The 288358-nt window shown below is 41.5% G+C and overlaps 3 protein-coding genes and 1 pseudogene across 13 annotated transcripts; 1 reads left to right on the forward strand and 3 right to left on the reverse strand.

Moving 5' to 3' along the window:
* Positions 1–24931: 24931 nt before the first annotated feature.
* On the reverse strand, positions 24932–40954 carry RGN (regucalcin). 4 transcript variants are annotated; one of them, XM_047715040.1, is made up of 7 exons: positions 40791–40954; positions 38962–39141; positions 37074–37256; positions 28983–29198; positions 26946–27077; positions 26437–26591; positions 24932–25342 (listed from the first exon to the last, which is right to left on the reverse strand). In XM_047715040.1, exons 2-7 carry the CDS (start codon positions 39122–39124, stop codon positions 25292–25294), a joined length of 900 nt encoding a protein of 299 aa, XP_047570996.1. In that variant the 5' UTR covers positions 39125–39141; positions 40791–40954; the 3' UTR covers positions 24932–25291. The 4 variants fall into 4 exon arrangements, with proteins under 4 accessions (XP_047570996.1, XP_047570997.1, XP_047570998.1 ...); XM_047715041.1 differs by lacking the exon at positions 40791–40954 and adding an exon at positions 40524–40784; XM_047715042.1 differs by lacking the exon at positions 40791–40954 and adding an exon at positions 39993–40084.
* Positions 40955–61041: 20087 nt separating this feature from the next.
* On the reverse strand, positions 61042–195434 carry JADE3 (jade family PHD finger 3). 8 transcript variants are annotated; one of them, XM_047714986.1, is made up of 11 exons: positions 195394–195434; positions 122059–122115; positions 121217–121296; positions 103371–103528; positions 89863–90053; positions 86645–86856; positions 81404–81571; positions 78494–78610; positions 67571–68041; positions 66029–66146; positions 61042–64129 (listed from the first exon to the last, which is right to left on the reverse strand). In XM_047714986.1, exons 2-11 carry the CDS (start codon positions 122102–122104, stop codon positions 63219–63221), a joined length of 2472 nt encoding a protein of 823 aa, XP_047570942.1. In that variant the 5' UTR covers positions 122105–122115; positions 195394–195434; the 3' UTR covers positions 61042–63218. The 8 variants fall into 8 exon arrangements, with proteins under 8 accessions (XP_047570942.1, XP_047570940.1, XP_047570944.1 ...); XM_047714984.1 differs by lacking the exon at positions 195394–195434 and adding an exon at positions 194968–195096; XM_047714988.1 differs by lacking the exon at positions 195394–195434 and adding an exon at positions 194756–194812.
* LOC125091412 (60S ribosomal protein L12-like) lies at positions 185986–186559 on the forward strand (annotated as a pseudogene).
* A 25756-nt stretch (positions 195435–221190) lies between the features above and the next one.
* Positions 221191–269961, reverse strand: RP2 (RP2 activator of ARL3 GTPase). Its single transcript, XM_047715038.1, has 5 exons — positions 269683–269961; positions 249775–250440; positions 244777–244891; positions 223248–223333; positions 221191–221512 (listed from the first exon to the last, which is right to left on the reverse strand). Exons 1-5 carry the CDS (start codon positions 269782–269784, stop codon positions 221429–221431), a joined length of 1053 nt encoding a protein of 350 aa, XP_047570994.1. The 5' UTR covers positions 269785–269961; the 3' UTR covers positions 221191–221428.
* Positions 269962–288358: the final 18397 nt, after the last annotated feature.

Genomic DNA, 288358 nt, shown 5'->3' on the forward strand with positions numbered 1-288358 from the left:
TCTTCTCTCCCCGCCCCCTCACTTGCAGGAATTTCCCCCCCCTGCATGTTCTTTCTCTGGGAATAGGCTGTCTCCCCACATAGGGCTCATTCTGTCAGCCTTCCTCTTTGTCTCTGTCTCTCTCTGTTCTGGAAGATGGAGCTCAGGAGACTTGCTCCGGCTCTCTTTATCTTTCCGGGGAATCTCCCCTAAATTCCTGTTAATTCTGGACATGTGGGCGCCCCTTCATGTCCCTGGCATCTCTGCCCTCTGCCCAGTGGCCCTGTTCCAAAGCTCATACTTCACAACTTGAGATCACATGCTCATTGCTGCCATCTCTGTGTGTCCCCGCTTGGGACTTCGGAGCATGCAGGAGCCCCCAGTCCCTGGCTACCAGAAGAAAATCTGTCCCGATGGACCCACCGCTAGAGGTGATGTCTCTACCTCCAGCTGATCAGTCTCAGAAGGAGTCCCAGCCCACTGCTGCGTGGCTAAGGTGGGAGCAACGTCCATGTGAGCCTTTATGGAAGTGAGTGATTTCACTTCCCGAGTGCTTCCCTGTGGGGCCTGCTCCCAACCTGAGGCTAGGCCCCAAAGCAGAGAATCCCAGTGTGTAAAGAGAGCACTCTCCACCTTCCAGCCCATAGGTACTGGGACGGGAAGTGAAAGGGATGTGCTAGCCCGGCCACCAAGTACCTGAGTATATTGGGGGAAGAAACCTCAGCTTCTTGCCGCCATACCCTACCATCCACCCAAGAATCTGTCCCCCCACTGACCGCATTCGGGAGGTAAGCTGCACGAGCGCAGGTGTTCGGGCACGCCCGTGTGCGCAGAACAGGGACTGGTTCAGTATGTGCTTGAGAAACGTGATAATTTTGCTGCCTGTGGTGTAGGCACCATGGCCTACCGTCAGTGGCCTTCAGGCTTATGGCCTCTGAGGCTGCATGCTTCCAATCCCCCCCACCCAGTTCTGCCTCCTTCTCAAGCTCCCAGAATCTCAAGAAACCTCCATTCTGGCCAAACAAGAGCTGGCACTTAGACTAAACCCTAAAAAATCCCCACTTTTGCTCCCTTCCTGATGGCAACAATACCACCTTCCTTCCCCTCCCAGCCACACCAGCCACCTCAAAACTTCTTTGTTCTGAACATTGAATTAAAATGTACAGACAGGGGCCCCTGGGTGGCTCAGTTGGTTAAGTGTCTGCCTTCGACTCAGGTCACGATCCTGGGGTCCTAGGATCGAGCCCCAAGTCAGGCTCCCTGCTCAGTGGGGAGTCTGCCTCTCCCTCTCCCCCTCCCCCTGGCCCCACCGCTCATGCTCTCTCTCTCTCTCAAATAAATAAAATCTTAAAAAAAATAAATAAAATGTACATACAGCCTTCAAAGCTCATTTACTCATTTACTTTTTACAAACCGGACACTCCCACGTAACCAGGACCCAGGTCAAGAAAGAGAACATGAACGAACACTAAAAGCTCCCTTCAGGTCCAACCCCCCACCCCCTGCCTTGGGATGTCCATATAAATGCAATCATACGTTTTCCCGTCCAGCTTCCTTCATTCAGTGTGAGGTTTGTGAGATGGAACCACGTTATATAACCGGTAGTTTGTCTGTTCTCGTTGCTGTAATCTCTTCCACTGTGTGACTAGATCATACTCATCCGTTCCAGTGTTGATGGGCCTTTGGGGAGTTTTCTGTTGGGGCTATTAAGAATGATTCTGTCAGGATGCCTGGGTGGCTCAGAAGGTTAAGCTGCTGCCTTCGCCTCAGGTCATGATCCCGAGATCCTGGGATGGAGTCCCTCATCAGGCTCCTTGCTCTGCAGGGAGCCTGCTTCTCTCTCTGCCTCTGCCTGCCACTCTGCCTGCTTGTGCACGCTCTCTCTCTCTCTTCTGACAAGTAAATAAATAAATAAAATCTTTTTTTAAAAAAAGAATGATTCTAAAAAAAATAAAAAATAAGGTAAAAAAGAATGATTCTGTGAACATTTTAAAAAAAGATTTTATTTATTTATTTGACAGACAGAGATCACAAGTAGGCAGAGAGACAGGCAGAGGGGGCGGGGAAGCAGGCAACCTGCTGAGCAGAGAGCCCGATTCGGGGCTTAATCCCAGGACCCTGAGACCATGACCTGAGCCGAAGGCAGAGGCTTATCCCACGGAGCCACCCAGGAGCCCTGTGAAATTTTTTTTTAAGATTTTATTTATTTATTCAACAGAGAGAGAGAGATCACAAGTACGCCGAGAGGCAGGCAGTGGGGGGGCGCGCGGAAACAGGCTCCCTGCTGTGCAGAGAGCCTGATGTGGGCTCGATCCCAGGACCCTGAGATCAAGACCTGAGTCGAAGGCAGATGCTTAACCCTCTGAGCCACCCAGGCACCCCAAACTGTGAAATTTTTTAAAACTTTTATTTATTTATTTGACAGCACACACAAGCAGGGGGAGTGGTGGGCACAGGGAGAGGGAGAAGCAGACTCCCCACTGAGCAGGGAGCCTGATGTAGGGCTCGATCCCAGGACCCCGGAATCATGACCTGAGCTGAAGGCAGATGCTTAAATGACTGAGCCACCCAGGTGCCCCACTTCTCTGAACATTCTTATGCACATCTTTTTGTTGTTATATACATTTTTAAAAGATTTTATTTATTTATTCATCAGAGGGAGAGCACATAAGCAGGGGGAGGGGAAGAGGGAGAAGCAGGGTCCCCACTGAGCAGAGGTTCCTTATGCGGGACTTGATCCAGGACCCTGGGACCATGACCTGAGCTGAAGGCAAATGCTTAACCGAATGAGCCACCCAGGCATCCCTTGTTGTATACAACTTTTGATGGATAGATGCACTCATTTCTCTTGGGCATAAGCCTAGGGCCTAAGTCACAGGCAAAATGGGATGAGTTTTAGTAAATGATGCCAGGTTTCCAATCTCCACATCCCATGGTGGTGAGCACCACATCCCCACCATTGCTCGGCACCCTCCATCATTCTCACTGTAGCCATTCCGGCAAGCCACTGCGCTTTTAAGGACCACACTGAGATGAAGAGGTGGAAGTTAGTTGCCTACCCTGGATCAAGTCCTGACAGTGTCCCAGACACATACCAGGATGCCTGCCCTGGGAATTTCCCAGGGTGGGGATGTTGGCGGAGGCTGGCATGAGTGACCAGAGGGCCTAAACACAGAGGGCTTTCACCCTACCATTTGACTCCAGGGATGTTTGCACCTTGATCTGTTGGACCCAGCTCTGCTCTAGCAACATAACAGATACCATCCTCCTTCAGCCTTCAGTCTCACAGGGCATTCATTATGAGCAAGGCCCTGCGAACAAGACAGTCACAGGCCATGTAACAGACACCGTGAGTTCCCAGCCTGTATCCACGTGTCCCTGCAGCTCCAGTATGTGCCGGCCAACTGCCAACCGCCAGCGTCTGTATGTCTTCACTGAAGGGCTTCCTCTTGAGCTGCAGAAGGCCGTTCTGTTCCATTTGTGGACCTAGCAGGCTGGAAGGGCCTGGAAATGAACACGCCTTGACAGCAGCCCTTAACCAATGACAGATCAGAGCCGGTAGGTAAGTACCCTTGCCCCCTCGGCCCTCAGATGGGACATCTCTAAGGTGTATGTTCTCTGCTGGTCCCCAGAACCCCTCAGTGGGAACACGCTCAGGTTAACCCCCAATGCTAAGTTGCTTACTAACAGTCTCCATCGGCTGTCTTATCTCTTCTTTGTCTTGCTGGCCCACTCCCCCACCCCCAAATAAATGACTTGACTTTGATTCCTGGGTCAGGGTTGGCTTCTGGAGGCACCCCCACCAGAACAGTCTGGGTCCTCAAGGAGTTTCCCTCAAGGTGGTGGGTAAGACCGGAGTTAACAGACACAGAAATCCACAGATAAGTTCCACCAGAAGGCCAGTGTGCCTGGAATATCGTGCTCGCTGGAAACCCTGGGCTCTTCCAGGAAAAGAGTGGCTAGAGATGAGATCCACAGGGTCCCAGGGGTGATGGTTGGAAGTTTTGACTTTATACCCTACACAAAGTTAACCAGAAGCTTTAGCAAAACTCGTCTCAGACGATTCTGGACTGCATAAGGGGCACTGCTTACAGTTTTTGTCATGGATTACCTAGGAAATAAAACCCAAAATATCTTACCTGATTCACGACTGTTACTGATAGACATAAGCACCATGGAGTAAACTGACGGCAGGCAAAGCTCTGAGCTTTAAAACTGGTGGAAGGATCCAACGTTCTCCACAAAATGAGAACCTGTACATTTTGATCCTGAAATATTAGACTCAGTGAAAACTGGCCACAAACAAAGAAAAGCTCACATGACAGGAGCTATTCATCCAATGAATATTTATTGAGTGCCTACTGGATACCAGGCACTGTTATAAGCAGTGGGGAGATAGTGGGGAACAAAAGATTCAAAACTTCCTGCCTCCCTAGGGCTTATGTTCCAGCAGAGGGAGACAGACAATAAACAAGGCAACCAATGACATTATCTGTATGTTGGGAGATGGTAAGTATGCAATAAATTTCAGGGGGACCAGGGGGTACCAGGCCGGTTTGGTCCATGGAGCATCTGACTCCTGATCTCCAGGTTGTGAGTTCGAGCTGCACATCGAGTGTGGAGATTACTTAAAAATAAACAAACAAACAAACAAACAAATAAATGCAAGGGGGATCAGGAGTGTAAAGAGACAGAAGCCTGTATTTAAATAGGATACTCACCTGATTTGGGCTCAGGTCATGATCTCAGGGTCAGGGGATCGAGCCCCACATTGGGCTCTGGGCTCAGCGTGGAGTCTGCTTGAGATTCTCTCCCTCTCTCTCCCTCTGCCTCTTTCCCCGCTCAAATGCTCTCTCTCTCTCTCTCAAAAAAATAAATAAATCTCGAAAAATAAAAAAATAGGGTAGTCAGCTTAGCCCTTGTTGAAAATGATTTTTTAAAAAAGAAAGATGATATTTTTTTCAGGAAAGAAATGGGAGGAAAACAAGAGATGAGCTACAGAGATACAAGGGCATTTCTGGCGGAGGGAACAACCAGTAGGATTCCTGAAACAAGACTGTACCCAAGCTGTTCAAGGAGCAGCCTGACTCCAAGAAGATATCTGGGGCAAAGTCATTACTGCTGAAATAAGACAAGAAAATTGATGCACGAATCAAATCGTCACTGTAAAAATTAACCTGAGAGTGATTCATCTCGCTGTAAACAGCTTCAGAAAAGTGAAAATGGCCAGAACAGGCTTTGGGTTAAGGGCACTACTGTAGGGCATTGAACAAGGAATTAAACTGGCTCATAACTCATGTCAGGGCAAACTCTCTCTTTTTTTTAAAATAAGATTTTAAAAATTTATTTATTAGAGAGAGTGAGAGCAGGAGCAGGAGCAAAGGGAGAGGGAGAAGCAGACTCCCTGTAGCTGAACAGGGAGCCAGACTTGGGGCTCAGTCCCAAGACCCCGAAATCATGACCTGAGCCAAAGGCAGACACTCAACTGAGTGAGCCCCTCAGGAGCCCCCAGGACAAACTCTCTTAATAGAAATTCATCGCAGTGGCATGATTCTGATTTTAAATGTTCATATTTGTAAGCAGAGCTAATAATAGATCAGACCAGAGGACTCTGCATGAGTCAGAGGAGCGAATCCAGGGCCAACCAGACAAGGCATCTTGCAATCAACCCTCATTGGCAGGGTTAATTTCCTCTTTCCCTCCTTTATTCATTCATTCATCCCACTAATGTTTACCAAGTGCCTACTGTGCGACAGGGGATATAGCAGTGAATAAAACAGTCAGGGGCACCTGGGTGGCTCGGTAGGTTAAAGCCTCTGCCTTCGGCTCAGGTCATGATCCCAGGGTCCTGGGATGGAGCCCCGCATCAGGCTCTCTGCTCAGCGGGGAGCCTGCTTCCTCCCCTCTCTCTGCCTGCCTCTTTGCCTACTTGTGATCTCTGTCTGTCCAATAAATAGTCTTAAAAAAAAAAAACAGGCAAAAATCTCTGCCCTCTCAGAGCATGTAAAAGACAAATAACAATTTTGAGTAATGCTAATTGCTAGATCAATAAGTAAAATGTATAATACTGTGATAAATGTTGAAAGAGAAAAATGATGCAGGAAAGGGGAAAGTGAGTGAGTGTGTGCGCGTGCGTGTGGCGTGTGGTATGTGTGTGTGTGTGTGTGTGTGTGTTTGAATGTGTGAATTTCAGCTAGAGTGGCCAGGAAAAAGGCCTCACTGAGATGACATTTGAGAAAGACCTAAAGGAAGTATCCAACTGAAGAGAGAACTTTGAAACAAGAGCCATGATCGCGAGGCAGTCACAGTGGTTAAGAGGATGGGTTCTTGAGCCAGACTGCCTGGGTCCAAATCACAACCCCCTCCCCCAAATGTATGACCTCATGTTTCCATTTTACTCTCCTTTAAAAAAAAAGATTTTATTATTTATTTGAGAGAGAGCAAGGAAGAGAGAGCATGATCTGGGGGTGGGGCAGAGGGAAAGGGAGAAGCAGACTCCCTTCTGAGCAGGGAGCCCCACGTGGGACCCGATCCCAGGACCCTGGATCACGACCTGAGCCGAAGGCAGACGCTTAATCGACTGAGCCACCCAGGTGCCCCCCAGCCCCATTTTACTCTTCTATCAGCAGGGGCTAATGACATTAACTCTCTCCTAAGGATATCAAGAGGGTTAATTTGAGAGTGCTGGTAACATTGCCTGACACAGATTAAGTGTTTGTCAATATTGGTTGAAAGAATGAATCCTTACTCATGTTAATGTAGTGACCATTGAAGTTTTTGAATAAGTTCCCTAAAAAAAATGAAATTGTGGTTATTATGGTTTGGGGGAATGTTTAGATCGTGGACTTGAAATAGAAGGCAGTTTCAGAGTCCCTAGCAATCACTTCTGAGAGGCTTGGGGTCTGGTCTGGCACGTGGTGGTTTCTGAAGACATGGTTTGAAAAACGACTTAGGCCAGTCGGGGCCTTTAGCAGCAGTTGTCAGAAAAGTGACAGGATTCTTGGAGTCAGTCATCTCAAAGGTAGAAAGGGTCTGGGGAAGTCTGCCAGGGTCAGAATGAGGATCCAGGGTGTCAGCTGAAGTTTGGGAAAAGAGTAGCCATGGATGGAGGCCACGAGGTATCAAGGACAGATACACTTCTGGGGCCTGGAAATGCTGTAGTCTTGTCTTTTTATTCTTTTCCCAACTCCCTGCCCTCCTTTGCATCTTTGCTAAATGTCAGCTTCTCAGAGATGATTCCCCTTGTTTAAAATCTTAATCCCCCTTGCTGTTTATTCTGTTTTTAAAAAAGATTTTATTTATTTGACACAGAGAGAGAGATCACAAGTAGGCAGAGAGAAAGGCAGAGAGAGAGGGGGAAGCAGGCTCCCCACCGAACAGGGAGCCCAATGTAGGGCTCGATCCCACGACCCTGAGATCATGACCCAACCTGAGCTGAAGGCAGAGGCTTAACCCACTGAGCCACCCAGGCACCCCATGTTTATTCTCTCTGTTTTTTTTTTTTTTGCGCCCCCCCCCCCTCGCCCCCACCACCACACAGCGCACACAAACTGCATTGGGTGTGCTGTCCTTTTACCTGTGGTCATGCTACCAAAAAATAAACCAAAATAAACTAGGCTGTTAATGGGAGAGAAGAAGGAGGAGGAGGAGGAGGTAGAAAGAGGAGAGAGGGAGGAAGGGCGGAAGGGGAGGAGAAAGGAAATCTTCAGAAGCCCTAAACTCATCAGGATGAGACAGAACTGGTGGTTTGGGTCTGGGTCACACAGTGTTCTGAATGTCACACCAAGGTTTGGCACGCACACACGTGGGGACTCGAATGGATTCCATCGAAATGAAAAAAACCTCTCGGCACATTTTTTAGCCTCTGCTTCTGCCAGGATTCTAAGTCATACCCACCTCTGGGCCATCGTTCTTCTCACCTGGAATCTGCTTTCTCCAGAAAAATTCCACTTGCCCTGCAGATGTGGCCTCTTCTCTGGGGGAAATTCTCTTTCGGGGAAAAAAACAAACAACAACAAGCTCAGAGGAATCAGTTTGGGATCTGAAAAAGACTTGTGATTAATAAAACTTAACCATTTTTAGTTTAAAGTCTATTTTGTCTGGTTTAAATATAGCTACACCCACTTTTTATGGCTTAACATTTGCTTGAAATACCTTTTACCACGCCTTCACCCTCTGTCTGCAAGTGTCCTTAAGGCTAAAATGAGCTTGTAGATGGTGTGGTATTAAGTCTTGTTTGTTTGTTTATCAATTCAGCCATTTAATGTCTTTTGACTGGAGAATTGAATTTATTTACATTTAAGGTAATTATTGATAGGTCAGGATTTACTGTTGCCATTTTCTTCATCGTGTTCTAGCTCTTTTGTGGATGTTTTTCCTTGTTTCTTACCCTACAATCTTTTTCGGTGCTTTGATGTCTTGGTATCAGTATGCTTTGAGTTCTTTGTCATGTTATTTCCTGTAATTACTATAGGTTTTTCCTTAGCAGTTACCATGAGACTTACAGTATCTTCAAATTGTAACAACACCCTATTAGAAGCCGATAGAAACCGATGGGCACCCGGGTGGCTCAGTGGGTTAGAGCCTCTGTCTTCTGCCTCAGGTCATGATCCCAGGGTCCTGGGATTGGGCCCTACATCTGGCTCTCTGCTCAGCAGGGAGTCTGCTTCCCCCTCTCTCTCTGCCTGCTTGTGATCTCTGTCTGCCAAATAAATAAATAAAATCTTTAAAAAAAAAAGAAGCTGGTAGAAACCTAAATTCAGTAGCAGTTTACTTTACATTTCTACTTCTCCCCCTCACAATTTAGGTTATCAATGTTACATTTTACAAATTTTGTATATTGTGTAACCAATAACAGATGACAGTTTTGACATTTTTATGCTTGCTTTTTAAAATTTTTTATTTTTTTAAAAGATTTTATTTATTTATTTGACAGAGAGAGAGAGAGAGATCACAAGTAGGCAGAGAGGGAGACAGATAGAGAGGAAGGGAAGCAGGCTCCCTGCCTAGCAGAGAGCCGGATGTGGGGCTCCATCCCAGGACCCCGGGATCATGACCTGAGCCGAAGGCAGAGGCTTTAAACCACTGAGCCACCCAGGTGCCCCTTTTAATTTTGCTTTTAAACGTATTTTTAAAAGATTTTATTTATCTTTGTCAGCAATCCAGTCGCTCCTGTTTTTAAACTTAAAAAGATTTTATTTATTTGTTTGACAGAGATCACAAGTAGGCAGAGAGGCAGACAGAGAGAGAGGGGGAAACAAGCTCCCTGCTGAGCAGAGAGCCCGACTTGGGGCTTGATCCCAGGACCCTGGGACCAGGACCCATGTGGAAGGCAGAGGCTTAACCCAGGCGCCCCTGTTTCTTAACTTTTTAACTAGAGTTGTAAGCTACAGTACCATTACCATATTACAAAATCATACAGAAAACAATTATAGAAAGTGCGTGTATGTATATGTACGTGTGTGTGTGTGTGTGTGTGTGTGTTTAAAATCACACACACACGTTGGTAAAATCTCCTATACTGGGGTGGAACTCCAGCGGTCTGAATCCAAGTCAATCCCTCTGCGCTAGGTGAGAAATAAAGTAGCCTTCTTGAGTTCCGCTTCCAAAGGGTCTTGGACCTGCCCCCAGCTCTTTGTGCTCCTTAGCGTGGCTGCTGCACACACCCCTCCCTCCACTGAGCACTTGGAACAACCGTCTCGCTGTCTCCCTTCCCGGGCCCCGAACCCGACACCTTAGGGGACCAGGCGAGAGAAGCTGTGCTAGGCTCGGAGCCTCTTTGCCCGCCCGCCTGTCTCTGTGCCATGAGGTACTCAAGAAGACGCAGAACCAATTGTGACCGATCCGTGGGCCGGTGCCGACCCTCGGGTTACTCAGCTGTTCAGCAGAGCCCCCAGGACACCTTTGGAGGGTGGGCTCTCCGGCTGAAAGGGCAGCGGGCAGCCAATCAAAAGTTCTGGCTCCCGAGTCGCCAAGCGCGCTGAGCGACTGGTTGACCAGCCCGCCTATCCAGGAGCGCGGGCTCTCGATCCGCGGTTCTTCCGCCGCTAGGGGGCGGGATCATGAACTTGATTGATAGCCTTTTCAACCAGTGAGAACGTCTGACGGCTCCTCTTAAGTAGCACGTGTCTTTTGGCCGTCAAGCGACTGACACTCTTATCAGCCAATAAGAATGTCCGCTTGAGCTGTGGGCGGGGCGAATGGCTGCAGAAAGGGCGGGGTCTTGGTCTTGACCGACCTCGTTTTGCTCAACGAGGAAACCCCAATTCCACGAGGAACCTCCTCCCCTTATCTGTTTTTCAGAAGACTTCTGATATTTTTAAAAAGTTTGAAAATCACAGCTTTAGAGCAATTTAGCTTTCTCATGCGGCACAGAAACGGCAGTCTCACTGCCCCTGCGAAAAAGAGCCACTCTTAGGGAAGGTGGACTTAGAGAGGTGGGGACAGGAAATAGAACTGGTTCTCAGAAACAGCTTTATGGCAACTGGCATAAAATTGGAACTTGATTTGAGGTTTTAGTGCCTGAGAGACCGTGGGGGGGCGGGTCTTGTCTGATAGAGGGTCTGTGGTATGATTGATGGGGGTTTGGGGGGCAATGATGGGGGCCTGTGGGGATCAGTAATAGATGGTTAGTGGTTGAGGTCAGTCTGGGTCACCCGTGTAGACACCTGTTCGCTGATGAGACTGACTGGAATCAAGTGGCTGATGGGGTCGGGGCTGCCCCCAAACACTGCTGTTACCTGCCCCCCACCCCATGCCATCATCAGAGACTGGACACAAAGTTAAAGACTATGTTTCTGATGCAGACCATTTGCAGTCTTGACAGCGGTGTACCTTTTCTTACAAAGGCTACCCCACAACGGGTCAGGAATCAAAGTATTCCATAGCCATCCCAAGCTCCCTATCATTGGCCAATAGCTGATGAACATTGAACAAGCTCCTCAAAAATGGACTCAGAGGAATCTCAGACACTACCCCTCTCACCTCCTCCTGGTCCACACACCTTAGTAAGGCAGATTGATCACTGAAGGTGGCTATCAGCAAAAAGAGATAATCTCCTATTGAATACCTCCTAGATGATGATCAGAACAAAAAGGGGGGGGGGGTAGTTCTTAGAGACATAGCTTGAAAATCAGGCCCTCGGCTCTGCCATTCCTGGACACCATCTGTCTTTCTTCCTCCTCATGGCAAGTCCTGGCTAACCTGGTTGGTAACCATCTGGGTGGCAGCTCAGCCCAAAAGAGGCCTAGGAGATTCAAACTTCTTTCTGGTTTGGTCACCTGGATTGTCTTGTTGGCAGGCCGCGGTGCCAGACCATACTGATGAGGATAGCACGATTCAGTACACGCTCCCTGAGTTCCCCTACAGTGCCCCCCAGTGGCCAAGATGGAAGACATAAAACAAAACAAAAGAAAACAACAAAAACAACCCTGTAAATTTTATAAAAATGCCTTTGGTCTTTTTGCACCTGACCCTTCTGGATGAAAGATCTGGGTACAAGTAGGAGATGATGGGATGAAAGTGAAGTTACAGGCACTGGGATGGGACACACTGATCTCCTGGTTGTGGAAGGCTAGGGCTTGGGGAGCGCTTGGGTTAGCCACTGAGAGGTGTGAGAGGAAGAGACAATTAACCCTCTTTTTGTCCCCGTAGATCAAGCACTGAAGCCTGGAAAAACAATCACACCGGTCTCCCCGGAGTCAAGCAGCAAATGCAGCTGGTAACCTGACCTGCTGGGTCTGTTATCACTTCCTTGCGATGACAAAAACAGAGACTCATGTGGACATGGGCTGTCCTAAACTATTCTGCTGTGCCTGATGGGTCAATGCCAGCTCCTGAACCACACACATACACACACACACACACACACACACACACACACACGCGCGGGCCAGCATGGCCTTGTTTAGACCGACTGATACAAATTCATCCTCTTCTGATGCCTGAGTGGCCTCGGATGGTGGCATAGCTCAGTAGATTGGCTACAGGCTGCTGATGCCATGGCCTGCGGGACTTACCCAAACCTATGCAATGGTGTTTCCAGTCAAAGTTAACAACAAATCCTAGACTGAAATAAACTATGCCCTCTGGGTTATAAATTTGTATTTGGGGGGAAAGGACAGGGAACAGACTGTCTTTCCATTGGGGATGGAGTTTGCTTTTGGACCCATGTAGTGTTCCCTATCATCATTGACAGTGACACCAGACACCAACAAATCAGTCTCAACTCCTCTGTGTGGGTGGCAGGATAATGGCCTGGCCCGTAGACTACTTCCTGGATGTCTAAGAATACAAGGCCCTGAATACTCATTACCGTGGCCATTTCTCAGGATTGTGTTGACAGTGAGCAACCTTGCGGGATGAGGTAATGTCTCCCTCCTGGACAAAAACCAGGCCGGATTCTCCAAGCTCAGCGTTTCTTGGCTGTACTGGAAACCCACCGCCTGGGTAGCATCCACCAGAGGTCACCCCTTCGAGACATGGAGGACATGGAGCGCCAGCATCCTGTGCATGCGGCGTGCTGTGCCCTGAGGAGAAAATCCTCTGTAAAATTCCCACGAGTCTCGTGTCTTCTGTCAGCAGCTCTAAAACTTGTTAGCTTCCCAGAGGGTGATGTCTCAGACCCTGACAGTCAAGACTTGAGGGATTTTTTCTTTCCTGTGTGTTCTGACGGGCCCTATGGTTTGGCCAGTGGCACTTTTGGAAGGTCAGGGATCAGCTGCCGGTGGTATCAGGGATGTGGCTCTAAGGATTTGAGTCCTGAGGTCATTAGTGACTGGAGGCCTGTGAGGCAGCTGCTGAGAATCTGTGGCTGTCAGTCCCTGGGGGAGGGGCCTTGGTGTGGGGGCTTATGTGGGCCTGAGTGGGGGGTTTGTTTCCTCAATTCGGTTTCTTCTTCCTTTACTTTTACACAGAACACTTCACTTCTGACGCGGCTGGTCACCAGAGGTGTGGAGGTTCCTCTCCACATCCAGCAATTCTCCATGACACGAGGTGGGCATCCTAGAGTCGAACTCAATTCTGACACCACCTGCCTGGAGATGGCGTCCGATCCCCCAGGTTGAGGGCTCAGTCCCACAAGACCGCTCCCTTCCCCACCTCAGATGCCGACTGCAAATCGTAGATCCCCAGGTGACCCCCAGAAGTTGTGGCTACAAATCAGAGGTTTCCACGACCCCTTCCTCACGTTCGATTAATTTACCAGAGCGACTCACAGAACTCAGGGAGGCACTTACTTACATTTGTCAGTTTATGAAAGGACATGATAAAGGATACAGATGAACAGCCAGAAGAAGAGATATAGAGGGCAAGGTCTGGGAGGGTCTCGAGCCCAGGAGCTTCTGTCCCTGTGGCGTTGGGGTGTGTCACCCTTCCAGGATGTGGATGTGTTCACCCGCTTGTAAGCTCCCTGAACCCCATACTACTGGGGTTTTGATGGAGCCTGCCTCTTGTAGGCACGATTGCTCATTAACTCTGTTTCCAACCCTCTCCCTTCTCTGGAGAAGTGGGCAAGGGCGGGGCTGAAAATCCCAGGCTTCTCATCATGGCTTGGTCTTTCTGGTGACGAGTCCCAGTCTGGGAGCTCACCTAGAGTCATCTTTAGAACAAAAGATGGTTCTACTGTTCTTTTTTTTTTTTTTAATTTTATTTATTTAAGTCATCTCTATAGCCAAAGTTGAGCTCAAACTCATGACCCTGAGATCAAGAGTCACATGCTTGGGGTGCCTGGGTGGCTCAGTGGGTTAAGGCCTCTGTCTCCAGCTCAGGTCATGATCTCAGGGTCCTGGAATCGAGGCCCGCATGGGGCTCTCTGCTCAGCAGGGAGCCTACTTCCTCCTCTCTCTCTGCCTGCCTCTCTGCCTACTTGTGATCTCTCTCTGTGTCAAATAAGTAAATAAAATCTTTAGGGAAAAAAAAAAGAGTCACATGCTTTTCCGACTGAGCCCGCCAGGTGCCCCGCTCCTAATGTTCTTATCACTTGGGAATTTACAAGGTTTCCGGAGCCCCGTCGGGAACCAGGGTCAAAGGCAAATATTAGAACAAGAGATGCTCCTAGTGCTTTTATCTTAGGAGATTCAAGGGTTTTAAGGAGCTCTGTGCAGGAATCAGGGGGCAGAGACCAACATATATATATTTTCTATTATCTCATACCAGAGTGGTTTGACTTTGGCAAATTTCTTATTCCTTCTGAGCTTCAGTTTCCTTATGTTTAAAATGGAGGTAATATATTATATACTATATATAGTATATAATATGTATAATATCTGAATATGATTGTGGAAAATCCTCAGCATGGCCAGAGTATAAGACCATGCACAATCTGGGGGGAAAGGATGGTGAGACACTGGGGTACAGCACTCTGAATGCAGGACTTGGAGGGTGGGGGAGCACAGTGTGGATAGGGCGTGGCTTTGGGGGAAGTGGGTCTGTAGCAAATTGTACCTCACTCTTGTGGTAAATCTGATGTCCATGTGTCTTATCAGCTTCTGTGGTTTGGCTCAGAGAAAAGCCAGCATGGTCATAGTCCAAATACAGATCTCCTGGTTGTTAGCCCAGGTAGGTATCTGGGAAGTTTTAAATTTTGTTAGCTTAGAAAGGAGGCTGTGCAGGTTCCCAAAGGTGTGCATTGAACTATCCCGGAGCTCTGTTTTAAGTATCCACAACATCGTCATCCTGCAGCCTGAGCTCTTGACCTGAGCCTCACGACCCTTCTTCTCTACGATCACCGACCCTGCAGACTGCTGATCCTTATACCCTTTTTTCCTGCTCTTGCTGAATTGGCTAGAATTTTCAGTACAGTGGTGGAGAGAAACATTCATAGGAGAACCCTTGCAGGGTTTTTAAAAATTTTTCGTTTAAATGGAAATCTTTCAACATTTCCTGAGAATAATGATTTTCTTTCTTCTCCTTCCTTCCTTCCTTCCTTCCTTTCTCTCTCTCTCTCTTTCTTTCTTTTGTAGAGATCCTTACCAGGTTATAGAAGTTCCCATTTCTTCCTACTTTGCTAAGTTTTTATTTTTATTTTTATTTATTTGAGAAAGAGAGAGAGAGTGAGAGTGAGAGAGAGCTAGACAGAGACAGAGCATGAGTAGTAGGGAGAGGCAGAGGGAGAGAGAGAAGGAGGCTCCCCAATGAACAGGGAGCTGATGTGGGGCTCGATCCCATGACTCTGGGATCATGACCTGAGCCGAAGACAGATGTCTAACTGACTGAGCCACCCAGGTGCCCCTACTGTGCTAAGTTTTAAAGAAAATTGTAAATGGCTGCTAAAATGTGTTGGATACTTTTTCTATGTCTTTCTTGGCAATCATGAGTTTTCTCTTTTGATCTATAAATATGGTAAGTTACATTATTCAATTTTCCAATAATAAACCAACATTGTATTCCAGGGATAAACCCAACTTGTCATGATACCTTATCCTTTTTATATATTGCTAATATTTCATTTAGGACTTTTTTTTCATTTAGGATTTTTGCATCTATATTCCCGAATGAGATAAACCTGACGTTTTTGTTGTTGTTCATTATGTTGTTATGGGTTAAATTGTGCTCCTGCAAAAAATATGTTGAAGGGGTGCCTGGGTGGTTCAGTGGGTTAAAGCCTCTGCCTTTGGCTCAGGTCATGATCCCTAGGGTCCTGGGATCGAGCCCTGAATCTGCTCTCTGCTCAGCAGGAAGCCTGCTTCCCTTCCTCTCTCTCTCTCTCTTTGCCTACTTGTGATCTCTGTCTGTCAAATAAATAAATAAATAAATAAATAAATAAATAAATAAATATCTTTAAAAAAAGATGTTGAAGTCTTAACCCTCAGTACCTCAGAATGTGACTTAATGTAGAAATAGTGTCATTGCACATAGGATTAGCTAGGATGAAGTCATATTGCTGTAAGGCAGGCCCTTAATTCAATATGACTGGCATCTTTATAAGATGGCCAGGGGCACCTGGCTGGCTCAGTCGAGAAAGCGTGGGACTCTTGATCTTGGGGGCGTGAGTTCAAGCCCCACATTGGGTAAAGAGTTTACAAAATAAAAAAAATTAAGGGGTGCCTGGGTGACTCAGTTGGTTAAGAGACCGACTCTATTTCCGCTCAGGTCATGATCTCAGGGTCCTGGGATCAAGGCCCACATTGGGCCCCGTGCTCAGTGGGGACTCTGCTTGTGAATTCTCTCTCTCCTCTCTCTCTCGCTGCCCGTCTCCTCTTCACAGCCATGTGAAGTTAGGGAGACACAGGGAGAATGCCATGTGGTAACAGGGCAGAGGGTGAAATTATGCAGCTGGAATCAGGGAGCCCCAAAGATTTCTGGCAAACTGCCAGAAACTAGGAAGCGGCAAGGGAGGGGTCACCCTTAGGCTTTGAAGGGAGCGTGGCCCCACCAACACATTGATTGCAGACTTCCAGGCTCCAGAACTGTGAGATGATAAATTTCTGTTGCTTTACGCCCCAAGTTTGTGGCATTCAGTTACAGCAGCCCAAGGAAACAAATAGGCTATCTTCATAGAATGGACTGGGGAGCTTACCCTTTTGTTTCTAGTCTCTGTAAGCATTTGTGTAGCCTCAAATGAACTGCTTCTTGAATGCATCGCACAAGTTGAACTTCAAGCCACATGGGCTTACTGTTTTCCTTGTGGGAAGACACGTCTTGAATATGAAATAAACTTCTAGGCACCTGGCATGTATCAGCACTGAAGACAGGCAGAACCCTCGCCCTTCCAGCGTTCCTAGAGACAGAAAAAAGTATTCTGGAGAAACATACAAGCATTTTTCATATTCCATTGGCAAGAGCCACTAAGCAATTAGATATACGTAGTGAAATGATTACTACAGTCAAGCCAATCAACAGATCTGTTTTCCCACATTCTGTTACCTTTGTGTCGTGTGTGTATGTGTGTGTGTATTAAGAACGCCTGAGATCTACTCTCTCAGCAAATTTCCAGTATACAGCACAGTATCATTAACTACAATCACCATGCTGCACATTAGATCCCTTGAACTTGTTCATCTTACATAACTGCAACTTTGTAAACTTTGACCGACATCTTCCCATTTCCCCTACCTCCCCCAGGGTCACCCCTAGTAACCACTGTTCTCTCTGTTTCTATGCATTCAACTTATTGAGACTCCGCACATAAGCAAGATCACGAATCACTTTTCTTTCTGTCTTTGGTTTATTCACCTAGCATAATGTCCTCTAGGTTTATTCCTTTGTATGTATACCACATCTTTATCCATTCGTCTATCAGTGGACACTTGGGTTGCCTCCATATCTTGGCTATTGTAAATAATGCTGCAGCTAACATAGGGGTGCAGATATCCGTTTGAACGTGTGCTGTTGTTTTCTTTGGGTAAATAGTAGTGGAATTACTGGATCACATGGTAGTTTTATTTTTAATTTTCTGAGGAAACTCCATACTGTTTTCCAGAGTGGCTGCACCAGTTTGCATTCGCACCGACAGTGCATGGGGGCTCCTTTTCCTCCACATCCTCTCCAACACTCGCTGTTTCTTGTGCTTTTCATTTTAGCCATTCTGACAGGTGTAAAGGGACATCTCATTGTGCTTTTAATTTGCATTTGCCTGATGATGAGTGATGTTGAGCATTTTTTATGTAACTACACATGCGATCTTCTCACCCAAAAACAGAGATAATTTTACTTCTTCCTCTCTGATTTGGGTGCCTTTTGTTTCCTTTGTATTTTTCTTAAGATTTCATTTATTTATTTATTTATTTATTTATCAGGGAGAGAGAGAGAGAGAGCACAAGCAGGCAGAGTGGCAGGCAAAGGCGGAGAGAGAAGCAGGCTCCCTGCCGAGCAAGGAGCCCGATGTGGGACTCGATCCCAGGACCCTGGGATCATGACCTGAGCTGAAGGCATTGGCTTAACCGACTGAGCCACCCAGGTGTCCCTTATTTCCCTTTTTTTTTCCCCCTTATTTCCTTTTCTTGCCTGGACGTCCAGGGCTATGTTGACTAGAAGTGGTGGCAGTGGGCATCCTTGCTTTGTACTGGATCTTAGAGGAAAAGCTCTCACATTTCCCCCATTAATTATAATGTTAGCTGTGGGATTTTCATAAATGCGCTTTATTGTGTTGAGGTAAGTTTCTGCGATACCTATTTTGTTGAGAGGTGTTTTTGTTTTAAATCACGAATGGATGTTGATCTTTGTCAAATGCTTTTTCTGCATCTGTTGAGATGATCATGTGGTTTTTAGTCTTTCATTCTGTGAATGTGGTGCATCAAACTGATTGATTGGCATAGATTAGTCATAAGCTAGCATCCCAGGGATAAATCCCACATGCTTGTGCTGAATTTTTTTTTAAGAACTAATTATTTTTGAGAGAGAGAGAGAGAGAAGGAGAGGTGTGCGTGCACACGAGGAAGGGGGTAGGAGCAGAGGGAGAGGCAGGCTCTCCACTGAGCAGGGAGCCCGATGCTGGGTCTGATCCCAGCACTCCGGGATCATGACCTGAGCTGAAGGCAGACACTCAACTGACTGAGCCACCCAGGTGCCCGGTTGTGTTGCTTTATCTTCTTGAATGGTGTTTGGGGGGAAAAAACCCCATAATTCATGAGGCATTGATTATAGTTCTCCTGAAGGTCTTTTCCCAGTCATGGAGAATAATTATTCCTCGGCTGAGACTGCTCCAGGACCCCATCTAACAAATCATAAAAGCTTCTTGGAAATCTTTTTATTCTTTCAGGTCTTGCTTTTATGGTTTTTTTAATGGTTTTTTTGCCAGTATGAGGGCTGGCCATGGCTCCTTCTAATCCTTCCAGACAGTTCTTTCCTTGGCCTCAGTCATTTTCTTCACAGGCGTGCACTAATCTGTACTCTTCTGAATAATACACCCTGTGTGGAGGCCCCTGAGGGCTAAACAAGTCTGGCTTCCAGAGTCAAGCTGAGCGAGTCAATCAACCTTCCAGATCCTGGCAATAGAGAATGGCCGGGACAACGTCTGGTGGCCAAGTGGCTGGAAAGTGTGGAGCTTAGATGAGATTTCTAATCGTTCCTTGGAAGTTACCTCTAAGAGATTTCTTTCTTTCTTTTTTTTTTTTTTTTCCCTCTAAGAGATTTCTTAACCCTTCACATTGACCTCTGGGGCCATCCCGTGGGATTTCACTGTTCTTCAACCTCTCCCACATGATAAACTGGGCCATAAATCCCTGGTAGTTATTAGAAGAGCAGCTGGATGTGGAGCGGGTCCACTGGGGCAAAGAGGTAAACCAAAATACCAGTGCATGCTCCCCCTGCCAGAGCTGGCTGGATATGCACTGGAACCTGGGTATTTAATGGCCCCATCTCTTCTTGTGCAGGGGAGGACATCGTCGATGAGAGTGGCACAGTCAACACTGGGGTTCTCCATGGTGTGTGCAGTGGCTTTCCAGGAGGGACACTACGGAAACTGGAGGGATCCGGAACCCCAGGCAGCATCCTGCCCCCTTCACTCCACATCCAACTGCTTTTCCCAAAAGGCCTCTGCACCCTTGGTCTCGACCCCTGAGGCTGTTCCTGGCCAATCTTGCTGCTTTCCAACCTTCTCCACTCAAGAAATGGGACCGCCGGTTGCCTGGGCCATCAATCATCTAAAGACCAACCAACCACAGACGATAGGAACACCCTGCCCAGGGTCTCTTATTGTTCCTGGATCTCCTAGGATCAGTTCTAAAATGCACCAGATGCACCCTCTGTGGGAGACTCCAGCATCTACCTCTGCCTTTTCCTTCTTCCTCCTCTGCATGAGTAATGGTGGCATAAAGCAATCTGTTTGATGTCAGGCCATTGGACAGCATTGGTGACCACTTGTAAAAGTTGAGACTTCACCTCTGCAGTGAAAATTGGAGATTTCATCTCAGGACTAAGAAGTAGAGACTTAGATTCTGAAGCTGAAATCAAGACTTAGCGTTTGGAGGAGGAGTATAGATTTGGTCTCTGGAGGGAGAGCTCAGGAACCCGGCTCCTGCTGGCAGAGGCTGGGACTTATCCTCTGGAGGCAGAGTCTTCCCTAGATTTCTGGCAGGAGAGGTCAGGACTCACTCTCTGGAGAGAGAGGCTGGAACTCAGTATCTGAAGCAAAAAGTAGGAGTTAGGCTCTGCAGGGGGAGTCAGGGAAGGAAGAGTTGGCAGCTTAGGTTGGGAGTTGGTATCTGCTGGAGGAAGACAGGATTTAGTGCCTGGTGTGAGGAGTCTGGTGCCTGGTCTGAGGACCTTGGACTCAGAGGGTCTGATGGGTGCAGGTCAATGTCCAGAACTGTAAAGGGTCTGAGATTTTATTCTACTTGCAAGCTAACAAGCTATCCTGTTTCATGGATGCAAGTAGAAGGCATGAGACTCCTGGGTCAGAGATAAAGAACTTTACTATTCATAGCAACAGCAGTAGCCAGAATGTCAGATGTTTGAGCTGATTCTCCAAGGGGCTAATACAGGTGGGCCTAGATGCATGCCTGCATACATAGTGAGTTGTGGTATAGGAGGGGAACTCTGAGTGTGTAAGGTTGATTGTTCCTATACTGAGTATTAACAAGCCTGTTTTTTGTCTGCTAGGAAATTATTTATATCAAGGGAGCTCGCTACAAACACAGTTCTGAGAAATGGCCTGTGTAAGGCATGGTCATGGCCTTGCATTCTTGGCATGCCCACCAAGAAATGTGCAGGAATCCTCAGGGAAGATGGCGGATTGGTGTTGGTAAATCAGATTGGCCAGATATCTCGATTCACTGTCAAGCAGATGTGCTTTTTACAATGTTGGTTAACTAGATGGCCATTTGAGCAATTGGCCAGAAAAGACTCAGATAGGGCAGGGGTTTAATGTTTGCGTGGGTGAGGTTTCCATCACCAGGGACAGGGGCTAGTCTGGGTCCCACAAGGCTGAGTTTCCAGGTTCAGAGGTCCTGCACAGAGGAGAGCCATTCTGGAGGCTGAGGATCACCTGCAATTCTAGGAGATTCCTTCCTCAAAGTCCTCAGAACACTCCTCCTTGGCCCCTGGAGCACCTCAGCAATTCTACCACTCTCTGACTTCCTTTGAATGAGAAATGGGCTGGAAGTGACTGAGGAGGCTAGCCCGGTGGGGAAGAAGGTCCCCAGTTTTGTGCTTCAGATCATCTTTGGTCTCCTGATGGCCTACAAAAAGCCCTGCTACACACTCCTTGGAGCCCTGGGAATAGCCCCACAGCAGCCTTATCACTCTCTGAACTCCCTTGGTTGAGAAATGAGGATGGGAGAGGACCAAGCAGAGATCAGACAACTAGTGGACTGCAGTGAGGGTTGCAGAGGAAGCTGTCCGGGACTTCAGATCCACCATGCTCCATGGAGATCCTCAACGAAAAGGCCTTTGCTGGTTGGGTTTAAGCCCAGGTGTTCATAAACAACTTTATGGAGTTGCTTTTCCCAGCTCCTGACCTGCATGTACATGAATTGGATCCTGATTAACATATCAAAGACTCAGAGACCTGAGCCAATGCTTGACCTCTTCCCAGGTCCCAGACTGACCACTAGTGATACACACATGGGAAAGACCCAAACGACACTGCAAAGCCTGTAAAAACAACCGACATTGGAACCAAACCCACAGAAGATAGGACGGAACTTTCGGACCAAACCTAACTATGTAGATTGTCTGCTAAAACAAATATATCAACATTCTTTATAGGATTTAAGCAAGACCTAGAGTTTCATAATGTAATATTCAAAATATCCAGGATACAATCTAAAATTACTCATCATACCAAGAACAATGAAAGGCTCAATTCAAATGGAAAAAGATGATCAACGGTGCCAAGAGTGAGATGATGCAGATATTAGAAGTACCTGACAAGCACTTTAAACAGCTATTATATAAAAATGATTGAGCAATCATGAAAATTCTCCAAACAAATATTAAAGTGGAAAAATATTGGCATAGACATGGAAATTTTAGAACTGAAAAATAAAATAACAACAACAAAAATAGCCAGATGGACTCAACAGCCAAGAAAACAGAGAAAGGAGCCAGTGAACTTGAAGACCGATCACAGAATAACAGCGAGACAAAAAAATATTGAAAAAGAAAACCCAGAAACTCAGGAACTTGTGGCACAGCAATAAAAAGTCTGATGTTCAAGTCTTTGGAGTCCCAGAGAGAAAAATGTGAGGCAGAAGAAATAATTGCCCAAACTTCCCAAGTTAGGTAAAAAAACAAAAAACAAACAAACAAAAAAAACCCCAAGACAGATTCAAGAAGCAGAGCAAACCCCAAACAGGATAAACTCAAAGAAATACATATCTAGACACCTCATAATCAAATTGCTGAAAGTTAAAGACTAACACAAAATCTTGAAATCAGCAAGAGAAAAATTACTCATTACCTGTAAGGAAGTGATAACTTCAAAGGCTGCAGATTTCTCATCAGAAACCATGAAGGCCAGAAGAAAATGGCACATTTTTCAAGTGCCAAGGGGCTGAAAGAAAAGAACTACCAACCGTGCATTTCATATCTAGTGAAAACAGCCGTCGGGGATGAAGGTGAAATAAAGACATTCTCATACAAAGTAAAACTGAGAGAATGCATAGCCAACAGACCTACTCTAAAAGAACTGATACAGAAAGTTCTTCAGACAATAAGAAGGAGACAGAAACTTGGAACATCAGGAATGAAGGAAGAACAACAGAAATGGTACGTATCTTGGTAAAGATAAAAGACTATTATTTTCCTCTTGAGTTCAGCAAAACATGCTTGACGGTTGAAAGCAAAAAAATTAACCTTGATGGGGCACCTGGCCAGCTCAGTCAGTAGAGTATGCGACTCTTGACCTCAGGATTATAAGTTTGAGTCCCATGTTGGGTATAGATATTACTTAAAAAGAAAATATTTTAAAAATGTAGCCTTGATGAATTTTCAGTGGATTTCAGTAGATTTTCAAGGGATAAAGAGAGACATGATACTGAAAAAAGTCAATTCACCAAAAGACATACAATTTTAAAGGTGTATGCACCTAACAACAGAGTTCCAAAATACACAGATCCAAAACTGTCAGAACTGAAGAGAGCAACAGACAAATCCAAAATTATAGTTAGAAACTTTAACAACCCTTCTTCATTAATGGATAAAACTAGAAGACAGCAGCTCAGGAAAGATCTAGAAGAACTGAATACGACTGACATTTATAAAACACGCCATTCATAAAAGCAGAATGCATATTTTTCTCAAATATAAATCTAACAAAATATGTGCAAGACCTATATACTGAGACCTACAAAATGCTGATGAAAAAAGTCTCTGAAGACCTAAATAGTTGGAAAGATGCACTGGATTGGAAGATTCAAAATAGTAAAGATACCAGTTCTCTTCAAATTGTTCTACAGATTTAAAGCAGCTTCGGTTAAAATTGCCGCATGATTCGGGTGCCTGTGGGGCTCAGTCAGTTAAGTGTCTGACTCTTGATTTCTGCTCAGGTCATGATCTCAGGGTCGTGAGCTGAAATCCCATACTGGGCTCTGTGCTGGGTCATGGAGCCTGCTTCAGATTCTCTCTCTCTCTCTGCCCCCCACCCCTCGGGTTGGCTCATGTGTGCATGCACTGCACACTCTAAAAAAATAGTATAATGATTTTTTAATGTAGATAGAGTTATGCTGACTCTAAAACTTATACAGAAGGCCAGAGGAACTAGAATAGCTAATAAATTTTTTTTAAAATATTTTTTTTATTTATTTGACAGAGAGAGATCACAAGTAGACGGAGAGGCAGGCAGAGAGAGAGAGAGAGAGAGAGGGAAGCAGGCTCCCTGCTGAGCAGAGAGCCTGACGCGGGACTCGATCCCAGGACCCTGAGATCATGACCCGAGTCGAAGGCAGCGGCTCAACCCACTGAGCCACCCAGGCGCCCCTAGAATAGCTAATAAAATTTTTAAAAAGATTTTATTTGACTGGCGGAACACAAGTAAGCAGAGTGGCAGGCAGAGGGAGAAGCAGACTTCTGAGCAAGGAGCCTGATGTGGGGCTCAAACCCAGGACCCTGGGATTATGACCTGAGCTGGAGGCAGATGCTTAACCAACTGAGCCACCCAGCCACCCCTAGCCAAGACAGTTTTGGAAAAGGACAAAATTGGAGAAATCACACTACCCAGTTTTTTTAAAAAAGATTTTATTTATTCATTTGACAGAGAGATCACAAGGAGGCAGAGAGGCAGGCAGAGAGAGAGGAGGAAGCAGGCTCCCTGCTGAGCAGAGAGCCTGATGTGGGGCTCGATCCCAGGACCCTGAGACCATGACCCAAGCGGAAGGCAGAGGCCTTAACCCACTGAGCCACCCAGGCGCCCCTCACACTACCCCGTTTTAAAGCTAATTAATAGTGACAGAAATAAGATCAGTGTTTTCCTGGGGATGAAGGCAGACATACAGAGGAACCAAAGGAAAGGATTACCAAGAGACACAGGGCAAGTCTTGGGGTGGTGGACAGATTATCTTGCTTGTGGTGTTGGTTTCCTTAATGTATATATGTCAAATTTATCAATTGTACACTTGAAATACGTGTAGGTCAATTATGATTCAATACAGCTATTTTTAAAAAAGATTTTATTTATTTGAAAGAGATTGAATGAGCATGAATCGGGGGGCGGGGAGTGGCAGAGGGAGAGGGACAAGCAGGCTCCCCACTGAGCAGGGAGCCCAATGTAGGGCTTGATCCCAGGACCCTGGGATCATGACCTGAGCTGAAACCAGAGACTTCACTGACTGAGCCACCCAGATGCCCCTCAGTAAAGCTATTTTTTAAAAAGTATTCTAATAAGTGATATATGGCTTCTACATTTATTAGGTGGCAGTTGGACTCATAGATTTTGCCAGTGTTTAATTCTTATCCTCCAGTAATATTTTAGCTTGCAAAAAATAGCATGTAGGAAGAATAATGTGAAGGTAGGTTAGCACTGCAGTATATTTTTTAAGTTTATGATGAAAATAAAACGGAACATTATCATAGTAAGTCATTACTAAGACATTATTTATTAGTTTTTTGAACCTTCAGGTATAATAAGTATGGAATGCGCAACAGACATGGTTCCCCCGTCCCCTTCTAGCAATTTGCAAAGAATCAAGAGGCTGGTTAACATCTGAACAGTTCTCTATATTTCTATAATATCTTTGAGGAAGGCATTTTAGTATGTTATCAAAACGACCTGTAACCCCTTATTAAAATGTTTTACCTTTTAAAAATTGTAAAAAAAAAATTAACCCTATTAATAGTATCATTTCTTTTTAATTTTTTGTAACTAGATTGAAATTTCAGCTCTAGAATTTTCTATGTGTCTTCAAAAGTTCTTCCAGTAGGAAAGAAGGCCTGCCACTCATCCCGCATAGGGATAGGGAGGAATTCCTTTGACCCCCAGGCCAGTTATCTGTTAAAAAAAGAAAAGAGAAAAACTTTGCTAAAAGGTAGTTCACAAGTATTTTTCAACAGCATTTTTATGATTTATAATAATATACTTAGCCACCAATTATCCTTATTTTATTTCCTATCTTAAAAAGGAATTACTTGATTAGGGCAGGTTCAACTCTAAATTATCACACTGGTAATAATCCAACTAGCAACCATCTGCCATTAATTTGGATTTTTTAAGCTTTTATTTATTTATTTATCTGACAGAGAGAGAGAGAGAGACAGCAAGAGAGAGGGAACACATGCAGGGGGAGTGGGAGAGGGAGAAGCAGGCTTCCCACTGAGCAGGCAGCCCAGTGGGGGGTCTGGATCCCAGGACCAGAGAGCGAGCGAGTGAGCACAAGCAGGGGGAGTGGCAGGGAGAGGGAGAAGCAGGTTTCCTACTCAGCAGGATCTATGTGGGGCTCGATCCTAGGACCCTGGGATCATGACCTGAGCCAAAGGCAGATGCTTAACTGACAGAGCCACTCAGGCGTACTGCAAAGCAGGCTTAAACACATTATCTTGGATTTACAGTCTGGGAAATCTAAATAAAATGTTTTTAAAAATCTAGCATGATGAGCTTAAAATATGGGTGGCTTGGTTAAGCATCTGCCTTTGGCTCAGGTCACGATCTCAGGGTCTTGAGATCAAGCCCCGGGTCAGGATTTTCTCTCTCCCCCTCTGCCCTTCCTGCCCAACTTGTATGTGCACATACACACACAAATACGTGCTCTCTCCCTCTCTCTAAAAAATGCTAAATAGAATTATGTTTTGAAAGTATGAAAAAGCACTAATCGGGTCGCCTGGGTGGCTCAGTCAATTGGGTGTCTGCTTTTGGCTCAGGTTATGATCCCTGGGGGGGATCCAGCCCTGCATCAGGCTCCCCGCTCAGTGGGGAGTTTGCTTCTCCTTCTCCCTTTACCCCTCTCCCTGCTCATGCTCTCTCTCTCTCTCTCGCTCTCTCATCGTCTCAAATAAATAAAATAAAAAAAAGAAAAAGCAGTAATCACTCAGTTACATAGCCAAGGATCTCCCACCTCACCCTCAAAATAAAAGAAAGAGCCAGATCACCTTGAAGATCCCACCAGCTTCAGGCTGCTGCAGAAGACCCTCGGGATCCATTCCGTCCCGGGCACAGGTCACATACATTTCAGAGTAGTCCTTCCCTCCGAAGCAGCACGAGGTTGTTTTAACAACAGGCAACTTCACAGTTTGGAGTCTTTTCCCTAGATCACCAAATATTGTATTGCAAGCCCAGCTCTAGCAAATTTCCAACCTGCACAACCATTTGGGACCCCTTGCAGAAGATCAGCGATATTCAAAAAGCACTGTGGAGGTCATTTAACCAACCCTCCCGGACAATCTGTTTTGGCCAAAAAGACTTACCTCCACAGGAAAAGAAGTTCTGACTCTAAGTTTGGGGCGCTATCTTGGGCCTTTATTTCCAAAGTTATCCTACTGAGACCTCTGAATGTATCTCTAGATAACGTTATTAGTAATGAAGTTCCTCTAGTTGATAGTGTCTCATTTTTTCTAGACATGGCAGGGATTTTTTTTTTTTAATTTTGCTGCAGGCCTACCTGTCTCAGGGTCTAAACGAATCACTCTCCCTCCATTGTAACAGGCCACCCAGAGCTTCCCCTCTGCATCGATACACATCCCATCTGGAATTTGCTCTTCTTTCTCCAGCTTGTAAATACTTCTGCGGTTGGCTAGGGTTAGAAAAACAAACACACACACACAACAAAACAACAGGCCACTCAACACCGAGCATCAGACCAGGAGCTCTCCAGCTGGCTGTAAATCCTCATCACTTTTGCTGATCCGGGGTCTGGCATGCGGGATGGTTCAGAAGAATTCCTAACTCTAAAACCAAAAATGTCCAGGGCGCGTGGGTGGCTCAGTCGCTTCAGCATCTGCCTTTGGATCAGGTCACGATCCCACGGTTCTGGGATCAAGCCCCGCCTTAGGCTCTCTGCTCCTGCTTCTCCCTCTCCCTCTGTCTGCCACTCCCCGTGCTTGTGCTCTCTTTCTCAGATAAAGAAATAAAATCTTTAAAAAATTAAAAAAAAAAATGAAGATGTCCAGAAACATGAGTGGCACTCCTCAACTAAGAATTTTTTACCACATGATTTGGGGGTGATTACACTCTCTTTAGTTTGGGTACAGACGTATTTGTCTAAGCGGGAAAGAAGGAAGTAGAATTCTTTTTTTAAGATTTTATTTACTTATTTGAGAGAGAGAGAGCGAGAGAGCGAGCACAAGCAGGGGGAGCAGCAGGCGGAGGGAGAGGGCGAAGCAGACTCCCCACTGAGCAGGCAGCCCGACGCAGGGTTGGATCCCAGGACCCTGGGATATGACCTGAGCTGAAGGCAGACGCTTAACTACTGAGCCACCCAGGCGCCCCTAGAATTCTTAATAAAATAACAGTAGTTCTTTTTTGAGGTTGAGCTGAACTGAAACCCTGCACACCCCGCTCAGAGACATTTCGGTCTGTGGTTAGACCTTTGCTGTTTTCCTTATAAAAATGCCGACTTTGATTAACTCCAAGATTTAGAAGGCCACTTAATAGTACCATGTGAACGGTTCCTACGCAAAAACTAGTAAGACATGCGCGTTCTGTTTCTGTCTGACCGAATGTTCCAAAATCATCCTATCAAAACATAGTATTAAAGAGCTTATTTCTGAAAGGAGGGGTGTTCTGGAGCCCACTGGCTGGCCCGAAAGGGGGGAATCACAGTATACAAATAAACAAACCCCCAAAACTCCATCAAACCCCAGAGGAACTTTACACTACAAAATCCAGGTCATTGTAGTAACTGCATCGAGGTATAGTGAAAAAAAACTGTTAAAACCATGTGTCAGTAAAAATGGGTAAAAACAGTCATAAAAAAGGCACTCTATATTTCAAAGCAAAACATCTGTACTGAAATAACCTGTCTCTCATTAAATCTACATGCGAGGCTTGTGATTCCCCTCCCCCCAAGTCATTTTTATTACTGTGTTTGCTCTGGCGGTTTGGCACCTTTCACGGAACAGTTTCAAGTGCTCCCTCCTAAATTCTTCTCAAGAATTTCTTCCCTCCCAGTTTCCAACTACAGCTCATGTCGAACCCACTGACAGAATTGAACACTCGGCAGTTACTGTTTAAAATCTTCTATTTGGGAAGATTATTAATTCGTCTCTGAGTAGTTCCCTCTGGTTAACTCAAGGATACAGGAGCAATTGCAACCCCCCAACCTTAGCTTTCCGTTCCTTTTTCCGTTCCTTTTTCTCATTCTGCTGTGCATTATCTGCCGATAGGCGCCTTTAGTAGGACAGGATCCATTGCATGGCGAGTCCCTTTCGAGGGACGGTGGCAAGAAGCATGGGAAGGATCTATCCCTATTTTGCCAGTGGTGGCCAGAGTCAGGTGTGCCGAGGGCGCTGGTTTGATTGGCAGCCTAGTCGAGTCTGGACAATTAGGACTCTATTGGAATTATCACATCCGCCACCTCCTTCATTTGACAAGTAAGGGCCTTTCCATATGAGTGGAGGAGGAAGAGGCAGCTTCCCAGCTAACCACATATGAAAAAAAATCCCAGCAGTAATAAGAAGAATAATGAAAAAGTACGTACAGATCTTTCCTGTCTGTAGGTCATAGTCAAAGGCATCCACCGAGTAGGACAGGCTGTCGATGTAATAGAAGATTTTGTGGTCCAGGGACCAATCCAAACCATTGGAGATGTCCACCTGGTCAAAATACTTTTCCACGTGGTGGTCAGGAAAGAGGGAGTACAGGGACCCCTGGTGCCGCTCCAGAACCGCGGGGGCTGTCTCCTCGGCCATGGTGCCTACAATACCCCAAAAGCACTAAGTTTAGCTGCACAGCACCTTGTCCCATGCCCTACAGCACCTTTTATGACCAGGGTTCCTTTCCCATCATGAAGTCAAGGAAACTAGGGACAATTGGGTGGCTCAGTCGGTTAAGCATCTGCCTTTGGCTCAGGTCATGATCCCAGTATCCTGGTCACATCGCCTCCCTGCTCAGCGGGGAGCCCGTTTCTCCCTCTGCCCCTCCCCCCTGCTTGTTCTCTCTCCCTCTCATTCTCTCTCTCTGTCAAAATAAATACATAAAATATTTTAAAAAAATAAAAACTATTCTATTCAAGGAAACTATTCTGCAATCCCAATCTGGGTCCTATATATATATATATATATATATATATATATATATATATATATAAAGACAACTGCCTTGCTTATGATGCCAATGAAAATTACACTAACAGGTCTGGTTCCGGATAAGGAGTCCATTTCCACCAACCCCACTTTCTCCCACTGAGCGCAACTGTACAATCTGGACAAAACACCCAGTGGGCTATTTGAGAAACTCCGACAAGTAAAAATATCGGGCAGCTCAGGGAAGACCAGCGGAATTTGCAGTGCCGCCTAACTGGTGACGAGTTCTCCATTTTATCCTCCAGGATGTCCCAGCTTGACCTCAATGCAGCCTCCAACTTGGAAGCGAGCACCGTGGTGAAGACAGAGAGCCAAGAGAAACCCTCTCGATCTGGCTCAAGGAGCAAATGAGGAAACTTCTGAGGCTCGGAGAGTGGAAGAAATGCCCTGGTTCTTTTCCACTCCTTTCTCCAGTCCGCACGCTCTGCAGCAAGGGTAGTGACGGCAGAGTGGCGGGTACAAGGAAAGTGCAGGAATCAAGACTCAGGGGAAGGGGATATTGCTCTCCTACTGGAGCTCCAAAAGGGCAGAACCAAACACTGCTGCTTTTATGCTCTCTCTCTCTCTCTCTGTCCTGCTGCTACTTGGTTCTGGAGAGAGCACTGTCCTAGAGATGGGTGGGTTCCGGCTGGAGGAATGACAAGGACAGCTCCAGGAAAATAGAAAGTACCTAGAGACAGTCAAGAGGGACGTTGTTCAGGAATGCAATTCCATAAGGTTGTTTATGATCTCCTGGGCTCATCTTTTACTCGTACTCGCAGGACTCTGGTTTTAGTTAGCATACCAAAGACTGAGAATGCAGCTGTGGTTGGAACTCCTAAGTCTCAGGGCGGCCACTGAGTGGCCCACATGGGGGCCAGATCTTAATGGCAGCTCAGAGAGAGCAGGCTAGAGCTTTTCTGGTAAACCTTCTGAACCTAAGCATATACAGATGGCTCACGAGGACAAATGTATCAACATTCTCCGCAGGATTTAAAGACCCAGGGTCTCAAAATAATAGTCACAAAGTCACAAATACTATCCAATAGGACTTGGCAATGCAAAGAAGTCAAAACACAACAAAGGGCCAAATAAAAATTTTAGAACTGAAAAAGAAAATAACCGAAATAGAGAAACCACCTGGATGGATTTTGCTAGCAGGCTAGAGATGACAAAGGAGAAGAGTTAGTGTAGTGAATGACAGGTCAATAGGGATTATCCAGGGGCGCTTGGCTGGCTCAGTGAGTAGAGCACGTGATTCTTGATCTTGCGGTTGTGAGTTTGAGCCCCATGTTGGGCCTAGAGATTACTTTAAAAAAACCTAAAATCTTAAAATATATAAAAAAGGAAATGATCCAATGTGGACAACATTGCAGAAAACTATGGATTCAAGCCGAGCAAGCCCCAAACAGGAGATAATCCCAAAGAAATCTCTACCCAGACACATCAAAATCAAAATTCTGAAACCAAAGTCAAATAGAAATCCCTAAGAAAGAAAGAAAAATGACATATGACATATAGAAGAATAATGGTTTCAATAACTGTTGATATTTTACGAGGAGCCACGGAGGTCAGAAGGAAGTGATGCGCTTTTTTTTCTTTTTCTTAAGTAGGTTCCTTGCCCAGCGCAGGGCCCAGCAGGGGTCCTCGAACTCATGACCCTGAGATCAAGACCTGAGCTGAGATCAAGAGTCAAGACACGTAATGGACTGAGCCACCCAGACGCCCTGGAAGGCACACATTTTTCATTTGCCGAAAGAGGAAAAAAACAACTGTCAGACTAGTATTCTATATTCAGTGAAAATATCTTTCAAGAATGAAGGTGAAATAAAGATATTCTCGTATGAAGTAAAACTTGGAGAATTCACAGCCAGCAGACCTGCTCTAACAGAATTGCTAAAGGGAAGGGAAATGATACCAAAAGGAAGCTTGGAACATCAGAATGAAGGAAGAACAACAGAAACAGTAAATATAATAGGGTGTTCTTCTCCTTTAAGTTCTTGAAAATATTTCTTTTCTTTTGTTGAAGATTCCATTTTTTTTAAGATTTTTTTATTTATTTATTTGACAGACAGAGATCACAAGTAGGCAGAGAGGCAGGCACAGAAAGAGAGAGAGGGAAGCAGGCTCCCTGCTGAGCAGAGAGCCCGATGTGGGGCTCGATCCCAGGACCCTGAGATCATGACCTGAGCCAAAGGCAGAGGCTTTAACCCACTGAGCCACCCAGGCGCCCGAAGATTCCATTTTTTTAAGATTTTTTTATTTTTAAGTAATCTCTATACCCAACGTGGGGCTTGAACTCACAACCCCAAGATCAAGAGTCGCACACTCCACCAACTGAGCCAGCCAGGCGCCCCAGTTCTTTAAAATATTTCTGATGGTTAAAAGCAAAAATTACATTTTCTCAGGGGATTTATATGTGTGTCTATAAAGGGAACTATAGCATAAAGAAGTGTTCATCAAAGTGGTAAAACTTGGTTCTAGACAGACTGCAAAAAGTTAACTGTGTATTTTGCAATCCCTTCAGAAACCCTTAAAAAACTACATAGAGAGATACAGCGAAAGATCACCATGAGTAAATTAAAATCGAATTCTAAAAGAAGGTTCACTCAACCCAAAAGGAGGCAGGAAAGGGGAAACGGGAGGAACAAAAAATAGAAAACAAATAACAAAATGGTAGATCTAAGTCAAAGCATATTAATAATTACACTAAATACACTAAATGTAAAGAACCTAAATACATTAATTAAGTTATTGTTAAGACGAATTTTTTAAAAGCCCAGGTATTTGCTGGTTATAAGAAACTCATTTCAGATATAGGGATACAGATCGTATAAAAGTGAAAGGATGGGAAAAGCTATGCCACGCAAATATTGATTAAAATATTAGCTGGAGGGGCTATGTTAACATCAGACAAAATATACTTAGAGCGAAGACAATTATCAGGGATACATAGAGGTCCTACATATCGCTAAAATGGTCAATTCACCAAGGAGACATAGCAATCCTAAATTCGTACGTGCTTACCAACAGAGCTTCGAAATACACAAAGCCAAAATCAGAACTGAAAAGAGAAATAGACAAGTCCATAATTACAGCTGGAGATGTCAGTATCCTTCTCTCAGTAACAGATACAAGTATATAGAAAAATCAGCAAAGAAACAAAACTGAACAGCCTCAACCAATCTAAGTGACATTTACCAAACACTCCACTCAACAGCGGCAGAGCACACGTTCTTCTCAAGTGCACCATAGGATAGTCCCTTAGACTTGAGTGTGATCTTGGGGGACAGAGCAGAGTTTGACTGTAATGAAGAAATTGGGAAGCTCATCTAGTATACCAAGTTCCATTTGAAATAAGAATGAGTTAAAAGAAAATGGACAGAAGTTGGGAAGCTTGAATAGCAAGCAGGACAGGGTAAATCCTCCCTCCCAGGGGAGAAGGATTTCACGCAGCAGTTTCCAGCTATAGGGCAATTGGGTTTGTTTTACTAATATTCCGTGCCCCCCCACCCCGTCTGCCTCACAGAAAGAGATGCCTAGAACATGCATGTGAGGGGCGCCTGGGTGGCTCAGTGGGTTAAAGCCTCTGCCTTCGGCTCAGGTCATGATCCCAGGGTCCTGGGATCGAGCCCCGCATCGGGCTCTCTGCTCAGCAGGGAGCTTGCTTCCCTTCCTCTCTCTCTGCCTGTCTGTCTACTTGTAAACTCTGTCTGTCAAATAAATAAATAAGATCTTAAAAAAAAAAAACATGCATGTGAATTCTGCACTCTTGGAAAGGGTTCTACCTCAGTGGGAAAGAACATGCCGGAGCCCTGGCTTGTATGTCACTATCTAGTAGTGGACACAGTAGTGGATGTGGTGACACCTTCAGGATTCTTCTTCTTCTTATAAAAGGATTTTATTTATTTATTTGACAGAGAAGAGAGACAGCAAGAGAGGATACACAAGCAGGGGGAGTGGGAGAGGGAGAAGCAGGCTCCCTGCTGAGCAGAGAGCCTGGCATGGGACTCAATCTCAGGATCCCGGGATCATGACCTGAGCCAAAGGCAGATGCTTAACCACTGAGCCACCCAGGCACCTCACCTTCAGGATTTGACTCACCACCTCAAGACTCCATCGCTCCGGGGCACCTGGGTGGCTCAGTGGGTTAAAGCCTCTGCCTTCGGTCAGGTCATGATCCCAGGGTCCTGGGATCGAGCCCCGCATCTGGCTCTCTGCTCCGCGGGGAGCCTGCTTCCTCCTCTCTCTCTCTCTGCCTATCTGCAATCTCTCTCTCTGTCAAATAAATAAATAAAAATCTTAAAAAAAAAAAAAAGACTCCATCGCTCCATCAAATGACCCTACCCTTTTCTGGTCCAGGGACACCTCCTAGCACTTGCTGAAAGCTAGGAACTCTCTAGAAAAAGGTTCTCAGGTGCTTCTGGCAGATGCTCGTGACCAGTCTGCACACCCACAATTTTCCCTACAATTTTAAGGGGTCCCCTCAGGGCACAAGTTAAGAACTGGGGACTCCAGGCTAAGGACTCAGGCGTCTGAGGACACCTTTATCTTGTCTCACAAAGTGCCACAGAACTGTCAACTACAGCCATGAGGGAGAGAGAAAATCAATTTCAACAGCAGGTGGGATATCCGATCATATTTCCTTATCTTGCAGAAATTAGTTGCAGAAGGGCTTCCAACAGATTCTCATCTTGAATCTTTCAACCTGTCCTGAACTAGATCTGTGGTTGTGTCAAGCCCGGGAAGACGGGAAGCAAGTCATAGCCGGTTGCTCAGACCTTGTGTACCTTCCATGCAGAAAGCGGACGGAGCCACTGCAGCAAGGTTTGAGGGGATGGGGTGGGGAGGTGGACATAGCAGGGATTGGAATCAATTCTGGCTAACTTGTTATGAGGGGAAGTAAATGAAAACATACGTGAAATGCATTATTTAATTGGAAACTAGAGTTAACCTTTACAGAAAGCTGGACGTAAGCCATTCTCCAACCATCACAGTCAGCATTGGTTCAAGCAAGAATCATCAACAAATGTAAAACCCAAAGGAGACGTTTTGATAGGGACCCGGACATTTGGTCAGTCTTAAAGTATCTCCCCCCGTGTTGTGGGGAGCCTCCAAGATGGCCGCAAATGATCCCTGCCTCCCAGTGTTCACACCCTTTGGATACAGTCCCTTCTATCACCGTGTGACCAACAGAACATGACAGAAGCGACATTCTGTCACTTCTGAGATTGGTTATAGTAAGACTGTAGCCTTTGTCTTGGGTGTCCTCATTCTCTCTCTCATCACTCGCCCTGGGGGAAGCCATGTTCTGAGCAGCCCTACAGAGAGGCCCAGGTGGTAAGACTTCCGGAAGCCTCCTGCCGGCCCCATGTGAGTGAGCTTGGATGTGAATCCTCCAGGCCGCTTCAGAGACACCAGCCCCTTTCTGAGGCTACAACCTCCACCAACATCTTGACTGCAACTTCATGATACAGCCTTGAACTAGAACCATCTGGCTAAGCCCCACCCAGATTCTTTTTTTTTTTTAATTTATTTGACAGACAGAGATCACAAGTAGGCAGAGAGGCAGGCAGAGAGAGAGAGAGGAGGAAGCAGGCTCCCCGCTGAGCAGGGAGCCCGATGCGGGGCTCGATCCCAGGACCCTGAGATCATGACCTGAGCCGAAGGCAGAGGCTTTAACCCACTGAGCCACCCAGGTGCCCCCCCCCACCCAGATTCTTAACCTTCAGTAACGATGTTTGTAATTTTAACAAACACTTTAAAAATGTTTGTTATTTTAAGCCACTGAATTTCAGGGTAATTTGTTACACAGCAATAGGTAACTAATAAACCCCACACATGTTCATAAATTGCAATTAAAAATAGTAACTATGGGGGTGCCTGGGTGGCTCAGTCCATTAAGTCTTTGACTCTTGCTTTCACCTCAGGTCGTGATCTCAGGGTCATAAGATCAAGCCCTGCCTGGGGCTTGCGCTCAGGGCGGAGCTCCTCTGCCCCTCTGCTCCCCACCCTCTCTATCTAAAATAAATAAATAAAATCTTTGGAAAAAAATAGTAACGATGCAGTAGAGAAAGCGGAGAAGACCTTAACTAGGTGATCCAAACTAACAGCACCCATGAGGGAAATGGTGTCCAGGCGCGACACCTGGAGAAAGACAGCGTGTCACCTCCACAGTATTCTAGCGACAAATGTACGGCATCGATCTAATCACAAGGAAACATCAGACAAACACAAAAAGAAGAGGAACATGAGGGATGTTCTATTAAAAAAAGGGGGGAGTTGTGTGGGACTGTATTCTTCAAACACAGCGGTGTCATAAAAAAACAAGAAAGGCTATGCTCTGTCCCAGACAAAAGAGACATGTCAACTAAATGGCAATATGTAATCCTAGAATGGGTCCTGCACTGGAGTGGGGAGAATGCTGTAAAGGACAGTATTTGGTTCATGGACAAAACTGGAGTACAGATAGGACATCAGTTAAAACCGTAATAATGCTGAACTTCTTTAAGTTGGTAACTGTACTGTGGTCATTTTTCTTGGGAAGAACAGGTCTTTTTTCTTGGAAAATTCCCATAGAAGTATCTTTCAGGGTTAAGACATGTGATATATGCAACTTACTTCCAAATGATTCTAGAGAAAAGCATGTTTATATAAAGAGAGAGCACACAAATAGGACAAAACATTGACGATAGGTGGATCTAGGTAAAGGGCAGATGGGTGTTGTTCATACTATTTTTACTTTTCTTTCCCTGTAAATTTGAAATTATTTCCAATTTAAAAATCACCAGCAATCACGAAACCTCTATTTGAAAGCTCATTTAGGGGTTCCTGGGAAGCTTAGTGGGTTAAGCATCTGCCTTCAGCTCAGGTCATGATCCCAGGGTCCTGGGATCGAGCTCCGCATGGGGGCTCTCTGCTCAATGGGGAGCCTGCTTCTCCCTCTCCCTCTGCCTGCTGCTCCCCCTACCTGTGCTCTTTGTGTCAAATAAATAAATAGAATCTTTTAAAAAAAGAAAATTTAAAAAGTCTTTAAAGTAACAAAAATTTTAAAATTTAAGAAAATAAAGCTCATTTAAACTACAAAAGTACCATACACATTTTGGTCTCTGCCAGAGATGGAAACTTTTGAAAGGGATATTCTGAAATTATTCTCATGGGATTAAAACATTTTTACATTATTTTAAACGTGATTCATTACTTTTAGCAATGAAATTTTAATAGACTTTATTTCTTTAGTTTTTACATTTCCATTAAGGAAACGCTACCCCCAGTGTGGGATTTGAACTCACCACCCCCAAGATCGTGAGTCACATGCTCTGCTGACCGAGCCAGCCAGTTGCCCCTTGGGATTTTTGTTTTGTTTTGTGAAAAGCTACTCAAGTAATAATAAAGGAAGAACCCAAGACGCATTATGAGTAACATTTTCCCAGGACAACTTCGAGACTTAGCCCAAGTCTGGCTTTTTCCCCCAAGCTCGGTCCATAGGGGCTGGAGATCAACCGCACCTGCGAAGTATCTCCCAGCGGGATCCACCTTCCCATCGTTGAACCTATTGTTCCTCTTGTCTTCATCTACTGAGGCCAGGGCAACTGCTGAGTGATCTTCCCAGTTCAAAGCACAGAACTTTGTCCCAACAGTGGCCACATAGCCTCCTCCCTGGCGAAGGGCCACGGAGCTGACGGGGGCATCTGCAGAAGCAAAAGCAGCAGTCAGAGGGCGGGAAGGGGGCCAGTGGCCGCGCAGCACCCCGCGGGCACCCCGCCACCTGGCATCTTGCTTGGAGCAGATTCCAGCTCTTTTGACAATGCGAGTGCCCTCTCCCTTCTGTGGAAAGCCGAAGGCTCCAGAACCAGGTATATTTGTTGATTAGTATCCTTGGGCAGCAGAGACAGAAACGTGAATGAAACCCAACTCTTCTGGAAGCTTCCAGCCACCATACACTGGGGCAGGCACCACATCAAATTCAAAGGTTGGGGTGGGGGTGGGGGTCCTTGACTGGGGTTGCGGGGACAGGAGCTCCCAGGGTAGCTATCATGGACCAAGGGATGCTTGATTCACCTGTTCTCCAGGAAATTCAGAGACACAAACCAGGCTTAGTTCCGCCAACTAGGTTTCCTGACATCTCTCCCTCCCTCTCATTCAGGACTTGTCTTTTTTAAGGGGCCCCATCTTATGTATTAAACTGAAAGTTGTGGGATGCTTGGGTGGCTCAGTTGGTTAAGTGTCTGCCTTCGGCTCAGGTCATGATCCCAGGATTCTGGCACCGAGTCCTACATCAGGCTCTCTGCTCGGCAGAGAGCCTGCTTAGAGAGCCTGCTTCTCCCCCAACCCTGACAAATAAATAAATAAATAAAATCTTTCAAAATTAATTTATTTTGAAAACATTTTTTTAAAAGATTTTATTTATTTATTTAAGAGCGAGCGAGTGGAGGAGGATGAGCAGAGGGAGACTCCCAGGTGAGCGCCAAGCCCAGCCTGGGGCTCAATCCCGGGGCTCTAAGATCCTGACCTGAGCAGGTAGCTTAACGGACTGAGCCACCCAGGCACCCCTCGGAAACATTTTCCCCCTCCCCCCTCCTGCCCCGCCCCCCCGCCCCTGGGGCTCTGAACCCCTCTGATCCTAGTCACTTTGCCTCTAGTCACACTCACATCCCTGGGTGAATTAAAAAGTTGTTCCCTCTTATTTAAAAAAAAAAAAGTTTGAGGTCACCAGCTCTGGAATGAGACTGTCCCAAAGTCACAGGATTTCCTGGTATCTCTTCCCATTAACACAAAACAAGAAGCTTCCTTATCTCTAATCAAGCTCCTATGCTTGGGCCCGTAGAAGGAGAAACCCTTCCTCTGGGAATCACGTGGCCCTGAACAGAATCATGGTCAAATGCCCTTGGAATTTGTCCTGAATCTTATTTTGTACAGTGAACAGGTAGTCCTGCTAGATGCTTTCCAAGTCTGAAAGCTCTTCTTTTTACATTCAAAGAAGGGCTCTGCCTGCTCTTTTCTTTTTTTTTTCTTTGCCCATTAAGGTCTTGGCCCAACCCAAGGCGGACAGCCTTTGCTGGGGTCCCCAACATTTAAAGCCTGGATCTGAAGATGTTAAGGAAAGAGCCTACCGTGCCTGTGCCTCGTCAGCAGCACCAAATGGGGACTCTTGACCCCCACCCACAGCCGAAGAGGAAAGTACTGACCACCCAAAATTTATTCCTGGGTCCAAGTGGGAGGACACAGAGTGTGGCTAGAGACAGCATGGCATTCCAGAAGTTTTAAAGCACATCCAGTGGCTTCAATAAGAAGTTCCCTGGGGAATGACACATCAGGTGACCGCGTGTCCCCAGGGAAATGATGGCTGTCTGGGCAGAGCAGGGTGGGGTTTTGGGGGGGGCCCTTTTTCCTTACGCAGGGTCACTTGCTGCACGCGCTTGCTGAGCGAATCCCACCGGCAAACCTTCTTTGCAGGAATATCTACAAAGAGCAGCGAACTGGACGCCTCCTCCCACACCGGAGACTCCCCACACCGGCAATTCTCCCGCAAAACACACTCGATCTTAATGGAAGACATTGTCAACGGGGAGCTGTCTGGAAATAGCAAGAGAGGACAGAAAATGTAATCTCGTGGAGCAAATTCAGCAAAACACATCTGGCTTAAGGCCCTGGGAAGATCCCAATACAGACCGAGTTTTTCTCAGAACTGGAAAAACATGTTCTCTCAATCAGGACAAAAATAGGCACGGTGGCAGAAAGAGACTTGTAGGACAGTGAAGAGCGAGCTGATAGTCCATAACGTGAAATATCTTCTGATCCACTTACCCAGGCGTATTTTCAAGCTATCTTTTAAAAAGAGAGGAAAAATCCCACAACACCCCAGCATCCATACCTTGATTGCCGGTGACCCTCAGAGAGCTCGCTGCTCGCGGGAGGGAAGGCCGCCCTTTATGCCTGTGCCCTAGCCCCCGAAGGTGCAGGTGCCTGTGGGGGTGGGCGGGCAGTTCCCTCATTGGTGGCCCCTCCCCGCCTGCAGGTCACCAGCTCCCGCTGCCCTCCCCCATCCCCTGAGGGTGCCGATTCCCTCCCCCTCAGCCCGCTCAAAGGCCAGAACTTTCCCACTCTGCATTTTTCTAAAGTGCCTTTCTAGAAATATGGTCATCAGGGATATACACTAAATTAGACCTAACACCCCTTTGTCAGCTTGGCACAATGGAAGGGCTGGAGAAGAGGACCCGGTCTGGGTGCCACTGGAGGTACTGACGGCCCCTTGGCTAGTTCTTGCCGCCCAGGGCAGGCACCTTGCCAGTTTGGCAAGGAGACTTGAACTCCACAGGCAGGAACATTCTATGCTGGGAGTTTAGGCCAGAGTGTGACCAGCGAGCAGGGAGAAGAGAAAGAAAAATGATCAGAGAAGGAAAAAACAAAACAAAACAAAACATTACCTAAGAAACCCCGTGGGAGAGGAAAACGAGGCAACTTTTCAGAGTCTTCTCTCTTTCCCAAACTCTGCCCAGATGCTGCCCCAAATCGTCTGCCTCATCACCCTTCTCCCTTTCTCCTTGGGACTGGGTGGGCTCACCCACGGATGGGCGAATTCATGACGGCGGGGGGGCGGGGAGGGGGAGGAAAATAATCTCTGGTTTTATATTCCTTTCGAGAAATTAATTTTTTTTTTTTTTTTTTTTTTTTTTTAAGAAACACAACTCAAATCTTAAATCGCGATGCCAGGATTTGGAAGCCTCGCTGGCTGTTAACAATTTGGCACAGGCTCCAAAGGCCTTCATGTTATCGATCATGCACATCGATAAGGCACAGGATCAGATGAGAAGCGGGACTTATCCCAATAGCGACTTTTAACCTGAGCCAGGGGCCCGCCCTGCAGTCGTCCCTCCCTGCTGCGGCTTCAGAGCCCGGCGGCAGGGCAGCGGGGCGCCGGCACGCAGCGGCAGGTGCCCGCGCAGCACCCGCGGTACCTGTGCGGCGGGGTGGCCTCGGCACAGTTGGGTGGCCCCGCTGCTGCCTCGGGCGACTGCGAGGCCCCGGGAAGCTGAAGGTTGAGCCCGCCTCATTCCTGGCTGGGCCGAGTTGAGCGCGGGCGGGGCCCGGGTCCTCGGGTGGGCAAGGGGGGTAGGGGGCGAGCGGTGTCCTTCCAGCCCGCCCCAGCGACTTTCGATCGTCTGTAGCCAGACCTTTACTCTCTGGAGAGCGGGCGGAGAGGCCGGTCGGTCCCCGGCACTCACCGGGCGGGTGACTTCCAGGAGGCGCAGAGGTCAGGCAGCGGAGCGGAAGGGCTGGGCAGGGGACGAGGCCGCTGGGCAGGTGGGTGGCAGCGGCCTGGAGCGGCGGGCTGGGGACTGCAACCCCCAACGCTGTCCCCCTCCTCCGTGGCTCCCGGAAGAATCCTACAAAGCCTCCCGGGACAGGGGGGCGGGGGAGAGGCTTGGAGCCCGGTGAATCTAAGCCTCGGAGTTTGGACGGAGCGCTAAAGTTTATCTCTTACTTAAACAAGAAAAAAATTGTTAAAATGCCTAACAGAGATTGGGGTCAAGGGTCCGGTTAAACACAAGCAGGTCAAAAAGTAAAGAACAAAGCGGTTAAATAAATCCACCCTTTTCCTAGCGGGAGAAAGAAAGACTGCTGGCTGGAGGCCAGCTTTTGTAAAGCGTTTTTTGTTTGTTTCTTTTTTTGTTGTGTGTGTGTGTGTGTGTGTGTGTGTGTGTGTGTGTGTGTGTGTGTGTGTGTTTTGTTTGTTTGCTTGTTTTTGGTGGGGGAAGAGGAAAGGTTTTATTTGATTGGGTTTAAAAAATCAAATGGAATAAATGATCCTAAGCTTTCTTTGAAAGTGGACCTCACCATCCAAATTTAAAACATTTCAAAAAATGAAGGGAGGGAGGTAAACAGGAGGGCGTTTGCTGCTGGGGGTTGGGAGCCCGGGGGGTAACCATGAAGGGGTTCAGGCAATTTTCTGGGGGTGATGGAGGCTATCTGGATGGACACCTGAGTTGCACAGAAGTATGTACTGTCCAAAGTCATCTGGTGGGACACTTGAGATTTGTGCATTTTTTTGTATGCATTGAATCCAAGGTCAGTGCTACCTCATCATCATTACCATTTTAATTTTTTACATAGGCTCCATGCCCAGCGTGGATCTCAGACTCATGACCCTGAGATCAAGAGTTGCCCGCGTTATCAACTGAGTCAGCCAGGGCCCTCGTGCTATCTCATTATTGATCTCTCTCTATGGAGCACTCATTCCTGGCCTTCTGCACAATCCTGAAACCTACACTCAAATCACAATCACTGGCATTCCAGCTCCCTGAAATTCACTAAGGAGGAGGGGCCGCAGATTAAATGCTTCAAAGGCAGGAGGCTCTAAAGCAGACGGGAGATGTTTGGAGCAATCTCAGCTCAAAGTTTCAGCTTAGTTAATTTAGGGTAATGGGCACTCATGGCCTCAGTCATTTTGCTTTCACCCTGGGAGATGTTTAAGACAACTGCTCTCCCATGGCCCCATTTACAGATGGGAAAAACATGAGCCTGCAAAGTGAGGAGACTCCCAAAGTCGCTGGTCAAGCTGGGAGAAATCCGGCAAATAGACCAAACTTTCAGTAGAGAAGTAAGAGCTTGGGGGGCTCCTGGGTGGTGCACTTGGCTGAGTTTTGACTCTTGGTTTCAGCTCAGGTCATGATATCTGCGTCCTGGGATTGAGCCTCTTGGCAGGTTCCCCACTCAGTGTGGAGTCTGCTTCTCCCTCTTCTCTGCCCCTCCCGGACCCCACTTGCGCTTTCTTTCTCTCTCTCTTTAAAATAAAATAAAATAAAATAAAGAAATCAGAACTTGAAGGACACTTTCTTGGGTGGGGCAAAGAGCGGGACTGTGATCTCTGGAGGCTTCTCTGGGGTTCTGTTGGGTCCTCTTCCCATCGCGTGGCTTCTTTTGCCTCCTTAATGCTGACAACCCCCCCAAACTGCATCTTGTCCCAGGCCTCTCCCCCAAACTATAGCCCTGTAGTTCAGATGCTCTAGTCAACCACACCACCGAGCTGTCCCAGAGAGATCACTTTATTCTCCACGAACCCGGAGAGCGAGACCATGGTCCCACCAAAAGACTGCATAAGAAGTCCCCATTTCTTGCCCAGATTGTTGTCAGCTCCCTGGAGGGCTTGTCTCCCCCCTTTGGATCTGCTGCCAAAATGCCCCCCGACATGGTGAGTTCCACAGGGCAGGGATGCCTCTCATTCCCTCACTCATGGTGCTGACACATAGAGGCTATTCAACGACATGCTCTTTTTCTTTTCTTTTTTTTTTGGGTGGCTCAGTCGTTGGGCGTCTGCCTTTGTCTCAGGTCATGATCCCAGGGTCCTGGGATTGAGCCCCTCATCAGGCGCCCTCTTCAGCGGAAAGCCTGCTTCTCCCTCTCACACTCCCTTTGCTTGTGTTCCCTTCCTCGATATCTCTCTCTGTGTGTGAAATGGGTAAATAAAATCTTTTTAAAAAAATCCTATAAAGGATTCCTGATTACCCTTTACCTAGATTCCTCCAATGTTAACAGTCTAGTGTTGCTCTGTCTCTCTCACTTACATAGATATGGAAATATATTTTTTCCTTGATTTTTATTTGCTTCTTTTTTTCTTTCTTTATTTTTAAAGTAATTGCTACACCCGGCATGGGGCTCAAACTCACAGCCCTGACATCAAGACATCAAGCCTCACGCGCCCTACCAGCTGAGCCAGCCAGGCACTCCAATATATTTATTTTTCTTGAATGGTTTGAGAGTAAGGTGCAGATGTGATGCTCTGTTACATCTGAAGACTTTGGTATGCGTGTCCTGGAAAAAAAAAAAAAAAAAGGACATTCTCTTCTATAACCACAGCACAATTATCAAGATCGGCGGGTTAACACGGATACAATATTACCTAGCTGAATTTCATTGATTGTCCCACGGATGTCCCTTCTAACAAAAGGAAAAAAAAGGATTCCGTTCCTGAATCCAGTCCAGGGTAAAGCTTTGTGGTTAGCTGTGCTTATTCTCCTTTTAATCTGGAACAGCTCCTCAGCCTTTGTGCCGTGACATTGACATTTTGGGAGTTCAAAATCTAGAATGCTCCTTCATTTGGGATTACTTGTTTTTTCCTCATGGTTAATTCCGGTTATGCCTTTTTGACAATACTGCAAAAGTGAAGCTGTATCCTCTGTAGCATCTGGAGGCAAATGACGTCAATTTCTTCAATGTGGTCACAGTATGTGCTTATTGAATCTTGATAAAATATAACTTAATCATACCCAAGAGCCTATAAATCCCCTCAGACTTGCTAGTAGTACCTTCTTGACTTCAGTGATGGTCTAGCCATGTCCTCTTTCTGCTTCTTGTGTCTGAACTTGCTACTCCTTCTGCCTGGAACACTTTACTCCTCCCACTAACCCAATCCCTACGTCTGCACTAGGCTCACTCCTACTGAAGCCCAGTATCCCGTCCACCAGAAAGCCTTCACTGATCCCTCTGGCTCTCACCTGTCACCCTAACAGCGTCCTGTCTTTATGTTTTATTACGATATTCACCACATTGGCTGAGAACTGTTGGTCTGTCTGTCTCTCCTGCTACATCGTGAACTCTCAGGTTAAGTCTTGGATCTTTTCTTATGATATAAACCCCTTCGTCCAAAGATCAGTCCAACAAATCTGGGTTTGTGGATTCCTTGCAAGAAGGGAGAACTCCCACCATGGGGGAATCGTGGGATGTCTTGGTTAGAAGGTATTAGAAAGAAACTCTTACAGGACTGGGCTTTGTAGTAGGTGACTCTGGGGTGAGTGCAAGCATTGGAGGCTGTCAGGAAGTGGGGGCAGTTCTATGACTGGAGATCTTCCTTCTTACGAAGGTGAGGAGAATGGAGTGACTGCTAAAGAAGCAGCACCCATTCGTATGAGCTACAAGAGAGTGATGTTGAGTCCTCTGGGGGACTTGGATGACATTTCTGTCTTGCTCTGTCACGGATACGGAGTGCTTTTGTCTGCTGTTGGCGATCTGTGAAATTGTTCATGTTCAACAGGAGAACGCCAAGGTCTTGCTGTGAGTTCCAGACCAGCTCGTGGATGTCGGGGGCTGCATTTCTTTCTCACTCCCGTCTTTCATCCAAGATCAGTTGAAGTCAGGCCCCAGGCTCGGAGAAAGCCGGCTGTCCTGTTCCTTTGGCCGCAGGGTGAGTTCTTGAATCCCCTGACGTGACAGGGGCTTCACAGTGACATCTAAGACACTGGGCAGTATGCATCGGCCAAAGGCTCCACAGGCAGTTACGGGAAACAAGATGATGATTAGTCCTTGTAATAGACCCTGGAGACAGACCAAACTCAGGCCATGGACACATGTCTCAAAGCCCAGCTGGTCTCGAACCAGATGGCTTTTTCTTTTAGGCTGATCAGAAAAATTGTTCTACGTGGGGGCGCCTGGCCAGCTCAGTCGGAGGAGCATGCGACTCTTGATCTTGGGGTGGTGAGTTCAAGCCCCACAGTGGATGTAGAGATGACTTAAATAAAGGAAAGCTTAAAAAAATTGGTCTTCTTGACCGCCTTATTTATATAAGTGTAGCAAGAAGTGTTGGCTGAAACGTAAACTCTCCCGGCGCGCCTGGCTGGCTCAGTGGGTTAAAGCCTCTGCCTTCCGCTCAGGTCTTGATCCCAGGATCCTGGGATCGAGCCCCATATCGGGACTTTCTGCTCAGCGGGGAGCCTGCTTCCTCCTCTCTCTCTCTGCCTGCCTCTCTGCCTACTTGTAATCTCTGTCTGTCAAATAAATAAATAAAATCTTTAAAAAAAAACAAAACGTAAACTCTCCCTTGGGTAGCCAGAGGGAAATCGAAGGTCATGAGTTTGTTCATGGCAACTCTGGTGTAATGAACGTAAACTGGCTTTGGGTGGGGGCGGGTCTTCTGGAGTAGAAACCGTGTCATTTCTGGCATCCAATAAGGTCAGAGTCAGGTTCTGGACCCCCTTTTTGCGACTGTGGGAACTGGCTCATAGGGCGTGCACGAAGACTCAGCTCGACCTCCAGGGAGTTATCCACATTCACCCAGGCCTGCCTCTTCTGTTTGGGAAAACAGGGTCCACAGGAGGGGTGGTAGTTTCAAAAGTCTGAAAGTTTCTAAGATTTATCCCAGATATACCAGATAGGTTCACGTGTGGCAGGTGCATATAAGTCTGGTGCCCACATGGGTAATGGAATCGTAATGGGGCACAGACCCTAGGGGGAGTCTAAGTATCATTTGGCTTGAGCTGTTTATATGTCCCTCGAAATGTCCCCTCAGATAATCTCAGTTCCTGAGAACAGTGTCTCTGATGAGAACAAACTACCGTAGGCAAGGCACAAGCCCTCATTTGAGTCCCCATTCCTGCGGGGGCTAGCTTTTGCTGATCATGACCTCAGCAGACGCAGTCTGTTGATGTCAGGTCACTTGGTTGGTGACCAGAGTTTGGGATGGAAGCCGTGAGGGAAGCTTCAGAACCAGAAGTGACGTCTGAAAGGAAATGAACCTTCTTTAGAGTCCATTCAAAGAAAGAATGATTAAATTTTTGTCAGCAGTTAAAAGCGGTCTGAGAAAAACCTCTCACAGAGGGTCAAAAGTCACAGGATGAAGAGAAGGGAGTACCTACTGAGAAGCCTGTTAGTTACTGGGAAGTGTCGTCAGAGACACTTCGGGGCTGAAGCTGTCCCCTTCTGTAGCCAGTGGCATCTGGAAGGTTCCTAGGAATCCCGTTTAGCGTCCCATTGGAATGGCCATCCAGTAGTCAGGATAAAGAAATGTGTATCTTCCAGGTTGGGAAACAACGAACTTGAGTGTCAGGGCCTCAGAGTTTTATTGCTGTGTCAGGTGCTAACAGGGCCTGATAAGGTCATTTCCACTGCGGCTCAAGGGCAGTTTTGAGACAAAACCTTCTGCTTGGAGTCACGCAGAGGCTGCTCAGGTGGGTGTTTTAGAAATGCAGCTGGGACCTGTTGGCCACAAAGCTGGAGATGTGTGAGTCCCTTGCGGTAATTAGTCATATCAGCTTGTAATAGGCCAGAGCCTGGGATTGGAAATACTTTCTTTTTTTAAAGATTTTATTTGTTTATTTGACAGAGAGAGATCACAAGTAGGCAGAGAGGCAGGTGGGGGAGGTGGGAAACAGGCTCCCTACTGAGCAGGGAGCCCAATGCAGGGCTCGATCCCAGGACAATGAGACCATGACCTGAGCCCAAGGCAGAGGCTTAAGTCACTGAGCCCCCCAGGCACCCCTGGAAATACTTTCTGAATGCAGGGAGCAATCTGTTATTTACTTGCTAGGAAACAAACTGTGGCTCTCAGAGGGGACGGATCTCGTTGCCATCAGGGGAAATGGCAATACCGCCATACCTCGGAAGCAGTGCAGGTTCGGGTCCGGACCATTGCAACAAAGTGAATTTTGCAACACAGTGAGTCAAATGAATTTTTTCGTGTCCCAATGTACATAAAAGTGATGCTTATTCTATACCGTAGTCTATGAAGTATGTGATAGCCTTGTCTCTGAACAAATGTACATGCCTTCATTTAAAAATGCTTTATGGCTAACACATGCTAATTATCATCTCAGCTTTCAGTGAGTTGTAGTCACTGAGCACAGATCCCTACAGGAAATATAATAGCAATGAAAGAATTTGGAATATTATGAGAATGACCAAAACGTGGCTCAGAGATGTGAAGCAAGCGTAATGCTGTTGGAAAAACATACAATGTGGGGTTGCCACAAACCTTCAGTTTGTTAAAAAAAAAAAGGCAAGTAAAACAAGATATGCTTGGGCGCCTGTGTGGCTCAGTCGGTTAAACGTCTGCCTTTGGATCAGGTCATGATCTCAGGATTCCGGGATCGAGGCCATGCTTTGGGCTACCCGCTTTGCAGGAAATCTGCTTTTCCCTCTCCCTCTACCCCTCCTGTCCCCCAATTGTGGTCTCTCTCTCAAATAAATAAAGTCTTTAAAAAAACAAAAACCCGAAACCAAGGTATGCTTGTATGTTGGGCCATGGATGTTTAAGGGGTTTCTGAGAGCTGATAATTTGGATTTTAGAATTCCATTAGTTATCTACACTTTTCCTGAATTTATGCATAAGGACAGTGCCGTTCTAGAAAATAAGAGTAAAAAATTATGTTCTGTGGCTAGAGTTTTGCATCTGTTTGTTACTTAGAAACTGTCCAGGCATCCAAACATAACTTATCAATTAACTTAATCATTTATCAAACCTATGGTTACCAGAAGGGAGGAGGGTGGGTGGGGGGTGGGTGAAACAGGGGATGGGGATTAAGGAGGGCGTGTGTTCTGATGAGCACCAGGTGTTGTAGGAAGTGCTGAATCACTAAATTCTAAACCTGAGACTAATATTATACTGTATGCTAACTAACTGGTATTTACTTATTTTATTTTTTTAAAGATTTATTTATTTATTTGAGAGAGAAAGAGAGACAGAGAGCACAAGTGGGAGGGGCAGAGGGAGAGGGAGAGACAATCTTAAGCAGACCCCACGCTGAGCAGGGAGCCTGACTCCAGGCTTGATCTTACCACTCTGAGATCATGACCTGAGCCAAGATCAAGAAGCTGACACTTAGGGTCGCCTGGGTGGCTCAGATGGTCAAGTTCTTTCAGTACTTTAAAGACATTACTCCAGGGACACACATGTGAACCACATGTTAAGTGGCTGCCTTCGGCTTGTGTCATGGTCTCTGGGGTCCGGGGATCAAGCCCCCCCCCCCATCGGACTCCTGGCTCAGCGGGGAGCCTGCTTCTCCCTCGCCCTCTGCTGCTCGCTCTCTCACTCTCTCTGTCAAATAAATAAATAAAATCTTTTAAAAAAATATCCAAAGCTTAACCACCTGCACCACCCAGGTGCTCCAACAAACCGGAATTTAAATAAAAACTTGGGAAAGAAACCCTTAATCATTTACCCAAGGTCTTAAAAGTTAGGATCCAGAAATTTCAATTTCAGCTAACATGTTAAATCTTTGTGCTTCATAGCAATTTAAAAAGTTAATAAAATTAAACTCTAAAAAATCACTTCATTTTGTTGTTAATATATACATTTCACCCTTGAACAACACGGATTTGAACCGTGCGGGTTCACTTATACGTGACTTTCTTTTTTTGATAAATACAGTACTGTAAATGTATTTTCTCTTATGATTTTTCTTAATAACATTGTCTTTTCTCCAGCTTTAAGAATTCAGTATGTAATACATAGAACACTTAAAATACATGTTAAGGGCGCCTGGGTGGCTCAGTGGGTTGGGCCACTGCCTTCAGCTCAGGTCATGATCTCGGGGTCCTGGGATCGAGTCCCACGTCGGGTTCTCTGCTCGGCAGGGATCCTGCTTCCCTCTCTCTCTCTCTGCCTGCCTCTCCATCTGCTTGTGATCTCTCTCTGTCAAATAAATAAATAAAATCTTTAAAAAAAAATAAAATACGTGTTAATCAGTAAGGCTTCTGTTCTGGTCAATAGTAAGTTCTTAGTAGTTACGGTGTTGGGGAGTCAAAAGTTATATGTGGGTTTTTGTGGGGGGTGGGGTGGGTGGCCTAACCCCTGCATTGTTCAAGGGTCAACTGTACACACACACACACACACACACACACACACACACTAACAGAGACAATGGTAACTCACTTAACTCATAAAACCAGTGTAGGAATTTTAGAAGGTTAAAATTTTTTGCCCTGGCTTTGTCCAAACCAAAGTATTGTGCTGACATTATTTTTAAATGGTAAACTAATTCTTAAAAACTCTCAGTCCCATCAAAAGCCCTACTTTATCTTGGGATTACGTTCTTTTCTTCTTTCCTCACAACTAGGATAACAGAGGCTGTTATGTTAAGATACTTTTTGGGGTCCACAAAAAGACACACCATTCAACAACATTTTTTCATTATTTTATTTTTAAAGATTTTATTTATTTACTTGAGAGAGAGAGCACGAGAACATGTGCACACACATAAGCAGGGGGTGGGGCAGAGGGAGAGGGAGAGAAGCAGACTCCCCAGTGAGCACGGAGCCCATTTCATAACCCTGAGATCATGACCTAAGCCAAAATTAAGAGTCAGCTGCTTAACTGACTAAGCCACCGAAGTGCCCTACATTTTCTTTTCTTTTCTTTTTATTTTTTCAAAGATTTTATTTGTTTATTTGTTAGAGATAGAGAGAGAGAGAGAGAGCACAAGCAGGGGGAGCAGCAGAGAAGCAGGCTCCCCGCTGAGCAGAGAGCCCAATGTGGGACTCAATCCCAGGACCCTGAGATCACCACCTGAGCTGAAGGCAGACGTTTAACCAACTGAGCCACCCAAGCGTCCCATTTTCTTTTTTTAGACTTTTTTGACTGTTTGTCTGGGCTAGATATTCCTAGAGCATGCACATAACAACTGAATGTTTTTTTGATCAGTTAATCTTTCACGTTACCCTTGTGTAAAAGAGAGGGAGAGAAACCAAAAAATTAACAGGGAGCCAGCTTCAGACAAATATGAAATTATTGTTGTAAGAGACTAATTATGTTTCTTCTTGAAGGACAGGGAAGACTGTATAGATAGAAAACCCATTTTGACAAACATGAGAGAGAGATAGAGATAGATATTGGGATTACAGCTGGTTTAGACAATAACCAGCCATTGACAATTTTACCAATCTAAATAATTTTTTAAAGATTTTCTTTATTTATTTGAGAGAGAGAGAGTGAGAGAGAGCACAAGAGGGGAGAAGGTCAGAGGGAGAAGCACACTCCCCATGGAGCTGGGAGCCCAATGTGGGACTTGACCCCAGGACTCCGGGATCATGACCTGAGCCCAAGGCAGTCGCTTAACCAACGGAACCACCCAGGTGCCCCCCAATCTTTTATAAAGATTATTTTATTTTATTTTTAGGTGATCGCTACACCCAATGTGGGGCTCGAACTCATGACCTAGCGATTAAGTTGCGTGATCCACTGACTGAGTCAGCCAGGCAGCCCACCAATCTAAATCATTTTAAAGCTATCATCCATTAGTCTTGAAATATGGAAATGAAGCCAACACAATCTCCTGTGTTAAACATAAAAAGAATTTCTGTTTTAGGGGCACTTGGGTGGCTCAGTCAGTTAAGTGTCCAACTCTTGATTTTAGCTCAGGTCATGAACTCAGAGTCATGCGATTGAGCCCGGTGTCAGGCTCCACACTGGACATGGAGCCTGCTTCAGATTCTCTCTCTCCCTCTCCCATTGCTCTTCTCCCTGCCCTCTCTCTTAAAAAAAAAAAAGAATTACTCTTTTATACAGGAAAAAACTCCTTATGAGGGTTTCTTCCCTTCTTATTCTAAGGTACCCCTTAAATCAACAGTCTTGTTCATGTCAAAAATTCCCCAATGTGGCCATGGTAATTTGAAATTGACCCTAGAGAAATTATGCCAGGTAAAGAACACGATACTAGGAAAATAATGAAGGAAGCAGAGGGTCTGAGTTGCAGTTTTGGATCCAGAAGACCCCATGAGAACTTCTGAGGGCCATAAAGATGGTGCTTGTGCAATTTTGTGTCCCTAGAGCTGGGCTGAAGGCCAACCATTCACCACTGGAAGCTGCGTAAAATAAAACCTCCTGATTCCAGGCCAATGTAAGTAACAAAGTTCTTAGGGACACAAAGACATCACTGAAGGAGTCGTTTTAACATCCCCCCCCCCCCGCCCAAAGATTTACTTATTTATTTGAGAGAGAGAGAGAGTGGGAGGAGGGCCAGAGGGAGAGGGAGAATCTCAAGCAGACTCCACGCTGAGCCCAGAGCCCAGTGTGGGACTCGATCCCATGACCCTGAGATCATGGGAGCAAAATGGCTGGTTCTTATGTAGGTGTATACTTCACTTCGTAGAAAGCTTCAGAGCTGTTTTCCCAAGTGGTTGTGTCATTTTACATCCCCACCACCTTTGTATCAGAGTTCCAGTTTCTAGACGTCCTCATGTCACTTAGTATGGTGAGTCTTTTAAATTTTAGCCATTCTAATAGGTATATAGTGGTTTCTCATTGTGGTTTTAATTTGTATTTCCCTAATGACTAATGGTGTTGAGCCTCTTTCTCATGTGAGTATTTGCCTTTCATGCATCTTTCCCAAAGAGGTTGTTGTGATTGCTCATTTAAAAAAAAATATGGGGGCGCCTGGGTGGCTCAGTCGTTAAGTGTCTGCCTTTGGCTCGGGTCATGATCCCAGGGTGCTGGGATCGAGCCCCGCATTGGGCTCCATGCTCAGCGGGAAGCCTGCTTCTCCCTCTCCTATACCCCCTGCTTGTGTTCCCTCTCTCACTGTCCCTCTCTGTCAAATAAATAAATAAAATCTTAAAAAATATATATGTTAGGGGCACCTGGGTGGCTCAGTTGTTAAGTGTCTGCCTTCAGCTCAGGTCATGGTCCCAAAGTCCTGGGTTTGAGCCCCACATCAGGGAGCCTGCTTCTCCTTCTCCCCACTCCCCCTGCTTGTGTTCCCTCTCTCACTGTGTCTTTCCCTGTCAAATAAATAAATAAAAATCTTTTTAAAAAATTAGCTTATTTTCTTGTTATTATGTTGTGAAGATTCTTGATGTATTTTGGATACTAATCCTTTAATAGATAAATGATTTGCAAGTCTTTTCTCCCAGTCTGTGACTTGGGTTTTCATCCTATTAACAGTGTCATTCAAAAAGTAGCAGTTTTGGGCGCCTGGGTGGCTCAGTAGGTTGACTCAGGTCTGCCTTTGGCTCAGGTTATGATCCCAGAGTCCTGGAATCGAGCCCCGTATCAGGCTCTCTGTTCAGCGGGGATCTGCTTCTCCCTCTGCCCTTTACCTTTCTTGTGCTCTCTCTTTCTCAAATAAATGAATAAAATCTTTGAAAAAAATTAGTTTTAATTTTAATGAAGTCCAGTTTACCAATGTTCTCTTATGGAAAGTGCTCTTGGTGGCATATAGAAGAAATCTTTGCCTAACCAAGGTCCTAAAGGTTTTCTGTGTTTTGTCCAGAAGTTTTATGGTTTTAAATTTTAAATTTAGGTCTTTGGCCCATTTTTTTTAAGAGAAGGAGGGGGAAGGGGCATAGGGAAAGGAAGAGAGAGAATCTAAACAGGCTCCATGCCCAGCTCCACACCAGGGCTTGATCTCACAACCCTGAGATCATGACCTGAGCTGAAATCAGGAGTCAGATGCCTAACTGACTGAGCCAGCCAGGTGCCCTGGTCTTTGTCCCATTTTAAAATTAATTTTATATATGCGGGAGGTATGGATTGAAAATCTTCCCTTTTTTACTATCTGGATATCCAGTTGTTCCAGTACACTTTTTGGGAAGAGGATTGTTGAAGACAATCTTCTTTTCATCGAATTGCTGTGTACTTTTGTTAAAAATCATTTGCACATGTATGGATGGGTCTACTTCTGAATTCATTCTATTCCATTGATCTATATATCTATCTCTACACAAATACCCCACTTTTTAAATTACCATTTTAAGAATGAAATCAGGTAGTGTCAGTCCTTTAGCTTCATTCCTTTTGTTCTAAGTGTTTTTGTGAACCCTAGGTTTCTTTGCACTTTTATATGAATTTTAAATTCAGTTTGTCAATTCCCACCCCAATAGGTTGGTGTGATTTTGATTGGAATTGCCTTGACCAACTTGGGGATAACTGACATCTTAATACTGAGCCCTCTTACCCATGCACATGGTATATCTCTACATTTATTTAGGTCTTCTATTTCTCTCAGAAATGTTCTATTGATGCCATTGTACTGGTCTTTCATATCTTCTGTCAGATGTATACGTACAAATTTCACATTTTTTGGTACTATCATAAATGGTATTACTTTTAAAATTTCAATTTCAGATTGTTCCTTGCTAGTATATAAAATACAGTAGATTTTTGTAAATCGACCTTTTATCCTGTAGCCTTGCTAGACTCACTTATTAGTTCTGATGGCTTTTTTGGTAGATTCCATATCATTTTCTACATAGATATTCATGTCATCTGAAAACAAAGAGAGTTATAGTTCTTCCTTTCTAATCAGGATGCCTTTCATGTCTTTTTCTTGCTTTGTTGTACTGGCTAGAAATTCTAGTATAATGTTGAAGTAGTAACATTCTTGTCTTATTCCTGATTTTAGGGGGAAAGCATTAAGTCTTTCAAAGTCTTTCACCATTAAATACTATGTTAGATTTAGGTTTTTCATGGGTATCATTTATCAGGTTCAGGAAGTTCCCTTCTAGTTTCAGCTGGCTAAGCATTATTATCAGGAATAGATACTGGATTTTGTCAAATGCTTTTTGTGTATCTTTGAGATATGACAATTATATTGATTGTTTTTTGAATATTAATTCAACCTTTTCACTTCTGGGATAAATCTCACTTGGTCATTGCTATGTACTGAATGTTTATGTTCCCCCCCAATTTCATATGTTGAAGTCCTAGCCCCCAGTGTTGTGGTATTTGGAGGTGGGGCCTTTTGGAGATAATTAGCTTTAGATTAGGCCATGAGGGTACAACCCTCATGATAGGGTTCATGCCCTTAAAAGAGGAAAATACGGGGCACCTGGGTGGCTCAGTGGGTTAAAGCCTCTGCCTTCGGCTCAGGTCATGATCCCAGGGTCCTGGGATCGAGCCCCGCATCGGGCTCTCTCCTCAGCGGGAAGCCTGCTTCTCCCTCTCTCTCTCTGCCTGCCTCTCTGCCTACTTGTGATTTCTGTCTGTCAAATAAATAAATAAAATCTTAAAAAAAAAAAAGAGGAAAATACCCCCCTCTCTCTCTTTCTCTCTCTCTGAGTATGCACCAAGGAAAAGCCATATGAGAACATAGTGAGAAGGCAGCTGTCTACAAACCAGGAAGAGGGCCTTCACCAGACAGGAGTCTAATGGCACCTTGATCTTGGACTTTCTGGCTTCCAGATTGTAAGAAATAAATTTCCGTTGTTCTAGCCAGCCAGCTGCTTTTGTTAAAGCAGCCCAAGATAAGATGGTCTTGATGTGTTATCATTTTGATATGTTATTGGATTCAATTTGTTGAAGTTCTAAAAAGTTTTGCATCTACTTTTTTTTAAAAAAGGTTTTATTTATTAGAGAGAGAGATCACAAGTAGGCAGAGAGGCAGGCAGAGAGAGAGGGGGAAGCAGGCTCCCTGCTGAGCAGAGAGCCCGATGCGGGACTCCATCCCAGGACCCTGGGACCATGACCTGAGCCAAAGGCAGAGGCTTAACCCACTGAGCCACCCAGATGCCCCCATAAGAAAGCTTTTAACTCTAATGTATTTAAGAATAAAAAGGTTATCAGGTTATCTATCTTTTTCTAGAATGTGCACTATTAGTTTGTGTCTTTGAGAGACTGTGTCCATTTCATCTTGTTGTTGAATTTATTGGCCTAAGTTTGTTAATAATATTCCTTTATTATCCTTTAATATCTATAGAATCTGTAGCAGTGTTATTTTCCTCATTCCTAAAATTGGTCATTGGCTTTTTCTTTTTTCCTGATCAGTTTCACTAGAGGTTTATCAATTTTATTTTACTTATGTTCTCAAAGATCCAGCTTTTGGTTTCAATGATTTTCTCTTTCCTGTTTCACTGATTGTAACTCTAACCTTTATTATTTCCTTTCTTTTACTTTGGATTTCATTACCTCTTCTTGTTAGTTTTCTTAAGATGAAAGGTGCAGGGCGCCTGGGTGGCTCAGTGGGTTAAGCCGCTGCCTTTGGCTCAGGTCATGATCTCAGAGTCCTGGGATCGAACCCCGCATCGGGCTCTCTGCTCAGCAGGGAGCCTGCTTCCTCCTCTCTCTCTGCTTGCCTCTCTGCCTGCTTGTGATCTCTCTGTCAAATAAATAAATAAAATCTTTAAAGAAAAAAAAAAAAGATGAAAGGTGCAGTCACTGACCTGCGACCCTTCCTTTTTAAGTAGGCATTTTTGTGTTATACAATGTCCTCAAGGTATGCTTTAGTGCCATCCCACAAATTACACTTTGTGTTTTCTTTTTAGTTCAGAAAATACTTCTTTAAATTTCCTATTTCAGCCTTCACTTCGTGTGTCATTTAGAAGTTTGTTTAGTGTCCAATGATTGCATTTCCCAGAGATGTTTCTGTTACTGATTGCTAATTTCACTCCACTGTGGTCAGAGAACAATACTTTGACTTGAATCTTCTTAAATTTACTAAGACTTGTTTAATGGCCTATCTTGGTAAATGTCTCAATTGCATTTGAAAAGGATGTGTTTTCTGCTCTTGTGGGATGGAGTGGTAAATGTCAAATCCGGATGGTTGATAGTTTTGTTCAAATCTTCTAAGTTCTTTTTTTAAAAAAATTATTTATTTGAAAGAGAGACGAGCGAGAGAGTGGAGAACAAGGAGGGAGGGGCAGTGGGAGAGGGACAAGTAGGCATCCCGCTGAGCAGGGAGCCCAACCTGGGACTCTATCCCAGGACCCTGAGATCATGACCTGAGCCAAAGGCAGATGCTTAACCTACTGAGCCACCCAGGTGCCTCTCAAGTCTTTAATGTTCTTACTGATTTTCTGTGTACTTGTTCTATTAGTTAGAGACTGTAATTGTTGGCTTATATAGTTTTTTCCTTAACGTATTTTGAAGCTGGTTATTAGGTGTGTAAACACCTAGGATTTTTACGTTCTCTTGATGAATTTGCCCTTGTATGGTATTGATAGAGCCCCTCCAGCTTTCTATGGGTTAGTGTTATAGCATGGTATCTTTTACCATCCTCTTAGTTTTAACCTATTTGTGTCTTTATATTTAAAAGTGGGTTTCTTGGGGCACCTGGGTGGCTCAGTGGGTTAAAGCCTCTGCCTTCGGATCGGGTCATGGTCCCAGGGTCCTGGGATCGAGCCCCGCATCGGGCTCTCTGCTCAGCGGGGAGCCTTCTTCCCCCTCTCTCTGCCTGCCTCTCTGCCTATTTGTGATCTCTGTCAAATAAATAAATAAAATCTTTAAAAAATAAAAAAAGTGGGTTTCTTATAGGCAGCACAGAGTTGCATTCTTTAATCCCCAAGTTCGAGGACTCTCTAACTCTCTAAGCTACCCATTTCCTTGTAGGAGGTTCTAATAATTACAGCATCATTCCTCACGATGAACCCCACCTGCCTTCTTACACTGCTCCACCGGGGTAACACTCAGAGTTATTTCCACTTCCTCCCAACAATTTTTCAGCAAACAGGGACATCTAAACCTATGGCAACTACTCAGGCAGTGCCGGATCCAGCCATGGTGGGTCCACAAGGCCCACGGAAGATTATCTCAAGGCGACCTGAGAAGTACCAAAGTCTCCCTTGGAAAAAGTATGGGGGGGGCAGGAAATAGAAAACTAATTTCTACAGGGGAGGATCTTACTGATAGAAAAACAACAACAACAACAACAACAACAACAACATTTCTTTTCCTTTTCCAGAAAGCGTGTTAACCAGGAGAGAAAGCCTGGGCACAACCCAGAGTGGTCCGCCACAGCCCAGGCGGGCCCTTTGGGCAGGAGGAATTCTCCTCTGAGAGAGTGAGGAGCCCTGCTCTATGCCTAGGGTATTTGCTTTCTATCTCTGCTGCTGCAAATTCCCACACATTTGGTGGCTTAAAGCAACACAGATTTCTTCTCTTACAGTTCTGTTTGTCGGAAGTCTAAAATCATGGTGTAGGCAGGGGTAGGTTCCTTCTGGAGACCTTAGGAGAGAGTTCCTTTCCTTTCCTCTTCCAGTTGCTAGAGGCCATCTGCATCCTTTGGCTCATGGCCTTTCTCAGCATCGCTCCAACCACTTGCTTCTACTGCCACGCCCCCTACTCCTCCTGATCCCACTGCCCGTTCCGCTGCCTCCTCTCATAATTGGCCTCGTGTTTATGCTGGTTGGTCCTGCCTGGATCATCAAGGATAATCTCCCCACCTCGGGTCCTTCACCTTAATTTTGTCTGCAAAGTCCCTTTCAGCATGCAAGGTAAGAGTGGCAGGTGCTGGGGCTGAGGCAGTGGGTGCCTTCGGGGGGGCATTGTTGAGGCCCCCACGCTGAGTTACAGGGTAGACCAGCTCTGCAGAAGGCAAGTCCACCAGGTCCTCCCTCCACCGTGAGACCTGTCCTGTCCAGATTGGTGTGAATTATCTTGCTCTTTGGACGTGAGCCTCTGCACTGTGTGCCCTGTGTCAGATGACGAATTTTCTGGTCCAGTCATCTCTGTCCAGGATGGCAAGGATCAGTGGTACAGAGCTCATGGGATTCAACCCTAACTCGGGTTGGTTTCTTCAGGCCGAAGCAGAGCAGGGACAGTTACAGAAGGGGCTTGGAACATGGAGTCAAGTCAAGTGGCCAAGAATAAGTGTTGTATGTTGTAGAGGTGACCTCAAGGGTTCCTGTCCCCGTCCCGCTGCGTTCTAGGAACCCTGAGCAACTGTCTTAACCATCTGGCCTGTTTTTACAGGCGTCAGAGCTCGTAGCATCACCTTCATATTGTTGTCACGAGAACTAAATAGAAGGCATGAATCTTAATTAGCAAACGGCCTGACGCAGAGCAAGGGCTCAATGAATATTGCCGTTCTTACTATTTGAAGTCTTGACCGGTCCCACACAAGTTTTGGGGACTGTCCTACCAAGGCTTTTGGTCTCAGTTGGCTTCCCTAAGGGACCTAAGTAGCTGTCTTGAAACTGTCCTTTAGCCCGGTCTTTGCCAGTGTACCTCCCAGCCCATCTTTTGGGGGGGGGGGGCAAGGACGCTGGCATGAATTCTGCCCCTGAGAGGCAGGCAGCCCCGTTTGATCTTGTCCATTGTCATCCCTGTGGAAAGACAGGACTGAGAAAAGTGGCAAGTGGCCACGCTACTGCACAGAGCCCACGATGCTGTGACGGCCACTGTTGGTTTGGGCCCACTGGCTGCCTGTCAGGGCTGGGGGACGGAGGAGGCAGAGTTACCCCGAGATCTTGTCTTAGAAAGCCAAGAAGGGAGAGTTAGGAGGGACAGAAGCCTGTCACCGGAAGCCTGGTATGTGTGCCGGGCTGATCTGAGGCAGGAGGAAGCAGGGAACGTTCTCTGAGAAGCAGCTGAAAGACCCGAAACGCTAACTGCCTGATCGGGAGGGTCTTTCTCTCTTGAAGCAGAGGTGATTTAAGTCAACCAGGTTCTAAATTTGCAAAGTGCCAGCAACTCTTAGCTCCAAGTTTCTTTGTCCTGTGAGAAATGACTATGAAATAAGAAGACCCATGTCCACGTGTGATTTACAGAAGCTGTATTTTGCAAGGTCGAGAGGACTGGAAGGGGCTCCTGCAAATGATGTCCACATGGGGGGACCTGCTGTGAAGGGCACAACTTCACCCGCCCAGCTCCCCATGGTGGGGGAAGGGGAAGGAAACAGAGCTTGGGGTGCCCAGGCCTGGAGGCTGAAAGCTCACGTGCAAATCCATCTTAACCAGATGAGAAATGCTCGCTGCTCTGACCGTTTCTCTCGACTAGGAAGATTTAGGGACCGAACTGGACCGGGCCACCAGCCTGGGTCTTCAGCCTCCCCCCACCGCCTCCCCACCGCCTCCACTCACTTTAAGGACAACTAGCCTCATAGCTTCAGGCCCTATAGTTTTTTCCACAGAAGCCTCCTTGAAACAGTGCTGGGAGTCACAGAGCTCCCCGTGTGGGGAACACAGCTTCAGGGCAGGCCTTTATCAACTGAGAGTTGCTTTGTAACAACAACAACAAATTAACACACAGTTGCTGCTTTCCATAAAACTTGAAAAGAGCCGAATTAGTGCTGTGAAAAATCTAATGCCTGTTTATTATAAATAAGATACATTTCTTTTTTAAAGATTTTATTTATTTGACAGAGAGAGAGACCACAAGTAAGCAGAGAGGCAGGCAGAGAGAGAGGAGGAAGCAGGCTCCCCGCCGAGCAGAGAGCCCGATGCGGGGCTCGATCCCAGGACCCTGAGATCACGACCTGAGCCGAAGGCAGAGGCTTTAACCCACTGAGCCACCCATTTTTGGAAACTAGTGCATGAAACTTACCCAGTTGCAAGGTTTTCCTTCTATCAAGTGTTTTTTCTCAATTCTCAAGGGGTCAGCAGACATGCTGAGTATTGTAAAGCCAAGGCGGGGTGGGGGTGGGGGGACAAGCACCACCACCCAGGCCTATGCATCATCTGGTTTAGTCTCTGAATTTAAAAGCTTCTTCAACACAAAGACAAAGGTTTCATCTCCCACTAGCAATATAGACATTGGTATAAACCCAAAGCTTGGGGTGCCTGGGTGGCTCAGTCAGTTAAGCGTCCCTGGGCTCCCTGATCATCCAGGAGTCTGCTTCTCCCTCTGCAACACCCCCCACCCCCACTGCTCCTGCTTTCTCTCTCGCAGATAAATAAATAAAATCTTTTAAAAAAAACCTCCAGGGGCGCCTGGGTGGCTCAGTGGGTTAAGCCGCTGCCTTCGGCTCAGGTCATGATCCCAGGTCCTGGGTTCGAGCCCCACATCGGGCTTTCTGCTCAGCGGGGAGCCTGCTTCCTCCTCTCTCTCTGCCTGCCTCTCTGCCTACTTGTGATTTCTCTCTGTCAAATAAATAAATAAAATCTTTAAAAAAAAAAAAGCATTCATATTTAAAAAAAACAAAAACAAAAACAAAACAAAAAAACCCTCCAGGGGCGCCTGGGTGGCTCAGTGGGTTAAGCCGCTGCCTTCGGCTCAGGTCATGATCTCGGAGTCCTGGGATCGAGCCCCACATCGGGCTCTCTGCTCAGCAGGGAGCCTGCTTCCTCCTCTCTCTCTGCCTGCTTGTGACCTATCTCTCTGTCAAATAAGTAAATAAAATCTTAAAAAAATAAAATAAAATAAAATAAAAAAACCTCCAAAACTTTTGTTGGGTACAGTAGGGTATATTTATAATTTCAGTTCTCCAACATCTTAGCTAACAATGTAGTTAGCCATTAATGAGAGAGGGAGGAGGAGAGGGAGAGAGGGGAAAAGGGGGAGAGGGAGGGTGGGGAAGGGGGAGGGAGGAAAGGGGAGAGAAACCACCTAAGCTATTATCTTCGCTACTGATTTACCCAACGACCTTTGGTAAGTGCACTTCTCAAACATAATGAAAATGTTTATAATGCCCTCAGAGTCCCCCCCATGACACTACAAAATCCGTACTGCATTAATATACTCACATGACTCCAAACAGAATGAATGATGTAAAAGAGTGTATGTTTAAGTGATGCCTGATCTAAGCCCTTTGGACTTTGCGACTTGAGATAGGATCCATTTCCTTGGTGATTTTAAATGATCCTAAGGTTTTGTCTTATTAGCCTGATGAAATCACGATTTTGGGGTAGAGTCCAAGGCCCCAGAGTTCTCTTTGGTCCCTGGTATTGACATGAATCATGAATCTGTGCTTCTAAACATTCAGTTCCTCCCCCCTCGCTCTGTCCTTTCCCCCCATCACCTTGTTGCTTAAAATTTTTTAAATATGAAAGGAACATATGTAAGATTTTCTAAAACCCATATGTCAAATTAAGAAATTATCACACTGACAGCAGTTAGCAGTTTGCATAATTTAATGAAAAAGTATTGGTAAAAAGGTGACATTTGAAAAAAGACTGAGTTTATCTTGGAAAACTGGACTATATAAGACAAAATGAAATAAAGATTAACAAAAGAAGGTTAAGAGGTAATACTTCAAACAACAGCAATATGTAGCAAATACATTTTGGGGCAGTTGAAATGTACACAGCTGAAGGCTCCTTCATTTACTTAGGAACATCCTGTAAAAATATCACAACTATATTTCCCTGACTGCAATGATTTTAGTCAATCTTCTCCCCATGGCATTACATACGGAATTTGGCTGAAGCACTTTTTCAAATGTTTGCTTTTCCTCACACTCACTCAGAACCAAAAGGCATGAAAGGACACAGGCTGTGGTACTGGCCTTGAACAGAAGGAGTTTAGAACACAGCTCCATTATAATGTCATTCCCAGGAAGGCATCAAATTCATAGCCACCCCAGCAGAACTCAGAGAAAAAGCACAGGAACCCAGTGCATACATACAGGAGACCGTCTTCCTCATTTGGATAACTCACTGCTGCTTCCATCTGAACAGAACACAGGATGCCTATGACACATGCTACGGCGCGTTCACACGCGTACACAGGCATAAAGGAAACGTTTGCAAGGTGTGGCCAAATGGGAGGCAAAAATGCAGAAGTTTTCCAAAAAGGAGGATCAGAGCAAAAGCCATGGAACCCACGAACAAGGCTGCAGGAACGAAAGCGGGGAGAGGAAAAGGGCTGCATTTCCCATGTCGGTGGAGAACAGAGGAGCCCCGGGCTGCCTGGCACCTACTGCAGCGGGGCTGTCTGTCCACCAGCAAGCAACGTGAAAATCTAAAAATGGCCTCTTGTCTGAAAACTCCCACTACACTTTCCCAAACTAGAAGAAAGAGAATATTAATTTAAGGCTAAGAAGAAAAGAGAGCAGAGAACTATAGTTGGCTTCACATTTTAAAAACTGTAACATTTCCCCCTTCTTTAAATGGGAAGTGGACATGTTTTATCCCCCCCACACGTAATTATTCTCTTCCTCCCAGAAATAAATCAAGGCTGATCGTTTGGGAACAGGGTATAAGCAACTTCTGAAAAATGGCTCCAGCCTTTTTGTTTGGGAAACTGCCTCGGATTCAAAGTTGGTAGAAAGCTAAATTATATCCATGTGTTAAACACATGCTTTCAAATTCTGTTTGACAATAAAAATCTGTTTCAAAATTAAAGCAGGTAAGAATACTTAACCTCTGTGCATTTTACTATATTTTAATTATACCTCAATAAAAATTTTATAAACATTAAAGCAGGTATACAAAAACTGTCAGCCAAACTTATTTAAGTCAAACTGATTTGAAAACAGTAACACAAAAGCCCTGACCTGGTACAAATCCCCCAGAATTGGTCTCACTTTGGGAAAGGCTCTGGGATCCTTCACAAATGCCTAAGCTGAGTGAATCAGAGCATTTTCCTTGGAAGTAGTACTTTTTTGTACCTTTGTAAACACTATCCACAAGTTAGCCTTTTATGCTTGTTAGACGGGTGAAGGAGTTACAAGTGCGTCCCCAACAAGCAGGTCTAGGAACAGGCACTGGACACTTAGAAGCATTAGGAGTATTGACTTGGTAAGGTAAGATACTGTGAAAGGAGCTCAACCTTGTGCAGAGCAAAGGAAGAGGGTAGTGAGTCTGACAGTATCTGAGATGTTGGTCCCCGGTCTCTGCCCAAAGCGGGTTTCCAGATACCAGTGGAGTTAGAAACTGCCTACAGACAGGAGCTCTGAGAGTCACGTGCTGTAGGTTCGAAAAAGAAGTAGTTTTAGTGTCTGATAATCACGGTCTCTTGCAAATCCGTAAAGGACACAAGGACTCTTAATACGTATGTGCGTCAATGTGTTAATGTGACTGGAGAGCTGTCCCCAAGTATTTACTGAGCAAGTACTCTAGGCCCAGCTGTTCTCAACAGCCTCTGGCAGGAAAATTTCTGGATAATCTGTAATTCTTATAATGTGCTTGTGAAAATTAGACTTGAAACTGTTTCAAAAACTGCAACCCACTTCACTGTGGAGCATTTTATTCTCACTACAATCCCTCCTAACATATGCGAGAGTCCTTTTGGTGTGGGGGTTCTCCCCAGTGTACGGGGTAAAGGCAAAGATTAAGCTATTCTTGGAGGGTGCTGATCACCTCTGCATTGAACTGTGGGAAAGGGGATGCATCTTGCTTTTGCCGTGGCAATCCCGTCGAGAGTCGTGGGAAGGATTTTCCCTGTCTGAGCTAACTCTCCTGACCCTGACTTTCTCTTTATTCCCATCACTTTCTGCCTCTGAATCGCTCAGCTCCAAATCTGGGCAATACCCATCGTTTTCCTGATAGGGAGCTCTCCCTGCAGACCGCCTGACAAGCTGCTTGCCCCAGAGCTGCTCCTTGGGGTTAATATTCTTAGTTGGCTTTGCACAGCATTGGAGGTCCTCTGTGGTCCTCACCCACCTGTTGGTGGCCTCCTTAAAGGACCTGCTAAAGTGTTCCACGGTGGATTTTCTAAAGGTGCCCTGACTGGCCAAGTGGGAGCTGAGCATGGACTCCTGGTTACAGAACATCTCACTTGAGCTGTCTTTTTGGGTGACATCTCCAGACCAGCTGCCCTCCAGGCCGTTGGATTTGGCAAGCTTGGAGGTAGGCTGACTTTTCCCGTTCCCAATGGAAGACTGCCCATGCAGGGCAGCCTGAAGGACCAGAGGCTTTCCCAGCGACTGCCCGTGATAGAACTCTGGAGATGGAGCTCTCCAAGCAGGACTGGGATCCTTCGCTTCGCTCCTCGGATGGCTGAGACTGGCCAGCAGACGGTTACTCTTGCTCTCTAGCGGATGTCTCGGGTATGATTTCGTTCTCATGTCTAGTGACTCCTGAGGTGCCTGCATGCTCCTTACGCTGTGAACAGGGGAGCTGCTGGCAGGAGACAGGGCTCCAGGATCAGGCTCTTTGGAGCTGTTTCGGCAGTCTTCTGGAGCTGATTTGGGCATTTTTAACTTTAAGGTAATTCTCGGTGGTGGGTAAAACAACGAGTTTTCTGAAGCATTTGTCAAAGGAAGTCCTGAGAGCGAAAAGAAAGATTCATTTTAACAACTGATTGAAAGAATGGCGCATGTGCTCACTGTGGCCCAGAGGCCCCCGTAGCCGCCGTTCCAGACCTCGGATGAGCCCCGGCTGCTCACGGATTCGCGCCACTGCACAGAAGCTGGAAAACTCAATGATGCCATTGTTCACAGCGTGACTCTTAGCCTCTTCCCCTCTGCTCTCCCAGTCTGTAAAGGGATCCCAAAGGTGAGTGTGCCGCCTCCTGTACCCCCAGCTCTGTCCCTTCCGTTTCTGAAAAGAATGTCACTAGCCATGGTTTAGAACAGGGTCTGCCTGTGTGTGTGTGTGTGTGTGTGTGTGTGTGTGTGTGTGTATGCACGTGTGAGTACCGCACTTAGGATGTGTCTTAGAAAGACACTTCAGACCCTGCCCCCAATCTCTCCTGCCCTTCTCAAAGCAAGTCAAATATAAACCCTCAAGAACATAGCAAATGCTTTGGCGGATGAAGAGTAGGTGAATATGTGTTTTAACCCAGCAATAGTAGAAATGGTAGTGGGTGTCTTGAACCTAAAGTAATTTCTTGACTGTGAATGGCCATCACGGAGGTGTGGGGCAGGTTCTGCAGCGGCAAGGCCAGCAGAAAAGAATCACAGCATTCCCGCCCACGGCCTGCTCTGGGCTTGGCCTGGGGAGTACTGGGTGTCAGTTACCTGGTTATGTCATCCTATGGTCATATTTAGAACAGATCTTCCTTTCTCTATTACTTTGAATGCTCTGAAATCAAGAAAAGCACTACGGAACAACTCCTCCTTGCACAGGGACTTGACCTTTGCCCACGAGAGGACAACCAGTAGGTGCCCAGGTAAGACGTGTTCCCTCAGGGTGCATGGTGAATACTGACAGCTCCCATCTCCACCTGGGCGGCCGGGGGCAGGTGGGGGCAGGTGGGGGGCTGCCACCTGCTGGTAGCACAAGCAGTGATGCGACTGGTTCCCACTGATCAGAAGCCATGTGGTCTAGCAGCCCATCTCCTTGGCACGCAGGGCCCCCACCTCTGCTGTCCTTTCGTTTTTCTTGTCTTATCTGTCCCGGTGACTTTGTGGTTGAGCAGTCCTGCTCCCTCCTGCTATACCATTCTGCTGTGTCCTTACAAATAGCCCAGAGCCTTTGAGGCCTACCTGACATCTCATTTCTGGGTGTCACTCTTACTCTATGGCTGGCCCTTAGCTGGAGCTAGATTCTGTGCACCCTGCATAGTGACTCCTGGTTGGCCAGGCTCTGCCACCAACCTCTGTATTAAATGACGGTAGTACCGGGAAGTTACAAATGTCACCGAACATGACTGTCATTGCAGCCAAGCTCCCCATGCTTAGGGCACTGTTTCTCTCACCAAGTGGGCAGCATATCCTACAGGCAGGGACTCGGTCTTGCTGACCGCTCTACTCTCTAGCTCAGTTCTTACTTTACAGGGGGTAATCCACAAATAATCGCAAATTAGAGACAGAACCCAGATCTCCTAACTACTGGCTAAGGGTTTAACAGACTATCGTTAAGACGAGTAACCTTGGAATTAAATGTTTTCTGGAAACTAGGATTAGATCCTCTCCTAGTGATTTCTAAATGAATCTGATGGTTATAGAATACTTTCATGGCTTTGACCAGTGGCCCTTGATATCTCCCTCACACCTAGATTATCTGCCCTAGACCTGCAAGTCCCCCAACCCCGCCTGGGACCTCTTGCCTCGTAAGCTGACAGTGAAATGGGCCATGTTGTACCAGGGTTGGACTAGAGCAAATGAGATATTCAACAAGAATTTTAAAACATTTTTAAGTAAAACAGTTGACATAAAATTTTAAATTGTTAAAATAGGATGTAACCAGAGTCTATATTAGGACATCTTTACTATAAGGTTACCTGCAGCAATTTCCTGGTTAATAAGCTGGACTTGCAAACCGAAGATCTGTTCCTGTATTTTGTTCTGTGATAGTTTCAGCTTCTCTCGCCTGCTTATCATGTAGCACAGATTTCGGACCTGAAAGCCCAACCCGGAGCAGACAGAGATTTTTGTCATGTTACGTAAAACTGACAATTATAAATTGTTTAGCTAAAATGAAGACAACTAAAATCAAGCGGGGTACAGATGGGGGTGGGTGAGGAGAGAAGACAGAACACAGAAGTCTACAGGAATTCACAGAGCACATCAGTCAGGGGATCATGGGCCCCATATCAATCAGCGGCACAAGGGAGACGCTCCAGAGCGGCCTTCTGAAACCTACTCTCCCTGCGGTGTGACGGGCTCAGTGTTTACCAGCACAGCCAAGCTGGGAAGACCGGGTGAGGATTTAACATTTCAGTCTTCCCTTTGGATCCTCGAATAAAACAATGGCAATGCTGGATCCAGAATTTTCTAACGAGTGCTGAACCAGCACAGCAGGATAAAGGTCTGCTGGGAAGACTGAAGGTGGCTTTTTTTGCTCACACCTCCAGCTTAGCCAAATCTCCACAGTCACAACGGTGCAATCCTCACACCCCCATACTCCCCACCCCACTTAGACAAATCACCCTAACTTCCTCCCTGTGCCCCAGTTTATTCTTCTGTAAATAGGGCTAACAATAGTACTTTCTTCACAGGCATCATGTTAGGGTTAAATAAGTTAATATTTATGAAATGCTTAGAACAGTGTTGCCACACAGTAAGTGCTATAGATGTGTGAGTTAAATTTTCCAAGTGAGCCAGATCTAGTCCCTTCCAAATTCTGGTAGCAGTGAGAAAAACAAGACATCTCTATAATTATACTTGATTATAAAATTCTCTAGGGTAAACACAGGGCCAAACTTATCTTTGAATAAGTGAGTTAAGCCGAATTATCTGGTGTGGAGTATCAACCAGAGGCAATTTTGACCCCCCAAGAGGCATTTGGCAATCTGGAACCTTTTTTGGTTGTTACAGCTGGGGAGGTTGGGGGTGGGTATCTGCTACTGGGAGGAGGCCAGGGATGCTGCTGAGGACCTTACAGCATCCCCCACGACAAAAGACGGTCTCCCACAACGAGGACCATCCAGCCAGAATGTCAGCAATGCCAAGCCTGAGAAACTGATCTAGTTCTTTCCTCCACAAAATTCATTCTTTCGGCAGCCCATAGTCTCATGTGTCAGTAAAATATAGCTGAGCCAATTTAGGCTCAACAGTGAATAAAAACTAAGCCAAATGAGAATCTATTTCAGATATAAGGTTCATATGTAAGTGAGGGCTTTCCAATTCTCCTGAAATCGCCTGTCAAAAATTGAAACAGAGTCTCATGTTTGGGGCCACAGTGCAATCAGAAGATAAGCAAGGACACAGAAGCCCACACTGTAAATGAGCTGACCTTTAGAAAACAAGAGAAAAACTGGAAGCAGGGCCTCCATTTCTACGCAGACCGAAACCTAAACAGTAACCACAGCTGATCACCTTACCCTCTCTAGGTCTTGCCGGAGATGCATAAACATTCTCATGCGAGTGTGAATACTCTCCTCTTTTGGCTGCACCAGGCCATTTTCTTCATCCTGCTTCGGAGGAAATAATGGCTTATTGAAGTTACTTTTCCGCTTCAGTTTCCAGTAGTTGTAGATGAAGTCCACGGCTAGTGTGGGCAGCCCCAGCTCTGAGGCCACATCTTCCACGCGGACCAGGGAATAGAACTCCTCCTCTAGCTCCCGAAGCTTCTGTGCTCGCAGGCTGGTTTTCTCGCTTTTGGTCTGGCTCTGCTCTGCAGACCTGTGTAGGGGATACTCGGTCTCCCCGAGTTTCTGCCTATTTTGGCTGTGCTTGAGGCAATAGGACTTGAACTTCACTTCATCCCCCTCATCTAGGATGGTCTTCATCTCTAGGCTGTGCTCAAAGGCACAGGTGACATGGAAGGCAGTGATGCAGCTTTTCACAGAGCACTGTGGGAGGAAAAGATGTGTTAAGGCAGCAGGGCTGGGTGCAGGGGGAGGGCAACACAATATCCCTGGGCTTCAATTGAGATCTCACAGGAAGCAAAGCAAAGGCAGGGAGAAAACTGGTCCTAAATTGACCATGCAGTTGCTTTACAAGTAACTCAGGAAATCTGATTGTACAGAAAACAGAAAGAACAGAGGCAAAAAAAAAAAAAAATTCTAACTGTCCTTTAAGATTTCAGTCAAGCACTAAATTTTTCTGAAAGGTCTTCCTTGACCCCTCTCTGAAGAGTCGTGCTGTACCTTCTCTGTGCCCCCCACATCCCCTTATTATGTGTTTCTCTAATGGTACTTTTTGCACTGTACCTACAGTAGAGTAAAGGTCAAAAATCCCTGACTAGAGCTCTTAAAGACAGAAGCTGTGACATTCATCTTTGCATTGCCATCAACTTTTGAACAGGCAGGTGCTCAAGAAATGTTTCTAAAGAAAAGAAAAGAAAAGAAAAGAAAAGAAAAGAAAAGAAAAGAAAAGAAAAGAAAAGAAAAGAAAAGAAAAGCTTCTAAATAAACAAAAGAAAAAAACAAAAGTCAGTACTATTGCCAGAGCATCGACTGGTTCTAAAAAGGCCAGAGGATCTCCAATACCTACGTAGCCTAACATCTTGAAATTGTTCTTATGGAGGGGTGCTGTCCAACATGGTGGCCAATGAGCCACAAGTAGCTATTCAAACTTATATTAAAATTATATACAATTAAAAATTCAATTCTTCAGTCACATGAGCCACATTTCAACCATACTGGACAGCACAGATTTCCATCACTGCAGAAAGTTCTATGGGAAATTAGACCTACAGACAATCTGAGATTAAGTTTATAACATTCTGCTGTTCATCGACATAATACCTCTGTTAAGCAGCATGCACTGAGGATTCATTTGCAGGGCGGCAGAGGAGGAAGAAGCTGGCTTGGGACATACCCCTGAGTTCCAGTTTGTCTTAATTACCATGTGTTTTGATTACAATGCTACAGCTTTCCTTCCAAAGACTTTTAAATGCATGGGTGCATGTATATGCTTACACAGAGGAAGAAGGGAAAGCAGTGGAGGATTTGTTTCTAAAAACAGTGGGAATTCCCATGGTGAAAGCCAAATCTCAACTCTTTTGGAAGCCTGCATCTGGGCAGCAGACTGCTCAATTGCCTATTTGTTGGGTTTTTGATGACTAAAAATAGGAAATAACCTTGGATATGAGTAAAGACTAAAAAAATGCAAACCCTGACAGGTCTCCTTATAATAGATGGAGAAATTCAACACCTAAGATAACACTGGCAACCACCAAAGCTTTAATGGGGACAGATTCCATTTTGGCTAATTTTACAGGACAGAGAATTCCAGAGATGAAATATAATTCTAAGATTATCTTATCCAGCCTCACATTTATTATTGCTTGTCCTTCCTTCTAGAGTACCTGAAGTTCTACCTCTGGTGCCCCGCCCCCCCCCCCCCCAGCTCCTTCCACTTTTCAAGCAACTGATAATCTAGCCACTTAAACTGCATTCCTGAGACAGCCCACCCCAGCTTTGGACAGCTCTACTGGAGAAGTCTGTTACCTTACACTGAAATCTGTATCCTTAAAATGTCCATGTATTTGAAAAACTCTCATGAAAATGAGGATAATGAAAGCCAAAAATGCACTTTTATTTGGGCTCCTTTTGTTATCACTTGGCTAAGAAACTAGCCAGTCATTTAGAGAACACATAGCAAAAGGCATTCTTTAGCAAAAGATTAAAAGTGTTGGGCATAATGCTCTTTTGCTGTTTAGTAACTGATAAAAATATGGGAGGAGAAAGCAAAAGGGCTGTTTCCTATTCAAGGGGATGAATGTGTGACATAAAACTACTACTGATAGGGAAGCTAGGGGCGCCTGGGTGGCTCAGGTGTTAAGCATCTGCCTTCGGCTCAGATCATGAACTCAGGGTCCTGGGATTGAGCCCCGCATCGGGCTCCCTCACTCAGTGTTGAGTTTGCTTTTCCCTCTCCCTCTGCCTCCTCCCTCCGCCATGCTCTGTCTCTCTCTCAAATAAATAAAATCTTTAAAAAATGGAAGCCAAAACCAAACCATCTCAGGTCAAATTTATAGACATATGTAGAGACTTAACTATAAGTTACTAAAAATAAAAGTTGTGTACTTAGACGAAAAATGGAATGGCCTTAGGAAACTCTGCCATAAAATCCATTCAATTGCAAAAAAAGGTCATTCTATGATATTTATAGCTGAAGGTCTATATATTTTGATGGTAAAGGAGAAATGCCATGCAAGTTTTGGTGCCAATCAAATACCTCTCTACTTTTCTCCAAAAACATATACTTGGAACATTCTAGTAAACAAAATGCCTTTATATACATCTCATTTATTTCTACTGTAACCACTTAAGGTGACAGAGGAGGTATGATGATGCCCATTAAAATAAGAGGTTTATCGGGGGCCTGGGTGGCTCAGTGGGTTAAGCCTCTTGCCTTCAGCTCAGGTCATGATCTCGGGGTCCTGGGATCGAGCCCTGCATCGGGCTCTCTGCTCAGCAGGGAGCCTGCTTCCCCCACCTTCTCTGCCTGCCTCTCTGCCTACTTGTGATCTCTGTCTGTCAAATGAATAAAATCTTTAAAAACAATAAGAGGTTTATTGAGATATAGTTTATGTGCCATAAAAGTCACCAATTTTAAGTATACATTTCAACAGTTTTAGTATGTTTACAGAGTTTTGCAACCATCACCAGTACATAATTCCAGTACATTTCATCACCCCAAAAGAGAAATCTCCTGCCTACCTGTAGTCACTTGCTGTTTCCAATCCCAGTGTCAAGCAACCACTAATTTAACTTCTGTGTTTCTGTAGATGTGTCTATTCTGGACATTTCATATAGGAGAAATCATACAACATGTGGCATGTTTGTCTGTTTTTTTTCACTCAGGATGTTCTCAAGGTCCAACCATGTTGCAGCACATGTCAGAATTTCCTTCTTCTAAAAATGTGCTAAACAACGTTCCACTGTATGGATATACCACATTTGTTTATCCATTCATCACTTGATGGACATTTGAGTTGTTTCCACTTTTTGGCTATTATGAAATAATGCTGCCATGAGCATTGTGTACAAGTTTTTGTGTGGACATATGTTTTCATTTCTCTTGGGTAAGGGGCATTAAGGGATTAACCTTGCCCAAAGAAAGGTTGGCCCTGTGCCCCCAAGCTCCTAAGAGGTAACCTTTAAGCCTCTGGAATGTCCTGACTGATAAGAGGGTCTTTGTTTATCTGGGGTCCTTGGCCATGTCAGATAGTCTATGCTAAACAATGTGATTTATGGTGGAGGCTTTGGGTCACATGGGATCAGCCTGACCTCTGGAGGAACTGGAAACTATAGTTAGCCATGAGGGTGGTCAACTGTGTCTAAGCCACCAACTCCTGATAAAATTTCTGAATGCTAAGACCCTAGCTGAGCTTCCTTGTTTGGCAATACTCTGTGTATTATCACACATCGTTGGTGGGAGAAATAAACAGTGTCCACAAGACTCCGCTTGGGGAGGACAACTGGAAGCTCCATGCCTGGTCCCTCCTGGACCCTGCCCTATGTGCCTCTCCCCTTTGCTATTTTTAATCTGCATCCTTTGACTGTAATAAACCATACCACGAGTACAATGGCTTTTCTGAGTTCTGTGAGTCCTTCTAGTGAATTATTGAACCCAAGCATAGTCCTGGACACCTCGCAAACTGCAGGTGTATACTTTGAAGTGCAGTTGCTGGGCCATATGGTGATTCTACATCTAACCGGTTGAGGAATTGTCTACCTGGTTTCTACAGTGCCTGCATGTTTTACATTTCCACCAGCAAAGCACAAGGGTTCTGATTCCTCCACATTCTCGCCAATAATTGTTATTGCCAGCCTTTTTGATTATTATCACCCTAGTGAGTATGAAGCGGTATTTCACTGTGGTTTATTTATTTATTTACTTTTAAAGGAGGGGGGAGAAAGAATAATATTCTATATATTCTTCAGAAATTAGAGAAAAGAAAGGAATTAAGAGATATTTTGTCATTCCCCCCCCCAAATAGTGTGTCCTCCTCAAAAGGGAATGGCACATGCCTGGAACAGCAAGGACCTGGTGCACATGTCCTCAGCAGTTCCTGTCCCACTGCAGGACAGTGTCCATTTGGTTGTCTTTAATCCCAAATAATCTGTAAACAGACAACTGGGTGGTATCATAGCAATTTTCTCAAAACTCTGTCACTGACACAATGTCACAAATGGTTCAAGCAGCCTACAAAACCTACTCCAGCCATTGTATACTTAAACTCCAGCACCCACAGTGGCCACCAGCCTTTCTGACCTCTCATTCCTAAGGGTCTGCAAGGTTGGAGGGCAGATGTCACTTCAGTGTTATTTAACTTTTCCCAGGTTTATATCCAGCCTCCCTTAATAGACTACAAACTCCTGAATGCAGGGACCAGAAATGCCTTAGAACCAGAACAATCTGTACTGACAAAATTTGGAATATATGAAAAATATTAAGCACAGTCACTGGTAGGCATACTTGCATTTTGCCACTTGTTGAAGATTTTCATTTGTTTTTAAAGAAGTTCAATTTCCTCATCATCAAACTTCTATTAGCCTAACAGTAAACTCATAGCAGCCCACTGATTTACCCTGACTTCAATCTACTTGCATGTAACTTCAAATATGCCCACATCCCTCTACTTTCAAAAGGGACACTTATCTACTTCCAAATATTTGATGATTCTACTCAGTTTGGCTGGATGAGTGCTACAGCTTTCCATCAGCAAAGTCCAACAGACTCCAAGGAATAATAATATGAATAATTTAAAACAAGTACAACTACTATTACTGCTAACATTTACTGAGTATTTACTCAGTGTTAGGCACTGTGCCAAGCCCTTTACCACATTAAATTTTTTTTAAAGATTTTATTTATTTATCTGACAGACAGAGATCATAAGCAGGCAGAGAGGCAGGCAGAGAGAGGAGGAAGCAGGCTCCCCGCTGAGCAGAGAGCCCGACGTGGGGCTCGATCCCAGGACACTGGGATCATGACCTGAACCAAAGGCAGAGGCCCAATCCACTGAGCCACCCAGGCGCCCTCAAAGCTCACATTCTTAACCAGTGTTCTTTCTTTCTTCTCAAGGAAAACCTAAAGCCTCTAGACCTAGGTTGAGTGCAGCCTGAACATAAGACATATAAGGACCCTACAGGAATTCTGGAAGGCTAACAGTTAGAGGGACTGCGGCCAAAGTCTAGGCAAAATCCAGAGCTGTCTGGGGCATCTCATTTGAACCCAGTCTTTATGATCTAGTTCAGGATTATCGGAAGACTTCACGCTCAGGAAAAAGGTTCTAGCTCCCAGATATGGAAGATGTAGACACTGGCTGTGTTTAGACCCCAAACCCACCAGCTCTGGATTCTATCTTTCCCCAGCAAATGTCCCCAAATCAAAAGAAGACAGATACAAGTATTCCCACTTCTGGGAAACAGGAATAATAAACACAATTCACAAATAGTTAAGAGATCCATAAAGACTCAATAAAACAAAATACCCCAAATATGTTACTAACCACAAAGACTTAAAATAAACCCCCAAGAACAATGATGCTAATAAAACTTGACCCCTACTGAATTACTTTATTTGTTTACTATGTTTTTGATTCACATAGAGGGAAAAAGATGTCAAATTACTAATGAGTTTGGAATTAACTTTCCTTTGTGGTAGTTTAAAAGGAAGAAAAAGGTTTGGGTCTGTTTTCCCACAGGAAAACTAGGTATCAACCATGGAAAACAAATGCCACTCTATTAGTATAAGTAGAAGGTAGGTGAGAAAAGAATCACACACTTCAGAAGGTCACCTGACGTTCATTCCCCCTTCACCCGACGGGGAGGGTCTTCAATACAGCCTGGCACTCGCACTGCACCTCCTCAAACCACGAAATGGTCCCTCGCCTCTCCTCAGACCTCTGGGCCTCCCTCTCAGCTGATGGTCCTGCTTCCTACCTCACCGAGGAACCGAAAACAATCGAAAGAGCACCTCTGCGGGTCCGCACCAGCACGTGTGCCTAACACTGCACCTGTACTCTGCCTTCGGGGCTCCTGTCCTGGCCACTGCCTCACCGTGCGCTTCACCCACCCTCTCCCACCTCCTGAAAACCTCACTCCAGCAGTGTTTCCTTTCCATCGGGTCACTCCCTTTCATGCATACTGCGACGTTCTACATGCTAACAAGTGTACATGCATATTTGGTATTTCCACCATCTTGAAGACAAAGACCTCTTTACTTCACTTTTCTGAACTGTTCTTACTCCCTTCTTCGTCCTGACCACTGGCCATGCAGCTTTTGCCATCACTAGTGCACCTAAATGGTTCCTCCCAATGACCAATAACCACACTGCTCAATTCAGGGCTTAGTCTCTCCTCCTCATCCTCAGTGGCATCTGTACACCACTGATCTTTTCCTTCTCTTTGAAATGATCTCTTCTCTTGAGTTCTAAGCTGCTACACACTCTCAGTTTTCCTCCTGGCTTCCTCATGGTCTCCTCTTGCTGCTTCTTCCTGTTCTACTGGACTTCGTCACGCTGCAGTGCTTCCAGGCCTACTGCTCGGTACTGTTCTACCTACATTCACTCACTCGGTGATCCTACCCAGTCCAGGCTAAAGCCATCTCTAGGCCAGTGGCTCCCAAATGCGTGTCTGCAGTCCGGAGCTTCTCCCAGACTCCAAACTCACACAGATAGCTGCCAGCTTGACATTTCCACTAGGATGTCAAATAGACATCTCAAACTTAAATGTCTAAAACTGAACTCATCAGCTCTTCCCCCAAATCTGTTCTTCTGCAGAGTTCTCTATTTGGTTTATGGCACCTTCATCCTTCCCACTATTTGGGTCCCAAACCTGGAGGCATCCCCAACACCTATCTTTCTCTCACACCTCATATCTGATTCACAGTCAATCCTGTTGGCTCTACCTTCAAGATTCATCCAGAATCTAATCACTTTTCACTATCTTCAGAGCTACTATTCTAGTCAAAGCCACCACCCTCTCTCAAGGATTACTAGAATAGCCTCCTAGCTGCTTTTCCTATTTCTAACCCCCCCAATCTATTCTAAATACAGCGGCCAAGGCTTATTTTTTATTTTAATCATTTACCATGGAAATTTAAAAACCTATATAACAGGGGCACCTGGGTGGCTCAGTTGGTTAAACAGCTACCTTTGGCTAGGGTCATGGTCCCAGGTTCCTGGGATCAGGCCCCATGTTGGGCTCCCTGCTCAGCAGAGAGCCTGATTCTCCCTCTCCCTCTGCCTGCCACTCTGCCTACTTGCACTCTCTCTCTGTGTGTCAAAGAAATAAATATAATCTTTTAAAAAGCAAACCAAAAACCCTATATAACAGCACAGAGAATACTAATCATGACCCCCATATAGCAATCAGCCAGCTTCAATAGTAATTAATGTATGACCAATCTTGTTTTATCTTTAACCCCTATAGTAGCTTGCCCCCAGATGATTTTGAAGCGATTAGACATCATATCATTCTAAAGAGTGATTCTCTTACAAACACAAGTCAAATCATGTCACTTGCCTACTCAAAGCCCGTCAGTGGCTCCCCCTTAAACTGAGAGTAAAAACAAAAGCTCTCATAAGGACGCTGGAAGCCCCACACCAGGGGCTGGCAGACTATGGCCCGCAGAGCAAATGCAGCAGCTGTCTTTGTGTGGCCCAAGAGCTCAGAATGGGAACTAAGGCTCTTTTTACATTTTTAAATGATGTAAAAAATAAAAAGAATACTTCATGACACGTGAACTAACAAATCGGCATTTTAGAGTCCGTAACGTTTAACTGGAATACAGCCACGTCCATTTGCTTAAGTACTGCCTGTGGCTGTCTCTGTGCTCAAGGCAGAGGTGAGTGGTCGTATCACAGAATGTATGACCTGCAAAGCCTAAAATATTTATTTGCTGGCCGTTTACAGAAAAAAAACCCGCCAACCCCTGCCTTAACCAGTCAAGTTCCCATATGATCTCTCTTGATAGTCTCTTCTCACACACTCCACTCTAGCCTCACTCACTGGCCTCTTTCTGTCACTCAAACAGGCCAGACACACTCCTATCTCTGATCATTGGCTGATCTCTCTGCCAGGAATATTTTTTACCCAAAATATCTGCATTGTTTTCTCTTACTTTCAAGTCCTTCCTCAAATATCTCCTCTACCACGAGTACTACTCTGACCACTCTATTTAAACCTGTAAAGCACTCCGCCTGACCCACACTACTCCCCATCTACTGACCATACTCCACGTTTTTCCTTCCTATAGCACTTCCCATTTTCTCATGCACCATTTAGTATCTATTCCTTGTTCTCTACTTCTCCCAACTCAAACCCAAGTTACGTGGCACAAGGTTCTTTGTTGGCTTCGTGATAAATCCCAAGTGTCTAGAACAGTGCCTGGCACACAACCAGGCACTCAAATATTTGTTGAATGTATGTAATTCTTTATAATAAAACATTTAAGAGTCTTAATTTGGTAAGATCTTTAAAAATGCAGACTCTATACTCTAAGTAATAAAAGTAGGAGCCATTGACCTGCAGATGAAAATCCTACTCCAGAATGCTTCCTCCAATCATCTGTCTGTCCATCCATCAATCTACTATTTACTGTCTGTTCGCCATGTCAGGGGTGTGGGGGATCTAAGGATGAAACAATCTGAGCTTAGAGTCTACTAAGGAAGATAAATCTCAGATAAATAACTCAGACAGTGTGGCAGAATGTGGTAACGTGGGGCTGTAATGCAAACTCGAGTCTGCTAAGGTCAAGGCTAGTGTTTTCTTTTACCACAGTCATGCTGCCATTTATTAACTTGTCTAAAAAAATCATCCTTTAAAACAGAAAAGATAGGGAGAAAAATGAAGGTACTACGATAATGAAAGTAAGTAAATCAGAGGATGTAAGTTCAATGTGCTGTTATAAAATGGCTAATAATGGGGCGCCTGGCTGACTCAGCCGGTGGAACATAAGACCCTTGATCTTGGGGTCATGAGTTTGAGCCCTACACTGGGTACAGAGATAACTTAAAACAATTTTTTAAATGGCTAATAATTATAAAAACATGGAAAATATTTCCTTTTCTTAGTGGGGAGAATAAATATTATAAACAAATCTATGATATAATTAAATATGGATGTATTTATTTAATAAACATTAATTGAGCACTGAAAATGGGCAGGCATTCCCCTTTGTGGTAGGGGAAATCCAAGGAAAAATGACACAACCTTGGTCCCCAAGAGGCTCACATATGAGGAGCAACCAGGATAGAACTCAGGGAAACCTATACAGGCAATGTGTTAAGATCCTGTGGGATTAGTGTTCCCTTAAATTTTTTTCCTTCGTAACTGCTGTGCTTAAATAATATCAATAGGAAAAAAAAAGTAAAAAAAAAAAAAAAAGGCAGGACAAAGTATCTAATTCTGTCAGATGTAAAAAATGAATTTAAAAAATTAAAATGGTCTTTGGGGTCCAGATTGTATTCTTTAAGTACCATTTCTCAGCGAAAAAACCATGTTTACTTGGAGGAGTGGTTGATCCCAGGTCTGTAGCAAGAAATCTACAAGATGAGCCAGACAGCAAGAAACCTCAGGAAACATCCAGAGATGTCCCTAAGCGATGACATCACATGGCTCGTTTTCTGTGAAGAACCTTAGCAGGCAAACCTAATTCTAACCAACCTGTAGCTCCTCCTATGCAGGAGGCCTGGAGAGTAGAAGGGTCAACCCTTCTGCCTTTGCCAGAGGTAACTGGCCTCTCCCAGTCTCATCCACCATCCCCCAACCGCTGCCGTTGGGTACGGGAGCTACTACTTTCACTTCATGCAGCTGAATTCCTGTACCCAAGATGTCTCAGAAAACTTTACTTGCACTACCATATACAACAAGTGTGTCTGTGAGAACGACTTTCAAACCTATCTACCAGGATTTATACATTTAGCTACATCTTTCCCTACCAAAATGAGCTGTACTTAGTCCAGCAACAGAGTCATTGCTTAAATCATCCTGAAACCTGAGTCTATCCATAGTTAGTGGGTGAGCTTCACAGGAACGTGGGCCTGGTTGTTTTAGTTATGGCTTGTTTCTAACCAAGATGGTATCATCTAGCTTCAGAACTCACCTAATTCATCAGCAAAGGACCCAGATTAACTACCACTGTGGACGAAAGGCCTATGCTGAAGCATCCAGAGGCAATGTCTAAAAAAAATGGCTTCAGGAATGGTCTGTACAATGGCAGAGACCTAGGAATGAGTGGGAAGCTTCCCGAGTAAACTTCCGGTTAAGAGGCAACTAGCACTGGGAGTTTGAGTCTGGCCAATTCAGTGGGAGCCCACCCCACCACTTCTCTTGGTGACTTACCTGAATACAAGCCCCTGTCTTCAACTTGCACAGGTTGCAGACTAAGGCCCATCGACTGGGTGGGATGTGGGAGACCTTTGTGATTGGTTCCATCCTCTCAGGACAAGCAATGCTGACCTACAAATGAAACACCACCATAAGGTAGAGTCACCAAGACATTCCAGAAGTACCATTCGCAAACCACAAATGATATTACATGAAGCTCAGAACATCAAAACAATGAGGTAAGCCACATCTCTGAAGGTTACTATGGAACCAAGAATAAATAAAACCTGTCTCTAGCCACTGCTCAGGCCTTTGATCATTTCCAGTAATATAAATGATTCATATACAGAATGAGAGGGCAGGAGTGGAGACGGAGAATGGATACATTAATGAATCCAAGATATCTACACTTTACTTGGGAACCAAAGAAAGCCACCAAGGAAAGGAATTAACATTCACAAAATCTAGCGTCTATTATATGTTAGAGATGTTGCAACATGCCTTGTTTGGTCCTTTAATCGACTAAGGATAAAAAACACGCAGTGACAATCCTTTCAGTTTACAAAGAAGCGTGACATTGTTGGAAAGTAGCAGCAATCTGGACAATGAAGAGGTTGGAGCACATAAGTAGGAAGGATGAGGATGATAACATTTTCAAACCACAGCCTTTTAAATCATGTAACTGTTATCAGTTTGCTCTACTCTTTCAGCCAAAGTAGCTTCAAAGTGAAATCAGACTTTGGGAGAGAACTAAAAGGAAAGGCAGGCTTTTAAAAGAAGATGGAAAACTTTTTTTTTTTTTCTTTCCATAGGAAAATAAGGGGTTAGGCAACTTCTGGTAAAAAGTGTCCCCCCACTTACAAATGTGTACAGGAGTTTCTAAGAGAGCCACAACTTTAACAAAGAGAGAAAGACTGCTGAATAAAGCTAGTTAAACTAGTACAAGTTCTACCCACATCAAGAAACCAACAGTAGAAAGATCACAGCAATCTTGAGCAACCCCAAAGGTACTAAAAACCCTAAGACAAAGTCAATAGATAAGAAAGCTTCTTTTATCTAAGGCCTCTTCAGGAGTCATGTTCTAAACTCATTATGCTGAGAGAGACTGCTCTATAGCTGGGGCATTTGCTGTAGAAAATCACTCTCAGGCCAGAAACCCAAGAGTTCATGTCAGTCTATAAGCTGGACAATCTTGTACAAAAAAGAAACCACTGCTCAAATTATTTTTAAAAACACTTCTCTATCCGTAAGAATACAATAGTATTTATTGTGGACAGTTTAACTCTGTGTGCTTGAGCTTGACTCTTAGTAGTTAACTCCCCTGGAACTGCCATTAACAAGAATAAAGCCAGGGAAGTTTTAAAAGGGGGATGAATTATCAATACGGTATCATCAGCTCTCCCATGAGCTGAATTCTGAAGTCTCTCTTGCCCTGCAATTAAACTGCCCAACAAATTTGCTGGCTTAGATAGGGGTTGGGGAAAGAGGATGTGAGTGGGATGTTCAAGCCGATTTAAAGAAAAAAGACAGCCATAAGAAGTAAGGACAAGTAACGTTTGGAAGCCCTCTTTAATCAACTGAGTGTGCACAGAGCCCCTTATAAGATAACAGCAACTGAAGGACCAGATTAAATAATGAGCGATGGAATTCTGAATAAAGAGGCTCTTAGACAAACATTGAGTCCAAGCTCTAAAAAGAGCTTCAAAAATCAAAGGGCATATGGTTTTGCTTACTTGTGGAGTATAAGGAACAATACGGAGGATGCAGGGAAATGGATAGAAGTGAGCTGGGGAAAACTGGAGGGGGAGACGAACCATGAGACACTGTGGAATCTGAGAAACAATGTGAGGGTTTTGAAGGGGCGGGGGATGGGAGGTTGGGTGAGCCAGGTGGTGGGTATTAAGGAGGGCACGTATTGCATGGAGTGCTGGGTGTGGTGCATAAACAATGAATACCAGAACACTGAAAAGAAATTTAAAAAAATTTAAAAAAATTAAAAAAAAAAAAAATCAAAGGGCAACCATCGCAGTGGGTGAAAGAGCTATTGCTAGCCTAATTTGGAATAGCCTGAAACTGGAAACAACTGAAATGCCCATCAAAGGAGAATGGATAAATAAATCCTGGTATATCCATATAACAGCACACTACTCAAAAACAGAAATGAGTGAGTGTTGATACACACTACAACATGGAGTGCTAGGCAGACAGAAAACAGTGCATACTGTATGACTTCATTTATATGAAATTAAAAAACAGACTAACTAATCTATAGTGATAGCAACTGCAATGGTAAATAGGGACCCAGATAGGGACTGAAAAGTGGGTATGAGGGAATCTTTTGGGTTGTTCTGTGTCTACTTTTGGGGGTGTTCCAAGTCTTGGTCTGGGTTGTGGTTACAGATAGGTGTAAAAATTCATGAAACCAGACACTGTATTTGGTATTTTAAGGTAAGTTTTGCCTTGGGCGCCTGGGTGGCTCAGTCAGTTAAGCATCTGCCTTTAGCTCAGGTCATGATCCCAGGCTCCTGGAATCGAGTCCTGCATCGAGCTCCCAGCACAGTGCGGAGCCTGCTTCTCCCTCTGCCTCTGCTCCTCCCTCTCTCAAATGAATAAATAAAATCTTTTAAAAAAGAAGGTAAGTTTCACCTTGAAAAAAATCTGCTCACATCCTGGTCTTTCGTGCCTCTCTTCTCATACGAATTTATCCAGTAGCACTGGTCTCCGCACCTATATGTTAACTGGCACGGGCTTACCTGCTCACTTACATCTGAGAAGGATGTGAGGGAGCACAAGTGAAAGCACTATCACCTCAGAAACATGGGCAGGCATGAAGCATCTCCATGGAGCCCCAGCAGGTCTGAATGTTGGGGAGAAACAGGGGCCCCCTTGGAGCAAATGGGCTCACAGGCCTGGATGAGTTCTTACCTCTGGAATCCACAGGGCACAGCTGACATGAGCCCATTTAGTCCCTGTCCTGGTAGTTTTCATGGCCCCACCTTTCTTTGGACATAACAGACATTGCGGATGAATGCCCAGGACGCAGGAACGACACAGCCAGCTGCCTTCTGGGACCTTGAGGATGCCATAGCAGGCCTGGAGGCACGAGGAGGAGGGGGAAGCATGGTTAGCATCTTCTCACCAAGACTGATGTCTGCTCTGGTACACAGTGACAGAGTACCCTCTGCTTTTAGGAGAAAGAGGCAAATAAGGCCCAACAAGCTCATATCTAGGATTTTGTAATTTTAAAACACTCAAAAAAAAGGTGGCATCTGTTCTAAGATCAGCATGTCTGTTTATGAAAACTGACTTTTTAAGGACAAAAGAATAAGACTAGAAGGAAATATATACAAAGGCTGGCCCAACTGTTATCTGAGTTTGGGGATTACATTCTTTCTTTCTTTTTTGCCTCTGTTTTCTAAAGTTTCTTCAATGATTATATATTATATTTAGTCTGTCATATACTTACTGAATAACTTCTACAAGTCATGCACTGTTGTAATCAAGAAAAAAGTGTTAAGAAGGAAACAGAAGGAAACTTCTGAGCAGCAAATGAGCTAACGTTTAAAGAGCTTAATAGAGTCTGGCGCATAAAAAGCACTCAGCAAATCACAGCAATTACTTGCTTGGGTTGAAAAAAAAGGGACTTGTGAATGAATCCTGAATTGAATAGAATATTAGACTAATCAAAATACTCCATAATGAGCTCTGGGAGCTGCTTCAAATCCTTTATGGAATGAAGTTAGACAACTAAATGAATTGCTGGGGGAAGGGACATTAGTTTGGGAAACATTCTAGACTTCCTTTTCACTACCTCCAATCTTGCCCAACTTTCTCCTCCTTACTATTCTACTCTCATCATTAAGGACTAAACCTGGGGACTACCTGGCTCCCCATGTCGCCTGGTATACTTTCCACCACTGACTAATTCATCAAGGCAGCTTCAAAATCTGTGCCTACCCCAGGAGGTTCACCCACAGCTTGGATTCATGTTCCAACAGTTACTATGTTCCAACATGTTACCCCTGAACTGGCGCCTTTTTCAAACTATCCAAATCACCACCATGCTTCCCAGCTTCCAGATCCAAAATTCCTGTACTCACATTATCTACTTCCCTTTGTCTACCACCCCTGAGGCATGCTAGTCCTCCCTACAGAGTGGCCCTTGGGCTCTGACCTTCCTCTCCATCCCCACCACACCTGCTCCATCCATCCAAGTCCTTATTGTGTTATGCCTGGATTGATTTATTCCTAAATTCTCTCCTGCCCCTTTCACACCTTCAATCCTCCTCCTATTTGGCTGCCATGTTCTTCTTACTAAAACAAAGATTTTATTCCACTGCACAGCAACAAACCCTCTAGAAATTCCTTCTGTTCTCACCCTCACCCTTGTCTAAACCACAGGCTGGCAAACTACTGCTTGAGGCCTGTTTTGGAAGGCTAACAAGCTAAGAATGGCTTTCATATTTTTAGAGTGATGTTTAAAAAAAAGAATATGTAACAGAGACTGTATGTGGCTCTCAAAGTCTAAAATATTTACTATTTGGCCCTTCAAAGAAAAAGTCTGCTGGCTTCTGATCTAAAGCCTGACGCTCCTCACCGAGCCGTGTGTGTCTGCACCACTTCTTGACCCCTGCCCTCTACTCAGCATGGCTTCCCCCTCACCAGGTCCGTGGTTGGCAACATGTACTCTTCTCGACTTTAGCTGTTACATTTCATCTCTTCAGTAAGACTGTAAGGTCACTGAGGGGAGGTCATTTACCATCAGTTTATCTGGAATGCTTTCTATGCTGAGATCAAATAGGCGGTTTGGTAGAACAGATTAATTTAGGTCAAGAACTGAAGCTGAACTCCGACCAGGCCGCTCTTACAACAGCAGGGCGTCATTCTGTAAGGTTCCTGACCCCCAAAGTTTTCTTTCTCTGAGGTCCAGAAAGTTTGCTAGGAAACGAAAGCAAGCTTCCTCCTAAAACAGAACCTCTTTCAGACCAGCAGAAGAAAAAAAAAAAGTGGTTCTAGGAATACCGTTTATCTCCTGGCCCTTCCATGGGGCAGAAAATAATCTACTGAGCCCTTATGTGGACTTATTCACGGTCATAGGCTCATAGAAGCTAGTAATTCATAGCAGTGGTTCTCAATTTCTTCTCGACCACAACATGATGAGGGCTGCGGGCTCTTGAGAAAATTCCACAAATGCACAGATATATATATATATATCTACGAAAACACCCAGCAAATATATAATTCCAGGGGGTTAATAAACTCAGTGCCAAACATATATGACAGATATAAAAAACTATGAGCATGTACCTTCAGACAAATTAATTTAGGCCTCAGTTTGAGTGTTCAATACCTGGGCTAAGAACCAAAAATGGAACCTACAAAGGGATTTAGAAGGCTCCCAATTTTCGCATTTTTAATCTTAAAATCTCAAGTCTAACGATGTAAACCTCTCTTCTAAAGTACTGAAACAAATGTGTTATAGTCACAGAGGAACAAACATTTGACATAATGTGGTGACAGTAAGGAAGTAAAGTTATGTTTAATAAATAGAGATGTCAGTACGTTCCCGATTCTGTTAAGGAGTAAACCAAATCCTCCAAATCATTTTAAGTCACTTTTCAGCCATCAGAGGGAGCTCTAACCTAAGTATCACGTTAGAAGTCAAGTGAATGTACTCACTTTGCAAGAAGAATCTCTTTTATATGAAACTTTATGTGGCACCAACATTCAGCCATAATACATACCAGCTTACATTCTGCAAGGCCTGGTCAGGGGTTACTGTCATCACTTTCTATGTGAGGAAAGCACGTCATTTATAGTCATTACTGGATATGTTTTCAAAACAAATACTCTTTGAGGAGAATTATTAAGCTACATTTCATTTTTTTAGTCAAGGAATCTGAAAAATAATTCCTTAATATTTGGTTCCAACTGTGAAGAACAGCTACTAAAAATATATACAGATGACCTTTGTACTATTTTCCCTTCAAGGCTACAATCATTTATCTGAAAACCCTAGGATGAGAAACATAAGGAAATTCAGAATTGCTCAGATCTTAGGAAAGTAGTGAATACATATGTGGTATATTACCTAGACCTCAATGGGACCAAGGACAGTACCACATTATCAAATACATTACATTTCTCTAGCAAACTATATAAGCATTTATACAAAATGGCATAAAGACTATAAGGAGCCTCGTATTGGGTGAGTTCTAGTATTGTCCCTAATCAGTTTTGGTGCCAGACTGAAGCAAAACCTTGCAGTTTTCAGAGCTTCTGAAATTTTTGGAATTGTAGAGGAAGGACTGTGGACCCATATTATCAAATATTTAAGTTCATACTAACACAAAATTTCCTGTCTTGCTAAAGATGTGACATAAATGCCAATAACTGATAGAGTGAAGAGAAAATTTTGAAGTTCACTCTTTTTTAAAGGAAACAAGCAAAACGAAGAAGATCCAATTGGTTACAGAATAATTTTGAGTACCTTACTGAGGTTTAGGTTGGGTGGCCCAGGTGATTTAAATAAAGTCGTAAGCCCTGTTTTTTTTCAATCTCCTGTGTTACCTAATCATTTTATTTATTAAAAAAAATTTTAAGTAATCTCTAGGCCCAACATGGGGCTCAAATTCATGACCCCAAGATCAAGAGTCACGTGCACCACTGACTGAGCCAGCCCAGTGCTCCACTGCATTACCTAATCATTTTAGTCAATTTCTGGCCAGAATGATCTTTCTAAAATACAACTCACAGCCTTCAGGGTTGACAGGACAAAGCCGAAGTTCCTTAGTCTGTCAGTGAAGGCCCGTCACCTGTGGCTCCTGTGTCCCTCTCTACCCTCACTGTCCACCCTCCTCTACTCTACCCCACTCCCTTCTGCAGCTCTGAACAGCTCCAGAGTTCCCTCTGATACACTGTGCCTACTCTCACTACCTGCCTGAATTGTCCTCTTCTCTGCCTGAACATACCCTGCTGCTCTTTGCGGCATTTAGATTCAGCTTGGATGCCACTTAGAAGTTGTCCCTGATCCCCATCCGTCCCATGCACTTTCACAGCAGCATGGACTTCTAGCTATGAAAACACCCAGCATACTGTGCTAACTGGGCAGTATATCCTTGTAGCCCCTATACCAGACTCTGATGACCCCGAGGGCAAAGATCATGTCTGCCTCTTCGTCACTGACTGTGTCTTCAGCATGTGGCATAGTCCTGGCACATGGGATGGTAGATGGTGTTGCATACCTATTTGCTAGATAAATTAATAAGATAAATGAAACACAAAACAGGTTCAGGAGAGTGAAAAATTACTTAGGGGAGTTCAAGAAAAGATTTAAATCAAATCCTGGAAGTCCTGTAGATTTTTTTATAGCTGAAGGTGGAAGAAAACATTTTAAATTGGAGTGTGGTCAAAACACGGAGACAGGACAGTGTCAGGAATAGTCATCACTGCCCCCTTAAGTAAACTTATTTTGCTGGAGCATAGGGCTTATGAGGGGAAGAAAAGGAAAGAGCTGAAAAGAACGTTGAAATCATCAACATCATCATCATCAATTAAAAAGGCACTATGGTGGAAAGGATGACAAATAAGTAGCTGTAAGCGCTTGGGTAAAGACATTTCATCTTTTCTGGTTTTATCTGTAGAACTGAGGAGTGGGATGGTCTTTTACAGCCCTAAAATTACATGATCTTTAAAAGCATAGTGGACTCTGCTTCCTCGGAGTTATATATGGGTAGGACTGGAAAGGGCTGGGATAGAGAGTCTGGATTTCTACCTGGAGGAAGTATGATCTCACCAAGGTTAGGAACCAGGAGTGTAACCTGATGATGTAACAGGGACTCCAAGGCGAAGGAGAGACTCCCAGGCAGGCAACAAGGAGACTCCCCAGGGGATGATGAAAGTCTTGAACAAGGCAAACTCAATGGCAAACGTATGAAGGGATATAATAAAGATCTGGGTTTACCATCTGAGTTAAAGTTAGTAAAGTAAGTCACCTTGGGGATCATTAGTATTGTTTCTAAAGGAATTACTGAAGAACGGCCAGGCCAAATCTTTATTTTCACCCTTATTAAATGCAAATTGCTACCCAGATATGGGTGCTGGAGACCATCACTGAGCTTCAGAAAGGCTGACCGTGGGGGGGTGGTGGTCTCCACTCTCACTAACCTGATGCACACAGATGTTACACTTATCACAGAACACCATATCATTCCCTTCTTCACTGTCTGGAGACCGGCACACATCACAGATCACATCTTCATCATATTCTATGCCTAGCCCTTCCTCTGTCTCAATAGCATGGTTCATATTTTCATGGCAATGGCGTTCCAGGACTTCTACTGTCTTTTCCATAAGATTCTCATCAACTGGCCCACAACCTGCACGGAAATACAAACAATCAATCAACCCATCAGTCAGCTGTCAATCCCAAATCACCTACTATGAGCCCGGTGCAGGGATGGAGGGATTCTAAAAGATAAAACCATCTGTTCTCTGATCTAAAACAAGTGGATTTCAAAGAATCTTTTACTAGAGCTATTCTAATATTTACTTATCATCACATATTAGTGTCTGACACATGAAAGGAGAAGTACATTTTACCACATTTCATGTAAGATGTATTTCTGACCCTTTCAATTTTCTGTCTACATCCCAATCAGTCCCCCTCCTACATCTCTGTTCTCTCTTACTCTCACTGAGGGTGAACTTTCACAGCTTCATAATTTTAAACACTTTAATTTATAGAAGATAATTAGGATCACATAACTATCTGGACATAAATAGTAATTCATTCTTAGCATAATAGTTCCAATGAGCACATCTAATGAATATATGAGGAAATTTTTATACAAAAAGGTATTAAGTTATAAAAGAAAATTCTAGGTATTGTGTATGTCATTATACATATGAAATATTTTGTTTTTTAAACATGACTTCTAAAAATATCTAATAATATTTTCCAATGGCAACTGTATATAAGAGAAATATATTAGCATCCACAAAAGTCTAACTGCAAATTCTAAAATTACCTTTTTTTGCCTCTTGATTCCCTTTCCTTCTATACTTTTAATTTTTCTTAGTCTTACAAACTTAATAAACCCAACTAAAAGATTTATATGGTGGATACAGGCAACAACTAAACATATTTTTTTAATGATTCTGTGAGAATACACACACACACACACGTGTGTGTGTGTGTATATGTACGTGTGTGTGTGTATATATACATATGTATATATATATATTTTTTAACAGCTTGTAAACTCAGGAATAATTCTCAAAATGATCCAAAACAAATTCACCCAAATATTCCACTTCATTTGTTATATAAGATACATGAAGAAATTCTGGAATTCCATATAAACTACCATTTTAGTGTCGTATATAGTTATGAAAGCAAAAACTACGCAGGTAGTATGTTTTATTTTTCCAGCCAAGACAAATTACACACTTTTTTTTCTGGAGTGGAGGAGGACAGTGTTTGGTTAGAGCACTTAGATTCAAATTCCAACTTGACCCCATATTGGTTATATAAACCTTGACAAGTTATTTATCCTCTTTAGGGCTTAGTTTCATTATCTATAAAATAAGGACCGTAATACAAACTCCCTGATTTCTTGTGAGGATGAGATGAGGTAATATTTGTGCACTGCTTAGTTTAGTGACCAGTATGTAGTAATAAGCACTCAATTTTTAAAATTCCTTAATCTGAACCAAAAAAAAAGGCGTAATTTAATGTTGTTTTTAGAAGTTTATCTTAAGCTCTTAGAAGACTTACTATAATATCATTTACTCTAAAGAGTAAAACTTGAAGTAAAGCAATCCTCTTTTTAAACTCTTCTAAGCCTAAATGCAGTGTGGTGTCCTGGATGGCATCCTGGAATAGGAAAAGGTCAAGTACTATGGTCAAGTGAGATGTTATTAACATTAGGGGAAACTGAAACTGTGAGGGGCATATGGCAACTGTATTAAATGTACACTTCTCTGTAAATCTATAACTATTCTAAAATTTAAAAAGCTGATTACAAAAAATCCTTCAAAGGGGATTAACTGCAAAATACCAAAGGGACCTCACTGTAAGGTGGTGTCGCATTGAAGGCAGCCCTGTAATGATCATAATGTACACAGACACCATACGGTTCACAAACACAATGGCACACTGAGCCATCAATCCACTGGATTCTGCTCTCATACTCTGATTTCCCTCCTCTGTCAGTCTTTTATTCTCTTCCTTTGTGGTTTGTACCCTAAGCTGACATCTCTTCTCTCCTCTTAGAAGGCAGAGTAAGAGAAGACATAAAACAGTAAGGTTTAAAAAACAACAAGTACTGGTTATACTAGTACCACTAGTATAATTACCACAATCACACTAAACTGGATTTAATACAATTTTATGTTTTTATCCATAGGCATTCAGATGCCAACCTCAAAAGAAAGAAAGGAAAAAAAAGGGAGGGAGGGAAGCAGAGTAAAACCACCGATCCCTGTACTAACAATGTACAAATGTGATTCAAACAAAAAGGAAATCAATTGTGTGCTTCTGCAAATCTCATATGGAGACTTAAAAACCACCCACAGTTCCATAGGTCCAACCACTGCTCAGATTGAAGTCTTGTCAAAGAGTGATGTGTAAGAATAAAATGTGTTTTCTTTCAGCCTAGCATCTCCCAGCATCACCGGTATGGTGCTGTAGGGCATACACTTACTTTACAACTGTTATTATGTTTACTTTCAGGATTTTTTTGTTTGCTTGCCTCTGCTTAATTTAAGTCTTTGAGAACTGCATGACAACTTCAGAACTTACTAAAGGTAGTGAGGCAGCTAAGAACTGCTCTGGGGATGTTTTGCCCTAAGCCTACCATTCTTCCCACAGGAAAATTATAAGTCTCGCATGAAGGCACGCTGGTCACATTGACCTGTCAGGTGCATGCTGCTGCCTCCTGCTGAAGTTAGAGCTTCTCTCCAGCTGGCAGAGATGGCAGAGGTGCTGCTGCCCCTGCCCCTGCCCACTGATCAGAGTGTTTTTTGGGGGCTGAGCCAGGAACCAGCTTCAGAATCCTCCTTAACCAGCAGTCCAATCAGCCATGACCACTCTCACAATTGGAACTGGAAAACAATCTTACGAAACCTACATACCACTCCTGATCTGTGCTATTCACCATGGACAAGGAAAGAAAAGGTCAGATTTAAATGTTACTGCTCTATTTCAATATATTTATGCATTTCAAGAAATGCCTCATTAAGGTAAGATCAATGAGAAAAATAAACAAAAAGGCCAGAAAAGAAAAGAGGCCACAGGATGAAAGCAAGTTAAATGGTCCTGACACCTTAAAAAAATCACGAGGCAAGTCAAGGAACAACTTACTTGAGGGAAAACAACTCACCCATTTCTGCGAGATCTTCATTGAGTTCCTGAAGCCAGAAGATGTCCATGTCGTCTAGGTCATAGCGACACACAGATGCCGCCAGTTCCATGATGTTGATGTAACCAGGTTCTGTGGTTTCCGAGCTGGAGCAGTGGATGTACTTCCGGGGCCGCATATACAGAACGTCCTTTACCTTCTCGGCTACAACCCTAGAAAAGTGAAAGAAAGATACTGATAAGTCAACAAATGACAGATTCTAGGCACTGACTGGGTGGGACACAGTGGAGCTGAATGCTCTCCTTTTCTTCCATGGGGGGCGGGGAGGTCGCTGCTCTGCCAACTGAGAGGTATGGCAGATCCCTTTCTGGAAAGTAAATGGTTCTATAAATTCAGTTTTTTCATCTGCTGTGAATAGTCCGCTGCTAATGTAACGTTTCATTCACCCTCATTGCTGCTGGGTCCTTAGTACCATTCATTCTAATAAAATGTTGCAATGTGTGTTCTTGGGGCAATAGCCACCACATTTGGTTAGAAGGGGAAACTGAGGAAGAGATGGTACCAGCACAATGCCATGGCCAGATTCCATACCAAAGATATACTTCAGCTAAACCCGTGAGTTTCTGCCACGGAGCAATACTGGATGGTGGTAAAGAGTACAGGCTATAGACTCACACAAGCCTGTTTTTTCTGCCACTTACTCACATAGTGATCTTGGGGAACTACTTCATTTCTATAAGGTTCAGTTTTCCTAGCTAAAAAGTAAGGACAATAGTCATATATATTTTTTTAAAGATTTTATTTATTTATTTGACAGAGAGAGATCACAAGTAGGCAGAGAGGCAGGCAGAGAGAAAGGGGGAAGCAGGCTTCCTGCTGAGCAGAGAGCCCGATGCGGGGCTCGATCCCAGGACCCTGGGATCATGACCTGAGCCGAAGGCAGCGGCTTAACCCACTGAGCCACCCAGGCCCCCCAATAGTCATATATTATTATAAAATAGTATCAAACCTATAGGGTTTTGTGCAATTACAATTGCACAAAATACATAAAGTGCTTAGCATATAGTAAAAAACAGATGTTCAATAATGTTATTGTTGTTACGTTTATTGTTATTGTCACTATTTATGTAGATGAGGTAAAGCCAAGAGGCCGTGGACTTATACAAACTCCAGGCATTTTCCAGCCATACACGATAGTGACCAGAAGTCCGAGCCAGGGTAACATGATAAGATGAAAGATTCCTGTTCTTCCATCAACTTCTCCAGCAGGCCTGAGAAAACTCGTATTTTCTCCCTTCCTCCTGACACTTAGGAGCCCAAGGCAAAGAAAGCAAACAAGGAAGAACTAGAAGTTTCTCATACCAATAACTCATTTTATAGTCAATGTTTTAGGTACTCCACAAAGCATCAGAAAATATAAACAAGAGGAAATATGGATTCTTATTCCTTAGCAATTTAAAAGAATAGAGTGGGCCCTCTAAAAAAAGAGAAATATATATATATATATATATATATACATATATATATATATATATACACGCACACATATACATATATATAATAATGAAAATCGTTTCTCTGAAAGGCTTCTGGAACTAGTTTCTTTACTCAAGTCACTATATATGTAGAAGGATTCATAAACATAAATGTCTTTATATGAATACACTTAAGTATATATAGGCATAGTCCACCTTGTAAATATATATTAAGTATTTCTTCCTAAGCATTCTTCCAAAAGGTTATGATTCAACATAATATATGTTGAAAAAAGTAAATAACTACATGCATTTGCACATTTTAATTTTTCTACCATATGGAGTTTTTAAAGCCAAAGGCAACAAATATTTGAGTAAAAAAAACAGAACCCTAAAATATTAATTGAAGCTAGAAATTTGGGAACTGCTGACAGAGGCCTGCTTCCAACTGAAATGAACCCAACTGAAAAGGACAAGACATGCATATGAATTCTCCAAAGACAATGAGATTAAATATGCTATGCTTATTTGGTGCATGGCCTATGAGGTAATTATAGAATATCTGATTTTTTTTCAAGATTCATCTTGTTCTAAAAGGAAGAATATTTTGCTAACTATTCATATCAATTGTCTCAAATCCTCTGTGGAACAAGGTAGACTATAAATGTTCTTGAACTAAACTAATATGTCTATTAAGCTTCTGGAAGAGACCTCAGGATACGCATATATATATATATATATATATATATATATATATATACACACATGTGTGTATATGTGTATATATGTGTGCATACACACACAGATATATATATTTATTTATTTTAAAGTTTTTTTTTTATTTTAAAGTTTAAGTAATCTCTATATCCAATGTGGGGTTCAAACTCATGACCCCTAGGATCAAACATCAGGCTCCTCTGAGCCTGCCAGGTGCCTTGAAGGCAAATATATTTTAAAGAAGACATAAAGGCCAACAGCCATAAAGGAAGAGATTTAAAAACTTCTGTTTGTCACCAATATATAATAAATGTTTACAAATCAATTAGAAAAAGACAGACAATTCAATTAAGTATAAGAAACCTGAATAGACATTTCCTGAATAAGGTTATCCAGATGGCAAGAAAACTTTTTAAAGGTTTTCAACCTCCTTAGTTACCACAGAAATGCAAATCGAAATCGTAATTGCTGTTATCTACCAGAATGGCTAAACTCGGAAAGACTGACCAAAAACTGACATTAACTTCAGTGTTTATAAGGAAGTGGAGCAAACAAACCTCTCCTACACCGCCGGTGGAAGTGTGAATTGGTCCAACCCCTTCGGCAAACTCCTTGGCAGCAGGTATCATAGCTGAATATACAGATAACCTAGGACCTAGTCAACCCAATCTGGGAGAATATACTCAACAAAAGAGTATACATGTGTAGACTAAAAAATTAAAAATGTCAGGACGCCTGAGTGGCTCAGTCAGCTAAGCGTCTGCCTTCGGCTCAGGTCATGATCCTAGGGTCCTGAGATCGAGTCCCGCATCGGGTTCCCTGCTCAGCAGGGAGCCTGCTTCTCCCTCTGCTTGTGCGGGGTCTGTCTCTCTCTCTCTGACAAATAAGTAGATAAAATCTTAAACAAATTAGAAATGACTGTATTAGCTGAAAACAGGAAGCAAGATCAGAATTGATAAATAAAATGTGGTACATTCACATAATGGAATATGACACAGAGATGAAACTCAATGAACTACTATATGCAACAGTATGGATAAACCTCACCAGCATAATAATGAGCACAACAGTCTAATCTCAGTACGAAGTTAAAAGCCGGCAAAACTGCCACCTACGGAGAGGGAGGTCAGTTACTGGGTATGAGCAGGAGGGCTCCTGGGGTGTTGGTAACTCTATTTCTCGATCTGGGTGGCAGTTAAACAAGTGTATTTAATTCATGAAAATTCACAGAGTTATATAGTTATGCTTTGGTTACTTTTCTTTCTTTTAAGATTTTATTTATTTATTTGACAGCGAGAGATCACAAGTAGGCAGAGAGCCAGGCAGAGACAGAGAGAGAGGGGGGTAGCAGGCTCCCCGCTGAGCAGAGAGCCCGACGTAGGGCTTGATCCCAGGACCCTGAGACCATGACCCGAGCCGAAGGCAGAGACCTTAACCCACTAAGCCACCCAGGCGCCCCACTTTTCTGTGTGTATATACACACAGAAGTATAATATGTGGAGTATAATATACTCCAACCCAAATTTATAATGATAATGATGACAATGATGTTATGTCACTCATCTTTTCATATTAAATTGAATCTAAGGGCTGAATCTAGGACAGTAAAAATATTATAGACTGAAACGGTAATACTAAAGGCAAGGAAATGAATGGGTAAAAGGTGAGGTTAATTCAAATCTCACAAGGAGAAAGTTTTACATTTATAATGATAGAAGGGAGGGTCTATGAGAATTATTACTTTGGCATTTAAAAAAAATTGCAGCTTTAACATCTTCAAGTACCCATAATACTGCTACAGCTGGGAGAAATTCTGGGATCATCCCTGGCCATTTTCTTCTCTGGCCAATATATCGTAGGTATACAGACATTCTTTGAATTGTCACCAGACCAAGTGATCAAGTCAACAAAAGCTCACAAGCCCAGAGGTATGAGCAACTTTACTAGGATGAAGTTAAGTAAGCGCAGTTTTAAATTTGGATGCTTGATGGGACGCCTGAGTGGCTCAGTTGGTTGGACGACTGCCTTCGGCTCGGGTCGTGATCCCGGAGTCCCGGGATCGAGTCCCGCATCGGGCTCCCAGCTCCATGGGGAGTCTGCTTCTCCCTCTGACCTTCTCCTCGCTCATGCTCTCTCTCACTGTCTCTCTCTCAAATAAATAAATAAAATCTTAAAAAAAAAATTTGGATGCTTGAATGTAAATGAATATTGCCATAACTTTCTGAGTAACCTACCTTTGATAAAAGGACCCACCACTCCATCTGCTTAGATCCACAGAACAAAAGGCCTATCCACCTGCTCCTTGAGTAGGCCAGCTACTTGTGGCCCACGTGAACATTGCTGTGACCCTGAGGAGGCAGCAAGAGGAAGCTGTAACCACTCTAACCTGACATATGGCCTCCTCCTGTATCTTATGCACACCTGAGTCAGCAGGGTGTCTTTGGTTGATCTAAATATCTGGCAGGTAGAGACTATGCTGCATTTCCTAATGAGTGGATTAGGATCCTTTGTGAACAGCACAGAAATTGCCCAAATATCATATCATTACAAATTTTTTAAAGGCTTGAAATAAATATCTTAAAAGCAGCCTAAATAGGAAGCCCTTGTAATAGTAGTAGTTTCCCAAGTTTCTCCTTGTTAATCTTGCCACTCGGGCTGACTGCTTCTCTACAAAACTCTGTTACTCATTTATGAAACACAGGACAATTATAACATTGGTGATGGCTGCTATTTTCAAAATCTCACATGCTCTTCTACAATGTCACTCTGCTACTCTCCCATCCAGTGGTAAAGTCTATTTCTTCTCTTGAATCAGGGAAGGCTTGTGACTGTTTCCAACAACACTATAGGGCAGCAGTGATGCTATGAGAAGTGTGAGGCTGGGTCATAAAAGGAAATGCAGCTTTCACTTGTTGGCTGGAACATGTGCAGGTGCCCGAGGCCTGCTAAAAGTCTGCTGTGCTGAGACTTTTATGCTGTGAGGAAATCCAAACACATGGTGAAATCACGTACAGTCTACACCATCCCAGCCCAGATGACAGACATGTTAGTGCATAAGCCTTGGAATGATTCTAGCCCCCAGCCACTGAGTCACCCCCAAATTCAAAGTCTTGCTGGATGAGGTCCTAGATATCACAGAGCAAAGACAAGCCATCCCCACTCTGCCCCTCAGAATCCATGAGTATGATAATATAGAGGCTTGAAGCTGCTAAGTTTGGGGGCAGTAGTAAATGGGAAAACCACTGAAGGGCTGTTTTAAACTTTTAGTAAGATGTGTATATGCAAGTGCTCTGTACATTTTGCTTCTTACTACCTCTCATAATTGAAAGCAAGAATGGAAGGTTGCTGCCGCACAGAACAGAACAAGAAAGGAGCTATGGGGACAGTGGGGCAAGGAGAGCCGGGAGATGAGGGAGGCATGAGGACGAAATGGAGCAGTGGAGTGGGAGGCAGGCTTGGGTTCCCATTTATCATCAAGGCCCTTCTTCGACTTGCTATGTGGAATCTGAATATCTTTTGAAATTAGGGCCAAGAAGATCTCCTTTAAGACTAATGATGTACTGTATGTTGGCTAACTGAATTTAAATTAAAAAAAGAATGAATATGGGGTATGAGGCAATGAAGAATCAAAGATGACTCTAAGAAATTTGGCCTGAAAGTCTGAAAAGACAGTTACAGCAGGAAGAATGGATCTGCCATCAGTTAAACATGGGACTACAGGTAGGACTAGTTTGGGAAGATAAATAGTTCAGTTTGGGATATCTGAAGTCTAATAAGATGTCTACTGGACATCCAAATGGAGATGTTGAATTGGTGATTATATATTTGAGTCTGGAGTTTAGTGAACAAAGTGTGGCTCTCCATAGTCCAGTTAGTTCAATGTTTACATTCCAAGGAGAAATAGGGGCCTGTCTGAATATCCAATTATTCCTGCGTGATTGATAACATATTGTTAAGTGAAACAAGAAAGTTATAGGACATTCCCACTTATTTCTATACACATAGATATGTGTGTGTATAAGCATATACTATGCGGTTAATGTTTTGAATTCTAATTCATTTTTAGTTTTACAGTAAATCAATACTTTACCTATAATGTTAAAAACATACACAGACCCACAGTAAATATATCAACCACCTGCCTGTCATACAAATTATGAATGGTCCCTTTCAACCAAATATGAACCACTGTTTTCCTTCCACTAGAACCTTTAGCAACAAAAACTAATTTAAAAACACAAATAAAAACCTAAAACAACAAAAAAACATCTGAAGCTCGTTTATTATTAACTAGTGTAAAAAAAATTATCCATAGTCTACCTACAAACACATAATGAAGTTAATACCATCTTTATTTGTTGAACTTGTTTTCAAAAAGTTCTTTGTGGCGGTCAACAGACTTACATAAACAGCTGGAACTTACAGCGCAAGCTGGCTCTGTGATTGTCTGTATCCTCCCCTCAATCACCGCCACCGCCATCCCCCCACCCCCGCCGTCGCCGCACACACACCCTACACTATACTACACTGAAGAGACAAGACAACTGCACAAAGGACAATGCAACAAAGGGAAAAATCTAGCTTGAAAGCCGGAACAAAGATTCTGAAAGAATCTGCTTCCCTTACTCTGCTGTATCACTATCCCCTCTTTTCAGTTGTTACAGCATCCAGGGATCAAGTCAGTTAATTTATATACATCCAAAATTACTTCCATAATTCCATTAGGAAATAAAATTCTGAAGCATTTTGACAATCTTGTAGATTAGGTAAAAAATAAAAGGCAAGTGTTTGGTTTATTAGTTTTTAAGTTTCTCTAGCTGATTGATTAATCTGTAGGTTTTAGGCAAGTAACTGAAATACAATCATTAAAAATGTTACCATTGTGATAGATTGAAGATGGTCACAAATCTTCCGATCATCCTTCTGTCTACTTCCCTCCCCTTCAGTTTGGGAACTCTGTGACTGCTCTAGTGAGATGTGGTGGAAATAATGCTGTGCCAGTTTCTGAGCCCCGGCTTTAAGACTAGCAGCTTCTACTTGTTATCTCTCGGAATACTCACTCTTGGAGCCCAGAGCTGCTATTTAAGAAGTCAGATTATCCTGCTGAGAGATCGTGTGGAAAGGTCCTGAGACCATATGCGAATCTGGGCAGTGCAGATCATAGATAGCATCAACTACATGGTTACAGTGGTGAATAATATCAGTAAGGTTCCTAAGTCTCCTGTGCTCATGTAGCTTTGCGTTTGTAACGCCTCTATCAAAGAATAGCAGAGAAATGCTATGTGTTCACCAAACTGTTTCCATCTAGGCACACAGCAAGACTGCATTCCCCAGCCTTACTTTGCAGTTAGGTGGGCCAATTGAGTGACTGCTGGCTTACGGAACATGGGTGGATAAGCCACTTCAAATCCCAGTCTCCCCCACAAATCTACCTCTATAACCCTCCATGCTGTCTTGTCTTTTCTTGCAGACTGGATTTAGAATTGGGGGCGGGCGGGGGAGAAGGGAGTGGAAATGGGCCTATCCAATAGAGGATCCTACTCATAAAAAGAGCCTGAGTCCCTGAAGGACTACATGGGGCAGAGGTGACTCACATCCCAACCCACACTGGATGGAGATATGTACAAGAAACAGAATGTTCACCGGGTTAAGATACTGAGACTTTGGGGGATGTTATACTAATAGCCTATCTTGTCTAATACAAAGAAGGATTCATAAAGAGTTATTTCCCAAAATTTCCCAATATTGGGAAGTTATTTCCCAATATATTCAAGTATATTTTAACTTAAATAACTACAGCAGTCCCCCCCCTTTTTAAAAAATATTTATTTATTTGACAGAGAGAGAGAGAGAGATCACAAGTAGGCAGAGAGGCAGGCAGAGAGAGAGGGGGGAAGCAGGCTCCCTGCTGAGCAGAGAGCCCCATGCGGGGCTCGATCCCAGGACCCTGAGATCATGACCTGAGCCGAAGGCAGAGGCTTAACCCACTGAGCCACCCAGGCACCCCCAGCAGTCCCCCTTTATCTGTGGTTTCCCTTTCTGTAGTTTCACTTATCTGTGGTCAGCCACAGACTGGAGGCAGATGACCCTTCTCCTGATGTATCACTTGGTCAATAGTAGCCTAATGCTGTGTCACAGTGCCCATATCATTCACCTTATTTTGTCTCATCACAGAGGCATTTTATCATCCCACATCATCATGAGAAGGATGAGTACAGTACAGTAAAATACTGTGAGAGAGCACATTCACATAACTAAATATTGTTAAAATTGTAGCATGTTATTAGTAGTTATAATTGTTAATCTTTTACTGTACCAAGTTTATAAATTAAACTTTATCTTAGGTGTGTATGTGGAGGAAAAAACAGTATACACAGAGGCTGGCACTATCCATAGTTTTGGGCATCCACTCAGGGTCTTAGAACATATCCCCTGTGGAATTGTGGGGGGCCTACTATATTGTATTACATTAGACTTGGTCTTAAATTTCTCTAACAGATTTATGTTTTAGAATATTTTCTCTAGAGAAGTGAGATTTCTACCAGTAAAGAAGAAAGTAACTAACTAATTTGGTTTTTTTTTTAAAGATTTTATTTATTTATTTGACAGAGAGAGATCACAAGTAGACGGAGAGGAAGGCAGAGAGAGAGAGAGAGAGAGAGGGAAGCAGGCTTCTTGCTGAGCAGAGAGCCCGATGTGGGACTCGATCCCAGGACCCTGAGATCATGACCTGAGCCGAAGGCAGCGGCTTAACGCACTGAGCCACCCAGGCGCCCCAACTAATTTGGTTTTAATTTTACCAAAACTAATATGGAAGAGCCAACCCAAACAATGTATTAGAAGATTTTTGTTTTTATATTCTGATATTGTTTATATCCGATTGTGAACTACTATAAGAGTCTTTGTTAAAACTTTAGCCTAGAATTAGGAATGTCATCATGCTCTTGATGTATACTGATTTAAGATTTTTAAAAATTGGAAGGCAGAATTTTTACAATTGAATAATTATTAACATTTCTTCTTTACATGAAAGTAACACATGACCACTAAAGATACTAGTTTTAAATCTAAGCAATTACTGTAAGGTCTCTTTATAAAACATTTACATTTGTTTAGATTTGGCAGTTATGTCAGAAGAAAACACTTTTATTTGTGGCTTTTGAGAATAAACCTACTATCTTCTAATCTCAAAAACTGTTTTAATATTTTCTCAGTGGTATAAATAACCAAATTGTTACAAAGTACCTCCCTAACTTCTAGGAGTTTTATAATCTATGAAAATAACAATAATGAAGACATACAAAAAGAAACACTAACACAAAAAATGATAAAGTTAGCCAATAAGGGGCGCCTGGGTGGCTCAGTGGGTTAAGCCGCTGCGTTCGGCTCAGGTCATGATCTCAGGGTCCTGGGATCGAGTCCCACATCGGGCTCTCTGCTCGGCAGGGAGCCTGCTTCCCTCTCTCTCTCTCTCTCTGCCTGCCTTTCTGTCTACTTGTGATCTCTCTCTGTCAAATAAATAAATAAAATCTTTTAAAAAAATTAGCCAATAAAAGAGCAACACAAAAGCAGTATTCTGTCATACAATGTGTGTGGGGGGAGAAGGAACATATTTGGACATAGTGAAGTATAAGTAGAGAAATCAACATCTCAGTTCAAAGTAGGAAAATATTATTAAAAAGTCACCCTGGTAGATTTGTGAGAGAGAGGATTTAAAAAAATAAAACTGAGATTTCTTTTTTTTTTTTAAAGATTTTATTTATTTATTTGACAGACAGAGAGATCACAAGTAGACAGAGAGGCAGGCAGAGAGAGAGGAGGAAGCAGGCTCCCTGCTGAGCAGAGAGCCCGATGCGGGGCTCGATCCCAGGACCCTGAGATCATGACCTGAGCCGAAGGCAGAGGCTTAACCCACTGAGCCACCCAGGCGCCCCAAAACTGAGATTTCTTAATGATTCAAGAATTATGTTTTCTTCCACAGCTGCCTGGCTTACAAGGCACTCATGGAACCAAGGTGGGTGGGGTTGGGGTTTAGTGTCTATCACTTTGAAAATAAAGGAGCTGTTCAACAAATGAGCAGGGACACATGGATATCCTCATGCAAAAGAATGGCGTTGTCCCTAACACCTCACACCACATAAAAAGTTAACTCAAATGGATCAAAGACCCAAATAGATAAAATTATAACATTCTTGGAAGAAAACAGGTGTAAAAGTCAAGATCTTGGTTTAGACAGTGATTCCTTAGATATGACACTGAAAGGACAAGCAGCCAAAGAAAAAAATAGATAAATTGGACTTCATCAAAACTAAGAACTTTCGTGCTTCAAAGGACACCACCAAGCAAGTGAAAAGGCAATTCACAAAAGGAGAAAATATTTGTAAATCATGTATCTGATAAGAGACTTGTATCCAGAATATGTAAGGAACTTTTAGAACTCAACAATAAAAAACAAATAGCCCAATTTTTAAAATGGAAGAAAGATCTGAATATTTTCTCCAAAGAAAACATATATATAGGGGGTATACATGGATGCACTACAAAAAATGGAATATCCCCAAACTGGTCAGGGGACGTTGTTGCCTTGTTCACCAACAGGTCAGATTTGCAGCAGCTGAGGGCATCTGTTCCGAAGTGAATGTGATAGAACATAAAGTAAACCGAGATGATTCACTTTGGCTGTTTGAACAGTAGTGTTTCATAGGAAGAGAAAGAAAGTCACATTACTCTTTGTATTAAAGTAGAAAAGCTCTGTTTCAAAAAGAGCTTACAAATGGCTTCTAAGCACATGAAAGATGCTCGACATTTCTGTAGTTTCATCAATATTTGATGAAATACGAAATATTTCACCAAAATTTGATGAAATATTTGATGATTGATAAAACATCAATATTTACAGATGCTATCACTATGAAGCTGCTATTACGGTGAAAAAATCATCAGGCAAATGATAATTAAACTTACAGTAGATATACTTCGGACTCACTAGGGTGGCTATAATAAAAAAGAATAACAAGCATTGGTGAAGATAGGGAGGAAATGGAACCCTCATACATTGCTGGTAGGAATGTAAAACGATACAGATACTCTGGGAAACAGTTTGACAGTTCCTCAAAATGTTAAGATACAGCTACCATATGACTCAGTATATCTACCCCTAGGTATATACCCAAGAGAAATGAAAACATAAATCCGCTCAAAAACTTGTACAAGAGGGGCACCTGGGCGGCTCAGTTGGTTAAGTAGCTGTCTTCAGCTCAGGCCATGATTCTGGAGTCCCGGGATCAAGCTCCGCATCAGGCTCCCTGCTCAGAAGGGAGTCTGTTTCTCCCCTTGCCCCTCACCCTACTTGTGCTTTCTCTCTTTCAAATAAATAAACAAACAAAAAAAACTTTAAAAAACTTGTACAAGAATGTTTGTAGCAGCATTATTCATAATAGCTCAAACATGGAAACAACCCTAACTTCTATCAACTGATTAACAAAATGTGGTCTTATCCATACAATGGAATATTATTTGGCCATAAAAAGTTAATGAAATACTGATACATACTACAACATAGAAAAACCCTGAAAATACTATGCTGCGTAAAAGAAGTTAGACTCAGTGCCCATACATTGTACGATTCAACTTATATAAAATGTCCAGAATAGGCAAATCCACAGAGAAAGAAAGTAGATTAGTGGTTGTTATAGACTGAATTGCGTTCTCCCAAAACTTTTATGTTGAAGCCCTAACTCCCAGTGTGACTATATCTGAAGATGGGGCCTATACAGAGATAACACAGGTTAAGGGAGGTTATAGAGTGGGGACCTAATCTGATAGGATTGGTGACTTTATAAGAAGAGGAAGAGACACCAGATCTCCATCTCTCTGTCTCTCTCTCTCCCTGTGTGCACAGAGGAAAGGACGTGAGAACACAGTGAGAAGGTAGCTGCCTACAAGCCCGGAAGAGAGGCTTCACTGAACCCTAACCCTGATGGCAACTTGATCCTGGACTTCTAGACTTCAGATTGTGAGAAAATAAATTTCAGTTTTTTAAGCCACCCAGTCTGTGGTATTTTGTTATGACAGCCTTAGCAGACTAATACACTGACTGCCAGGGGAAGGGGAAAATGAGGAATAACACTAACAGATGTGGGGTTTCTTTCTGGGGTAATGAAAATGTTCTGGATTTACATAGTGGTGATAGCTGAATAAGTGTGAATATACTAAAAACCACCATGCAGTTTAAAAGGGTTAATTTTATGGTATGTGAATTCTATCTTGATAAAAAAAATCGGTATCAATTATATCTCAATTTTTAAAATATTCAAAAAAAAAGCAAGTTGCACATTGATAAAAGTGCATGCTGGTCATGTGACAAACCTGGAACCTGATTTGACTGACGAACTTAGTGAAATCCCCCTACCTCCCATTTTCCCGTTTTTTTTTTCTTTTTTTTTTAAAGATTTTATTTATTTATTTGACAGAGAGATAGTGAGAGAAGGAACATAAGCAGGGGGAGAGGGAGAGGAAGAAGCAGGCTCCCGCTGAGCAGAGAGCCCAATGCGGGGCTCGATCCCAGGACCCCTGGGATCATGACCTGAGCCAAAAGCAGAGGCTTAACCCACTGAGCCACCCAGGCACCCCACCAAGCATTTTACTTCATGCCAGCCTTGGTGCAAAGCACCGGGAACACAAAGACCAGTAAAGAAAAATGGCTTCCAAACCAGTTCAAACCAGCTGAACTTACTACTTTCTCTGGCAGAAAAACTCCTCTCCCCTTTTCACAAACCCAAGTTCTCCCCTACTTAAGCTTTCTTCTCAAGTTTTTGTAAATGAAGGTTATGTACTTACAATCAATCTGATATTCTAGTCATCCCCTCTCATTTGGGTTTCATGCATTTTACAAACGAAATGTTTTGGCCCTCTATTTACAGATGCTATCACTATGAGACTGCTGTTATAATGAAGCAGCTTCTCATGGGGTTATAATATTAACAGGATTATTACGAGATTATGTAATCAATGCTCTGTTTCTCTTCAAAGACTAGTAAATGCTACTGATTGCTGAGTCAGACTTGGAAATCCTACTCTCCAAAACCTCACCACAGTTTCAGACTGGACTTCAAATAGTAAATGGGCACATATTCTATCCCTAAACAAATGAGCTTGACTTTAATTACTGACTTACTCTCGCCTGGTATCATCTACCATGTCTGAGTGAATTGGTGAACACAGTATGTGACTTTGTATTATGAATGTATAATTAGCCAAGCAGTCTCTCCCCAACCAGCACACAGATAACGGTAAGAGCAATCATTCCCTAAGTCAAAGGTACAAGCATGCAAATACCTGAGGGAAGGCTGTGGAACAGTGTCTGGACTGGCTGGTACCTGGACTCCCTTTTCCCATTCTTCCTTCCATGTATCCGCAAAGAGGTAATAGCTGTCTGGATTAATGTGATGAGAATCTGGAATTTTCATGGCACTGATGAGGTCCTTTCGGAATACCTGAGAAGACATTGGACACATCTTGAAAAGACCATCACTACGAAACTAACACCATTTAATGTTCTTTTAAAAAGACTATCCTCACCTACTCTTCAACAAGAGAGATCTCTAACTTCCTAAATGGCCGGATCAACTTTGATTTGGAAAGGGTCTGAAGTACTGACAGGGAAGCCAGTTTGTTCTGGATTTAACAAAGTAAAGAAATCCTTCTTGAATTATTTTCTAGAGCTCCTTGAATTTAAATCAACAGTACAGGTTACTCTAAAAGTCTGATAAAACAAACCTTAACTTTCTCAAATTAAGCAGTTTTTAAGTATCCTCTGATAACTTCTAATTATTTAGGCATCACTTTATTTTTTATTTACTTAAAAATTATTCTACTATCTTAATTTTTTTTCTTCCTGAGATTTTAATAGGAATTATGGGGGTTTTTTTGGAGGAGGGAGAGGGAGAGAAAGAATCTTAAGCAGGGTCCATGCTAGGATGTGGGGCTGGACCTCACGACCCTGAGATCAACACCTGCACTGAAACCAAGAGTTGGATGCTTAACTGACTGAGCCACCCAGGTGTCCCTACTTAGAAATCAGACATATGGAAAAGTTACAAAAATAGTACAGAGCTCCCATATACCCTTCATATGGTTTCTTCTAATGTTAACATCTCACATAACCAGAGTACAATGACCTAAACCAGAAAATCAGCATTGCTACAATACTATTAATTAATCTACAGACTTTATTAAAAATGTTACTAATTTTCTGGTTAATATCCTTCTGTTCCAGAATTCAGTCCAGGACCCCACATTGCAATTAACTGTCATGTCTCCTTAGTATTGTCCAATTTGTGACAGTTTCTTAGTTTTTGTCTTTCAAGACCTTGATACTTTTGAAGAGAACTGGTCATGTATTTTAGAGACTATCCCTACAATTTGGGTTTGTCTGATGTTTTCTTGTGACTAAAGTTACTCATCTTTGGCAAGAATACCACAGAAATATGCTGTGTCCTTTTCATTCCATTATATCAGGGACATATAATGTCAATGTCCTACCAGTGGTGATGTTAAACTTGATCATTTGGTTAAGGTAGTGTCTTGTGCTGGTTTTCTCCACTGTTAGTTTACTGTATCTCACTTTGTAATTAATAAACATCTTAGAAGAGATCCTTTAAGATTATAACAACACCCTGTTTCTCCTCAAACTGTCATGAGCTTATTTGAGCATCCACTGGTGGATAGCTTGCCTGCAAGAATTATGACTGTGGTATCCTAATGGTGATTTTCTATTTCCCTCAGTTCTTCTACATTAATTAATTGGAATTCCTCTGTAAGAAAGATCTGTCCTTTCTTCCCCCTTGTTTATTTATTCAATTATTTAGTTATATTATAGGCTTGTGGATATCTGTTTTACTCTTTGGGTTATAATCCATTATTATTATTATTTTTGTTGCTTAAATTGTTCCACCTCTGATCACTGGGAACTCTTTTGGGTGCTCTTTCAACACATCCCATCTTTTTTTGAGTATTTCTTTAATTTCCTATATCACAACATACCCAGGCATGTTTATATCTTCTGTTTATAAAAGCTATTGATTTTACATGTTAACTTCATACCCTGCTATCTTACTGAATTCTTTTATTGCCTGAATTAGTTTTTATCATTGATTTTCCTATGGTTTTCTAGATATATTATCATATCATCCGCAAAGAGAGTTTCACAACTTCTTTACCTAGTCTTGGTCTCTAATTAGTTTCTCTTGTTTAACTGCATTGGTAAATACTGTAGTAATATTTAGAATAGTAATGGGGATAGTTGACAATATCTGCCTTCTTCCTGAAATTGGGGGAAATGATTTTAGTGTTCTTCATTAAGATACTAGATTGAAGACTGTGGTGTGTATATATATATAGTATCTATGTTAAATTATCTTACAGTTCCTTATTCTTGAATGTTTCTGAATGCTTGGGTATTGAATTTTGTTAAAGGCTTCTTCAGGTATATGAGAATAATTACAGTTATTTTCCTTAGATATATTAATTTGCTGTATGATCATATTGTATTTTTTTTAAAAATTTTATTTATTTATTTGACAGAGCACAAGCAGGAGGAGCAGCTGGTAGAGAGAGAGAGAGAAGCAGGCTCTGCACTGAGCAGAGAGCCTGACGTGGGGCTCGATCCCAGGAGCCCAAGCCAAAGGCAGACGCTCAACTGACTGAGCCACCCAGGCACACGATTGATTATACTATATTTCTTAATACCAAAACAAACTTGCATTTCTAGAATGAATGTCATTTGGTCATGACACACTTCTTTTTTTTAAAGATTTTATTTATTTATTTGACAGACAGAGATCACAAGTAGGCAGAGAGGCAAGCAGAGAGAGAGGAGGAGGAAGCAGGCTCCCCACTGAGCAGAAAGCCCGGTGCGAGGGACTCCATCCCAGGACCCTGGGATCATCACCTGAGCCGAAGGCAGAGGCTTTAACCCACTGAGCCACCCAGGCGCTCCATGACACACTTCTTAAATATGGTATTGTATTCTATCTTCTAATAGTCTATTTAGTATTTTTGTATCATATTCAATGAGTGATATTTATTTGAAGTTTCCTTTCTTTTTTAAAATTGTCTTACTTTTCGGTTTACATATCAGTGTTATACATGCTTCATAAAAAGAACTAAAAAAATAAAAGGAATTAGATGCTCTGGAATAACCTGGGAATTACTGGGACTATCTGGTCCTTAGGAAACCATCCGGACTTGGTGCTTTCATTGTGGGGTAGTTGCTTAAGAATATTCTGTACATATTCTTTAGAAATTGATCCTTTAAGCTTTCTACCTCTAATGGATTCAATTTTGGTAATCTATATTTCCATAGGAAGTTATCTTATCCAGTTTTCAGATTTATTTCTGCAGAAGCTTGCACAGTATAGGCAGTTCGACTTTGCACAGAAGTAGGACCTGAGAAATGACAGTGCATGTGGAAACTGTGAAAAGCAATCTTAATTATTAATGGGGAAAATTATGATTTTTCTATGACCTTTAAACATTTTGGTCAAAATATTAGAAACTCTCAGTGCTGACTAGAAGTATATAAAAAATGAAAAATATAATAATTTAATATACTGTAATTAAACATCAGAAACATTGAGAATTAAAGTAATTTTTATAAGAAAATTTATCAAGAGTAGGTGGAACAATGCCTCCTTTTTCTTATCGTATAATTTAAGATATGGAGCAAACTGAGACAGAATGTTTTAAACTATCATTTTTAAAAATCTATGATTTCAGTTTGTATTCCTCTTTTCACTCAACAGTTATTTAATAGAAGGGTTTAAGATTTCCATAGGAAAGGACCTTTCTGTTTTTGTAATTTCTGATTTTACCACATCGTGACTGGAGTATTGTTTATATCATGTCCATATAATAATGGAAATCACTGTTTTCCTTGTGACTTAATATTTGCTATATTTTGTGTGTGTACCATAGACATTTGAGAAGGTATATTCTCTATTACCTCTAATATCAAGGTTTCAAGTTTGATATATATTCATCATCTGTACCTTAATAAGCTGCTTTAGTTGTTTATATCTATCTCCTCTCTTATTTTTTTGTTCACTTAATCTGAGAGAAGTGTATGAAAGCCTCCTATGATCGGTGTGTTTCAACCTACATGTCCTTGACTCTTCCATGGCTGTTGCTCCACAAAGGTGGTCACTGCATTAGTCAGTGTATAAATATTCCTAACTATCACATTTTCATGGCGAATTGTAGTGTTTAGCACTAAAAAGCCTTCTTTGTTTTGCGGGGCTTGATTTCTACTTTGCGATCAGGTTCACTCCTCCTCCTACCATTTTCCTGGTACACCTTTGTCCATCTCTATTTCTAGACTTTCTGAGTAGGTGTTTTAGGTATATTCTTATATACAGCATATACTTGCATCTTGTTTTATGAGCCATAGATTTTTTTCTTTAATAAATGTCAAGCCCATTCATATTTACTGGCATGTCTCAGATATTTGGTCTCAACTCTGTTATATTGATAATTATGTGGTAATTTCCTTATGCATGCCTCTATTGGATGTGTATTGTTTGCTCTTTTAATCACTTTTTTTGCATTTAAGAAGGTTTAGAGTTGTATTCTATTTGTTATCTTTGTACTTGGATCTTTAAAAATGTTCTTAGTTTCATTTTCTTTCTTAACCTTTTACTATCTGGTTTATCACTTTTATGGTTCTCATGAGTTCCTTAGGGATGATGAGGATAGGAATGTAATGTCTATCGTGGTAGCCAAGAAGACCCCAGAGTGAGCCTTAACCCTACCCCTGGCAAGGGAGCCCTAGCTGTGTGAAAAGTTCAAAGGCCAGAGGTAGAGGATGATGATATGAGTACAGCTACAACTTGGACTTGGGGAAACAAAGAGATTCCCCATAGCTCATTTTCTGTACTCAAAGCACAATCAGACACAGTTCGGGAACCAGGATCCACCTGAAGTCTGATGTACTGTTATCCTCTGGTTGAAGGGGTCCCTGGATAACTAATGGGCACAGAAATATGCTCACCTGCCGGGACACATGACTTAAATGGCTGTGGAAGCCCAAGCTTTGTGATTCTGCCCTTTCCAACAACAGAAAAAAGTATCACAATGAAAGGTCTTAAGCTAACTGGGAATGATGTCAGTGATGAAGGCCCAGTTGAAGTCTAAGGAATGAGGGAATACACTTTCACACAAAAGTATACATACATTGACACTACATACATACACTTAGAATTAGAAATTAGAAATACTCATTTCTAATTCTGAAAAAATTCATCCATCCACTGGCAGGCTGAAAATAAGTCCACATTTCTGGAAGATCAAAGGAAAAAATGCTCTCAATCAAACATTTTAGTCTTTAATGTTAATAAAGGTTCTCTGAGGAGAAGCACTGTTCAAATTATATGTAACATGAAAGTGCAGGCATAGAGCGTGATCCAATAAAACAGTTAATTCTCCATTGGTGCAGTTCTGTTTAAACCGACATTACAGAGTACAGGACTGAACTATCACATAATCAAATGATGCCATTTAAATGGATAAAGACTCATTCCATTTGCTTCTTTGCAGGGACAACTCTGCAAATGACTGTTGCTTTCATTTAGGGAAGATTAAGAAATAATATGATCTGAGCAAAGTAGAGAAGGAAACCAACCTTAAACATGTTGGTGGTCAGGTGGCAACAAAATGACCTCCCTACCAAGAATCCTTGCCAATTAAAGTTAATTGGGTACTGTGCAGGGAGAAGGCTGTCTGTAGAAGAAAAAAACCTAGTGGTTTATTATATAATGCTTTGTACAAGGGGGTAAGAGAAGATCACAGTCATATCCATTTAACACGTTTTGCATAGCCCTCGGTGTTCTGGGTGGTTGGGGGAGAAACTCAACCACCATTTTCCTGAACACTGATCCATTTCTATAAAAGACTAGAGTGCCTTTTATGAGCCAGTGGTTAAGTAGTGGTAGCAATTTGCAATTGTGCTAAATAAACTGTTCTCTTTGGGAAAGAGTGCTATGGGAAATCCTACTTTAGATCTGGAAAGAATACTAGGGCTAAGTATTTTCAACCTCCTAAAATATTTCATTGTTTTCCATGTGATACACTTCACAAAATAAAACAACTGATTGCAAACCATGCTTAGTTAATAATGTCACACCAACTCATCATATAGCTTAAGCCATGTCTTTATACTTGATGTAGCTGCTTATGAAAATCTGTTCTGTATAGTTTCCTAAGTAGCCTGGAAACATACTGTAGTGATTTGAACAGTGGCCCCCAAAAGATATGTCTACATCCTAATTTTTGGAATCTATGAATGTTACCTGATTTGGAAAAGGGATCTTTGCAGATATAAATAATTTAAGGATTCTGAGATGAAGAGATCATCCTAGAACATCTTGGTGGGCCCTAAATCCAACTGACAAGTATCCTTACAAAAGAAAAGCAGAAAGAGATTTAAGACAGAAGAGGAGGAGGCAGCGTGAACATGGATACAGAGATTGGAGTGACTCATTGATCCACAAGTCAGTAAATGCTGACAGTCATCAGAACCTGGAAGAGGCAAAGGATGGAATCTCTCCCAAAGTCTCTGGAGGGAGTGCAGCCTGGCCAATTTTGGGCTTCTGGCCTCCAGAACTGTGAGAAAATCATTTCACTTGTTCTAAGCCACCCAGTTTGTGGTAATTTGTTACAGCAGCCTTAGGAAACTAATACACATGTTTACCAAACAGAAAAGTAACTTGAAGACTCTAGACAAAGAGATACAAAGGCAGAGGCCAGTGAAATCTGGCCCTTGTCCACAGCTTCAGAAATGCCAAACCTCCAGGGAACAGACATTCTGTGAAGTCTGAGAAACCTCAGACTACAGGAACACCAATCAATTCAGACCTATTTTTCTTAAAATGAAGAATGAAGGCTAGATCTAATGACTATTATAATTTTCCTTCCATCTTTAGAGAAAAGCAGCAGACTTACATGATAAGCCTGATTTCAATTTTATAAGCTAGCTAGATTAAATAGCATCAGATCCAAGGTTTCTAGAGAAGCATTTTTACTCAAGGCAGAGTACAAGAGTCTGCTTTATCTTGCTGTAGAAACATCCCAAGCATGAGGCAGAACATAAAATGCCGAATAAAGGATAGGAATGTAAGCGCAGTACTCAGGCAGATATCTGCAAAGTGATAGGAAATATATTTACCAAACTGGTCTCATGAATCTGCTTTTGATAAGAAAAGGAATTTGGGGTTTTTAAAAAAATGAATACAGGCAAACAAAATAGCTTTAGTGTATCCTGGGTAGAGAGGTATGAGTTCTCTCTATATATGGAGGCACACACATATGCACAGATTTGTATATGTTATCATAAAGAAACAATAAAAGGATAAACCAAAAGCTTTTTCAAAAAAATGGCTACCTCTGGGAGTGAGGGAGAAAACAAGGAGAGAAAGACAAAAGCTAGATCTCTGTATGTATTTTGTGTCATAATTAGATATATGAACCAAGCAAGTATCTTACACAGTCAAATATGAAATTAAAAATCTTTAAAGAAAGGAATATGGGCCCAGGGACAGACTACCCAAACTGGTCTACTGGTTTCACCAACAAATTTGGGACAAATTATTTAAATTCTGTGTCTCAGTTTACTCATCTGTAAAATGAGGATAACAAAAACACCTCATAGGGGTTGTTACAAGAATTAAATGGCTCAATTTATGTAAAGGGCTTAGCGTGGTATTAAGCTCATGGTAACTGCTGAATAAATTCTAGCTGCGCTTATTATTTTATCATCATTGTCATAGTCTCAGCTTTACTTCTAAAAGCAGAAGTATGCAGCTAAGTTTTCCTATCTATCTAGTCCATAAAAGTAATCATTGATGGGGCAAAGGAGATGTGAGTTCATGGCTCAACTAAAACATGCGTGGTTCAGCTCCCAAAGATAGGATTTCCAAGCAAGAAGCCCACCAAAAACTCCAGCCAACACTCTATAGGGCACAAGGTAATGCAGAAACTTCACAAAATAAAACACGGCATTTGATGTTAAAGATTATGAATGAAGGATCTAGATGTTGACATTGACCTAGGTAATGAAGTTGAGAAGTTTTACAAGTTCTTAATTGTGTGCCTATTTTATATGCACTGGTAGTTTCCCCCAAAAGTTCTTGAAACAAAAAAGCTTTGTACTTACCAGATATCTGCTCATTTATGGTCAAAGAGGGGATTCACAGACTAACATACAGCCCAGAAGCTATGCCAAGCCCAACAGTGCATGTACATCTTGGCCCCTCAGATGCATGCAGAAACAAAGGAGGCCTCACTATGAATTCAATTAGAATATCAATGCTTATAACCTGCCAGAGCCACAAAATGAAAATGTCCTTCATGGACAGCTCTGGCTTTTACTGCTCTCATTAACATCTCTCAGTAGGCAGTTTCTTAAAGCATAGCTAGTCTGAACATTTCTGTGACATTTTTTAGAGGAAAAGTCAAAACATTTACTTCCTGTATGACACAAAAGGGAAAACTATCTGGTCCATGTGAATGAAGCAGAGAAACAGATTAGTTCTGATTCACAGTCACTTAAATATGAAACTATACACAAATGACCACAAACAGATGTGTCACCCTCAAAGCACACACACAAAAAAAAAAACAGCTGCAAATGTGGTAACTATATTTAATCAAAAGGAACTAACTGTAAGTGATTTTCTTAGAATTATACAATCTTCAGATGGGAAAAAAAGGTGTTCAGGTAATCTAAAAGAAACAACCACCTAAAGCAGAGAAAACCTAGCGAAGAACACAAGTTTGTTCTTATATGATGACACAAGGTACCCAGTATTATCAAGCTACTGTGTCCCATGTTAATTTTTCCAATGGAGCAAAGCTTATTCAATTTCTAAGTTTGAAGCTTTAAAGATCATGTAAATATTTTTTCACAGAAATATTTTTCAAATAGCTTAAAATAATTCTCAGTTTTCTTACAAAGAAAAAACAGGGCAATTTTTTATGGCTTTGGGTTGACAGCAACTGAAACATCAATTACCATAAAGAAATGTACTTTTGGGCAACTTAGGTAGGTTTGATTATTCCCCTTACCCACTACCCAAAAGTGGTGGTATGCATCCCAGTGATGGAGGAGAGGGAGTAATTGAGTCTGAGTTCGAGATCTGGGCAATTTTCATGTAAAAGATAACATCTGAGGTTTACTTTGCAAGTTTTTCTCCCATCCCTCATTATCCCTTTTTTGTACAGTAAGTGTGCATTTGAAAGCTTGGTAGTTTTTATCTACTGTAGGTCAGAAAACCAAATAATTAAGCATGTTAGAAATACAGGCTCTATTTGAGGGTGTGTTTTCTGCCGAGTTAAAATGTATGAGCTTTTCACTCTGCTGCTATGAAAGTCTGCTGCTTTGAAAGTCTTAGACATAATAAATGAGACTATGGAACTACAGATGATATGCCATCAATTCTTTAAGATAGGTTATGTCTTATAGACCAGATGATATACATGAAAATATTCTGGCTTTTGAGAAAGAATAGAAGACTTTTTAATACATTCATATTAGTTGTCTAGTACTATGTGCTTTTTCTAGGGCAACTGGCTTTTAAAAAAATATCTTAAAAAAAAGATTTTATTTATTTGTCAGAGAGAGAAAGAACGAACAAGCAGAGGGAGTGGCAGGCAGAGTGAGAAGCAGTCTCCTGGCTGAGCAGGGAGCCCAAAGCAGGACTGGATCCCAGGACCCTGGGATCATGACCTGAACTGAAGGCAGATGCTTAATGAAGTGAGCCACCCAGGCGCCCCTAAAAACATCTTTAAGAGTATGGACCCTTTTGAGAATCAGAAGAAGGCTGCTAGCATATGCATACATAACAAAACACTTTAAAAACTTACCCTTGAAAGCCTGTATACAATTTGTAGAAGCTACCAAAGCCCCTGAACAATACGTGCAACTCACACACCCCAAGAACTCTTCTCTAGAGGATAAATCAGGGGTAGGCATAAACAGGAATCCCACTGAAACACTAAACATCAAAGAAAATACGAATCTATTAATGCAGCTGATTAAGCCCCAGTGAAACAATCATTTACACTGCATTTCAATGACAAACTCCCATTACAAACAAAAGGTTTCAGTCAGAAAAAAAGAAACTCCCATCCTTTCAAGAAGAAAAGAGACAAGACAGGCAGCAAATTAATGATTTTTTTCATGAACCCTTTAGAGAAATGAGTCACGGGACAAATGGCCAGCTCAAGGAAGGACAACTGTGCCTGCAGGGAGACACAGGACAGGAGCTTATGCTTACCTGGGGCAGAAGCCACAGCAGGAACATTTAACCTAGAAATTTTGACAAATTCCTGGGGGCAAAGTAGGGACAACCAAGAGAGAAGGAAGTTCCTGGGGGCTAAAGTGAGAGCGGGTTCCAACCTTCTTGTAAGCTTTTTCTCTAGAAACCCAACTAGGCTCTCACAGGGAAGATGGTGGAAAATATGGAGAAGGCTCCCCCAGTGGTGCTGTCTGGGTCTCTGCTGCTCTGTGTCCTGGCTCCCTTACTGGAAAAAAAAAAAAAAAGCTTCACCTGCAGGGGAAGGCTATCTGGTGAGGGCACTGGTGTAATTTCACAAGCGCTGGGAAGAAGGGAAAGTACCCAACCCCAGCCTTAATCAAGAGGCGGGAGAACTGTAAGGACAGAGACTGAGCATACCGTAAGATACTGGCTACAGGCAGATGGTGGGGGGGGGGGGGGACAGGAGGCTGGGACAAAAGAAAAGCTCTAGAGTCCACTTCCTCATCTCAACCCCAGAAACAGGACCGCTAAACATCTCAAAGACTGAGAGTAATCAGAAGGTTAGTGAACAATGTCATTCTCCAGTGCTCTACCACTATGCTAAAGCCTCCAGTGATAGTAACAGTGGCTTATACTGGGAGAGGTGCAAAAGACAGAATCTCTCCTGAGGACAAGCACAAAGGGAAGATTCTAATCCAAGACAGCAGAGAAAAACAAGGTCACCAGAAGAATTAGAAGGAAGTCTCTGGTGCCCACAGCAGTAACACATTTCAAATACCCTCTTACACTGAGAGTGGCAGTATAAACTGATGAAGCCTTTTTGGAAAACAGCCTGGCATTTCCTCAGACGGTTAACTAGGGTTAGGATATGGCTCAGCAATTCCACACCTAGGTATATACTCAAGACAACTGAAAACATATGTCCATACAGAAACTTGTACATGAATATTCACAGTAGCATTATTCGTATTACTCCAAAGACAGAGACAACCCCAATGTCCATTAATTAATGAATGGATAAATAAAATGTGATATACCCATACAATGGAATATCATTCAGTCATTAAAAGAAATAAACTACTGATACATGCTCTAACATGGATGAACCCTGAAAACATTGTGCTAAGTTTAAGAAGCCAGACACAAAAGGCTGTATATTAGATGATTCCATTTATATGAAATGTCCAGAACAGGCAAATCTGTAGAGACAGAAGTTAGATTAGTGGCTGCCAGGGGCTGGCAGTAGGGGAATTAGAGAGTAACTGCTAATGGGTAAGGGGTTTCTTTCTGGGGTGATGAAAATGTTCTATATTTAGACTGTGGTTATGGTTATACAGTTCTGTGACTAGACTAAAACCTACTGAATTATACATTTTTAAAAGATGAACTGCATGGTATAAGAATTTTATTTCATCGATTGACTTCATTTCTTCGATGAAATAAAATTCTTATACCATGCAGTTCATCTTTTAAAAATGTATAATTCAGGGCGCCTGGGTGGCTCAGTGGGTTAAGCCTCTGCCTTCGGCTCAGGTCATGATCTCAGGGTCCTGGGATCGAGGCCCGCATCGGGCTCTCTGCTCAGCGGGGAGCCTGCTTTCTCCTCTCTCTCTCTATGCCTGCCTCTCTGCATACTTGTGATCTCTTTCTCTCTGTTTCAAATAAATAAATAAAATCTTTAAAAAAAAATGTATAATTCAGTAGGTTTTAGTCTAGTCACAGAACTGTATAACCATAACCACAGTCCTGTCTTATGATCTCCCTGATATGAGGGATAGGAGATGCAACATGGGGGGTTAAGGGGGTAGGAGAAGAGTAAATGAAACAAGATGGGATTGGGAGGGAGACAAACCATAAGTGACTCTTAATCTCACAAAACAAACTGAGGGTTGATGGGGGGTTGGGAGGGGGGTGGGATTATGGACACTGGGGAGGGTATGTGCTATGGTGAGTGCTGTGAAGTGTGTAAACCTGGTGATTCACAGACCTGTACCCCTGGGGATAAAAATATATTATATGTTTATAAAAAATAAAAAAATAAAAAAAAGAATTTTATTTCATAAAAGATGCATAAAATGTTTTCTTTTTGAAAAGGGCAACTGTTGTGGCATCAGTGGACATCACCTTAGAGGCCCTGACATCCACTCCCACCCAACAATAACAAAGTACCCCTCCTCCTTAATGTGGGATCTGCACAGACTGGGTAGGGAGCCTGGACTGTCACTACCACCCAGTAGTAATGTAGTACCCCTCACCACCTCCACTACCGCTGCTATCAGTACAGGCCACAGGGTGGGGATTTCCACCCCCACCAAGTAATAGGGAGACACCCCTCTCCTGGTCCCAGAGAGATAAAAGAACTATCTTCCTAGAGACTAACAGAAGTAAGATGGGAAGCCTAGGAATTCTGCAACTGGTGGTACAGAGTCAGCACCCGACCTCCCCACTGGCCTGGTTACTACAGAGGCTTATTAGAACAGATTTAAATAAGACTTACTATCTGATAATATAATACCAAAAAAGTCCAGAATACAACAGAAAATCACTTACTGTACTAAGAACTGGGAATGAGAGGAGACAATCAATAGACACCAACACTGAGATGACACAGATACTGGAATCATCTGACAAGGAGTTTAAAGCAGCCATCATAAAAGTGCTTCAATAAGAAATTAGAAACACTTTTGAAACAAATTGAAAGTTTCAGCAGAGAAATAGAGGGTGTAAAGAATAACCAAATAAAAAATCTGAAATGGAATAATACAATAACTGAAATAACAAACTCAAGGGATAGGCTCAATAGAAGAATGGAATTAACACAATAAAAAGAATCTGTGAACAAGAGAAATTGCCCAATCTGATCAAAAGAAAGAATATATACTGAAAAAAAGAGAAGAGTCTGAGGGACCTCTGGGGAAGTCTAGAAAGATCTAACATTCATGCAATTGAAGTCCCAAAAGAAGAGGAGAAAGAAGATGGAGCTGAAAAAATGGATGAAGTAATAATGGCTGAAAAATTCCCCAGATTGGCAGAAGATATAAACATAAATTCAAGAAGCTGATCAGACTCCAAACAGGATAAACCAAAAGAAATCCATGCCCATGCACATTATAATCAAACTTTGGGAATAAAGACAAAGAGAAATCTTGAAAGCAACTGGAAAAGAAATGACTGATTACCTGTAGGGGAGCAACTACTTGAATGAGAGCAGATTTCTCACAAGAAACCATGGCGGCCAAAAGAAAGTAATACATATTTCAAGTGCAGAAAGAAAAGTACCGTCAAGCCAGAATTCTGTATCAAGTGAAAATATCCTTCAGGAATGAAGGCAAAATTAAGACATTCTCAAAAGAAGAAAAACAAAGAGAACTGATCACCAGCAGACTTATCCTAAAAGAATGGCTAAAGGGAGTTCTTTAAACAGAAAGGAAATGAACAAAAGGAATGTTGGGGCATCAGGAATAAAGGAAGAATCAGAGTAAAAATATGAGTAAATATAATAAACCATCCTTCTCTTGAGTTTTATAAATAATGTTTGTTGTTTGAAGCAAAAATTATAACATTGTCTAGTACAGTTCTCAAGGTATGTAGAAAGAATATTCAAGACAATTATATTATAAAGGTGGGGATGGATAAATGAACCTAGATGGTAGTAAGGTTTCTTCGCTTTTCTTTCTTCTTTTTTTCTTTTTAAGTAGATTCCACACCCAACATGAGGCTTGAACACATGACCCTGAGATCAAGAGTTGCAGGCTCTACTGACTGAGGCAGCCAGGTGCCCCAGTGGTTAAGGTTTCTATATTTCATTTCAAGTGATAAAATGTAGAGAACACATTAAAAAAGGTTCTTCTTTTTAAAGGTTGCATCCCAAGAGCAACCACTAAAAATCTACACAAAGATATACACTCAAAACCATTACAGAAAAGTCAACATGGAATTCAAAAAAATGTTCAAGTAATCCATAGAAAATAAAACAGAGAAACCAAAAAACAGAGAGAATAGAAAACAAACAACAAAATGGCAGACATAAACTAAATCATACCAAAAGTTACATTAACTATAAGTGGCTTAAATATTCCAATTAAAAGAGATTGAAAGAGTAGTTTTAAAAATGACCTAACTGGGGGCACCCAGGTGGGTTGAGTATCTGACTCTTGATTAAGGCTCAGGTCATGATCTCAGGGCTGTGGATCAAGCCCTGCATTAGGCTCTGCGCTCACTAGGAAGTCTGCTTGAGATTCTCTCTCTCCTGCTTTCTCAGCTCCTCCCCCAAATCATGCTCTCTCTTTCTCAAGTAACGTATCTTTTTTAAAAAAATGACCCAATGATATATCATCTATAAGAAATTCACTTCAAATATAATCATATATATGTTACAAGTAAAAGGATGGAAAAATATACAATGTAAACACGAATCAAAAGAAAGCCACAAACTATATTAATATTAGACAGTGCAGATTCCAGAGCAAACAAAATTATCAAAGACAGAGAGGGACATTAAATGATGCTAAATTCACCCAGATATAGCAGTCCTAAATATGTATGCACCTAACAAAAGAGCTTCAAAATATATAAAGCAAAACCGACAGAATGGAGAGGAGAAAGACACAAGTCCATAATTACAGTTGGAGACTTCTACAGCCCTCTCTAAACAATTGATAAAACTACTAGGCAGAATATCCATGAGGATACAGAGGAACACTGTCAAGGACCCAACAACAGCATAATACACAGTCTGTAAGTACCCATAAAATGAAACATTTACAAAAGAAAAACCATATCCTTAGCTATAAAACAAACCTTGACAAATGTAAAAATATGTGAAATTGTAGAGATTATGTTCTCCATCAAAACTGGATTCAGGGGGCGCCTGGGTGGCTCAGTGGGTTAAAGCCTCTGCCTTCAGCTCAGGTCATGATCCCAGGGTTCTGGGATCGAGCCCTGCATGGGGCTCTCTGCTTGTCAGGGAGCCTGCTTCCCCTCCTCTCTCTCTGCCTGCCTCTCTGCCTACTTGTGATCTCTGTCTGTCAAATAAATAAAAATAAATAAAAAAAACTGGATTCAGACTAGAATCAGTCACAGAAAGAAAGCAGGGAAGTCTTCAAATGCTTGGAAACTAAACAACATACTTCTAAAAAGCCATGGATCAAAGATAAAGTCTTAAGAAAAATAAAAAAATACACTGAAGTGGATAAAAATGAAAACAAACACATCAAAATTAATGAGATGCAGCTAAAGAAATGTTTAAAGGGAAATTTATAGGCATGCCTGGGTGGCTCAGTTGGTTAAGCATCTACCTTCAGCTTGGGTCATGATCTCAGGGTCCTGGGACTGAGCCCCACATAAAGTTCCTTGCTCAGCAGGGAGCCTATTCTCCCTCTCTCTCTGTCCCTCCCTCCTGCTTGTGCTCACTCTCTCTCTCTCTTTCTCAAATAAATAAAACCTTTACAAAATCAAAGGGAAATTTATAGAGTTAAAATTCTTACATTAGAAAAGAGGGAAAAAAAGTGAAGAAAAGTCTCAAATAGGCAAAGCGCCCACCTTAAGAATCTAGAAAAAGAACCAAGTAAACCTAGAACAAGAAGAAAGTAAATAATAAAAATAAGAACAGAAATCAGTGGAATTGAAGAGAAAAAAATATGAGATGATTTCATTGATTTATGAAAATTTGAGCAACACAATAAATTATGTAGTATTGGATTATAGCCCCAAGTATTAAATAAATGTATGTGAGTCCATACTGACATTATTACAAATTTTTTTAAATGACGGAAGGACCCAAGGAGATTATTCTAATTGCTTAATTTTGGGAAACAATCAGATTGTCTACCATAAAGCTCTTGGCACATAAAATTTCAATAAATGGTAGCTATGAGAGGGAGTTATAATAATGTCCATGTTATAATGACAAAATAAATTATTTCAGAGACATGAAATAAACCGGCAAGGCAAAACATGGAATCATTCTCTTCTAATGCCAAAGCTAGTTTTGTTCTACTATACCAGGTTCTCTCTTTTATAACAGAATGTGAAACATAAAGTTAAAAATTTGCTTCTGGTAGTCAGGTACCCTATCCCTTGCAACAAAAGACTGCTATTCTCACTGAACTGGAGGCATTAGGACTTAAGACCCAAAACTACTGAGTCCTTTTATGCTCTGGGGCTGTCTGTCCTAAATGGAAAAGTAGCAGTTTCTTTCTCATCATGCTATAGTCAAACCCTCCTCTAGACAGATGGGAAATTTGTTTTGTTCCTGTTTACATGCATTTTATTCCCTAAGATTTTCTGCATGAAACAGACACAAATAAACACACTCTGATATTTTACTGTGCCCAGAAAGATTTTAAGCAAAAGATGGAAATGAAAAGTGACCTCTGAGAGAGAGACAAATGCTCTCTCTGGATGACACCCTAAAGCATGGCACCCCTGACCTACCTTGTGTGAGGGTAGGTGGAACCTATGACTTGCTTCTAGCCAATAGAATATGTCAAATGTGATGGAATGTCACTTCCTTGATTAGGTTATGTTGTGTGGCAAATGTGATGGGAGGTCATTCCCATGATTATGTTATACTATATAAGACTCAGTCTTAACAGCTGGAGCAAAAGATTCTCCCCTTGTTGACTTTGAAAAAGTAAGCTGCCATGTTTTGAGAGGATGTATGGAGAAGGCCACATGGCAAAAAGCTATGAGCAGTCTCTACTCTTATACTCTCATATGAGCAGGGGGTAGTCTTCCACCAAAAGCCAGCAAAAACCCGGGATCTCAATCCTCTAGCTGCAAGATGAATTCTGCCAACAATATGAATGAGGGTGTAAGTGAATTCTTCCTCCAGAACACAGCCCAGTCAGAACACTGATTGCAGCCTTGAAAGACCTGGAACAGAGAACCTAGGGATGCTGTGCCCAGACTTCTGACTCACAGAAACTGAGATAATAAACATTTGCTGTTTTAAGCCACTAGCTTTGTGATCATTTGTAATGTAGCAATAGTTAACTAATATACTCCCTTTCCTCTGCAGCTAAAGAAGTCTACTCATAGAAGTGAAGACACACAACGTCAGGTTCTCATCATTTAATTATCATAGAGGAAAGTCTGTAGGATCCGTCAAAAGCCATTCCCAAGTCCAAGTATAGCTCTGGCACTTTGTTGTCCTTGAGGTAGAAGATAACCAGCCTCAGGGCACCTGGGTAGCTTAGTTAAGTGTCTGCCTTTAGCTCAGGTCATGATCCCAGGGTCCTGAGATTGAGCCCTGAGTTGGACTCTTTGCTTAGCAGGGCATCTGCTTCTCCTTCTCCCTTTGCCCTTCCCCACTCTCATGTTCCCTCTCATGCTCTCTCTCAAATAAATAAATAAAATCTTAAGAAAAAAACCAGGATGACCAGCCTCAACAGAAGTGATTCATTTTCTTTGGGCTGGCAGTGCTCTGAAGTCTATAAAGCCCATCAAAGCCTATAGCTCAGACGTTTAACATATCCTTCCCCTCTCCAACCATAACCTTCTCATCAATCCCTACTTGCACTGCCTCCCACCTGCCAAATTAGCTATTTCCAATCAAGGCCAGATCTCTGGATCCTTTGCAATTCCCCAAGTCTGGCTCCTTTTGACTTCTTGGCTAGGGGAGGCCTTATATTCTAAAGCCAGGCACTTAAGTGTCATCACCAAAATGAAATCGGTGTGATGATTACTGTTTTCCCAAAGGGAAAAGAAAATGGAATCTTTCTTAAAAACCAGAAACGTTCATAAGAAAACAAGTCTATCCCTTGGCACATAGTTTAATCCTCACATCTCTAAGATCTGGCCATTGTGGGTGTGTAGGCAGAAGGAAGCTGTCTATTTTTTTAAGTCTAAAAATTAAATATCTGATCTCACCTCCGCAGGCTTCTTGTGTTCATTTGGAATTCTGGATTTGCTCCTATACATTGAGCCAGAAGTAAAGGAAGTGGAAGGACCTGAAAAAGATAATTAGGCAAAAAATACTGAGACTTGCTAATATTAAAAAATGTCACATAACTAAATGTCATCCAAGAGAAAATGAAAGGTATGATGGAGAAGAGCACGGTGATCTCATACCACTGAGGAAAACAGTTAAATTGCAATCAAGAAAGACTCATAATGGAGCTTAACGACATTTATAGGTGACCTCCCAGCATATAAAAGCTTCCACGGTGCTAATGCTGAGGAGGTTTGATTTGGTGTAATCATACTTCACAACATTTTGGAACAACATGATTCATGTTCCACCTAGAGAAAATGTATCTGTAAAAGCAACCGGAAAAACTAAAAAATGTGAGGCAAGTAATCTGTGGATCCTTTGGCCCTCCCCCAAATGCTACAAATGATGATTCATCCAGTCAAACATTTAATACCTAGTTACAGTTGGAATTGTAGGGCCTGTAATTTATGCTCTTGTACTTTTTGTTCTTTCTATAGAGCAAAGCACTGCTAAATCATTATTAGATTTGGCTTTTGTTGTTTTGGCAAATGAAAAGTGAAGAACAAATTGCTATATGCCACAAAAAACCAATTTTCCCACCTATCTATTTTTAATGAAATTTAAATGAATAAGAACAATAGTACCCTAATCTTTCCTTCCTAGAAACATTATTTTTTAACCATTGAAAGAAACATGAAATAGCTTGTCCTCAAGTCAAAGAATAAACTCTCAAAGAGTTCAGATACAGAATTACCAACTGTTGGCCAGTTCCACTCACTTTCGTCTGAGCTGTCACTGCTGCTGAGTGTTCTATGGCGTTTCATCCTGGAGCATCCTGGGAAAAAGAACAACACTGAATAAAATAGTCAAAACACACACACACACACACACACACACACACACACACACACACACACACCCATTTCAAGGGCAGTCAACACTGCTGTACAGATCCCAAGAAGCAGCAGCAGGCAAATCATGCAGATCAAATGATTTCTGTCAAAAATATCCTCAAATGACCTACAGTGATGGGAGAAGGGTACTATCAAATTCTCCAACACAGAGGGTAACAAAGACTGAAGAGGAAGATGCCCAAGCAGCCCTGGACCAATGGTCCAGAACCAGCTGCCTCAGATGTGGCCACATGACCACAGTCCATCCAAACAAAAGCAGGTAGCCATGCGGCCATCACCAGCCAGGGAACCCCAGTAGGTCAGGAGCAGGAGAGGTAAAAAGCATTTGCAAGGCAGAGCTCTCACGGGTCAAGGTCAAAAGGCACAAGATACACTTGGCTGAAGAAAGAACAAGTGAGTCCCACCTTTATGTCCCACCTTTAAGGACATAACCATACTGCTTTTCTGTCTGTCCTTTCCCCCTTTCTTTCTCCCTGCCCCATCCCTCAAACAACTAGCCTAATTTAAAATTACATCTATACATATGCCACAAGGAATGTTATAAGAAAGCTCCTATAGGGGTGCCTGGGTGGCTCAGTCAGTTAAGCATCTGACTCTTGGTTTCAGCTCAAATCATGGCTCAGGCCATGATCTCAGGGTAGTGAGACTGAGCCCCGTATCGGGGCTTTCTGCTGGGCACGGAGCCTGCTTAAGATTTTCTTTATCTTCCTCTGCCCCCACCTCCTCCCTCCCTCAAAAAAAAGGTTGGGAGTAAACAGACTTTAGGAAAATAATCCAGCCAGTCATTAAAGAAATAAGTAAGAATTGAACAATAAAGTGCCCTGGGCAAGGGGTGTGTGTGTGCCAGTACCCAGTGTTGTTACATTATATTATCTACAATGTCCAATTTCAAACAAAAACTATGAGACATGCAAAGAAACAGGAAAGTATGACCTACACACCAGAAAAAAATTGTGAGAGCAACCAGATAACAGATTCGACAGGTAAAGACTTCAAGTTAGCCATACAAATATGTTCAAAGAGCTTTAAAAAAAGCCCAAAAACCACGATTAAAGAAATAAAGGAAGGGGGTGCCTGGGTGGCTCCGTCGGTTAGCATCTGCCTTTGGCTCAGGTCATGATCTAGGGTCCTGGGATCAAGCCCCACACTGAGCTCTCTGTTCAGCACTGCCTCTCCCTCTTCCTCTGCCTGCCACTCGCCTTGCTTGTGCTCTCTCTGCCCCCTGTCAAATAAATAAATAAATAAAATCTTTTAAAAAAAAAAGGAAAGTAAAAAAAGAAGGAAGGTAAGAATATCAATAAAGAGGTAGAAAGTATAAAAAAGGACCAACTGGTAATTCTGGCATTGAAAAGTACAATAACTGAAATGAAAAAATTCACTAAAGGGGCCCAACAGTAAATTTGAACTGGAAAAATAATTAGTGAACTTGAAATAGATCAAAACAGACTACCCAAGCCAAAGAACAGAAGAGAAAAAAAGATGAAGAAAAATGAACAAGACCTCAGAGAGCTATGCGGCACCATTAAGTGCACTAACATATATGGGAGTACCAGAAGGAAAGGATAAAGGAGCAGAAAAAAATATTCAAAAAAATTATGGCTGGGGCACCTGGGTGGATCAGTCAGTTAAATGTCCAACTCGTGATTTCGGCTCAGGTCATGATCTCAGGGTTGTGAGATCAAGCCTGGCATCAGGCTCTGAGCTCAGCACAGAATCTGCTTGAGATTCTCTCTGTCCCTCTGCACTCCCCACCTCTCCAAAATAAATAAATCTTGGGGTGCCTGGGTGGCTTAGTTGGTTAAGCATCTGCCTTCAGCTCAGGCCATGATCCGAGGGTCCTGGGATAGAGGATGTCAGGCTCTCTGCTCAGGGGGTGACTGCTTCTCCCTCTCCCCCTGCTGCTCCCCCTGCTTGTGCTCGCTCGCTCTCTCTCTCTCTCTCACTGTCAAATAAATAAATAAATAAATACTTAAGAAAAAGAATTATACAATATAAGTAAATCTTTAAAAAATGATGGCTGAAAACTCCCCAAATTTACTGGAAAAAAATTAATTTGCACATTCAGGAAGCTCAACAAACTTTAAGTAATTTATACTACCATGACTACCACTACTGTCTGCAAAGAGATCCACAAACAGGTAGATCACAGTAAAATTGCTGAAAGCCAGACAAGGAGAAAATCCTAAAAGTAGCAAGGGAAAATTGACTCATCACTTATAAGGTAACTCCAATAAGATTAACAGTTGACTTTTCACCAGAAACAGTGAAGTCAGAAGGTAGTAAGATAAGATATTCTAAGTGCTCTACAGTGCTCGTTGCACGTATCAGCTAATATATTAAGAATCATGATGTACATTTTAAATGATTGGATTGTATGGTATGTAAATCATATCTCAATAGGAGCTATTCTTAGAAAAACTAAAAGGATTAGCACAAGTATCAAAATCATTGATCAAAATTCTATTTGACCTACTGTTAAAGTCAACTGAATATTTTTAAAAATTGAGATATAACTGATATATAACACTAAATTTGTTTCAGGTGCACAACATAATGATTCATTGTTTGTATATACTATGAAAGTTAAAGACTATTTTTAATAAGCTTGTTTTATTTCTTTTTAGAGGGAGGGAGGAGAAATGGACAGAAGGAGAGAGAGAATCTTAAGTAGGTTCCATGCTCATGCAGAGCCTGACATAGGGCTTGATTTCCCAACCCTGGGATCATGACCCGAGCTGAAATCAAGAGTTGAACGTTTAACCGACTGAGTTACCCAGGTGTTATGAAGGCTATTTCTTTAAATAGAATGTTATCCTTCTATCATATAAATTTTGGGGGCTACATCTGACTCCTTAGTGCAAAACTTAAGACATTCAAAGGCTCTTCTAAAGTGCAAACAAAACCAACAGTAACAAAATATAAAAAAAGTATTGTATATAAAATCCATCAAAAAGTAATGTGTAATTTAAAGTCACAATGGATACAGAAATTAAAACAAAATAAAAGTAATATTTTTCTAATTGTTTCCTATTGAATGCACTTATTCCCTATTGAGTAGCACCTCATTTGTCCGATATTATTGGGATGTTCTATATATGTAAACTTTAGAGAGAAATGCTATGCCCAAGCATTTAAAATTCTGATATCAATGGGAACTTTTCTAAAATACATATTTATTAGTATTTTATTATTGCAGTAACAAGTTACCACAAACTCAGTGGCTTAAAACAACACAAATTTATTATTGTCTGATACTAGTATCACTGGGCTAAAATCAAGATATCAGCAGGATTGCATTCCTTTCTGGAGGCTAGAGTAGAGAATCCATTTCCTTGCCTTTTCTATCTTCTAGAAGCCATTCATATTCCTTAGATCTTGGCCATCTTCCTCAATCTTTAAAGCCAGCAATACTGCGTGTCTCTGACCCTGCTTCTGTCATCACACCTCACTCTCCGACCCTCTCTTCTGCCTCCTTCTTCCACTTTAAACTACCCTTGTGATTATTTCAGGTTCACCCAGAAAATCCAGGATAATGTCCCTATTTTATTAAAGTCATCTGATTAGCAGCCCTAATTCTCCTTTGCCATGTAACCTAACATATTCATAGGTTCCAGGGATTAGGGCACAGACATTCTGCCAACCACAACTTAATATATATTTTGCATTATTAAAAGTAAAGTCCACAAATATGCCTGACAGATTTCTGATGAAGGTAGAAAAGTAATTCAACAGAGGAAAGATAGCCTTTTCAACAAATGGTACTGGCACGATAGTAAAAAAGACAGACAGACAGAAAGAAAGAAAGAAAGAAAGGAAAGGAAAGGAAAGGAAAAGAAAAAAAAAGAACCTCAACTCAAGTCTCATACCTTATACAAAAGTTAACTCAAAATGGCTCATGGACTTAAACGTAAAACTATAAAACTTTTAGAAAAGCATAGGAGAAAATCTTCAGGATCAAGGGCTAAGCAAAGAGTTCTTTGACTTGACACCAAAAGCATGATCTGTCAAAGAAAACTTCATCTGCATCAAAATGAAAAAAACAAAAATAAAAACAAAAAACAACTAGTTCTGCAAAAGACTGTTGAGAAGATACAAAAACAAGCCACAGAACAGGACAAAATCTTTATAAACCACACATCCGACAATGGACTTGTATCTAGAATATGTAAAGAACTCTCAAAACTAAACAGTCAGGGAACAAATGGTTCTGCTAAAAATGGGCACCTGGGAGGCTCAGTTGGTTAAGCATTTGATTCTTGATTCCAGCTCAGGTCATGATCTCAGGGTCATGAGGTTGAGCCCCACATTGGGCTCCGGGCTCAGTGAGGAGTCTACTTGAGATTCTTTCCCTCTGCTCCTTCTTCTGCTCTCTCTCTCTCTCAAATAAATAATAAATCTTTTAAGAAAATGGTTGGAGAATATCTGAATGTCTAAAAGACTTGAACAGATATTTCATCAAAAAACAGTAAGAATGGTAAATAAGCACATGAAAAGATACTCGGTATCATGAGCCATTAGGGAAATGCAAATTAAAACCACAATTGCTGCACTAAAAAAATAGTGATAATTCAAATGGTGAAGATGTGAAGAAACTATATCACTCATACATTGGTGGTGGGAATGTAAAATAGTACAGCTAATCTAAAAAACAATTTGGCTATTTCTTTAAAAATTAGGGGCGCCTGGGTGGCTCAGTGGGTTAAGCCGCTGCCTTTGGCTCAGGTCATGATCTCGGAGTCCTGGGATCGAGCCCCACATCGGGCTCTCTGCTCTCTCGGGGAGCCTGCTTCCTCCTCTCTCTCTGCCTGCCTCTCTGCCTGCTTGTGATCTCTCTGTCAAAAAAAAAAAAAAAAAAAAATTAAACATGCCACTACCATAGGACCTAGGAATTGCACTCGTGGGCATTTAGCCCAGAGAAATGAAAACTTACATTCACACAAAATCCTGTACACAAATGTTTATAGCAGCTTTATTCATAATGGCCCCAAACTGGAAACAACTCAGATGTCTTCTAACAGGTGAATGGTTAAACAATCTGTGGAACATCCATATCATAGAATACTACTCAGCAGTAAAAAGGAATAAACTATTAATACATGCTATAACATGAAAAACATACATAAAACATGTAAAAAACTCAGCAAAGAATGCTCAGTGAAAGAAGTCATAAACACAAGCTCACTTATTGTGTAATTCCATTTATACAAAATGTCTAAAGCAGTGGTTGCCTAGGATTGGGAGTGGGAATGCGGACTGACTACAAATGAGCATGAAGCTTTTTTGGCAGGGGGAGGGTGACAGAAATGTTCTAAAACTGGACAGTAGTGATGGTAAATACAGTGATGTAAATTATACCTTAATAAAGCTTAAAAAGACCTTTAAAAGTTATTGTAACGACCCATGAGAATTTGGGGGCAGAGTCAAGAAGAGTTAGCAATAGAAAAATTCTGTGTCTTCTGAACATTACTTCATAATGGGGATTGAAGACAGCATACAAGAAATAGTTATATCCTCCAAAAACTCTCAGTGAGGAAAGCCAACTGAGCATGGACCTTACCCTCTCTCCTCACTTCCCTGAGTTTCAGGAGACCCATGACTTCTTATGAGATAGATATTCCTCTCATCCGAAGTTCTGGTCTTAGGAACTTTGGCTAAAACAGTATCCCCATTTTCTTTACATTAATTAATTAGTTGATTGATTAATGTTCTTTTTATGTTTTTATTTTAATTCCAGTTAACATACAATGATATATTAGTCTCAGGTGTACAATATAGTAATTTCCATTGTCTATAATATTCTGTTCTTTAGAAGTTGGTTATCAAACTGTTCATGATCAAGGGAGGCACACATTTTTTAAAAGATTTTTATTTTTTTTATTTATTTTTTCTATTTTTTCAGCATAACAGTATTCATTATTTTTGCACCACACCCAGTGCTCCATCCAATCCGTGCCCTCTACAATACCCACCACCTGGTGCCCCCAACCTCCCACCCCCCACCCCTTCAAAATTCTCAGATCGTTTTTCAGAGTCCATAGTCTCTCATGGTTCACCTCCCCTTCCAATTTCCCTCAACTCCCTTCTCCTCTCCATCTCCCCTTGTCCTCCATGCTATTTGTTATGCTCCACAAATAAGTGAAACCATATGATAATTGACTCTCTCTGCTTGAACATTTTTAAAAAGATTTTACTTATTTATTAGAGAGAGAGAGAGAGAGAGAGAGCAAGCACAGGCAGAGTGGCAGGCAGAGGCAGAGGGCGAAGCAGGCTCCCTGCCGAGCAAGGAGCCCGATGTGGGACTCGATCCCAGGTTGCTGGGATCACGACCTGAGCCAAAGGCAGCCGCTTAACCAACTGAGCCACCCAGGTGTCCCAAGGGAGGCACACATTTTTAAGAAGCTGCAAAATTTTGTGTTTTTTAAAAACTATTACAGTAACAATCACTTTTTATGAATGATGGAAACAAAAAACTCTTGCATTATCAGTAAAGAGTCTCAGAAACAGATTAACTAACACCAGTTTAACACCAGTCCTGGGAAATAAGAATGAATTGTTAATGATTTCGAAAAGGAAAACAAAGCAAGCAAAATTTTTGGGTTTGGGCTGTTACAGTGCATTGATCTGTCTGTCCATTTCTGTGATAGCGCTGCTGTTTTAATTACTGAACGAAAATGACAAAGAACAGTAAATGCAGCACAATAAGAGTACATCTTTAGATCTGTCTTTATTATTTCTAATTACAAAAGTCCTATAAATATCACCATCATCCATCAGCCATTTTACAGATGAGAAAATTGGGGTTCAGAAATATTTAAGGGACATGCTTGGAGCCACATGGCCACCAGAGGGCAGAACTGGCAGGTATATCTGGAATGGGTACTCCAAGTTGACCCTGAGAACTTAGGCAGGCTGGGTGAATGACAGCAGGAATGCTGCCCCTTCTAAGGCCAGCCTTCTCAGCGTGACCTTGGAGGCCCACAGTATTCTGGTTCCAATCTGTCAGGCCACATCAGCTGCTGTTCCCCTACCTCCAGCACATACTAGGCCCAGTGAGATTCCATGAACACCTCTTACTTCATACTTGGTGGCCTTCGTCAGGAGCTCTTCCCTCTGTCTACAGTTCCTTCTTTGTTAACCCTCATCAGCCCGTTTTTCCCTAACCAGGTCCTACCTATTTGTTAGATTCCCATCAATGAAGCTCTCCAGGTATCCCTCTCTCACTCCTTTGCTTTCTGAGTCTCTGTGCATGTAAAAAGTCCCTTGCTTACACTCTAAATATTCTTTACATGGTCAGCCGTGCCACTATACCACAAACATCTTAAAAGCTGGGACAATGTCACATTCATCTTTTTTTTTTTTTAAAGATTTTATTTATTTATTTGACAGACAGAGATCCCAAGTAGTCAGAGAGGCAGGCAGAGAGAGAGGGGGAAAGCAGGCTCCCCACTGAGCAGAAAGCCAGATGTGGGACTTGATCCCAGGACCCTGGGATCAGGGCCTGAGCCGAAGGCAGAGGCTCAACCCACTGAGCCACCCAGGCGCCCCTGTCACATTCATCTTTTACTCCCAAGTCTTAGCAGTGTCCTGCACAAAGTAAACATTCCAAAGAGTAATAGACTCTACGGTTGTACCTAGCTTTACCTAGCTAACACGCCCACCTCCCAGCTACTGCTGGTTCGCTGCTAATGGTTCACAGCTGTCCCTCTCACTAATAAGCACAGGGGTCCTGTCAGGGAGCTGATACTCCCCCAGTCTCCCTCCAGGTGGGGGCCAGCAACTAGTTCTACATTCTCCCCCTACTCTCCTCAAAACATGATAAGGCTAGACTTTTTAAAATTAATTAATTAATTAATGTTTTTATTGTGTTATGTTAAATAAAATAAACCATTACTTTTTGATGCAGTGTTCCAAGATTACTCAGCCATCAGAAAGGATGAATATGCAACTTTTGCATCAACATGGATGGGACGTGAGGCTAGACTTTTCTAAGACCACATCCTTACTTTAGCTCCTTTTTCCCTACACTCTTGTCCTCCTCCCTTATCAGTTTCTCCGAGCATTCCTTCAATAAATCATATACGTTCAAATATTGTCTCAGGTTCTGCTTCTAGGCACCCATACTACTCAAGGCAATATGCAAATCTTCACTAAGTGGTATACTTTTCAAAGTACTTCAGAATAAAATTTTTTGTTAAGTAAAACCATAAGTAAGTACAGTGTAATCTTGGAGTAACTTCATGATGCACCGTATATTTGGATATCTTATTCAGCTGTTTATTTTCTAATCCTCTGTTCAGGGTAGAGACTTTATAAAGGCATCCTTTTCTTCCTTACCTCCCACACTGAGTATTCCTTTGTTTTGGCAGAAATGAAATGTGCACCAGCCCTCACCTTGCACCCTTGGGAACAGTAATTTGAGGGCAGTTTTCAGATCTTATTCCTGCCATAATCTCAACCAAAATGATTAACAGCATGCTGATTTATTTTAACTGTGACTGTAAGCCAGGCAAAATACAAATGTATAAAGTAAATGCCTTCCTTGGGTGAAACTCCCTGTTAAAGGAGCACTGTCTGGAAGTTAACCCAACTGGGATTATTTGGGACTGGAATCTAAGTCTGTGGTTTGGTGGCTACTTGACTCCCCATTAATATTCCCACAGAAGAGCAGGGAGGCAAGGAAAAGTGATTAACTTAAACACAGCCCTTTCCTTCTATATGCCCAAGAGACAGACTTTTGAAGTGTATGGTCAGTGCAAGGAGCTCCTTTTCACTGCCCTCTGTGGGGCCACGCAGCAGTTTAAAACATAATCTAAGGCTGTGCTTTAAACATAGTCACACCCTTTGAGCCAGGAATTCTCCTTCCAACATTCATCTTTGAAAAATAATCCAAAACACAGAAAATAATTATGGACAAAAATGTCCACTAAAACTCCACAATAAAAATAATAACTGAAACCTGGCTATGAAACAAAAGAGGAATAATTAAAGCATATTAATGTCATATTTCATTTAATCACCTAAACGTGGTATAAGGGGAAAATTTTATGTTAACATGTTAAGTGGAAAAACAGCCTAAAATTGGTTTTACAGTGAGATTACATGAAATAAAATATATAGAAAACAGATGAAGGCCATAAGCCAATTTACTAATATTAGTTACATTAGTAACATTAAAGTGATGGATTTTGGGGTGATAAAAACCATTCTTTCCAAATTTTTCCATTGTCCACATTTCTCCAGTATACAAATAGGGTACTTATAATTAGAAAAAAACTACTTCTAAGTTTTCAAGGTATTTGTCCCTCATGCCACCCGCAAATGATGCAGCTGACCTGAAACACTGAAGCTATAAAAATAGCTGTCACTGCCATTCAATATGGGCATTAAGCAGAGCTGGGGAAAAAATCCAGAAAAGCACGATACAATCAACTGGATAGAGAAGACTCCATATCATAAAGGTAGTCAAAAAGCACAAAACTTTGCATTTTGGTAAAGACAAATATCTACAGCAGTGGTCCTCAACTGAAGGCAATTTCACCCTCCAAGAGACACATGGTGATATGGAGACACATTTTTGGTTGTCACGACTGGGAAGGAGAGTGTTACTGGTATCTACAGGGTTAGAGGTTAGAAAGGCTGCTAACCGGGGCGCCTGGGTGGCTCAGTGGTTAGAGCCTCTGCCTTTGGCTCGGGTCGTGATCTCAGGGTCCTGGGATCGAGCCCCGCATCAGGCTCTCTGCTCAGCGGGGAGCTTGCCTCCTCCTCCTGTCTCTCTCTGCCTGCCTCTCTGCCTACTTGTGATCTGTCAAATAAATAAAAAAAAAAATCTTTAAAAAAAAAAAGAAAGGTTGCTAACCATTTCTACAGCCCACAGGATAGTCTCTTACAATGCACTGATGTATCTGGTCCAAGCTGTCAATATTGCCAAGGTTGAGTAATCTTGCTCTACAAGGATGAAGCTGAAATAAGACTCAAGAAGAGTGCAGAAATGATTGACTTGAGTTTATTCACCTACTCACAGAGTAAAAGTAACAAAGGGGCACTCCCTGAAACCTAAAGGCTATTTTATCAAAAAGAAAGCAGGACTTTGAGCAATGCTTAGGGAACTTAGAGAACTCATCAGCTCAAGAAGTGGAACAGAATGAAAATGTAAACAGGTTCAAGAAGAACTGAGATAAAATCAGGGTGGATAAATTCATGATGGTATTTGGAAGTAATCCTTAAGTAAAGAAACATCTGTAAGTCCAGCTCCCTTAGGCTTTCAGGAAAATATCCTCCAGAGCCCTGAACAGAGACAGACATTTGAGTTAGGTCACTAGTCAGACCAGAGCAGAATTCTTCTTATATCCTTAAGGGTCAAGTCCTGCCCATGGGGGCAAAGAACCTCCTAAAGTCTTCCTTCAACAGAAATAATGAATGCTATAAATATGTTTCCTGAGCTGATTAGGTCTGCTTTGGGGAAAACAATACTAAACTCCACGCTGAAGCCATTTGAGTCTACTGCCTATGGTTTAATTCTCTACAAAATTTACCCATCACACTGCTTTGATGCAATGTTGTGGAAACAAAACTTCCCTTCAAGTCTGTTCACCTCGCATATCTTTCTTCTCTACCACATTTCAGTAGTCCAGTGACTAAAGCCATAAATATCTATCTAGGAACTGAGTAAACAAAAAAATAAGAAAAAGAACATAGCCTACATATTTTACTGCTTCTCCTCATCCCCAACAAATCTTTGTCTTGAAAAAAGAGATACCAGAGGCGCCTGGGTGGCTCAGTCGTTAAGCATCTGCCTTTGGCTCAGGTCATGATCCTAGGGTGCTGGGATGGAGTCTGCTTTGGGTTCCCTGCTCAGCTTCTCCTTCTCCCACTCCCCCTGCTTGTGTTCCCTCTCTCACTGTCTCTCTCTGTCAAATAAATAAAATTCTTAAAAAGAGAGAGAGAAAGATACCAGAAGTTGGAGTAGATAAACTTTTATGTACTTTCTAAAAGACAACTACCTCCGTCTCAGTGATTGTGTGTGTATGTATGTGTCATTTCAAACCTTGTTTTTAAAAAGAAAGACATGTCATGTGACTCATGAGATCCCTGTGACCAGATGAGGAAACTGGATGTCAACTCTTTTCCAAAGCCCTCAAAATGCATTAAAGAAAAAAGAAGAAAGTACAGATTTATCTGGGTAGGCTCCTGCCACTCAGAGAAGTATTTCCATGTCAGCCACAGTTACCTCTATTGCCAGGAAGCAGGCTTACCCTCTTCAATATATAGACTTGTTAACAGATTATTTGGGGATATCAAACCTCCTGAGTAGGAATCATCTTGCATAGAAAGGCCAGGCTGGGAAGGAAGTTTAAATCAGGGTTCAGTAAACTCTTTCTGGAAAGGACCAGCTAGCAAATATTTTTGGCTTTATGAACCATATGGTCTCTGTTGCAACTACTCAAATCTGCCATTGTAGCATGAAAGCAGTCACAGACAGTACATAAACAAATGAGGATGGCTCCGCTCCAATAAAACTTTATTATACTGAAATTTGAATTTCGTGTAATTTTCATGTCATGAAATATTATTCTTCATTTTTTAACCACTTAAAAATGTAAAAACCATTCCTAGCTCACAGGCCACGCAGAAAAAGGTGGCAGGCTAGATCTGACTTGCAGGCCATAGGTTGTCAACCTCTGGTCTAAACTACAAGAAATATTTATTATTTATAATATTTATAAATATTATAATGTAAAACACATATATAAATATTTATAAATATTTATTTATTTTAATTTTAATTCTTTTAAAGTAGGCTCCACGCCCAGCAGGAAGCCCAATACAGGGCTTGAACTCATGACCCTGAGATTAAGAGCTGAGCTGAGATCAAGAGTCAGATGCTCACAGACTGAGCCACCCAGGCACCCCAAGAAACATTTTAATGAAAAAAAGAATATTGAAAATCAGAAGTCTACAATTGAATTATCACTCTCCTAACATCACCCCCACCTTAATCTCTCAGCCCACTGTTTGTCTGATACAGACCTCACTGGAAGGTTTCAGCCTGGGTGGCCTATTCTGTGATATTATCTTGACAGATTTTAATGGTCGTAGTCCTTTCTAAATTAAAATGTTTTATGCCTTTTAAGGGAAAAAAGCCCCATTTCCAGTAAATTTTTTTTTAAAAATTAGCAGTACATGTTCTTTTTAATTTATGTACATATATTCAACAATTTCAACTACCCAAATAAGCAAGGCTTGGCATTTTAAGAATAAAAAGAGATATATGTACAAAACATGAATCTTTTTAAGATAAAATACCATTTGCAAATAAGACTTCTTAAGAATAAAGTAAATCAATAAGAATAGCTTTTACTATGAAATACACAATTCTCCAGATAGAAACACAAACAATTTTTAAAAATAGCAGTTTCCAATATGTCTCATCTGCTGCTGTGAGTTGCTTCCACATTGAGATTTTTTTTTTTAGATTTTATTTATTTATTTGACAGACAAAGATCACAAGTAGGCAGAGAGGCAGACAGAGAGAGAGAGGAGGAAGCAGGCTCCCCGCTGAGCAGAGAGCCTGATGCGGCCCGATCCCAGAACCCCGGGATCATGACCTGAGCCGAAGGCAGAGGCTTTAACCCACTGAGCCACCCAGGCGCCCCCACATTGACATTTTTGCTCACATGTACCCCTAGTACATTTATGACATCTACCCAATTTAAAGTGATCGTCAGAGTTTATTAGGAGGAAAAATAACCTTTATCCCAGGTTTTCGTTACAATAAAAGGCATGTAAGCCTTACATATAAGGTCAGAAAAACAGAAACAATCCCAAACTTACTGAGCAAGTTCAAATCCACTGCACACCAACAGTTAATACTGTGCTACTAGAGGGCGGGCACTGCACTGGCCACCAGAACTGAGAAACCAAGTCCTCTGGCTCCCTCAAGACCAGGGTCACAGGACCAGGTGCACTAGACACACTGTCACAATGGCTTGGGTGATCACAGCCCGTAACTGGTAACCAGTGATGTGTGACAAACCAATCAGGGAGGGTTTTCAGTGTTAATCCCCAAATCAATCAAATTGGTTGGGGGTGAAGTAGAGGGGGATTGAGGTTAAACCCTCACCTCCGGTTAGAGCAATGCCTATGGCAAAGGAGCAGTCAGACATGCAAATTGACATATAAGTCAGTATTGACTTTGAGGGCAACAAAAAGTGAGGGAAAATGAAATAGCTACAAATCTTCCTCAGAAGAAAAGGACTGGGCCACAGATGCCAACACAAGTTAAGCCCCAAGAAAACATATCTAGCCTCCTCAGCAGAGGTTCTCAATCCCCATTTCCCACTGGAATCATCTGGGGAGCTTATAAAAACCCCAATGCCCAAACTGCACCCATTATCAATTAAGTCAGAATCTCTCTTTTCAAAGAACCAGCTTTTGGATTCATTGTTTCTCTCTACTATTTTTGTTTTCAACTACCTGAACTTCTCTTTTCTTTATTGTTTCCTTCCTCCACCGTTGGTTCTGAGTTTATTTTCCTCTCCCCCTCCTCATTATCTTGAGGTTGACGCCTTGATTATTTGAGATCTTTCACCCATTCCTCATATAAGTAAGCATTTAGTGTCATAAGTTTCCCACTTAGTACTTATTTAGCTACATCCTACAAATTGTTTTTTAAAGATTTTATTTATTTATTTGAGAGAGAGAGTGAGAGGGAGATGAGAGAGCGCACAGAGGGAGAAGCAGGCTTTCCACTGAGGATCAGGCTCTCTAGCCTGATGAGGGCTCATTTCCAGGACCCTGAAATCATGACCTGAGCTGAAGACAGAGGCTCAATCCGCTGAGCCACCCAGGCGCCCCCATCCTACAAATTTTGATATGCTGTGTTTTCATTTTCATTCAGGGAAATGTATCCTTTTTTTTTTTCTAATTTCCCTAGAGACTTCCTCCTTTACCCATAGATTAATGAGAAGTATGTTATTTAGTTTCCAAGTGTTTGAAAACTTTTGGTAGCCTTCTTCTTTCTGATTTCTAGTTTGATTGCATTATGGTCAGTGAATATACTCTGCATGATTTCAACTCTTATATTTGTTGAGGTTTATTTTATGGATTGAGCTACAGTCTATTTTGGTGAACGTTAGTTACACATGTACTTGAAAAGTAAGTATATTATGCCATTGTGGAGCATTCTATGTCAATTAGATCTGGCGGACTGGTAGTGTATTTCTTTCATAACCTTGCTGATTTTCTTTTGTCTGGTGGTTCTATCGGTTACTAAAAGGGGCACTGAAGTTCCCAACTCTATGAATTTGTGTTTCTCAAATCAGTTATGCTGAGTTTTGCCTCATGTACTTTGAAGCTCTGTTATTTGGTGGATACACATTTAAGACTGCTGTTTCTTCTGGATGGATTCACCCTTTCAATCATTATGTAGCGCTCCTCTTGTCCCTGGTGATTTTCTTTGCTCTGATGTCTATCTATCCACAATTAGTATAGCCACTCCAGCTTTCTTTTGAAGGTGTTTGCATGGTATACCTTTTTTGTATCCACTTACTTGTAAACTACCTGTATATTATATTTAAATGGAACAGAATAAAATGTGTCTATTCCATCTTGTCTGGAACAGCAAGGTTGCTCATTCTACTATTTTTGCAACTCCTCTCTAAATTTAGACATATTATCTCAAAATCTCTTATTTTAAAAAATTATCTCAAAATAAAAAATTAACTATTAAATAAGGAAATACATGATAAAAAGGCCATCTTACTCATGTTCCTACTATAGCTGGAGAATATTAAGTTAATACTTAATATTATTTAATAAAGGAAAAGAATCAACTTGAGGACTTGTGAGATTTTCAGTTACTGCACTCTCCCAGAAGGAAAGAAAGGGCTAAGAAATAGGTAAATTTCACAGGCCTGAACATCACTGGAGAGTGAATCCCTCTCTGCCCCCCAGCTGGTAACAAAGAAAATCAGTTGGTAACAATGATGTAATTATTTTTCCTTAAAAGATAAACATTCACCATGCCTGGTGCTCCTGGTTTTTCTTAGGCATAGGAACTCTTCTTCCAGTGTTTGCATTTTCTAGTTTCCCTGTCTGGATTTTAATTATTTTTACTACTTACTGGCATTTTCAAAAGGTTAACAGAGAGAATTTAAAATGTATAACTTGAGAAGGAATAAAATTCTAATTAATTAGTTCTACCACTTGTTAGTTCTGTAAAAGAAATGATGAGTGAGAAAGCTGGAAAGTACTGACTAAAATGAGGCTTTCTGAGAATTAGTTGTGTTCAGTCATTTATGCCGTTCATGCTTCAGTGCCCCAGGAAGCCAGATTTGGATACAGGTAAGTAGTCATTTGAGACAAAACTGCAAAAGGTTACCCCTGAACTGTTTTAAATGCTAACCAAAGGGATCACTAAACCATCTAAGATAAGGACTAGAGAGCATGGATAGAAACTAATTATCTCCTCTTGGCCCTAGGAAACCAAACTTCATGTAAATTAAAAGCATTCATATAGGAATATGAATCACAGAAAAATAAGAAACAGGTTTTTCCTCTCTAGCCATTTCTCCTATCATCTCAGTGCTATTTTGATCATTCCGAGTAACAGTGTTTGAAAAAAAATGATGGACAGATAAAATATTAAACTCTCAAAAACTTGAAATAAAACTCATTGTTGCTGCATATGGAAAGGGACTACCCTTGTCAAAATTATCTATTATGTCCAGACCATGGTTGATTGTCATAGTGATGAAACTTTCCTGGACACTAAGCCTCAATATTTTGTTATCCGAGAATCAGCAGTCTAATTTCATCCTTCAAGATCAAAGGCACAAAAATTAACTTGGCACATTGATCTGACGAGTCTATGGAAAGCTGCCAGGCAAGACAAGTCCGCAGATTAACTCATTAGTTTATAATGCTTAAAACAACTTTGGGCAAACTGTTGAGAATTGAACAGAGGCTAAAAAACCCAAAGGCATTCACCAATATATCTTTCAATACAGTTCGCCAAAAACCATCTCACCTCTACTTGACCACTTAGTGAGGGAGCACACTATTTAACAAGGCAATCCATTTCAGTTTTTAGACTGCTCTATATGAAGAAATAACTTTCTATGAACAGGAAAAAATCTGCCTTTTAACTTCCTAATTCTGCCTTTATACTAGATTTATACCAGGTTCAGATATCTCCCTACCTTTATCCCCAAACTCTCTCTTGACCCTACACCATTTTTCTCCATGTAATACCTAATTTCTTTCTTTCCCTTCTCTTGCAAACTCCTCAAAAAGTAGTCTATGGTTTCTCTTCTCCTCCTCACTTTTAGTCACTTCTAGCAGAGTTCTTGAAAAAGTCACCAGTTTGGGCATTTTTCCGAACCTTCATCTCTAAGTACCTTCTACATTTGACATGCTGATTTCTCCCTCCTTCCTTCCCACCACTGCTCTTGAAACAACTGCCTTGGTTTCCAAAGGTTTTTTTTTTTTCTGCGTTCCCTGTGTTGCTCCCTAATATCCTTTTCTTCCTCTAACCATCTCATAAGGGATGGTGTTTCCCCAAAATGTCCTATACTACACACATGGTTATGGCTCTAAGGAAGGAAACAAAGGAAAGAAAGAGGGAGGGGAAGAGGGAGAAAAAAAAAGAACAAATCCCAAACCCCTGCCAACCATACATATGAACCTAGAAGGTGATTAACACCAAGGCCACTGGTTCTTCCTCCCTTCCAGTGGTCTCCATTGGCACCTTCCTTTGTGCCTTCACAAAACCCAGAAAAATCTCTAAATTCTTTCTCTTCTCTCACCCTGGATCAGTCATCAAATCCTACTAAGTTAACCTCTGAAATTCTATATCAATATTCCCATTTTAACCTTCATTTTCTTAGTTTGGGACCTAATCATGACCTAAAGCAGGACTATGATAGCAGTTTCCTAACCAACTGGTCTTAGGACTCCTGATCTTGTTGCCCTCAAATTTACCTTCTACCCAACTGCCAGAGACTTATCTGAAACACAAACTGTACTATGTCCCTTCACTTCTGAGAGACTTCAATGGCTTCCCTTTGTCCTTAGACCTTTATTAAGGTCCTCACAAAAGCCAACAAGGTCCTCCACAATCAAGCTGCACCTCATTCTGCAGCTTTCTCTCTCACCACACTGCCCTGCTTTTATGCTCTAGCAACACAACCTCTAGAGTTCCCATCCCCATGCGGCTTCTCACCCATATGCTTTCTATGATCATACCATCTCTTCTGCCTGGAAGGTCCTCTTCTTACTTCCTCACTTGGGAACTTATAAACTCATCCTTACAAGGCTTAAAAACCATGTCACCTCTCTAAAAAACCTCCCCTGGCTGACTCAGCCATACCTTGACGATCCCAACAGCAGTATGCCCTAGGAATGGCCTGGGTAGAGGACCATCACTAACTTAGACTGTTCTGTAGCCAACTATATATATAGATAACTATATACATAACATCTATCTATCTATATATATATATATAACATCTATATAGATAACTATATATATATATATATATAACATCTATATAGATAACTATATATACATACATATATATATATATTTAAATCTCCAACTAGAATATGAGTTCCTACCAGGCATGGGCTAGATTTTTTGATGTAATGGATGTTATTTTTCCTTCATCTCTTTGAAAATCCTAAACTTTAAAGTCATTCTAAAATGAATCTCATTGGGAGTAGGAGTAAAATGACTCTCATTTTGTTGGTTGCTAATTTGGATAACTGTCCTTACTCTGAAATTTTAGTTTGCAGGCTAACCTTGGAGACAGTTCATTTTCTTCCTTCATTCACCCTCTCCATTGAGCGGTGCTTCCTCCCAGGATTCTCAGTCCCACCCTATCAAGAGGGAGAAAGGTACAGATTTAGACAGTAAGCTGATAATACATTTGTCTCTGGCCCTGAGTCTCTCTCTGCTCTCTTGCCTGTCCCTCTGAATAGAAGTAACATCTTTTTCTCTCTGTTCATGGGCAATCCTTGACTTCACAGCCAGGGATCATTTCCTCCATTCACTGAAAGTTTTGATCCCCATTACCTACAGAAATACCATCTCCAGACATCTCTCTGCCTTTTCTGGGATCTAGAGTCCAGCACATCAGAAATTAGAGGCCCATGACTAACAGTCTCCACTGACTGTTTGATCTGTTTCTGGTCCAGAGATTTACTTTTCTTGATCACAGATACGTCTTTCTAATTTTTATTTTATTTATTATCACTTTGTTTAGAAAGGAGATAGGAGTTTGGAGTATGAAAATCAGAGCCAACTTGACCAGAAGCCCTTAGGTCTAAATTTTACAAGCGCTACATAATCTTTTAGATCAGTGTTCAGCAAGCTACAGCCCCTAGGCCAAATCTAGTTCACTGCTTGTTTTCGCTATAGCCCATAAGCTAAGAGTGGCATTTGTATTTTTAAATGGTTGAAAAAAATCAAAAGAAGAATAATATTTCATGACATGTAAAAATTATGTAAAATTCTTATTTCAGTGTCCATAAATAAAGTTTTATTGGAATACAGTCATACCCACTCATTTATGCTATTCTAGTTATCAGCTGCTATGTAACAAACCACTGCAAAACAAGAGTGGCATAAAGCAACCCCCATTTTATCATCTCACAAATTCTGTGGGTCAGGAATTCAGATAAGGCATGGCAGGAATGGCTTTTTTTCTACTCTAAGATGTCTGGAATCTCAGCTGGGAAGACAAACAGCTGGAATCATCTGGAGGCTTCTTCACTTATCTGGCACCTTTGAGAGGAATGACTTGGCTTAGCAGACACACCATCTCCAGCACGCCCACATAAGACCTCTCCACCAGACGTGGCTTCAGGGTAGTCAGACTATTTACGTGGCAGTTCAGGAGTCCCAGCATGAATATTCTAGTGAACAAGGCAGAAGTTGCATTGCGTTTTATGACTAAGCCTCAGAAGTCCTATACTCTACTAGATTGGATGAAGCAGTCACAAGTCAACCCAGATCTCACTGGAAGGGCACACAGGCCGTTTCCAGATGAAAGTAGTGTCAAAAAATCTGCAGCTGTGTTTTAAACCTGCATTTATGGTCTTCACATCATTTACTACCAAGGATCCAGAATTAATGACTGAATTAAAATGTAAGGCACATTCAGGTATGAGAGCATCCAAGTTTCAAAAAAATATCAGTTTTACAAAAGGACTATAATCAAGGCCCTGACTTGTGAGCAATTTTAATACTTTCCTATTTGTTACTGAGCAGCCTTTAAATCTGAACATATAGAACATATGAGTTTTTTTTAAATGTTACAGAATTAACTGAAGCCTTTAAGAAGGTAATCTATATTTATGTGATAAATAGCAAAAATGGCCCCGATTCTCTACCTTTTTCTTTATTTATGCCCTTTCAAGGTGATTTTGAAGCTTCTTCCCACTCCCTGAATCTAGACTGGCTTTGTGACTTCCTTAGGGCAACAGAGTACAGCAGAGGTGAAGGAGTGCCAATTCTGAGGCTGGCCTCAAGAGGTTTTGCTGTTTCTACTCAGTTTTAGAAATCTGGCCAGCTACCACGAAAACAAGCCTGGGCTAACCTGCTGCAGGAGAAGAAGAGGAAAAGCCCAGTGCTCCTCCCCCTACCATTGCCCCAGCTGACCAGCCAACCTCAAAAGCAGAAGCTCCCTGCTGACCTGTAGTTGACACACGCATAAGGGAGACCAGCTAAGAACAGCAGAACCACGCAACCTGAACCCAGTCCAAATAGCTAACTCTTAGAATAATGAACTGAAGAATTACTATTTTGAGCCACTAACTTTAGAAAAGGTTAGATATACAGCAATAGTTAACTGACAGAATTTAGAAGGCAGTTTTTAATGATAAACTGTAGAATGGAAATTTCAGCACACACTTCAGACCTACTACACTGAATCACTTCAGACACTGAATGATTCTCCAAAGCAGGAACTATTGCTAGGCTTTATTGAGAACGGCACTCAAGCTAATGCCATGATCACAGAGGGGTCAAATACCTGACCCAAAAGAAGAAATCTGCAATAGCACCCATACAAATAAAACAAGCATCACTCCATGTGCAAGTCTCTCATCTTACCCAAAGCCAAGACAGCCATAAAGTACATCCTCAGGCTAGAGGTAAGTGGCACCTACAATCAGCAGTGAACCAGTTGACTAGAAAGAGCAATACAACCCACATCCCTAATGTGAGAATTTACTGCTATTAGAACGTCTATTCTTTTTAGCTATAATCCCCACCTTCTTTTTAAAAAATATCTACTTATTCGAGAGACAGAGAAAGCACAAGCATGGGGAGGGGCAGAGGGAGAGGAAGACAAGCAGACTCCCTGCTAACCAGGACCCTAAGATCATGACCTGGGCCAAAATCAAGAGCAGACACTTAACTGACTGAGCCACTCACATGCCCCTATCCCCAATCTCTTTATTTGCCTTTGGTGCACTTCAGTAAAGGCATGGCAGATACCAATTCAAAAAATTAATTACACACATGTAACTACATACAGACCACCCCCACCCGAATTCACACATCCAATTATAGGCTGACTTCCAGGCTGACTTCCAGGAGACCCTCTGAGATAGCAAATGTTTGTTCCAACAGTGCAATTTCTCAAAATACTTAGGACATTTTTTGCTTGGATTTGCTTTCTGTGCCTTTGGCATCCTACTCCTTTGAATAAGGTCAACAGAAGCAAAATTTTTCCTTTGAGAATGAATTTAATTTTTGGAAACAATCAAATGTCATCCAAAGTCCATTCAAGTGAATATGAAATTGAGGTGTGTAAAACCAGTTTTAGTCAGTCACAAGCTGGGAAAAGAAATTGCAAGGCTGATTTATAATTCCAATTCTACAGCAATTAGCTGGCAGGTTAAAACTTTAAAAGCACAAAACCTTAAACGGCTCCCTACTGCTCACAGTGCAGACTTCAAACTCCTAGGCCTAGTATTCAAGGCACTCCACAATGTGGCCAGAGCTCACCTTTCCAGTCTTATTTTCCTTGCACGGTTTCTCCTCTAGGGAAGCTAAGTCCCTCACTTCTCCCTACTCACATGTCCTGGTGCTTTCTTGCACCCCTGCATCTGTTCATACTCCTCCCCTGGACTGCCCCCTATGTTGATGTCATCTATCTCTATACCTGATACATTGCCCACCACTGTATGTGACTAAATAAATATTCACTGAATGAATCAATTCCTTCGGTGACTTACAAAATGGCTCTGAAGATAATTCCAAAAAGGAGAGCTCCAAAAACATTCTAAGCAAGGGAAGAAATAGTAAGCCTTCAACATGCATTTTTGAGGATAGTCAGGAAACACTGGAATAGCAATTGATTTGTAGTCATGCTTACTGACTGCCTATGAAGTCCCAGTCAATCAGGTACTGAGCCAGAAACAAACTAAAATTGCAGGCTACTCTAGTCTACCTAGACCTACTCTAGTCTACCTAGACACTGTGTCACTGAAGTTAAGACAGCAGGCCTTGGGAATTCTGGACTTCTCTGGGTTTCTCTCTCAAAATATCCAAGTTACAAACGAGTAATACTTCTAGATATATACTGAGAAGTGACACTGCTAGATCATTTAGTAGTTCTAATTATTTTTTTTAAGATCTCCATACTGTTTTCCATAGTGGCTGCAACGTTTTACATTCCTACCAACAGTGTACAAGGTTCTAATTTCTCCACATTCTCACCAACACTTATCTTTAAAAAATATATATAATAGCTATCCCAACAGGTATGAGGTGATAGCCCGTTATGGTTCTGATTTTCATTTCCCTGATGATTAGTGATGTTGAGCACCTTTTCATATACCTGCTGGTCATAAATACCCAAGAGAACTGAGGTTGGGATCTTGAAGAGATATCTGCACACCCATGCAGCATTATGTGTAAGAGTCAAGATATGGGAACAACCCAAATGTCCATCGACAGATGAATGGATACAGAACACGTGGCATATACATACAATGGAATATTATTCAACCTTTAAAAAGAAGGGAATCCTACCATTCACAACAACAAGGATGACCCTGGAGGACATCATGCTAAGTGAAATAAGCCAGTCACAGAAGGACAAATACTGCACAATTCCACTTATACGGGGCTATCTACAGTAGTCCAACTCATGGAAACAGAGAATACAGGGGCTGTGGGGAAGAGGAAATGGGGAATCACCGTTCAATGAATATAAAGTTTGTTATATAAGATGAATAAATTCTAGAGATCTGCTGTACAACATAGTGCATATGAAGAATACTATATTGTACATGTAAAAAGTTAACAGGATAGATCTCATTTTAAGTGTTGTAACACAAAAGAAGAGAACAAGGAAACTTTTGGAGGTGATGGATAGGTCTATTACCTTGATTGTGGTGATGGTTTCACAGGTATATATATATATATCCAAACTTATCAAGTTGTACACACTGAATATACGCAGTTTTTGTGTATCAATTATATCTTCGTAGAACTGCTAAAAGAAACGCTAGTCTGATCGGTGATGGATATGTCACAAGTTATTATAAACTATAAAGACTAAGAATTGATGAGATCCTTGCCCCTCTGATGAAGTTAAGATTACTACAGTAGTAAACTAGAAATATTTTCAAAGCATTTGTGCGGTGAAATTAGTTAATATTTGGTCAAACCGCATGAAACTGCCATTGTTGTAGGTCAAAAGGTTTTGAGTATCAGCAATTTTATATCATTCAACCTAATACTTCAGAATTTTGCTCATGAACAAAAAGAAATAAAAAAAGAGAAGAAACCTTCCTTTGGCCTCAAAGCCCTCACACACTCTGGACAATCTCAATTCTTACAAACTTTTGAGGACTTATAATAAACAAAGAAAAGAAATACACAAAGCCTTGCCTGTACATATACGTAATTTCTTAGTTCAAAACACCTAGTTTCCTTTAGGAGTTGTATTCCACTTACCAGACTCAAGGTAATTGGCCTGTGAGTCCCCAGTGGGGTATTAGGTCTCTCCAGCTACATCTCAAATTTCTAGGTCAGATCTGAGCACCCTCTTCCCATGTTCCATTTGCACACTGCAAATAGGCCATCACACCCAGGATTCCTGAATGTTGTTTAATGTAAGGGAAGGCTGTTGATGAAAAGGTATCTAATCATTATTATTACATGTGGGTTTGGGGGGGGGGCTTGATTTTATCCTCATTTCTTCTGCTTTTCCTGCCCCAGAGTTGCAGACAGCTGGCTACTCTCTGGGTCTCTTTTTGGTCAGAGCATGAGAAGCCTCATAAGCAGGATTCCTAACTCTGCGTGTGTGGCTGGAGTGGTGAGGCAATTACCCTCCATCTTCCTGGGCAGCCGCAACAGGACCCTATGAGGAGGCGCAGGTGCTGCGACTAACTGGCACACTCCCAGGCTACAGTCAACACCACGTGCTCAGAACAGAGGCTCAATTTTAATCCTTCTGAGACACCATTTCAGGAATCAGCCAATACACAGACATGTAATCAATGTAATGCTTTTGTGTGCTTGTGTGGGTCTTGAGCTGGTGAATTTTCCACATTAAAATTTTTAGAATTTTCTGCACAGAAATTTTTAGAATTACCCAAGACAAGTATAAATGTAATCTTCTTTTAATGGTAAATGTTATTTCATGAGAAACACTGAATACATAATTTCAGCTCCAATGGTCAGAAGATCCTGTGCTTTCAAGTTTACGGTTAGAAATGCAAAACAGGGACAGCAAAACTCCATCATCCCACCTCTGTTCCCTCAGTACAGGATGTTTTCCTCTTTCAAAAGTCTTTTTTTTTTTTTAATAAGATCTTTCATCCAGTGTGTTTTAAATAACTGATTTTCTCTAGTTCCCCAAGCAGATTATTGCATGGTCTAATTAAGTTGTCCCTTAGGAAACATCATCCCTGACATGCAAAGAGAGACAAAACAATGGTGGCAGATTGTGGAAATAGGAAAATTTCATTTCCACCTACTGAAAAACTATAACAATCAAAAGTGCCAAAATTGCTCCTAAGCTACTCATATGCAGTGATTTGAAATATCAGTAATTCACAGGAGACTGGTAAAATGTTCTTAATTTACTGTTTTGCCCAGGTTCTGAATTCAAAACCCCACATTCCTACTTTGACAGTTGACAGCATTACAATCACCTAAAAACAGGTTCAGAAGGTTCTGCTGCAGATAGTGAAGTGATGTTCATTTTTGCCTGGACCTGTCTCAGAAGTAAAGCTGAGAGGGAACTGAGTCTCACATATTCACTCTTACAGGATTTATCAAATAACTCAATAAAGATCTGATGAAAGACCTTGGGCTGGAATTTGGGAAACCTGGGTGTTAGCTCAAATTTCTAGTTCATTACCACACCATTTTTATTATAGTGGCTTTGTAGTAAATTTTGATCTGGTAGAACAAACTCTCCTCACATTTCCTGATGATTCTTGGGCATTTATTCTTTCCAAAATGCAAATCTGATTGTGATAGTCCTTAGTGTAAAATCCTTCCACTGCTCCAATTTTGTAAGTGGAAGTACAAGTTTAGGGCCAAAGCCGACTGCTCAAAAGGAGTCAGTGATACCACCAGAGAGCGCATTTCTCTGCCCTGGTTCTTCACCAGGCTCACTCTCTCCTTTTAATAAGTATTGAACAAATATTTAACAATGGTTTGCAAGGGTGCTATGTCGGGGTCCCCAAGAACACCTCCAACTTCTGTGATTCACTAGGAAGACCCACAGAACTCAGCATATAATCATACTCTTGGCTACAACTTACTATAGTGAAAAGATCCAAAGCAAAATCAGCAAATGGAAAATGCATACTACATGAAATACAAGGGAGATCAGGCACAAGCTTCCCAGAGTCCTCTCCCAGTGGAGTTACACAAGGATGCACTTAATCTCCCTAGCAACGAGTTGTGACAACACATATGAAACACTGTCTACTAGGGGAAGCTCATTAGGGACTCAGTGCCCAGGTTTTGATTGGAGGCTGGTTACACAGACACCCTCTGACTGGCAAATACCCAAATTCCAGACTCCCAAGAAGGAAAGCAGGTGTTTAGCAGAAACCACGTTGTTTGTATAAACAGTTCAGGCACAATGAGCCACCTTTATCAATCAGTTCTGGGAATGGTGGGAACCCTCTTGAAAATCAAGTTCCCAGATGCCCACCAAAGGACAACCTTATAAGCAGGCCTTTCAAAGTCAGGTCCACTATGATACTTTTTTGCACAGATGCCAATCATTAGCCTGGGCAGGCACCAACAAATCCTGTCCAGACCTGGATGGGGGAAACAAAATCATGAGAGTTCTCTGAGCAAGATACTAAGGGGAACAGGAATGGAGAAACACCTACCCCCTCCCAGTGGCAAAAAGGAAGGGGCAATGAGGACTGCTTCTTGGGAGAGGCAATGCCTGAGCCAGGTCTGGACACATGACAGATGTTGTGGTATGTCTAGATTTAAATCCCAATCAGGTGGGTGATCTTGGCTTGTTAATTAACTAGACTAAGCTGTATCTCAGGAAATGGGTTACCAACACGGACCAGGGTTATTAATCACTTTGATTCCCTGCTTAAACTTTGCATGGCTTCCAAACATCTTACAAGCCACGTGGCCTTGCTAGAAGAGGTGCCAACCTAATCCTCTGGCCCACCTATGCCTCTCTGCCCCCTCACTCTCTGTGATCCAGCCATTCTGACCTTATTTCAGTACCTGGAATATGCTTCCTCCTTCTATTTCCAAGGCTCAGTACATACTATTCATCCCTTTACCCACCCATTGTTTATCCTCACCCTACCTACTTCAGCATCTAACTCCTACTCAGGCCAGATTTCAATCCAAACAACACCTCCGCAGGGCAACCTTTGCTCACCTGCCCCAGAGTATATCAGAACCCCTGTCATTTGCTTTCCAGGACCAGTAACTTCTCCTCTATTGCCGTCAGCACCTTAAAGTCCACTTTTTTACACTTATACACTTCAAGAAGGCAGAGACTACGCCTGTGTTATTCAGTGTTAACTGCTGAGTCTAACATGGTACCTGTCACATAATGGGCACTCAGTAAATGTATGAAAGAGGAATGAGTGAGGGTTCACTTTCAGTCCATGTGGTCTGGGTGAGGGCAACTCTGTCCCTTCCTCCCTAACAAATATACACCTTCTGGGTCTAAGGCACAGGACCCAGGCTCTATCAACGGGTCATCCCAGGGTTTTGACAGAAGTACTGGGAAAGAAGCAGTGCATCTGCTGCAGACAGCCTGTCTGGGAGTGAAACTACCTCAGAGGAAAGCAAAGCTGAGAGGAGATCCAGGACTGTGGTGAGGATATAGCCATACCTACAAGCAGCAGTCCAGGGACTAGTCATTTACCAGTAGACTTTCTTTTTGTTTCTTGCTGAGTTGGGATTCTGACACATGTAACTAAGAATTCTAATACAAAAATAATAACTGGAATTAGACATCTAGTTAGTCCCAAAGAACAAGAGAAAGGCCATCAGCAAGCCTAACTTGTAATGACCAGAGGTACAGGCCTAGGGAATCCTCATCGTTCCTCAAACTATGAACAGGTTTGGTTCTGGTGGTGCAGGGAGAAGACAACACCTAGCTGGAGAATAGAACACAGGCATCCTGGCTAGTCATAACCCTAAAAACCACCTTGTTCCTCTCCATAGGGCTAACAAACTATTTGCAGTTATGACAGCAGAATCACTTCCTCTCATCTATGAAAACTCACAGAAACCAGACCTCCCAACAGACTGGAGAGAGACAAAAATCCCCCTTATTTTCCAAGGCATGGAATATAATCGTTACAAATAAAAAGTGTGAATTGCACTCCAAACTCAATTCTAGACCAGATTAACAAAACATTGGCTGGATAAGCATTTGAAAAAGAAAAAGAAATAGTCACTAGCAGCTAGCATGGGTTTTTCAAAATCATGACACACTCAACTTACCCTAGACTCCTTTCCAGCCACTTGATTAATTTATTGAGATAAATCTTTTTAAGTATAGTATATGTGGAGGTAGCTGACAAAGGCCATCAGGATTTTCCCCTTGATAAGATGAAAAATTGAGGCTGTAGACAGGTAAACCTGAAAGGTGTCTTGTTGGGGGGACACAGAGCTACACCTTGGCCCTGTGCTGATCCTGATCGTAACTCTGATCAGTAACATAGATGAAACTACTAGGTTACTAACCATGGAGGGGTCTGACCTCTGATGAATGTTACTCCTCCTAAGTTAGTTATCAGTGGTAAGGAGAGAATTCAAAAGCTAATATGATAAGGAAAAAAAACAGGATGAAATTTAACTAGAATGTATGTAGAGTCACTGCAATTTTAAAACCTCTTATTTCCTGAATGCAAGGTGACAGCAGTTCAGGTTTTGATGCCAGGAAATACCACCCAAGGTGACGCAGCTACTCAACTTGGGCTGAATTCAGAACATACCATCTACCTCAGTTGGAACAACCAAGTTCCAGTCTGGATATTACAGAGAAACAAAGATGAACAAAAGTGAATCCAGAGACAGGAACCAAGATTACAAAGGTTGGGAATCAAGTCATACAAATGACAGCTGGAAGAGTGAGAATGTAAACTGGTATGGCCATTTTAGGTAGCAAAATGATATAAAACTGAAAACATCCATACCTTGTGACCCAGCAATCTTATTTCTAGATACATCTCTTGGAGAAACTCTCACAAACTTACATAATTACAAATACAGAATTTTTTATAAAAGCAAAATTCAGGAAGTACTTAGGCTTTTGTCAATAGGAGAGTGGCTAGATAGAATAAGGTCAATTCACACACTGGGATACTTTACAGCCACTAAAAACACTGATGTAGGTCTACTTACCAATCAGGATGGGCTAAGTTTGCCAAAGCAACAAAAGGAACCTAAAAGTCTGAGCTTAACACAATCAAAGTCTATTTTTTCCTTATGCTACATGTTTAAAGTGAGCTGGCAAAAAGCTAAATGTAGTTATTCTCAGACCCAGGCTGACAGAGGACCCATCTCTATTTGCCAGGGACATGAAAGGCAGTAAATTTCATATTGGCTCTTAAAATTTCCATCTGGAAGTGTATCCATTATACTGTTGACATTTCATTGACCAAAACAAGTCACATGGCCACACCTAACTTCCAAAGGGGCAGGAACTACCATCCTACCATATGCCTAGAAGGCAGAGAGCCAAAAATATTATATTATATATAATGACTAATACAATATACAGTTTGGAAAGATTAATACAAAATATACGAAAAGGTCTAAGACATTTTGCTGTCTGGACAAAACACATAGACACATTCATAATACTACCCTTTATATAAGTTAAATGGGAGATCTGAAACAAATCTGTATGTTGTTTATGTATACCTATATATGCATGAAACTGAGGAGGGAGGAGGATGACACTGGAAGAAGTGATCAAAGGGAAATAATCATTTCTGTAATGTTTCAATTTCTTTAAGAAAAAACATGACAAAATCTTAATTGATAATTCTGGCTGGTAGAGAATTGAGTGGTCATTATATTAATGTATGAATTTTTGCATTGTGTTAAAATCCCTGTAATAAGCGGCTGTTGAAAGAACCAGGAATTTTTTAGCCTGAGAAGACCAGAGGTGGGAGAAAGGGGAATGGCAAGTAGGAAAATAGATGACTTTAACTGTTTTGGACAAAGGAGTTCTGCTCTGTGTGGTAATGAAGGGGAGAGCTGGGCACAATGGTGAGAGTTCCCAGAAGGCAGATCTTGGCTTGGGAATAAAGAACCTATCATGGAAAGATGAATGAGTAGCTTCAAGAATGTGTGGAGGAAAAATATGTATTATTTGGGGGGGAAAAAGTGATCAAGAGTCAGACAACTGCCTGTCTGACAGAATACTGTGAAGAGGACTGCTACACTGGGAAGATATCTGGATTTGGTGATCTCCAAGGTCCTTCCAATTCTCAGATTCCATCAGCCTTGGACCAGAACCTCTCAATTTAGAGCTCAGAGGCTTTAAGAAGTGTAGCACAATTATCCCAAGACAAGCTTTAAAAAATAATGCAATAATCTGAATTCAGCAAAGCCTTTAATGGTGCTGCCCGGGAATATTTCACAATCAGTAAGGAATAATTCGTTTAATTGGGCCTGAAAATTAATATAGGCAGGGGGTTACAAAAATTATTCCGGCCTTGAATAAAGCTAGCTTTAAATCTCATGCCTGGTCAACCTTATGCACATAATTAAATCAGTACTATTTGTAGAACTGTAGCCTATTTAATCACTGCTTCTGTGGCTTATCAGTTGTTCTCCCCGTACCAAAGTCAAACTGCTCCCTCAGCTAAAGAGATCTCCACAGAAATACCCCACTGAAATGAGTATTACTTGGTAAAATCAAAGTGTAAGAATAATGAGTGTGTTTTCTTTTTAACTAGTTGCTTTGGCTACTGCCAAAAGAAAAAAAAAGCCTTAGCAGTAGAAAATGAGTATCCTTGACCTGTCCTTGTGTGAGCTAGGTCAGTCTGGCATAGAAACAGTGGGGTCAGAACTCAGGCAGCTCACTGTGGCTGCCCTGCTCCAAGGCCAAGAAGATAAGAAATTTCAGTGGTAATAAATGAAACATGCTGTACCTGAGGATTTTCTGTCCAAAAGGTACTGTATCTTTTGTACCAGCAAGTTTTTATTTGTACGTAGTAAATGTATACCCAGAAGGTTATGAGTTGAGCAGGCTTCACATGCCTGGAAACTGATGGATCTGAATAGACACCTGAGAAGCCCACTGTGGTTTTTAAGGAATGTGTTTCCACCATAAAAATATTAAAAGCATGCTGCACCTTAAAAACATGTGCTTTTTGTCCATGTATTTTTGCCTATTTAGGATTTCCTACCTGCAGTTATTCTGTACCACATAACTAACAAGGGGAAATACTTGCATAAATGTAACTGTTATTTAGTAGTTTCTCCCTATTAAATTTCAAGATTAACAACAAATTAAACAAAACAAAACCAAAACACAGTTCAAAAGGCTCTGATATATTCCCAGATTCCTGAGGTTAGTGAGATTTGAATACTACCTTCTTTCTAGACCCATTTTCCTGGCTGTGCTGGAGCTTCATGTAGCCTAGCCCCACAACCCCTGGAAATACTGTATAAAGAAAAATCTCTAATACGCTGGAAAAACAACTGGCTAGACCACCACAATGCCTTGCAGAGACTCAGGTCTGGCCCTAATCTATGAGCAAAAGCTGATTACTCACCTCCCCCCACAACTCCCCAAGCGTAGCTTCTCCATCCGTCAAGTGCAAGCACTTACATCCTAAGATGTCACAGGGAAGTGTATCTATCCTTGGAAGACAGTGTCTAGTGATAAAATACAAGACTACAGCGTTAGGAAGTAGTGTGGGGGGCACCAGAGACTAGCAGGGGAGGAAGGAGGAGAAAGGGCTTGATGAATGAAGTCCTGGGGGCAAAGGTTACTGGAAAACAGCAGGACAGAAGTAAGAGAATGTGACAGAGAGGCAGGGCCAAGGAAAACAAGGAGGTCAATGATATGCTGCATGAGGACAAAGAACTGTGCTTCCGGGTGAGATTACCACATATGCCTTCAGAAAAGTGGCTTTGTTTTTCAGGAGGTCCTTATGTATTCTGCCCAATGATGCAGCTCTTCTGCTTACCCTTAGAAACTTGCCACTTAACTACGCCAAAGCTGCATCTCTAAAACTATTATTTCAGAGATACATAAATATTTGGGGAAGAAGGGAACTAATCCCAAACATCACTTAAAATATCAGTTAAGACTTCTGGTTTCAGGTAAGATGGAATAAACATACCCAATCTTCTGTCTCCTGAATGCAACTGTAAAATTTGTACAGAATGTGGCAGCTATCAGAGAACTCTTTGAAGTACTTATCAGCAGGCAGATCACAGAATACCAGAATGCCAAGTACAACTGACTGGTGATGACTTTACCACTTTTTTTTTTTTTTTTTACCTCCAGTATTCTCTGGCCTGAACCCAGCACAACAAAACCTGAAAGTGAGTGAACACTGTGGTTAGAGAGCACATGTTCTGGCTCAGGTGCTTTTTTTGGAAACAGGAACTACTATAACTCAGAAAAACTAGAGGGAAATCCCCTGGGTTTTTCTCTCCTTTTCCTCCCTTCTCCATGCCCAGAAAATCCCATGGTGGAAGCTGCAGCAATGAAATTAACTAGCAAAAGACAACTGTAGGACTTAAAACTCTCTAGGGAAAGGAAACTACATGCCATTTGGTGGAGTTATAGCTCCAAAAGGGCAAAAACAAATCGCACTGTTTTTTCTTACTTTCTTTCTTTCTCTGTCTCCCTGCCCCTTGTGCTCCAGAGATAGTGAGTGCATCATGAAAGCAGGTGGTTTCTGCTGGAGGACCAAAAAGAAAATCTCTAGGAAGTCAGAAAGCACCATGAAAATAACAAAAAGAGAAGAGCTCAGGAAAAAAAAAACCATCAAGCTGCTTATGAACAACTCAGATCACCCCCCACCCACACATATGTAGGCTTGATCCTAATTATCATTTCAAAGATTTTGAGAACTGAGCTAGGAACACTCAGGCCCCACCTTGACCAGTGGGTGTTATGCATGGGACAGATCTGAATAGCACTGCAAAGAACCTGAATACTAACATTGGAGCTATGGAGTTGGAACTTGCACTCTGAACCTAACCAGGTCAACTGACGGCTAAAACAAATATATTAACATTCTCCATTCGACTGGAATAATATCCATAATCTATTAATATAATATGCAAAATGTCCAGGATAAAACCCCAAATTACTGGCTATAGGACGAACCACAAAAATGCCAATTCACACACGAAGACAGTCAACAGATGCCAACAATGAGATGACACAAATGTTGAAATTATCTAACAAGTATGTTAAGGCAGCTATTATAAAAGAAAATGCTTAAATAACAAATTGCCAAACTTGAACACTCTTGAAAGAAAGTTAAAATACAAAACACTGGCAAAGTAAAGAGAAGATATAAAGGATAACTGAAAAGAAACTTTAGAATTGAAACATAAAATAACCAAAATAAAAAATTCACTGGGAGGGGCGCCTGGGTGGCTCAGTGGGTTAAGCCGCTGCCTTCGGCTCAGGTCATGATCTCAGGGTCCTGGGATCGAGTCCCACATCGGGCTCTCTGCTCAGCAGGAGGCCTGCTTCCCTCTCTCTCTCTGCCTGCCTCTCCGTCTACTTGTGATCTCTCTCTGTCAAATAAATAAATAAATAAAATCTTTAAAAAAAAATTCACTGGGAGAACACAACAGAATGGAGGAGGCAGAGAACTTGAAATAGGTAAACAAATTAGTCAATCTAAATAGTAGAAAAAAAAGATGGTGGTGGGGAGAAACAAAGCCTCAGGGACTTGTAGGATAACAATAAAGGATCTAACATTTGTATAATTGAATCCAATATAGAGGAGAAAAAGAGTGTAATGCTAAAAAAATATTTGAAGAAAAAATAGCTGAGAATTGCCAAGAAACTGAGAGCACTAAACATAAAAAATACAAAGGAATCCACATGCAGACACATCCTAATCAAACTGCTGAAAACTAAAGACAAAGTACTGAGGAAACAGATAATAAGCCTAACAGAGTTCAACACGCACTCTGGATAACAGAACAACTAGAAAGTAAATCAGTAAGAATATAGAAAACTTACAAAATACTATGAAAATATTGAGCTAAGTTAGCATTTACAAAACACTCCTATCAAGCTGAACAACATACACATGCTTTTTCAGTGTATATGGAATATTCTCTGGGAACTGCTGGTGGGACTATAAAATGGTTCAGCTAGCTACCTTGGAAAATAGTCAGACAGTTTCTTCAAAAAGTTAAGCAGTAATTTACCATACAACCCAGCAATTCTACTCCTAGGAATCTACCCAAGATAAATGAAAATATGTCTAACACAAGGACACATACATGAATGTTCACAGCAGCATTATTCGTGAGAACCCCAAACTAGAAACACCCCAGATGTTCATCCACAGTGAACAGATAATCATAACATGGTGTGTGTGTGTGTGTATATATATATATATATATATATACACATACACATAATGTAATACCCAACAATAAGAAGGAATGGATTACCGATACAATGCACAACATGGATGAACCTCAAAAACATGTTACCTGAACACCAGACACAAAAGACCATAGAGCGTATGATTTTACTTATACAAAGTATGAACGAAAGCAAATCTATAGAGACAAAAAGTGCAGTAGTGGTTGCCTAAGGTTGGGGGGCAGCGGGTGGAGTGATGGCAAAGAGGCACAAAGAATTTTACTGGAGTGACGGAAACTCTAAAACTGGATTATGGAGATGGTTACAAAAATTTGTAAAATTTTGTAAAAAAAAAAATTTACTAAAAAGCACTGAATTGTATATTTAAACATGCGAATTCTGTGGTATGTGAATTATACGTTAATAAGGTTGTCATTCTAAGAACGTTATATAAATGAAATCATACAGTATATATACTTTTGAGACTGGCTTTTTTAAATTCAGCATGATGCTCCTGAGATCCATCCAAGTTGTTCCATGTATCGGTATTTCATTCTTTTTATTCCATTATACGCATGTACCACAGTATGTTTAACCAACCATTCACCCACTGAAAGACATCTGGGTTGTTTTCAGCTTGGGGTTATTACAAATAAAGCTGCTATGAACATTCCCGTGCAGGTTTTTATGTCTAAAGGATACTGTGAAGAGAGTGAAAAGACTCTCTCAGACTAGAATAAATTCATACCTTGCATAAAGAACTCTGATAAATTATTCAGAAGACAGACAACAGGAAAATGGCACAAGTCTTGAACAGGCTCTTTACAAGAGGATATTCAAATAGAAATAAACATGAAAAGATGCTCAACAGTATTAGTTATCAGGGGAAATGCAAATTAAAACCAAAATAAGACTTTCAAAAAACCCTGAAATGTCCATCAACAGAACAGATAAATTCTTATAATGAAATACTCAGCAATAAAACAGGATGGACTGCTGATAGATAAGACATCATGGCTGAATCTCAAAAACATTATGTTGAACAAAAGATAGCCAAAAACAATCCAGACACAAGATCCTAGATCTTCATTGGGGTGTAGGTTACATGGGTATATACATTTGTCAAAACTCAAACTGTACTCTTAAAATCTTTTCATTTTACTATATATAAATTATACTTCAATAAACAAGAAATAAGAAAGTCACAATAAGGTATCACAATAAAATATTACTAGTATCCATTAGAATGGCTAAAATTCAAAACCTCAACAATGCAAGTGTTGACAAAGACATGGCCAAATAGCACCTCCTGTATACTGCTGGTGAGACTGTAAATTAGTTTAAATGCTTTGGAAAACTGTTTGACAACATCTACTGAGGCTCAACATATGCATACTTTATGACTCAGTTCTTAGTTATATATATAACAGAAATGTAAACATTCGTTCCTCAAAAGATGTGCAAGAACATTCAGATGAGTACTATACATAGTAGTCCCAAACTGGAAACAACCCTGATATGTTCACCACAGTATAATAGAATTTTTTAAACTGTGAGATATATATGTGTGTGTGTGTGTGTGTGTGTGTGTGTGTGTGTGTGTGTGTGTGTGTGTATAAATGTATATATACACACATTTATATTCTTCACCTATGCAAAGTATCAAAATAGATTAATCTATAGAGATGGAATTAAGGATAATGGTAAATTGGTAACCTCTAGGGTATAAGGAAGGGGTAGTCATTGCCAAGAAGCAGGAAATGGACCTCTGTGGTGTGGTTATGTTCTTTTGCTTGACCTGGGCACTGGTTAAATGGGTATGGTTCCCTTTGAAATTATCAATAGAGTTGTATACTCCTGACTTGTTCACTTTTTCTTCAGGTACATTATACTTCCACATATATTTTAGATTCTGTCCCTTATGCTATACGCATGCATACTTAAGTTTTCCTCTCTCTGTTCACTACCACCTCCACTACCCCCTTTATCCTTCCTTAGCATGTGCACTTCCCTTACTCTCTGCGTTCCTGTCTGCTGAACTATCAATAATACTTGGTACTTAACCTAAATCTTCAGTGCCAGTGATGGAATCACGTAAAGTCAAAAGTGCAATGGAAAAAGGGAGCCCACAAAATAGCTACAGGGAGAACACAGGCATCCTTTCTTTACACAGGCAGGACTTTATGAGTCAGCATCAAAGAAGCTGGACCTTGTCTATCCACAGAGGGGAAACCATCCTTTAAATAGAAGGATTAGTTCATTTGCCCACATAATTCCAGGACAAAACTACAGACCCAGAGTGACATTCCTTTATGTGCTCCTTCCTATATAGGAAATCTTTCCAAAGGCATTTTGAGATACTTTAGCAATTATCAGAGCTGAAATATTACAAAGGGGGCAAAAAGGCTGTCTAGGAATTGATTCTTAACTCACAGTGTAAAACGTGGACTTCAGGATGTTAATCTTAAAAACTCCCACAGGCTAACTGAACTTTTACCATTAATCTCACAGAATGTTACTAGTTAATTTTTATGCACTGAAAATTTATATACAGGATACTACATGCTGATAACACACCCGGAACTGTAGATACAGGGGCAGGGAACTGCAAGGTCTGTAATTCTGAGATATCTGGGGGCCCAGGTGGATGGAGAAGAAGGAGAGAAAAATAAATCACCACAACCCAGGGTGACAAGTTTTATAAGAGAAGAAGGGAAGGCTCCACATTTCCTAAGGGCATGGAAGGATCGTGACTAAATCTGTCCAGAGAGGGCATGGCGGCTTCATGTCACAAGAGATACATTGTCAGGATGTGTACCAATCAAACAGCATGGTACTTCCTGAAATCTTAGAGATGGGCAAATGTATGTGTTTGCTCTGAGAAAATAAAAAAACAAGTAGCTAAAACCCACATTTGGAAGTGACTGGACACCCACAGGCACAAACTCTGATACTGCCTGTACAGAAGACCAAAAAAGCTCATCAACACCCGAAACTCCAAACACTCTAATCTGGGAGTTGCATGCATGCAAAGAAGTGGCTTTGACTTTATTTTGGGGAACCAGGGCTGGAATTTGATTATAATTGAGTAAAAACAATTTTATTTGATATTCTACTTGGGATGGACTGTGAGAATAAAAGGTGGATCAGTCTGAAGGATGGAAAAAAGGAGAGTCCCACAATCAGAAGTTCCTATCCAAGCATGGCCCAGAGGGAGATGGAGCTCATGTCCAAGTACCCACCTCTCCTGGCTGAGGGGAGGAGTTTTCAGAAAAGGGCCAAAAGGGGCTCTCATGCTGATGACATCAAATATGAGAATCACATCACTAAAGTTCCTGGTCCAAGTCCACACTTGAGAAGATGACTTGGCCTCCCACACAATTCATTCAAAGAGACAAAGACAGCATCAGTGGTGTAGTGATAAATGTTTAATGTCAGGCTGAGGGGTAGGTGCTGTGATTTGTAGTTTACTGATTTCGGTGATGTAGATATTCCCACCATAGTCAACTTCGAGCTTTTAAGGTGATACCACTCACCACTGAGTTTAAGAGTGATATATACAACCAGCTCTTGCAATCTGGTGTGAGGCGGCTACATCACCTGAAAATGCAATCAGTTGAATTTTCACTATATACCAATAAGTTGCTATCTTGGCCTATATAGATCAGATCTCAAGAACTAGGTGATCAAGTCCCTCCTTAAGGACAGGTCCAACCTCAGTATAAACAAGATTGGGTTTTGGAGTACACCAAGTGGAAGGTCAATCCTGGACTAAGGTAAATTCTTCAAGATGAAAGGCGCAACACACATGATGGCATGGAAAAGCACAACATACCTAAAACAAAACAGAACGAACCAACAGACAGAAATTCCTGTGAGCAATTCTGTTTATTAGATTACAGAGTGGTATGAAAGACTGGTGAGCAATGAGTTTGGGGAGCCAAGCTAGGAAAAGACTAAAAAGAGAAGCATGGGGAACTATACTCATGGGTGCACCCTTTGCTGTGGTAGGTGCTTCACATACCTTAATTCATTTAGTCATACCTATTCACATATTATCCATTTATACAAAAAAAGCTTCAGTGAGAGATCGGGGAGTTGATACTTGAACCCATGGACTGATTCCCATAGCATATTGCCCCACTACATCATGCTACTTCTATGGGAGGGCTGGGTAATGATGTAAGAACAACCCCTCCCCAATCCTATCCACTACCCCTTGAGTCCTCTCCATTTACCTGAACCCCCAAAAGGGAGACTATGGAATTTTTCTTTCAGGCCCAGCTAGAAAATTCTACTATATTCCTTTGGGATCCATTTCAACAACTGCTAGAAACACTTCCTTCTTTTCCTAAACCCATCACACAAATAGTCCTTATATTATTTTTACCACTCATAATTATGACTGCCACCACCAAATTTTGTTTAAAATGTCCTAAGTACTGAAGGGGCGCCCTCTTCATCTTCTCTTTTGCAGGTTAGGTCATAACCTTTTACCTGCCATTCTAAAGTCTTTGCTTTCTAACTCTATCATTCTTCATGTTTTCCCAAGCCAGGCACTCTTCTAAAAGGCATGGCCACTGGTGAATACCATGAGGTTACCCAGTAGCTCTTGTATTCCATACATCCATGTATCTATCCAATTATTAGAAGAACTATAGACAATGGGGAAAAAAAGTTCTCAAAAAGAGAGTATGAATTATTAAGATGGTTAAAAAACTTTTAAAAATTTATATTTTTAATATATTACTTTACTAATTTAATACTAATTTAATATATTACCTTACTAATAAATACAAACATGGTTTGAGGAAGAAAGAAACAAATATAAAACCTACTGCCATGTAAAAGACACCATTAAGGCGAATACAGGAACTAGAAATGTAACAGAAATCAAGTGTAAATTTCATTGTTTTTTTTTTTTTTTTTTAAGATTTTATTTGTCATGGAGGGAGAGAGCGAGAACACACAAGCAGGGGGAGTAGCAGGCAGAGGGAGAAGCAGGCTCCCCTCTGAGGAGGGAGCCCGATGCAGGACTCAATCCCATAACCCTGGGATCATAACCTGAGCCAAAGGCAGATGCTTAACCGATTGAGCCACCCAGGCACCCCGTAATAGTCTTTTTTTAAAGATTTTATTTATTTATTTGACAGACAGAGATCACAAGCAGGCAAGAGAGGCAGGCAGAGAGAGAGGGGGGAAGCAGGCTCACTGCCAAGCAGAGGGCCCAATGCGGGGCTCCATCCCAGGACCCTGGGATCATGACCTGAGCTGAAGGCAGAGACTTTAACCCACTGAGCAACCCAGGTGCCCCTCCGTAATAGTCTTTTGAAGCCTATGACTGATTCTGCCCCCTTAACTACTGCCTACCCTAAGCATCTGATATATAAATGATTTGCACAGGAGAAAGGGGACTATAACTGATACTGACTTAGGAAGACATGTGAGATACCCCATGATGACTTACGGACTTAACTATGAACAATTTGCTGGAGGCTGAAAAGTCAAGCAGGAGCCAGTGAAACCAAGAACCATGCAACTTCAATATCAACAAGCCCATAGGATACCAAGGCCTGAGGACATCTAAATTACACAATATTAAATAAGTGTGTCTGGAGTGGCAGCTGGATTTTTGTCTTGATTGGACTGCCAATCTCCCCTTAAACATAGGGAAACCAAAATGCAGAAATGTTCAAAATTTTCTTCCTCTGCTCCCTTTTACCTGGTTGATCTCTACTGGTCACTTAAAAGTCAGCATACCCATCACCTCTTACTTATCAGAAGCCTTACTTACCATTCTCTCCTACTCCCAAGCTGTTTAAAATGCCCCTACTAACCTCTACCATAATATTTACCCCTTGTAATTACCTGATTATTTGTACATGTCTCCCACAGAAGGAAAGGAGTGTGTCAGGTCTTCTCTTTGTATGTCCAGTACCTAGCCCAGTATTTGATGCCCAATGGAACTGGGTAGTATCATTTGCCCAAAGTCACAGAACTGCTATACAGCAAAGGAAGGTTAGGCCTTAGGTCATCTTATTCTTCACCTGTAAGCTTTACATTATATAATGTACTTGAAGAATCACTCACGAATGAGGCACACACAATTCCAGAAAATACATTCTATAGACAGACATTTTATTGATCTCTGAAGGACCAGCAAATGTAAATGGTTTAAATAAACCAATCAAAGGGCAGAGATTGGCAGAGTGGGTGAAAGAAAATGATCCATTTATAAGCTATCTACCATAACTCACTTCAAATATAGGGAATTTAGCAGTTTGGAAGTAAAAAAAAATGGAGAAAAAAATAAGATGCAAACAGTACTCAAAAGAAAGCAGGAGTGGGGGGCACCTGGGTGGCTCAGTGGGTTGAAGCCTCTGCCTTCAGCTCGGGTCGTGATCCCAGGGTTCTGGGATCGAGCCCCGCATCGGGCTCTCTGCTCAGCGGTGAGCCTGCTTTCCCCTCTCTCTCTCTGCCTGCCTCTCTGCCTACTTGTGGTCTCTGTCAAATAAATAAAAATAAAATCTTAAAAAAAAAAAGAAAAAGAAAGCAGGAGTGGTTATATTAGTATCAATAAAAAGGAAATTTCCACAGATGGAGAACATTAAATAATGACAGGCCAATCTACCAAGAAGAAATAGCAATCATAAATGTGTATGCACCAAAAAACAAAGAAGCAAAACAAAACATCAGCTGCAAAAGATGCGAAGCAAAAACTGATTGAACTGAAAGGAAAAACAGACAAATCCACAGTTGTAGTTGGGGACTTCAACGTTCTTTTCTCAACAATTGATAGAACCAATAGACAAAATCAGCAAGGATAAGGAACTCAATAAATACAATCAACCAACAGGATTTAATTCACACTTGTAGAACATCGCATCCAACAGCAGACTACATTATTTTCCAGCACCCACAGAAAATACACAAAAACAGACTATAGCTTGGGCCACAAAACCAACTTAAGTTTAATAGGACTGATATTGTACAGAGTGCATCCTCTGACCACAATGGAATCAAAGCAGAAATCAATAGAAGATAATAGGAAAATTTCACACATTTGGAAACTAAGTTATGTATTTCTGAATAAGCGATGGGTCAAAGAGGAGGCCTCAGGGAAAATTTTTAAACTACACCGATCTGAATGAAAATGAAGATATCATGGCATACCCAAATTTGTGAGGCAGAGCTAAAGCAGTGCTGAGGGGAAATTTATAGCACTAAACACTTATGTTAGAAGAGTATCAAATCAATAAACTAAGCTTGTACCACCTCAAGAAACTAGAAAAAGGAGGATAACAATCCTTGGTATAGGATACAAAAGTAGATGACAGTTTGGGAAGAATGAAAATCAACTTGTATGAAGTAGTAACATTGGGTAGGTAGGTCAACCACTTAGGTCCAAAATGGGCAGAGTATCGGGGCAGGAAGACAACCAAACTAATGGCTTAGTTTAGGTAAAGGTAGAAATTAAGCTCTGGGCTCCCTACAGCAGCTGACCAGCTTAAAAAACCTCAATGAGACAGGAACAGAAAATGTACGTACCATAGGACACATATTATCAACACATAAACATAATCCCACAGAGGGCCCCATTTGAGCAGGTGATTAACAGTGGGGTTCTTACTTGTCAGGGCATGCCTAGGAGCAGCCTATCTTACCAGGAATCTAGGTTCCTTTTTTTTTTTTTTAAAGATTTTATTTATTTATTTGAGAGAGAGAGAGATTGAGTAAGAGAGAACATGAGAGGGGTGAAGGTCAGAGGGAGAAGCAGACTCCCTGCGGAGCTGGGAGCCCAAAGTGGGACTCGATCCCGGGACTCCAGGACCCAGAGCCGAAGGCAGTGGCTTAACCAACTCAGCCACCCAGGTGCCCCATGAATCTAGGTTCTTGAGGGAACATGGCATCTTCTGGTAAAGAGGGTGGTGCTAAGAGAAGACAAAAGCTCACCAACACTATCTAGTGGTCCTCTAAGGTCTGAGGGAATAAGGATTCAGAAAATGGGTGTGAAGCACGTTATTCAGGTTTATCTAAAAGCTGAACTTTTAAGGACTTGATTCAGAATTCCAGTCAGAGAGGGGCCTTCCACAGAAACCTAAACAAGCTGACATACAGTTCCTACAGCCCCAGGAGCTCCAGTTATAACAGGAGGATGAAAGAATCAAGAGCCTCAGCACAGACATCAGTGCCCTTGACTCATCCAGTGGGTACTGGGTGAGTGGGTCACCCATATGGGTAGAGTCGGGCATGTCAGTGGTATTAGCAACACTGGGGGCTGTGCAAACACAGAACAGCCTCAATGGGCTGAAAGCACTAGCAGCCTAGCAAGGATTCTGCCCGAGAGGCCACCAAAAGTGCTAGAAGGAAAGAGAAGAGGAGGTAGATGACGTTTGGAGCTCTTGAATACCTAGTCAGGAAAACACAGCAGATACCTCCAGGATAAACCGGCTATATCTGAAGAGTGCCCTAGAAGCTAAAAAACCGTAACAGAGCTAGCAGAAGTCTATGGAGTGACTGTTATCCAGACTCTAGTTTCACCTCCAGGATGACAGCCCACAGTATTTAGGACAGCTGAATTTCATGGTAGTAACAGATGCAAGCGTGAATACAGTTATAGAACACACACACAGACACACACACACATGGAAAATACATAGTAAAAAGATAATTATTTTCCTGTCACCTAAAACATAAATTTTCCAAATCAAGAGAATAATATTTTTACCCTAAAAATTAATGTGTAGGGGCACCTGAGTGGCTCAGTCAGTTAAGCATCTGCCTTCGACTCAGGTCATGATCAGGGTCCAGCCCCTCATCAGCGTCCCTGTTCAGCGGGAGTCTGCTTCTCCCTCTACCTCTGCCATTATCTCTGCATGCACGCGTGCACGCTCGTGCTTTATCTTTCTCTCTCGTGCATGTGCATGCTCACATGTTCTCTGCCAAATAAATAAAATCTTTAAAAATAATGTGTAATATACATTTAAAATTGGCTGTTTCTAGGAACTTTACGATAGGCGACTCACTTGAGAAGCTTATATTTCAATGGGTAACAGAAATTAACTTGGGCCTAAAAATATCCTTAAGTATATACATAGTACAGATGTGGCTCATTTGGTCCTTGAGATGGAGGGAAGCAGTTGGGAGAAACAGCCTATGGACATCTCAATAGATTTCTGATGCCAGCTGGCAAGGCAGGTCTGGAGGCAGGAGGAAAGGCAACTATAGGGGCAGGGGTGAGGGACAATGTCAGGATTCCTGGTTAGAGTTGGGATTTTCTCTTCATTTAAAAGTGACCAGCCATTTCCCCAGCCATTTCCTCTCACTAGTCTCAGAGAAACAGCCTTACAAAAGAAGTCTGCAGAAAGTCAACTAGGTAATTAGACTTGTAAAAAGCCCAACTCAGAAGCAGGAAAACAGAATTTAAATAGCGACCTTTATTTCTTCTAGCCAAGAAAACCTCCCTAAGCGCCCCCCACCCCCCACAATTGCCTGTCAAGTGACTCCAAATAAAAATCTTCTTCAAATGACTAGATAGAAATAGTTCTGGCATTTCTCCCAATCAATTTCTCCTGATTTAAAGGGCTAATTTGATTGATTGATTGATTGTCCTTTGTTTTTTCCCTCAGCTTTGTTGAGGTACAATTGACAAATAACACTGTAATATAAACTATACAATGTGATGATTTTAGATACATATACATTGTGAAAAGATTCCCACCAAATTAACACATCAATTATCTCACACAGATTTTTTTTTCTTTTTTTGTGGTAAAAACACTTAAGTTCTACTCTCTTAGCAGCTTTAAGTATGTAATGCAGTATTGTTTTGTTTTGTTTTTTATGATTTTATTTATTTATTTGATGGAGAGAGAGACACCAAGAGAGGGAACACAAGCAGAGGGAGTGGGAGAGGGAGAAGCAGGCTTCCCACTGAGCAGGGAGCCTGATGTGGGGCTGGATCCCAGGACTCCCGGGGATCACAACCGGAGTTGAAGGCAGAGGCTTAAACACTGAGCCACCCAGGAGCCCCTGTAATGCAGTATTGTTAGTTATAATCATCATACTGTATATTAGAGCCTCAGAGCTTCTTCATCTTAAAACTAAAAGTTTATACCTTTTTACCACTTCTGCCCATTTCCCCTACTCCTCAGTCCCTGGCAACCACTATTCTACTCTGTTTCTATAAGTTCAACTTTAAAAAAAAATCACATGTATTATAAGTGATATACCATGCAGTATTTGTCTTTTTCTGTCTGGTTTATTTCAGTTAGCATAATACCCTCCAGGTTCATCTATGTTGTCGCAAATGGCAGCATTTCCTGAAGAGCTAACTTTAAAAGTACAATAACAATGTGAAATATTGTTCTAGAACTGAAAATATTTAATACATGCTAATAGACTTCTACTGTAATCAGATAGAAGTCTATTAGCATAGAGCAAAGTTTGGGATTTCTAGCTAAACTTTTCACATAACTCAGATCACGGAACACTCCAACTCAACTCACTAAACATTATCCTAAACCAGGAATTAACAAAACTTTTTCTGTAAAGTGCCAGAGAGTAAACATGTTTTTGCTTTGCAGGCCATTTGGTCTCTGTCTTAACTATTCAACCCTGTCACTGAAGCATGAAAGAAACCATAACCAATATGTTAAAAAATGGACAGGCTGTGTTCTGATTAAACTTCACTTATGGATACTGAAATTTGAACTTCATATAATTTCACATATCATGAAATACTCTTCTTTCAATTTTTTCCAACCATTTAAAAACAGAAAAATCCATTTTTAGCTTGTGGGCTGTATGAAGATAGGTAGCAGGCCAGATCTGGCTGGCAGGCTATAGTGTACCAATCCCTACTCAAACCAAGACTTGATGCCTCTCAGAAGGGATTTAAAACTTCAGGGCGCCTGGGTGGCTCAGTGGGTTAAAGCTGCTGCCTTCGGCTCAGGTCATGGTCCCAGGGTCCTGGGATCGAGTCCCACGTCAGGCTCTCTGCTCACCAGGGAGCCTGCTTCCTCCTCTCTCTCTGCCTGCCTCTCTGCCTACTTGTGATCTCTGTCTGTAAAATGAATAAATAAAATCTTTCAAAAAAAATTTTCTAAAAAAAAAAACAAAACAAAACAAAAAAACAAAACAAAACAAAACTTCAGACTTCACCTGATTAAAAAGAAAGAAAGAAATGGGGTGCCTGTGTGGCTCAGTCAGTTAAGTGTCTGCCTTCAGCTTGGGTCATAATCCCAGGGTCCTGGGATCGACCCCCATGTTGGGCTCCCTACTCACTGGGGACCCAGTTTCTCCCTCTCCCTGCTGCTCATGCTCTCTCACGATCTCTCTCTCCCTAATAAATAAAATCTTTAAAAACCAAATAAATAAAAATAAATGTAAAAAGTAGGCATTTCAAACCAGCATTTCACTATAAATTTTGTTGTTAAAGTTTCAGCTTAAGAAGTAGGGGCAAACTCTTTAAGTGTATAGCAACATATTATAATGGAAAAAGAACTAGAAAACTAACTTACAGACCTGCAATTTACTAGGTACGTAAAGCTACAAAATGTACTCATTCTTTTTTTTTTTTAAGATTTTATTTATTTATTTGACAGAGAGAGAGAGAGAGATCACAAGTAGGCAGAGAGGCAGGCAGAGAGAGGAGGAAGCAGGCTCACTGCTGAGCAGAGAGCCCGATGTGGGGCTCGATCCTAGGACCCTGAGATCATGACCCGAGCCAAAGGCAGAGGCTTAACCCATTGAGCCACCCAGGTGCCCCCAAAATGTACTCATTCTTTCAAGAGTTCAATTCCCCCCAAACCTAATCCCTTTGGAATAATCTTCCACATTGCATAGTTACAACTATAATTTACAAAACTTACGTTAATTTCTGTCTGGGATATATAGCAAATATTTCTATTTCTATTGTGTGCACATCCCTATGAAGCAAAGACACTTTCAAAACAAGTCTTTTATCATAATTATTCTAGTCTATTCTGGAATCTAGAGCCTACTTATGATACCCTGAATAGTCTGAGCCATGAAAAAACCCAAAGAGGATAAACCTGAAAAAATCCATGTCCAGACATATCCAAATCAAACTGCTAAACAAAAATACAAAGAAAAAATCTTGGAAGCAGCCAGATAAAAACTTTACATTATAGGAGTATCTATTACCTTTTATAGGGGTACATTATTTGACAGTACAGTGGATTTTTAAAAATCAGAAACCATGAAGGTCAGAAGAAAATGGCACAACATGTTTGAAGTGTGGGGGAAAAAAGAACTGTCAACACATAATTCTATATCCAGCAAAAATATCCTCCAGAAATGAGAATTTATAGCCAGCAAACTGCTCTAAAAGAATTGCTATAGGAAGTTCTTCAGACAGTTGGAAAATTAGAGCAGACAGAAATTTAGAACATTAGGGACAAACGAACAGCAACATAAATGGAAAATATTTGGGTAAATATAAGAAACTATTCTTCTCTTCAGTTCTTTAAAATACATTTGACAACTGACAGCAAAAATGATAATGTGTGAAGGGATTTTCAATAGGTATAGATGTAACATAAGAACATTCTAACATAAAGGGTGGGAGGTAAAGGGTAAGGTTTCTGCATTCCTCTTGAAGTGATAAAGTATTTGTACTAAGCAGACTGTACAAAGTTAAATATGTATATTATAATTCCTAGTGTAACCACAAAAATATGCAGAGATAAACTCAAATATCAGAGTAGATAAGTTAAAATGGAGCACTAAAAATGCTGAAATAACCCAAAAGAAGGCAGGGAAGTGGAAAAAAGGGAAATATAAAGAGGTTAACACAAAGAAGTAATTAAATGGTAGGCCTAAACCAAGCACATCAATAGTTAACATTAAGTGTAATGGCCTAAACATACAATTAAAAGATAAAGAATGTCAGAATAGATTTTTAAAATATGACTGAACTATACATTGTCTGTAAGAAAATCACTTCAAATATAATGATACAGGTAGGTGAAAAGGGAAAGGATGAAAAAAGATACATAATGCAAACAATGATCAAAAGAAAGAATTCAGAGCAAAGAAAACAACAAGGATAAAGTGGGATATAGAGAGCTATGACATAATGCTAAAAGGTTATTAACTCACTCAAAAGACTTAACAATCCTAAATGTGTACACACCTAACAACAGTGCTTCAAAATATGTGAAGCAAAAACCATCAGACCTAAAATTAGAAGTAGAAAAATCCACAGTTATAGTTGGAGGCTTCAATACTCCTCTCTAAAACATAGAACGAGTAGACAGAAAATCAGCAAGAATTTATAAGAACTGAACATCATTATCAACCAAGTGGCATTAGTTGACATAATAAAGAACACTCTACTTGACAATAGCAGAATATATATTATTTCAACAACACAGACCATATCCGAGGTCATAATACAAACCTCACATATAAAAGAATTGAAATGATAAAGAATATGCTGCTCCATGACCATAAGGAAATTAAAATAGAAATCAACAACACAGAGATAGGAGGAAAAGTTCCAAACACTTAGATATTAGATAGCATACATCTAAATAATCCATGAATCAAAGAGAAACTTTCAAGAGAAATTAGAAAAATATTCTGAATTTTAAAAAAAATGAAAATACAACATAACCCAATTTGTGGGTTACAGCTGAAGCAGTGTTTATAGGGAAACTAATAGCATTAAATTCTCTTTTAGGGAAAAAAAAGGTCTCAAATAAACAATCTACCCTTCTACCTTAGGGAACTAGAAAAAGAAGAGCAAAATAAATCCAGAGTAAGCTGAACAAGGAAATAATCTAGATAAAGCAGAAATCCATGAACCTGAAAACAACAGAGAAACAGAAAAACAACAGACAAAAATCAATGAAAACAAAAGATGGTTCTTTGAAAAGATCAATAAAATTGATAAACCTCTAGCAAGACTGACAGAGAAAAGAAAAGAGAACACTCAAAATAGTCATATCAAGAATGAAAGAGGGGATTATCACTATAAACCCTGCAAACACTGAAAGGATAATAAGGGGATATGATGAATAATTCTATGCACATAAATTAGAGAACAAAAATGGGACAGACTGCTCAAAAACCACAAACTCCCCAAATTCATTGAAGATGAAATAGACAAACCAAATAATGCCATATCTATTAGGGAAATTAAATTCACAGCTAAGGGGTGCCTGGGTGGCTCAGTCAGTTAAGCATCTGCCTACAGCTCAGGTCATGATCTCAGGGTCCTAAGACTGAGCCCCATGTTGGGCTCCCTGCTCAGCAGGGAGTCTGCTTTTCCCTTTGCTTCTCTCCCTCCCACCGGTCATGCTCTGTCTCTCTCAAATAAACAAAAATCTTTAAAAAATAATAATAAAAAATAAAAGCATTGGGTAATATTTTTTTAAATTCATAGCTAAAAATCTCTAAAAAAAAAAAATACTCAGGCCCAGATAGTTTCACTGGCAAATTTCAAAATACATTTAAAGAAAAAACAACACCAATTCTGCAAGATCTCTTCCAGGAAACAGGAGAGGAGGCAATCCTTCCCAACTCATTTTATTAAGCCCTGATACCAAATCCAGACAAATGCAGTAAACTCTAGACCAATACCCCTCATGAAAATAGAACTAAACACCTCCAACAAAATATTAGCAAATCTAATAGCAATATATAAAAAACTACAAACAAGTGGGGTTTACTCCAGGAATGCAAGGCAGGTTCAATGTCCAAAAACCAAGCAATGTAATCAACCATATTAAGTCTAAAATTCATCATGTACTCATGATAGAAACTCTCAGCAAACTAGGAATATAGGGGAACTTCTTCAACCAGATAAATGAACTTCAAGATGAAAGACTTGAAGATGGGGGCACGTGGGTGGCTCAGTTGGTTAAGTGTCTGCCTTCAGCTCAGGTCATGATCCCAGGGTCTTGGGATGGAGCCTTGAATGAGGGTCCCTACTTAGTGGGGAGCCTGCTTCTCCCTCTCCTTCTGCCTGCAGCTCCCCTTGCTTGTGCTCTCTGTCAAATAAATAAATAAAATATTTTTTTAAAAAAAGACTTGAGGGGCACCTGGGTGGCTCAGCGGTTAAGCCTCTGCCTTCGGCTCAGGTCATGATCTCAGGGTCCTGGGATCGAGTCCCACATCGGGCTCTCTGCTCTGTGGGGAGCCTGCTTCCTCCTCTCTCTCTCTCTCTCTCTCTCTGCTTGCCTCTCTGCCCACTTGTGATCTCTCTCTGTCAAATAAATAAAATCTTTAAAAAAAAATAAAAAAAGACTTGAAGATGAAACAGGAAAATGATGTCCTTTTTCACTACTCCTTCTTTAAAAAAATTTTTTGAGTATAGTTGACACACGGTGTTATCCCACAACTCCTATTAAACATCATACTGGATGTCCTGGTCTGTGCAGTAAGGGATGGGTGGATGCATGGCTAGATGGACAGATGGACAAGCAGATAAATAAATGGCATACAGGAGCATCAGGCCGGTTCACTGAGTGGAGCATGTGACTCTTGATCTTGGGATCAAGATCAAGTGGGGCGTTGTAAGTCAAGCCCCACTTTGGGTGTAGAGATTATTAAAAATAAAACCTTAAAAAAAATGGCAGGGCAGTTGAGTGGCTCATTTTTTAAGCGTCTGCCTTCGGCTAAGGCCATGATTCCAGGGTCCTAGGATAGTGACCTGCATTAGCCTCCCTGCTCAGCGGGGAGCCTGCTTCTCTCTCTCCCTCTGCCACTCCTCTTGCTTATGTTCTCTTGCTCACTCTCTGTCAAATAAATAAATACATAAAATCTTAAAAAAATAAATCAATGGCACTATCCCTACCCCTAAACATGACTGTTTGCTTAGAATATATCAAGGAATCTAATTTCTTAAAGTCCTATAACAACCAGTTAGCTTAACAAGGGAGCAGGATATAAGGTCAATACAAAAATAAATCATATTTCTATGTGGTGGCAATAAACAATTAGAAAATGATTATTTTTATCTGGGTGGTTCAGTTGTTAAGTGACTGCCTTTGGTTCAGGTCATGATCCTAGGGTCCTGGGATCAAGTCCTGCATTGGGCTCCTTGCTCAGCATGAATCCTGATTCTCCCTCTCCCACATCTTCTGCCTGTGTTCCCTCTCTCACTGTCTCTCTCTCTCTGTCAAATAAATAAATAAAATCTTAAAAAAAGATAACTATTATTTAAAAACTAAGTTATTTACAATAGCTCCAAATAAAATATTTAGGTATAAATCTAACAAAACATGGACAGGATCTATATGCTGAAAACTACAAAACACTGACAGAAGAAAAAAAGAAAGTCTAAATAAATGGTAAAATATACTATATTCATGTGGAATGTTCAGCGTATTAAAGATGTCAATTATCCACATTCATCAGATTCATCATTGGCTTTAATCTAATTCCAGTAACAATCCTAGCAGCTTTTTGTAAATATAGACAAATTGATTCTAAAATTTATAAAGAACAGCAAAAGATTCAGAATAGCTAAAACAAATTTCACAAATAGTTACAGAAACCACACTGATTTTAAGGCTTACAGTAAAGCTACAGTAATCAAGATAGTGGTATTGGTGGAGGGATAAAAACTGATCAATGGAATAACAGCTCAGACAGCAACCCACTTAAATATAGCCAACTGATGTTTGACAAAAGTACAAAAACAATCTAAAGGAAGGAGAGTCTTTTGGACAAATGGTTCTCTAACAATAAGATATCCACATGTAAAAACCAGACCTTTACCTAAACTTTACATCATATACAAAGATTAACTGGAAATGGGCATAAACCTAAATGTAAAACATATAACTTTAGCAGTTTTAGAAGAAAACACAGGAGAAAATCTTTATGACCTAGAGTTAATGAGTCATTTTAAAAAATGATAAATCAGACTTCATAAAAATTAAAATCTTGCTTGGTGATGGACACTGTTAAGAATATGAAAAGTGTGGGGCGCCTGGGTGGCTCAGTTGGTTAGGCAGCTGCCTTCAGCTCAGGTCATGATTCTGGAGTCCCGGGATCGAGTCCCACATCGGGCTCCCTGCTCAGCAGGGAGTCTGCTTCTCCCACTGACCTCTCTCCTCTCATCCTCTCTCTCATGCTCTCTCTCTCTCAAATAATTAAATAAGATCTTAAAAAAAAAAGAATATGAAAAGTGAGGGGCGCCTGGGTGGCTCAGTGGTTAAAGCCTCTGCCTTCGGCTCAGGCCATGATCTCAGGGTCCTGGCATCGAGTCCCGCATCGGGCTCTCTGCTCAGCAGGGAGCCTGCCTCCTCCTCCTGTCTCTCTCTGCCTGCCTCTCTGCCTACTTGTAATCTGTCTGTCAAATAAATAAAAAAAAATCCTTAAGAATATGAAAAGTGAATCCACAGATTAAGAGAAAATATTTGTTGATAAATTATGTAACCAACAGGAATTTTTATCCAGAATATTAAAAAAAAAGCCTCTCAAAATTTAACAGTAAGAGGGGTGCCTGGTTGGCTCAGTAAGAGGAGCATGTGACTCAATCTCCAGGTGGGGAGTCCAAGGCTCATGCAGGCTGAAGAGATTACTTAAATACATACGGGGCCTGGCTGGCTCAGTTGGTAGAGAGTGTGACTCTTGATCTCAGGGTTGTAAGTTCAAGGCCCATGTTGGGTGGTAGAGATTACTTAAAAATAAATAAACTTAATTTAAAAAAAAGCCTCAACAGCAAGAAAACAAACTACCAAAGTTAAAAATGACCCAATTTTGAACAAAGACTCCTCTCAAAAAATACTCTCAAAAAATACTTAAGCAAACTACTTCTTTCTGATGGGTTCAATAAAAGTCATGAATCTGAAGTCAGTCAGGCATTTTACAACTTTAAGGGTGGGAGCAATGCTCCTTCAGCTCTCTACATTCTAGGGCAGAAGTGGGCCCAACTGATTACTTTTTCAAAAACACTTTATGGTGAAATATTAAAGAACTTTGTTTTAATAATCACCATTTTTTAATGGGTTGAAAAATTTCCCCCTACTTTGTCCCATATCCTTAACCCATTCCACCCCCTCCTCCCCAGTGTTTTAGAATTTTGGTTGAGAATTTCTCTGCAGAGGGTTCCTTATACTGCATGGGAAGTTGGCACTTTGGTCTCTGTATGAATGGGCACCACATCTCGATTATTTCTGAATCTGAGTTTTTATTGCAAGATATTTGTTTTATGCCTCTTTCAATAAAGTCATCAAGCTGATTCAGAATATTTATAAATACCAGTTGCTAGTGAACCAAGTTTTAATCTGCCCTTCCTGTTTCATAGGCTGTTTCAAATTTGTATGTATTTAATACTCAGTGGTCTTGTAGATAACTAAGCTTTTATTAATGTGAAAAAGACGCACCCTTTTGCTTGATTCTGTGGGTGCTGACAGGACAGACTGGAACCCTCCATTTGGGCTCACTCTGTTCTCCATTATCATCCTAGACAACTGCAAATCAATGACTGACACTGAGTACCAGTGGAGCCTGCCTGAGGCAGACGGCGGGTGAGGGTGGTCAGGGCTGAGAAGTGCCTAGTGCCTGGAACACACTGGGCATTTCCTGAATTGTTGATTTGATTATGCTGTTCAGTAGTGTGAAAATTAAAGTGTTAAAATAAAACCTGTTAGGGAAAAGGAGGCTCTATCACAATGAGCAGCAATATATTTTGCCAAAGCTATTAGATTTTTGAGGCAGCTGGTAGTTTATCAATTTTTATTGCTCCAATATAGTTATTTTATGGCCATTACTAGCAAAAGTGGATTATAAGGAATAGTGTTTGACAGGAAAGAAGGGCCCAGAGTGAGTCTGTTTGCTCTGGATCTCCTAAAACAAAGGTTCTTAATGTCATCCTCTTGGCTTATAAATAGAAAAATAACATGATAGGAAGGAACATCAGTTTCTCATTTTGTGAGAGCAGTTCCAGAAAGTCTTTCTGCAGCATTCTGCTGAGGTATCCAGTGTTTTTCCTGTATGGTACCAGCATGATCACAAACATATTTCAGGGTGCTGGTATAGCATTAAAACTAGCAATCAGTAGTGGATTTCAGGGACTTTGTACAGGATAGGGCATGATCCACAGGCAATGCTGTAGGATATTTCTGGTATCAAAAACATAATTTTCAAAATTAAAAACATGACTCATACAAATACAGAGTGAACACATGTCAAAGACTACTTTATTAGTGAGGGAACCAGGCTGATTCAAAGAATATTGGAGAGATTTGGTATGCATCGGTACTAAAATTAAAAATGCTACAATAAGATATCTAAAGTGGATAGAAAAGTAGTTACTGTCCTATATGACAGTTAATCTGTACTTTCTGGGATTATTTCTTCTACCAAACAGAATTTTTACATCTCTACCTGACAAAAATCTTTAAGTTAACATCCCTCCCAATGGTGCAATTCCCCCAGAGAACTAAATAATCCTTGGGTGGACCTGTTAGTCAATGTTCCAGTATAACAGTAAAAGAATATTTGGCCATCTTTTGTATTACTTTTAATTTCTAAGTAATTTCTATTAACAGAGGGCTAATAGTTTATATTATACCTGAGTAAGTCTTTGTAAGTAAAATTAAGGTTCTAAGGGGCCAGCTTTAGAATAGTGTGGTGCTGCTTATATATTTTACTTTACTCAAGCATTCCAAAAGAGTCATTTATTTACCTTTCAAACCAGTCATAGGATCTTAGAAGTCATCTGAGATCTAGCCATCTCCTAGGGCATGTATGCTTTCTTTAGCAGTCTTGACAGTTGATCCTGAAGCATTTGTGTGCAAGGAGGAAGGAAACTAACATAAGTACTTAGGTGAAATTTATTTTCAAAGGGCCAAATTCCTTTTCTCATGGTAACATGTAACCTATATATTTGCCACATTTATCAAATAAATGGATTTCTTCAGCATAATTGCCTCGAATTACACCTTAATTCTAAAAATTTACACACAGTATAATCTATCCTCCTTAATGTACAATTCAAGTTTTTAAAAAATGCATACAGTTTTAGTTACTACCACAAGATACAGAACAGTTCCCTACAATGAGACACCACCTCACATTTGTTAGAATGGCTAATAATAAAAAGGCAAGAAATACCAAGTGTTGGCAAGGATGTGGGGGAAAAGGAACCCTTGTGCACTACTGGTGGGAATGTACATTGGTGCAGCCACTATGGAAAACATTGAGGTTCCTCAAAAAACTAAAGACAGAAATACTGTATGACCCAGTAATTCCACTACTGGGTATTTACCCAAAGAAAACAAAAACACTACTTTGAAAAGATAAATGCATGCCTATGTCTATAGCAGCGTTATTTACAATGGCCAAGAAATGGAAGCAACTCAAGTGTTCACCCATAGATGAAAGGATGTGATACACACACACACACACACACACACACAGAGGAATATTACACAGCCAGAAAAAGAAGGAAATCCTGCTCCAATCCAATAACATGGATGACCTAGAGTGTGTAATGTTACATGAAATAAGTCAGGGAAAGACAAATACCATATGATTTCACTCTTATGTAGAGTTTAAGAAACAAAGCAAATGAGCAAACAGAAAAAAAAAGAGGCAAAAAAAATCAGACTCTTGGGGCGCCTGGGTGGCTCAATGGGTTAAAGCCTCTGCCTTCGGCTCAGGTCATGATCCCAGGGTCCTGGGATTGAGCCCCGCGTCGGGCTCTCTGCTCCGTGGGGACCCTGCTTCCTCCCCTCTCTCTCTCTTTGCCTGCCTCTCTGCCTATTTGTGATTTCTCTCTCTCTGTCAAATAAATAAAATCTTTAAAAAAAATTTTTCTAAAAAAAAAATCAGACTCTTAAGTACAGAGAATCAACCAGTAATTGACAAAGGGGAGGTGGGTGGGAATATGAGTGAAATAGATAAAGGGGATTACAAGGTAAAAATTTGCAGTTATAAAATAAATAAGTCACAGAAGTGGTAAGTACAACTTAGGGAATGTAGTCAATAAAACTATAACAACAGTGTCTGGTGACAGACAGTGACTACACTTACCGTGATTAGCACTGAATACAGAATTGTTGAACCACTGTGTTGTACACCTGAAACTAACACTGTGTGCCAATTATACTTCAGTAATTTCTTCAAAAACTTGGCAACCTTACGAAAAAGATATAGAACAGTTCAAGCATAACTGCTTTTCAAATGTCAATTAATCAACAAGTATTTATTGACTATCTATATGTCCAGTGGTCATTGATTTGTCTTTGGGGACAGCAGGAAAGTATGAAAAGGCAGAAGTAAAATTATTCCTGCCTCCAAAGAACTTCTCCAGTCTGATCAGTGAAGCAGTTTTACACACATGAACCAAGCACAAATAAGCAACCTACTAAGTAATGATCTGCATGAAACGTAGGTTCTGGTATTGATACTGCCAACATATGACCTGAATAAGCCATTTTAATGGTTTTTTCCTATCTGGGCATTCCGTTCCTCATTCATAACTAAAAGGGGTTGTCTGAGACAATCTCTAAGTGCCTCCCTAATTATAAGTGCATGTGAATCACCAAGAACAGAAAAAACTGCAAAGTGTTCCTGAAGACAGTGTTGAGCCCAAGCTTTGAACTGTTGAGAGCTAGGGAGAGACATGAAGATTTGTAAGCTTATTTGTCTATTAAATAAGGAGAGAAGTGACACCACAATGACAGCGATACACAATAATCTCTTAAAGAAAACCTGCCATGAGCATTTCTTCTAGGCCCTGGGAATACAACCGTATAAACCATGCCCTTTCAGTGATTTATTACTGCATAGCAAAACACCCCCAAATTTAGTGGCTTAAAATAACAACCATTTTATGTGCTCACAGTTCTGCGGGTCAGCAGTCTGGGGTAAAATCCGCTACGTGGTTCTTGTTAGTCTTTCTTAGGGTCCCTCATATGGTTAGTCATCTGGCAATGTGACTGGGGCTCAATGTTCTAATATGGCCTCAACTCACATGTCTGATGGTTGGCTGTCGACTGACCTCTCTTGCCACATCGTCTCTTCCTCCAGCATGCTAGCTGGACTTCTTTACAAGGTTGTTTCAGTGTTCCTAGGGAGAAAGGGGAAAGCTACAAGACTTCCTAAAACCTGGGCTCAGAAGGCGCACAGAGCTACGCACGCTGCATTTTATTGGCCAGAGCAAGTTATGAGAACAGCCCAGATTCAGGGAGTAGAGAAACAGACTCTACCTTCATGGGAGGTGCTGCAAAGTCACATACAGACAGAAGTGAAAGAACTTTGTGGCTAATAACCATTCTATCACACCATCCCATTTGGGGAAATGAGTGCTGAGCACATTAAGTGCTGTGGGCCTTCAAAGATGAAAAGAACCATTGAAGTAAAAAAGATAAGCTTTTGAGTGGGTCCTGAGGAATGTACAGGATACAAAAATCCCAGAGGAATGTGGAGAACTTCAGGAAAAGGCAGTACACACAGAAGTTGCAGGATGACTCATAGTATGTTTAGATTCTAGTGAATGCACACTTAGGTGGAGCGAGTAGAAAAGAGGACTTGAAAAGGTAAGATGGTGGGAAAGGTTATGATTGAATGTGGGAGACTTTAACCGCCTGGCTCTCAGGAATACAGACACTACCCACCTAGGCAGTGAGCAGCAAGGGGTCAGGGTGGCCTTGTGGCCGGAGTAGGAATGGTAGGATAGGGAAGAGGCCTTTAGAACCTGCATCTTTGTGGAGAGCAGTCTAGAAGGAAGTTGAACTGGGCCTCAAGTACAGTGATCACAGCAAGAAAACAGCCTAAATATGGTCTCCCTAAAGGCAAGTGCCTACATGGATTCTCTTCAAGGGGTTAAAGGGCATAACCAGAACTTTTAAAGCCAGTTTATTTAGAAGTATAAAAAAAATGTTTGTTTTTTTTTTAAAGATTTTGTTTATTTGACAGAGAGAGTGAGTGAGAGAGCACAAACAGGGGGAGCAGCAGACAGAGAGGGAGAAGCAGGCTTCCTGCTGAGGAGGGAGCCCGATGCAGAGCTCAATCCCAGAACTCCGGGATCATGACCTGAGCCAAAAGCAGATGCTTAACTGACTGAGCCACCACCCAGGCGCCCCAAAGCATAAAAAATGTTTATCCTGGATTTAAACTGGTTATCCCAAGGAAAGCTAAACTTAGGCTCAACACACACACACACAGACATATACAGACACACACACACACACACACACACCCCTCTCCTGTACAAGATGCAGGTTTCACACAAGACAAGAGAGTTACAACTGCTTGCAAAGTTTTGTCTATATTTAAAAGAAAATTCCTAGTGCTCTTTAACATCTCAAGTGGGCAAAGAATTACGGGGAAGGCTAGAAACAATGATGGAGCCAGAAAAAGGCTGCCGCAGTTTTGACTGTAATCTATACTGTGCAGCCAGACTCTGCCCAGGCAGACTGCACAGCCCTACTTTTCACAGCGGCAACATGGCAAAGCATTAGCTTTCTTTTGACAGTCTGAAAAATACATATTTATTTCCCAAACTATCACTTTCCACAGGACTTATGTGGCCATTAGAACTTGTTACATGTAACTTTTAAACACAAAATGAGAACTGACGTTTGGTCTGTGAATTAAATAGCAGGCAGTGATTCTCCTTCAGGTATTTGTGGGAGATAGGATGTAGAGAATTTGAGGGTTTCCCACAACTCTGGGAATGGCAGTCTCGTTGTAAACCTTCAGGTCATGTATATATGAAATAGATCACAGAATAAGGAAGTATGGCATTAGGTGAAAAAGTGAATAGAAAAGACATGATTGGGGTACCTGGGTGGCTCAGTTGGTTAAGCGCCAACTCTTAATCTCAGCCCAATGGAGTAGAGATTGGCATCCAAATGAGTGGGTTTTGAGGCATGGGGGAGTGTCTTGCTGGGCTAGAATTTGCAAGAAATGGCTCAGGCAGGATTGGCAGGGCAAAGCGGGAAGGATGTTCCAAAAGTGAAGAAAGGCTCCAGGTAAACCTGAGTGTTGGACTGTTGGTGGTACTTGGGAAGGGGAGGCAGTGAGGACAGTGTAGGGATGACATCCCAGACTGTATGCTCCAGATTTCTTGTTCGACCCACTTCCACTGAAATCCCAGGTGAAGAACACAGCTGCCGGACTGTGGAATGTGAATACACTATAAAACAACTGAACAGCCAGGAGAAGAAAGGACATTTAGGTTCCTCTTTGCACATACTGGTTTTCATTCACTGTCTAGTAGGTGACTGGGCAGCCCTTTGTGTGTACCTCATAGGACAGGAAAAGTTCTCCAGGGAAAAACACATCCCCTTTGCCCTTGGTGCTTTCTCAGGCTGAGCCAGACCATAGTACGTGACAGTCATGCAAGAAAGGGGCCTCTGTTGCATTTTCTAGTGACACAGTATTCTAGGAAGAGATTTGAGTGGCATGCTGAGTTTTGCAATCTCCTCAACATGCTCCTCCAAACTGGGGAGATTTCCTGTAAAAAGATGTGTTTCAAGACAGGATCTGAGATATCATCGATGGCTCACATCATGGGGGCTCTAAGAAATCATGCCTCACCAGTGTCCTGACGAGTTACCGTAGAAAACGCAGAAAAATAATTTAGTGATTACCCAAGTTACTTATTTTGTGGGGAGATACTCAGGTTTATACACTTGGATGCCTATCCTGGAGATTAGTACACAGCAAGCACTAAATGAATGTTACTTGATTCTGAGGTAGTTTTTGCAGCTTCTTTATTAGGTATAGCAACGCACTAAATTTTTAGTGGACATGATTCTTTAATGTTGAGAGGGCAAGTAAAGCCATCAAAATTGGGCATGTGGTCCAACTTTCGGATGTTACATAGGACTCCCATACACCTACGTTCCTAAACTTTTTCACCACCGAGGATAACTTCTAAAATTTCCCCTAGAGACAGCATGCTTTGAAGGCTTGCCTACTAAACACATCACACTTACGGATTATTCAATTTCCCTACTTTAATTAAAGATGGGTGGCGGGGCGCCTGGGTGGCTCAGTGGGTTAAGCCGCTGCCTTCGGCTCAGGTCATGATCCCAGGTCCTGGGTTCGAGCCCCACATCGGGCTTTCTGCTCAGCAGGGAGCCTGCTTCCTCCTCTCTCTGCCTGCCTCTCTGCTTACTTGTGATTTCTGTCAAATAAATAAATAAAATCTTAAAAAAAAAAAAGATGGGTGTTTCTGACAAGGTTCAGTTAAGCATGAAATAATAATATTTGGTATGCTAGACATTGATCAGCATTTTATCCTTTTTTTTTTAAAGATTTTTATTTATTTATTTGACAGACAGAGATCACAAGTAGGCAGAGAGGCAGACAGAGAGAGATGGAGGAAGCAGGCTCCCTGCCGAGCAGAGAGCCCGATGCGGGGCTCGATCCCAGGACCCTGGGATCATGACCTGAGCCGAAGGCAGAGGCTTAACCCACTGAGCCACCCAGGCGCCGCAGCATTTTATCCTTAATATGCCATTAATTCCACACAACAATCCCAGTGGTTATTATTATAAACTTCATTTTACGGGCATCTGGGTGGCTCAGTTGGTTGGGCATGTGCCTTTGGCTAAGGTCATAATCCCAGAGTTCTGGGACTGAGTCCCACATTGGGCTTCCTACTCAGCAAGGTGTCTGCTTCTCCCTCTGCCCCCCCTTCACTCACGCTTGTGCTCATGCTCTCTTTCTGAAATAAATAACACTTTAAAAAAACACTCATTTTACAAAAGAGGAAACTGGGGCACAAAGAGGTTTAATTCACTTAAGGATGCATAACTAAGAAGTGAAAGCAGGATTCAAATAACTTGAGTCTCTACTGCTCTACCCATTCTAGCATTCAAACTCCATCTAACAAGGTTCTACCATGAATGTTAGTATAATTCTAAGCCATCTTACTCTCGGGTTATTTGCCCTAGAAAACTGCAATTGTATGTGCATATAAACACTTGCACATGAATTCTTATAGCAGCTCTACTTATAATTACCCAAAACTGGTAGCAACCGAAATGTAGTACATTTCTACAATGGAATACTACTCAACAGTAAAAAGGGAACAAGCTTTTGATATACACAACGTGGATGAATCTCAAAAGCATTATGCTGAGTGAAAAAAAGCAAGACTCAAAAGATTACATTCAGTTGGACTCCATTTACGTGATATCCTCAAAGTGACAAAACTAGTGATGGAGCACAGATCAGTGGCTGTCAAGGGCTGGGGATGGGAAAAGTGTGACTGAAGAGGTAACACGAAGGAGTTGTTTTGGGTGATGGGATTACTTTATACCTTGATTATGATGGTGGTTACACTGATCTAGACATGCATCAAAGTCCACATGACTACGCACACCTCCACAAGTCAGTTTTACTCCACTTTTTATGGCTCTACATATCATTAACAATAGTTTCCAGAAAATTTTTAAAAGAGTTAACTATAATGTGGAGCAAAAAAAAAAAAAAAAAATTATCGGGCCACACATGCAAACTGAATGGTGAGTTAATCCTTTAAACAAACATTCCTTAAAAGTTAACAGAATTTGTGTGCTTACTCCCTTACAAATACATATATTTCAGTAAACTATTAGATGGCATGATAGTTGATACAGCAATTTGCATAGTAAAACAAAAATAAGTAACCAAAATTAACACTGGGAAGGAGAACATGATGAAATAAGGATATTATAAGGATGTCATAGACAACCATGACTCTTTCTATAACTTTTTCAATTTTTCCTAGAATGCACCTCTAGGATATCTCTAATATAACTAAGAACAGAGTTTAAAAAGTTTTTTTTAATCCTTCTAGATTGAAATGCGGATTTCCCAAGTTGCAATATCCTTACATCCAAAGGGTCTCCATTGCCTTTGAGAACCTCTTGGTCACTCCACTTACCAGGTCATGCTTGTATTCTACTCAACACCTAGTGCCTCATAGCACAATGGGCACTTAAATATTTGCTGAACTGAATTGCACCTGGAAATGTGGGGAATAAGAATGACAAACACACAGTCACTAACAAAACCTATACTGTAGAAAGACTAAATAACCCTCTAATTCTGAATGAGGCAAATTATTACTGAGTGCTAACAACATTCTCAATAATTACAAAGGCATACAGAGAATTCTGGAAGACAGCAAAAACAAACAAACAAACAAAAAAACCATATAACAACATACTGCCAGCAGTGTAGAGGTTTTTAAAGCCTAAAATAGGCAGAACCCAAACCAGAATCAATTATTCCTGGCTCCCTAGCCATAAAACCATAAAATTCAAGGAGGTGAAAAAAAGAAAAAGGAAAAACTAATCTGTACTGAGTTTCTATGGGCCATGCACTGCATTAGACATTTATGTAGATTAAACCTTATTTCAGAATGCGGGTTTCAGCTGATATGTAAAGGACTGGAAAGCCATCATTCTCACCCTCACCAAAAAGAAGCTACTAGACAAACTGAGAAACCAATGACTCTTCTTGGACCTATCAAAAACTGAATACAGGGCAAACCACCATCCAGATATCTGAAGAGACAGATGCCTACAGGTAAACATAGGATCTGAGCATATACGCTGATAGGAAGATCAAACTAGAAATTCTAACACATTACTTACTGGAAACCAGAGTATGGGATGTCATGACAGTATGCAGCTCCTAGGCTCCACATGGGGTGGAGTAATTCCCATCTTCTTAAAAGTTTTTCCTACAGGAATCCCACCATACTCTTACAGAAGGAATCAGGGGAAATCCCAGAGAAAGCTCCCATCTTGGTGCTGGTTGGCTGAGGAAAACAACACCAACTGAAATCTACCCAGACACCTTTTCTTTATCTCCAACACAGAACAAAAGGCTTACTCTGCAGGGGGAAGGGCTTAAAACCCTTGGCTTAAGGACACTGGTGGGTACTCACTGCAGCTGAGGAAAAAGGAAAAAAAGCTTTACCCTGGAGGAGGGGCAGGAATTCTTGTAAAGGACATACTCAAGACCCAGGTTCTGATACCTAAGTCCAAGGCTTAATCAAATCATCAGAGAACTCCCTCCTCCTCCACATCCACCACTTGGCAAACCAGCTACGTGGTTAGTGAAATAGAATACAACTGGGAGGGCTATAACAGACAGCTCTTGGGAAATAGCACAAAGGAAAAACCCAAAGCCAAGCAGGAGTCAAAAAGAAGGTATCACTAGAGGAATCAGAAATCTCTCATGCCCCACCAATAGCAAACATTAAACACAAGCCAACTCCTGGCTAGATTAACTCAAATCCCCCCTCTAAAAGCCTTGCAGAAGGACACCTATGTTTTTCTCCAAATATATCAAATATTTAACTCATATCTCTTGCTGATGTTCAGTTTCAACGGCTTTTCAGCCACGTTCAGCTTTTTATTATGAGGCATAAAGAAAGATAAGAAAATATTCCAAGTGACAAAGAATCATCAGATTTACACTCAATATGACACAGATGTTGGCACTATCAGAAATGAAATTTAGAAGAATTGTGATTAATATATTGAAGACTTTAATGGAAAAGGTAGACGACATGCAAGACCAGATGAATAATTTCAGCAAAAAGATAGAAAGCATAGGAAGTAATCAAATGGAAATGCTAGGACTTAAAAAAAAAACAAACCCAACATGCTCAAAAAAACAACATGCTCAACAGTAGACTTGACACAGCTAAGGAAAGAATCAGTGAGCGTAACAATTGAATTTATTGGTCAGATCAATGAAAATTAAAACAAAAAGGGACAAAAGAGTGAAAAAATAGAACACAGCATACAAGAACTATGGGAAAATATCAAAAGATATAACATACTTGTAATTGGAATTCCAGGGGAATAAAAGAGAATGGAATACAGGAATTATTTGAAAAAATGATGAAGAGCTCTCCAAAATTAGTGACAGACAACAATCCACAGATACAAGAAGCTCAGAAGAACACGAAGCAGGATAAATATGACAAAATAAAAAAGCTACATCAAGGTAAAGATAAAGAGCTCGAAGGCAGTCAGAGGAAAAAAGACACATTATAGAGAAACAAGGATAGAAATTACAGTAGACTTACCAGAAACAATGAAAACAAGGCACAGTGGAGTAATATGTTGAAAAGGGAAAAAACTGTCAACTCAGAATTCCATATCTCATGAAAATGTCCTTCAGAAGTGAAGAAAAAAAAGACTTTATCCAACAAAAGCAAAGAATTTACTGTCAGCAGACCTGGTAAAAAGAAATGTTAAGGAAAAATTCTTCAGGCAGAAAGATTATGATTAAAGTGGGAGCTTAGATTAGCATAAAGAACACTGGAAGAACACTGGAAAAGGAATAAATGAAGGTTTACTATAATATTTTACTTTCAAAATGTTTGAAAAGCCAATTTTCAAGACACCAGCCAAGGGCCAATCTTGAAAGAAACCCTTCTAAAGATAGCAAGCAGCGTTAGGACTGCTATGGTAACTCTTTTTAGCACAACAGGGTATGTATACTTTAAAAACTTAAAGCTAGGGGCACCTGGGTACCTCAGCTAGTCAACCATCTGCCTTCGGCTCAGGTCATGATCTCAGGGTTCTGGCACTCCCTCTCCCTGTGCCCCTCCCCTGCTTGTGTTCTCTCTAATAAATAAAACCTTAAAAAAAAAAACCTCTACAGCTAACGTAATACGTTAATAGTGAGAGACTGGAACTGGTTAAGAATGTTTTCTCTTAACCACTACAATTCTGGTAAAGAAGAAAAAATAAGAGTACTCATATTACCTAATTTCAAGACTTACTACAAAGCTATAGTAATCAAGACAGTGTGGTAATAGCACAATGATGGACACACAGATCAATGCAACAGAATAGAGAGCCCAGAAATAGACCCACACAAGCATAGCCACATTTTTGACACAGGTACAAAAGCAATAATAATGGAGAAAGGATAGTTTTCGGCAAATGGTTCTGGAACTCCTGGACATCCATATGCAGGAAAATGAAACTTGACACACACCTCATATTCATGGCTGGTGGGAATGTCAAACAGTAGAATCACTTTGGAAGACAGTTTGGCAGCTTCTTATACAAACTCAGCAATCCCACTCCTGGTTATTTACCCAAATGAACTTAAACCTTATGTTTCACCAAAAAAACGTATGCTAAGGTTTACTGCAGCTTTATTCATAATCATCAAGAAACTAGAAGCAGCCAAGTTGTCCTTCAACAGGTAAATGTACGAACTGTGGTACATCCATAAATTGGAATGCTATTCAGTGATAAAGGAAACATGCTTTAATTCACGTAACATGGATGAATCAAGTAAAAGAGCCAGACCAAAAAAGGCTAAATATTGTATGATTTCATTCATATGACCTTCTGGAAAAGGCAGGACTTTAGCTAAAAATTCAGAAGTACATTATCCTGAGGCATTTCTAGGAAACAAAACTGCCTGTTTGTGTGTATACATATACATGTATATGCATATACATGTGTATGTATGTGAATGTGTGTACGTGTACATATATATATTTTTAACAGGGATATGTGTGTATGTGTACATATATATATGTATTTTAACAGGGATAGCTCTGACCAAATCAACTTGGGTAGAAGTCCATGGAAGTTCACATCGCCATTCACCACATACCATCTCTTTTTAAATAAATGTATTGGATTTTTAAAATTGGGTAATACATTCACATGGCTTAAAATTCAGAAGGTAGTTGTAACTTTTGGCTCTGAGGAGGCAAATGTGCAACTGTCTTCAGTTCTCCCAAATCCGATTCACCTAACACCAGCTTCCTTCACCATGCTACCTATGTTTGACCCCAGTGAGATCAAAGTCCTATATGTAAGGAGAACTGGTGGGAAGTTGGTGTCATGTCTGCCTTGGCTCCAAATATCAGCACCCCCTCCCACCCCTGGTCTGTCTCCAAAAAAGGTTGGTGATGACATTGCCAAGGCAACCGGTGATTAGAAGGGTCTGAGGATAATAGTGAAAATGACCATTCAGAACGTACAGGCCCAGATTGAAGTGGTACCTTTTGCCTCTGCACTGATTATCAAAGCCCTCAAGGAACCACTAAGAGACAGAAAGCAGAAAAACATTAAGCACAGTGGAAATAACACTTTTGATGAGACTGTCAACACTGCCTGAAAGATGCAGCACCAACATTTAGCTAGAGAACTCTCTGGTACCATTAAAGAGGTTCTGGGGACTGCCTGATCTGTGGGCTGCAGTGTTGATGGCCACCACCCTCATGACATCATAGATGACATCAACAGTGGTGCAGTGGAATGCCCACCTAGTTAAGAACTGCAAAGGAAAGTATTTCAATGAAGGATCATTTGACAACCAAAAAAAAAAATTAAGGTATATAAAAGTTTATGCAGTAAAAAATCTTCCTCCAACTCTCTACCTTGGCTGTATATGCCCTAAAGCTATCAGTGTCTTAACATCCTTCTAGAAATATCTTTGTCTATATAAGCAAAAACATATATATTATATAGTACATATTAGTGTCCCCAGTAGCTGTCACAAATGGTAGCATATAATACACACTGTTCTGTTTCTTGTTTTACTTCATTTTGTACATCTTAGAAATCATGCAATATCAGTGTAATATTCTACTGTATAACCAAGCCTTAACTGATACTTAGAATATCAACCAATCTTTTGCTATTATAAATAATACTCCAAGTAATATGCAAATATTTGTTGAATAAATTCCTGGAAGCGTTTGCTGGGTCAAATGATATATATATTTATAATTTTGAAGGCTATTTTCAAGTCACTGACTTTTAAAATGTCAGGGATTTTCCCTTTTTAATTTTTATTCTAGGAGGAAAGAAAGGAAGCTGAGATTCTATCACCAGGCAATTTCTGGAGGAATGTACAAATGTACAAAATCTCTAAGATGTACAAAATGAGCCTTCTCCTCAGTTTCCCACACATGCTTCCTAGGGTCCAGTTGCATTTTCATGTAATATATTTCAGGCCAATAGCTGGCTGCAAAGCCTATTTCAGTTTATGTGAAAGGTGTTACTTCTGAAAACTTCACAAGCAAAGGTCAAAGGCTGATGCCCCAAATTGCTGATCACTGACCACTCACTACACAGCACAATACTGGATTCTTCACTGCAGCTAAAGGGAGACTTTACAATCTTGACAAAATAAAATACACCTACGGAGAATCCTTTGTCTTTATTATAATGCCCAAATAAGGATTTCTTCTCAGGTAAAAACCACAAATCACATAAAGGTTATGAAGAAAAGCTGCAAATGTTTCTCTCATCTTCCAGGTAGTGATGGATTTCCAATTAACCATCTTTTTGCTTGCCTACAAAGCACAGTACAGCTTAGGACCCTAAGTTTTTTGGGGGAGGGGGGTAAAGCTTGAACAGGAGGTTGAGGAAACCCAAGGACTCTTTTTTTTTAAGGTTTTATTTATAGGGTGGCTCTGTCAGTTAAGTGTCTGCCTTCGGCTCAGGTCATGATCCCTGGGTCGAGTCCCACATCTGGCTCCTTGCTCAACGGGGAGCCTGCTTCTCCCTCTACCTGCTGCTCCCCCTGCTTGTGCTCTCTCTCAATCTGACAAATAAATAACTAAAATCTTAAAAAGTAAAGATTTTATTTATTTATTTGGGGGGGCACACTTGAGCAAGGGGGAGAGGGGGAAGCAGGCTTCCCGTTGATCAGGGAGCCCAACGCAGGACTCGATCTCAAAGACCCTGGGATCATGACCTGAGTTGAAAGCCGACCCTTAACCAACTGAGCCACCCAGGCGCCCCACCTCAGAGACTCTTTAGATAACAGCCACACAAGATCAGTGAGCAGTCAAGCCACTCACAAGAGTACCTACACCCAGAGCCACATTGTCTCCCTTTGGTTTCCTTCTAGGAAAACTATCACTCAGATCCACACTCAGTAGAAGAGAAGATGGCACCATCATATTACTGAGTTTCAAGAATACACTACATGTAGGGGGCACCTGAGTGGCTCAGTGGGCTAAACATCTGACTCTTGACTTCAGCTCAGGTCATGATCTCAGGGTCACGAGACTGAGCCTCACGTTGGGTTCCACACTGGGTGTGAAGCCTGTTTAAAATACTCTCTCCCTCTGCCCCCCACCTGCTTTCTCTCTCTTTAAAAAAAAAAAGAATACGCTACATTTAGAAATGAGTGTTTAACAAGATTTATCAAAGGAAAAGAGGTTACATTTATTAATTATGCATTACTGCAGTAACGGTCCCCAGTTAAAAAACACCTTCTTGTATTTGTACCTTTAGATGGTTCTCTCGCCCACAATGACTCTGGGCTGGGCCAAGAAGCACTTCCCTACTTTGGCTGATAGGACGGTATCAAATGTGACATAAGCAGACATTGAGAAGTGCTTGTGCACTGGCGCTGGCTCCTGCTCGCTACACCTCGTGCCTCTGAGACCACCATGTCAGCAGATCCAGACTATCCAGCTGCAGGAGAGACCACTTGGGAGTGGAGATGAGCCATCCTTGCTTAGGGCCTTCTAGACCCACCGACCTGACAGCTACCAGTTACGTGAGCAAGGCCATCCTAGCTCATCCAACCACCAGCTAACAACCCTCCCTGTCAAAAAAAAAAAAAAAGCTAACTGACACAGGCTACTTCAGAATAAATATGTTTGTGGTATGGTACATATGGAAAGGGTAAGAGAACACTGGTTTTCTTCCTGTGCAGTGCATTCTGCATATAAGAAATTGTTTCAAACAGAAAAACCTGCAGTACCTGGATGGGAATAAATAAATATATAAGTACTGAAAAAATGCCTAAGTCTTCCCAGATTCTCACAAATGTGCTGTCTGCCATCACAGATGGCACACACCAAAAAAACAAAAAACATTAAAAATTTCCATTTAGTCACTGAAGCATCCTTATCATGATATATTTAAACCGAAGTCTTATACTCAACAGTTCCATTTCTAACACTGAACAACAACTCAGGTTTCCAGGAATTAGTCTCCCAATTTTACTTTTTTCCCCATTTGACAGGGCTCAGTGAAAACTGAAAGAGCTCCCTTAATGCAGCCTAAAAAGCATCAAATATGTAAGCCTAATTAAACCATCTAGAAGCATTCTGCAGACCAGCTTCTTCCAGCATCACAGCAACTCTTTTTAGCTGTGTTAATGGTGGGCAGTAGAAACTGTTTAAGATCTACACATTTGGGCCAGAAACATTGCCTCCACTGGATCACAAAGTGGGACACTGAAGGGGAAATTACTTTAAGCTACTTTTGTTTAGGCCTCACTAGATGCTTTTGCGGATTACGCACGCCTCGCCATGCCCACCCACGCCCCCCCCCCCCCCATGGTTTAAGGTGAAAAACACCTTCCAGCAGCCTCCCACTGCCCTTGGAATAAAACACAAGCTCCTTAATGAGATCCCATAAGGCCCTGTCAATCTTCCCCTGCCTACCTCATCTCTCTTTCCCCAGGTCCTAGCCAAACCTCTGTGGATCCCTTCCACATCTCTCTTTCAACTCAGTGTCCTCACAACACCTGGTGTTCCCTCTGCCTGGCAATCCCTTCTCTCTTTTACCTTGCTTATTCCTGCTCATTATTCAGGGTCCAGGGCACCTTGCTAGTTTCCCTTATAAAAGCATTCTGCCTCTTACTTGCTGTGTGACCATTGGCAAGTTACCTCTGCCTTACACCTCAGAAAGATATTCCATGTTGAATACTTAGCACAGTACTCAGTACACAGGAAATGGTTAACGAGTCATAGCTGCTGTTATTATCTCTTATAGTGACCTCCATCACAGCTCTCAGTACGATTAGAAATTACATACTTATTTGTAGGAAAAACAGAAACACCTCCTTGGATCCCACCTTAATATCTAATACATATCTAATACTGCTCATGCTATTTCCCCACATACTGCATTGGCGGGGGTGGGGTGGGGAGACAAAATCAATGTTTACAGAGCAATTAGCACCTCAATTAATTATTACCTTGGAGATGTCAAATTGAGGAGATGAAGAAACTGAGGCATAGAGACATCAAGTACTGGCCCAGATCAAGTGATAGATTCGAATCCAAGTTGGCCTGACCCCATAGCTTGTGCTGGGTATACCACACCAAAGGCTTCCCTAACTCATGAACCTTGTTATCTAAAAGCAGCAAGTCTCAGGGAAAATGGATCTTCACATTCGACTCTCAGGTATCTATTCTTCAGATCCTTAACCAGTCTGGTGTTCTAAGCACATCGTGTAAACTCCTTCAACAGAATGCTCTTCCCCATGACTGGGTTAGATTTCTTTCTTCCTTTACATTGGATGTTGAACTCTTAACGGGAGGCGTTATCGATATTTCACCTCTTATACTCTACATATACTCTATACATCTGTTGTCTGCTGAACGAATTAAATGAAAATCTTGGAGAATACATTACAGCTGCAAAGTTGGACAGTAGTAGAGTGGATTTTCATAACAATGTGGAAGTTTGGCATAGTTGGGAAGACACTTGACATGAATGATGACAAAAAGGGAGTTTATCTTAGCCCCTTTTACACTGTTATGATTTCTACATCTAGCACCAGAGATTCCATGTGACTTGCACATATGTGCTCCACAGCTACAGGTAGACTTCACTCTGCCTCTGGGGCCCTGCGTCACCACCAAAGTTCTACTATACCCTATGGGTACATCTGCGTCACCCTTCAGGACAGGATGCCCTTGATAAATGCCAATCTCTCAGCAGTTTCTTTCAAATGGTTCAGAAAAAGAAACCAAAAAAGCAAATGATAAAGCAAGGGGGAGCAACCTATTGATAATTACTGACCCCGGATAAAGGGAATACAGGAGTTCTTTGTACTATTCTTGCAAGTTTTTGTAGTTAAAATCAAAATTAGTTTTTAAAATCTAAAAAGGAAGAAGAACCTTCCCAGGAGATTACAACACACAAGGTCTGGTGTACTGACCATGCTGGTACCATATTCTCTTGTCAGCTATTTCAAAAAGCACATTCCGGGCTCAGATTTCCTTGCCTATCAGCCAGTATCAAGGGACAAGGAGCTCCCTGGGTAGTAGGGCTCAGCTATGGCCTCCGGGTTGTGACAGAGATTAAATTATTTACTGCTTGGGGCGCCTGGGTAGCTCAGTCGTTGGGTATCTTCCGCTCACATCATCGTCCCAGGTTCCTGGGATCGAGCCCCGCAGCACTGGGCTCCCTGCTCTGCAGGGAGCCTGCTTCTCCCTCTCCCACTCACCCTGCTTGTGTTTCCTCTTTTGTTCTCTCTCTCTCTCTCTCTGTCAAATAAACAAATAAATAAAATCTTTTAGAAATTATATATTGCTTAAAGAGTATTAATCAATACATGGGCATCTCCTATCAGTCAAAAACACCAGTACCATTTCCCCACACCAGGCCCCGTACCTACTTTCTCCAGTTAACTGCCCTCTCAGTTACTTTTTAGCTATGGGTTAGGCAAATTCTCCTCAGGACCCTTCTTTCTGTCACCCAAGAGAAGCATAGAGGCAGTTCTGAAGGTAAGAACTTTGCTGCTATTATCTATGGAGAGACCTACAGGGAGGAGGCAAAAATAACCATGGGGGAGTCACGGATATTTCAGAAAACAGAAAACCCAAAGCAGTATTATTTGGTCTGTAATGACCATTTGCCATTACCTTTTTATTTGCTCATCATTTTTACCCATTCACCCTAGATTCTCCCCACAAACCGGACTGCTTCAGCTTTCCCAGCCCCTGTAACTGAACAACAGGGAGATACTGCTACACCACTCAGTGTCCCCATGTAAGCCAGTTCAGGAAAGTGCCAGATGGGTGTCACCCAACACCCACTCCTCATCTATAAGGTGATGTAACTAAGTTATTCCCTGATGAGAGATTTTTTTTAATGAAAGCCAGCATATGATCTTGACCTTCCTCAGCTCCTGCTTTGCGTAACCTCCATGAGGAAAGAGGTGCATTATGTCCTATGATAATATTCAACCTCTGTATCCCTAGTCAAGGCCTGTAAGAGCCCTCTGTAATGCCAAGTCTTCACAAACAGCCAATGCCTCCTGCCTCCCCTTATCTTCCCCCAAATACTTGCCTAGTTCCAGTCAGGTCTCAAAGTAGTGGGCAAAAAGAAATAGATTTGCGGGGCACCTGGGTGGCTCAGTGGGTTAAGCCTCTGCCTTCGGCTCAGGTCATGATCTCAGGGTCCTGGGATCGAGCCCCGCATCGGGCTCTCTGCTCAGCAGTGAGCCTGCTTCCTCCTCTCTCTGCCTGCCTCTCTGCCTACTTGTGATCTCTCTCTCTCTCTCTCTCTCTGTCGAATAAATAAATTAAAAAAATTAAAAAAAAAAAAAAAGAAATAGATTTGCGTTCCTTAGGAGAGAAATGGATTGTTATGGCTGATGGAACACGAGGAAGGGAAAAGACAGGCATTATCAAAGGAGAGGATCATACACAACCTACCAGCCTAACATCCTTTGTTCACTAACCCATCTGTCTCAACTATGATGAAAGCCTGTGTCATCACGTGTCCTGCTTCTGCAAACTTCATCTACAGGCCGGAAGGTGGGTCATGGGCACCCCTAAGGCTGCTTCTGAATCACTCCTGGCTCCCAGTTGATCAGAAACCCTTCAGGAAGGAGTGGAAGGCCTTTCTCCACTTTCTCCTACTGTGACCAAAATTCACAGGCTACTAAAAGTGAGAAGGAACTTACCATACTGCCATGACACAGAAAGACTGAAGACAATGCTTGGGTTCTAGAACCAGACCAGCATCCCTGAGTATTCCAGAATTGACTGAATGAAAAATGCAAGGAACTGTTTTAAGGCAAAGATATTAGGTTAGGAACTCATCTCTAGCAAACAGAACTGTAGAGAAGACCACAGTTAAAGAAAAGGTGGCAGTGATAGTAGCTAATACTGAGAAGCACGTCCCAAAGATCTCTTGCAATCCCTTCACCCCTTGAAGAGAGGCATTACCTTCTATAATTCAAGTATTTCAGCACAGAGCTCACTTTAAATGAAAAAGAAAATGATATGTTATGGAGGTAGACCACTCGGCTAAACAAAAAAGAAAAAAATCTATTTTCACTTATCCAGAGAGGAATCACATGATGCTATAAAAGCATGAAAACTACGGTATGCAAAACACACAGAGGCAGGGATCCACATTCCCATTGTTTACAGATGTTAAAAAAATATTAAATTAAATAAAACACAAAGCTTTGTTGAGACCGACTCCTTTCTCACCCTCACCCTCAACCTCAGGCTGGCAAGAAGTGCCTTCAGGGAAGGTATTTAAGAGAACTACTCTGGGAAAGTGGATTCTGGGTTGCTTAAACTGAGCCAAGATGTTGTGCAACCCGTCTTTACCTAAATTATTTTCCATTACTTTCAGAGTTTAGAGAGAAGCAGACAGTTATCTTTATCAGACTGAATACCGGGAATGAGGTCGCCTTTCCCTTCATGCCCCTGAAATCACCATCTACACGGTTTTGATTTCTTATACAATCAGAGGGCGTTGCGGGAGGGGCGGGAGGACGGGGATCCCATCCTCAGTTTCACAGATAAACGGTTCTCACATCAAAAAACCTTGCGCACATCTGAGGCCATGGATTTCCTAGCAACTCAGAAAGTCAGAAGCGGCCAAACAAGTTTCTTGCCAAATGCCTGGGAACTACATATGTCCCAGGGCTACACAATGATACCAACTTTGAAACATGCCTACACATACCACCACTACGGTCACTCACTCGAGATCCCGCGCCCCCCCCCTTGCCTTCTCACAAATAATAAACGCAGGTTGCCCTGTGCGATTTAAAAGCCAGACTCCACCAAAGCTGTGGCTCTGAAAAAGCGAGAGAAAAAGATTGGAAGGAGGCTCTCTCTCTCTCTCTCCCTCCCTTTTTTTTTTTTTTTTTTTTTTTTAAATCGATCGCCCCACGGCTGAGGGAATAAAACCAACTCGATCGCTGGAGAAAAGTTAACTTTGCTGTGCCCGGCGGTGGGAAATTTTTCCCATAAGATTCTCACAGCCCTCCTGCTTTTCCCACCGCCCCCCCCACACACACACCCCGGACCGCCAGGCGCTCGGCGGTTGTTGCGGCGGCCCCGGACTGGCAGCGCCCGAACAATGACGGGAGGGGGAGGGAAAGTTGGCCAGCCCGCGGGGCGCTCGCGCTCCTGCTCCGGGGGTACCCGCCACTCACCGGGGGCCTCGCCACTCCCTGAGCCGCCCGGCCCCCCTCTCTCCATGCACTCGGTTCTTCACGCCCCCCACACCGAAACAGCCAGGGGCGCGCCCGCCCTCCTTGGAGCATCCGGCCCCGGGGCGGCCGGCAGAGCAGGTCCCCCCGCCGCGGCTCTGACCCCGGGAGCCCCGAGACCGGGCAGAGCACAGAGAGGGAGGGGGCGCCGGGAGGGGGCACCGGAGGGAACGGCCGCAACAGTTATGGCGCTCAATTCCTGCCCGAGCGGAGCTGCAGCCCGAGCCCGAGCGTCCGCCCCCGCCCCCCGCGTCGGCCACCCGGCACTGCCCCGGGCCGACGGAGGAGCCAGCGGGCACTTTACCTCAGCCCACACACGCTCTCGGCCCGAAGACGCCGGGGACGCCGGAGCGACCGCGCTGTGGGGCCGGGGCGCCCCGGAATGCTGCGAGGCTGGGCCGGGACTTTGCGCTCCGCAGCGCCCGTTTCGACTCCCCGAGGCCGCCACTCCCGCTGCCCACCCGGCGCGACGCCCCCAACGCCGCCCGCGCCGCGTCCAGCTTCGGCGGCGCCTACCTTCGCGCAGCTAGGTCGCCGCTCCTTCTTTCAAGCTCCACACTCGGGCCCGGCAATGTGCCGGGCGAGTCCGGTAGGGGTGGTAACCGCCCCCTTAACCGCTTGCTTTCTTCTCTCCCCTCCCTCGCACCTGCCCCCTAATCTCCTCCCCACCCCCGCCCCCGCCCCGCCGCCTGATCCGCCCGGGCCGCCCCCTGCGCCTCCGCTCCCGCCCTCGGCCCTCGCCCGCCCGGCCCGTCAGGCCTCAGCGTTGGGCAGGCGGTTGGGCGGCGGCGGCAGCGGCAGCGGCGGCTGAAGCGGCGCGGAGCACTATTGTATTCCTGACACTGTGCGCTCCCACGCTCCGCCTCTTCCCCTTCCTTCCAACCCCCCACCCTCAATCACCGCCCCCCCCCCAACCTCAACCGCCGGCCGCGCTCGCCCTACCCGACTGGCTCCCCGCCGTCCGCCCGCCGCGCGCTCTTCTGGCGGGCTGGGCGCCTTCGCCACCGCCGCGCGCCTCGAGGCTCCGCCCACTCGGTGCTCCCGCACCCGCGGCGTCGTGCTCCAGGTGGGTTCCTCTCTGCTCCTGCTGGGCGCGCTGCTGCCGGGAGGAGCCTCGGCCGGGATAAGTGCCCGAGAGGACGATGGGGAGGTGCCTTGGCTGTGATGAAATACAAACTAAGCTTTTCAGGGCCCCTTTCAACTCTAAAGTTCTGTAAGTGGACCCTCCTGTAGGAAACTCATTGTCGGCCGCTATTGATTTAAATTGTTTGCTCTTGAATTACCCATAATAATAAAGCCAGGGTGCCTATTAACAGAATGAATTTATTCAGTTGCCAGCACAAATGGGCTGTGATGGTGTGTGGCTTTTCGAGGTGTCAACTGGGTTAGGCTACCGCTCCAGTTATTCAATCAAAAGTTGATCTACGCATTGCTGTGAAGATATTTTGCGGATGCAATTAAAGCTCCTGATCAGTTGATTTAAAGTAAGGGAGATTATCCTGAATAATCTGGGTGGGCCCGATCATTCCTTTCTGACTGCTTACCCTACAGATTTTGGATTTGCTTACCCAGCCCCACAAATTGTGTAAGCCAACATCTTTGAATGAATGAATGAATGAATGATGTGTGTGTGTGCACCCGTGTGTGTATAAAATATCCTGTTGCTTGGCTTCTCTGGTGGAATCCTAACTCATACAGATGTTTAAGCAACAAACCCCTTTTGGTTTATTTCTCTGGGTTTGGAAATGGACCATGTGCAATTACCATGAACTCATACTGTCATTTTCATTTACATTTCTTGGCTAAACAAAAATGTAGGCTCTTCTGTATTTTGTCTGATTTACATAGTAAAGATGTTGTTCTATTTCATAATACACAAATGTGTGTGTTCTAAAACATTCATAGTCCTTCAGATTTACCTTGTTTTATTAACTTACCTTGAAATAATTACAGATTCACGGGATCTGTAAGAAGTATTACAGCACAGACCCATGTACTCTTCACCCAGTTTCCCCCATGTTAATATCTTACTTAACCAAGATACTGACATGGGTACAATCCACAGACCTTATTCGGATTTCACCAGTTTTACATGCAAACATTTCTGTGTCTGTGTCTATCGAACTACACCATTTTATCACGTGTAGATTTGTGTAACTACCACTATCAACTGTTCCTCCTTCTACCCAGTCACAGTCACCTCCTTCGCCTACTCCAACCCCTGGCAACCTCTGACATATTCTCCATCTCTATAATTTTATTATTTCAAGAATATTATGTAAATGGAATCATGCCTTTTGAAATTGGCTTTTCTCCATAATTTGCATAATTTCCTTGAGATCCACCCAAGTTGCTGCATGTATCAATAGCTCATTCCTTTTCGCTGCTGAGTAGTAGTATTATTATGCTTTGGTGTTCTACAGTGTGTTTATTCACTCACTGAAGGACATTTGGGTTGTTTCCAATTTTTGTTTGTTAAGAATAAGACTGCTATGAACAGTCATGTAGAGTTTTTTTGTGTAAACATCAGATTTCCTTTTTTCTGTGACAAATACCCAAGCAATTGCTGGTTTGGGTGGTGAGTGGAAGTTTAGTGTTGTAAGAAACTGCCAGAGTTTTCCAGACTGTACCATTTTACATTCCCACCAGCAATGTATAAAACATCCAGTTTCTCCACATCTCTGCCAGCCATTTGGTATTGTCCACTATAATTTTATGTTAGCCGTTCTAATAGGTGTATAGTGATATCTCTCTGTGTTCAATTGCATTTCCCTAACGATGTTGACATCTTTTCATGTGCTTATTTGCCATCTGTATATCCTCTCCGGTGAAATGTCTGTTCATGTCTTTTGTCCATTTTCTCATTGTGTTGTTTGCTTCTAACTGTTGAATTTTGAGAATTTTTCATATATTCTAGATACAAGTTCTCTGTCAGATACATGGTTTGCAATTTTTTCCCGCCGAGTCTGTACTGGTGTTTTCATCTTCTTAAGAGATTTTGCAGACCAAAATTTTTTATTTTGATGAAGTCTCACTTCGCAAAGTCTGCATTTATGTATTGTCCCCTTACTGTCGTGTCTAAGAAATTTTTTGCCTCACACCAGGTTCCACAAATTTTCTCTTACATTTCCTTCTAAAAGTGTTATAGTTGCATATTTTACATTTAAATCCATGATTCATTTTGAATTAATTTTCGTATGAAATGTGAACTTAATGAGGTCGAGATTCATATTTTTATCTATAGATGTCTGATGGCTCAAACACAATTTGTTAAAATTAAAATTAAAACTGTCTTTCCTCCGGGGCGCCTGGGTGGCTCAGTGGGTTAAGCCGCTGCCTTCGGCTCAGGTCATGATCTCAGGGTCCTAGGATCGAGTCCCACATCAGGCTCTCTGCTCAGCAGGGAGCCTGCTTCTCTCTCTCTCTCTCTCTCTCTCTCTCTCTGCCTGCCTCTCTGTCTACTTGTGATCTCTCTCTGTAAAAAAAAAACACAAACAAACAAAAAAAAAACCTGTCTTTCCTCCATTGAATTGCTTTTGCACCTTTGTCAGAAGCAGTCGGTCATGTTTGTGTTGGACTAATAGTGTGGGGGTATTTTTTCCTTCCCTATTCTGTTCTGTTGTTCTATGTGCCTATTCCTCTGTGAATACCAGTCTTGAGTACTATAGTTAAACAGTAAGATTTAACATTGGGTAGAGTGATTCTTCCCACTTTATTCTTCAATACTGCGTCAGCCATTCAAGGTCATTCGCCTTTCTGTATAAATTTTGGAACAAACTTATTTATATCGACAGAAACTTTGCTGGGATTTTGTTACGAATTGTGCTAAGCTGATAGATCAATTTGGGGAAAGAATTGGCATCTTTACAATATGGAGTCTTCCAATCCATGAAGATGATTGGTGTACCTCTCCATTTCTTTAGATTTTCTTTGACTTCTTTCATCAGCATTTTGGAATTTTCAGCATATAGATCCTGTCCATATTTTGTTAAGTGTATACAGTATTTCATTTTCTTTGGAGTGATCATAAATAGTATTGTGCTTTTATTTTCAGCTTTCTCATTCATTGTTCATTATTAGCATATAGAAATGCAGTTAATTTTTGTGTGTTGACCTTCTATCCTTTGACTTAGCTGAATCCACTTAACAGTTCTAGAAAATTTCTGGTAGATTCTTTGGGATTTTCTACATAGACAATCATCTTGTCTGTGAACACAGTTTTGTTTCTTCCCTTCCAATCTGTGTGCTTTTTATTTCCTTTTCTTACCTCATTGTGCAGGCTAGAACTTTCAGTTCTATGTTGAGTAAGAGTGAGATGAGTGGACGTACTTCCCTAGTTCCCTATCTTAGGGGGAAACATTCCATCTTTCACCATAAGAAAACTATTAGCTGCTCTTTATCAAGTTGAGAAAGTACCCTTCTATTCCTAATTTGTTTAGAGTTTTAATCATGAACGAATGCTGAATTTTGTCAAATGCTTTATCCCCATCAATTGATAGGATCATAAGATCTTTCTTCTTTAGCCTGTGGATATGGTAGATTACATTGATTGAACACCGATTTTTGAACTGACCCTCCATACCTGGAATGAGCCCCACTTGATTATGGTGTAATTCTTTTTATACATTTCTGGACTCTATATCACCAATATTTTGTTGCAGATTTTTGTGTCAAAATTCCTGAGAGAAGTTTTGAGGGTTTTTTTTCCCCCACACTGTCCTTGGTTATGGGAATAGGATAATACTAGCCTCATAAAATGAGTTGGGAAGCTGTGCAGAAAAGAGTTAATACACAGATCCTTTGTAGGTAACTGGGAACTTGGGTTTCAGGAGGGTTCCCACCATTCCCAGGATTGATAAGAGTGGTTTACCGTCCCTAATCTGTTTGTACATATGTGATTTATGCTGGGACTACATTTCAAGTCTCCTGATTGCCAAGCTGTGCAGAAAAGCGTTATCATAGCAGGCCTGATGGCTCTCTTTTGAATGGCCAGCCTGCTTGTGAGGTTCGTCCCTGGTTGGCATCTGGAAACTTGGATTTAAGGAGGGCTCCCATCATTACCAGGACTGATAAGAGTGGCTCACTGTGCCTAAACTGTTTATACAAACAATATGGTTTATGTTGAACATCTGCTTTCCTTCTGGGAGTCTGGCATTTTGGTGAGTGCTAGACAGAGGGTACCTCTATGACCAACCCTCAATAAATACCCTGGGAACTAAGTTTCTCATGAGCTTCCCTGATAGATAGCATTTCACATGTGTTGTCACAACTCTTTGCTGGAGGACTTAGGTACATCCTGTGTGACTCCACTAGGAGAGGACTCTTAGAAGCTTGTTCCTGGCTTTCTCTGGACATCATCCCCTGTGTCTTGCCTTTCCCCTTTGGTAATTTTGCTCTACAGTCTCTCACTGTAATACGTCATAGCCATGAGTCTGACTATATGCTGAGTTTCTAGTGAATCATCGCCTGGGAATGGTCTTGGGAACCCCCAACACAGAAGTGTTCTCTCTTCTTTTGTATTCTAGAAAAGACTGTAAATTTGGTGTTAGTTATTTAACTGTTTGGCAGAATTCTCCAGTGAAACCATGTGCATCTGGAGCTTTCCTTTTTCAAGACCGTTTAAGTTACTAATCTAGGGACACCTAGGTGGCTCAGTCGGTTGAGCATCTGCCTTTGGCTCAGGTCATGATCCCAGGGTCTTGGGATTGAGTCTTGCATCAGGTTCCTTGCTCTGCAGGGAGCCTGCTTCTCCCTCTGCCTGCCACTCCCCTATCTTGTGCCCTCTCTTTCTTTCTCTCTGACAAATAAATAAATAAAATCTTTTAAAAAATTACTAATCTAATTTACTTAATAGTTATTGGACTGTTCAGGTTATAAATTCCGTATTGGTTGAATTTTGGTAGTTTGTGGTTTTCAAGGAATTGGTCCATTTTATCTAAGTTGTTACATTTAAATGCCTAAGGTTTCTCATAGTATTCCTTTTGTAAAAACACAGTCACCATCTCACATATCTACTCTTTTTGTTGGTAAGAATATTTAAGTTCTACTCTCTTAGCAAATTTTAATTATAAAATACTGTGTTATCAACTATAGTCACTATGGTATGCATTAGATACTCAGACTTTATTCATCTTATAGCTGAATGTTCATAATTTTTTATCAACCTCTAGTTCTCCCACCCCCAGCTTCTGGTAACCACTATTCTACTCTCTGGATCTATAACTTTGACTTTTTTTTTTTTAAGATTTTATTTGAGAGAGAGAGTGTGTGTGCAAGAGAGAGCATGTGCGGGGCAGGGGATGGCCACAGAGGGAGAGGGAGAAACAGACTCCCCACTCCTACCCCCCACCCCCCAGCAGGGAGCCTGAAGCTGAGCTCCATCCCAGGGCCCTGAGATCATGACTCGAGCTGCAGGCAGATGCTTAACCGACTGAGCCACGCAGGCACCCCTATGATTTTGACACTTTTATTTTCTATTAAAAAAAATCTTTAAGATTCCACGTGTAAGTGATACCATGCAATATTTGTCTTTCTCTGTCTGGCTTATTTCATTTAGCCTAGTACCCTCCAGGTCCATCCATGCTGTCACAGATGGCAGAATTTTCTTCTTTTGTAAGGCTGAATGATATTCCATTGTGGGGTGTGTGTGTATGTATATACACATATATATTATATATACACATACATACATGTATGTATATGTATATATGATATATATAAATATATGTATTTACTTGATCCATACATATATATTTAGTTGATCCCTTTACTTAGTCGATTTATTTGTTGACAGACATTTAAGTTGTTCCCATACTTGGCTATTGCTATTGTGAATAATACTGCAATGAGCATGGGAGTGTAAATATCTCTTTGAGGTAATGGTTTTATTTCATTGGATGTATACACCCAGAAGTGAGATTGCTGGATCATACAGTGGGGATGGAGGTGGGTGGGGTGGGGGGGTTAGTGTCAAAGAAATTAAATAATTTGCAAGTTTCTTTTCCAAATAGAGACAGACTTTATGAACATTCTGTTCATAGATTGACTATAAATTTGCTGTGGACAGACATTCACATAGCATCTTTTTTCCAAAGAATCTGGGTATTGTGTTGAGGACTTTATTTTCCTTTCCATGGCTACAGGGTCTGTAGTAAGATTTCCCCCTCGCATTTGTGATATTAGTGATTTGTGTCTTCTCTCTTGTAGGTTTATTAATTTGATCTTTTCAGAGAAACAGCTCGTTGTTTAATGGAGTTTCTCTGTTGTTTTCCTGTCTTCAATTTAATTGATTTCTACTCTTCATTATTATTTTTTAAAGAATTTATTTTTTTAAGATTTTATTTATTTATTTGAGAAAGAGAGAGAGAACAGAGGGGGAGTGCGAAAGAGGAGCAGGCTCCCTGCTGAGCAGAGAGCCCAACGTGGGGCTCAATCCCAGGACCCTGGGATCATGACCTGAGCCAAAGGCAGATGCTTAACCAACTGAGCTACCCAGGCGCCCCTCTTATTTTTATCCTTCTATTTATTTTGAATTCATTTTATTTTGCTCTGCTTTTTCTAGTTTCTTGAGGTGGGAGCTTAGGTGATTGATTTCAGACCTTTTCCTCTTTCCTAATGTAAGTGAGCATTTCGTGTTCTAAATTCCCACGTCAGCCCTGCTTTAGCTACATTCCACCAATTTTGTTATGTTATATTTTCATTTTTGTTCAGTTCATTGTATTTTTTAAAAAAATTCGCTTGACAGTCTCTTTTTGACCTATAGATTAGTAAGAAATGAGTTGTTTAGTTTCTGAATGTTTGGAGATTTTCCTGTTGACTATATTATTAATCTCTAGTTTGATTCCACTATGGTCAGAGAACATACTCTGTATGATTTCAGTTCTTTTATGTTTGTTGAAGTTTGTTTTATGACCCAGAATATGAGCTATCTTTCTCGGTGAACGTTCTATGGGTATTTGAAAAGAATGTGAATTATGCTGTTATCGGGTGGAGTGTCCTATATATTAGATCGTGTTGCTTTATGGTTTTGAGTTGTATAGTCTTGCTGATTTTATGTTTAGTAGTTCTACTGCTAAGAGGGAGTGCTGAAGTTTTTTTTTTACTGTAACCATGGATTTTTCTGTTTCTCCTTTCACTTCTTTCAGATTTTGAAGTTCTGTTTGATGCATACACATTTTGGATTGCTCTATCTTCTTGGTGGATTGACCCTTTCATCATTATGCAGTATCCCTCTTTGTCCCTGTAATTTTGTTTGCTCTGAAGTCTGCTTTATTGATATTAATATAGGCATGCCTTTTACAAATTAATATCTGAGTAGCATGTCTTTTTCCATCCTTTTATTTTCTACCTACCTATATTGTCATATTTGAAGTGACTTTCTAGTAGGCACCATATAGTTGGGTTGTTTTTTAATTTTTAAAAAAGATTGTATTTATTTATTTGACAGGGGGAGAGAGAGAGAGAGAGAGAGAGAGAGAGAAAGCACACAAGCAGGGGGAGTGGGAGAGGGAGAAGCAGGCTCCCCACTGAGCAGGGATCCTGATGCGGGGCTTGATCCCAGGACCCCAAGATCATGACCTGAGCCAAAGGCAGCCGCTTAACCCACTGAGCCACCCAGGTGCCCCTAGTTGGGTTGTTTTTTACAACCATTCTGTGACTTTCTGTATTTTAACTCATGTGTTTAGACTGTTCACCCTTAACATAGTGACTGATATTTTATGGCTAAAGTCTAACTTTTTTTCCCCTCTCTATTTCTCATTTTTCTCTTTTCCTTTCTTGCCTTACAGTGGGTTACTTGAATATTTTTTAGAATTCCATTTTGAGGGGCGCCTGGGTGGCTCAGTGGGTTAAAGCCTCTGCCTTCAGTTCGGGTCATGATCCCAGGGTCCTGGGATCGAGCCGCATCTGGGCTCTCTGCTCAGCGGGGAGCCTGCTTCCTCCTGCCTCTCCGCCTACTTGTGATCTCTCTCTGTCGGATAAATAAATAAAATCTTTTAAAAAAAAAGAATTCCATTTTGACTTACATAGTGTTTTTAAGTATATCACTTTATATAGTTTTCTTAATGCTTGCTCTAGGTATTAAAACACACATTTATGGGGCACCTGGGTTTCTCAGTCCATTGAGTATCTGCCTTCAGCTCAGGGTCCTGGGATCCAGCCCCAAGTTGGGCTCCCTGCTCAGTGGGGAAGCCTGCTTCGCCTTCTCCCTCTGCCTGCTGATCCCCCCGCTTGTGCTTACTCTCTTTCTCTCTCTCTCTTCCTGTCAAACAGATAAATAAAATCTTAAAAAAATAAAATTAGGGTTGCCTGGGTGGCTCAATTGGTTAGGCGTCTGCCTTCAGCTCAAGTCATGATCTCAGGGTCCTGGGATGAAGCCCCATGTCCCATGTCGGGCTCCCTGCTCAGTGGGGTCCTGTTTCTCCCTCTCCCTTTGCCTTTCCTCCTGCTTGTGCTTTCTCTTGCTATCTCTGTCACTCTCTCTCTCTCTCTTTCTCTCAAATAAATAAAAATCTTTTTAAAAATAAATAAATTTTTTAAAAATAATAAAACACACGTATATAACTTATCACAGTCTGCTGGGTGTAGAAAACTTATTTTCATTTAGGTCCCTTTACTCTCCTACTTTTAAAATATAATTTTCTTGCCGATTTCATCTACATACATTGAACCCCAGATCAGATGGTGTTACAATTTTTGCTTTAACAACCCATCATGATTGAAAAAAATTCATGAGGTAAAAGACAATCTACTTTATTTATCCTTATTTATACACATTTCATTGTTTTCCTTCTTTTCTGAAATTTTAAGCCCCCTGTTATCATTTCCATTTTCTTTGGAGAACTTCCTTTCACCATTCAGTAATGGTAAATCTGCTAGTGAAAATTTAGTAAGTTTTAGGTCATCAGAGAATGTCCATTTCATTCCTGAAGGATATTTTTCCTGAACATGGAATTCAGAGTTGGCAATTCTTCTCTTTCATCCTTTGAAAAATATATCTTTTGATTTCAGATTTCAGATGAGAAATTTGCTATCAACTGAATCAGTGTTCCTCTACAGGTAGGAATTTTTTTCTCTCTAGCTGCTTTCAAGATTTTTTCTTTATCTTAATTTTCAGAAGTTGTTTATGATATGTTTCGGTATTGTATTTTTGGGGTTTTCCTGTTTGGTTTCACTGAGCTACTTAAATCTGTAGGTTTATATCTGCCAAATTTGGGACATTCTCAGCTGATTATTTCTTTGTTTTTTTTTTTTAATTATTACTTTTGTTTAGTGATCTATTCAATATTGTGTTTTTTACATTTTACTTCCTGCATAGTTAACATACAGTGTCATATTAGTTTCGGGGGTACAATATGATGATTCAATACTTCCGTACAACACCCAGTGCTCATCAGGACAAGTGCCCTCCTTAATCCCCATTGTCTATTTCACCCATGCCCTCCACCCACCTCCCCTCTGGTAACCATCAGTTTGTTCTCAACAGTTAAGCTAGCCATTGTTTCTTCCAATTCATTTTCAGTCCCACTCTCTCTTCTCCTTCAGGGACTTCAGTGATGCAAAAATTAGTACTTTTGTTGTTGTCCAACTGGCTTCTGAGACTCTGGGATATTTCCCCCTCATCTATTCTCTCTCTTTTTTTCCGATCGGAGAAATTCTATTGTTCTGTCCTCAAGTTCACTGATTCTGTCCTGTCATCTTCATGCTACTCTGAGTCCAGCCAGTCCCCTTTTAATTCTGATGATTTTTCACTCCTGCAATTTCCATTTGGGTGTTCTTTGTAACCCCTGTTTCTTGGCTGAAGTTTTCTATTTTTCCTCCATTTGTTTCAAGGGAATCTGTAACTGTTTATTGAAGCATGTTTTTATTTTTATTTATTTTATTTTATTTTTTTTTAAGGCTCCCTGCCGAAGCAGAGAGCCCGATGCGGGGCTCGATCCTAGGACCCTGGGATCATGACCTGAGCCGAAAGCAGAGGCTTTAACCCACTGAGCCACTCAGGCGCCCCTGAAGCATGTTTTTAAATGATCGTTGCTCTGAAGTCCTTGTAAGGTAATTCCAGTATCTGATTTATCTCAATGTTAGGTCTTTTTTTCTTTTCTTTTTTTCATTTTATTTATTTATTTACTTGAGAGGGAGAGAGTGAGCAGGGGAGGGGCAGAGGGTAAAGGGAGAGAATCCTCAAGCAGACTCCCGGCTGAGTGCAGAGCCTGACCCAGGGCTCAATCCCAGGACCCTGAAATCATGACCTGAGTCAAAACCAAGAGCCCGACACCGGCTGAGCCCCCCAAGTGCCCACTGTCCGGCCCACCCTCCACTGGGTTATGTCGGTTGTCTTTTCCCATTCAAGCTGTGATTATCCTCGTTCTGAGTATGATGAGGGCTTTTCCATTGTCTCCTGGACATTTGGGATGTTAGCGGACCCTGGATCCTACTTAAATCTTCTGTATTAGCAGGCAGTGACCCCATGTGTAGCACAGGGGGCATGGCCTCCTTTTGTGGACTGTGGTTCCAATGACAGTGTAGTTTTCAGAACCCTCACTGTGCTATCCCGGTCTGCTTTGTCTGTGTGCCACTTAAAGCCACTTTGAAAACTTAGGTAGTATTCTGCACTGCGGTTCTGTTCTCAGACTTTTAGGCGTGTTGATGTCGTCCCTCAGGTGTCTTTCCTCACTCCCCAGGCAGATTTAAAGAATTCCTTTCTCCAGCTCCCTCCTCCTTGAGATCCTTCCTTCACTTTATAATTGGAAGCCTGAGGGGCACCAGCTGCCACTGACAGACAAGGGTGAAAGTCCGGATTCCTCACTCTGTCTCCACTGACACGGCAACACCCGCCAGGGGAAGCATCTTTCTGGATTCTCAGCGGATGCCAGGTGGGAGGGAAGCGGCAGATGTCCGCACTCCCCCACAATCTCTCCTCCGACGCCACTAGCTCGAGAGGAAAGTGCCTTCCCTGCCACCTGCCACGTGGTGGGGGTCAGGAGATCACCAGATGGGGGATGGGGGGATGCCAGGCCTGCAGGGGCTGGAAGTGCTCGCTCTGGCTACCTGCTGCTGCTGCTGGGGGGGCGGGGCACGGTCGCAGGGACCCTTCGCTGGGTCCCGGAGGCTGCTGGCAGGGGAAGAGCACGCCTCCCCCCAGGGCTGCCTAGTTCGGAGGGGGCTCCAGCTCGCTCTGGATGGGTGCCAGGGGCGGGGGAGGAAAGTGCTTCCTGGGGCTGCCTGGTGCTGCTGAGGCTCCCCCTGTCTTGGCTGGTGTTCCTGGAGGGAGAGGAGGGCGTTCCCCCCTAGTCTCCTGAGGCTACTGGATAGGGAACCAGAGTCTCTATCTGGTCCCTCCTCGGCCTCTGCTGACACCTCTGGCTGGGTTAGGGTAGGTGTTGTCAGAGGTTTCTCTCCTACTGGACTGGGATTCTCTCCTTTCCTGGTCCTTTGGCCAGAAAGGAAAAGTTTTTCTTTGGTTTTGTTGGTCTTTGCTTGTTTGATTTTTTTGTTTATTTGTTTGTTCTGTTTTTCTTTTTGGTCCGCTCTGGAGAGTCTAGGTTGCAGGCTTCTCCAGAACCCAGGCTGGGATTTTGAAAAAACAGGGAGCACACCACTGGGTTTCCTCGAATCTTGTGGTCTCCAGCTGGCCCACGTTCCTCTTGCCACCACAAGAGTCCCTTTATTATGGGCTTTAGTATTATTTACAGGCGTTCTAGTGAGCTGTACTTAGCAGGGAGGAGCAAGGAGAAATGAGGCTATGCCCTCTTGTCTGGAATTTGAAGTCACCTCCTTTTTTATTTTATTTTTTTAAATATTTTATTTATTTATTTGACAGACAGAAATCACAAGCAGGCAGAGAGGCAGGCAGAGAGAGGGGGGGCGGGAAGCAGACTCCCTGCTGAGCAAGGAGCCCGATTCCAGGATCCTGAGATCATGAACCGAGCAGAAGGCAGAGATTTAACCCACTGAGCCACCCAGGCACCCCACCTCCTATTTTAAAAGAAATTAATGAAATGATTAACAAAGGGTTTGTTTCGGTTGGAAAACAGAATTTGCCTTTGGTGACTTATGTTTGCACTTTTTAAAAAAAAAAGTCATCTCCACGCCCAAAGTGGGGCTCAAACTCACCACCCGATCAAGAGTGGCAAGCTCTACTGACTAAGCCAGCTGGTGCCCCTGGTTTACACTTGGAAGCCAAAACTATTTTTCTTCTTCTTCTTCTTTTTTAATTTGTAAAATGAAACTGATGATGGACTTTGGTGGATTGAGACCTTCAGAAGGCGTCAGGGGCTGTGTATCTGTCTTTGTTGAACCCACCCATGGATTAAACTGGATCTTGCAGACATGTTGATGGTGTAACCTGCCAGAAATAGGCTCAGAAGGGCGCCTAGGTGGCTTAGTGGGTTAAAGCCTCTGCCTTCGGCTCAGGTCATGATTCCAGGGTTCTGGGACCAAGCCCCACATGGGGCTCTCTGCTCAGCAGGGAGCCTGCTTCCTCCTCTCTCTGCCTGCCTCTCTGCCTATTTGTGATCTCTGTCTGTCAAATAAATAAATAAAATCTTGAAAAAAAAAAAAGAAATAGGCTCAGAAGACCAAAATGAAAGGGCCAAAGAAATAGAAGTAAATGATCACTCTTGGCAAGACCTCTCTTCCTTTCTTTTTCCTTCTCTCCTCTCTCCAATCTGCCTTTCCCATCACACCAAATTTTACATGGTCAAAATCAATAATGGGCCCCCTTTTCCTTAGAGAAGTAAAATAACTACTTTCCGTATAAGTTCATCTGTCTGTACAGGTAATGTATGTGTAAATCCAGAGACAAATAGTCTGGAAGAATACAGACCAAACTGATCATTGTAGCTACCCATCACTAGTAGAGATCAAAGTGAATTTTAGATTTATTTCCATTTTTAAGGGAAAATAAAGTGGTATTATTTGTATAATTAACAATAATAAAACGAAACAACCTGTGCATCTGCCCACCTGCAGATCAAGCATGAGAAAGTCTGATATGGAGAAGAATTTAAGAATGCTCCCTTTTTTCCTGAGTCAAAAACTATTTCAAACTTGTGAAATCTGGTGACATCTAACATTTGTTCCGAACTTCACCACTATGACTCACAGGAACATTTTCAGATGAAATTTGGAAAAATGCTGATTTTTCAAACAAGAAAGCAATTGTAAATACCTGGCAAGTTTCTCTGCACTCATGGTTGAAATGATAACTTGTAAAAATGGTCTTTATATGCACATAAGTAAATGCAACGGAAACTACAGTGAGAGAGTGTATGTAGCCAGGGTGACAAGTTCATGGGCACTGGTAACCTCACTTGATTCTTTGCTACGTATTGATATCCAACATAATGTTGTCAAATCGAGTCTATATTCATGGAAGTAGGCAGAAAATCGGTATTTGTAGAGCACCTGCCGTGTTCCAAGTGTTTAACATATTTTCTCATCTAATCCTCCCCAAACCCTCAAGACAACCTCAAATAACCCCCATTATTTCCATTTTATAGGTAAGCAAACTGGGGCTCAGAGAGAAAATAACTTGCCCCACATTATTAGTAGATGGTAGGTACACTTCAAGACAAAATGCTTTCTACCCTGTATGGGTTTGAATATTTAAAAGCATCCACCACTTTTAATGGTTATATGCTTAGGTTTTATTATTTTTTATAAGATTTATTTATTTTGGGGAGGAGAGAGAGAATCCTGAAGCAGACTCCCTGCTGAGTGGGGAGCCTGATGTGGGAGCAGGATTCGATCCCAGGACCCCCAGATCATTACCTGAGCGGAAATCTAGAATCTGACGCTTAACCAACTCAGCCAATCAAGTGCCCCTGTTTATTTAGTTTTTTTTTTTTTTTAAATGTGTCCTTAAGTCAGGCTTGGTAATATTTTTCTACAAGTGTAACAGCAGCCACCATTTTTTGAAATAGCCAGCTAACCTGTCCCAGTACTCATTAAACATTTGTAGCATGAGGAAATGATTTACAAATGAAGAAATACACACTGGTTCCTTGAAATACTTCCTTTTCTATGTGTTAAACTTCACTTTAACTGGAGGGCTAATTTTCCTACCAATAAACTGAAAACAGTTTAGTGGAATCAGGCAACAGCAGACACCCAAAGGATGAATTGTAATCAACGAAGCTTCCTCTTACCAGATGGTTAATGACCTTCATAGACCAAATATGTATTAATGCCAGTGCCACAGATTGATGATATTGACTCCCTCTCTTCTTGGAAGCCTGTTTGGGTTTGTGATTTATTTTCACAAAGAATAAAGTGTTCACTGATGGAGACTGAAGACAAAATGAAACACCCACCAAACCTGTAATGATCAGTTTTATGTGGCAATATGGCTAGGGTGCAGTCCCCAGTTTTTCAATCAAACACTAATCTAAGTTTGGGGGTATTTTGTAGATGTGATTCATGTCTATAATCAGTTGACTTTAAGTAAGGAACATTATCCTAGATAATCTGGGTGGGCTTGACTCAATCAGTTGAAGGCTTTAAGAGCAGAATCGAGGCTTCCCTGAAGAAGAAATCCCACCTGTGGATGGCTACTCACCCCTACTCAAACTCACTCTCTCTCTCTAATAAATAAATCTTTAAAAAATTCTTAATATGTGTATCCTAATGATTCTATTTATCTGGTGGAATTCTGGATGGTGCAATCCCTGTTTTCACTTTTACATATAAACCCAGAATCTATATGCACTTAAGAAAAACGTGAATTTTTCCCTGAACTTTGTATTCTCTCTTTAGAGTGGATTTCCTAAGTCAGAAATTTCGAAAGGAATTAAAGAAGTGTCTGATTCTAGAGAATACCCAATGTTGGAGACTAAATATCATTTTCCATATTGAAAGTAAACCACATCACGTGTGGCTTAGGGGTAGTTCCTCTTGGAAACCGTCATCTGAATTTCTCAGAGTCTGTATTCAGCTTTCTGATGATAGAAGCCCCACGGCCTTATGGGGCAGAAGCCCATGAACACTGTTCCAGCCCTTCTGTGCTCCATCCAAGTCCATCCATAAATCCTACATGTCTGATGGGATACGTGAACCAGTTGGTTGTTTTAATCACAACAGCAATAATTTTGTTCCTAAAGTTCTTCAGAAATTTCTTGGGAGTTTACTTCCTGGGAGACCTTCCCCAAATTATTTCATCCTGTTCTTTATCTCTCTGAAAGAAGCTTTGGGTTCCTTTTGGGTATGTTCTTTAAGGTTTTATTAGTTTGTGTGTGTGTGTGTGTGTGTGTGTGTGTGTGAGTGAGTGAGAGAGAGAGAGAGAGAGGAGAGAGCGCGCACAGGCACAGAGAGCGGCAGGCAGAGGGAAAAGCAGGCTCCCTGCTGAGCAAGGATCCCGATGAGGGACTGGATCCCAGGATGCTGGGATCACAACCTGGGCCGAAGGCAGGCGCTTAACCGGCTGAGCCACCCAGGCATCCCACTTTTGGATATGTTCTTAAATTTTTCTCCTCCCATCTGTTCATGGTGTATTCTAACTAAACAGATGGTAAGCTTCATGTGGCAAACACTGGTAGTTGCTAACCCAATATCCATTCTTTTTACCTTTCCTGCCAGCAGCTCCATTTCTCCCGGAGATGATGTACCCAGGGAGAATACTCAGCTCCACAGCCTCCCTAGAAGGTTGGATGGCCATGTGATCCGGCCCTGGCAAGTGAGACAGTAAGTAGATGGCTCCTGAGTAAGGCTTCTGGGAAAGTGACTGTTTTCCTGACAAAAAGGACAGACTTAGCTGGCCGTTTGCTATTCACCTTCTCCATTCTTTCTACCTAGAATGCAGTCACAATACTTAGAGGTATTGGTGATGAGAGCCATCTTACCAGTGTAGAGGAGAGCCTCCAAGTGGAGGACAGCAGGGCAGGGAGGGCCTGGGGTCTTACAGGCATCATGGAGTAGCTGGGCTGACTCGCCGCCCGACTCCAAGACTGTTACATGGGACCCGGCATGTTCTTCTTCTTCTGGTGCCCTGCTGACAGGTCCCTCCATCTTCCCACCCCCACCCTACGGTGTTCAGTACTCGTCGGAATCCAAAAGAAGTTCCTAACTGAGTGGCATCTCTAAGAGTAGTAAAACCCCCTCAATCACATCCATATTTGTGTTCGTCCAAACAGTACCTAGTTGTCTCCAGCAGTATTTGGTTGCCTGAGGCCAACAGGGGGCACGTACAGAAGTCTTGCTGTCTGTCCACAGTTGAGTGTGGTGTCATTTTGAGAAAATAAGACAGGAGAAAAGTAATACTTCTAGGTTTTATATGACTAAGGAGAAGAACTAACACTGAGGCGCGTCCTTTCACTTAATTTCACTGAATACTCAAAATAACAGCAAAGCAGTCATAATTCTCATTTTACAGATGAGAAAACGAAAAACAACATAGCTTGCGCTGGTCTACACGGGCAATATGTAAAAGAATGTGTTTCAAACCCGGGTCTAATGATTCTCTGATCTATGCTGCTGTTCTATTGCTGTCCTTTGCAACTCTGACATGACTAGTTCAAATGATCAGGGGTGAATGGCTTACCAGAGCATACAGAACCCGGCCAGTCCTGGAGGAAGGACAGAATGCTAAGCTTTGGGGTAAAGGGACCTAGGAAAGGGGGAGAGCAATCAAGGGATTCTGGGGTTGGGGGAGGTGGAACATAAGCAAAGACCAGTTTCCATGGGTCATGTCCTATTTGACAGGAGATCAAATGGCTAAAATGAGTTCTTTAAACAGGTTAAGTATCCGTTGGCTTTTCTTTACTTTTCTTTTTTTAAAGATTTTATTTATTTATTTGACAGACAGAGATCACAAGTAGACAGAGAGGCAGGCAGAAAGAGGCGGAAGCAGGCTCCCTGCTGAGCAGAGAGCCCGATGCCGGGCTTGATGAGGGGCTCAATCCCAAGAACCTGAGATCATGCCCTGAGCTGCAGGCAGATGCTTAACCCACTGAGCCACCCAGGCGCCCCTCCGTCGGCTTTTCTTAACAGCCTGTGATAATCACTGTGGGACATACTGAGGCTATTTTTATGATAGTACCTGACATCTAAGCTGCTTCTCAGTTTTTGACATTTTCATTCTTTAAGAAAGTGGTCCCAGACTTAAAAACACATTATTTGGATTACTCAAAAAGCTGACAGTCCAGTTTGGGAGAAAATGAAATGACTTAAGAGTTCCAAAATGAAGTGTCACAAGATGATAGAAAATTACTGATCACAAAACCACCCCCAAAGGCTAAGCTCTTCACATCTAAGCTTTTCCCCCCTGCTGTGTACAAGATGCACGGCAGGAAGCAAGCAGAGAGGGGGAGGCCGTGTGAGCGCTGTGAATTGTGTAAGACTGATGAATTACAGACATGTACCCCTGAAGCAAATATACATTATATGTTAAGAAAAAATAAAATAAAATTACAAAAAAAGAAGTAAGCAGGGATCTTCAGTAGGTGGGCCAACGAGGAGGCTGATGGAACAACTATGGGGCCAACAGCACACAGTAGGTTGATGAGGAGGGGCGTGAAAAGGAGAGGATAGAGAAAAGAAGTATTTCAGCAACAAGGCCAGTTAAGAACAGATCTACCGTAGTAGTAGCTCTCTCTTAGGGTTTGCTGAGATCAAATGAGATTTTATATGTAAAGTGCTTAACATAGAGCTTGACATGCATAATAAGTAGCTGCTCTATCTAACAGCATTTAAAAACCCAAACCCAACCACACTTAAAAGATTGCTGCCCCCCCCAAAAAGATTGCTGCCCCTTCAAATAAGGTGGGAGGTACCCCTTCCCACGAATTTGAGGTGTGGGGGAGGGTGGAGAGAGGATGCAACCTTTTCCCATAAAAATGCACTCATTTAAAACCTAAGAGGGTAGCTCTCATGCTGTGTTCTTTCTCACAGCTTAAAAAAACTCACTCAGAGGGGCACCTGGGTGGCTCAGTTGAGCGTCTGCCTTTGGCTCAGGTCATGGTCCCAAGGTCCTGGGATCGAGCCCCGCATCGAGCCCCACATCAGGTACCCCGCTCTGCGGGAAGCCTGTTTCTCCCTCTCCCACTCCCCCTGCTTGTGTTCCCTCTCTTGCTGTGTCTCTATCAAATAAATAAATAAAATCTTTAAAAAAAACTCACTCAGAGAAATGAGTTTTATAAGGGTGAAGGAAGGGCACTGTAACATTCTGAGCATCTGTTTACTACATGTTCTGTGGTTTACATTTTTCCTTATGCAGCAGACCCCTGAACATCAGAGGGATTAGGGATGCTGACCCCCCCCCAACCTAGTGTAACTTTTGACTCCCCGAAAACGTAACTACTAATAACCTTAACTGTTGACCGGAAGCCTTACTGATAACATAGTGGATTAACACATATTTTATATGTTTTATGTATTATATACTATATTCCTACAATAAAGTAAGCTAGAGAAAAAATTAATGAAGAGAAAATACATTCAGAGTACTATACTGTATTTATTTTAAAAAAAAGTCAGCAGAGAACTGAACCTGCACAGTTCAAAGCCACACTGTTCAAGGGTCAACCGTACTTACTTCTAATATAACCATAATCAGGACAGTGCCTAGACGTAGTGTTGCTCGATTCAGTATGTAGCTGTCCTGAGGACAAATGCTGTCCTATTTGAGGGCCTTCGATCATTTAGTTTGCTATACAAGTACATGTTAGCACCAAAGGATTTATAATGCAATATTCTTTTTTTAAAGATTTTATTTATTTATTTGACAGAGAGAGAGAGAGAGAGAGATCACAAGTAGGCAGAGAGGCAGGCAGAAAGAGGGGGGGAAGCAGGCTGTCTGCTGAGCAGAGAGCCCAATGCGGGGCTCGATCGCAGGACCCTGAGACCATGACCTGAGCTGAAGACAGAGGCTTAACCCACTGAGCCATCCAGGTGCCCCAGGAAGATGGTTGTTCTTTTTTTTTTAAATTTAAGATTTTACTTATTTATTTGACAGAGGGAGAGAGATCACAAGTAGGCAGAGACGCAGGCAGAGAGGGGGGGGGGAAGCAGGCTCCCCGCCAGCAGAGAGCCCGATGCGGGCGGGGCTTGATCCCAGGACCCTGGGATCGTGACCTGAGCCGAGGGCAGAGGCTTAACCCACTGAGCCACCCAGGCATCCCTATAATGCAATATTCTTGAACAAAGATATATTAAGAAGATCAGCATTTTTTTTTATTTCGAGCTGAGCCCTGGTTCAAGTTGGAAACCTCTGACTTTTCAAACCTGAGCATCACATTTGTGCCCATTTCCTTCTTTTCTGTGTCATATCACCTTTAGAACAGTAAGAGGAAGGGAGCGATTGTATGCCACCCGAATCCTGCTCTCCACTGACTAAATGCAAAGAAAGATTTCCTACATGAGAATTACCACTAAGTTTTATACAAAGACATCGATAGAGTTCTCCTGAGCAAACAGAAAGAAAAACCACTTGAAGCAGATGGCGGGCTGAGTGTGCCATTTAGGGTTTTACCTTTCTTTCAAATTTCACATTTACAATTAAGCCTTTGTTCCAGGAAAGAAACAAGTCATCGTCAGCACCCTATTCCCCCCAGAATTTGGAGCAACACTGACCATTCCCCTCAACAGTCCTGCACGTGGCTGGATGATGATGGCCAAGCTCATCCCTGAACGCTAAAAGTGGGAAGATGTCAAGAGATAAAGAGGGAGGGTAACAGATCCCAGAGACACTAAGGGACTAACTTTCCACATAAACCCACAGCAAGTAGTTGATTGCTTTTCTTTTTCTTTTAACTCAGCCCTGGGCATCAACAAGTGGCCACGCTGGCTTTATGCAACACGTTGCCTAACTGAATAGGACCCGCTTGAATAGGAAAACGCGTCAGAGGAAAATTGCAGTCAGAAATTGCTGTGCTCTTATCTGCTTCCAGTGAATACCGCTGATGCTCTCAGAGCTCCCCCAGGAGCCTCAGTGGGCAGAGGCCGTGGTTACCATTTCAACACAGACAGTGGGAGAGGGGGGAGTAAGCCCTGTGGAATGTTTTTTATTCCAAAGCCATACAAGGAGAGTAGAACAAGGCACTGGATTGTATCATTCAATTAAAAACGTTTATTAAATATAGATCATCTTATTGGACCCTAAGCTACTTTCTAGGAATACAAGGATTTCTAAGCCTTGGTTCTAGTGCTTGAGGAACTACGTCTCGAGGGCCGAGCGTCTCTTTATTTTCTTTTAAGATTTTATTTATTTATTTATTTGTCAGAGAGAGAGAGAGAGAGCAAGAGAGAGAGCGAGCGAGTGAGCACAAGCACGGGGAGCAGCAGAGGGAGAGGGAGAAGCAGGCTCCCTGCTGAGCAGAGACGGGGCAGAGCTTCTCAAACTTTAATGTGGCGTCTGAGTCCCCAAACACATTGTTAAAATGTAGAAGCTTATTCGACAGATCTGGAGTGGGGCCTGAAAGTCTACCAAGCTCTAGGTGATGCTGTTGCTGCTGGTCCACAGATCGCACCTGGAAGAGCAAGGGAAGCATGGGGAGAGAACTAGTAGAAGACGTCAGAAGCACCTGGACACCTATACGGAGTACTGTGTGAGCACCGAGCACGAAATGCACCCGAGAGTTCGAAAAGGCTTCATGTGGAAGAGGGGTGAGCGGAGTCTCGTTCTCCTGGTGATCCCAGGGGAGAGTCAAGGGGCCCACACTGTAGTTCAGTGATGAAACTTTCTGACCCTTGGTTTTCTCATCTGTCAGATGAGGGATTGAAAATGTCCAGACCCGGGGTGCCTGGGTGGCTCAGTGGGTTAAGCCTCGGCTTCCGGCTCAGGTCGTGATCCCAGGGTCCTCAGATCGAGCCCTGCATCGGGCTCTCTGCTCAGCTGGGAGCCTGCTTCCTCCTCTCTCTCTGCCTGCGTCTCTGCCTACTTGTGATCTCTGTCTGTCAAGTAAATAAATAAAATCTTTAAAAAAAAAAAAAGAAAAGAAAATGTCCAGACCCTTCCAAGTCCTAAAACCAGATCACTCTACTGAGATAAGCTTTAAAACTGCTGAAGATATGATCTGTATGGAAGTTAAGGTGAAATAGTAGGAAAGGTTTGACTCTTCTTCATTTTACTCGGCAAAAGACTTGGTTAACCTGGCTTCAGACTTTCTTTCCCAGCTACTTCAGCTGCAATAATGAAGCGAGTCTAAGCAAAAACTGAAAAGCAGGGAGAAGTTCAAGGGGCTTGGGCTTCAAAATATTCGAGATCTAGGTCTTATCCGATCCAGGAACAACATTTTACACAGCAGTTGTAATATCAAAGAGCAGATCCCAGTAACTTCCTCAAGTTTTATCTTCTTCAGAAGTGGACTGGGTTTGGTTTGCTTTGTTCTTGGAAGCCTCCTCAAAATTCTCCATGAGATCTGGGAGATAATCCTTATGATCATCCTCCTCTCCGGCAGCGAGGGGTGCTTTTCCACGCACAGATGACCTGGGCAGGGCCTCAGCCAGTCTTCTTCAACCATTCAGACGGCTGGCACCACGCTGGCTGAAGACCCGGCTCGCACTTCTGTCAGCTGTTTTGTGTCAGCGTGGCCTCTGAAGGCGCAAGCATTCACTGCCTGGGATGGCCACACGTTAGGGCTGCGAGAGTGGACCGCTCACTGTTCCTTGGCTCGGGAACACATTCAACTCTTCGATATGATCTTGTTTACCCCTATCTTCTTGAAGGAGAGTTGAAATTTTGGTGTGTTTTTCTTTTTTAACCATCTGCTGTAGTTGTTCCATGAAGCGTCTCCGTTAGGCGAGCAGTTGCCTTCCCACCAATGCACACTTGTGCCTAACCATTGGGCGAGTTTCTCCTGGTTTGTGCTAGTTTCTTTGCTCTTGTTGGAGTGGAACTGGGACCATGCTGGGGACTGGGGCTGCTGCTCAGGGGGTCTCCGGCAGACCAGCTGGGATTAGGTGCACACACACAAGGACACCTATAAAAGGTTTTCCTAATGAGCCCAACAAACTCACCTACATTTTGGTAGGTCATTCCTACCTTACTTACTTATGTTACTACATTACTTCCTCGTGTCAATCATAAGAAAACAGCACTTAAGTCCTAAGAGCCTCTTATACTTGTTTTCTCCCATTCAGTTGCCTGTTTGTAGGTGTGTGTACGGCTCCCCAGATGAACTCCTTAAAAAGAACGCCATACTCACTTTATGAATACTCAACACTCCGTGTAATAAAATACATTTCAGTGTATTTTATTTTCAAGGTATACTTTATAAACATCATTTCATTACCTGTCATAAATATGCCAGTTACTTTGCATTAGGACAATTACAAGTGGACCCGATTCAACTGAAGTTGGGGGGGCGGCAGGCCCCCGCCACCGGGGAGGATCAGAGCCCAGCTCACGATGCCATGCCGGGGCTCTCGCCCACCTGTGCTCCTGCTCTCTCACCATCTATTGGTAGGTGAGAACCTGCCCTCCCCAGGAAGGCTCCAAACTGGAGAAGGAAGAGACTGCTTAACGGAACATCTTGCTGGAGTTTGCCACTAAAAGCCAAAATGTCAAAGAGAAAAATGGGGTTTAAGGGCTTACTCCTTTCCCTCCTGTGTAGGACTGATTGCTGACTCTCTCCAACAATATCTACCAGAAATGAAAACCAAGTCAACAATGAATTACTCCATTTTCACCAAAAAAAAAAAAGAAAAAAAAAGGTTTTCATGATTAAAAATTCAAATTTTTTAGTGTTAGGCTTTTAAGGATAAATGGATTTTGAATGAGTAATCATACCCTAATTACAAAATTACAATATCATTTCTTTCTACAGAGAACAAAGTTAAATATGTCCCTTTTAAATGAGAAAAATAAATTTTAAACTCAGCACAGCAAGAATTATCCAATAAATAGAAAGTGATTTTTCTATTTTCTATTTCCCCCTCATGCTCTAAATGTACATGGAAATGCTTCATACATAGAAAAAAATAATAGCAAATGTTACTTAAAAACTAACCAATTTGTAGTTTCAGTATTTCTGATTTTATTTAAAAAAAAAAACCAAGCTGCAGTTTCAGTACTTCTGATTTATGGGCTAGTAGATGGAGAGGTTGGGTACAAATGGCTGGTAAATTTGGTAAATAAGGTCCATTTGTATATACCTGTAAGAAATTATATCATAAGAAACTCATTATTTTCTTAAATATGGGAGAAATGTCTAATCTTAGTAAGTATTCCACTATTCAATCATAATAAAATGTATCTTTTAACAAGGGAAGCATTATATTGGAAATTCCTTAGATTAAAAACAAGTTTTCTACTACCTTTGCATTACTCTAGAGTGTTTTGTATACACACACACAAACACACACATGCATGCACACACAGACACACAGATCACGTCTCATTAACATAAAAGAGATTAGAAATTTCTTTTACTTTTGTCATTAAAAAATTTGTGCCATGATCAAATCTTGGCACATGTATGAGTAGCTGAATGTTATAGAAGTGTACCTCAAAAATTAAGTAATAAGCCATTTTCATTTTATTTATTTATTTTTTAAAGTAAACTACCCCCCCAGCGTGGGGCTTGAACGCACGACCCTGAGATCAAGAGTCGCGTGCTCTACCGACTGAGCCAACCAGGCGTCCCAGCCATTTTTGTTTTAACAACATTTATTACAAATCACGTTTTATAAACACTAAATATAAATTACATACAAAAGTTAGAAATATACAGAAGCAAAAACAGCAGTACTAATAACACAAGAGAAATAAACTAATGTTTAAACATGTATAACTTGATAAAATTACTAATTTGTCCTTGCTAATAAATGTTCATGATTTCAAAAGCTACTAAAAAAATGAAATGTAGTGCAATTACTATCAAAGTTTGGAATTATAGAAACAACAACCTTAGCACTACCTACTTTTAAAAATCTTTTCAAACATTCAGAAGCCAAATGACTTTAATTTAAAGACAAATTAAACTCGGGTAAAAGCTCTTATCCAACTGAAGAATATAAAAGTTTTAGGCTTTGGTTGGTTAATAGATACTAAATTTAGTGGGTATTTTAAAATTAACATCTCCCTTATATGTTGTATTCCTGAGTTTTTTGCTAAAATACTATAGATAAAATAAAGAACTCAGTTTACAAATTTTTTTTGTAACATTGTATTTATTTTTGAAAAACATAAAGTACAGCAATTACTTTTAGTGTGAATAATGGGGTTTAATAATGTAATCAAAATCAGAAGGAATATATTTAATTTAGCTTAATGGTGAGAAAAATTAATGCCCTCTGACCACTAATTGCAAAGCTTATTTGTAAATCCTGATTAAAATTATGTTAAATCTGTCACCAAGTTTTATTTGCATCTCATGAAACCATTCTGATTTAAAGAAGAGGTTGATTATGTAGCATAGAGTGCTCTTACAAAAGACTGAAATGATACAAAGCTAATGGTTAGCACGAAGCCAGACACAGGGTAGGTAGTCAATTTTCCTTATTAAAGTGAAAAGTCTTTGAATGCATTATTTCTGAACATCAACACACAGTTCAATATAGTAGTTATAAATTAATCTGATATATTCAAAAGAGTTTACACATGAAAATACATTTTCAGTAACAATCATAAGAAGGATTTCTATAAGTGGCTATCTTCAGTCTTGGTTTTACCAAAATAGATTTAAATTTAAGGTTCCTTTAAAAAATAGACCTATGAAAGCTAATTTCCTATTAGCTGCTACATACGATGTACATGGCAGGTTCAGTCCCTTCTCTCCAGATTGCCCAATGAACATCTTCTGAGCTGATTACTTTAGGTTACAACAAACTCCTTACAACCGGCTTCCCCCTGGAGAATGAATCAGTGTATCTGGGGACTGGGTCCAAGGATGTGGATTATTTTAAATAAGTAGCTCTCCCTTGATTCCTGGCAAATTATCACAGTCAGCTTGATTTGGGAAATAATGCGTTAAAGCAGCCAAAAACAATTTCGTCACGCTTGAACATTACTTGATGAATGGTATATCTGCTGGAAATCAAATTTCTCTAGTTTTTTAAAAAAATATCTGCCTAGCTTATCATCATGCCTAAGCATTTCATGACATTTAAATGTCACAAGATTTTGTTCTAATTCTCCTGATAAACCACAAGAGCTGTTGGTTTCACCTTTCTGAAACCTGCCGGTGATCAGGCTTCTATACTTTTAAGTACTGCATACACCTTTTCTTACCAGGAAGCAGAAGAGTCACCTAGCAGTTGCGTTAAAAAAAAACTAAACAGTGTGGAATTTATTCACATAATCGTACTACTCACAAAGTAGTCTTTAAACAGCTATATCAACATCAGTTAGTAGAGTTAATTGCAAAATTAACTGGTTATCAAATTATCTGGTTATCAAATCCCTATTAATTAAAAAAATTCAATTTACAAAGTATTATATCAATTCTGCGTACAAAATCTCATTTGCCACATTATGCAACTAGGAAGCAATTACTTAATTGGATATGTATACACGAAAAAAATGTGCAGAGGTTCATTCTAAATGATCGGCTAGTAACAAATCTCTCGATAAAAAAAGAAAAGCAGCAATGGAATGTATTCTCAAACAATATGGAGCACTGAGGAGAGTTTAAATTCTTAGAGAATTGAAAGAAAAATTAGGATTAAACTCATGACCTGCAAGTCACTTCTATGTTCTAATAATGATATCATAAGCAGAGAAACAAAACCGCAACCTTATTGAAGTAGGTTAAATAGTTTCTAAGCTGATTAAAACCACTGAATTTAAAATGAACTTTTTTTTTGGGGGGGTAGGCTCCATGCCCGACACAGAGCTTGAACTCACAACCCTGAGATCAAGAATCCTGTGCTCTACCGACTGAGCCAACCATGTATCCCAATACAATTTTTGAACCTGAAGTAAATGATGCAGTATTCAACCATTTACTAAAAAATAATCATTAACAGTTTCATCATTAGTAAAAACCGTTGCTAATACACAAATTAAAAAGGGCTTTATACCAAGTCCTTGGTTCCACATTGCACTTCATATTCCCATCTGTATGTCAGCAAAGTTGTAGAAGCTGTCTACATCTCCAGATGCTGTCTCCTTGCTTTCTGACACAAACATCTATTTTAAATACAAAAGAAGCAAAAAATAAATACCAGTAATCCCCAAATTTCAAAGGCCGCGTTGTCCACAGAATAATGACAAGCTTCCTATTAAAAGAAATTCAAGTATACCATTTATATAATATTTAATCATATTCTGCAGAATCTATACAATATAGTTTCAGTAGCCACAATATAAACTGAGCTCATTTAAAAGAACTTAGGATATAATCAAGGTCTTTGCTTTCATAATATTTCTGTTACACTTAATCACACTTGGAATTTTACTGTTTTTTAAGTATACGAGAGTCAATATTATGAAAGCTACTGAATAGAGAAGTTTATTTAAAGACTTCTTAGTTTCTTCTATTTCCTAATAACAATCTCATTAGGCTGAGAAGCAAGACTTGAGGTTATCATTTTTAAAGCTGCTAAAGATGTATTACTAGTTTTAAATGAACTATCTGCTAAACATGAAAGCAGTACTCAGTAGAACCCTTCAAAAATTGTTTTTACAAATGTCAGCCACGAATTAGAGGAGACCTGGACTCTCTTCTAGCTTTATCATAAACTAGCTGTGTGATGCTGACAATTCATTCACTGAACCTCTCTGGGCTCACTTTCCACACCTGTAAAATGAGAACATTGGATTAGATAATCTTTAACTCATTCAGATTTAAAATCTCCAAATCACAGAACCATTTTCTCTTTGCTTCCTTTTCTATTCAACCTATCATATTTGCCCTTTCCCTTAGTACTGCTGTGATGATAAAATGAGACAAAAGGCAAAGTACTTTAAATTATGCAAATGTAAGAAACTATTAGCCAAGTCAGACAACAAAACCAGAAATTTTATCTCAGATATTTATCCAAAAAATTATTAGTTATATCTATACTCATTCAGTACTCAGGTTTGGTTTTTAAGTTATATTAAGTTATTTAAGTCTGAAATTCTTAGATACACCAACCCCAACCACATATCTAGAAACTACCTATATGTGATGACTTCTAGATAGAGCTCAAATTCATTTTTTTTTTTAATGGGCTCTGTGCTGTTCTCAAAACCGTGAGATCAAGACCTGAGCTGAGATCAAGAACTGGACACTGAACTGACTGAGCCACCCAGGCGCCCCCCCAGTTTCAATGTTTGATGAAGCATTACTGAAGCAAATAAAAATGAACAGTGGGCAAGAGGATCATCCATCTAAGGTACATAATCTTAGAAATATGACATTTTTCAACATACACTAGTTTTCAAAAAAGGAAGAACTTAACGAGACATTTAATGAGACTTTTTACTTTAGAAACTCATGTCTTATTGGAGGTTTTTAAATGAACAGATTCTTGGGACACCTGGGTGGTTCAGTTAGTAAAGTGCCTGCCTTCAGCTCAGGTCGTAATCTGGGGGTCCTGGGATCAAGCCCCACATTGGGCTCCTTGCTTAGCGGGGAGCCTGCTTCTCCTTCTGCTTGCCATTACCTCTGCTTGTGCTCTCTCTCTCTCTCTGACAAATAATAAAAAAAATCTTTAAATTAGTAGATTCTTATTTTGTAAATTTTTAAGCAATTAAAATTTTAATTTGGCAAGGAAAAACCAAAGCTTAGCTCCCAATTGTTTACCATAGATTCTAAAAATCATGGTCTGTTTTTTAAATTCCAAGCAACTACAAGGATAAAAGTACTATTTAATTATAAAGAAAAGGAAATGACATGAAAGGTCTGATTGAAATAGCAATAACCAATAAAATCTTGTACCTTGGTTCCATTGAATATCTCATTGACGATAAGTTGGCATCCTTCTACAGCTCCATCTCCATTAAACTCCAAGGCAATAACGGGACCTATAAGCAAACCCAGGAATTGTTGTCTGAATATGAATACAAATTATTTACTTATTTATTTAGGAAAGCATGGGGAGGGGCAGAAGGAGAGGGACAATCTTAAGCAGGCTCCACACCCACTGCAGAGCCCGAACTGGGGCTCAATCTCACCACCCTGAGATCATGACCTGAGCTGAAATCAAGAGTCAGATGCTTAACCAGCTGAGCCACCCAGGTGCCCCCAAATCTATTTTGAAATTTATCTTTTTATTCTTTATATTGTAAAGAATCTCTAGTCTCTTCCCTGGGGTGTAAGAGGAAAAGAAGAAGGAAGTAGATGGATGGGATATGTCACTTTTGCTACTTCTTCCAACTGTAATCATGCAATAAATGAACACAGTCTCATCTTATGATGGGTAGTTTGAGTGTTATTACAGGACTACGGTCACATTTTTAAGTGTTGTAAATAGTCTGACTTTTCTGGTTTTCATCCTACAAAAACCATAAAAAGTCCACTCACTTAGCAGTACAAAAAATAGCTGATAAGATGACAAATAAGATCAAAAGCAATTCAAGTCACCATAAGTAGGTTTTGCCAGGCAGCCCATCTTCCTTGCAATTCTCCTACTTATCAGCCAAGTTCTGGGTCACCGATAATGAAGCTAAACCGAGCAGGAATTGAAGCCAGGCGCCAGAGGTAATGACCATCTGAAAGTAGTTTTCCTGAGTGTGCCTTACAGCAAATTCTAGAACCAAAGACTAAGTTTTTATTCTCTGAATAGGATATTTGTGCCTCCTTTCCTATACATTAATTTGAATACTTTTAAACCACCTGTACTTTAAATTCTAGTGTAAAGATTTATGATTAAGTTCGGCTTAGATTTAAATATAGCATTGCTACTACTGGTGTCAAGTTGTTGGTAAATGTGGCCATAAGTTAGCTAAGCAAAATATGTCCTTCAATTCAATTAATATTTATTCAGTTATCACTATATTCCTTAACAGATTTGCTTTTTAACTTCTAAAGTAATGCATATATCCTAACCTCTAGAAAATGATTAATTTCTTGAAAAAAGACATAAGCCCAGGGGCACCTGGGTGGCTCAGTGCGTTGAAGCCTCTGCCTTCAGCTCGGGTCATGATCCCAGGGTCCTGGGATCGAGCCCCACATTGGGCTCTCTGCTCGGCGGGGAGCCTGCTTCCTCCTCTCTCACTCTCTGCCTGCCTCTCTGCCTACTTGTGATCTCTATCTGTGAAATAAATAAAATTTTTTAAAAAAAGATATAAGCCCATTAAACAAACATGGAGCAACAGAGACTAAGAAGTACTAAGGAATGAAATTCTAAGGTTAAGGAATACGAAATACTAAGTTAAATGTAGGCATGTACCATAGGACAAGACACAAGAACAAGGGAGAAAGAAAATCACTCTGCACTGGGCACCGAAAGAACTGAGGGTTTGTGATTTAATATAAACAACAAATACAGACAGAAAAGGCATGACATGTACCAGCTAATTGTACAATTAGATACAGAGAACAAAGTATGAGTTTTTCAGGATCACAGTGTACAGATCAAGATAGGTGCTGTATAAAGAAAAGAAGATAACTAGGGAACATTTTCTCAGAAAAATGCATGATTCTCTGTCTGGGGCGAGAAATGGATAAGATTAACCTGTAATATCTTGTCGAGCCAAAAAGCAAGGAAGCTATCAAAGGCCGATACAGTTGTACCAAAAGGACATAGGATCCAGCTTGAAGGGGCTCCCAATGGCCAAAGATGAGACATGGACATCGGAAGGAATAATGACTGCAGTTTATTAAAACATACTGAATATATAAAAAGTCATGGGCTCAAAATGATATTTAGAAGAGAGAAACAAAATTCACTGGACACCACTGCAGGTTGCTAATGCATCAATTCATTATTCTGAAAACTGATAATTATTTTGTTTATTTATTCGGCTTTTCTGATATGAAGCATATTTCAAGTTAACTGAAGAGCTCTGGTATATAAGAGAAGTTCTGTTAACATCCATTACCATATACAGAGGTAGTGACATGGTTAAAAAATGATCATTTTGCAACTCCTAATAAAATAGTTGGATCCTGGGGTGCCTGGGTGGCTCAGTTGGTTGAGCCTTTGGCTCAGGTCAAGATCCCAGGTTCTGGGATCGAACCCCACATCAGGCTCTCTGCTCAGCAGGGAGCCTGCTTCTCCCTCTTGTACTTCCCCTGTTTGTGTTCTCTTTCTCTGCCAAATAAAGAAAAGAAAAGAAAAATAAATAAAATGAGCAAGGGACAGAAGATTAAGACTGGAATTTAAAAAAAAAAGAAAAAGTTGCTAATAAAAGTAGGGTTTTCAGTTTTTATGAGAGTGGAAAGTTTAAGGTAGAATATAGCATGCTTTTACTCAGGATCACTACAAGGAAATACAACAGATACATTTTTTAAAGTCAAACAGTCAAACATTTATTACCGAAAGTTCCTGTATTCTATAGAGAGAACCTAATCTAGAATTCAGGAACACAATTTGGTGGAATTACCCACGCATGTAACTTGGTTCATAGTCATCTTTGTTTGTTCGCTTGTTTAAGTAAGCTCTATGCTCAATATGGGGCTTGAACTCAGGACCCCGAGATCAGGTGTCACATGTTCTACCAACTGAGCCAGCCAGGTGCCCCAACTTCGTTGTTATTCTTTAAATAGAATATGATGAACTTCCAGGAAGTGACCTAATAATTTACCAATATAGAAACACCAACAAAAAAGGCAGACAAGTGCATCAGTTTTGATTAACATGTGTAGATGATCCTAAATTAAAAAAAAAACCTACAGTAGCTGACAATGCATGTTTTAAGCAGTCCTACTTGTATAATGATGCTGACTACAATTACTGTGATTATATCAAGCTGAACTATGAGGTCAATAAAGATCACTGGTTAACTTTTTTAGAAGTATTTTAGCGTGAACATCTTATCAAATAGTTTGCAGTAGCTTTGGGGCACATGTACCCCAATGTTTACAGCATCAATGTTCACAACAGCCAAAATATAGAAAGAACCCAGAGGTCCATGAACAGATGAATGGATAAAGAAGATGAGGTATGGAATATTAGTCAGCCATCAAAACTGAATGAAATCTTGCTATTTCCCACAGTGTGGTTGGAACTAGAGGCTACTATGCTCAGTGAAATAAGTCAGTCAGAGAAAGACAAATGTCATATGATTTCACTTATATGTGGAATTTAAGAAACAAAGCTGATGAACATAGGGGAAGGGAAGGAAAAATAAAGTAAGGTAAAAATGGAAAGAGGCAAACCATAAGAGACTCTTGACAATAGGGAACAAACAGAGGGTTGCTGGAGGGGAGGGGAGTAGGGGAATGGGGAAACTGGGGGATGGGCATTAAGGAGGGCACTTGATGGGATGAGCACTGGGTGTTGTATGCCACCCATGAATCACTAAATTCTACTCCCAAAACTAATACACTATATGTTAACTAAACTGAATTTAAATTTAAAAAAATCTAAATATTTGAGTTCTCATGAAAAACTGAAATTTTGAAGTAAACAAAAAAGATTCCTGGATGTCCTAATACCCTCCCTCTAGATTATCTAACGTGACCTCGGAATAAGTCACTATCACATTTCAATTAGATGACAGCAAAAGCCTCCCAGGTGGTCTCTCTGCTTCCCCTTAGTAAAAGTTACATTTTAAATGGACCATGACATTCCTCTGCTCTAAAACCTCTAGTAAAATATGATCTATATTTTTAATTGTTCTAAAATAAATGAGTATTTCAGATTTTTATTTTCATTGATGTATAGTTCACATAAAGTATTTTATTCATTTCAGGTATAAAAAATAGTGATTCAGCAATCATACATATTATAAAATGGTCACCATAAGTGTAGTTACCATCTGTCACCTTACAAAGTTATTATAATATTAGTGACTATATTCCCTATGCTATACTGCTTTTCATGTCTGTGATTATTTTATAACTCAAAGTTTGTACCTCTTTATCCCCTTAAAAATAACTATTTTATTTTTTTTAAAGATTTGTTTATTTTTGAGAGAGAGAGAAAGAGAGAGCAAGTGAGTGCAGGAGTGGGGGAAGGGACAGAGGGAGAGCATCACAAGCAGACTCTCTGCTAAGCACGGAGCCTGACACAGGGCTCGATCATACAACCCCAAGACCATGACCCAAGCTGAAATCAAGAGTTGGACGCTCAAAATAACTTTGCCCCGAAAATAACAGATAGTTTAAAACATTAGCAAAGCTATAACAAATTAACAAGGTATTTAGGTGTTTATAGCATATATAATAGTAAAATATACAATAATATAGGAATGGCATGGAAGACTTGAGAATATGTTATTAAGTCCTTATATGCAACAGATAAAGTGTTATTCTTAGAAGATGTATTCAAATTATTTAAACATACATACTGCAAAACCTAAGGTGACCATTAAATAAGTTTTAGAAATAGTATAAATAATAATAGGGGAGATTAAATGGAATCATAAAAAATGCCTGATTAAACAGAAGAAGAGGTAACAAGAAACAAAGAACAAATGGAACAAAAAGCAGCAAGATGGTAGATGTTCGTGAAGGCATATCATAGTCAAATTCACAAAATACACAGACAAGGAAAGAATCCTACAAATAGAAAGCAAGGGAAAAAAGGGAATACAGATCAGGTTCTTAGCACACCTGTCCACAGATAGGTAGGCCAGAAGATAATGGCAGGAAATATTCAACTTGCTCAATGGTAAAAAATATGCAGCCCAAAATTCTTTATCCAGCAAGGCTGTCATTCGGATAAGAGAGAGAAACTTTCCCAAATAAAAACTAAAGGAGTTTGTGACCACTAAACCAACTCTGTGAGAAATTTTAAGGGGGGACTCTTCGAGTGGAGGGAAAAAAACCCCTAAAAGCAACAAAGACTAGAAAGGACCAGAGAACAACACCAGAAACCCCAACTCTACAGGTAACACAGTGACACTAAATTCATATCTTTCAACAATCACTCTGAATGAAAATGGATTAAATGGTCCAATCCAAAGATATAGGGTATCAGAATGGATAGAAAAACAAGATCCATCTGTATGCTGCCTACAAGAGACTCATTTTAGACCTAAAGACACCTGTAGATGGAAAGTGAAGAGATGGAGAACCAGCTATCATGCTAATGGATGTCAAAAGAAAGCTGGAGTAATCATACTTATATCAAACTAGATTTTTTATTTTTTATATTTTTTAGATTATTTATTTATTTATTTCTCAGAGTGAGCACAGGCAGAGTGGCAGGCAGAGACAGAGGGAGAAGCAGGCTCCCCGCCGAGCAAGGAGCCCGATGCGGGACTCGATCCCAGGACGCTGGGATCATGACCTGAGCCGAAGGCAGCCGCTTAACCAACTGAGCCACCCAGGTGTCCCTCAAACTAGATTTTAAAACAAAGACTGTACCGGGTGCTTGGGTGGCTCAGTGGGTTAAAGCCTCTGCCTTCGGCTCAGGTCACGGCCCCAGGGTCCTGGGATCGAGCCCTGCATCAGGCTCTCTGCTCAGCAGGGAGCCTGCTTCCATTCCTCTCTCTCTGCCTGCCTCTCTGCCTACTTGTGATCTCTGTCTGTCAAATAAATAAATAAAATCTTTAAAAAAGTAAAACAAAGACTGTAACGAGAGATGAAGAAAGGCATTATACCATAATTACGGGGTCTATCTGTCAAGAAGATCTAACAATTGTAAATATTTATACCCCCAACATGGGGGCACCCAAATATGTAAACCAATTAATAATAAACATAAAGAAACTCATTGGTAATAATACAGTAACAGTAGGGGACTTCAAGATAAAAAGCTTCTGCAGAGTGAAGGAAACAATCAACAAACTAAATGGCAGCCTACGGAATGGGAGAAGATATTTGCAAATGACATACCCGATAAAGGGTTAGTATCTAAAAATCTATAAAGAACTTAATCAACCTCAACACCCAAAAACCAAGTAGTCCAGCTAAGAATTGGGCAGAAGACACGAACAGACACTTTTCCAAAGAAGACATCCAGATGGCTAACAGACACATGAAAAGATGCTCAACATCACTCATCATCAGGAAAGTGCAAATCAAAACCATGATGAGATACCACCTTACACCTGTCAGAATGGCTAAGGTCAATACAAGAAACAACAGGTATTGGTGAGGATGCAAAGAAAGGGGAACCCTCTGGTACTACTGGGAAAGCAAACTGGGGCAGCCACTCTGGAAAACAGTATGGAGGTTCCTTAAAAAGTTAAAAATAGAGCTACCCTATGATCCAGCATTTGCACTACTAGGTATTTACCCAAAGGATACAAAAATACAGATTTGAAGAGATACATTCACCCTGATGTTTATAGCAGCATTATCAACAAGAGCCATACTATGGAGAGAGACCAAATGTCCAATGACTGATGAATGGAAAAAGAAGATGTGGTATATGTATACAATGGAATATTACTCAGTGATCAAAAATGAAATCTTGCCATCTGCACTGATGTGGATGGCGCTAGAATGTATTATGCTAAGTGAAGTAAGTCAGAGAAAGACAAATACCATATCTCACTCAAATGTGGAATTTAAGAAAGGAAACACATGAATATACAGGAAGGGGAAAAAAGGAGAGAGGGAAACAAACCATAAGAGAATCTTTTTTTTTTTTTAAAGATTTTATTTATTTATTTATTTGACAGACAGAGATCACAAGCAGGCAGAGAGGCAGGCAGAGAGAGAGGAGGAAGCAGGCTCCCTGCTGAGCAGAGAGCCCGATGCGGGGCTCGATCCCAGGACCCTGAGATCATGACCTGAGCCGAAGGCAGCGGCTTAACCCACTGAGCCACCCAGGCGCCCCCATAAGAGACTCTTAACAATAGAGAACAAACTGAGGGTTGATGGAGAGATGTGGGTGGGGGATGAGCTAGATGGGTGATGGGTTATTAAAGAGGACACTTGTGATAAGCACTGGGTGTTGCATATAAGTGATGAATCACTGATTTCCACCCCAGAAACCAATACTGCACTCTATGTTAACTAAAATTTAAAATTAAAAAAAGATGGTAGATGTTGATCCAAGTATATCCATCTCTTTTCATGTGAATGGTCTAAATACAACTGTTAAAAGACAGGGATTGTCAGACTGAATTGAAAAGGAAGAACCAAGTATATGCTATCTACAAAAACTCACTTCAAAATTAAAATTTTTTTTAAATTAAATATTGTGTGTGTGTGTGTGTGTGTGTGTGTGTGTGTGTGACAGAGAGAGAGGAGGAAGAGGAGAGGGAGACAAGAGAATCTTAAGCAGGCTCTCCGCAGAGCATGGAGCCTGATGTGGAGCTCAATCTCATGACCCTAAGATCACAACCTGAGCTGAAATCAGGAGTCAGAGGTTTAACCGACTGAGCCGCCCAGGCACCGCTAAAAACTTACTTTAGGTATACAGACATCAGTAAATTAAAAGAAAGGGGATAAGGATATATGAGACACTAAAGAACCAAGTGAAAGCTGGAGTGGCTATATTTCAGACAAAGTAGATTTCAGAACAAGTAAGATTATCAGAGACGAAGAGAGACATTACATAATGATAAAGGATTCTCCAAGAAGGCATAACAATCCTAAATGTGTATGCATCTAACAACAGAGTTTGACAATTTTCAAGACAAAATCTAATAGGATCTGACAAGAGAAATAGACAAATCTAGTTAACGTTGAAAACTTCAACACTCCTTTCATTAATTCACAGAAGAACTAGGCAAAAAAATCAGTAAAGACACAGAAGAACTGACAAGCAGTATGAACCAAATTGACCCTAGGGGACATTTATAGAATATTCCACCAAACAACAACAACAACAACAAAACAGATTATACATTCTTCTTGCATGCAAATAGAATAGTCACCAAGATGGGCTACATCTAATTAAAGAAAATAGAAATCATACGTGTGTTTACTGGGCCATAACAGTTTTAATTTAGAAATAACAGAAATACATCTGGACAATGTCCGAATATTTGGAAATTAAACATATACATCTAAATCAGTGAATCAAGTAAAAAGACTCAAGGGAAACTAAAAAATATTCAGGGGTCAGCACACTTTTTTTGGAAAGGGCCAGATAGGAAATATCTTGGGCTTTGTGGGCCATATGGTGTCTATCACAAGTAATCAACTCTGCTGTTGTAGTACAAACAGCAAAACACGATAGATTAAAAAGAATGATCCAATAAAACTTCACTTATAAAACACAGTGAGCCCGGTGCCTGGGTGGCTCAGTGGGTTAAGCCTCTGCCTTCAGCTCAGATCATGATCTCAGGGTCCTCGGATCGAGTCCTGCATCCGGCTCTCTGCTCAGCAGGGAGCCTGCTTCCCCGCCCCCAGCCCTGCCTGCCTCTCTGTCTACTTGTGATCTCTCTCTGTCAAATAAATAAAATCTTAAAAAAAAAAACCCACAGTGAGCCGTATTTTGCCAAAGCCTGAATTAAATAAAAATACATGTCAAAATGTTCAGGATGCAGCTAAAGCAGTCCTTAGAGGAAAATTTTTAACATTGAATATATATACAGTTAATCCTCATTATTCACAGATTCCTTATTTGCAAATCTGCCAACTTGGTAAAACTTATCTGTAACCCCAAATGAATATTTGCAGTCTTCTCATGGTCATTCACAGAGAAACACAGAACATTCAAAAATTTGAGTTGCCTGACACACACACTCCTAGGTGAAGTTGAACAAAGTGATCCTGTGCCTTCTTGTTTCAGCCCTCATACTGTAAGCAAGCATACTTTGCACAGTTTTAGTGCCATGTTTTCCACATTTTGTGGGTTTTGTTAGTGGTTCTGCTATTTAAAATGGCCCCCAAACATAGTGCAAAAATGTTGTCTAATGTTCCTAAGTTTAGGAGGACTGTGATATGCCTTTCAGAGAAAATACCTGTTAGATAAGTTTCATTTAGGCGAGAGTTATGTGCTGTTGGCTCTGAGTTCAATGTTAATGAATCAATAATATATACTGAATAAGATGTCTTTAAGCAGAAATAAACAGGCATGCCTGGGTGGCTCAGTCGGTTAAGCATCTGACTCTTGGTATCGGCTCAGGTCATGATCTAAGAGTTGTAAGATCGAGCCCCGAGTCAGGCTCTACGCTCAGTGAGAAGTCTACCTGAGATTCCTTCCCCTTCTCTTTCCCTTGCCCTCTGCTCCTCCCCCTGGCTCGTGTGTGTGGGCTCTTTTTCTCTAAAATAAGTAAATAAATAAATAGAATCTTTAAAAAAAGAAAAAAATAAACAGAAACAAACATACAAAAGATTATGTATGGACTGATTGACAAAAAATGTTATGACCAAAGACTTGCAGGAACTTAACCCTGTATTTCTTCTAGGAGCAGGAGTTCAGGACTCATTAATTCAGTGTTCACAGTGACTTTACAGAATTTAACTACTGTGAATAATGAAAAGCAACTGCATTAGAAAAGAAGAAATATCTAAAATCAGTAACCTAATCTTAAATCTTAAGAAACTAGAGAAAGAAAAGCAAATCAAATGTAAAGCAAGTAAAGGAAGGAATAATAATTAGTTGAGCAGAAAATAATAAAACTGAAAAGAGAAAAACAATAGAGAAAATCAATGAAACAAAGAGCTGCTTCTCTGAAATTATCAATAAAACAATAAACCTTTATCCAAGCTGATAGGAGAAGGAGAGGACTCAAATTACCAATAGCAAGAATATTAGTGGGACATCACTACTGATCCCATAGATGTTAGTAGGAATAGAGAAATACTTAAAGAACTCTATGTCCATAAATTTGGTAACTTAGATGAAATGAAACCATTTCCTAAAAGACAAAAACTATTAAAATTCATTCAAAAAGAGAGCCTTAAGTGCCCTATGAGTAAATAATTTTTTTAAAGATTTTATTTATTTATTTGACAGACAGAGATCACAAGTAGGCAGAGAGGCAGGCAGAGAGAGAGGGGGAAGCAGGCTCCCCGCGGAGCAGAGAGCCTGATGTGGGGCTCGATCCCAGGACCCTGGGATCATGACCTGAGTTGAAGGCAGAGGCTTTAACCCACTGAGCCACCCAGGCGCCCCATGAGTAAATAATTTAACAAGTAAATTAAACATACAGCTAAAAATCTTTCTCCCTGAATCTCCAGGCCCAGATGTTTCATTGGTGAATTCTACCACACATTTAAAGAAGAAATGATACCCATTCTCTAAAATTTATTCAAGACCACAAAAGAGGAAGGATACATCCCAACTCATTTTATGAGACCAGCATTATCCTAATAGCAAAGCCAGACAAAGATATGATGAAAAAACTACAGACCAATATTCTTCATGAACAAAGATGCAAAAATCTTCAATAAAATATTTGTGAATTGAATTTGGCAATATATTAGAGAGATGATATATCATTATCAAGGTGTCATCTCAGGAATACAAGGCCAGTTCAACATTCAAAATTACCAAGTCATTCACCAGATTAAATGACATCCCCAGATTAAAAAAAACAAACATATTATCTCAATAAATTCAGAAAATAATTCAACAAAATTCAATATCTATGCATAATAAAAAGTCAACAAACTTGGGACAGAATGAAACTCCCTTAGCCTAATAAAAGGCATATATGAGAATCCTATAACCAACATCATTCTTTACAGTGAGACTGAAATCAGTAACAGGACAAGAATGTCCTCTCCTCACTATTCTATACAACATGATACTGGAAATCCTATCTAGCATAATGCAAAAAATAGAAATAAATATATACAAGGCATGTCAAAATGACAGAGGAACCAACCTAAAAGAACTTTCTCAATGGCTACAACTGGAACAATTTGATAGTACTGGATTATAACCCAAAGAATAAAATCCATATTCATGAGTCTCTACTGATAGAAATAAATGATTGAGTAAGTAAATGGAGGAGAAGGGCCAAATATTTCTTACAGAAGAATTCCAAATAATGTGAGTAGATACTACCCTCTCGAGGAAGTGTAGCTTAATTCTCCTTGCCTTGAGTGTAAGCTGGTCTTAGTGACTCAACTTCCAAAGAACAAAATATGAAAAGGAAAAAGCAGGAACTTTACAGTGTTTGGGAAACCAGGCAGATAATACCTGAACCAAACCACTAAGGTCAATGCCCCAGTGATAAGTCATGTTGATATCCTGTACCCCCAGATATGATGTGATGAGAAGGGCATTTCACCTCTTCCCCCGAAACCTCAATCTAACCAGAGAAACATCAGAGAAACCCAAATTAGGGTACATTCTACAAAACAACTTACCAGTACGGTGAAAAATTTCAAGGTCATGAAAAAGAAGGGAAAACTAAGGAAGTACCACAGATTAGAGGAGATTAAAGAGACATGACAACCAAATGCAATATGGGGTTTTAAATTGAATTCTGGAATAGAAAAAGGACATACCTGTAAAAACTGGTGAAATTGGAATAAGGACTACAGTTTAAGTTAATAGTATTTTACCAGTGTAAATTTCTTAGTTTTGATAAATGTATCATATACTAACATTAGGGGATGCTGGGTAAAGGGTATATGGAAGCTTTCTGTACTACTTTTGCAAGTCTTATGTAAAACTATAACTAAAATTATTCCAATAATAATACAAACGGATTCCAATATAAGAAGTTTATTTAAAAAAAACAACTGAGGGGCACCTGCCTGGCTCAGTTGATAGAGCATTTAACTCTTGATCTTCGGGTCATGAGTTCAAGCCCCACGTTGGCCTAGAGCTTAAAAAAATGGGGAACCTGGGTGTCTCAGTCTTAACCATACAATTTTTGGTTTTGGCTCAGGTAATGATCTCATGGGTCATGAGACTGAACCATGCATTGGGCTCTGCACTCATTGGGGAGTCTGCTTTAGATTTTCTCCCTCTGCCCCTCCTCGTACTGGTGTGTGCACTCTCTCTCTCTCCTAAAATTAATAAATATATCTTTAAAAAACACAAATGAGAGAATATATTTATAAGTCTTATATCTGGTAGGGGGTTAATATTCAAAATATGTAAAGAACACATATAACTAGGGGCACCTGGGTGGCTCAGTGGGTTACGTCTCTGCCTTTGGCTCAGGTCATGATCTCAGGGTCCTGGGGTCGAGCCCTGCATCAGGCTCTCTGCTCAGCGGGGAACCTGCTTCTCCCTCTCTCTGCCTGCCTCTCTGCCTACTTGTGATCTCTCTCTGTCAAATAAATAAATAAAATCTTTTAAAAAAAAGAACACATGTAACTCAATAAGAAAAAAAACACCAAACAATCTGATTAAAAAATGGGCTTGGGGCACCTGGGTGGCTCAGTGGGTTAAAGCCTCTGCCTTCGGCTCGGGTCATGATCCCAGGGTCCTGGGATCAAGCCCTGCATCGGGCTCGCCACTCAGCAGGAAGCCTATTTCCCCCTCTTTCTCTCTGCCTGCCTCTCTGCCTACTTGTGGTCTCTGTCAAATAAATAAATAAAATCTTTAAAAAAAATGGGCTTAGAGGGTGCCCAGGTGGCTCAATCAGTTAAGTGTCCAACTCTTGATCTCAGCTCAGGTCTTGTTCTCACAGTCATGAGTTTGAGCCCCGTGTAGGGCTCTGTGGAGCCCACTTAAAAAAAATGGGTAGAGGATATGAACAGACATTTTTCCAAAGACATACAGATAGACAACAGGTATATGAAAAGGGGCTCAACATCACTACTTATCAGGGAAATGAAAATCAAAACCATGATAAGACTGATCATCTCACACCTGTTAGAATGGCTATCATCAAAAAGATAGAAACAACAAATGTTGGCAAGGATGTGGAAAAAAGGGAAACCTTGTGCATGCTAGGTAGGAATGCAAATTGGTGCATCTACTATGGAAAACGGTATGGAAGTTCCTCAAAAAATTAAAAACAGGAGGGGGTGGTGGGGTTATGGTCATTGGGGAGGGTATGTGCTATGGTGAGTGCTGTGAAGTGTGTAAACCTGGCAATTCACAGACATGTACCCCTGGGGCTAAAAATACATTATATGTTTATAAAAAAGAAAAAAAAAGAAAAGAAAATGAAAAAGAAACATTTCCTAAACTTAAAAAAAAATTTTTTTTTAAATAGAACTACAGTATGATCCAGCAATTCCACTTCTGGGTATCCATCTGAAGAAAATGAAAATACTAACTGAAAAGATATATGTACTTTCATCATCACTGCAGCATTATTTACAGTAGCCAAGATATGGAAACAACCACTGATGTCCATGAATGGATAATGAAAATGTGGCATATTTATACACAGAGACAATGGACTATTACTCAACCATAAAAAGGAAACTTTTCCTTTTGCAACAACATGGATGGACCTTGAAGGCATAATACTAGGTGAAGTTAAGTCACAGAAAAATAAAATTCCACATGATCTCATTTATATTTGGAATCTGAGAAATCAGGGTTCCCCACCCAAACGAGAGAAAAAAGAAAAGAAAAGGAAAAAAAAAAAAGAAAGAGAGAGAGAGACAAGAAAAAAAGGGAAGATAAAAGAGAAGGTTCAGCCCAAATGGGCCCCAAGGTAAGATTGATGAAGTATACAAACAAACACAGACAAACAAAATGACTGATAAAAGTATATGACAGAGAAAAAATATATATTTATATATAAGCAAATAAAGGAAGAACCTCGTCAAAAAGAACCCCAAGTGTAAGATTTATATACTATCAGGACAAACACAAAAATACAGAAACACTGGCGGAGGAAAAAGATGGGAGAGTGGTTATAAATTCTCAGTGTGGGCGAGGAAGGTTGTTTTGATTATTCCTGGATGTATCTTGATATCTTTGTTAAAGGACTCAACTTTCCTAAGATAAAGGGGGATTAAAAATTGGTTTACCTATAGGGGTAGCATTCATTGGGGAACGGGGATTACCTTGAAGTTTAACTCTATATGAATATTAGAAAATAAAAATAAAAAAGGAATAAACTAGACTAAACTAAAATTTAGAAAAAAAATTTAAAAAATAGAAATGCAAAAGAAAAACACAGGTGTATGTATCAAAAAGTTCAGGTTAGAAGGTTATTATGGAATTTGATGTACTGGACATCTCACTGTGATGGTAAATAGGTTAAAAAATTATCTATATATATAAAAAAATGAACCAGAATAGTGGGAACGAGTTAAAAATAAAAGTTGTCCTATGAAGCAGTGGTGGCTGTTCTCTTGTAGTCTTTTTTTCTTTTTCTTTTTCTTTTTCTTTTTCTTTCCTGGTTTGTTTTCTGGTGGAGGGGCCTGCCACGTGGGTTTTCAGTCAACGATGTTCCCTGAGTTAAGTCCTCCCGCCCCCCTCAAGGGGGTGGGCTCTGAGGAAACCGGTTTTTTTCAGGCTTTTGTTCTCTGGAGGTTTTTATGTTTGTTCACATTTTTTTTTTAAACCCTAAACTTATAGGTAACAGAGACTTACAGGTAAGTTATAGAGAACCTAAACTTGTAAGTACCTTACAGAGAACAGAATGGTAGCTGCCAGAGAGGTCTAGGGTGAGGGGTGGGCAAAATTGGTGAAGGGGGTCAAAAGGTATAAGCTTCCACTTATAAAATACGAAAATCACAGGGATATAATGCATAGCATGGTGACTACAGTTAATAATACTGTAGTACATATTTGAAAGTTGCTAAGAGAGTAGATTGTAAAAATCCTCCTCATAAGAAAAAGAATTTTATAACTATATATGGTGACAGATGTTAACTAGATTTATTGTGGTGGTATTTTCACAATATGCACAAATATTCAATCATTATGTTACACATCTGAAACAAGTATGTTATCTGTGAACTATACTGCAAAGAAACATCTAGTAACTTCTCATCTCAGACTAGAAGCCAGTCTCTACAATGGCCTACAAGGCCCTCTTGTCATTGGACTCTTCTCAGACTTCATGTATGTTTATTGAATAAATAAATAGATGACCCTCTAAAACAAAGGAACACAAGTCTGACTAATCATCAGAACCATCTGGGAACTTTTTAAAAAGCAGATTCCAATAACATGGAGGACATTAGGAGAAGGAAGGGAAAAATGAAGGGAGGGAAATCGGAGGGGGAGATGAACCATGAGAGCCTATGGATTCTGAGAAACAAACTGAGGGTTTTAGAGGGGAGGGGGGTGCGGGGAGGTTAGCCCAGTGATGGGTATTAAGGAGGGCATGTACTGCATGGTGCACTGAGTGTTGTATGCAAACAATGAATCACGGAACATTACATCGAAAACTAATGACCTACTGTATGGTGACCAACATAACATAACTTAAAGAAAAAGCAGATTCCAGGGGTGTATCTCAGAAACTTTTTAGTCAGTCTTTCTGGGATAGGAGATGGAAATCTGTATTTTTAAAAGCACCCTAGGGGCACCTCAGTGGCTCAGTGGATTGAGCCTCTGCCTTTGGCTCGGGTCATGATCCCAGGGTCCTGGCATCGGGCTCTCTGCTCAGCGGGGAGCCTGCCTCTCTGCCTACTTGTGATCTCTGTCAAATAAATAAATAAAATCTTAAAAAAAAAAAAACGCCCTAGGTGGGGTGAATCTTAGAAGATTCTCAAGATGGAAAATACAATGAATTCTCTCCCCAAGCAGACAAAAAGCTTTACTAACTGAAAGCAAGTAACTGCATGCAACTGCTTTAACTGAAGAGGAAAATTTAGAGACTCTGAGGTGCAAAGTATTCGAAATAAAAGCGAATTTTTGAAAGAAAAAGTACACTTTTGGCTCAGAACAGTGGCTTGCAATGGGGAGCAATTTTGCCTTCAAGAGGGTATTTGGCAATATCTAGAAGCATTTTTGGTTGCCACCACTGGGGGTGTTTGCTACTGGCATCTGGGGGATAGAAGCTAGGGATGTTGCTAAACGTCCTGTAAGGCGTGGGACAGCCCCCTCCATCACAATTATCTGTCCTAAAATGTCAATAGTGCTGAGGTTGAGAAACCCTCCTTAGAATAACTGATGGCCATTTTTAGATAAGGTCCCAATGGACCCAAATCCTGTTACAATATTTTCACTGAGAGCCTACTCACTATTCCATATCAGTCAATGCAATATTGGACAGCTAAAAAATTGTCCCCTATTTTTTATTTTGAAAAATTCCAAACATTATAGAAAAGTTGAAGGGGGCCCCTGGGTGGCTCAGTCGGTTAAGCGTCTGCCTTTGGATGGGGTCATGATGGGTCAGAGCCCCACACTGCGCTCCCTGCTCAGTGGGGAGTCTGCTTCTCCCTCTCCCTCTCCCTCTGCCCCTTCCCCCCAACTTTGTGTTCTCTCGTGTTCTCTCTCTCTCTCTCCCAAATAATACACAAAATCTTAAAAAAAAGAAAAGTTGAAAGACTAACATTAATATCCATTTGCCATTCACCTACACCCATCAAATGTTAACATTTGACCCCATTTGCTTTATTCCACACTACACATACTTTTTGTTTTCATTTTGCTGAGCCATTTGAAAGTAGCAGACTTTATGACACTTCAGCATGAATCTCCTACATAACCATAATACCATTATCATACCTAAGGATACTAACAGTAATTCCCTAACATCATCTCCAAACTTCCCAAATTTTCCCCCCAAATGTTGTACAGCTTTAGAGTTCACCACATCCCAATCCAATAAAGGTTCATTCATTGTGTCTAGTTGTTATGCTTCTTTTTTTAAAGATTTTATTTATTTATTTGACAGAGAGAAATCACAAGTAGGCAGAGAGGCAGGCAGAGAGAGAGGAGGAAGCAGGCTCCCTGCTGAGCAGAAAGCCCGATGTGGGGCTCGAACCCAGGACCTGGGATCATGACCTGAGCCGAAGGCAGCGGCTTAACCCATTGAGCCACCCAGGCGCCCCTGTTATGCTTCTTTTAATCCACAATAGTCTCCCATCATTTTGGTCTGTTTTCCAGGACACTGTCTAAAGAGTCCTAGCCAGTTGTCTTGTCAAATGTCTTCTTTTTGGATCTGAGTCATCATTTCCTTGTAGTGTCATTCAACATTTCCCTAAATTTCCTTTCTTTCTGATAAACTAGAAGTGAAGTCTTAGCTTGATTAGATTCAAATTAAGTAATTTAGGGAAGAACTCTTCTTAGGTGATGTCGTGTATTTCTTACCGCATTGCAACAGGAGGAACATAATGTCAGGCTGTCCTGCCTGACATTATAGGAACATAATGTCAGGCTGTCCTGCCTTCAGTGATGAAGTTTGAGGAGAATTATCATCAAATCTCTGCTGCAAAGGTACATTTCCCCCTTGAATGAGAATGTACAAATATCCTATTTCTTAGCAACTTTTACCCCAGTAGTTTTAGCATCCACTGATAATCTTTACCTGAATTAATGATTACTACGGAGATTGGAAGATGGTGATTTCCAAAGTCTATCATTCCTTCTACATTTATTAGCTCACAGTATTCTGTAAAGAGCAAAAGATCTTTCCTTTATTTCCTCCTCCCCCCTTTTTATTATCACTATCAATGTATGGATTTCTGTTGTTAAATCAATTCCCTTCATTATTCTCTGTGATGCCTAAATTATCCCAAATTTGGCCAAGGGATCGGATTTAAGCCTGCTCCTGTGACCTTTTGGTATGACCTCCTTAGTTTTTGAGTACTTCCTATGGATATCTCTGGTTTTAAACGTTAATTATATGATGTTTATTTGCTGAAATTCCCATAACATCTCCCCATTGGTTTTAGTTCTATTTTTAAAAAATTTTTTTTTAAATGTTATTTATTTATTTGACAAAGAGAGCGAGAGAGCCCAAATAGGCAGAGCAGCAGGCAGAGGAGGGAGAAGCAGGCTCCCTGCTGAGCAAAGAGCCCAATGAGGGGCTCCATCCCAGGATCCTGGGACCATGACCTGAGCAGAAGGCAGACACTTAACCAACTGAGCCACCCAGGCGCCCCTACTTTTTTTTTTAGTTCTACTTTTATTTCCTCCATGTGGAATGTTGTGTTACTTAAACAAAGGTATTGTATTTGGGGTTGGAGCATTTCTATGAAACCACTCCACTAACATTGCATGAGCCCATAAATCATTAATTCACACCTACTCATATACCTATATCCCATGTCAAAACAGCTGTATCAAAGGAGCCAGGACATCTGTACTCTGGAAACTATAAAACACCGATGAAAGAAATTGAAGATGAAACAAACAAATGGAAAGATATGCCATGCTCCTGGATTATTAAAATGTCCATACTACTCAAAGCAATCTACAGATTTCATGCAGTCCCTATCAAAATACTAACAACATTTTTCACAGAACTAGAACAAATAATCTTAAAATTTGTATGAAACCACAAAAGACCTTGAATAGCCAAAGCAATCTTGAAGAAGAAGAATAAAGCTGGAGGTATCTCAGTCTCAGATTTCAAGATACACTACAAAGCTGCAGCTAATCAAAACAGTATGGTACTGGCCCCAAAACAGACACATAGAGCAATAAAACAGAATATATTCCAGAAATGAACTCACACTAACAAAGTCCACTAATCTGTGACAGAGGAAGCAAGAATATACAATGGGGAAAAGACAGTCTCTTCAACAACGGGTGTCGGGAAAACTGGTCAGCCACCTGCGAAAGAATAAAACTGGACCACTGTCTTACACCACACACAAAAATAAATTCAAAATGGATGGAAGGTCTAAAGGTGAGACCTGAAACCATAAAAGTAGTAGAAAATATATGCTGTAATTTCCTTGACATTGGCCACAGAAACATTTTTCTAGGCATGTTTCCTCGGGCAAGAAAAACAAAAGCAACGAAGTAAAAAGGCAACCTCTGAATGGGAGAAGAAATTTGCAAATGAATATCTGATAAGGGGTTAATATCCAAAATATATAAAGCTCTTATGCAACTCAGCAGCAAAAAAACAAATAATCCAATTAAAAATTACAGAGGACCCAAAGAGACATTTTCCCAAAGACATACAGGTGGCCAACAGACACACGAAAAGATGCTCAATATCAGTCATCATCAGGGAAATGCAAATTAAAACCACAATGAGATATCACCTCACACCTGTCAGAATGGCTAAAATCAAAAACAAGAAATAACAAAGTGCTGCTTAGGATGTGGAGAAAAAGGAACAAACCCTCATGCACTAATGGTAGGAAAGCAAATTGGTACAGCCACTGTGGAAGACCATATAGAGGGTCCTCAGAAAGTTAAAAGTACAACTACCCTACAACCAGTAATTGCAGTACTGGATATTTACCTGAAAAATACAGAAACACTAATTCAAAGGGATACTTGCATATCTATGTTTATAGCAGCATTATTTACAACAGGCATATTATGGAAGCAGCCCAAGTGTCCATCAATAGATGAATGGATAAATAAGATGTGGGGTGTGTGTGTGTGTGTGTGTGTGTGTGTGTAAAATGGAGTATTATTCAGCCATAGAAAAGAATGAAATCTTGCCATTGGCAACAACATGGATGGAGCTAAAGCGTATAATGCTAAGTGAAACAAGTCAGAGAAAGACACTGTAGTGAAATCACTAATTTGAAAAGATATATATACACCCCTATGTGCAATGCAGCATTATTTATAATACTCAAGCAAGCCATGTCCAGCAAGCCATGTCCAGCTACAGATGAATGGATAAAGAAGGTGGGGTGCGTGCGTGCGTGCGTGCGTGCGTGCGTGTGTGTGTGTATACGTACAATGGAATATTACTCAACCATAAAAAAGGATGAAATCTTACCATTTGCAACATGGATGACACTAGACGGTATAATACTAAGTGAAATAAGTCAGCCAGAGAGAGACAACTACTATATGATATCACTCATATGTGACATTTAAGAAACAAAGCAAAGCAAAAAAAAAGACAAAAAAGTCAGACACTTAAATACAGAAAACTGGTGGTTGCCAGAGAGAAGGTGGGTAGGGAGAGGGTTGAAATAGATGAAAGGGATTAAGAGTACACTTATCTTAATGAGCCCAGAGAAATGTATAGAATTGTTGAATCATTACATTGTATGCCTGAAACTAATATAACACTGTATGTTAATTATACTTCAATTTAAAAAAAGGAGCCAGGTCAAAATTTCCAGGATATGTTCTAGAGGAGATTCACACACTGGGTTAGAGCAAGTCCTTCATACTGCTGCAATAACCACAAAGGTATATGAAATACTGTATGAAGGCTGAGTCATACCCAGCATTAGTTATTAAAATGATCCGGGCGCCTGGGTGGCTCAGTGGGTTAAGCCGCTGCTTTCGGCTCGGGTCATGATCTCAGGGTCCTGGGATCGAGTCCCGTATCGGGTTCTCTGCTCTGCAGAGATCCTGCTACCCTCTCTCTCTCACTGCCTGCCTCTCCATCTACTTGTGATCTCTCTCTGTCAAATAAATAAATAAAATCTTAAAAAAAAATAAAATAAAGTAAAATGATCCCAACAAGCCCCCAATGTTTTCTCTTTTTTTCTTAAGACATATTTACTTATTTTAGAGAGAGAGAGCATGGGGGAGCAGAGGGAGAGGGAGAGAATTTCAGGCAGGCTCCCCGGTGAGCACAGAGCTGGACATGGGGCTCGATCTCACAACCCTGGGATCATGACCTGAGCCAAAATCAAGAGTCTGATGCTTAACTGACTGAGCCACCCAGGTGCCCCTCCTCCACCATTTTCATATAGGTTTTACAGTGATTATAATTCATACATAAAAAGCATGTAAATGCAGAGGTGCCACCTTTTTAGGGTACACTCAATCAGCATTGTGTATTACTCTATGTATTTTTTCAGGCCAGTAAAGAAAAGCCTAGTGAACCTTGAGCAAACAATGTCCCTGCTCTGACAGATAAACAGAACTTTATCCTCTAGAATCAGTAGACCTTCAAACACATACAGACAGATGTAACCCTTCCAGAGGGCACATGAATTCCAGTTCCTCTGTTTGCAGATGTATTTCCAGTATCTCAAATTTGTTGGTGGCATTTGCCCACTGGGGAAAACAATTCTAATTATGTGTGAGAAGTTAATCAATCACATTCAATACATAAAATAGTATACCATTTTATTTATATTTCTTATTTCCTTTCCAGTATGGTCAAAACCCACTGAAGGCAGAAAGAATCCTTATGAAGTGCTTTGTAACTCTGGGCAGGGAGAATGGAACACTCATTGTAGTATAATAATATAACAACAATAAAATAATAATTAAAATAACAAAAATACATAATAATCGAGTGTGACTTTTAAGTATTAAGATGACAAAATAGGAAAGAAAACCTAATGCCTAGTTATGTAGGAATTTTTGAATGATGTGAAATTTTGACATTTTTGAATAGTAAAAGGAAAAAAACATAAAACAAGCAAGAAAGAGAAAGCAAGGTAAGAGAAATGTTAAAGGCAAGAGCAGATCAAATCACATGTCAAGAGGATAAACACACAAGTATACCAATCATCCAGAACGTACCTTTGTTCAGAAGAGGAAGGAAGTCAGGTGCTTTTTCCCCAAAAACCCTTTGAGCATCCTCGGCTTTCATTGATACTTCCTTTGTCTGAACTAGGAAAAAGCCTTTACCGACCATCTGTGGAAAATAAAATTTCATTTAGAGTTTAAAATGAACTTCTAAGATTAAAACAGTATTTTTCTGTATACAATGAGACGCAGCATGTTGATTTTTGTTTGAATCATCCCTCTAATTCAAGGCTTTTGCTCTGATAAGTTTTCACATACACAAGATTTTTCCAGAAGGGTGGTTCTGGGTAAGAATTAGTGTGCACTGCCTAATTTGTTCGTCCAATGAGAAGAGAATGGTTAAGGAGGTAAACTAGGGGACATTTATCACATGACGAAATAGCACAGTTCATTAAACATAACAAATAATACAATGGGGAAAAGCTTACATAATAATTTTGAAAAGCATGATACAAATATATATAGTATAGCCCAATAGTGATAGTCCATATTTATGAAGCCCTGCTGTGCGCCACGCGGTTTTATGCTCTTAACGTGGATAGCGCATTTAACACTCTCATGAGGTAGGTACTATTATTACCCTCATTTTACAGGTGAGAAAATGAAGATACAGAGTGGTAAAGAAACTTAGTCAAGGTCAGACAACTATCAAGTAACAGAACTGTGATTGGAACCCAGTTAATCTTATAATAGACGAAATAAATGAAAGAGTATTCCTAAAAAGACTATTCAAGATATAGTATGTTATGGAGGATTTTTTTTTTGTTATGGATGATTTTTAAACACTTCTATTCTTTATTTCTACAATTCTGTATAATAAGTATACATTAACTTTTAAAATAATGATGAAAGTAGTTTTTAAAAATGCGAAGTATTCAAGCACTTGATTTTTTTTTAGCACAGCCTATTGGATTTTTAAGTATAACCATGACAGACTATGGACTCTGGGAAACAAACTGAGGGTTTTAGAGGGGAGGGGGGAGAGGGGTGGGGGGTGGGGAGTGGGTGAGCCCGGTGATTGGTATTAAGGAGGGCATGGTTTGCATGGAGCGCTGGGTGTTCCGTGCAAACAATGCATCAGGGAACACGACATCAAAAACTAATGATGGACTGTATGGTGACTAACATAACACAATAAAAAATAAATGAATAAAAGTAACAAACATATAGGCTCAACACAGAGCACCTGGAAAATGAAAAAATAGAAACAAATATGAACCAAGGTGCTACCAGTCAAAGGTGCACTGCCATTTGGTTATATGTCCTTTTACCCTCCCAGTTTTCTTTCTCCCCCACTACAGAAATAACAAATGTTCATTGTAAAATCCATATAACCACAAAAAGAAAAGAAAATCCTGCTTTTAATCCAACTCCTAAGAATAACCACAACTGCTAACACTTTAGTATATATATCTTTCCAGACTTAGATGTCTTAAAAAAATTCGGATACTTATATAATATTCTACAAATTTTCACTTACTTGACTGTGAATATTTCCCAGTTATTCCACTATAAAATTAGTTTTAATGGCTGATAGTATTTCATCCAATCAGCTACATTATCCCATACCATTCCTTCAAATTGGATTCAAACTCAAATCCTTTCTCAGAGGCCTCGGTGCTGCCTCAGCAAAAAGAAACATACATACAGGGGCGCCTGGGTGGCTCAGTGGGTTAAGCCGCTGCCTTCGGCTCGGGTCATGATCTCAGAGTCCTGGGATCGAGCCCCGCATCGAGCCCCGCATCGGGCTCTCTGCTCAGCAGGGAGCCTGCTTCCTCCTTTCTCTCTGCCTGCCTCTCTCCCTGCTTGTGATCTCTCTGTCAAATAAATAAATAAAATCTTTAAAAAAAAAAAAAAAGAAACATACATACAAAGGTAGCAGAAAACTGCTTGGACATCCACTGCCAGGTGATGACTACAAAGTTACTTAAAATATCAGAAATAATCCTTTACCTGTTTCTAATTTTCTAGATGGCTCACTACCTCTGATTTTACAGTCAGATTTTATAGTCAGTTTACGTGTTTATCTTTTGTCAGTTTATGTGTAAACTGACGACATAAGATACATGACTGACATAAGATAAACTGACAAGATGATTAATTCAGAATACTGTTACCTAAAAACAAATACTGAATTACAAAACTTGATCGATTTTGATATCTCACTGCAGCTATCTGGAGACTCCTTTTTCATGGAAATTCTTCTACTTCTAAAGACTTGAAAATAGCGGTGACGACCCAACTTAAATTATGCAATACGTTACTTCCAACCAATTCAAACTACTTTTACTCTAATTTATCCTGTGCATATCTGTGATGTAGCTAAGAGGAAGCAAGAAATCTGATTTTCAGGAGAGAAAACTGAGGCCCAGTAACTTCTCTTGATTCCCTTTGGACTGTGTTTTCTGCTTTATCCAGCTTTTCCGGACTTCCTACCTCAAAAAACTATTATGATACATTTAATTTATAAAAACAACGGGAAACAAAATTCTGTGATACTCCTAGGGTTTAACAAAACCAGAGTCAGCAATCACAGTTTCAGTCGAAGCTGTCTTAAGGTATTCAGGTTGTGATACGAGAAAGACTCGAGTTTTGGGTGGGTTTTTCTTTCTTTCTTTTTTTTTCACTTCAGTATTAAGTAGCTCCTATGCATCTTTTCCTGGGAACGTGAGCTTCATTTTTTTTGAAAACACAGGTCAGCTCTCCTTTAATATGTGTGTAAGTGAGTGATCTTTTAGCATGTTTTGATACCCTCTTCATGTGCACTTGCATTTTCTTCTTTTTGTTCTCTGCCATTCCTTAATTCTGTGCTTTCAGAATTAGGCAGGCTAACTCCAACCAAAAAGGCCCAGGGTTTTCCCTTCTAGGCCAAAGGGTGGTATCTGCCTTGACTCCCCACACTTTCGGTCACACTCCTGCTCCCCCAGGCCCTCGTCAACCTTCCTTTCCCACTGAGGCAGATTAGCATCATGCTTAAGGGCTCAGACTGTGGTTTAAAGCCAGACTGCCTGGATTTAAATCAAGGCCCTGCTGTTAACGCTGAGTGATCTTTCGCAAGTTGCTTACTCTCTCCGTGGCTCATTTTCCTCTGTAAAAAGAGGAATAAATGCGCCTATGGCATAGGTTCTTCTAAATTGAGTTACTTCATTTAAATCCCTTGTAAGAATGCCTGGTACACAGTTAACACTACATAAGTGTTAGCTATTACTATTGCTGTCATTACATTTTTGTTTTAAAATATCTTGTAATCCGGAAGGACATCTAAAGACCATCATTCTTCCTGCTCACGTTGCTTTCAAGTGCACACAACACTGCCATTTCACGCATCAGACACCAAAAATTAAAAGGTTAAGAACATCTGATGACCCATGAAGAAAGAGTGCTCGTTTTGATGCCTTTTTTAAAAAAATTTAAACATGTTATATACTCTTTATGTCCACTTCTCAATTCCTACCAAAAAGGAGTTTAACCTGAATAATTATATCATCTGAAAACTGTACATAGATTTTTTTCTAAGTCACCATGCTGTATAATGAAAATGCTGACCTTTCAGATGTTGGATTAACATGTGATTAGATAGCTCAAAGGCCAGAAGTGCTTTTTCTATATCTTACCAATGTGTTCAGCAGATTAGCATGAACAACAACAACAAAAATACCACAGTCTTCAAATTATACTTTGGCTTCTGTTGTTTTGAAAACTAGACTTCAGATATACTTTGTAGATTTCAGACATGGGTTTTCGACATTGTAGGATGTATAGCTACAGAGAGGAGATCATTTTTAGTTTTTTCTCCCCCTATAATCTTCCTTTGACAGAACAGTTACAATTTTTTTAAAAATCCATTCAAAAGGAGACTTGAGGAGTTTTCCATTCACTTTTTCATTTCTGGAAGTCTGACTTTCTTTTTTCTTTTTTTCTTTATTGTGTTATGTTAGCCACCATAGAATACATCATTAGTTTGTGATGCAGTGTTCCAAGATTCATTGTTTATGCACCACACCCAGTGCTCCATGCAATCCTTGCCCTCCTTAATACCCACCACTGGGGTTACCCATTCCCCCCACTCCTCTCTAAAACCCTCAGTTTGTTCCTCAGAGTCCACAGGCTACTCCTTCTGAAGAACATCTGATTAATGGGTGACCAATACATCCCACCACCACCTCCCCACTGGAGTGCCCGCCAACATAGGAACTGGTGCTTCTGGAATGCCTCATCTCTATGTCCCCAGTTATTTTTCCAGTGGAAGCTGCTTCTGCTAGAAGAACTCTTTTCTAGTCCCAAACTCACCGAGTCCCTGCTCCTGAGTCCACCATGTCTACTATTCAGGTTCCTACCACATTCTTATGCACCAATCTCCCCTTCGCACCCATCTCCCCTTCGCGTAGCAACAGGGCAAAGGGAAATACTGTGGAGGGGGATCTCACAGTTGACCCAGCGGCCGAAAGCTGCACTCCTAAAAGTCTTTCCCACCGCCCTCCAACCAATTAAAACTCCAATTAAGTATACCCAACTAAATAAGCTCATGCTTTATTGTGCAATACTACTTTTGTAAGCTTCCGTGGAAATCACTCATTAGAAAGAATGGAAGTTCTCTGAGGGCAGAGAATTTTGCCTATGTGTCTCCATCTCCAGCATATACCCTAGGTCACCAGCTTTAAGTTGCCATCAGTTTTAAGACACATTTCGGATGAGCAAAAATGTGCAAAACAAATGTGCATCCTACAGTCGATGAAATATGGCAACAGAAGTAACTCTTCACATAGTAAGTACTTAATACACGCTTACTGACTTATATTTTTTGAAGTTTCTGTGGGAAAATCTTTTGAGGCCCAAGCAATTGGCTTACAGATATATCTGCAGGGGGCAAGGGACTAGAACTTGAGGATTGCCTGTCTTCCAAATAGCCAATTGTGAAAAGAACAGAAGTTCTCCAGACAGTGGTGTGTTCCTATCTGGGTATGTGTCTGTCTCTCTTCTCTCTCTCCTTACCTCATCAATTAGTTTTCTGGCATTTGCGATAGTGTAATCACCAGCAAATAATACCACTAAGCATGACTCATCGCTGCTTTTCTGCCTCTGACCCCGAGATACTGGAATGATACTTCTATTGGCTTCTGTGGAAACGCGGACAGCTTTGAGCTCTTCGGTAGTAGGCAGAGGAACATGGTCTTGAACTACAGCATCCTCGGGAAGAAGGCTCCAGTTGAGCTCTCCTGACACGGGTGTAAAGTCATGAATGTTGCTCCAGGTATTATTGAAGATACTCAGCCCCGCGTCCTTGAACTGGAATGCTAACTCGGGGTAGTACCATTGGAAGCAGCCAAACTTGATGTTTGTGGAAGACTCAATGATGGGTTGAGTGGCACAGCACAGAAAGACTTCCAGCTTTCTACAATCCCGCACCCGAAACTGTTGGCAGGCGAGCGTACACTTGCAATCTCTGCAATTCCGAAAAAACACACTGCCTTTCACAGGTCCCAGAAAAATCACACAGTTAGTACAGTCATCGATAGTAATCGTAGCAGAGTGATCAAAGATATAGATGTTACAGTTCTCACAGTCTTGAATGAGAAACTGTTGTCCCGCCACTTGGCCAGGTAGGCGACCTACTGTTTCATCCTTCAGGCCACTGAACATGTAGTCTTTTGGATCAACCTGCAGGGACAAAACACAGGCATTGAGTATTACTAACATTATTCAACAACTATTAGTCAAGTGTCTATGGGGTACCAGGCACAATTCTTGGTGCTAAAATAATAAGTTCCTACTCTCACCGACTTTGCGACATAGTAAGAAAATGAAAAGCACAAATTATTTCTTCCAGTAGTTAAGAAGAATGGGGGCAGGGAAAGGGAGAGGAAACTGTGATAAAGAAAGGCTCAAGGACATATCAACCAAACAATGTGTGGACATTGTGTGGATCCTGTTTCAACACACCAACTATAAAAACACTTTTTTGAAACAGTTGGGGAAATTCTCAGCACACAGCATTTTGGATGATATTAAGGAATATTTCAGCTCAGACCCTTTTTCTGATGTTTCACTTTTTAAATTTTAATTCAAGTATAATTAACATTACAGTTTTATATTAGTTTCAGGTGTACAATGTAGTGATTCAGTAATTCCATACATCACCTGGTGCTCATCACAAGTGCCCTTCTTAATCCCCATCACCTATTTCACCCATCCCCCTACCTACCTCCGTTTGTTCTCTATATTTAAGATTCCGGTCTTCTGACTGCCTTTTTCCTTTGTTCATTTGTGTTGCTTCTTAAATTTCTACGAGTGAAAATTTTAAAACTTCTGAAATTGGAAATACACCCAGATAGAAATATATTTCTTTATCCTTCAATAAACAGATGTGTGGGTCTTGGTTTCTAAACCCCGACTGATTTCTGCAATATGCTACAGAAAATGGAAGAACCTGAATGCACAAGAATTACTATATGGCATAACTCCCATCTGCAAGTTTGATTCAAATATTTATTAAGCTTTTCCTACGAGGCAATTCTTCAAATGCCACCACTCCCAACTTTAGATATTCTAAACTAAAGCACACATAACCTTTTAAACAGTATGCCTGTAATTTGTCACATTATATGTTTTAAAATTCTAACTGACCTCTAAGAGTCACAGAAAGGCCATTTTAATTTTTCCAAATTACATTGGAGTCTACTTGCACTGTTCTACCGCTTTGCAAATATTGTATTTCATATAAAACCATTCGTGTGCCAGAAACAGACTCCTATATAGTAGGTAAATTTTTGATTACTCACAAAGGATAATTTACTCATCCCAACCATCACTAACTTAAAGTGGCTTATTCAGTATTGCACAATAAATGTTGTACTTATCCAGTTTTAGATAATGTACTAGAAGGCGTACTGGTCTGTAGCATGAGGCAATAAAAGAGGCACTTTGTTTCCCAGTCTTAATTCTGTCACCTATGAGCAACATGATTTTGGAAAGGCACTTTAACTTCCCAGATCTTCAGTCATTCCACCAACATCTGAACACCCAATATGAGCCAGATAATCTCTCAGGCACTAATGTGAGTACGACCAGCTTTTCCCATAAAAAAGTAAACACTGACCTAAACAGATGATTTCAAAACAACTCGGCTGTGTAATGCAAGATGCCTAGAATATTCTGGAAACACAGAGGAAGGAAACCTGGGGTGGAGGAGGTAGGGTGTAAGAATTTACTAACAAAGTGAGAATGAACCAGCTGGAGTTCACCCCATAAAACAGGTAGGAGTAAAGGATCCTCTCTTTCCACACCAGACAAAAGTGAAAGAATTAACAAAATAAAACTCTTCAGAGAACATGAGGAAAACCAAATATGGTTTGGTGTTTACCAGTGATACTAGAATGGGAGCAGATGAAGCTAGAGAGATAGGCAGGGGCCATATTACAAAGCCTGGAAGTTATCCGTGGGCAATAGGGTACCACAGGAGGGTTTTAAATAAGAGAAATTTACATTTCAGGAAGTTTACTCTGTAAGAATAAGGAGGTGGAACATGGATCTGAGACTCTTGCTGTCGGCAGTGGCTAGAAGAGGAAGATGGGATAAATTTGAGAAATACTGAGGAAGTAGAATCCATCAATTCGGTAATTCAACAGCTGTTGGAGGTAAGGCAGAAGGGTGGGTCCAAAATGATTCCTAGTTCTCTCGTCAGTGTTTTCCAACTGTTTTGGACTATAACGTGCATTAGCAGATTCTTCAACACAGCCCAGTACACCTACTGGTGAGTATTTGCACATGGACATACACCAAAGAAATAAAAGCTTCACGAATAATATTTACCCCGATTTTGTGTTAAGCACCCCCAGCACACACAAAATTTTCTATTATCCCCTGAAGGGTTTGAAAAGACACTACTCTGATTTATATGATTGGATGTTAGTGTGCCATACCTCAGAAAAAGTGAAAAATACAGGAGGCAACACAGGTTTAATGTGGAAAGAAGTATTCAAGCAATTGTTTCTAGGATTTTACAGGTGATGCATGTATATAAAGGTACTGGGGTGCCTGGGTGGCTCAGTCAGTTGGGCGACCCTTGGTTTCAGCTCAGGTCGTGATCTCATGGGTTGTGAGATTGTGCACCGTGTCAGGCTCCGTGCTGAGTGTGGAGTCTGCTTGAAGATTTTCTCCCTCTGACCGTCCCCTCAAATAAATGAACATACCTTAAAAAAAAAAAAAAGTACAGCATTCCAGTTTGGTCTCGAAAAAGAAACCCAATCAGCATAGTTGCTGGTTCCCTATTGCCTAAGATCAACCCCAAAGGGACCGTGTAAGGAAACACCAAGAAAAGGGGAAACTATGAGAAGTCCCTGTGGGGGCGTGTGGGAGGATAAAACAGAAAAGGAACCTCTGGGATTTCTGCTCTTGCACCCCACCCTAAATCTTGAGACAACTGTGCTTCTCCCACACCTGCTGGGACTCAGATCTCTGGTCCAGACTTCGAGTAAATTTAGGGCAGGACAGAAACACTGTGCTGGTGAAGAGGTGGGAAAAAACAGGGGGGACTAACTCTGACAGTTGCTCTGGACCTCTCCAAACCCTTGTTAACTGGCAGATTAAAATCTAAGACGTATCTTCTAATGCTGCTTCTCCCAACGACTAATTGGTCAAGTAGACCAAAAAAATAAACAAAATACAGAAGCACTGAACCACATAATGAGAACAAGCTTAAGTTCTGCATCCAGGAAGTAGAGTGCACTCACAGTTTTCTCAAGGACACACTAAAGCTTTTTAAAAAATCATATAGTAGATCATAAGGCCTAAACAAATTTTAAATAATAGGTAACATACAGACCATGATATGAGACTAACATGTAATTAGGTTAAAAGTTAATAACAAAGGACACTTTTAAAAATTCTTGCCTACTTGAACATTTTAAAAACACACTGCTAAATAACTCATGGGTTAAAGAAGAAATCATAATCAAATCTAAAAATACTTAGAATTAAATGTTAAGGCACCACATTTGGGATGCAGCAAAGACAGTGCTTTGAAGGAAATCTCTAACCTTAAATAGCTATAGTAAAAACACTCAAAATCAGTTAAATATCCATCTTAAGAAATTAGACAATAAACAATAAACCTGCAGAAAGTAGGAGAAAAAAGATAAATAGTAGAAATGAGTAACTTAAGTATTAAATATATAAAACAAAACATCAGCAAAGCCAAAAATATGCTTTGGGGGGGGGGCAAAAAATAGGCAAACTTCTGGCAAGAATGACCAGGGAAAGAAGAACGAAACACGAACAATATGAATGAAAAGGGGGATATTACCATAAATAGAGGTTAAAGGAGAACAGTATCAACAACCACATACCAACAAGTTTTAAGAGATTTTTGTCTATGAAATGAACAAATCTCTTTATTTTTTTTTAAGATTTTATTTATTTATTTGACAGAGAGAGATCACAAGTAGGCAGAAAGGCAGGCAGAGAGAGAGAGGAAGGGAAGCAGGCTCCCCACTGAGCAGAGAGCCCGATGCGGGACTCGATCCCAGGACCCCGAGATCATGACCTGAGCCGAAGGCAGCGGCTTAACCCACTGAGCCACCCAGGCGCCCCTGAACAAATCTCTTTAAAAAATAACTTACCACAACTCACTCCAGAGGAAGTTAAATGCTTAAATAAAATGCTATTACTACTAAAGAAATACAACCAGTGGGCTAAGTGTTCCCACAAAGAAAACACCAGGCCCAGATGGTTTTATAAGCAGATTCCAATTTTATTTATCCCAGGTTCATGCAAACCCATAAAGACAATAGAAAAAGAAGGAACAGTCCTAACTCATGCTATTAGCCTGTCTGGCTAGACCCTAGTAAGAAAAACAAAGACATAAAAGAAGATTTTAGGTTCATTTCACCCACATCTATAGATGGGGGAAAGAAAAAAAAAAAACCCTGCAAATTAAATCAATCCTATAAAAAGAGAAAGCACCACAACCAAGCTGAGTGCAAATGGTTCAGTATTAGAAAGTCTTTCAATGTAAGTCACTATTATGTGATAACAGCTTACATTTTACTCCTAAGTCCTATTGATCTCCTATGGGAATTTATTCTTCAGTAGACTGGAAGCACTTGCTGTGACCCATGTCCTCTGACTCCCCTTTGCCCAGACAGCCTTCCTTCTCCTAGTTCTTGTCCACCTGTCAAACTTCTGTGAAGCTTTCCAGTTTCCTCAACCAGAAGCCTGCTCTCCCTTTTCGGAGTACCTATATTACATTAAATACCAGTGTCCGTCCCTTCTTGTAACCAATCTATTTAAAACTGAAACACCTCCTCCAATACTACCTCTTTACCCTTCTTTATTTTTCTCCAAAGCACTTAGCTTCCTTTTAATGCACTATGAATGCATTATATTTATCGTCTTTATTCTACCAATCCTCTCCATTATGGACGTAAGCTCCATGAGGGAAAGGATTATCTGTTTTGCCCACCCGTTTCCCCCTGAACCCAGAACAATGCCTGGCAGCCAGAGGCACTCCACACACCAATAGTGAATCCATTTTAATTACTTAATCTTTGTTACCTCAGCGTGTGTAATCTGAGGTAGGTGGTCCCCACGTGTCTCCTTAATAAACAAACCTGAAGAGTTAACTAAGTTTGGTCATCACACACTTCTCCACTGCCCATTCTCCAGAAGAAACCCTGATAATGATCAAGAACAACATGATATTCTCAGGGACATTCAGTCAGGTCACTGTTCGAGTTGGCCAACTTCTGAGTAGGAAGATAATTACACAGAAGGAGGCGGAGGCACTCTTAATATCAGGGCTGGGGTTCTCCTTTTTACATTCTCTTCTCTCCCATACCTGTGGTAAAAGCAAGCTGCGGCTGCCTTCCACTTGGAAGGGCCAGTGAAGGGAATGGGAATGTGGGCATGGAGCAGGCTAATGCGATCTGGATCTAATCCAGGCCTTAAAGTGGAGAAAAGGGAACATGCAAGAGTTCTGCTTTAGGCTTTATGGAGCGTAGGAACATTGTCTGGTCTTCCTCAGCCTGTCACCTTGGCACCAGTCCACCTCCCACAGTGGGGCTGAGAAGATCAAGAGCACCAGGATTAGGTGTAGGGAAAAGGAGCCCAGGAGTTGGCCTGTCTCTACCAAGGCCTCAAACCCAATGGGCAAGTAGAATCTTCAAGGTTCAGCTTATGGTTTATCTCACTGTACCAGAAACTCCTTAAAACTCTGATGTAAAACTTTGTGTGTATTCTCCTGGGGAATTAATTTGGGGTTCAAGATTTTGGCCAAATCATCTTTGCTTGAGATATGGATAACAAGTTCAAACATTTGCAAGCACATATATCTGAGAGTTAAGTAGGGAACAAACCAGTATTTGGATAAAAAAAAACAAACAAACAGTAGGGGCGCCTGGGTGGCTGAGTTGGTTAAGCATCTGCCTTTGGCTCAGGTCTTGATCTTGGGGTCCTGGGATCCACAGGTCGGGCTCCTGGCTCAGTGAGGAGTCTGCTCTGCTTTTCCCATTCTCTCCGCCCCCACCCCCATGTGTGCTCTCTCAAATAAGTAAAATCTTAAAAAAAAAAAAAAAAACAATACCTGTTACTTAAAGGAATTTAGTGAATTTGTTTTGTATGGAAATGATACATAAGATGTATAGCATTTGAGAAATTTCAACTACGTTGTTTATAATATAATTAGTACTCAATCAGAAGTTGCAGTTAAGACTTGTTGTAAATGCTGAAATAATAGCCACTTTTACCTTTGAAATCGCTGAGCTGCTACCTTAGTCTGCACCTGAAGTGTTATGTACGGAATACCTATAGCTTCTCCAAATTCAAACATTGAAGCCCTAGCCCAGGAAGTGATGGTACTGGGGTACTGGGGAGTTAGTCCGCTCAGGTTTAAAAGAAGTCACAAGGGCAGGGCCTCATGATGAGATTAGTGCTCTTAGAAGAAAAGACCTACCTCTCTTCTTCCCTCCGACTCCCTCCATCTCCCTCAGTCTCCCTCCGTCTCCCTCCCTCCCTGCACACACAATAGAGGAAAGGCCGTTGAGTACACAAGAACGTAAGGCAACCGAATATGAGCCAGAGAGCAGGCCTTCACCAGTGAGAACTGCAGAACTCTGGGCACATTACAATTCTGTCCAAATCCCTGTTGTAAGATACTTGACCAAACTCTAGCATGGCTTCTAGCAGCACGAGCCATGTCTCTAGAAGGACCCTACCCCCCTACCCCTCGGGGGTAAAATTTTCCTGCCAGGGAAATTTACTATGTGTTCTAGCTAATACCTGATAATAGGCCTCCGACCTCCCTTTCTTAGAGCATTGATTAAAAAGGGCTCCACAGTTGTGAATATGTAAGTCTTAAAACTCAGAAATATCTTTTCCAAGGACCTGAGAGTCATTCCTTTGAAATATAAATATCAGGAAGGACAGGGCCTCTGTCTACCAGTCTCTGTGGGAGGACAGAATCCTAACTTTGATAACTGCGAGTGAACAAACACAGCTGGTTTAATCACATTTACACTGACCAACTTTGTAATTTTCACTTCTCTGACTCTCCCTGCTCCCTCATTTTCCTGATAAAATTGCTGAAATCACCTCTCCACAAACTGGAACGCAGCTCAGCTCTGTCCCCTACTGTCGGCAGTTACTGAATAAAATCTCTTTTCAATGCTTTAACTAATGTCCAGTAGTATTTACCTTTGACACCAGACACTCAATCTGCTGGTACCTTGATCTTGGACTTCTCAAGTCTCTAGAACCATCTAATAAATAAGTGTCTGCTGTTTAAGCCACCTAGTCTATGCTATTTTGTTATGGCAGCCTGAGACAGACTAAGACTGGTTGCCACAACAAAATAACAGACCAGATGGCTTAAACAACAGAAATTTATGTCTCTCAGACTGGAGGCTGGGAAGTCCAAGATTAAGGTGCCATCACAGTTAGTTTCCTGTGAGACCTCTCTCTCTGGCTGGCAGCCAGCAAACAGCTGCCTTCTCCCTTATATCCTCCTCACATGGCCTTCCCTGGTGAGTGCAGGGCAAGCTCTCTGCTGTCGCTTCTCATAAGGACACTGATCCTATCAGATAAGGACCCCAACCTATGATCTCCTTTAACCATAATTACTTCCTTTGAGGCCCCATCTCCAAACACAGCCACACAGAGAGTTAGGGCTCCAACATGGGAATTTTGGAGGGACACAAATACTCAGTCTTTAACAACTGCCAATGATGAGAAGTTAAATGTAATTTTACTATTCTTCTAAGTACTTTATCTGGACACCTCAGTTCTTCTAGTTATGGGGAGAAATTCATGCTATAGTTAAAGATCCTCTAAGCAAAAGAGTTCTAAAGTATAAAATTATTTGGACTGTCAATGCAGTCTACAAAGGAGAAATTTAGGATTTATGTTGCTGTACTTTCTCAACAAATCTTGAAAGTTCTTCAAAACAAAAAGTAATAATAAATAATCTGAAGCTTAGTACCATAGTCATTTTGCAAGAGTTACTAGTTCTCAAGTAAAATGCCCCAAGTCACAAACATGGAAAGGTCATATTCCAAGCTACCTTTTCACGAGAGCCACTTATGAAGTGAGCTTAGTTTAGGCTGTATTTCTTACTATAATCCATAAAAGACAGTAGATACACTTTCAGAATCAAAGAAAACATTTCAACAGCTGCAATTCACCTGAGACAGCTAATAAACTAAGTTAAGCAGTATTTTCCTAACAGAAAATGAAAGTAAACATCTTATTGTTTTACTGAGCAGCAATCCGAATTTTCCATTAAAATTCATCTCCACGGGTAAACTTCCATAATGATAATCTGAGATGAAATGGTGAATTTGTTAATTTCAGTAGAAAGCCTGTCTGCAAAGAAGTCCAAAATAAAGCTCTGGAGTGTAAGAAGCACTGTTATAGGTATGAGATACCATTCTCACTGCTTTATAATCATTCACTCAATGCTCATAAAAACCCCGGGACATGATGGGTTTTTCACCCTCCCACCGCACAGGCGCTTTCTCTCTCTCTCAAATAAAGAAAATCTCTTTTAAAATACTCATAAAAACCCCTGTAAGAGTTGTGTACTATTATTTCTGTTTTACAGATGAGAAAATTTAGCTATTCAGAGGCTAAACGACTTGCCCTAAGTTACACAGTTAGTAAGTGCTTGAGCTCAGCCTCAGACCTAGGCAGTCTGGCTCCTAAGTCTATTTTCTCGGTTGCTTCTTCACATTTAACCATATTCAAACAGAAACCAATGTTTACTGGCACTTAAATCAATGGAACAGAGTAGAGAGTTCAAAAATAGACTTATGTTACATTGGCAAAGGTGCAAAGGCAATTCAATACAGAAAGGATAGTCTTTTCAACAAATGTTATTGGAACAACTGGAAATCTGTATGTAAAAAAAGAAAAAGAATCTCTCATATTTTGCACCATATATAGCAATTAGCTCAAAATGGATCACAGAACCCAACTGGAAAACCAAAACTCTACAACTTCTAGAAGAAAGCAGAGGAGAAAATTGTTATAATCTTGGTTAGGCAAAGATTTTCTAGATGTGAAACCAAAAACACAATCCACAAACGAAAAAATTGAAAACTGGAGTTTTATCAAAATAGAAAATTTTGGGGGGCACCTGGGTGCCTCAGTCATTAAGTGTCTTCCTTCAGTTCAGGTCATGATCCCAAGGTCCTGGGATCGAGCCCCACATTGGGCTCCCTGCTCAGCAGGAAGCCTGCTTCTCCCTCTCCCACTCTCCCTGCTTGTGTTCCCTCGCTTGCTGTGTCTCTCTGTAAAATAAATAAATAAAATCGTAAAAAAAAAAAAAAAGAAAACTTTTATTCTTCAAAAAGACACTGTTAAGAGAAGACAAATCATTAATTGGGGAAAAAATCTGCAAAACACACATATGACAAGGGATTTGTACCCAGGATATATTTTTTTAAAAAAGCCTCAAAAGTCATTTAAGAAAACAAGCTAGTAAAAAAGGGGCAAAAAATTTTAATAAGCACTTCACCGAAGTAAATATATGGATGGCAAATAAGTCCATGGAAAAATCCTCAACATCGTTAGTCATCAGCGATATGCAAGTTAAACGACAATGAAATACCACTACATGCCTATTAGAATGGCTAAAATTAAAAACAAAACAAAACAAAACAAAACCTTGACCATACCAAGTGCTGGTGGCATAGCAACTGTATCTTGTATGTTGCTGGTAAGAATGCAAACTGGCATAGCCACTTTGGAAAATAGTTTGGCAGTTTCTTATAAAGTTCAATATAAAATGTCCATGTGAGTCAGTAATCCCACTCCTAGGTATTCACCCAAATGAAGTGAAAAATTATGTTCACTCAAAAACTGCATGCAAATGTTTATGGTAGCTTTATTCATAATTACCCAGACTGAAAACAACCCTAATGTTCCTCAACTGGTGAATGGATAAACAAACATGGCGTACCCATATAATGCAATACTACTCAACAGTAAAAAGGAACTCCTGATACATGCAACAACATGGCTGAATTTTAAAAGTATCATGCTAAGTGAAAGGAGGCAGACTCAAAAGGTTACACACTACATGATCCCACTTATATGACATTCTCAAAAAGACAGAACTATAGGGATAAGGATGCCCAGCAGGTTTAGTTGGTAGAGGGTATAACTCCTGATCACCAGGTCAAGAGTTTGAGTCCCACGTGAGGTGGTAGAGATTACTTAAATAAAACTTTTTGAAAAAAGACAAAACTGTAAGGATAAAAAACTGATCAGAATAAATCAATCAGAGAAAGACACCTATCATATGATTTCTCTGGTATGAGGAATTTAAGAGGCAGAGCAGCGGTCGTGGGGGTAGGGAAGGAAAAAATGAAACATGATGGGATAAATAAAAAAACTGATCAGAAGCTGGGGGCGGAGTTGACTATAAAAGGAACACAAGGAAATTTGGAGGTACGATGGAACTGTTCTATATCTCGATTGTGGTGATCAGTTACTCAACTACGTTCATTTGCCAAAACTCATAACTGTACACTTTATTTTTTTATTTTTTTAATTAAAAAAATTTTTATTAACATATACTGTACTATTAGCCCCAGGGGTACAGGTCTGTGAATCGCCAGGTTTACACACTTCATAGCACTCACCATAGCACACACCTTCCCAATGTCCATAACCCCACCACCCTCTCCCTACCCCCTTCCCCCCGGCAACCCTCAGTTTGTTTTGTGAGATTATGAGTCTCTTATGGTTTGTCTCCCTCCCGATCCCATCTTGTTTCATTTATTCTTTTCCTACCCCCCAAACCCCCAATGTTGCCTCTAAACTTCCTCATATCAGGGAGATCATATGATAATTGTCTTTCTCTGATTGACTTATTTCACTAAGCATAATACCCTCTAGTTCCATCCACGTCATTGAAAATGGCAAGATTTCATTTCTTTTGATGGCTGCACAGTATTCCATTGTATATATATACCACCTCTTCTTTATCCATTCATCTAGGACATCTAGGTTCTTTCCATAGTTTGGCTATTGTGGACATTGCTGCTATAAACATTCGGGTACACGTGCCCCTTCAGATCACTACATTTGTATCTTTAGGGTAAATACCCAGTAGTGCGATTGCTGGGTCATAGGGTAGTTCTATTTTCAACTTTTTGAGGAACCTCCATGCTTTTCATGAGTGTTTTCCAGAATGGTTGCACGAGCTTGCATTCCCACCAACAGTGTAGGAGGGTTAACCTTTCTCCGCATCCTCGCCAGCATCTGTCATTTCCTGACTTGTTAATTTTAGCCATTCTGACTGGTGTGAAGTGGTATCTCATTGCGGTTTTGATTTTCATAACTGTACACTTTAAAAGGGTAAATTTCACTATATGTAAGTTATACTTCATTTAAAATAAAATTACTTAAAATTTCAACATTGTGGGGCACCTGGGTGGCTCAGTGGGTTAAGCCTCTGCCTTCGGCTCAGGTCATGATCTTGGGGTCCTGGGATGGAGCCCCGCATTGGGCTCTCTGCTCAGCAGGGATCCTGCTTCCCCCTCTCTCTCTGCCTGCCTCTCTGCCTACTTGTGATCTCTCTCTCTCTCTCTCTCTGTCAAATAAATAAATAAATAAAATCTTAAAAAAATTTCAACATCGTTAAATCAGTTTTAGGACTACACAGCTACATAGCTGAAAGGTTATTTCATAAATGAAAATGGCAGTGCCATGTAATTATAGAAATAATAATAGGGGCACCTGGGTGGCTCAGTGGGTTAAAGCGTCTGCCTTCAGCTCAGGTCATGATCTCAGGGTCCTGGGATCAAGCCCCGCATCAGGCTCTCTGCTCGGCGGGGAGCCTGCTTCCCCCTCTCTCTGCCTACTTGTGATCTCTGTTAAATAAATAAATAAAATCTTCTTTAAAAAAGGAAATAAAAACAGAAATAACAATAAATACCAGTACCTTGATCTTACGTACACGGAGGACAAAAGAAGGTGAAACACTGTATATTAGTCCACCGTGTTGCTAAATTCATAACCACAAAATAGAATTATGAAATTTTAGGTTTGAAAAGGATTTTCCGTACCATCTAACCTAATCTTAACCTAATTTTACATCCTATCACATTCCCTTTGTTCACCCTGATTTGCCTGAATGCATCTAGCCATGCTTACCCTCCCTGCCCAGAGATGCTCAAAGAATTAGAGAACTGGAGTGGATGTTAGGAAATTGAGAGCTGGAAAAGCTAAAGGCCTTCCCCAATGAGGTATACTGGTGTATAGAATACAAATTAAAACCCCAGTCCCATATACTTTTCAGTCTCTGTGTTTTTCCCCTTTACCAAAACTTTATGTAAGTGAAGAAGTTTGAACCCTCAGCACACTGTTGGTAGAAATATAAAATGGTGCAGACACTTTAAAAAAGTTCAGCAGATCTTCAAAAAGTTAAACATAGAATTACTATGTGACTCAGGAATACCATGCCTAGGTATATCCCCAAGAGAAATATTATGTCCACATAAAAAATTGTACACAAATATTCATAGCAGCATTATTTGTAATGGCCGAAAACCCAAATGTCCATCAATCGATGAATGGATAAATAAATTGGACAAGTAAAATTTATAAGTAAATATCTATTCTGTGGAATAGTATTCACTAATAAAAAGGAATAATGCACTGATAATTGTTACAATATGCATGACTCTCAAAGACATGCTAAGTGAAAAAAGCCAGTAACAAAAGGCCAAATACTGTGTGATTCCATTTATATGAAATGTGTAAAATAGGCAAATCTGCAGAGATAGAAAGTAAAATTGTGGTTTCCCAAAGCTGGTGGGGGGTGGAGAGGGAAGTGGGAATAACTACTAATAGGTATGGGTTTCTTTTATGGGGAATGAAAATGTTCTAAAATTATAGTGATGGTATCATAACCTTGTGAACTTACTAAAACTACTGAACTGTATACTTTAAGTGAGTAAACTGTATGGTAGATGTATGTCAATAAAGTTATTTTTTATATTAAAACTGTTCAATTTTATTAGCTTCATACTTCCATGTGCCTTAATTTTTCTTTTTACTTAATCACTTTAGGGTGGTGTAAACATATGGGATTTATGCCTGGCTTCATGCTTATACAAATCTGAATAGAATTATAATAAAATAAGAGTCAAGCAGAAATCTGTATTAGTCTTTTATAGGTATCCATTCATTAATCACATATTTTCCCCCAGAGATCACATTTTTTATTAATATTTCTATTTACATACACTGCGAGTATATCTGATTATAAAAATAAGGTGTGCTTCTTACCAAAACTTTAGATAATTTAGACATTTATTTCTAGTCCTTTTTAGGACTGAAGATATATTTTTCTGGTTTTCAAATTTTCATTCCAGTGTAGTTAACATACAATGTTATGTTTCAGGTGTACAATATAGTGATTCAGCAGTTCCATACGTTACCCAGTGCTCGTCAAGGTAAGTATACTCTTGACCCCCTTCACCTGTTTTACCCATCCCCGCCCCCAGAACCTCCCCTCTGGTAACCATCAGTTTGTTCTTTACAGTTACAAGTCTGTTTTCTGGTTTGTCTTTTTTTTTCCTTTGTTCATTTGTTTTGTTTCTTAAACTCCACATAAGTAAAATCATATGCTACTTGTCTTTCTTTGACTGGCTTATTTCATTTAGCATTATACTCTCTAGCTCCATCCATGTTGTTGCAAATGGCAAGATTTCATTTTTTCTGTGGCTGAGTATTATTCCATTACATGGACACCACATCTTCTTTATCCATTCATCTATTGATGGGACATTTGGGCTGCTTCCATAATTTGGCTATTGTGAATGATGCTGCAATAAACACAGGGGTGCAAATTATGTTTTCGCATTCTTTGGGCAACTACCCAGTAGTGTGATTATGGGATAGTGGGGTAGTTCTACTTTTTATTTTTTGAAGAGCTTCGACCTTGTATTCCACACCAGTGTGCATTTCTACCAACAGCAACAGTGCAAGAGGATGCCTTTTGCTCCACATCCTCGCCAACACTTGCTGTTTCTTGAGTTTTTGATTTTAGCCATTCTGGCAGGTGTGAGGTGATATGTCATTGTATTTTTTTAACGATTTATTTATTTATTTGAGAAAGAAAGACCACGCTCTTGAGCAGGGGGAGGAGCAAAGCGAGAGGTTAAGAAACTCAAGCAGACTCCCCGCTGAGTGCCAAGCCCAACATGGGGCTCTATCTCATGAACCTGCGATCATGACCTGAGCCTGAAATCAAGACTCCTGAGGCTTAATTGACTGAGCCACCCAGGCACCCCTCGCTGTGGTTTTAATCTGCGCTTCCCTGATGATTAGTGATAAAGCTGTTCATAAAATGAATAAACAAAGAGCTACTTACCACCTTTAAAAAACAAAGTAACAAAGTAACAACAACTTTATGTAAAAGATTTAAAACCTGTAGACAAATTCTTTGATCCTCCTCCCATGGAGGAGGGCCACAAATGGGCAGGCATTTGTGACTACCTCAACCAAGAGAATGTGGCAGAGTAAGGCTACATCACTTGAGAGGCTAGTTAGAAAAGCCATGCAGCTTCTCCTGGTCTCTCTTAGAGGACACCTGCCCTTGGAACCCAGCCATCATGCTGTGCAGAAGCCTAGACTGCATGAAGAGGCCGCTGGCCCTCAGCCTGGCCAAACTCCAGGATCAACTTGCCAGCCATATTGAAAGGAGATCCTTGGGCCCCCAGTCTAGCTGCTGCATCTGATGTGGCAGAGAGCCAACCTTGCTATACCCTACCCAAATTGCCGAGTTGTGAACAAAATAAATACTTGTCATTAGTCTAAGCCACTGAGTTTTAGAGTGGTTTGGTTTGGTAGGCAGCAATGGATACCTAGAATATGTACTTTACAGATTTAAAAGGCTAAAAACAGCATCTAGCCCCCTACTCAGAGCAGACCCTTCTTTCTAATAAGTGGCCATCAAACCGCTGTCTGAATCTTTTGACTAATGTGGAGATCAGTTCCTCACAAAGCCATGCCTTCCACTGAGGAACCACCCCAGGAATTATGATCTGCTTTTATAATAAGACTGGTTCCATCCTGTCCAATCTCTCTGGTCTGAGTTCTATCTTCACAAGTGATCATTACTGTCTAACCCCCTTTTGTCAGGACAGCGCTTCACCCTGTTAAACAGTAGAGAAATCTTTGGCACGGTCGCATTTTATAGCCAAGAACCTGAAATGCATGAATGGACTGCTTTATCCAAAGTCATGAAACAGACACCAAATAAAATGCAGTTACTCGAATCTCTGGTATAAGGCTTTTGTTTAGTTTTATTTCTATCAAATATGAGACAAATGTAATGGATACATGATATGTTGCCCATACTCAAATTCATAATTTTCATACTTATGCCATCATTGTTTACAGGACTAATCCTCATTTCTATCATCTAGGAGAAGTAATGGTATGAATAACTGGAAAATGAAAACTACTTTTCTGTACCACTCATGTTTTCCTTGTTTGCACTTAAATATTTCCTGTTTTAACTCAATAAAAGCAGTCAGCTCTTTAAGGGCAGGGATAATTTTTATAATTTTGAGTCTTTCTTGGTGTTTGAGTACCTATGTATTGAATAATCTGCCTAGCCATGAGAGGCAGCATACAGATAAAAAGGATAAAAGCATTTCTTTCCAAGTAATTTAAAAATGGATGGAACTAGAGGGTATTATGCTAAGTGAACTAAGTCAGAGAAAGACAAATACCATATGATTTCACTTATATGTGGAACTTAAGAAACAAAACAGATGAACACAGGGGAAGGGAAGGAAAAATAAAATAAAGTAAAAATGGAGAGAGGGGTAAACCATAAGAGACTCTTGACAATAGTGAATGAACAGAGGGCTGCTGGAGGGGAAGAGGGTGACGGAATGGGGTAATTGGGGAATGGGCATTAAGGAGGGCCCTTAATGGAATTAAGCACAGGGTGTCATATGCAACTGATGAATCACTAAATTCTACCCCTGACACTAATAACACACTATATGTTATGACTTTTTTTTTGAAGATTTTATTTATTTATTTGATAGAGATCACAAGCAGGCAGAGAGGCAGGCAGAGACAGGGGGAAGCAGGATCCCTGCTGAGCAGAGAGCCCAACGTGGGGCTTGATCCCAGGACCCTGAGATCATGACCTGAGCCGAAGGCAGAGGCTTAACCCACTGAGCCACCCAGGCGCCCCTATATGTTATGACTTTTTAAAAAATCTTACAATCTAAAAATATTTCTCATGCCAATGTAGTAATTGTACAGTAAGCTTTTCACTTTTTCAAAGTTAGCAGCGATAGAACCTAAGCTTCATACACTGTTGATTACAGTATATCAGTCGCCATGACAACACTTAGTCTCCAAACATTCTAATTGAGACAATTGCTCCTAGCTTCAGTCCCCCAAGACTGACCCAATTACACAACTCAAAACCCAAAGCCCAGAGGGTGCCTCTTGACAAAGATACTCTGATTACACAACCTAAGGAAAAATTTAAACACCACTTTTCCAAATTGCAAGGAAACTTTTCAGGCAATGAATTATGTTTTTAAGTTGAATGGTAATTGTCTGATGTAACTTCAAAACATATCTCACTTACATTCTCTGGGCTGTATTTGCATTCTGTTCCTTTTAAGGTACAACTAAAATATTTTAGGACCAAGCAAAACTGTGCTAAACTCAGTAGAAGTATCACTGGACTAATACAGAGCATTCGTACACTAGCCTAAATTGGCCTCATGAGAGATGAAGAACTAGAAAAAAAAATCTTTAAAACCATATAAAATGAGGTACCCTAGAGTATGCTCCTAATAATTCCAAAGGAAGGGATGCCTGGGTGGCTCAGTCGGTTAAGCGTCTGCCTCTGGCTCAGGTGATGATCCCAGGGTCCCACACTGGGTTCCTTGCTCAGCGGGGAGCCTGCTTCTCCCTCTGCCTGCTGTTCCCTCTGCTTGTGCTCTTGTGCTAGTGCTCTCTCTTTCTGACAAATCAAACCAAATCAAATCAAAGTAAAATAGAATACTCCTAAAGAAAAATCCCCAAAAATTGGGGCGCCTGGGTGGCTCAGTGGGTTAAGCCGCTGCCTTCGGCTCAGGTCATGATCTCAGGGTCCTGGGATCGAGCCCCGCATCGGGCTCTCTGCTCAGCAGGGAGCCTGCTTCCTCCTCTCTCTCTGCCTGCCTCTCTGCCTGCTTGTGATCTCTCTCTGTCAAATAAATAAATAAAATCTTAAAAAAAAAAAAATCCCCAAAAGGAAAAGCAATGTTGGGAAATGTGGTACCTCCACTGTCTCAAAATGTAAACTAGTAATTCTCTTTCTCTAATGATCCAATAGATTTTTTTAACTGTGTTGTTTTCAAAATATAATGTTCATTTAGTTAGAAAAATTCTGACTAGGTGAGTTGATCAATACTTTAACTTTTATTATGCACAGTATCAAAAGCATGAACTTATTTTACATAGCCAGTAATATGTCTTACACCTCTACAACTACAGTACCTACTAGTATTCTCCAAAATGTTCCCTGTAAGCTCAAAACTGTCTACAAATGGAAGTTTACTATATGCTCATATGCAAAAAGTTTAGAAGTTGGTAAAAGCAAAAAAAAAAAAAAATCACAGAATACATCCATGTAACTAAAAGGAGAAAGCGGAGCCTGGGTGGCTCAGTCAGTTGGGTCTCTGGCTCTTGATTTTGGGTCAGGTCATGATCTCAAGCTGGTGGAAGAGCTCTGCATTGGCCTGTGCGCTCAGCCCAGAGTCTGCTCGTCCCTCTCCATCTCTTTATCTCAAATAAATAAATAAATAAAATCTAAAAAAAATAAATAAAAGGAGAGAGATTAACACGAGATTCTAACTAACCTGAACATTATGTTAATAAAGGTTAACTGTAAGACCATCTTTATGAAGTAATGAGTCAAAGGGCAACTGAGACTACTCGAAATAAATAAATAAATAAAAAAAAGCACTTTCGATTTAGCCTATGGCTTCAAAGCAAAAAGCTAAAGCTAAAGTAAAAATCAAATACACAAGCCTCTCTATGACAGAGAATTCAAGGTTAAAGAATATTGTTAGAAATACTAAGGCTGAGGAAATCAGTCTTTTAAAAACTGTCCGCCAAGTAACTTCGAATGATAGGTGCAATCTTCTATGACAGAAAGCATAGTACTTTCCATTCCTATGCAATAAAATGATGTTATCAAGTCTAGATAAGAGAATTAATATACCATGCAACCCAAGAAAGATCTGAGAAACCGGGTAGAAAGATGCAGTTCAGAATTCTGCAAAAAGCTTCCCATTGCTTAAATCTGATACTTGGAGAACTGAGTTTCCATGAATAAATCATTCTGGTGATTGAAAATCACGCAGGAAGATCTATGAAATCATAATATGAATATGAACTTCACTATAAAGTATCCATGGATCAATTATGTTGCATCAAGCAAGGAGGTAACTGTTCATAATGTTTATTTAAACATCCTTTTGCAGTCAAATGCTCTACCACTGAGCTATACCCCCTAAACATCCTTTTGTTTGGAAAAGAAAAATAATTGCCAAACCTATCAAAGTATTTTACTAAGCAGAAGATGCAGAACTATGAGGAAAGAGGAAACATTATGAAATTTATGACTAAGTGTGTTTTGTGCAACACTAGCGGACGTTTCAAAGCGGTCTCATTGCTGGCTATATACAAAAGTGAAAAGAAGGGCGTTTTCATTCATTGAAAACAATAGCAAAATATTGCTTGGTTTATGCTAGTTATTCACCATACAGTCCTGACATACGTGTCAAGACTGATTTCGATTTTCATTATTCCTTTTGGGTAACTGGAAGAGGAGGAAAAAGCAAAGCCATACGTTCAAGAGTCCACTTTGTTAACTGAGAAAATTCAGCAGTGGAATATACCATTAGGCACCAAAGAGATTTACCGGCTAGGGCAGACAAAAGAGAAAACAGTCACAGACGAACATGAGCCGCGAAAAAAGATGAGAATCGGTCCCGCGTGTAACTCGAGGACTGGACAAAACCCCGCTGGGCGCTGCGGGTGAAATGAGCAGATTTGATATTCGGGGCATTCGCGACCCTTTTCCCTGGAGTCCATCCTGGGACCGCAGGGAAAGCCCCCAGGGCTCTGACAATGGGCTCTAAGGCCCCCTGCACCGCTTCACAATTCCCCGTGACACCCCCTCCAGCGGGGTATTTCACCGCACCCCCAAAAGTCACTCCCCCCGACTTCCAACTACTCGCGTGGGAGAGGAGAGCGCGCGCAAGAGAGCTGCAGCTGCTGGGTCGGCCCCCTCCGCGCTCCCGGGCCGCAAGGGACCCTCGCCGGGCGGCTCGGAAGGGCTGAGACCAGGGGCCACGGGACTTTGGTTACCTTCTCGCGCTGGTCCCAGCTGTACTGCTTCGGCCGCCCCTCCCCGCCCTCGGGCTGCGACTCCTTCTCAGCCTTCCGCCTGTTGGAGAAGAAGCACCCCATGGTCCCGGCCACTCCCCGCCGGCCCGCTCGTTCAGGTACCCCCTGGGAGTGTGGCGTGAACCCCGGGCGCCCGGGCCCCGAAGCTCTCCGGACACCGCCCAGCGAAACGGCCCAGCCGTCCCCAGCCCGGGTTAGCCCGCCAGGCCCAACACCCCTTCTCTTTTTTCCTCTCAGTCGCCCAGACGACCCATTGCAGCCAATGACCATTCAGCGCCCAGTGAGCCAATCAAAGCCCCGAGAGCAGCCCTCCGCGGCCTATGAGGAGAGGTCGACGTACGCACACAACCAATCCACGCCCCGCTCCGGCGCCAGCCCCCAGTGGCGGGTCCTGGGGGCTCTGGCGCACGCACAGCCGACCCCGCCCCCTAGCCCGGCCCCGCCCCTCCGAGGACACCGTGGGGCTCTCTAGCTGCCCAGGGTGCTGCTTTGGCAGGCTTGTCTTTTTGCCCTTGGTTCTCAGTTACCAAGTTCTAGGCGCGGGAAGGTTCTCTAGTTGAACATTAAGCTTGAGTTTTATGATGCAAGTGGTGAGGGAACAGGAATTGCGGCTGACACAGGAAGAGGCCCTGAAATTCGTAATTTTCCCCCCTCCCTCCCGCCACATCGTTCGAGTAGTGTCGCCCCTCCGGAAACTTCCCCCAACCACACACCCCCTTTTGCCTCCTCTTCTGTGCTTTCTTAATATTCCTACGTTTCACTCTGAAATTGCACAAGTACCTAGTAAAATAATTATCTGTGTATTCTTTCCCTTTTGGAAATGTGAATTTCTTGAGGCCAAAAGGCCTTTCTTAAAAGAGCATGTATCTTTTTTTTTTTTAAGATTTTTATTTATTTATTTGACAGAGAGAAATCACAAGTAAGCAGAGAGGCAGGCAGAGAGAGAGGAGGAAGCAGGCTCCCTGCTGAGCAGAAAGCCCGATGTGGGGCTTGAACCCAGGACCTGGGATCATGACCTGAGCCGAAGGCAGCGGCTTAACCCACTGAGCCACCCAGGTGCCCCAAAAGAGCATGTATCTTTGAATTCCCTCTAGGCCTGGCTCAGCTCCACCGTAGATGCTCAGTAAAACGTTTGTCAGATGAATGCATGAGTGAATGCATGCTAGTGAAGGAAGTATTTTATAACCTCTTTTCTATATTCCTTATCAAAGAAAGTGACTTAAGTGTGCGTGTCGTGAAGGAGGGGGGTTTTATAGTAAAGGGGTTCTTCTTGTGAAATTTATAGCCTAGTGGAGGACATAAGCATTGCCATATAAGCAGTCAGCTCTAAGCAAATGGTATAGGGTTTGTGTGAAGGTATTAAATATATATACACTAAATATTAACATTTGTTACATTTGGGCCAAGTTTACTGCAGTACACATGTATTGCTTATGTGATAGAAAAGGGTGCCTCAGTGGCTCAGTCGGTTAAGTGTGGGACTCTTGATACTGGTTCAGGGCATGATCTCAGGTGGTGAGAAGGAGCTCTCGGCCGCCCCAGGCTGTTCTGGGGTGTAGCTTGCTTAAGATTCTCTCTCCTTCTCCCTCTGCCCCAACCCCCGCTAAAAAAAAAAAGGCAAGTTGTTGCTTCGATTGTCTGAGTATTTTGACATCTTGGTAGGACACCAAATGTGGATCAGGTCAGGTTCAAATTTGATTATCTTTTTACTTTCCCACACTTATTCACACTAGTGTATATCCTAAAGGAGTCTCTGACTTAACTTGAGCATTAAGAATGTTCCCTTTTTCACTTCCTGCTTCTTATTACACAATCAGGAAGAAAAGTGCATGTGCTCAAGTATTAGAGATTACTGCAAATTTAAGTTCTAGATCTTAGGCAATAGGGCCTTTGCCCTGTACATACTTCTTCCAATTGAATTGAAAGGTGTATGTGTGGGTGTTTTGGATAAGACACCTAGATATTTTATAGTCATAGAATGTTAAAATTGTGACAATTATGTCGTTGCAGTGGGAGAAGCAGAGGTCTATGGATATAAAGGGACTAATCTGTGGTCACAATGAGAATGATTGACCAGGTTCTAGAAAAACCCAGAGCCTGAGTTGTCCAGTGCTCCTTCCTGCCCTGAATGCATTCCTTTCTGATTCATCTGAATTAAAAAAGTAAAGAAGTATCTGTTTAGGCCTTCTGATGCCTATGGGAGCTCTGTCCCCCAGTGATGCCCTTCCTCTTAATGAACAAACAACAAAACCAATTTTACAGAAACAACCCCGAAAATTCTCCTAGTTTTGAAGTATTCATTAATGAGAAAACCAAACCTAAAACAGAAATCTATATCTGACAATGATCTTTTCAGGGACCCTAAGCAAAAGGGAAGATAAAGTCCCCATTCTGTTGAATCCCATCCCACCAGCACCCCTGCCCAAAAACAAAATAAAGAATCAAATTAAATTAAAATTTTAAAACTGGGGACTAGAAAGCCAAGGAACAGAGCTAGTAATAGAGCTCTGTCATGCTCTCTTTTTTTTTTCTCTTTCTTACTCTTCCTTTTCTGCTCCTTTTTTTCTCCTCCCTTCCCACCATAGATTCTCATCACCACTTTTCTGTGCAAACCAACTCCCTTTACGTACTCATCAGCATACACCATATATGTGGCTGAGAACGGCTATCCCACCCTGATTCCTCATGGCCTTTCTGTCCAAGTGTATGCTACAATTTTTTTATATCTTAGTTCAGATCCTCTAGGAAGATAACCACATAAATTGCTAGCCAGTCAATACTAGAATGGTTCTCCATAGGTCAAGTGTACACCCTTGGTCTAACTGCTACAGCTGCAAGGATGAACTTATCACAAACATGGGTGGGGAGCAGATCCTACAAAGGGAACATGTGCTGGCACCTCTTAACTCCGAAGAGTCCAGAGAGAAATTGGTTGATCCTTTGGCCTATCCCCCTTCTGTTACTTACTCCCTTGTGACTTCTTTTCTGTGGAAGGCTGCCCTTCATATTCAGCTTAATAGATATACTCAGCTACATTAAAAAGTTGGATTGTGGGGGGCGCCTGGGTGGCTCAGTGGGTTAAGCCGCTGCCTTCGGCTCAGGTCATGATCCCAGGTCCTGGGTTCAAGCCCCACATCGGGCTTTCTGCTCAGCAGGGAGCCTGCTTCCTCCCCTCTCTCTGCCTGCCTCTCTGCTTACTTGTGATTTCTCTCTGTCAAATAAATAAATAAAATCTTTAAAAAAAAAAAAGTTGGATTGTGGGTTTACACCTGGCCACAGGTTCCTGAGAGAGTCTGGGTTCCCATGTGTCTTGAAGTGGCAGAAGTGGCACAGTTACTTCTCAGAAGAAAGACCTGAAGACGTCTGTCTATGCAGCATGAACAAGTCAACTACCCCAACAACAGCAGCTGGAAAAGTCCCTGTTCTTGAGTTGACCTGACACATACTTGCTCACTCTGCACTCAATGAAGACCACTTGACAAGTGAAGGAGAAGGGACGGGAAGGAGTGTCCCCATCACTTACCGCTGCTCAACAAATTGCCTGAAACTTAAACCGAAACAAAACAATTGCTTGCTTTGCTTACAAATCTGAAATTAAGGCGGGGCTCCACAGGGACAATTGAACTCTGTTTTATGCTACACGCAGAGCCTCGGTAGGGAAGATTCAAATGGCTGGGGGACTGGCCAGAAATCACTCTACATGAAATCTCAGGGCCTCTCCGTGTGCTCTCTCCAGCAAGGTGGCCTTCGGATGGTTGGGCTTCCTCTATCGTACTGAGAGCTCCAGGAGTGAGTGTTCCAAGAGACCAAGACAGAAGTTGCTAGGCCTCTTAAGATGTGGTCTCAGATGTCATGCAGTATGGCTTCCCCAGAATTCTATTGGTCACACAGGGATGGCCTTAACTCATGAAGGGAGGCGACTGAACAAGGGAATGAATACTGAAAGGCACAGATCTTTGGGGTGTCATCTCAGAGGCTGGCCACCACAGCGGGAGTCAACTACATCAGTAGTATTACATAATGTGCCGAAGAAGATGATTGGAAGGTTAAAAAAATTGCGTGAGCAAATGACTTTCTTTATTTTCATAGATTTTTGAGCCAACATTCTTCTCATACTTTAGCTTTTAGGTACTTCTTACCAATTTTCTTTTACTACCTTATTGACTAATTCTATTTCTAAAAGCATCACAAATTGTGTGTAATCAGGTTATAAAGACTTTTTTCCCACCGCTCTTAGCATGGGATATCTTATTCACTGTTGTTGGTAAAATTCTTAATGTAAGCCAAGTAAAAAATATTCAAACGTTAGTACAGGAAAGGAATAACAGGGGAAACAGACTTCTAACTCAGATCGGGGGGGAAGGGCGGAAGAGTCTAGAAAGACTTCTCAGAAGTCAATGGATTTAGCAGCATAAAATAAAAATAATTCCAGTAACTTTTTACAGCAAAGCAGTTCCAATGGAAACTATTTTTTAGAAAATAGCTTCTGGACTAAAACATTTTTTTCTAGTGGAATTTCCATCTTCTAAATACCCATTTCAATACTTTTTAGGAAAGGGACAAACTATGATAAAACTAAGAGCTAATCAGAGTTAGTTAATGAAATTTGTTTTTATTCTTGGGATTTTATTAACAAAAGAAAGCTGCTTGCTCTTTCGCCCAAGCTAAATGAGATATAATATTTTCTACTTTCCTCTACACATGGAAACAACAAATAAGTCTAAATCTGACATCTAGAAGATCCCAGCCCACATAATTGCTACTCATCCACATTTGTATGGTATAAAAATAATTCCAAAGTAGTGAAAAAGAAAGATTTGGGCAACATAACTGATGCCACATGGCAAAAGTTTAAGTAAAAGGATTTCTGATAACATTTCCTAAATCTTACACAAGAAAATGGTTATTATCCCATATATGGCCAATAGCTAGGCAGGCCTGACACTTCCTGCAACTTCTAAGTATGGATTTCTTTCCTACTTCACCACCTCCTCCTCCTCCTCTGCCTCCTCCTCTCCCAGTTCCTGACAAAAGTAGAGAAAAGTCAGTGTTCATTCTAGACAAAAATCTTCCTAAGAGCTGCTCTGCTGCTTTACTATGATGCCCACCACCTCACCTCCCTACAGCAACCCCCCAGCTGCATAGTACATTCTAAGACCAGGATAAGAAAGTGACCCGGGGGGCACCTGGGTGGCTCAGTGGGTTGAGCCTCTGCCTTTGGCTCTGGTCGCGATCTCGGGGTCTTGGGATCAAGCCCCGCATTGGGCTCTCTGCTCGATGGGGAGCCTGCTTCCCGCTCTAACTCTGCCTGCCTCTTTGCCTACTTGTTCTCTCTCTCTCTCTCTCTGTCAAATAAATAAATAAAATATTTCAAAAAAAAGTGACCCAGGGAGGAAGCGTTCTCTTCTGCATTTCTTTCACTTGTTCCCTAATTCTCATGGTGTCAAGGATGGCATTGAATAAACCGCAATTCACTCTAAAACAGGGGGAAACACAAGTTTCATAGGGTTTGAAGTTTGTACAATTTGGGTTGGGTCCTTTTTTAAATTGAGATATAATTGACATACAACATTATGTTAGTTTCAGAGGTACAATGTAGCAATTTGATATTTGTATACATTGCGAAATGATCACTGCCATAAATCTAGTTAACATCTTGCCATATTTACTGCAGAATTTTTTATTCTGATGATGGGGACTTTTAAGATCTACTCTCTTAGCAACTTTCAAATATGCAATACAGTATTGTATACATGGTCTGCATGTATGACCATAGTCACCATGCATCCGTACGTTACATCTCCAGAACTTTTTTAGTTTATAACTGGAAGTTTATACCTTTTGACCACCTTCACCCATTTTGCACATCCCTTTACCCCCCTCAACTCTGGCAACCATCAGTCTAGTTTTTTGCATATGAGCTTGATTTTTGGTGTTTGTTTGTTTGTTTAGATTCTACATGTGAGATCATGTGGTATTTGTCTTTCTCTGACTTATTTCACTTAGCATAATGATCTCAAGTTCCATCCATGTTGCCACAAATGTCAAGATTTCATTCTTTTTTATGCCTGACTAATATTCCTCTCTCTGTGTGTGTACACATCTTCTTCATCCATTCATCCATTGATGAACACTTAAGTTGCTTCCTTATCTTGGCTATTGTAAATAATGTAGTAATGAATGAGAGGGTGCATATACCTTTTCAAGTTACTGTTTTCATTTTCTTCAGTAAAATACCCCAACGTGTGATTGCTAGATCACATGGTAGTTCTATTTTTAATTTTTTGAGGAACCTGCATTCTGTTTTCCATACTGGCAACACCAATTTACACTGGGTTGGGTCCTTTTAAGAAAGATAATACAGGGGCGCCTGGGTGGCTCAGTGGGTTAAAGCCTCTGCCTTCGGCTCAGGTCATGGTCTCAGGGTCCTGGGATCGAGCCCCGCATCGGGCTCTCTGCTCAGTGGGGAGCCTGCTTCCTCCTCTCTCTCTCTCTCTGCCTGCCTCTCTGCCTACTTGTGATCTCTCTCTCTCTGTCAAAATAAATAAATAAAATCTTTAAAAAAAAGAAAGATAATACAAAATGATGAATAGCAAATTGCTAGGACCCCTATGTACAGGACTTATACAAATGAAGGGCTCTACCGTTTATGTTTCATTAGTTATACTATAAGCTGCCCGTCCAAGGATATTAGGGATATTATTAATTTTGGTGAGTCGGGATCTAAGTTTGCACATACTACATCTTTTTCATGTACTAGTTGGCTTCAGAATATATATATGACAGCCCATTATACAAGGATTAAGAAGACCATATTTTCCTGGCAGTTGTAGATCTGCCACAACTTATGAAAACCTCCAGTGGGAACAGAGAAGTCAGCCGGCTCAGGCTGATGAAAGCCAATCAAAAAGCAGCCACTAGGGGCGCCTGGGTGGCTCAGTGGGTTAAGCCGCTGCCTTCGGCTCAGGTCATGATCTCGGGGTCCTGGGATCGAGCCCCGCATCGGGCTCTCTGCTCTCTCGGGGAGCCTGCTTCCTCCTCTCTCTCTGCCTGCCTCTCTGCCTGCTTGTGATCTCTCTGTCAAATAAATAAATAAAATCTTAAAAAAAAAAAAAAAAGCAGCCACTAGAGTCAGATATGCAAAGAACAAAACTCCCAACGCAAACTATACCAACCTGTTAACAATCCTTGGAGACTTTCAGACAACCAGAGGTACCAGTTTGGTCCCAGTCTTAAAAAACTTTCCAACGAGAAAGAAAAGTTAGGATCTTGACATTTACATGCGGACCCAGTGTTTCAATTCTAAATTGTTTTTTTTTTTTTAAGATTTTTTTTTTTTTTATTTGACAGATCATGAGTAGGCAGAGAGGCAGGCAGAGAGAGAGAGGAGGAGGAGGCAGGCTCCCTGCTGTGAGCAGAGAGCCCGATGTGGGGCTCGATCCCAGGACCCTGAGATCATGACCTGAGCTGAAGGCAGAGGCTTTAACCACTGAGCCACCCAGGTGCCCCCTAAATTGGTTTTGACTTCAAATTTTTCTCTTTTCAAACTGTTCATAAGACTGATGCTTACACTTCCTGTTGAGACACTGTAAGCTCTTATCGAACCTGCCACATTGTTCTTTCTTGGGAGCCCAAATAAAATCAGTTCCTACATCCCTTGCCCAGCTTTTTATTTTAACAATGGTAACATTCAATTTTATAGTCGCTTACCCCATTTTCTCCTTGTTGATAAGAAACCCTTCCTTGAAAAGTGTCCTACCAGAGGCGCCTGGCTGGCTCAATCAGTTAAGCATCTGCCTTGGGCTCAGATCATGATCTCAGGGTCCTGGGACTGAGCTGGTCAGACTGCCTGCTCAGCGGGGAGTCTGCTTCACCCTTGGCCCCCCCACCACTTGTGTTCTCTCTCTTTCTCAAATAAATAAATAAAATGTTTTTTTTTTTTTTAAAGGAAAATGGGCACCTGAGTGGCTCAGTGGGTTAAGCCTCTGTCTTTGGCTCAGGTCGTGATCTTGGGGTCCTGAGATCAGGCCCCGCATTGAGCTCCCTGCTCAGTGGGGAGCCTGCTTCCCCCTCTCTCTCTGCCTGCCTCTCTTCCTACTTGTGATCTCTCTCTGTGTGTGTCAAATAAATAAATAAATACATCTTTAAAAAAAAAAACAAAGAAAAAGGTACTACCAAAGTGTAATTTTCACAATGTTAAAAACACAATTCCTATACCAACTGACAGTGACCCAGTGTCCAATATTCATCTAATTCATTAACAAGGAAGCCCAAAGGTCAACAAGTTGGTTCAAAGAGGATATGAGAAGTAGGGCTTTGTAGAGTTTCATGAAGAAAAAGGACTATTGAAATAACATTTCCAGCATGGATACAAACCTGGTTCACGTCCTAAATGGAAAAAGACACAGGAGATGTGGGATCTTTCCTACCAGGCGGAAAAGAAAATCATCACACTTTACCAGTTTTCTACAAGCTGACTTCTAGCTTTATAGACTCATCCAACATCTGAGTACTAATCAGCAGTTTCCTGGATGCCAAGCAAGTTACGTTCCCTCAGAGAGTCAGCTGAACCTTAGCCAAGCTTATAGGATAGAGCTTCCAGAACAGCACTTAAACGCCATGAAACCATCTTGCTTCTTTCCAGATTTTATCTCATTTTTCTTAACATTATCCCAGAGCGGTGTGATTGTCGACGACTGGTTTCCAGTAGCCAGCAGTGAAATCACAAGATTCACAGTTTGGCGTTGGTATGGCCCTCAAGAATTCTGGTCTTGAATTCGAAGCCTTGTCGGTTGTCTTCTTTGGGTTTTAGGCTTCCAAAAGAACGTTTCTTCATGATTCATTTTTCTAACCTCTTGGTCCAAGAGTAGACTGCCAAATTAGCCAAAGTGAGCAACTGGTGATAGAATGAGCGGGAACATCTTAGGCTGGAAAAATCTTGGGCTGGATGTATGGGTTGAATTGCATTCCTTCCAAAGTCACATGTTGAAGTCCTAACCTCCAGGCCCTCAGGATGTGACCTTATCTGGAGGTAGAGTTTTTATGGAGGTAATTGAATTAAAGTCAATGGCTTCGGGCCTCCAGAACTGTGTGACCAGGCATTTCTGTCGTTTAAGCACCATCCCCCAACCCCCAGGCTGTTGTCATTTGTCCTGGCAGCCCGAGGCTGACTGTAGGAGTTTCCCTTCTGCAATCATGTGGAATGAGGATCTGATCTTGTTCAGACTTGTGATCAGAACATGACTTCTCCCGGTGGGAGAGGTTTAGTATACAGCTATCAACAGTAGTCACGGGATGACACTTCAACTTCTGAAAACCCGTTTCACTCCATTTATAAGGAAAAATGTTCCAGTTGGCACATTAGCCATGCTATCCTCCATCAAGATAAGTCCTAACATTCTCAGTGCACACTAAGTCCCCAGGAACCTCCCTGAGAATACCAGAGGCCTTTGTGAGACCAGCGGATAAGATGCATTACTCTTGGTTCTGGCTGCACGCACCTGTTCTCTGGGCCATCTCAAGGCACAAAGACACAGAAAGATCTGAGGAGGGTCTAGTGTTAAGGAGGTTCAACAGGTGCTGATCAGCAACAATTAGGGCAGCTCTGGCAACAGAATACTTGCTGGAGGTGCAGAATGTTCCTTGATCTTCTTGTACATAGTGAAGACACTGGCTTGTTTAAAGCTAGTGAGGTTCCTGTTCTCTCTCTCTGTCTCAAATAAATACATAAAATCTTTTTTTGAAAAAGGTCTTTTTCCTTTGATTGAATAACTTTATTTATAGGAATCTGATGTGAGGAAATGACCAGAAATGGGGATAAAGCTTTATGAACAAAAATTTTTATTGTGATATTTTCAGCAGTAATTAAAAATAGATACACAAAATATTCATTAACCTGTGATTATTGGGAAATCAGGACATAGCCATATAATGCAAGCATTTATTTGTTTATTTATCATTATTATTATTACATAGGATCCATGTCCATTGTGGAGTCCACTGGGACTTGAACTCACGACCCTGAGACCAAGACCCCAGCTGAGACAAGAGTCGCAAGCTTATCCGACTGAGCCACCCAGGTGCCCCCAATGCAAGCATTTAAAATTAGGTTAACAAAATTTTTAAACTGTGTGTGAGAAAATACTCACATACAATGTGGTGAAAAATAGAACACAGGTTGCATATTGATAAAAAGAAATCAATGGAAAATTCATGTAGGCACAGAAAAATGTGCAAGGAACTATGTTAAAATATTAATTGGGTGGTGGGAATGTAGTGATTATCATTTTATTACTTGTATTTTCCAAAGAAAAAAAAGGCTATGTATTATAGGTATAACCTGCTTCACCAAATTATGTAAAAAAACTTCTCAGTTATTCTCTTTCCTCTGTCCTTATAAGCAGATACACCAGTATCTTCCCCCATAGGGAGTCCCCACTCCAGCTCCCACGCTTCCAAGAATCCTGAGGCTTACTCAGAGCAAAGGGCATTACTCCTGGGTAAAAAAAAAAAACCTACGTAGAAATCATAACAATTTTGAAACCAGGTATAGAAATAGTAAGTATTACCTATTAAACCCTGAGCGTGCCAAACACAATTCCAAGTTATTAAATCATTGACGCTTCCTAATGGCTCTATGAGGAGGGACTCTTATTATCCTTGTCTTGCAGATGAGAAATTGAAGCACAGAGAATAACTTGCCCAAGGTTCCATAGTAAGTGGCTCAGCTGAGCTTTGAACCCTGACAGGACAGCTTTGAGCTTGCTCTAAACCACTATATAGGATGCATCCAGCAAGAACTGAAAAATGGGATCCATTCCCTCCTGCTCTTGCTTCCAAAACCCCCCTCCCCACCCCAGAATGGCTTCTGAAGTCTGGTTCTGCCTAAGCAAAGATGCTCATTTTTGGATGGGTCCCTTACAGGCCTTGGTGATGTCCTATCCACAGGCTCAAAAGTTGTGACTCCATGGTTCATCTTCACATGTGGGCAACTCTCCCCAGCATAACACCACACCAGGGAGCTTCAGCCTTGCCTACCTTTCTTTACCCTATAGTTCTGGGCTTGGGTTTCGTGCCAATTTCCCTTTCTTCCCAGTGAGTTCTTTCCTGGGATCATTGGTGTCCTCTCCCACAAGTTATTTGTGTGTGTGTGTGTGTGTGTGTGTGTGTGTGTGTGTGTGTGTGTGTGTGAAATAATTTATTCTATGCAATTTCCCAAATGCCCCCTCTCCATTAGGTACACATTATATGAAGCAAAGAGCCCATATACTTCATATCAGCCTTATTGGTTACTGCACCCTCAGCACTTACTGGATCATAATAGAATCCGAGGGTACATTCATTGTGTTAATTTTCTTTAATTAAGCAGCTGGCTGACCTATTATGTGATTGGTAGCCTAGGGTTCTGACTACCAGAATGTGTTGCAATTGATCTAGAAATAATTGAAGATACTTCTTCAATATTAACTAGAATTCTCTCTCTCTCTCTCACACACACACACACACACACACACATAACAAAAACAAAATACAAAAAAACTTTACCTATGAGAGCAGGATCATGTTGGTGTGAATGTAAATTGGTACAGCCATTTTGGAAAACAATATGGAGGTTCCTCAAAAAGTTAAGAATGGAGCTACCCTATGACCTGGCAATTGCACTACTGGGTATTTGCCCCAAAGATACAAATGTAGTGAAAAGAAGGGCCATATGCATCCCAGTGTTCATAGCAGCGATGTTCACAATAGCTAAACTGTGGAAGGAGCTGAGATGCCCTTCAACAAATGAATGGATAAAGAAAATGTGGTCCATATATGTAATGGAATATTGCTCAGCCATCAGAAAGGATGAATACCCAGCATTTGCATCAACATGGATGGGACTGGAGGGGATTATGCTAAGTGAAATAAGCCAAACAGAGAAAGACAATTATCATATGGTTTCACTTATTTGTGGAACATAAGGAGGACATTAGGAGAAGGAGGGGAAAAATGAATGGGGGGATATCAGAGGGGGAGATGAACCATGAGAGGCCATGGACTCCAGGAAACAAACCGAGGGTTTCAGAGCGGGGGAATGGATTAGCCCACAAGTTATTCTTAGTTGGAATCACCCAGGGCCTGAGTGACAAGCTTCTATAACCATCGATCTCAGGGAGCCAAAGCTGAATTTGATCCACACACCAAGGAGTATTAAGAGGGTTCTAACTTTGACAAGTCACAAAAAGTTCCCTCACACCCTTGCCTCAGTGGAAGGGGCAGCTTCTATGACTTTCCCTAACATTGACATAATGTTGGGAGGTTGCTGGTCTTAAGTCAAGGTGTGTAGCAGGAGGTTTCTGACACACTTTTACATCAAATGAACACTGCTGCTAGGTGTTACAGCCCGAATTATGTCCTCCTAAAATTCATATGTTGAAGTTCTAACCCCCAGTACCTCAGAATGTGACTGTATTTGGAGACAGGGCCTTTAGAGAGGCAACGAAGTAAAATGAGGTCATATAAGTAGGCCCTAAATCTGATAGGACTGGTGTCCACATAAGAAGGGGAGATTAGGACATAGACAACTTTCTGCACAGAGGAAAGACCATGCGAGGGCAAAATGAGAAGGCGCCCATCTACAAACCTGGGAGAGAGACCTCAGAAGAAACCCAACACCTCCATCTTGGACCTTCAGCCCGCAGAACTGTGAGAAAAGAAGTGTCTGTTGTTTAAGCCACTCAGTCTGTGGTATTTTGTTATGGCAGCTTGAGCAGACTGATGCCCAAGGGAGAAGAATGGATGTTGATACCAGCAGATGGCATGCAATCCTGAGGGGCATTGTGGGTAGAAGTAGGGAGAAGGCACTAGACCTGAACAGCCAATGACCATGTTGCCTCAGAAGCTTCCTTTCCTCGAGCTTCCTGCCTTCTTGTCCTGGGTCTCTGAAGTGGAAGGAGGAAGGAGGCAATGGGAGGCCTGTGACAACTAACGGCCTCAATGTGAGTCCCCCCCCCCGCCCCCCCCCAGATGGCTTTTCTCTCATAGTTGTCTTACAAGGTGTGTGTGTGTGCGTGTCTCTGTGTTTGTGTCTCTGTGTGTGTATTTGTCAATGGTACTGCCTCCCCTTGACCTCTGCATTTCCAAGCTTACAGAATCCTTGATTTCTGGTTTACATTGTCCGGTTATTTCTATTTCATGCTACTGCAGCCTTCACTATGAGACATAAAGTAGAGAGTTTTGTCCTGCTCGGTTTTCTACACTGAGGACTGAAAATGACATGGGACTTTTGAATCTTGGGTGGATTGATTCTGAACAGCAACAAAAGGCAGAATACGTTAATATGCACAGTGGCAAGACCTAGAAGACTTGGGTTCTTCGCTGATTAATAGCCACACCCATCCCAACCTCCCCAAGGGAAAACAAGCCAAGTCAGCATATCCCAGGCCAGAGCTAGCTGTTGTGTGAATCAGTATTCTGTGCATAAACTTGTCTCTGCTAGCCTCCAGGCAGTTGGCATGGCAGCTATGACGGTCGCCAGAGTTCTCTCGTGGGGTATCCAGGAAGCTCTCATAAAATCCTGGAAAGAAGTGCATTTTCTCCCTTGGTGGCACTGTTGGGGTGTTGTCACCCTCAGGGGGCAGTAAAAGGGAAGAACTGAGTCCAGTAAATACAATCACCTCCAGTCAAAATAATCGAATCTTCATTTTCATCCCATATTTCTCTTTGTTGGCTCAAGGTTGAGGGGATACAATCTGACTTGTGCTTTCTTTTCTTACTCCTGGGAACCGTACCAAGGGGCTATGCTTTTTCTCTGCTCTTCTGGTGCTTAACAGGATTGGAAAATAAGCAGAAGAATTTATTTATTTATTTATTTATTTATTTATTTATTTAGGGGCAGGCTGGGAGGGAAAGATCACAAGCAGGGGGAGCAGCAGAGGGAGAGGGGAAAAGCAGGCTCCCCGCTGAGCAGGGAGCCCCATGATGACGACATGGTGCTCGATTCCAGAACCCTGGATCGTGACCTGAGACAAAGGCAGACATTTACCAGACTGAGCCACCCAGGCGCCCCCCAAGACCACTAGTTTATTCCAGTTCTAATAATAAGAGAAGTTCCTTCATTCATTGTTTGGGAACACGGGTAAAGCTCCTCCCAAACACAGTCTTAAAGCATGAGCCTCAAGTTTCTATCGGGGCTTAGGGTAGAAGGAATCTCAGACAGCAGGAGGCACAGCAGGAGCCTGTGGCCCTTCATCCTAGTACTCTGCTCTTATTATGCTGAAGTTACTTTCATGTGTCTGCTTATCTCTTTTTTTAATTAACACGTAATGTATTATTTGCTTTAGGGGTACAGGTCTGTGAATCCTCAGTCTTACACAATTCACAGCACTCCCTATAGCAAATACCTTCCCCAATGTCCGTCACCCAGCAACCCCATCCCTCCTACCCCCCTCCCCTCCAACAACCCTCAGTTTGTTTCCTGAGATTAAGAGTCTCTTATGGTTTGTCTCCCTCCCTGGTCTCATCTTGTTTCATTTTTTTCCTCCCTGCCCTCCACGACCCCGACTCTGCCTCTCAAATTCCTCATGTCAGAGAGATCATATGATAATTGTCTTTCTCTGATTGACTTATTTTGCTTAGCATAAACCCTTAGTTCCATCACGTCGTTGCAAATGACAAGATTTTGGTTTTTGATGGCTGCATAGTATTCCATTATATATATATATATACCACATCATCTTTATCCATCCATCTATTGATGGATATCTAGGTTCTATCCATAGTTTGGCTATTGTAGACATTGCTGCTGCAAACATTCGGGTGCATGTGCCCCTTTGGGTCACTACATTTGTATCTTTAGGGTAAATACCCAGTAGTGCAATTGCTGAGTCGTAGGGTAGCTCTATTTTCAACTTTTTGAGGAACCTCCATGCTGTTTTCCAGAGTGGCTGCACCAACTTGCATTCCCACCAACAGTGTAGGAGGGTTAACCTTTCTCTGCATCCTCGCCAGCATCTGTCATTTCCTGACTTGTTAATTTTAGCCATTCTGACTGGTGTGAGGTGGTATTTCACTGTGGTTTTGATCTGTATTTCCGGGATGTCGAGTGATGTTGAACACTTTTTCATGTGTCTGTTGGCCATTTGGATGTCTTCTTTGGAGAAATGTCTGTTCATGTCTTCTGTCCATTTCTTGATTGGATTATTTGTTCTTTGGGTGTTGAGTTTGAGAAGTTCTTTATAGATTTTGGATATTAGCCTTTCATCTGATGTATCGCTTGCAAATATCTTCTCCCATTCTGCCAGTTGTCTTTTGGTTTTGTTGACTGTTTCCTTTGCTATGCAAAAGGTTTTTATCTTGATGAAGTCCCAATAGTTCATTTTTGCCCTTGCTTCCCTTGCCTTTGGTGATGTTTCTAGGAAGAAATTGCTGTGGCTGAGGTCGAAGAGGTTGCTGCCTGTGTTCTCCTCAGGGATTTTGAGGGATTCCTGTCTCACATTGAGGTCCTTCATCCATTTTGAGTCTATTTTTGTGTGGGGTGTAAGGAAAGGGTCCAGTTTCATTCTTCTGCATGTGGCTGTCCAATTTTCCCGACACCATTTGTTGAAGAGACTGTCTTTTTTCCATTGGACATTCTTTCCTGCTTTGTCCAAGATGAGTTGACCATAGAGTTGAGGGTCCATCTATGGGCTCTCTATTCTGTTCCATTGATCTATGTGTCTGTTTTTGTGTCAGTACCATATTGTCTTGATGATGACATCTTTGTAATAGAGCTTGAAGTCTGGAATTCTGATGCCACTAACTTTGGTTTTCTTTTTCAACATTGCTCCGGCTATTCGGGGTCTTTTCTGGTTCCATATAAACTTTAGGATTATTTGTTCCATTTCTTTGAAAAAAGTTGAGAGTATTTTGATAGGGATTGCATTAAATGTGTAGGTTGCTCTAGGTAGCATAGACATTTTCACAATATTTGTTCTTCCAATCCATGAGCATGGAACATTTTTCCATTTCTTTGTGTCTTCCGCAATTTCTTTCATGAGTACTTTATAGTTTTCTGAGTACAGATTCTTTGCCTCTTTGGTTAGAATTATTCCTAGGTATCTTATGGTTTTGAGTGCAATTGTAAATGGGATCAACTCCTTAATTTCTCTTTCTCTTGTCTTGCTGTTGGTGTATAGAAATGCAACTGATTTCTGTGCATTGATTTCATATCCTGACACTTCACTGAATTTCTGTATGAGTTTTAGCCGTTTTGGAGTAGAGTCTTTTGGGTTTTCCACATAAAGCATCATATCACCTGCAAAGAGTGAGAGTTTGACTACTTCTTTGCTTATTCGGATGCCTTTTATTTCTTTTAGTTGTCTGATTGCTGGGGCTAGGACTTTTAGTACTATGTTGAATAGCAGTGGTGATCGTGGACAGCCCTGCCATGTTCCTGACCTTAGGGGAAAAGCTCTCAGGTTTTCCTCATTGAAAATGATATTCGTTGTGGGTTTTTCATAGATGGCTTTGAAGATATTGGGGTATGTATCCTCTATCCCTACACTGTGAAGAGTTTTGATCAAGAAAGGATGCTGTACTTTGTCAAATGCTTTTTCAGCATCTATTGAGAGTATCATATGGTTCTTGTTCTTTCTTTTATTAATGTATTGTATCACATTGATTGATTTGCAGATGTTGATTTGCAGCCCAGGAATAAATCCCACTTGGTCGTGGTGAATAATCCTTTTAATGTACTCTTGGGTCTTATTGGCTAGTATTTGGTGAAAATTTTTGCATCCAAGTTCATCAAGGATATTGGTCTGTAATTCTCCTTTTTGATATGGCCTTTTCTGGTTTGGGGATAAAGGTAGTGCTGACTTCATAAAATGAATTTGGAAGTTTTCCTTCCATTTGTACTTTTTGGAAGAGTTTCAGGAGAATAGGTATTAATTTTTCTTTAAATGTTTGGTAAAATTCTGCTGGGAAGCCTTCTGGCCCTGGGCTTTTGTTCTTTGGGAGACTTTTGATGACTGCTTCAATCTCCTTACTGGTTATGGGTCTGTTCAGGTTTTCTATTTCTTCTTGGTTCAGTTTTGGTAGTTTATATGTCTCTGGGAATGCATCAATTTCTTCCAGATTGTCTAGAGAAGAATGTGTATTCTGTTGCTTTGGGATGGAATGTTCTGAATATATCTATGATGTCCATCTGATCCAGCGTGTCATTTAAAGACTTTATTTCCTTGTTGATCTTTTGCTTAGATGATCTGTCCACTTAGTGAGGGGGATGTTAAAGTCCTTACTATTATTGCATTATTGTGGATGTGTTTCTTTGATTTTGTTATTAATTGGTTTATATAATTGGCTGTTCCCATGTTAGGGGCATAGATATTTAAAATTGTTAGATCTTCTTGTTGGACAGACCTTTAAGTATGATATAGTGTCCTTCCTCATCTCTTACTTTGGCTTAAAATCTGATTTATCTGATATAAGGATCGCCACTCCAGCTTTCTTTGGATGTGCAATAGCATGGTAAATTGTTTTCCACCCTCTCACTTTAAATCTGGAGGTGTCTTTGGGTCTAAAATGAGTTTCTTGCAGACAACATATTGATGGGTCTTTTTTTTTTTGGTCCAATCTGATACCCTGTGTCTTTTGATTGGGGGCATTTAGCCCATTTACATTCAGAGTAACTATTGAAAGATATGAATTTAGTGCCATTGTATTGCCTGTAAGGTGACTATTACTGTATATTGTCTCTGTTCCTTTCTGGTCTGTTACCTTTAGGCTCTCTTTTTGCTTAGAGGACCCCTTTCAATATTTCCTGCAGGTCTGGTTTGGTGTTTGCAAATTCCTGTTTGTCCTGGAAGCTTTTTATCTCTCCTTCTATTTTCAATGACAGCCTACCTGGATATAGTATTCTTGGCTGCATATTTTTCTCATTTAGTGCTCTGAATATATCATGCTAGTCCTTTCTGGCTTGCCAGGTCTCTGTGGATAGGTCTGTTGCAAATCTAATATTTCCACAATTGTATATTACAGACCTCTTGTCCCAAGCTGCTTTCAGGATTTTCTCTTTTTCACTGAGACTTGTAAGTTTTACTATTGGATGATGGGGTGTGGACCTATTTTTATTGATTTTGGGGGGCTTCTCGGTGCCTCCTGGATTTTGATGCTTGTTCTCTTTGCCAAATTAGAGAAATTCTCTGCTATAATTTGCTCCAATATACCTTATGCCCCTCTCTCTCTTTCTTTTTCTTCTGGGATCCCAATTATTCTAATATTGTTTCATCTTATGGTATCACTTATCTCTCAAATTCTCCCCTCATGGTCCAGTAGCTGTTTGTCTCTCTTTTTCTCAGCTTCTTTATTCTCCATCATTTGGTCTTCTTTTTTTGTGGTGACATTTTACACCTTGTTATTTTATCTAGTAAGAACAGATGAATGAGAGAACAAAATACTGAAAGGGTAGCAATGACCCCAGGAAATATACACTAACCAAATCAGAAGAGTTTCAAAACTCGGGGGAGAAGAAAGGAGAGGAAAAAAATATAGAAATAGATATAGAGGGGCGCCTGGGTGGCTCAGTGGGTTAAGCCGCTGCCTTTGACTCGGGCCATGATCTCAGAGTCCTGGGATCGAGCCCCGCATCGGGCTCTCTGCTCAGCGGGGAGCCTGC

This window comes from Lutra lutra, chromosome X, assembly GCF_902655055.1.
Source record: "Lutra lutra chromosome X, mLutLut1.2, whole genome shotgun sequence".
Classification (NCBI taxonomy): Eukaryota; Metazoa; Chordata; class Mammalia; order Carnivora; family Mustelidae; genus Lutra; species Lutra lutra.

What these genes read in the sequence shown, in the direction of transcription:
- RGN (XM_047715040.1), bottom strand. Translation starts at nt 39,124, where the DNA reads ATGTCTTCCATTAAGATCGAGTGTGTTTTGCGGGAGAATTGCCGGTGT. An exon ending in CCTACAGACAGGAAAGATCT is followed by an intron (nt 27,078 to 28,982) that starts GTACGTACTTTT and finishes TTCTAACCCTAG; the next exon opens with CCAACCGCAGAAGTATTTAC. An exon ending in TCGTTTAGACCCTGAGACAG is followed by an intron (nt 26,592 to 26,945) that starts GTAGGCCTGCAG and finishes TTGGTGATCTAG; the next exon opens with GGAAAAGACTCCAAACTGTG.
- JADE3 (XM_047714983.1), bottom strand. An exon ending in GTAACATCTGTGTGCATCAG is followed by an intron (nt 81,572 to 86,644) that starts GTTAGTGAGAGT and finishes TCGTGCCTCCAG; the next exon opens with GCCTGCTATGGCATCCTCAA. An exon ending in TCCGGCAAGACCTAGAGAGG is followed by an intron (nt 66,147 to 67,570) that starts GTAAGGTGATCA and finishes TTGGGCTTTCAG; the next exon opens with GTCCGAAATCTGTGCTACAT.
- RP2 (XM_047715038.1), bottom strand. Translation starts at nt 269,784, where the DNA reads ATGGGGTGCTTCTTCTCCAACAGGCGGAAGGCTGAGAAGGAGTCGCAG. An exon ending in CCAGAAAACTAATTGATGAG is followed by an intron (nt 244,892 to 249,774) that starts GTAAGGAGAGAG and finishes TATTTTCCACAG; the next exon opens with ATGGTCGGTAAAGGCTTTTT. An exon ending in AGATATTCAATGGAACCAAG is followed by an intron (nt 221,513 to 223,247) that starts GTACAAGATTTT and finishes TATTTAAAATAG; the next exon opens with ATGTTTGTGTCAGAAAGCAA.